Genomic DNA, 288,358 nt, shown 5'->3' with positions numbered 1-288,358 from the left:
CAGAAAAAAATTTTAGTTTCAATAAATTTTATGTTTTAAAACGATTTTCATTCGACTGAAAATGGGTGGTCTCTTAATTTTGACGGGTAGTCTAAAGTCACTTTTTAAAAATTCAAAATGGCGGATCCAATATGAAGAAAAAATTTTCAAATTTATCCTATTCCCTTAAAACGTGTTACTCGGGGGCTTTTAGGGTCGCAGATTATGAATATAAAGTTACTTTGTAGAACTTGAAAATGATGAATCCAATATGGTGGAAAATTTTTTAAATTTGATCAGATTTAATTAAAAAGTGTTACTCGGGTGTTTTTAGCATATCTGATTACGAATTTGAAGTCACTTTTAAGAAATTCTAGCTTCATACTGTTCTATAATGTAAACAATTTGTTATTATTACAGACTTTAAGCGAAATGTATCAAAATTGGACATTTTTTCAGTCATATGGGATCCACTATTTTCAATTTTTAAATTGTGATTTCAGATTCGTAATCAGATACCTTAAAAAACCCCCGAGTAACACGTTTTAATTATATCTGATCAAATTAAAAAATTTTTCCAACTTATTGGATCCGCCATTTTTATTTCTAAAAAGTGATTTCATATTTGTAATTTGTGGCCCCATAAGCTTTCGAGTAACACGTTTTAAGGGAATCGGATCAAATTTGAAAATTTTTTCCGACATTTTGAATTTTGAATTTTTAAAAAGTGACTTCAGATTCGTAATCAGCGACCCTAAAAACCCCCGAGTAACAAGTTTTAATCGAATCTGTTCAAATTTGAATTTTGTCCGCCATATTGAATCCGCCATTTTGAATTTAAAAAAAAACTTTAAATTTATATTCGGGGACCCTAAAAACTGTTAAAGAATGAGTTACAAATTGATTTACCCCGTTTTTGCTTTTAATTTATAAAAGTATTTTGAGATTTTAGGACCTTTTGACTTTTGACAGCTCTATTGGCATCGGAAATGAAAATTTGCAAAAAACGCCCATCGGCATCTTAAAGTACATGAATGTAGAAATCTTTTAAGCCCTAGAACGTTTAAATCCATCAAAGCAATTTTTGTTTAGAGCTCTGTCCGTGTTGACGTGGAATTTCCCTTATTTATATCAAATATGCAATTATTTTTCATAATTAATTATTTTAATTTAGACCAATATCTCTTTAATTGCGTCAAATAATTATTTATGTAGTCCTTATACCAAATTTATAATAAATAAATTAATGTTCTTCCATTTGCATACGTAAAAGTATTAGAACACTAAAAAAATTATCTCATTCAAATAATTTTTGTTATCTATATATTAATTGATTCAAATAACTTGAATTATGCGAATATACGAAACTTTTTTCTTAGAAAATGCAAGTTGACAAACTTAGACCAAAAGAATTAAATAAATTTGAAACAATCTTATAAATCCCTTCGCTGTTTGGAAAAATAATCATACTTTATGAATCATCATTCATAAATTTTTATGAAACTTACTATACAAGGGTTGTTGGGGTCGCTGAATATAAAAATGACGTCAAAAAAAAAATTCAAAATGGTGGATCTAATATGTCGGACAAAATTTTTAAATTTTAAACAGATATTATAAACAAAAAAAAACAATGAACAGAAAGTGTAATGTAAAACCTTTGCAGCCTCCACGCGGCACATTCTGGGGTCATGATTCGTTTTATCAGCTAATGGAAAGGATATAGAATAGAGTACAAAATTTGATAAAAATCGGGATGAATTAAAAAAATTACGTCCCTCATTTTGAATTCATAATATTTTATTTTGAAAGACAAATTTAAATTTAACGACCCAAAATATCCCTAGATACTGAAATTGATAAAAATCCAAATGAATTTTAAAAATTTTCAAAAAGTATGTCCGCCAATTTGGATCCTGCATTTTGAAGTTTTAAAAATGATGGTCAAACTCGAATTCAGCGACCTGAAAAACCCTTAGGTACTGAAATTGATAAAAATCCAAATGAATTAAAAAAATTCTAACATTATCCTAACATTACTGCGCATGCGTAACATTGTCCGAACACTACTGCGCATGCCTGACATTCACAGAACACTACTGCGCATGCGTAACATTGTCCGAACACTACTGCGCATGTCTGACATTGATAGAATACTACTGCGCATGCCTGACATTGTCCTAACATTACTGCGCATGCATAACATCAAAGGTGGGCAGAAAAGCGTTAATCCGTTAATCGTTAATTAACTTCGTTAATTTTTTCGTTAACTATTTAACTTTTAAGTTAATTTTAAAAACAGTTAACGAACTTGTTAACTTCCGTTACATTTCTCTTTCGTTAACTAAGGTCCGTTAAATTTCTTTTTTTTTTAATTTTAATTACCCTACTAAAAATAAAGTCACAAAGCGACAGAAATTTAGTCAGAATCTCTGATGATTTTAAACTGCTTTTGTTATGATTGCAGCCACAGAACATCAGACTTAAGTCATATGTTTAAGCATAAAAATTCAAAAGTAGTCAGGTTTTTTATACAAAGTCGACACCCTCTTTTACCTGGAAAAAGGTCAACTGACAGTCATAAAATTGAAGGAAAATCTTTTTATTTGTTTACGTTTATATTTATTTAAACATTATACTTGTTTTTCATCGACTTAGAATTCTAACGTTATGTTCTTATTATTTATACAATACGCTGGGTTAGTGGAAAAAAAGGACACCTCGAATTTTGGTTGAAAAAGAGGACACCTCGCATTTTAGTTGAAGAAAAGGACACCTCGAAAATATTAATTTTATATCAATTCTCGTTTGGCGATACTATGTGTAATGTAATTGTTTTTTGAGTTTTTGTAATAGAAGATTCAAGAACATATTATCTTCATAGTTTTTTGAGCACAGAATCTCATAAATCAATTAAATTACACAAATTATCGTCAAACAAAAATGCATTTAAAATTAATATTTTCGAGGTGTCCTTTTCTTCAACTAAAAAGCGAGGTGCTCTCTTTTTTAACCAAAATTCGAGGTGTCCTTTTTTTCCACTAACCCATTGAATATCCTTTAGAACTTAAATTCAAAAATGATATTCTTTTTTATTTATCAATTACGGTTTTCGAGATACGTTACAGTTTCCTTAAAAAATGTTTTTATAATAAATTTTAGATATTTGTAATCGTGGAGATTTTTAGATTCTGAATTTATATTGATTTCACTTGAATGTTAAAATTGCAAAACTTTTGAGCAATAAAAATCAGGTTGGAGACCCCCGAAGCTCATAACAAAAAACCCACGATTCTATTGTGAAAAAAGGGATACGCACAAATTTGAAGTTTTAACGGTACTTTACATTTACCCACTATATTTTGGTGGGGGCTAAAAATAAAAAAGATGAATTCAATGAGAAATAATCACAATCCATAATAATCAGGATTCAACAGGAGCATAAAAAACCCTTTAGTCAGAATTAACCAAAAGCTTCAGAAAACGTTAAAGTAGTCACAAAACATCAAATTTTCTGACGTTTTCTTATTATTCCTGATTTTATTTTTAGCAGGGTATCATAATAAAAATATTTTGTCGAAACTTTAGTTGTTTATGAAAGTAAACATGTGTCTCTTAGATTTGATGTAAAAAAATAAAAATTAATGAAAAAGAACATTTGTTTTTTTGTACATTAGAATGCAATTACGAATTTTTTTAAATTTATGTTAACTTTAACGGTTAACGTTAACTTCCGTTAATTTTCTTGTTCGTAAACGGATTAACTATTAACGAAGTTAACTTTTTCACTTAACGAATTAACGATTAACGACGTTAATTTTTAGGTTAACGGTGCCCACCTTTGCATAACATTGTCCGAACACTACTGCGCATGCCTGACATTCACAGAACACTACTGCGCATGCGTAACATTGTCCGAACACTACTGCGCATATCTGACATTGATAGAATACTACTGCGCATGCCTGACATTCACAGAACACTACTGCGCATGCGTAACATTGTCCGAACACTACTGTGAATGCCTGGCATTGATAGAATACTACTGCGCATGCGTAACATTGATAGGACACTACTGCGCATGCCTGTCATTCACAGAACACTACTGCGCATGCGTAACATTGATAGGACACTACTGCGCATGTCTGACATTGATAGAATACTACTGCGCATGCGTATATGTATGTACAATGAGTATGTATACATACGATACGATGAATAAATGATAAAAGCCGAACGACCGAACGATGAAGTACGAAGTTACTAATATATATATATATATATATATATATATAATATATATATATAATATAATATATATATAATATATATATAATATATATATATATATATATATATATATATATAATGTATATATTATATATATATATATATATATATATAATTAATATTATATAATAATATATTAATATAATTTTAGTGATGCCGAACGACCAAACGATGAAGTACGGAATTACACGAACGACAAACGACGAAACGACAGCGAATATCTTAATATTATAGGAGATAATTTAATTTCTCCAAAGAATTTTATAAGAGTTTTTAAAAATAACTGAAATTTTGCCAAGAATATTATTCAAATTTTAGAAAATAATTAAATTTTGGAGAAAAATTTATAAAGATTATTGAAAATTTGACAAGAATTTTTGAAAATTGTTGAACACAATTAAATTTCTGCGAAGAATTATATTAATTTTTGAAAATAATTGAATTCTTGAGACGAATGTTTTTAAAAGGTCTTTTTAAATAATTGAATTCTTTTCTAAAATTTTATTAAAATAGTACGATACCTCAGTGTGATAAAATCCTATCTTCTGGTAATACTTTAAACTGTCCCATCTCTAGGTGATGTTTTGTACCGTGCTATCTCTAATTTGACAGATTGTGGTATGAATAAAAAAAATAAATTACGGTACTTAAAATATTGATTACATTCAAAACAATAATTTTTTTATATTTTAAGAGATACTTTTTATCATAATATATAAAAATTTAGTGTGAATTAATAAAATTTAACCACTTTAATGCATTTAGAAAACAGCTAATACATTAACCCTACTTTTTGACAGCACGATACAAAGTATCACCTGAAGATAGGACTGTACAAAATATTACCAGAAGATAGGACTGTATTACACTGAAGTATCGAGTAGACATTGAAAATAATTTAATTTTCACAAATTTTTGAAATTATTAAAATTGCAACGAAGAATTCTATTAAAATTATTTTGAAAAAAATGGAATTATTACAAAGAATTTCATTAAAAATTTTTAAAAATAATTTAATTTTTTGAATAAATTTAATTAAAACTTTATAGCAAATAATACTTAAATTCTAATAAATAAATTGTAGCAAAGATTTTTAAAATAATTGAATTTTTTTGAGGGATTTTAATCAAATTTTTAAGAATAATTTCATTTTTCAAAGAATTCTATTAAAATTGTATTAAAAATAATTGAAAGTCTGGGATACGTTTTATTATTTATAAAAACAATGAAATGTTAAGATAAAATTTTATTAAAATTTTTTTTAATAATTAAATTCTTTTGGAAAATTTTATTAAAATAGTAGATTTGTCAAAAATCATTGAATTGATAACAATTTTTGAAAATAATTGAAATTTTACCATGAATTTTATTAAAATTTTAAAAAAAAATTGAATTTTTCAGAAGAATTTCGCTGCTTTTGAAAATAATTAAATTTCTGCAAACATTTGTAATTACTTCAAAATTCAACTTCTTTTAATGTTTTTAATTAAAATTCTTCTATAAATATTGATGATATAGAGCACATATGTATATTATTTAAATTTAATTAGAGGTGCTTTATGAGATTTCGAGCGCCACATCGAACCTATGGGAAACGGTTTGGTATATTATTAAGAAATTCTTAAAAATATTAGATAAAAAGCCGAACGCATTCTTGTAATTTGGGGCTCATATATAGTATTTTTAATTAGGGGTGGATTTTGAGGGTCCGCGCGAACATTCTAACCTTTTGGAAATTGCTTGATATATTTATTGAGAATTTTTAAAAATATTTTGAAAAAAAAATTTGCACGCCTTCTCTCAATTTGAGGCACTTATATGCTTTTTAATTCGTTTTTCATTTAAGGATGGTCTTTTTGGGAGGGAGCGCCGGTTCTAACCTTGTGGAAATTGTTTGGTATATTTTTAAAGAATTTTTAAAAATATTTTGAGTCAAAAATTTTCACGCCTAATACTGATATTTAATATTTTATTATTATGCATATATGTTATTTGGAAAGGGGTTGTTTTTCAGCCCCAATATTAAAATTTTGATAATTTTTTGTTAGATATTTGTTGTATTTACTGTTCTGAACAAGATTACTGCAGAAAAGTTTATAAACAAAAAAAAAAATTTCGTTCAAATGAACATTCAAAACTTTAGGGTCCTACATTGTTTCTTTTTCCTGAATTAACTTAAGGAAGTTATTTTTTGTGTTTACAAAAGTAATTTTAAGTTAACATTTGATTTTCATTTAAATAATTTACTGTTTGTTAATAAAATAATGAATAGCATCCAAATTTGCTGTCAAGCATAAACTGAAAAAACATATATGAAATTAATTTTTTTTTAAATTTTTTTTATTCAACTGTACTAAAGTAGACGATACTAAAATGTCAATAATAATTGTATTTATTATTGCATATTACTAAAATTATTAACTTTTTTTTCTAAACTTCCTGTGGGGACAGGTAAAATTTTGACGTTTTTACTCGTTTTAGCCTTAAAACCGCTTATTTATGAAAAATTATAATATTAGATACAAAAGTAATTATTGGTTTTTGTTTCTAAACATATAGATAACCTTTTCACGTTGGAATTGTAAAAATATATGAAAATTATTTATTATTTTTCCATTACAACATGAAAAAAACCAAGTTCTGCGCTACGCGGAGAATCACCCATATATATTGACTGAACTTGACTGAGCTTGACTGAACTAATCAAAACAAAAACCATTATTTTGTAATTTGACTTGCTTGGTACTTTGAAACGTCTGGCAACACATTATTTCTTTAGTCGTGTTGCAAATGCTTGGTATGACTTGTTTACATTTAGTTTTGAGTAGAAAATTGTGTGCAATGTTTCCAGATGTTTAAACAGCTGTTCAATATACTGTATAAAACATGAAATTTTTTTACAAATTAATTTACTGCAACTCTCACAGGTACCTAATGACACTTTTTTAACAGATATTTAACCATTATATATCTGTCTCGTATTAAAAAATGTTTTTATCCCACATGCACAAAAACGGCGCTTTCTGATAGCAGCCGACAGGGAGGAAAGTCATTCATTTCTTCGACCGTATGAAAATGGCGGCCGTGTTCTCCCAAGGGCAAGAAAGTTAGCTGTTCACATGCATTTTTCTTGCCCAAGGGAGAAATCGGCCGCCATTTTCATACAAATCGAACAAGTGAATGACTTTTACTCCCTGTCGTCTGCTATCTGAAATCGCCGCTTTTGTGCATTAGGAATAAAAAATATCGTAAGTAACACGAGAATAAAGGCAGCCAATTTCTTTACGATGAAGAAATGGCTGCCTTTCTCCTCTTGTTGCTTAATATACTATTTATTAATTTCTTAATGCTAAGCACTTTGTGGTGAGTAAATATGTTTGAAAATGTACTCAATTCCCACAAAACTCAATGTTAAAAGTTAAAAACAAAGACGCTTATAACTTTTTTCACAAGTACCTACAGGTCTAAAAAATTTAACTACATTTTTTAAAAACTTTTATCTAACAGTGGTACAAATTTCAACAAATTGGTAATGTTAATTCTATTTGCGAAAAAATCTTTCTATTATCTTGAGAAAATCTGTAATTGCCTTACGTTTTATAAACGTTTTACAATTTTAGCTCAGTGTGTTAAATTAAATTTTTGGTTTTCGTGTTTTATGTTTTTTTAATTCTTCAAAAAAAATTGTAATCTTTTTCCAATATTTCAGATGAAGAAAAAAACGGATCATAAGGTCTTAGTCACATTTTTATATACACACAATAAAATAAGGTCTTGAGTATCATAAGACAGAAACAGAAATATCGCGCGCGCGTAGCTCTGCTAGTTATTTATAATAATGAATAATTTGTAACTATATATTTAAGAATAAAACAATAATTTATCAAAATCCTCATTATTCTCAAATTTTTGTGTTAAAATTTCAGTTATATATCCAGTAAGAATAACTAACTATGCAACAGTCCACGAGTGCGAAGAGGACACTCTTATGCGGCGTTCAATGTTCGTTCACTCGCACTCACGCTTAGGGGTGATTCATAGTTAGATACTGTTACTGTATATATATATGTATGTATGTATATATATATATATATATATTTAAATAAAAGGGCAAGTTTGAAATTATTAAATTAATTAATAGAAAATTAATCAAATTTTTCCCGGATTTCTTTTTTTAATGATTAATAGCTATAATATTAAAATATTAATCGGGTAATACCTAATAAATATTAAGCAGATCGTTTTTATAAAGTCAATATACGTCTTTATTATTTAGAAAAATATGCTATAATCTGTTTTATGAATTATCATCAGTGAACAACACTGCGATCTGAGTTTAAATATTAAATTAAAAATTTAAAGATCTTATAAACTTACATAAGGGTAAGGCTTTCTGAAGTGTGCTCATGATTTTCGAAGGGTATTTTAATTTCATTCAAACAATATATTTTAAGGCCCAAAATAATTTTTTTCAAGGTCCATTTTTAGGGTACTAATTTTCAAAATATTTGTTATTTATAATCGAATTTAAATTAGTAAAAATGATTACTAATTTGATTTAGTGACTGACTTTTTGCTTTTGAATTAGAAAATTTTACTAGTTAATAGTAATTTCCACTAATTTATCAGTAAAAATAAACTAATTCAAAAGCAAAAAATCAGTAACTAATGCAAATTAGTAAATATTTTTACTAATTAAAATTTAGAGAGTCTTTATAAAGAATTTTATAATTTCTACCTACAACAGTTACTCATAAATAAAATTAAATAAATATATATAAATAAAAAATAAATAAATACAATTCATTGTTAAAATATTAGAAATATAAAGAACATCGATTTAAGAAACATCAATCAAAATTATTTTTAAATAATTGAATTCTTTTGGAAATTTCTATTAAAAATAATAGATATATAAATTATTGAATTAATAAAAATTTTTTAAAATAATTGAAATTTTGCAATGAAGTTTATTAAAATGTTTGAAAATAATTGAATTTTATTACTTTTGAAAATAATTGAATTACTGCGAAGAATTTAATGCCAAATTTTAAAACACATTTTATTAAATGAATATTTTGAAATTTTTTGACAATAATTGAAAATTACTGCAAAGAATTTAATGCCAAATTTTGAAACAATTGATTTTTGCGAAAAAAAATTATGCAAATTCTATTTTAAATAATTGAATTAATGTAACAAATTTTTTTTTAAATAATTGAAAGTTTGTGTAGAGTTTTTTTAAAACTTTTGTTTAATAATTAAATTCTTTCGTGAAATTTTATTAAAATAATAGAATATTGAAAACCATCGAAGCAAACAAAAATTTTTTAAATAATTTGAAATTTTGCCACGATTTTTATTAAAATTTTTAAAAATATTTGATTTCTTGTGATGAATACTATTATTTATATTAAAATAATTGAATTTTGCAATGAATTTTATTAAAATTCCACAAAATAATTTAACTTTGTCGAAGAATATTATTATTTATTTATAAAGATAATTGGAATTTTGACCACAATGTTCTTTTTGATTTTTTGAAAATAATTGAATTTATGAGAAGAAATTAATTAATTTTTAAAATAATAGAATTCTTGTGATGAATATTGTTATTTATGAAAATAATTGTATTTTGTAATGAATTTTATTAAAGTTCCTGAATATAATTGAATTTCAGCGAAGAATTTTTATATTTATGAAGATAATTGAAATATTGACGAGAATTCAACGTAAAACATTAAGGAAATAAATCTCACTTTTAAGAATTTTAATTTTTCAAGGTTTTGTCATAAAATTCAAGTACTTTTCAAGGAGCAAAAAAAATTCAAGTACTTTTCAAGGTTTTTAAGGTTTTCAAGGTAGCTGGACACCCTGTAAAAGTAAATAATGATAAAAACAACACCTGCAAATAGTAATTAAAAAAATTGTTTTTTAAAAAGTTATTAACAATTTAATTTTTTAACACCTTTTTCGAAAAAAATGAATTACTCGAAAACTAGTCGACAGAAGTCAATAGAATTTTAACCACTTTATTTAAAGAATCTTTCTTTTTACAACTCCAATTCTAGTTTTAAATTATCATGTAATTTGTTTAAATAATAAAAAAATTTTATAAACAAATGAAAATTTAAGCATGTTCTTAATGCGATAATTAAATTTTATTTTCAGCATTTTATTCTGCGTAAAATGTGGAACTATTCCAAAAAAAAATTTTAGGGTCCGTATTTTATTTACAAAATAAAGCTATTTTTGTTACGCGCTGTAACAAAAACATGGCGCACCGCCGCGTTAAATGCATTGAATTGATTTCAACTGGCTAGTTATTGAATATCGTGTAATATTAATAAATGTTTTAATGGTAAGTTAACAATATTGGCACAGTATTAATGCTAAATTATTATATAAATTTTAAATTATTACTCTAAATAAAGAAGTCGTTTCTTATTGTTTTCGCCCAAAACTTTGGAAAATATCAATTTGAAATTTCTTACTTTAAAATGGCACAGATTTTTACTTTCAATTTTTTAAGTGCAAACCTATTTCACTAACGTAAAAACTGTCAAATTCACATTTTTCTATTTTCTGGTAAAAGCAAATGAATAACAAAACAATTGAATGTGTAATACGAAGTCAATAACGATTTACATAATTGAGCCTCAGTTGTTTTTGGCTCATTGTCGCTATTTTTTTTTAATCATTTTATCTGTGAAAACAAGTTTTTTATAAAAAAATGTCAAAAGTGGTTTATTGTGTGAATGCTCTACAAAAAGTGAAACATAAATGTGTTCACAAAAATTTATCTAAAGTGACCGATAAGTGGAACTCGAAATTTAAAACATTAATTGGTTATTTTGCTTGTGATTCAAGTAAACGTGCTATTAACAAAAAATCCAAAAATGAATTAAATATAATTGTACCGGAGAAAAATATAGCAATTACCACAGATTCTGAAAGCTCTGGTGACAAAAATATAATTTTATATTTTTATTTTATTTTTATTATTATTATTTATTGATTATTTATTTTATTATTTTTTATTATTATTTATTTTTTTATTATTTTATTTTATTTTTTTTAAATATAATTTTATATTTTTGTCACTAGAACTTTCAGAATCTGTGGTAATTGCTATATTTTTCTCCGGTACAATTATATTTAATTCATTTTTGGATTTTTTGTTAATAGCACGTTTACTTGAATCACAAGCAAAATAACCAATTAATGTTTTAAATTTCGAGTTCCACTTATCGGTCACTTTAGATAAATTTTTGTGAACACATTTATGTTTCACTTTTTGTAGAGCATTCACACAATAAACCACTTTTGACATTTTTTTATAAAAAACTTGTTTTCACAGATGAAATGTTTAAAAAAATAGCGACAATGAGCCAAAAACAACTGAGGCTCAATTATATGAATCGTTATTGACTTCGTCTTACACATTCAATTGTTTTGTTATTCATTTGTTTTTACCAGAAAATAGAAAAATGTGAATTTGACAGTTTTTACGTTGGTGAAATAGGTTTGCACTTAAAAAATTGAAAGTAAAAATCTGTTATGAATTTAATAATAATACATTTAACGCCAGTTTAAAGTAAGAAATTCCAAATTGACGTACGTAGATCGTACTCCGACGACTATAGTTCTAATTTCGCGCCCACTTTTGAAAATTGTTGAAGAAGAAGAAGACTTAAATATGGGGCAAAATTCCTCAATTGTCCTAACTTAAAATCGAAAGTCTTCAAATCGGGCTGATTTTTGCACAAACTTTAATACTATAGGAGAGAACTTTACCCATAAAATATTAAGATATTTTATTAAAAATTGTAGGGGGGAGAGGGGGTTAAAGTTTTTGATAACGTGTGGACAGTGGATTCTTTTAGCTAATATAGCTAAAATACAGTAGAGTGGACAAAATTTTGACCTATATGTTTTCGAAAGGTTTTTTCCTCCTCTTTCGAATAGTGTAAAAATTTTTTTTTTTAATTAACAATTTAACTAATTTTTTTCAAAATTAAAAATATTTTTCACTTTTTTTTTAAAAACGGCATTTTTTTTTCTCTTTTTTTTGCTTTAAAATTAAGCTTAATATGTGTACTTTCCATAACTGATTCTGAAAAAATGACGTTTTTTTTTGTTTTCGAATTATTAATTAATTAATTAATAAAAATCAGTAAAAAATTACTAAAAAATGAAATATTTTTTAAGCAAGTAAACTTTTCTGAATTATGAGATTATCATCGTAAAGCTTACCTAATTCCGCATCCAACAAGTATAATTAAACCTATTTTTACAAATAATTGTTAAATAAATAAATAATTGATAATTTATTTATTAATTTTTTGAAAAAAGGAAATTTTTTTCTTCTTTCTTGCTTTAAAATAAAGCTCAATATGTGTACTTTCAATACTCGATTAGGAAAAAGTGCCGGTTTCTTTTGTGTTTCGAATAATTAATTAATTAATTAATTAACTAATTAATAATAGTAAGAAATTACTTAAAAATTAAATATTTTTCAAGCAAATAAACTTTTCTTAATTATGAGCTTATCATCGTAAAGCTTACAAAATTCCGCATCCAGCAAGCATAAACTAAACTGTTTTTTATAAATAATTGCTAAATAAATAAATAATTGATTATTTATTTATTCATTTCTGGAAAAATGATATTTTTTATTTTTATTCTTATTAAGAATAAAATATATTAAGAATAAAATATTTTTATATATTAAGCTTTGCTTGAGCAAAGCTTAATATGTGTACTTTTAATACCCGATTAGGAAAAAATGACATTTTTCTTTTCGTATTATTTATTAATTAATTAATAAAAATTATTTTAAAAAATTATTATTTTTCAAAGAAATAAACTTTTCATAATTTTGCGCTTGCAAACGTAAAGCTTACCAACTTCCGCACCCAACAAGTTTATTTTTAACTATTTTTTATAAACAATTTCAAAAAATTAATAAATAAATTTTCAATTATTTATTTATTTAACAATTAGTTGTAAAAATAGGTTTAATTATACTTGTTGGATGCGGAATTAGGTAAGCTTTACGATGATAATCTCATAATTCAGAAAAGTTTACTTGCTTAAAAAATATTTCATTTTTTAGTAATTTTTTACTGATTTTTATTAATTAATTAATTAATAATTCGAAAACAAAAAAAAACGTCATTTTTTCAGAATCAGTTATGGAAAGTACACATATTAAGCTTTATTTTAAAGCAAAAAAAAGAGAAAAAAAAAATGCCGTTTTTTAAAAAAAAGTGAAAAATATTTTTAATTTTGAAAAAAATTAGATAAATTGTTAATTAAAAAAAAAAATTTTTACACCATTCGAAAGAGGAGGAAAAAACCTTTCGAAAACATATAGGTCAAAATTTTGTCCACTCTACTGTATTTTAGCTATATTAGCTAAAAGAATCCACTGTCCACACGTTATCAAAAACTTTAACCCCCTCTCCCCCCTACAATTTTTAATAAAATATCTTAATATTTTATGGGTAAAGTTCTCTCCCATAGTATTAAAGTTTGTGCAAAAATCAGCCCGATTTGAAGACTTTCGATTTTAAGTTAGGACAATTGAGGAATTTTGCCCCATATAAATTTTCTGTACATTTTAATGATGTAGTTTGAAATTTTAGAAATTCCCGGATGTTTTTGAAAATTCCCGGCAAATTCCCGAATTTTTCCCGGTCAAAATAAATTCCCGGATTTCCCGAGTCGCTAGACACCCTGCACTCCTACCCGACTGGTATAAGCGCGTGCGCTCCGAGCGAAGAAGCGGTCCTTCGATTCAGCTCCTCAATTGTGAAGTAGTAAAAAGCAAAAAGGAAGTAAGCAATTAAGGAAGTAAGCACATAAGGAAGTAAGTAAGCAAGAAGGAAATAAGCACACAGTTTTCTGAAAAGTATCAAATTGATAGTATATTTCAGATCAAATTGTGGCAACGTTTTGATACTGTATAATGTATCAAGTTGATACGAATATAACTATCTTTTTTAAGAATATTAGTCAATACAGTATAATTTTTTGATACACTCAATAACATATACAGTAAGAAAAGCTATCCGTCAGTCATAGGAAAGTGTGGGAATCGCATAAGTCTGTCTCACTCCCACTCATGGGATATGACTGACGTGGTAGGTTTTCGTACTGTATGCTGTCCTTCCGGTTTGGACAACGTTTTGAAAAGTGGTGTGCCTTCTATAAGAATTTTTTAAGTCTATGGCTTAAGTCTGTGGTTTAAGTCCATAGACTTAAAACATTCTTATAAAAGGCCCACCACTTTTCAAAAAGTTGTCCAAACCGGAAGGAAAGCATATTATATGTTATTGAGTAGGGAAGATGCATTTTCTGGAATTGTTATGGTTTTAGAAATTTCGAGAATATTTTTGATGTAGTGAAAAAGTCAGATATTGTTTGTTTATATGAAACTTGGTTGCTGTCATCAGTAATTCATATCCCAGGTAATTCTTTTAATTTTGATTATATAAATCTTCAAGCAAAAAAAACTTCTCATTTTGGTAGAGCCAGTGGAGGAATCTTAGTGTTGTATAATAAAAAGAATTTTTTAATGAAAGAACTTTTAAAATTCGACGAATTTATTTTTATAAAAGTTTATTATAATGATGTTTTTTTATCCTTGGAGTAGTCTACCGCTCTCCACTGGGGAGTTTTCCTTTATTTTTGGATCGTTTTAAAAATAGCCTAATGAAAATGTCAAATGATTTTCCGAACTATCCATTTATATTGGGGGGGGACTTCAATTGTAGAGTGGCTGGTCTGAATCAAGTTGATGGGAATTTGTTATGCGACTCATATTTTGAAACTGACAGATCTTCGTTAGATAAGGTTTACAACGGTAATGGAAAATGTCTTGTACACATATTGGAGTCTTTTGGCTTTTTATTGATTAACGGAAGATCTCAAGGCGATTTATTGGATAATTTTACATTTGTAAATTCGAATGGGGAAAGCGTTTTCGATTTGATTTGGATTTCGTTTAATGGCTTACATATAGTAAAGGATATGAGAGTTTTGTCTATATTTACGGGCTCTGATCATTTTCCGATTGCAGTAGAGTTCATTAATGTAATACAGAATACTAAAAATAATAAGAAAGAGTTGAAAAGAAAAGAAGTTAAATTAATATTCAATAATAATAAATCAGATAAATTTTATCATCTGATGGAAACATTCTTTAATTCAAAATGTGTACTTCAAGATTGCGATGAACTTAAGAAATCTTTGCGCTTAGCCATATTTAATGCGGCTTCGGCCCTGGGCATGGAAAAAACGTTTAGTAATAATTGTTTTATTTCATCGAATAAACCTTGGTTTGACAAGGAATGCTTAAATTCAAAAATTAAAGTCAAGAATCTTTTATCTCAATGTAAAAAAAAACAATTTAGTTATGAATGTAAAAAATTATATATAGAGGCAAAAAAACTATTTAAGAAATTAACTCATAAAAAGAAAATTGATTATGATTCAAGTAGAGTAGAAACATTATGCAAAACAAGGGACTCAAATTTTTTTTGGGAAATTATCAATAAAGTGAAATAAAAAAATAATATGGTAAATAACTTAGATGTCAATACGTGGTATAAATATTTATTAGAAAGTTTTCCTCAGTCTAGTCCGAGCTTGGTGGAACTGTCCCCTTATCACTCTGATCCATTATTAGATTCAGAGATAACAGTAATAGAAATAATAAATAGTTTATTAAAGTGTAAAGGGGAAAAGGCGCCGGGACCGGACGGGATAAAGGGGTTATTCTATAAAAATTTGCCACCGGATTGGATAGCATTTCTGGGTATATTTTTTAATAAAGTGTTGGAGTCAGAAAAAATACCACAAAATTGGAGTAGACTGCAAATGTTCATGCTCTATAAAAAGGGTGAGCTCTCAAACCCTTTTAATTACAGACCAATTACCCTCGTTAATGTAATAGCAAAAATCTTTACACAAATTTTATGTAATAGAATAACAATATGGGCAGTTGAGCATAATTTGATTCCTGAGTTTCAATCTGGTTTTCGTCAAAAAAGAGGTTGTGCAGATAATTTATTTACGCTTATGTCAGTTGTACAAATTCATATGTTAAGGGGTAATTCGGTGTTATATGCAATTTTCGTAAATTTTAAGAATGCATTTCCTTCTATTGACTATCAATTATTATGGAAAAAATTAAATTGTTTAGGATTGAGCACTAAAATTATTAACATTTTGAAAGATTTTTATAATAAAGCGAATGTCTTCATCAAATGCAATAAGGGAGAGACTGATTCGGTGAATGTAACGAGAGGCGTCTTGCAGGGAGAAATTCTCAGTCCATTATTGTTTATCCTCTTTATAAGAGACTTGAAGGAGTTTTTGATTGAGAAGGGATGCAGAGGAATAATAATTAATAAAACTGTTGAGATATTTATGCTAGCTTATGCGGACGACCTTGTTATTTTCGCGGATACTCCTTTAGAGTGTTTACGGAAATTGAAGGCTTTATCTGAGTACTGTAAATCGAATAAATTAAAAGTTAACGTGTCAAAAACAAAAAAAATGACATTTTCTGAGAAAAATAACCCTAATAACATTAGATCTTTTAGATTTGAGGACGGCTCGATTGAGGTGGTAAAGGAGTTTAATTATCTTGGCCTCGTTTTCTCAGACTCAATATCTTTCCCAACTACAATGCAAAAGGTTAAAAGCTCAGCAAATTTGGCTATCTCGTCTTGTCTAAAAATTATCCACAATCTTAAAGCGGACACATGGGAGACATATGATAAACTTTTTCATAGCTTTGTATTTAATATAATAGCATATGGGGTTTACATTTAGGGTTTAAAATTTTTGGAAGATTTAGAACGAATACAAATTGGTTTTTTGAAGAAACTCTTATGTCTCCCAAATAATAGTCCAAATAGAGCACTTAGATTGGAAACTAACACTCAACCCATAGTATATAAAGTTTTGAAGATGGTGCTTTCTTGGTTTAAGAAATTAAAAGAAATGGATCAGTCGAGGTATCCAAAAATTTGTGTAACAGAATTAATGAAGTTGGCGCAGTCATATCCTGAGAGACGCTCATTGAATTGGTATCTGCAAGTAACGGATTCACTGGGTCTTTTCGATTTGGATAGGATCTGGAATCAATTTTCTTTAGATATTATAGTCGAAAACACAGATTTTATGCTTAAAACGGTTGGGATTGGTCTGAGGGAAAGGGATAGAGATTACTTAAAGACGTCGAGCAGCCTTCAAATCTTACCACATTTGGAATTTCGTTTCGAAAATGATTCATACATTTTTAAACGTATGGAAATTTTTTATAAAAGAATCTGGGCTCAACTCAGATTCTTAAATGTATATAATTCAAGAGTTGTTTTTAAAAAAACTAAATACATTATTCCATTTGAGGGATTTTGCCTTTTTTGTAAGTTAGAAGCCGAAAATTTGTTCCATATGTTGACGATTTGTCCCCTTTATAATTCAATTAGATACAAGTATTCAAATTTGTTTCCAGACGCAGCAGACTTATCGAACAGATGGTTGCTTAAATTTAACACTAATAATCCTTCCTTAATCAAAATCTACATTCATGTGATAATTGATATGTTGAAAATAAGATTAGAGGAAATAAGGAGTGTGAGTTTTTTATAAATTTGTGTAACGTTGTTGAGTGTGAAATTTTTTTTAATTGTATGTAATCTTCGGTCCTTTTTTTGTATCTCCGGCTTAGGAGAACACTTCTTTGTATATTTATTATTATTAATCAGAGCAAATAAACTAAACTAAACTATATGTTATTGAGTGTACGTGTATTTGTATCATTGTAATACTGTCATTGCCGGTTCGCATTAACTGGAAATTTAACTAATCAATTTATTTATTTTATATACTCTTAAGTATTAAAAATTGTTTTATTTTACATATTAACAGTGAGAAATGTGAGAAGTTATATAAAATGAATACATTATTTAGAAAAAACTTGTATTGAAAATGAATTGAAATACACTAACCTCCATTCACGTTGTTATGACATTTCGATTAAAGGTAACTTTACAATTTCTGGAGATTTTTGACTCAACGTATAGTGAAATATTTAAGGGTGCGTTCATTCCGTTCTTAATTGTAAGTATTTAAAATTTGATTATTACTATTGTTGATGAATTCGATGTTATTTAATAGCAAATGGTAAATAATTATAATTTATGTTATATATGTATAATATGCTAATAATAGTGGTTTTCGTTATTTGATGTTTAATAATTTTTCAAATATTTAACTGTGTAGGTCGATGTTTTTAGAAAAAATATTAGTAAAAGTGACAAAATATAGTTTCCAGTGAATATAGGGTGTTTTAAATAGAATATTTAGTAAATAAAAAAAAGGAAAAATTAGAAAAACTTATTAAATTTGACAAAAGTAATCATTAAAGTATTTTTTTACATATTTAGGGCAAATTAATGTTTACTTATTGAATAATTATTGTTTAAAGTTGGAGATGTCAGTTCTACTGTGAGATGTATGCGTGTCTGTGTAAAGCACCCCAGTCTGTCTTTATGCTACTTTCCATTAAAACCAGTCTGTCCTTAGTGATGCCATCAAAACTGGACATTCCAGGTGGCGCCACATCCGTCACTCCCCAGAAAAGGAGTAATTTGAATAAATATAATGTAAAAATGTAATTCAATTTTATTAAATTTTAGATTCGGATTACATTTCTAATAAAAATAATTAATATTTTCAGGGTTGCCACGCAACCTGGAAACCAGAAAAACCCGGAAATGTCAGGGAATTTTTATCGGAATCCTGGAAAATTATTGTTTTTCTAAAGTTATTGTATACTTGTTCTTGAAATCTAATTTTCCTTAAATACTTCAAAATTAATTCAATTTTAAAAGAGTTTACAGTTTTCATAAATAGATGAACTTCAAAAGATACTTTTAATTTGAAATTTTGTAAAATTTTAATTTTGAATTAATAATTTTTTATTATGGTCAAAAGATTAAAAAAATTCTCGTCAAAATTTCAATATTTAATTATCTTTATAAATAATAGAATTCTTCTATAAATTTAATTATTTTCAAAAATTTTAATAAAATTCTTGGCAAAATTTCAATTATTTTCAAAAACTTTTTTCAATTCAATCACATTTGTTACAGAGATTCAATTATTTTTAATACAATTTTAGTTTAATTTCTCGAAAAATGAAATTATTCTTATATTAAAAATGTTATTAAAATTCGTCAAAAAAAATTTAATTTCCTATTCAAAAAGTTGTTGATAAAATTCTTTAAATCAGAATTCAATTTTAAAAAACATTCAATAAATTATATATTTTTGTATTTAAATAATTGGATTCTCGTAGAATTTTCTAATAAAAATTGATTTAAATATAAATTTCAGTTAAAATTTGAGATAATAATTGAATATTAAACTCTCTAAATTTGAATTAGCAGATTTTACTATTAAATAGTTGTTTCTACTAATTTAATAGTAAAATTAACTAATTCAAAAGCAAAAAGTCTGTCACTACTTCCAATTAGTAAATTAGTAAATATACTAATTTAAATTTAGAGAGAAATTTAGAGAAAGAGAAATTTAGAGAGAAAGTATTCTAGCGTGAATCTTTAGAAATATATAATTAAATTTTGAAAAGGTTTCAAATTATAATCTTTGAATGTTTAAATTTTGCATACTTTTAACTATAAAAATTGTGTAGATTTAATTTTTTTGAAAAAGATTATTTCTTTATTAATTTTATTTATTTTTTGAAATTATTTGAAGTTTTTATTTTCTAATATACATTTGATGGAAAAATTTCCGAATAATCGATAAAATATCATAAAATTGAATTGTAAACAAAAGGATTTGAAAATTTTACAAAAAATGATTAAAAATAATTAAGGGGACACCTAAGTGGAAAAATGACAAAAAAATCGATTTTTTTAAATTTAATTTTCTGAAAGTAGACTCAATTAGGAATAGAATAACAAGACTTTTTTAAACCTTTTCTGAAGAGTAGAAAAAATCTGATTACATGATTCTGAATACCATAAGTTTTTAGTATTTTTTCTTTTTTCGTGTCTCCTGTAAAAATTGTTTTTTCCAATTTTTAAACTTTCGGTACACTTTTCTCCGAAACTACTAAACCGATTTGTAATTTTTTTTTACTTTGTTCAGTAAGGTTCCAAGAATACGAATAAGAAGTTTAACATCATTTTGAGTTGTACAAACGGAGATATGAGTCAATGAATCAGAGAAAATGGGATTTTTATTTTGCTTTTGGTATAAATATTCATAAAAAAGTTTCTATTGAAGATAACGTCGTATTACTTCTTATTCATATAATTGATTATATTTGTAATCGAATGAAAAAAGAACGAACGCAATTGGAATAATAGTTTTCGAGAAAAGTGTACCGAAAGTTGACTCTTTTTGCATTGTTTTTAGGTGACTTAGGTGTCCCCTTAATTTAAAGAAGAATTTTAATTAAAAATTTTAGAAAATAATTAATTTGAAGAAGAATTTCAGTTAAAAATTTTAGAAAATAATTGAATCGAAATAAAAATAATTTTTATAAAGTTAGAGTAACAATATTCTTATAATATAAAATAATAATTTTATCAGTCGGTCATCTTTATAATTATTATAAAATATGAAGATATCGATTGCTCCAAGTCGAAGATTCGGAGTGATCGATTTCTTTATGTTTTATAACAATTTTTTATAAGTTGTTTAATTTCAAAAAGGTTTGAATTTGAATTTTTTGAAGAATTTTTATTCCTATGGAAAAATGATAATTAAATATTTATTTAAAAAAGATAAATATAACAATGCGGAATACAGTATTATATGAAAGTTCCTTGTATTTGTAGAAATTTATTGGAATTATTTAATTTTGTAAAATAAAAATGTAGTTTCAAAAACCTGGAAAAATTCCGGTTTCTAGCCTGGAAAAGTCAGGGAGTTTGAAATGAGCAAAAGCGTGTCAACCCTGATTTTTTAATTTTATTAAACGTTTTTTCAATTTAAAAGAATTTTGATTACTAAAGAATGTAATTATTTTACTTTTAATCAAAATGATCAAAATCATTGTTTTTTTCGACTATACATGTGAATAGCACACAGCAAAACATAAGGAGTAACGAAAGTAGCGCCACCACAAACTTATAGTTTCAGTGGCATCACTAAGAGCAGACTGATTTTCTATGAGTAATATAGGTCTGGTGTAAAGCGATAATAATATACTACTGATATATCGCCGCGCATTTGTTACGACAGATGGCGGGGCTGACATTTGAACTGCTTTCTGTTTTATCACAATTATAACAAGAAATAGGAAAACCAACTTTTCAAGATAAATTTTATTTAAATCAATTCTAGAAATTATATATTGACATCAACCTTTTTTAATTTAGTCGCTTACAAAGACAATAATTATTAGTATATTTAACCCCTTGGCTGTCAACGGTATTTCCACTGTTTGGGCTAAAAGTGTGTTAAAAAAAATTTTAATGGATTTTTATGAAACTTGATTCCCTAAGGTTTCTGGGGTCACTGATTACGAATCTGACTTTAGTTTTTCGAAATTCAAAATGGCGGATCCAAGATGGCGGAATTTTTTCAAAATTCGTCAAATTTGCTTTAAACTTGTTACTCGGGGGTTTTAAGGGTCGCTGATTACGAATCTAACATTAGTTTTCCAAAATTCAAAATGGCGGATCCAATATGGCGGACAACGAAATGAACAAGTTATTCATTTCATGACCATTTAGCTTCCTCAATGTACAAAAATTGCGGTTTTGTAAACTTTTGAAAAACTATGTACAAAAGGGTTCGTCCAGAAGATTTGTTAAAAATAAAATTATATAAATCATTTATAATTTATAAGTTGTTATATAAATATTTGGTGAAATTTACACTTTCATTTGCCAATTGCTTCTTTTTTATAATAGAATAATCATTTCAAAATATTAATATTAATATTAAATAAATTATGAAAAAAATACAAAATTTGAATTTTTTTTTAAGAAGAAAAATATTAATTAGTAATTTGATAAATTTTGATAAAATATATACTTTGTATACATCAATCGATTTGTTTTCTTGTCAGGAATGTAATTTTGAGAAAAATTAATGAAAATATTAACAAATAAAAAAATTATTTCAAAAAATACAAAAAAAAAATTTTTTCTGAATTTTAAAAAAATTGTATAAAAAAAATTTTTGTAGATATTTTCGAAAATCCTTGTGTCAGACTTTAGGTATTAATGACTGCAATAAACCTGCAAAATTTCAGGACAATCCATCAAAATTTGTCTGAGCTAATTTGTACACAATTTTTGTGACATATACACACGTACACACACACATACACACATACATACACACACATACATCTAGACATTTGCTCATAATTGAATATACATATGTTTTAGATGAAAATGAGTCCATATAACCTTCTTTTGAAAAATTGAAAATCGTCACCAATGCAAAGCTTCCTCATGAGGAAGCAAAAATTGATCAGATTGGCTTGAAACTGAATACTTAGGGATTTTCAGGGTCGTTGATTACGAACCTGAAATCAGTTTTTCAAAATTCAAAATATCTGGTTCAATATGGCGGAAAATTTTAAAAAATTTATTGAATTTGTTTGAAACTGGTTAATCTGACATTAGTATGAAAATTTTTGATGAAATCAAATTTCGATAAATACCCTGAAAAAATAATGAGATTCGAAATCAGCGACCCTCAAAACCCCCGAGTATTCAGTTTCAAGCCATTATAATTAATTTTTTATTTTGTCGTCTGCCATATTGGATCTGCCATTTTGAATTTTAGAAAACTAAAGTTAGATTCGTAATCAGCGACACTTAAAACCCCCGAGTAACAAGTTTCAAGCAAATTCGACGAATTTTGAAAAAATTTCCGCCATTTTGGATCCGCCATTTTGAATTTCGAAAAACTGATGTCAGATTCGTAATCAGCGACCCCAAAAACCCCCGAGTACTACGTTTCAAGTCAATCGTTTCAGGAACATTTAAGAAGAAGAAGAAGAAGTTTTTAATCACCTTTTTTAAGTTGCGCATATATGCGTCATGAACCACTTTTGGCCAGTTTAGTTTTGCGCATATATGCGTCAGCGACAGTCAACGAGTTAATAGAATATAAAAAATAAAAACGCAGAAATAAATAAATAATTATAATAAGAAAGATAAAATAGGCAATTTTTTCCCGTTTTTCTAAAGCTATTAGAAAATCTACTTTTCAGACCAATTAAAATGAGATTCTAACTCCTCCTACTTTGAGAAAGCAATTTTTTTATTCGTTGGTTCAACATTACAAAAAGGGAGTGAATATTTAATTTTTAAAAAGTTACATTTAGTCTTGACCCATTAAGAAAAAAAACTTCTGTCCAATAAAAATAAACTACACCTATTTTCAAAATCATCCATTTTTCCTTTTGGGGATTGGAATGTGATTTATTTTTTAAATATCAATATTTTTTCTATTTTGTTTAACTCAACTAACAATTAAAAAATTGCATTTTGAAAATAGGTGTAGTTTATTCTTATTAGACAGAAGTCTTTTTTTCTTAATGGGTCAAGACTAAATGTAACTTTTTAAAAATTAAATATTTACTCCCTTTTTGTAATGTTGAACCAACGAATTAAAAAATTGCTTTCTTAAAGTAGAAGGAGTTAGAATCTCATTTTAATTGGTCTAAAAAGTAGATTTTCTAATAGCTTTAGAAAAACGGGAAAAAATTGCCTATTTTATCTTTCTTATTATAATTATTTATTTATTTCTGCGTTTTTATTTTTTATATTCTATTAAATATACTAATAATATTTGTCTTTGTAAGCGACTAAATTAAAAAAAGGTTGATGTCAATATATAATTTCTAGAATTGATTTAAATAAAATTCATCTTGAAAAGTTGGTTTTCCTATTTCTTGTTATAATTGTGATAAAACAGAAAGCAGTTCAAATGTCAGCCCCGCCATCTGTCGTAACAAATGCGCGGCGATATATCAGTAGTATATTATTATCGCTTTACACAGACACGCATACATCTCACAGTAGAGCAGACATCTCCAACTTTAAACATTAATTATTATTTAATAAGTAAACATTAATTTGCCCCAAATATGTAATAAATAAATACTTTAATGATTACTTTTGTCAAATTTAATAAGTTTTCCTTTTTTTTATTCACTAAATATTTTATTTAAAACACCCTATATTCACTGGAAACTATATTTTGTCACTTTAAGGGTGCAGTCCCATGCTGAGCAGAAAACAGAATGCAAAGCAGAATTTCGTGAGTGCAAGAGAGATAATCAGATATCACTATCCTTTCCACTCTCACGAAATTCTGCTTTGCATTGTGTTTTCTGTTCAACATGGGACTGTACCCTTACTGATATTTTTTCTAAAAATATCGACCTACACAGTTAAATATTTAAAAAATTATTAAACATCAAATAACGAAAACCACTATTATTAGCATATTATATTTATATAACATAAATTATAATTATTTATTATTTGCTATTAAATAACATCGAATTCATCAACAATAGTAATTAATCAAATTTTAAATACTTACAATTAAGAACGGAATGAACGCACCCTTAAATATTTCACTATACCTTGAGCCAAAAATCTCCAGAAATTGTAAAGTTACCTTTAATCGAAATGTCATAACAACGTGAATGGAGGTTAGTGTATTTCAATTAATTTTCAATACAAGTTTTTTCTAAATAATGTACTCATTTTATATAACTTCTCACATTTCTCACTGTTAATATGTAAAATAAACCAATTTTTAATACTTAAGAGTATATAAAATAAATAAATTGATTAGTTAAATTTCCAGTTAATGCGAACCGGCCATGACAGTATTACAATGATACAAATACACGTATCAAAAAATGATACTGTATTGACTTTCATTCTTAAAAAAGATAGTTATAAAAATAACTATCTTTGTATCAACTTGATACATTATACAGTATCAAAACGTTGCCAAATAAAATAATACTTTCCAGAAAACTGTGTGCAAATAAGAAAGTAACCCAAGTCGAACTTTTAAACTTGCTTATCTCCTGGTAAGTATAATTTAACCCTAAGTTGCACCTAAGAAACCCTTCGTGTTCTTTTTCCTCCTGCGTAAGTTCTATTTAACTCTGACAACTCCTTTTTAAGTAGTAATTGAACCTTAAACCCTGTATTGCTTTCACTACATTCTAACAATAGCAAATGTTACGCGCGGAACGAGATATTCAACTTATTATTGTTATGCAAATTACAAAATTTTTCATTTTGAAAATTTCTCGAAAGAATTTAATTATTTTCTAAAATTTTAATAAATCCTTCGGAAAAATTCAATTATTTTTATAAATAGTAAAATTCTTCGCAAGAATTCAATTCATTTTATAAATAGTAAAATTCTTTGCAGGAATTTAATTATTTTCAAAACAATTTTAATTGGAGTCCTTGGATGAATTCAAATTTCAAATATTTTTAAATATTTTCAGAAATTGCAATTATTTCCTAAAACTTTAATAAATTCTTCCAAACAATTCAACTATTTTTATAAATACTAAAATTCTTTGCAGGAATTAAATAATTTTTAATGCAATTTAAATAAAATTAAACAAAAGAATTTAATTATTTTCAAAAATTGCCATAAAATTCAATTTCAACAAGAATTTAAAATTCTCTAAAAATAATTTAATTATTTTCAAAATATTTTTAAAAAATTCTATATAAAAATTAAATTACTCTCAATGCAATTGAAGGGCTACATAAAATAAGGGGACGAACGCGAGGCTTGGAAGGGATACTACCAGTCGGGCAGCAGTGACAAGCCTTGAGCCGCTTCCTGCTACCTGACTGATATTATCCCTTTCAATCATGCGTTCGTCCCCTTATTTTATGTAGCCCTTCAATTTTTAAATATATTCGTCAAAAGAATTGAAAGAATTCAATTATTTTCAAAAAGTAATAAAATTTTTGTGATTAATTCAATTGTTATGAATATATATACTTTATTTTAATAAAATTCTTTAAAGAAATTCAATTATTTTCGAAACAACTTTAATTAAATTTCTCAAAAAAATTTCATGATTTTTAAATATTTCTATAAAATTCTTCATAACAATTTAATTTTTTCTTAAAATTTGAATAAATTCTTCGAAACATTTCAATTATTTTTATAAATAGTAAAATTTCCAATACAATTTGAATAAAATTCTTCTTTATAAAATTCAATTGCTTTCGAAATTTTTAATTAAAATTATTAAAGAAACTTCATTATATTCCATGCAAAGAAATTCTTCAAAAGAATTTAATTAGGATTTTTAAAAATATTAATAAAATTCTTCGCGAGAATTTTGTTATTTTTCTAAATAAAAAAATTCTTTGAAGGAATTCTATTATTATCAATTTTTTTGATAAAATTTTTTGCAACAATTCGAAGATTTTCAATACATTAATTTTAAAATTGAAAATATTTGAAAAGAAAAATAATTAAAAAGTTAAGAAACAAAAAAGCAAACAACAACTAACTTCAAACTGCGAATAGGTTACCGGAACATGTACAGTACTTTTCAATTATGCCTTCATAGTTTAAACGTGTCGCACTCATATGTTCCCATGGAAACATAAGTACGACACGTTCAATCTTGGAAGGCATAATTGAAAACTTCTGTACTTTATTATTATTAATTTATAAATATTATTTTTAACTAAAATGTTTTGACATTTTTTTTAAATAATAAAAATATTAATTTATGAATATTTATGGGTTATTATTATATTATTAATATTGTTAATATTATTTTTAAACTATTTATTAATTTGCTGTAGTGCATTAGTGTCAATAAATGCTTTATTAAATCACCAAAACCAATAACTGAACAAGTCACTAAAAATAAAAGCGTCTGTGTTCAGTTAGGTTCCGTAGCATAGTTAGATTTTATTTATTTCGTAGGTTTGCGTTTATTTCGATTTTTCTGTATTGTATAGGTATCAGTATGCAATTTAATGATTATATACACCGTTAAATAATTTAATTAACAAATATTTAATTTAAAAAAAATTAAATATTTTATTTATATATAAAGGGATATGTATTAATCCCCACATATATACTAACATTATTTATAAATTCGCTATTGGTCACGATTAAATTAAAAAAAGTAAAAATCATTAAATAATAATGTCTTATTAATATTGAACTTATTATAAAAATTAGTTAAAAATGATCTCAAATATGCTGTGAGCAGTTATTCCAGGGTTTTGGGAGAGGGAAGAATTCTGTAATTAAGGGTCAAGCAGTATTTAATAAGGTTCTAGGAACACCTGCTTTCCCCCTTTTACCATCTAAATTTGTCGCTAACCAGGGGTTTGCAGGAGGAAAATTCTTTAAAGTGAAGACTATTATTACTTTTGATACAATATATATAGGAGGAAAATATGCATTCAATTTAGAGGAATCCGCATCAAATCAAGATTACATTTTTAGGGAGTACGGACAGTGTGAGTCCATTTTTAGGCTTGACAACTGTTAAGAAATCATTTTTGACAGCTAATTTTGTTTACATGGTTAAAGCTTTAATTTTGCTACTATATACATATATGGAATGAAATCTAATGGAGACATCATTCTTTGGAACTAAAAATTATTGTGAAGAGGTACAATGATTAAAAAAATTTTCCAACGAAACAACCATTAATTGATAATATTCTCTGTTCAACAACAATTTGTCTTTAATAATTGACTCTGTAAAATTTCAAACACAAAAAATTGAAATCTCACTCTAAAAAATTTGGACCATAAAGAACTGAAGAAACATTGTGTAAGGAACCTCATGTTGCCCACAGTGAATTGAAGGTGCGGACAACAGTGATCAACATGAGAATTCTTGGCCGCAATGTAACGAGAAGACGTGTTACGCCCACATGATCGCTGGTCTACGAAGTTCTTTCTCCTTTCTTTTCGTCTCTTCGACTGCTGCTGTTGTTGCTATACACCAAGGATATGATGAAGAGGACAACTATATATGTATGTATTTTATACGCAACTTGGAGGCAAACGACTCGCTTGCATTTTAACGAACGTGCGTGCGCGCACAGTGCCTCGATTTATGCGGCCGTTTATCAATCGTATGGCGCGGGATGTGAATACCGTTTTTTGGTCCGTATTCGTGGACATTTATATAGACACGTAACGAAAGAAGCGGCCTAGTTGGAATCTCTAATGATTCTTTTATGTTATTCGCTGCTGAGGCGAAGCTCAACGCGATAAGGAAGGAAAGCAGATATGCAAACGATTCAATAATGCAACGCAATCAATGCCAAATAAAGGTTTACCGTAATGCTCGTTGCCTAGGCACATCTTGCCCGGTTTAGCGATAACGTTACCACCTTGAGAGGGAAGAAAAAGGAAAGAGAGAGAGAGAGAGAGAGAGAATTGTTTATTTCTACAGTGCTAAAATCTTTCTCAGCGCTCATTATACTTACAAGAACAATAACGATACGTAGATCAATTTTTATCAGTCGCTGAATCGGGAGAATTCAGTTTCGACAGATAAAGTAATCGTAAAACCGTTTCCTGAATTCTTATCAGTGAATTTAACCATTAAATCACACTAAAACTTGTACGATTGCAGCATTCTATAAAGTACAATTAGCAGTTAAGGAATTTATTCCTATTATTATGCCTACATAAAACAATTTCTTTGGATTTCAAGCGCAGATGTAAATTTTTTAATTTATTTTTTATGATACACTTTTTGATGAACGATGATCCAACTATAAAAATAACTAAAGATTTTGCTGTCAATAAGATACATGTATTTGTAAATTGAGAATATAACTTTAGCAATTGCCCAAAAAATAATTTATCGTTGAATCTTTTAAAAAAAATGTGATAACTTTATAATTTATAGTTTCAGATGAATGCACTTTTGAGTATTACAGAAGTTCCAATTAATTGAAATGAGAAAAAAATGTTATAAAGTAAAAAAGAATTTTAGGAACATTATAAATGTTTAGGGCCGATGACCCAACTTTTTCGGTACCTATACCGAATGCGAATCAATTTCTCGGATTGGATTGAATGCCCACGTCCGTCCCCTCCCTTGCCCGGCTTCCACCAGCCCTTATTTTTACCTCGTTATCTGCTCCTCTTTCGGAGCAACGAATAAGCGACAAAGGAAAAGCCGCTCCAGATTGAAATTGAGACAAAGTCGGCGAATCGAGTGTATGTCCATATAAAATTTTTAAGGGGACACATAGGATTTACGCCAAGTACAATATTTCCTTAGCGGACCTATATAAATTATTCACTTATTGATGTATAAAGTTCACATGCGAATTTGACAAATATCGCTTTATCTTTTGTGTTAATGTGCGAAATACAAAAAAATGTCATTTAGCAAAAATATACATCAATGTTACTGTTTAGAAACAAAGGAAAATAAAATATTTTCCTCGACAGGGTGTCTAGCGACTCGGGAAATCCGGGAATTTATTTTGACCGGGAAAAATCCGGGAATTTGCCGGGAATTTTCAAAAACATCCGGGAATTACTAAAAATTCAAACTACATTATTAAAATGTACAGAAAATTTATATTTAAGTCTTCTTCTTCTTCAACAATTTTCAAAAGTGGGCGCGAAATTAGAACTATATTCGTCAAAGAATGATCTACGTACGTCAATTTGAAATTTCTTACTTTAAACTGACGTAAAATGTATTATTAATAAATTCATCACAGATTTTTACTTTCAATTTTTTAAGTGCAAACCTATTTCACTAACGTAAAAACTGTCAAATTCACATTTTTCTATTTTCTGGTAAAAACAAATGAACAACAAAACAATTGAATGTGTAAGACGAAATCAATAACGATTCACATAATTGAGCCTCAGTTGTTTTTGGCTCATTGTCGCTATTTTTTTTTAATCATTTTATCTGTGAAAACAAGTTTTTTATAAAAAAATGTCAAAAGTGGTTTATTGTGTGAATGCTCTACAAAAAGTGAAACATAAATGTGTTCACAAAAATTTATCTAAAGTGACCGATAAGTGGAACTCGAAATTTAAAACATTAATTGGTTATTTTGCTTGTGATTCAAGTAAACGTGCTATTAACAAAAAATCCAAAAATGAATTAAATATAATTGTACCGGAGAAAAATATAGCAATTACCACAGATTCTGAAAGTTCTAGTGACAAAAATATAAAATTATATTTAAAAAAAAAAATAATAATAAAAAAATAAATAATAATAAAAAATAATAAAATAAATAATCAATAAATAATAATAATAAAAATAAAATAAAAATATAAAATTATATTTTTGTCACCAGAGCTTTCAGGATCTGTGGTAATTGCTATATTTTTCTCCGGTACAATTATATTTAATTCATTTTTGGATTTTTTGTTAATAGCACGTTTACTTGAATCACAAGCAAAATAACCAATTAATGTTTTAAATTTCGAGTTCCACTTATCGGTCACTTTAGATAAATTTTTGTGAACACATTTATGTTTCACTTTTTGTAGAGCATTCACACAATAAACCACTTTTGACATTTTTTTATAAAAAACTTGTTTTCACAGATGAAATGTTTAAAAAAATAGCGACAATGAGCCAAAAACAACTGAGGCTCAATTATGTAAATCGTTATTGACTTCGTCTTACACATTCAATTGTTTTGTTATTCATTTGTTTTTACCAGAAAATAGAAAAATGTGAATTTGACAGTTTTTACGTTAGTGAAATAGGTTTGCACTTAAAAAATTGAAAGTAAAAATCTGTGCCATTTTAAAGTAAGAAATTTCAAATTGACATTTTCCAAAGTTTTGGGCGAAAACAATAAGAAACGACTTCTTTATTTAGAGTAATAATTTAAAATTTATATAATAATTTGGCATTTATACTGTGTAAATATTGTTAACTTACCATTAAAACATTTATTAATATTACACGATATTCAATAACTAGCCAGTTGAAATCAATTCAATGCATTTAACGCGGCAGTGCGCCATGTCTTCGTTACAGCGCGTAACAAAAATAGCTTTATTTTGTAAATAAAATACGGGCCCTAAAATCTTTTTTTGGAAATAGTTCCACATTTTACGCAGAATAAAATGCTGAAAATAAATTAAATTATCTCATTAAGAACATGCTTAAATTTTCATTTGTTTATAAAAATTTTTTATTATTTAAACAAATTACATGATAATTCAAAACTAGAATTGGCTTTGTAAAAAAAAGATTTTTTAAATAAGTGGTTAAAATTTTATCGAATTCTGTCGATTAGTTTTCGAGTAATTCATTTTTTTCGAAAAAGGTGTTAAAAAATTAAATTGTTAATAACTTTTTAAAAAACAATTTTTTTAATTACTATTTTCAGGTGTTGTTTTTATCATTATTTACTTTTAAAATATATTGTTTGAATGAAATTAAAATACCCTTCGAGAATCATGAGCATACTTCAGAAAGCCTTACCCTTATGTAAGTTTATAAGATCTTTAAATTTTTAATTTAATATTTAAACTTAGATCGCAGTGTTGTTCACTGATGATAATTCATAAAACAAATTATAGCATATTTTTCTAAATAATAAAGACGTATATTGACTTTTTAAAAACGATCTGCTTAATATTTATTATTATCCGATTAATATTTTAATAGTATAGCTATTAATCATTAAGAAAATAAATCCGGGAAAAATTTGATTTAAGATCCGGGAATTTGCCGGGAATTTGAAAATCATTTTTCGCTAGACACCCTGCTCGATGTGCACCACGATGTATGTAATACCTTTTAAAATAGCGTTAAGTACAGCAATAGTAATTTAATTAGACTAATTGATTTAATTTATTTATAATCACATCCAGTAATAATAAATCTTTTCCTTGACAACTAATTCTCCAGCTGACATTTATGAGATTAATCACTGATTGCGAAAGAAAGTAACAATAAATCAGGACTACATAATTGTGCCCTAATCAATTTTTCTTAGAAGACAAATTGAAAAAAGCATATAATTTTCATTATGCTCTATTAATACAAAAAGTACATTGTTAACTTTTGTAAAAAAAATTTGCTTTACAATATTTTGATTTCAAATTCAAATTCAAACGTCTTCCAACAAAAATATTTTTCAATCTTTACAAATTCAAATGTCGATAAATTCAGTTGTGAAAGGATGAAAGATGGAAAAAATGCATGACATTAAATTAAGTACTCTGAGATATATCATTATCCTTATCAAAGTATAATTTTTTTAAACTGTGGATAAATTTTAGCGTTTTTTCCATCTTTTTAGATTTGGTGATTAAGTGTCACATGAATAAGCAAAGAGCGCAGGCGCATATGATCGAAGATTATATGCCATCAGGCGTGTAATAAAGAGCGACATTCTGCATAGATTGATGATCTTGTCCAAGGACTTCTCCCCGTATCCCTCAGGCAATTCGAGCATGTTTTCCATCTTTACTTTAGCGATAGTTTCATCAAACTCGATTTTTAAAAAGTTCACCAAGCACCATATAGTTAATCTAGTCAAATTCAAAAACAATTTGCCGAGACGTGTTTTTACTGAATTAACACTTATAGTGTTTAAATATCGATGTAGAATTTTTTAAAGATAAATTGCTTTAAATAAAAGGAAAGTTTTTCAAACAAATTATTTAGTAAGAACTATTCTCCAAATATTGAAGCATAGAAAAGAACATGTATTCATATGCAAACATGAGGAACATTGTGTACATTTTATGTTGTCTGTTTTTCTTACTTTTTAGGAGTAAAAATTTTGAAAATGAGATGTACCAACTGACGTCGAGACAGACACTATTCTGTCATGGTTCGATGTTGAATAATCAGGAGATTTGCGGAGGTGCAATTAAAGACTAAACGTTTGCCACCTGCGGTGATCTTGGGACGTGGACTAAAGCCGCCCAACGACCACCGGCGCATTTTAACAAGATTCGGACCAGGGCATGAGTGAATCGCTTCTGTGAGTGTGGGAAAAAGCCGCCTTCAAGCGAGAATGAGGTTTTAAGGCGTACATATATATTCAGAAACCGCGATGAATGTGTAAAATTCACCTGCAGGGGCCACAGATGTGAACCCATCGAACCACTTTCCCCTCTCAACAAGACCTGATAACAGTATTATCTTATATTTTCTCGTCATTTTTTTTAAGTTTTTCAAAAACCACTATACAATTTCTTTCCACATCTCAATAAAATATATCTCATCTCAATTTTTTAAAATGTTCCTGAAAAGAATTCTCTTTATCTATATGTAAATAAGTATCTCCCTCTCACACAGTACGATATACTTTTGCAAATTTTCAGGAGACTTCCTGAAAACTTTCAGGGTAGTTTAAAATATGCACTTCATGGAAACTTCTACTGCAATCTCATGGGTTGTTTTCAGCACTCACCCAGAGTTAACTCCGAGTTAACGATTATTCAATCATCAATAACATTCTGTTGAATCTAACCAATCACCATTAATCCGGAGTTAATTCAGGGCGAATACCGAAAACAGCCAATCATAGCTTCCCTACACTGAGAAAATATTTTGTATGAACTTTAGTCAAAAGTTGAGTAAAATGGCTACGCACATGCGCTTTTAAATAAAGTTTAACCAACTGTAGTTCAAATTAAATTTCTAGTAGGTGAAAATAAAATTGGTCAGTTTTTAGAATAAACTTCATAGAATTTCAATAAGCAAAGCATAAATTTTAGTCAAGAGTTGAGTAAAATGTGAACGAGCTATTGGTAAAATATGGGGGAAGAAAATGGTGGGAGGGACAGGAAAAATTATCATTCTTACTTATCGACCGACGGTTAATTTTAGGATTAATTCCTGTATTAGCTACATTTTATAAATGAAAAATATTAATTATCGATGGTTGATTTTCATTTATAGCACGAATTTCTGCATTTTACATTAACTTTACCACTATTTCACTCATACATAATACAAATATATATAACCTGACATACACATATAACGCGCAATACTAATACTATTGGCGATTCAAACAGCTAAACTAGCGAACATAGTGGCGAAGTTTGAACTAACAAAATCGGGACTCACTGCAGCCTTGTGTATAGAACTCTACGTGTATTCTGTCAATTTTATATATATTTTTCACTCCCGTGTAGAAATTGAAAATAGGCTTTAATAAGGCCCTGAATAGATGCCCTTTCGAAAGTGAGGCGCAAACTAGGAAAATTCGTCAGGACCTGTCTAATTTCGTCACGCTTGGATTATCAGGTGATGATGTGGAAAAATAGAGAGGTTCTAACTAGATCGCCTTGTCAGTGCCTGAGTAGAATATCAGAATGTGTGAATTCAACTAGAGGCATTCTAGTCAGGGCCTGATTGAAATATTTAATAGGGACATAAATAGATCCAGTTAGATTTCCCTATCTAAAAAAGAGGGCATTCTAGTCAGTGCCCGATTATCACCTATCTAGAAATTTCTAGTGTGGTTGGCCTTACTAATTCCTCATCAGCGCCCCTTTTCAAATAAGGCGAAGTAGGGAAATTTCTACACGGGCTATTATTGCGAACTATTTTAGTTTTGTCACATTTTTTTTATCAATGCTCAGTTGTGGTGATAAATATTTGCATCGAGTCTCAAAAAATACTGACAGATAAAAGCAATAAGCTATTACTATGAAAGGTGAAAAAAATTATAAGTATTATACAGAAGTGTGCAGCAACCATTTCAGACTAGAATATTATATGTGATTACTCGTTTATGCTGCTATTGTTTGGTTATGTTTTACAATTGTCAAAATAGGTTTTTTACTTAATTTTTATTTTGGACAGGTGAAGAAGGTTTGAAAAAACGTCTGAAACAAAACTATATAAAATAGAATATAAATTTATTCATAATGATTACAATAGTCTATATTACTGTTCGGATATGTGACCACTTTTTGTGATGATTACTATAGCTGTTGTAAGCCCTGGTTAAAAAACCGGACAGATTTCGGACTAATCCGAAATTTGTCCAAAAAAATGCGGTTTATGGTCAGGTTTTTGTCATCCGAAATTAATCCGGAAAAATCCGAATTCTATACGGTTTGTGAACAACTATAGTGAAACCGGAGTTGGTCCGATGAAGTCCGAAATTAATCAGTTAATTTTAACTAGTGAATCTGGAATTAGTCCGAAACAGTCAAAAATTAGTCCAGACAATTTAGTGAATGTTAATAAAAAAATAATTATACAAGTTACACATATTAATTATTATTACTTTATGGTACATTCAACATATTTTTTCGATTTACCTATCGCAATTTTATTTACATTAACTTAAAATTTCTAACGCTTGGGGATTCGAACCTATACCTATCTAACATTGGCTGTTTTCGGCATGGTCATGGATCGCGATCCGGATCACAAAGTAACCAATCACAGCATAGGAAAAGTGATCTGGATCACGATCCATCGCGATCCATGACCATGCCGAAAACGGCCAGTATATCGCACCATAATCGAATACACTAACCACTATACCACGCTCGCATGAGAGTTCAAATTCATTATACACGGAAAGAAAAGGTCTGGAAGAGATATCCATAAAAATATTGTTGAGCAGAATGTTGTGTTATCCAATTCAATGGAAGAGACAACTTTCAGAATGGAAGCACATTCCATATTCAATGGATGAGGGAGCCATATTATATTGTTGAATCAAATATGGATGTGACATCCATAGGCATGGTTGGGCTTACAATTCATGCTATGGATTTTCACATATGGCTCAGAGATGCCATTAGGCGGAGGAATTTCATCCCCACTCTTGCGCCATTTTACATTGACTTAAATGTAAAATAGTGCAAGAGTGGGGATGAAATTCCTCCGCCCAATGGCATCTCTGATATGGCTGCCTCCTCCATATAAACTTTGGTTGGGAGATCGATAGTTAGTTCAAAATTTTGATACATGTTGCGCGCAATTCATTATCATGGCATCCATTTAAAAATGGTGGTCTCAATTTGTCCGTCGCGTCGGTTTCCTGTCACGTCTATATAATCGCGTTGTGAGTTTATTGTGTATAAATAGTGTTATAATTGTTTATTATTCATTATCGTTATTGTCTATTCGTATTTATGTAAATTCACTTTCATGAAATATGTGTAGAGTATATAAGGAATATTATATGCTCAAATATTGTAGTTGTGTGTATAGTGTAGTGGATAGCGTTAGTGTTTAGTATGCGTTAGGTCTAGGGTTCGTGTCTCCCCCATCGGTTAATAATTTATTTCGTAAATATGCGGTTATTCAATAAGTAGTGTGTATTAATTAACAAAAATTTGTATAAAATATCTCAAGTGACATGGAATTTAATTAATTTAGTGATTCTATCACTAAATTCTATTCAATTCTTTTGTTTCCCATTTTCATTACTATGGATCACCCAACCATAGATCTTTTGCTGCTCCAACAATATACAGCCAGCCATAGAATATGGATGCAGCAACCTTAACTATGGATATCCCGTATTTTTTAATATAATATGGCTGTGATATCCATGTATCTGGATGTGTCATCTATTCCTTTTTCTCCGTGTAGAATTTATCAAGTGCCACGAAAAGAAATAACAAGAAACTACCACATTAGTGTTAATTTTAATATTGAAACAAGATAACTAATAATACTAGTAAATTTGTAAAAACAAATTGACTGCAGAATTAAATATTTTATTTACCATACACGGAAAAACCTTTGAGAAGTCTGCCTTCCCACTGTCACAAAATTTCGCTTCTCACTGCATGGAAAGTCTGATCGCCCGCCACCGGGTGCGTAGCATTACCGTTTTCGATAGACAAACTTCCCAAAAAGTTTAGAAAATTACAACTGGGTACGTTGGTCACCCAGTTTGGGAGTGCAGATGAACAAGTTTAGTGGTGGCGCTGACGCATAAGTTTCGGGTGAGCAGACTGCTTAAAGGTTTTTCCGTGTAAGTAAATACCCTGAATAAAAAGTGGGACCGATTTCGGACTAATCCGGGATTTGTCCGCAACAGTACGGTTTATTGTGGAGTTTTTTTTACCATGAATTAAGTTTAAATCAATACCGTTTTTTATAACTATTGAATCCGTAATTAGTCCGGTTTAGCCTGCAGTTAGTCAGATCATATGCGACTAGTAAATGCAGAAGTAATCCGGTTGGTTTAACCAGTTAATCCGCAGCTAATCCGAAACAGTCTGCTTATGAACAGGTTTTTGTCGTTCATAATTTGTCCGGATAAATTCAAACTCAATGTGGTTTGTGTATAACCAGTGAATCCGGAATTAGTCCGATCTAGTCCGAAGTTTGTCTGATAATACGCAACTTGCATATTAATCTGGTTTTGGTGAGGTTTTTGTCATAAGAAAATAAAATTATAGTTTGAATTTATCTGCATTTAATACAAATTGTTTTTAATATACGAATCCAATATTATACCAAAATCATTCCTGATTAAGTCTTTGAATTGGATTAAATTCGGATTATTGCGGACTAATTTCGTATTATTTACATATTGATTTCGGATTATTTCGTATTTATTTTAAATGAGTTTTTTGACGGACATAATTTCGGATTGTTGAATAATAATTACGGACTTAGTTCATAGACATTTAAGGTAACTCCAGACTGCGATTTAGGATGCACAATTTCACTCGGATTGGTGTTAGATTAAAGCGGATCATTTTCGTACAATTATCGGACTAATCTACACTAATATACCTGGATTTAATCCGGATTAGTCCAACATTTTTATCAGGGATATAATATGATTCGGCTGGCCGTCTATTACCGGATTCTTAGCATAGGGGAGACTGGGGTAAACCCGCGCACAGGGTAAACCCGCTCACTAGCGATTTGACGCTATGAACTCAACTTAAGATGGAAATATTGGTACTGTGAATAGTACTTAACATTCAACTTATATTAACAAACTTTCGTTTAGTTTCATGAATTCAACATAGAATCAGAGACGATCAAATGTTTTTAGAGGTGTCAGAAAAAAAACGTATTTTGGATTTTTAAGTTTTTCGATCATTATTTTTGAGTATTAATTTATCTGGCAAATTTTTTTTGTTGCCATTGGATGTCCTTCTTCGAAGTACATATATAGTTTTGTCTTATTTTAAAAAGATTTAATTAAATTTATTCTGAAATGTGAGGAATACACTCGGGGTAAAGTCGCTCACGTGAAGTCGGGGTAAAGCCGCTCACTTAGTTTTAAATTTAAAATTTAGAATAAAATAATTTCACGTATTATATTTAAACAATAACACAATTAATGACTTATTACAACCAAAATTGTAACTACATTTCACTTTCTTTTAATAAAATATAACACTATTTAAATCCATAGTTGTAATTCATGAAATCTATGTTCATTATTTATTAAACCAATTTGTTGTTTATAGAAATGTTTATATAACTCATAAATTATCAATAATAAATAATACTTAAGACGGGAATAAGACGAACTTTAATATTTAAAAAATAAAACTGTTCCGTCTTGAAAAGATAAAGTGAGCGGGTTTACCCTAGAAAATTGTGATTTTGAAATTTGGTATATGTTTATTAAAAAGTTTCTCTAAGTAAAACTAAAAAAGATAAATCAAAAACTCTTTTTTATTTTTTTAGTAGAAATCATAAGCTTTCAAATGATATAAATTAACTTGGATTTAGAGAATAATTTCCTAGATTTTAGCCGATCTGAAAAAAAGTGAGCGGGTTTACCCCAGTCTCCCCTACATATTTCGGATTGTTTCGTATTTGTTTCGGAATATGATTTTACCACACTAATTCCGAATTGAAGCGGACTAATGTCGGATTCTTTGTGTACAGATTTCGGATTGTTTCGTACTTCTTTCGGAATAGGATTTTGCCACACTTAATTTCAAATTGTTGCGGACTAATACCGGATTTCTTGCTTACAGAGTTCGGATTGCTCCGGACATTTTGCGGATTAAGTTTTTTTAACTAGATTAAACTCGGATTGTTGCGGACTGATTCCGTATTCTTTACATATTGATACCGGATAATTCCGTACTTATTTTAGAAGAATTCTTCACCGGTCATAGATTTGGATTCTTGCGGACTAATTACGGACTAAATTCGTAGACATTCAGGATTACTCCAGAGTGTTTTCAAATTCAGGTTTTCGTTCGGATTGATATCAGACCAGCGCGGATCATTTTCGGACCTTTTTCGTACAATTTTCGGACTAATCCGTACAAATCTGTCCGTATTTAATCCGGAATTAGTCCGAAATTTTTACCAGGGAGGAGTACAAACATGAAGGTATCCCTTACAACAGCTACAGCTTCGTAATCATTCCAAAAAGTGGTCACATATCCGAGCTGTAATGTAGACTGTTGTAATCATTAAAAAAGAATTTTTCTCCGTGTACACGGAGAAAAAGGAATAGTTGACACATCCAGATACATGGATATCACAGCCATATTATATTGAAAAATACGGGATATCCATAGTTAAGGTTGCTGCATCCATATTCTATGGCTAACTGTATATTGTTGGAGCAGCAAAAGATCTATGGTTGGGTGATCCATAGTAAAGGAAATGGGAAACAAAAACATTAGAATCACTCAATTAATTAAATTCTATGTCACTTGAGATATTTTATACACATTTTTGTTAATTAATACACACCACTAATTGAATAACCGCATATTTACGAAATAAATTATTAACCGATGGGGGAGACACGAACCCTAGACCTAACGCATACTAAACACTAACGCTATCCACTACACTATACACGCAACTACAATATTTGAGCATATAATATTCCTTATATACTCTACACATATTTCATGAAAATGAATTTACATAAACACTAATAGACAATAACGATAATAAATAATGAACAATTATAACACTATTTATACACAATAAACTCACAACGTGATTATATAGACGTGACAGGAAACCGACGCGACGGACAAATTGAGACAACCATTTTTAAATGGATGCCATGATAATGAATTGAGCGCAACATGTATCGAAATTTTGAACTAACTATGGATCTCCCAACCAAAGTTTATATGGATGAGGCAGCCATATGTGAAAATCCATAGCATGAATTGTAAGCCCAACCATGCCTATGGATGTCACATCCATATTTGATTTAACAATATAATATGGTCTTGTTTAAAAGATATTTAACATCAAACTTGAAAAATTATTTTAACATTTACTGTAAATGACAGGTGAATTTGTAAACGTGGCAATAGCGCTTGTTAAATACTACAGCTTGTCTGCTACTTTTGGCGCGAAATTTTAAAGACGGCGACGTTGCCACGATCGTTTTTGCATGCGAGAGGTTATGAATATACTTTGAGAACATCTGTGTGTCAAACTGTACGTCGGCAAAAGTACTTTAACTTTAAAATTATTAATAAAATGTAAATCTATTTAAGAAGTTAGAATAAAGATAAAGGATCTATTTATGCCCCTATTAAATGTTTCAATCAGGCTCTGATTAGAATGCCCTTTTTGTTTAAACAGGGAAATCTATCTGGTATCTATTTATGTCCCTATTAGGTATTCGAATTAATTTTCAATTTCATTGACAAATCCCAATTTTTAAATAATAAACAATGAAATAAATCAGAAAAATAGTTCTAAACGCATATTAAAATACTATTTTAAATATGAAAACTAGTTGGGCAAAAATATTTGAGATTTTTAAAATTAAAAATATTGCACTATTTCTCGCAAGCGGTAAAGAAATGTTATGTTTAGTATATAAGGACGATGAGAAAGTAGATTCATATCGTGCGAGTTAGTGTTAGTTATGCGTTAGTGTTAAGATAGTGACAGGTCGATTGGTCGAAATAGTGTTGTTTACAAGTGTGTTTGTTCAGTGTTACTGGCGCAATATTTCACCAGTCGTAAATTTTTGTTTGGCTATTTAGAAAAAGTAATGAGGCGCTAAAGAGGCTTTGTAGTTAAATCCCTACATTCTGCTTTTCTATTCAGGCAGTGACAGGTCGATCTAGTTAGAACCTCTCTATCTTTCTACATCATCACCTGATATTTTAAGCGTGACGAAGTTAGACGGGTCCTGACTAATTTTCCTAGTTTGCGCCTCACTAAACAAAAGGGCGTCTATTTAGGGCCTTATTAAATCCTATTTTCAATTTCTACACGGGTACTTTTATCACCCAGAAAAAGATGTATTTGGCTCAGAACCAACAAGACTTTTTATTTGTTTCAAATCAATTTTATTTGGCTTAAAAATATGTTTTATTTATGTAGAATAAAATTTTTACTTAAAGAAAATAAAAAGGTCTAGTTGTTTTAGTTAAGACTTTCGCTATTCCAGAGAAACTTATCGCTCTTCCAGATAAGATTTTTTTTTGTCTTGTAGTAGACAAACAATATGACAGTGTTCATCATTTTGATTGCTTCATAAATAATGATTATGTAATATTTATTTCTAAAAATTGTTCCTTCATGTAGAATTTCGCATTGAAAATATTATTTTTGAAATATATTTATGAAGCTTTAAGAGTATCCTGTCTGCACTTTTTAATTATATTATATAAAGAATAATTTAATTGAAATTAAAAGTATTATAAAAATGGTTTTTCTGTTAAAAAACAACCTAATATTCTGGATTTTAATAAATAATTTTAATGATGGTAGTTTAGTTTACTATTCTTTCTTCTTCCAATTTCTGAAACTAATAGAACATGTAAATCCTTATTTCAGTGTAGTTACGTTAAATCACGTGATAGGTTCAAGTGCGTAATCGGGAAATTTATGCACCCTTATGATAGGTACATACAATTTTGACTTAATTGTTTTTAATTATTGACAATTAATAACTTTTATCTTTTTTTGACTATTTTGTTAAAATTAGGTACACTACCGTCCAAAAGTATCAAGACGATTACATTCGACTCTATAAAAAAACATGTTATCACTTTTTCAACCATATTTCGGAAATAAAAGAAGGTACAAAAAAACTTAAATACGGTTAGAAAGCTGATTAAATTCTGCGTAAAAGAAGCCGTCTTTGAAGTCATTTCGTTAATTATTTTTTAAGTTGTAGAGCGAGAAAGAAATAAAAAAAATTATCAAATTTTCTCATTTTTGTCTCTTGACTTCAACTTTTTCAAAAATCTAGAAAAATTTAGATAAAATTTTTCAAAAAACACAGAAATCTTCGTTAGAATTTCAGCTTTAAAATAAGCCTTCGAAAATTTAAAAAGGTTAATCCGTCTTTGATATATTTATTTATTTATTTATTTATTTAGATATAAGCTCCTAGGGCTAATAAGCCCTTCAAGGAACAAGATACAAATTAATTTCAATTACAAATTAAGGAAATTAACTTATAATTAAAGAAATTGCACTTAAAAATTTAAAATATAAAAATTGTATAACATATAGTAATTAAATCACGGCCAACCATGCTTGAATATAAAATAAGCAGTGGTATATCGCAGACAAGAAGTTTTCAACTCTATATCAAAGTAATGAAGAAAAATAATAAATTAATTATGTAAATATGTATATATGTTTCGGCTTCTCAACAATAGTGTCCCTACCAGTAGGTAACATCAAATAATGTGTTGTTGGTTCTAAATAATAAATCAAAAAATATTCTCTTAAAAATACATAACTTTGACGCATCTCTTATTGTAGAAGGGAGTTTATTCCACAGTCTAGAACCTCTGACTATAAATGACCTCTGCATCTTACAAGTTCTATGGGATGGAATTTTGAGAACAGATCCTCTCTCACGGAGTCTATAAAGGTCCGGATTATTATTAATTTTAAACTCAAAAAAGTCAAAAAGATAAGAGGGAACCTTATTTTGAAATATATTATAAAGTAAGTTACCCATGAAAAACTGTCTCCTCCCAGCAACATTACCAAGAAAATCTCTAGATAAAAACATTAACCCGCGAGGCAAAAAAATTATGGATGTTATGAATTGTTATAATTTTGCGCTGCTAAATAGTAAATTTTCAGGAGACTATCCTGGACAATTTACGTATCACGGTATATTTAGATCTAGCGTTATCGATTACGCATTTTGCGATTCTTTGCACCTAGATGTAATAAAAAATTTCGAGATAATGAACTTTGCCACAAGATCAGATCATTTACCCTTAATTGTTGAACTAAATATGACATTTGTAAAAGCAACTGAATTCCATAACGAACAAATTATTGGTTTTAAATCTCTAAATTGGAACAACGATCTTGTTGAAAATTATAAACATATTATGTCGCATAATCAAAAGACAGAAAACTTTGGTAAAACTCTAGACGACATTAATGAAATTCTTGTAAATACTATTAAAAAAGTTGGACAGGAAGCAGGCATGTTATATAAAGAACGAAAAACAATAAAGGTTGTTTGAGTACTTCAGTCTCCTCTTTCCCCCTCGTACCAGTTACTCTATATCGGAATTCGAGGGTGTTGGTCACCCTTTACTGGATGGTCAGATCACGCATGACGAGCTGATGTGGGCATTAAAAAATTCTAAATCTAATAAATCTCCAGGCTCAGATGGTTTAAATTATGAATTCTTTAAAAATCTTCCAATAAATTGGATATATTATAGAAAATTATATAGATTATTATAGAAAATTTATTTAATAAAGTATTGTCTGACGAGGTGGTTCCTCTTGCGTGGTCTGAAATGCATGCCAGTATGTTACACAAAAAGGGTGATAAAAATGAACCTGTCAACTATCGATGTATTTCGCTAACAAATTGTATTGCAAAACTATTTACTCAGGTTCTCAATGAAAGACTGACAAAATGGATTAATGAATGTGACGCACTTCCTGAATTACAATTAGGTTTCCGAAAGGGAAGGGGATGCATTGACAACATTTTTATTCTTAATTCTTTAGCTCAGATATATATTGTGACGATGTGAATTGTCGTTCTTTATTTTGTCGAAATTCGGAATCGTCATGTCATCTGTCGGAATTATCCCTGAACCGTGATCGTTAATTGGTATGGTAATTTAGAAAGTCGAAACTGCCGTGTGACCCACTATCAGTGGTGAATGTGTGTCGCGCGGCTAGTTAGTAGGAGAGAAAGTGGTAGAGGGCAGAGCCGCTGCCTATTAGAAAGAGATAGAGAGAGAAGAGCCATCGGAACGAGAGAGAAGAAGAGACGAAGAAGCCGAGCACGTGTTGAGAAAAGCGAGAAACAGGTGCCGGTAGTTTTTCGCCGACATTTTGTAATCAGTTGGTCTACGACGTGTGTAGATAGTGACCTACGAGATATGTAGAAAAGTTGGTCTGCGAGGTGTGTAGAGAGTATTGTGTTAAGAGACTTGTCAAGTGTTATAGTTTTTGTCGAATTTTGAGTGTGTCAAGGAATTAGAGTGTCGTGCCGAGAAAAGGATTAATAAAGAGTGTGAAGAGAAGTGAAGTTGTTTTTCTTTTGGATTATTCCCTAGTTATCCCTGAGGAAAACAGCCGCCGAGAAGCCAGTGAGAGAGAAATCGAGAAGCGTCTTTGGGGTGAGTCAGTATCGAGCCAGTGTTGTGCCAGTCGTGTCTCGTCGTTGGCATTTCTGCTTGCCAACTTGTTCAGGCAGAATTTCCTCTGGCGATTGAGAGCGTCTCAGAGGTGTTGTTTGTCGGTTTATTAAAGAGTCGAGTAGTTTATTAATTGAGCTTCAAAATTAATTGGCGCCTGACGGCGAAATTTATTAAATTAAATTTCATATTATTATTATTGTTGGAAAGCGTCGGATTTTGCCTGACGTAAGCAGAACTTTTTGACCTAAAATAAAATTTAGCCAGAAGAAACACGTCACAAAATTTGGCGCCCAACGTGGGGCCAGGCTCGAACCGAGACACGACTGAAATTTAATTGTGAGCCAGATTGTAGTGCAAGTGTGCCAGAAATTTGAATCTTTAATATTGCCAAAGCCGACAAGTTTTCTTGTCAATAGCCGAAAGTTCGGAATTCAATAGCCAGAAGCAGAAATCTTTGAATTTTCTATTTGCTAACGCCAGACATACAAATTGTATGTTACCAGCTGACAGAAAATTCAAAATTCATTTGCCAGAGTGTTTGCCGAATTTATTTTGCCAGTACCAGAATTTATTTATTCATAAATTGTGAGTAAATTATTGCCAGAAATTGTGTAAAATAAAATTGTAGAGTGCCTTTGCCATTAAATTTGAAAATTTCTTTCTCTTTTGAGACTGTAAAAATTTCCTGCCGTGATAAAAATTGAATTCAACAAATTAAAAGTTTTTTTTTTTTGCTGAAAGCCAGTTTCGTGAGAAAATTCCGAGAAAAATTCCCAACAAACTTGTGCAAAATCAAAAATTTTCTGAAAAATTTTATGCCGAGCACATGTTAGACCGGAAATAAAATTCGAGTTAGTCACGTGACTGCAAATAGTGCGCCGGACGGTCGAAAGAAACGACGCGCCGGGATATTTAAAATTTCGTCAGTCAAGAGAAAGTTTGCGCGCGACAGGAAAAGTGGCCTAGTAGTAGTAGTAGTAGGAATAGCGGCTACATAGAGAGAGAGAGAGAGAACGAGAAGAAGAGATAGAGGGAGAGTCGAGTCACCAGTCTGCCAGAAAAAGAAAAATTTAAAAGGGGGCCCTCCTTGAGTAGGTACGTCGTTGCTTTCAAGACAGCACAGGGCCGTGTATACTAATTGTGCACCCCCCTAAAAATTTAAAATTTTCGAACTTAGAAAATTTCTTTGATTTTTTTTTAATGGCAAAGGCAATCAGCGAGATGGGGGACTACAAGAGGCGCATGCGCGAGTTAATTAAAATTCCACGCGTTAGCCAAGCATGGGAAGTAATTAGCGCCATGCAAGTAGGACAAGTCGTGACGAGCCTACTGAGACACCAACTGTGTATCAGTGGAACGTCGCAAGTCTTAAGAGAGAGACTGTTGAGGGCCGAGATGAGATTAGCCCTAAGTGAGGAAGTCGATGTGCCATTTAGCGACCGGTATGACCTTGGAAATTCCGATAAAATCTTTTTATTGGAAGCCTTCCCAGAGCCAGAATCTAGCCCGTTTCGTTTTGTTACGCGACAAAGGGGTGGCCAGTTGTCATCGGGGGATAATGATGAATCCGACAGTGGGGCGAGCCAGATTTTTGAGCGGATTTGTGACAGGAAAACTTTTGGGAGTGGGGGAAGTAAATCGGAAATTGGAACACCGTACAGTAGACCTAGTCCGACCAACGTTATGTCCACACCAAATTACACACCCCCACCACCAGTCATGTCAACAGCCAGTATGACGACAGTTTCTCCCACCACTACCAGTGCTCAATTAAGTATGACAACAAGCACTGTCATGACATCGCCGCACACCATCACCTCAGCCACAATGGCTCCGAATGTCCAGAGCCTTCGAGATTCAGTTGCGCGTTTAGGTTTGTCGCCAGAAATAAGGAAGATTATGGAGTACGCCGAGAAAATAGATCGTCAGTATTCTATGGGAGTGTGGGAGTTACAGCAAAGCCAATGTAGGGCCGAGATTGCGGATGGGTACCAATTGACCCACCACCAACAATCGCGTATAGTTTCCCCACATGCCAAAACTCCAGTAGCCGAGACCTCGCACTCACATCATACTAATGATAGAGTGAGGCCCACACCCGCCCCTAGAAGCCAGTCAAGCCGAAGTAGTGTGAATGAAGACAGTGTAACTCAACAAAGAGTGCCACGAAATGGAGAGCCGGTAGGAGAGCCAGTGAGAAAAGAGACCGAAAGAAGTGTGTGTAGTAGAGGGGGAAGAAAAAGAGATCATGTTAGGAAATTGGGTAAGATTAGAGAAGAAGGCCAGAGAAAAGAGGAGAGAGAAACCAGACTGAATAGAGGAAGAGAGGACGAGAGCAATGAAGGAAGTAGTGACAGCGAGAGATTCAGCGTTAGTGATAGAGTGAGTAGAGAGTGCCAAAGAGAGAACAAGAGGGGCGATAGATCGAAGAGAAATGAGTGGGAAAGCCGGAGATCAATCTTAGATGACTCTACGAGTGAGTCAGAATCTGAGAGTGATATGAGTCAATGCCAGAGTAGTGGGGGGAAAAACAAAGAAATTAAGTCCGGCCGAAGGTCCAAAGTGATTAGAGCACTGAAGGACTGGGACTTAAAATTCTTTGGTGATGACGACAGGGCCGAAGAATTCTTGGAGCGCTTGGAAGACTGTAAGGCTTGGTCAGATTTTTCTGATCAAGACATATTGCAAGCACTGCCAATCATCTTGCAGAAAAGTGCCAGTAGTTGGTTCAGATGTCTCCGCCAAGAGATAAGGTCGTGGAAATCATTCAAGAGGGCGTTCAAGAATGAATATATGGTGACAGTAGACGACGACGACGTGATTGATGAGCTGAGGGCCAGGACACAAGGGAAAGGAGAGAAAATATCTTCATACTTGACCTGCTTCAGGTTAATCTTAGGGCACATGAAGCGCCCCCTTGGCAAGAAACAACAAGTCAAAATCGCCTACAAAGGACTTACGCCGGAATATAGACGACAGTTGGACCGCCTATATTTTGATTCTCTCAGCCAGATGGAGAAAATTCTACGGAACTTTGAAAGAGCCAAAGACCTAGACGAGAGGTATACCCCCCCTCCACCTAAAGAGAAGATGCGTTTTCCTGCAGCAGCCGTGAAGGAAAGCCGATTCAAGAAAATGGCGAGATCAGAAGCAGTGACGTCAGAGGAGGAGTCAGAGTCGAGTGGTAGTGACCACTCTACCAAGGAGAGTAAAGAGACGAACGAGGCCAAGATAAAAGAGAAGCCAGAAAGTGTATTTGTGGACGCCATGACACTTATGACAATAGCCCAAAAATCAGCAGAGCAGAGCCAAGTAGTCAGTTCACCCCCACCACAAATCTTGCCAGGAACAATGAAAATTGCATACCCAGCCATGTATGCAGGAATCGTGTCAGGAGGAGCCAAACCAGTTGGTTTGCCAAATGTAGAACAAAATTGTTCACAGGCGGCGACAAAGCAATTTATGGGAGTTTGTTTTCAGTGTCAGTCCACAGGACATCGGGCCAGAGATTGTCCCAGGAGGATCTGTTTTCAATGTCAACAACAGGGACATTATGCCAAACAATGCCCCCTGAGGCAAGCACAAGTGGAGTCATGCCTAGTGTGCAAAACACCCGGAATAAACTTTTTGAGCTGCCAAAATTGTGTGGCAATACGGACAATCTTGGAAAGCGGTACCTGGAAGGCATAGAGATGCCTTGTACACTTGGGCCACGACAGCGGGAGAAGAAGAGCCGAGAAAGAGAACTGTAGGAGAAGTGTGACAGAAACGATCGAGTAAAAAGAGCTTACTCTGTCAAAGTGTAGATGAAGACAATGCTAACGAGTGTGGGACTAAAGGTACGGATGTGATCCCAGTACCTATAGTCCAGGGGAGGGGAGAGGCTGTGAGAGTCACAGCTGACCCAACCCAAAGAAAAAAAAAATTTTTTTTTGAGATCAGAGATGTTAGAAAGCATTGTAGTCAGAAAAATTGAGAGGAGAGCCGAGTTTTGTAAGCCGAGTATAGTAGAGAGGAGAGCCGAATTACGTGAGCCGAGTATAGTAGAGAGAAGAGCCGAGTGTCGTAGAGAGGAGAGCCGAATGACGTGAGCCGAGTGAGGTAGAGAGGAGAGCCGAAAGCCGTGAGCCGTGTGCCGTAAAGAGAGAGAGGAGAGCCGAGTTCGTGAGCCGTGTGAAGCGAGCCAGCCATTGACATCGGACAGTAGTTAGTCATTGGTAATGACGGTCCTACTGGGAGTAGTACCGGTCATGGGGAGGGGATTGTGACGATGTGAATTGTCGTTCTTTATTTTGTCGAAATTCGGAATCGTCATGTCATCTGTCGGAATTATCCCTGAACCGTGATCGTTAATTGGTATGGTAATTTAGAAAGTCGAAACTGCCGTGTGACCCACTATCAGTGGTGAATGTGTGTCGCGCGGCTAGTTAGTAGGAGAGAAAGTGGTAGAGGGCAGAGCCGCTGCCTATTAGAAAGAGATAGAGAGAGAAGAGCCATCGGAACGAGAGAGAAGAAGAGACGAAGAAGCCGAGCACGTGTTGAGAAAAGCGAGAAACAGGTGCCGGTAGTTTTTCGCCGACATTTTGTAATCAGTTGGTCTACGACGTGTGTAGATAGTGACCTACGAGATATGTAGAAAAGTTGGTCTGCGAGGTGTGTAGAGAGTATTGTGTTAAGAGACTTGTCAAGTGTTATAGTTTTTGTCGAATTTTGAGTGTGTCAAGGAATTAGAGTGTCGTGCCGAGAAAAGGATTAATAAAGAGTGTGAAGAGAAGTGAAGTTGTTTTTCTTTTGGATTATTCCCTAGTTATCCCTGAGGAAAACAGCCGCCGAGAAGCCAGTGAGAGAGAAATCGAGAAGCGTCTTTGGGGTGAGTCAGTATCGAGCCAGTGTTGTGCCAGTCGTGTCTCGTCGTTGGCATTTCTGCTTGCCAACTTGTTCAGGCAGAATTTCCTCTGGCGATTGAGAGCGTCTCAGAGGTGTTGTTTGTCGGTTTATTAAAGAGTCGAGTAGTTTATTAATTGAGCTTCAAAATTAATTGGCGCCTGACGGCGAAATTTATTAAATTAAATTTCATATTATTATTATTGTTGGAAAGCGTCGGATTTTGCCTGACGTAAGCAGAACTTTTTGACCTAAAATAAAATTTAGCCAGAAGAAACACGTCACAATATATATATATATATATATATATATATATATAAAAGGAAAAGGGGAAACTCTATGTCGTATTTGTTGATTTTGTCAATGCATTATCTTCAATTAAACATAAGCTTTTATAACAAAAATTGCTAAACATCGGAGTGAGTTATAAATTCATTAAAATTTGTAAAAACCTCTACGATAATGCCATTATATCAGTTAGATCACATAAGGGTTTAATGACACCGGTTGAAGTCACAGAAGGCGTTCTTCAGGGAGAGACCTTAAGTCCGTTACTTTTTTCATTATTTTTAAATGATTTTGAGATATTTTTTAGAGAAAAGGGCTTGGAGGGTGTCTCTGTTGACCGCAAACACGACATATTATGTCAGTACTTTCGGCAAAGGGATACAGAAAAAGTGATTAAATTTAGAGTCAATCAATGTATTTTTAAATACCCTGCAAGATAGTTACAATAATTTAATAGTTAAATAAAAATTTCCAAACAAAAAAGTTAAGAAAATGTCATTTTTCACAATTTTTAGTTTTTAAAATACCAATAATTTCGAAATTTATTATCGAATTAGGTTCAAAAATAGGTCAATCGAAGCGTTTTTTAATGCTCTACAAGTTGATAACAATAATTTAAAAGTTACTTCTACGTTTTTCAACAAAATTTTCAAAAAAGTCTTATTTTCCAAAATTTTTGATTTTTAAAAGTTTAATAACTCCGGTTAATATGGACGAAAAATGTTCAATTAGGGCTCAAAAGATGCGTCTAAAAAAACTACAAAATTATGGAAAAACATTGATAGGTGTCTTAACATTTTTTTAAAGTTATGGGCAAAAAACGTTTTTTTGCAAAATTAAAAATAAAAAAAAAATTTAGTTAAACTTTATTAATATATCAGAAAGTACTCTCACTTTATGTCCACAGGTGAGGTCTACAATTTAAAAAAAAAATTCAATTCAAAAGCTCTTCATGATTTCGAGATATTTATGAAAATGTGATGTTTACACACTCACATACACATACGGAATGACATTTTTTAAAAATGTCATTTTGGAACTCCTGAGGTCAAATCACATAAAGATATGTCAAAAAATCAAACTCGAAAAATTTTGGTATTACAATACTTTCTCTATGAGGAAGTAATACAAAATTTTTTTGGGGGGCTTCAAGAAGAGACTACTGACTAGGGGAGACTGGGGTAAACCCGCTCACTAGCGATTTGACGCTATGAACTCAACTTAAGATCCAAGTATCGTCGAAGGAGATGCAGCATCGGCAGCTGCACAAAAGGTATGATTTGCTTAGGATCGCAAAGCTAGATCTGATTTAATACTGTCGATACAACCATCAGAATTGAAGCAGATACGCGGGTGCGAGACATCAAAAGAGGTGTGGGACAAAATCAAATCCATCTATTTGTCGAAAGGACCCAGACGAAAGGCTACATTACTAAGGCAACTCACACAGCAGAAATTACAGGATGGTAAAATATTAGGGAGCATTTATCCAAGTTTTCAGACGCAGTTGACAAATTACAAGACATGGAAGTGGAAATTAATGGAAACTTACTCTCTATTATGCTTCTTAACTCACTACCAAATAATTTTGAGAATTTTCGGTGTGCCATCGAGTCCCGCGACAACCTTCCCGATACCGAATCATTGAAAATTTAAATCATCGAGGAATTCGATGCAAGACGTCAAAAACAAACCGAGACTGATTTCGGCGCTATGTTTGTGAAAAGTCATCAATCAAGGACAAGTGCATCGAAGGAGAACCCAAATAATTTTAACAGAAACGACAGGACAACCGCCAATTCATGTGTAAAATATAAGTGTAATTATTGCAAGAAAAGTGGGCACAAAGCTGGCAAATTGTTTCTAGAAAAACAAGACGCATAACGAGAAGGACAACGTTGGAGAAGAAGCTTACCTCATCGATTAGGACGCAACGGAATCTGCAAAAATGTTTGACAGCATCGGGAACTCGATTAAATGGTGTATGGGCAGCAGATGTACATCCCATCTATGTAACAATCATGATTCATTTACTTCTATCCAGAAAATACAAAGCGGATTAAAATTGGCAAGTAGCGCAATCACTCCAGTCACAGCTAAAGGTGACGTACTAATCTCCGCTTCAGATGGAAAATCAAGTAAGTCGATTAAACATAAAAATACATTGTACGTCCCAGATTTGAGGACCAATCTCATGTCTGTCGCCAAAAATTGCAAAGTCACATTCACCAGCGAACGAGCAACAGTCCGTGATGCTAACGGAAGCATTAAGATGATTACCGATCGTGAAGGGGACCTATACTATTTACGAGACGGATCCGAAACGGCTTGCGCAGTATCGAGTAGCAAACCGAATTCGAAAGTGTGGCATCAGAGATTCGGTCATCTAAATTCGAAGGATTTAATTTTCATTATTAAAAATAATATTGTTTCAGGTTTGGAATTCGAGGGCATTGTCGACTTCAATCCATATGAATCATGTATTGCCGGAAAACTCAGTTAGTTGTACTCCATTCCCGAAACGTGCAGAAAAATCATCGATACTCCTGGAGTATCATTCACTCCAGGTTACCGTCATCGTTCTGGGGAGAAGCTGTTGCTGCCACCAACTACATTCGAGACAGATGTGTCTCAAAAAGTTTCGACGAAGGAACACCGTACGAGAAATGGAATAAACGACAACCCGATGTTCGTCATTTTAGGATTTTCGGAACCAAGGTGAAAATTCTCGATAAAACGCCAAATAAGGACAAACTCGAACCCAAAACTCCGGTAGGAATTTTTGTTATTTATTCCGACACAACGAAAGCCTATCGGATCTGGGTTCCTTCCGATAGAAAGATCAAGATTTCGAGAGCCGTAGTATTTTTCGACAAATTCGAGAACGAAAATAAATTCGAAGACATTATCTGCAATAAAACGATGAATGGACGATTTAAGTTGTTTGAAGACCTCGAGGACGCCAAAAATATCAGGATATCAGAAGTCGGCCCTAATCGCCAGGACAACGCAGAAATATTTCAAGAAAATATTCATGGAAATAATCATGAAGAAGATGTCAATCCTGGAAATCCTGTTCAACTGCAACGTGCATCTGGTAGGCCAAGACTTATAAAAACTGGCAGACGCAGGAGACCTAGAAAGGAATATCATACTCGCAACGTAAATGCCGTTTCAGATCTTGAAATATATGAGGATGTCGACAACAAAGAAAAAAATAATCAAATCGAACAAAATTATGAGAATACAAATAATGACTATTCAACCGACAACTCCACAAGAAACATAAACGAAGATGAAGATTGGGATAATGCTGAATTCGCGATTATGCATCCGAAGTACCTTTATCGGAAGCGATTTCTGGTGAAAACAGTGAAGAGTGGATGGAAGCAATTTACTCAGAAACGAAGTGCCTAATCTCGAATAACACGTGGAAGATCGTCGACAAGCCTCAAGATGAGAAGATCATCGGATCTAGGACTGTTCTAAGGAACAAATATGGGTCAAACGGCCAATTAGCCAGTGCTCATAGCACTGGCTGCAAAATTCGATTTAAAAATATCGCAACTTGATGTAACAACCGCCTATCTTAATGGGAAAATCGATACAGACATTTATATGGAAGAACCAAAATTTTTGAACGAGATGCTCGAAAGGATTGTTCGAGAAGAAAAGGACGAAAAACTCATCAAATAGGCAACAACGATGCTGGAAGATCTACAAGGAGACAACAAGGTACTAACGCAGATCCGTGCGTATACATGGACAAGAATAAAGTCACATTCGTCCTGGTCTATGTAGACGATATTCTTATCCTATCGAAAAGTAAAGAAAAGGAACAGTTCATAAAATTTAGATTATCGAAAACATTCAAAATGAAGGATTTGGGAGCAGCGAAATTCTGTCTTCGGATCGAAATTCATCAAGCAGAAGAAAAGATTTCGTTATCACAATCTGGTTACATTCACGACATTTGGCAAAATTTAGGATACAAGATAGCAAACCAGTCAACACCTCACTGGCTGCAGGGACAAAATTATCTATGGAAAACGAAGGACAATCGGACAATGATCAACCATTCCTGGAGTTAATAGGAGCCCTGATGTACTTAGCCATAAGAACTCGACCTAATATCGCTTATGCAGTGAGTGCATTAAGCCAATTCAACGGCTGTCATCAGAAATTTCACTGGATTGCGGCGAAACGTATCCTGAGGTATCTCAAAGGAACTGTGGATTTGTGTTTAACTTATAAAAAGGATAATGAGAAACTTCAGGGATATGTCGATGCAGGTTGGGGAGTTGTATCGTCGACGGAAGGTCTTACACGGGGTCAACATTCATTCTTTCGGGAGCTTCGATTTCTTGGGAAGCGAGAAAACAGCGAAGGTCGCTCTGTCCTCGAGTGAAGCCGAGTATATAGACCTCACTAACGCTGCCAAAGAGGCCATGCATTTAATCGGGTTTTTAAAAGAATTAGGATTTTCGGAACTAGGAAGTGTCGTAATTTTCAACGACAATCAAGGAGCTGCACAATTGGCTGCGAATCCTGTTTATCATACAAGGTCGAAACGTATCGAGATCAGGCACTACTTCATTCGCGAAGTACTAAATCATCATCCAATCAAATTGAAATATTTGTCGACGGAGCAAATGATCGCAGACATCATGACGAAGCCTTTGGCAGGAACTAAACATGTGTTTTGTACCAAAAGTGTGGGTCTTGTGAACATTAAGTCTATATCGGGCTCAAATTAAGGGAGTGTGTTGGAGATAAATAATTAGCGCCCTTTATTCCTACATAAAGTGTCGACCTCTTTCTTAGTGATTATGTACTTCTGAGTGATCAGTAGAGACACCTTTTTCTTTTTATTACTTGTTAGCTTGGCTTGACTAGAGAAACTACTGCGATTCAAAATGGCGGATCGAAAATGGTGGATTAAAAAAAAATTGTTCAGATTTCCTTGAAACTTGTTACTTAGGGGTTTTTGGGGTCGCTGATTACGAATCTGACATCAGATTTTCAAAATTCAAAATGGCGAATCCAATATGGCGGACGAAATTTTCAAAAATACCTCGCATTTACTTAAAACTCGTTACTCTGGGATTTTCGGGGTCGCTGATTACGAATATGATGTTAGTTTATAAAAATTCAATATGGCGGTTCCAATATGGCGGACAAAAAAGAACAGATTTCTTAATTTCTATGTCTTGAGTACCTTACCCTCTTGGTTTCAAATGATCTCTGGAGAGGAGCTCTTTTTCTCTTCTTTGATGTTTTAGCCTCTGGAATATCTCTTTTTAGCGTCCAACAATAGTCCGCTAACATATTCTTACTCCATTTCCCTTGTCCATTTCTCCATCTCTCGCCTTGTTCCTCACTGAAATCACCAAGATTTTCAGAAAATTCATCTAAATGTGAATACAAAAAGTGAATTTTATAACTTATCAAACATCCCAGCTTTTTAAAATTCTCTACCATGTTTCCTACAATTTCTCTATATATGTGGCTTTTTTTATTTCCTAGAAATTCCAAGCAAACTTCTTTAAAACTTGTCCAGGCTGCTTTTTCTTTAAGCTTCATCGTTTGTACAAATTTTTCGTCATATAACAACTTACACACCTGAGGCCCATCGAACACGCCTTCTTTGATTTTAGCGTCAGACAGTTTCGGAAACTTCTCCGCCAAATACTCAAAACATTTACCATTTTTATTTATTACGATGTTATTTTGTTTGGATTTGTAATTTTAGTGAAAAAAAAAAAAAATTTACCATTTTTGTCCAAGGCTTTTACAAATCGCCGATACTAAGGTATCCCTCCTCTGGATCGTAAACTTCTTAACCTACTTTTGGCATAATTTTAACCTAGAAACTTAGCCGATAATTCTTGCCCGCCTTCACCACAGGGAGGTGTCCTGGTCGCAAAAATAGAAAAAAATAAATAAACACGGAAACTAATTTTACATAGGTCAAAAACTTTTTAAGATTGTAGTATCACAGAAATGCGATTAAATTTTAGTAAAACATTTACAGTAAACCATTTCTGGATTATGAAAAATTCAGATTTAAAATTAGCGACTAGAGAAAACACCTAAGTACCAAGAACCAAGAAAATCTGAAAACAATTTTATCATAAGTCGTATTGGATACACCACTTTGAATTTTTAAAATCCCACATCAGATTCGTATTCGGCGACCTCGTAAATCCCCACAGAGTAGCAAGTTTCAATTGATTTCATTCATTTAAATATATTTTGTCCGACATATTGGATCCGCCATATTGAATTTTCTTACGCTAACACACGGAAAAAAATTTCTTATAGAAAACACAAATATAATATAATATAATATAATAAAATATAATATAATAATATAATAATATAATAATAATAATAATAATAATAATAATAATAATAATAATAATAATAATAATAATAATAATAATAATAATAATAATAATAATAATAATAATAATAATAATAATAATAATAATAATAATAATAATAATAATAATAATAATAATAATAATAATAATAATAATAATAATAATAATAATAATAATAATATAATAAATATACAAATAGGTTAAGTTGTGCTTTATGCAGTCGAGTTTTGTGTTTCAAACAAGCTAGTTTGGGTGTACCACAAACCAATTTGTAATAACACCAAGACATCCACGCATGCGCAAGAAAATTCAAGTGAACGTCTGCTTGTCGTCTGCTGCGTGACTGTTTAAGCTGTTGAATCATAAACTGAAGTTTGTGACAAGACTCATTCTGGTTTGTGTATTTCCCAAACTCAGCCGTTTGTGGATACTACAACCGCCGTCCATAGATGGCACAGGAAATCTTGTAATTTTCACAGGAAATTTTTTTCCGTGCATCATATTCGTAATCAGCGACCACGAAAACCCCCGAGTAACAAGTTTCAAATAAATGCGAGAAATTTTTAAAAATTTCGTTTGTCATATTGGATCCGCCATTTTGAATTTTGAAAATCTGATGACAGATTCCTAATCAGCGACCCTAAAAACCCCCGAGTAACAAGTTTCAAGGAAATATGAACAATTTTTTTTAAATCCACCATTTTAGATTCGCCATTTTTATTTTTTTTATATATATTCAATTCTTATGTTATTAAAGTCATAGAATTAAAAAAAACATTCACAAGAAGCAAAAATTCAGCTTTATTTATAGAAATTAAGTAAATTCCCATAAAAATCAGTTTCTCAAACTTCACCCCTCCACCAAGCCTGTAAAAAGAGAACACCATCTAACTTTTAGGTCAGACAATGTTTTTCTCTTTAGAAACACCTTAAGAAAGGAAACCTACCACATGGCAGTCCTGGCAATCCAAATTTTTTTTTGTGTGTCGGTGAATTCGCTGCGAATTAACATTTCAACTTTTCAGCGACTTCGCATTTTAAGTTTTCAGCTAATTCGCTTTTCAATTTCGCAGCGAATTAGCATTGCGAACTCCCTGCGAAATGTTGTGCTATGTGGGTAGTGTATGAAAAAATGTAGTCTTTGATCGAAGGAATTAAAAAAATATCACTTTTGACAAAATGTCATCAAAAAAAAGTTCTTTTTTATAAAAAAACGTCTTCAAATGTTGATTAAAATCATAATTTTATTTATAAAACCTTCGATCAAGGACAGCAAAAAGTAGTTGTTGAGCTTGTGTAAAAATTAGAGCTAAATCGGTTCAGCGGTTTTTGAGAAATCGTGTTCACCGACTTGAAAAACATAGTTTTGATAAAAGCGAATTTAAAGATTCACAAACATTAACATTAACATTAAGTTAAAATTTATTTTTAAACTTACATTGAATCATCTATTCAAGGACCATATGGTGAGTCTCACACTCATATTTCAGCTTTTAGAAAATGCAAAAAAATCGATTTTTTGAAAATCGTGACTGTATATGGGTGATTAAAATTAAAATGTCATTTTTGATTCTACTAACTTTGATTTTTTGATGTTGGATTTTAAACTTAACGATACTCTATTTTGGTTGACTAGAATATATGATGGACAAAAATAATAGTGGTCGAGCAGGTGGAAGCAAATTTTAATTTTCACCAGGTGAAAAACGATAGGCAGAAATGATAAGAAATTTTCTGTTTTCGTTTATTCTTTTCTCAAATAAATTCTTACGACTTTAAAAAGTTAAAATATTTTAATTTACAATAATAAATGTTTCAACATGACTTAACAAATATTTGTAATAAGTTCTGCCATAAATTATATACTTTTGAAGACAAAAAAAACATATGAACATTGAGGGACACCACTGACATTTTTGAAAGATTTCACTGATAATTTTTTTTGAATAGTGAGAATAAAATCAGCTTATAAATTACAATCCAGTATCAAATCTTGATTAACTGCATATAAGGAGTAAATTTAACACAAATTTATTAAATATAAAACAATAAGATGCAAGAAACAGAATTTTGAGGGGACACCACTGACAAGCGACACCACTGACATTTTGCTTCATTTCTCAATTTCGAAAAAGAAAGACTTTATTTTTAAGTTAAAGTCGGTGCGGTTTTTAAAGTACGTGTAATATCTGAAAACGAGATACAATAATATTTAAAAAATATTAATATTATGAACAATTTTTCGATGGGGTTACCACTGACATGGTGTGCTCGACAAACTGATACTTGCTTTCTGCCACCAACGGTACAAGTTATAGATGTGATAGAATGATGTAATGTTTTTTCTTTAAGAAGCTATACATATCACCAATACTATTAACGCTTATTAAGGCAATTATCTGCACTAGGTTATTTAAATATCAGGTATGATATTCAAAGTTTTCGATAATTACTTAAAAATATGAAACTTACGGACAGACGATTTTGATTTTTTTTCTAGCACTGGATTAAAATTATTCTGTTAGCATAATTACTATATAATAATATAGACTCTTATCTGTACAACATAATTTTTCTGGTACTAAAAATGTGAGAATCAAAATTTTTATTATTGGGTAAAGTTCTGATTTCTTAAGTGCGGACAAGGGACACCACTGACATTTTGCTTCTAATTCTTCTGACAAATTTTTTCAGAGAATTTCTAGCGACTAAGAATTATTAATTTAAGTAGTAGGAGTGATTAAGAAAATTAATTGACTTACAAAACTTCTATATATGAACTAGTATTCCAAATTTTTGGGCAGGACATGAAAATGACATTTTAATTTTAATCACCCATATAACCCCTTAATTAACTTCACTTTAATAAATAAAACACAAAATAAATTGTTTGAAATAATATTTTAGTAGCAATGCTACCTTTTGTTTATATTGCGAAATGCTCACATTTAAGAGTGTTACTGTAACTAATAAGTTCACAAGAATATTCGGAAACTAAACTTCCTATTTGTTTTAGTTTTAGCTAAATTAGAATTGAGATATTACACTGTTTTTGCACTTATTTTCTTTCTTTTTTAAGATGGTATTGACATAGAAAATCTCTTACTACATTCCAATCAAGATTGACTGGATGAATGTGTTTAGATAGGTGATAAAGAAAAAAGGGGAAAAGAAAAAAAGAAGAAGAATTAGAAGGAGAAATGGGAAAGGAGAAAGAGGAGACAATACGTTGTATAATTATGAGTATTATTTATTTGTTTATACACCTGTCTTCAGCCTTACATACTTGGCTATACAAGTGTCTCTTTACAAATTTCGCTCGCACCTTGAAATGTGGTTCACAGTCACTATACAGAGTGTGACAAATGCCTCTTCTTCCTATGAGTCGTCTGTATGCAGCAATAAACTTTTCTGTAGAGTAGTCAGTTACTACTTCGAGATGTACTGCAGAAGTTGAAAGACATACAAATATGGCAAGCTAGCCTTTGTGTGTTTTAGCTCCACGGCCGGACCATGTTTAAAAAGTGACTGAGCCTGTATAGTCCACGCCTGTAAGCGAAAATGGTCTTGAAGGAGTGACTCTAGGATATGTCCCATTAGTTGTTGAGCTCTCTGACTGCGATGGCGTGAATAAGTGATACATTTGAGAATGTGGGATCGTACTGGAGCTCTACCTCCCACAATCCAAAATTTTTTACGTAAAAATTCTGTAATGACTTGAGTTTCTCCATGGAAAGTGCGATGATGAGCATCTTCAATCAAAAGAGTTGATAATTTGCTATGTCTCGGCAATAATATAGGATTTTTGGAGTTTGGATCAAGAAAAGAGTGATTCAGTCTTCCTCCGATTCTTAAGATTCCTTTATTGTCGATGAAAGGAGTGAAACGTAAGAGATGATTTGAATTAGACAGTGGTTGTTAAGCTGATAGCGAATTTGTTACATCTGAGAAGTGAGCTTGTTGAGTAGCATGACTCAAATAGAGTAGAGCATTTTCAGTATCCCATAGTGAAATTGGGTCCAAAACAGATGAGTGTAGTATGTGTTTAAATTTTGAAATAATTCTTTGACTCATGAGTTAAGATGAGGTGAGGGGCCATCCATAAACTACGTTACCAATTTAGGGGGGAGGGGGTAAAAAAATTGAAATTTTTACATGTAACGCAATGATAACGAAGGGGCGGGTCTAAAAAGTTTGAAAAATTGGTAACGCAGTTTATGGAATGGCCCCTGAGACCACGAGATGCACAATCCGCGGGATTTTGTTTTCCAGGAACTAACATCCACTTCGCTTGTGGTAAAGTTTCTTGGATGAAGTGAACTCTATTTTTAACAAAATCTTTCTAGCGTGATGGGTGATCTTGGATCCAAGAAAGAGCGACATTAGAATCGGTCCAAAGGAATATTTCACAATCCGGATGTTGAAGAGAGATGGAAACATGATTAGTCAGTCTAACTAATAAACAATTTGCTGATAATTCCAGTCTAGGAATTGTACAAGGTTTGAGAGGTAATACTTTAGTTTTTGAACAAAAGAAGTGTACTACAATGTTAAGAGTAGACTGAATGCGATAATATAATACCGCAGATAATGCAAGTTGAGATGCATCTGGGAATCCATCTAATTGGATATCAATAATTTGAGGAGAGAGTCCAATCCAACGGGAGTTAGTTATTTGAGGTAATTCAGTAAGGTTTTCTTGAAAGAGTTTACATTTTTGAGTAAGAATAGGGAAAAGTGGACCATTCCAATCTAATTTTTCTAACCAAAGTAGCTGTAAAAAGATCTTTGCCTGGATTCCATCACCCAAGGTTTTCGAGAAATTTGACCTTGAAAATTGGAAAAAGGACGTTTTTAGGATACTTTTTGGTTTTTTATCAGGGTACAAAAATTTTTTCTAGGGTTTTTATGATATGCGTACGAAAGCTTACATCCTCCTCAACAATCTCCAATTTAAACATTTTAAAAATATCTATTTTTCGATGAGTTATCTTTGTTTTTGTTAAATTATTGTTAAAGAATTTGAAATGATAAACAAAAAAAATGGTCAATTTATTTTTGATTTTCCTAAAAATATAATAGTTTCTTTAATGAATCATTGGTTTCTGCTTGAGATTTAATGGGTTAATATTAATAATATTAATATTATGTTCATATTTTTCTCACTGTTATCCCATTTGACGTTACGATGCAAACTTCAAACAAGGATAGCTCATCGAAAAATAGATATTTTTAAAATGTCGAAATTGGAGATTGTTGAAAAGGATATGAGCTTTCGTACGTATATCATGGAAACACTAGAAAAAATTTTGGTACCCTGATAAAAAACAAAAAATACCTCAAAAACGGCATTTTTGCTGATTTTATGATGCGACGCGAACTTCAAACAAAGATAACTCATCGAAAAATAGATATTTTTAAAAGGTCCAAATTAGAAATTGTTAAGGAAGTTATGGGCTTTCGTATGAACATAGTGAAAACCCTAGGAAAAATTTTTATATCCTGATAAAAAACCAAAAAGTACCCCAAAAACGGCCTTTTTTTAATTTTCAAGGTCAAATTTCTCAAATATCTAGGGTGATGGAACAATTTTGATTACGGATTCGCATTCAGCATCAAAAAACCTATAAAAATCACCCTATGCGATTCCAAAAATAAAAATGCTGTTGCACTGTGTTATTGCTAATGATATTAAACCCAGACACGGCGGGTCTTAACCCCTTGGCAGTCGATGACGTGTATACACGTCATGGTGCAGGTGGGCTCAAATTGTCGATGACGTGTATAGACGCAAGCAGATTTTTGGCTACAAAAACACACAGATTTGTCCACAAATTTATACTCGGGGGTTCTCGGGGTCGCTGATTACGAATCCATTTTTAGATTTTAAAAATTCAAAATGGCGGATCCAATCTATAGGTCATTTTAGGTGTATATGTACTGGGAGAGAGCAATATTCAAAAAACTCCATTTTTATTCGTTCTTCACAGTTTTTAATTAAATTTTCTGGTATAAAGTTACTTAAAGATACTCAGTACCTAGGACCTATTTTCTAATATCATTTTTAATGACTCAAATAGATGTGGCGATTATTTGCACTTATTTTAAGAAAAGTATGTTGATTAACCTCTTCTAAAAATGTTAAAAATCAGTTTTTTTTAAAAACGGCCCAACCAATTTTTTCATTTTATGCTTAAAATCATCAGTGGGCATCCCAGAAACAAAAGCAAGAAAGAACCGATCTGGGCAAGAACTTCTGGGTTGAAGTTAATTAAGACCCTCCGTGCAGAGGGTCGAAAATGTGTGCGATGTCAGAAAGAATACTTCTTTTAGTGATAGAAGTTCGGAATTGAAAGTTGAGCGAAAAGGAGAATGAATCTGAGGTTGGTGATTAATTGAGACCAAGTACTTTAACATTTTTAGGGTCAAAGGAGTGTTCTGAATTTGAAAATTGTGCAGGTGAAATTGAGGATAATAAACTAGGGAGGTTATATTTTCATTTTGCTGAGGGAAATCCATCTGCATTACATAGATCTATCAGTTGTTGTGCGATAGTGATGAGCTGATCTGGATCGTCTGATCCACCACTTATGTCGTCAACATATCTTTCCTTGGTCATGGGTTCGATAGCTAATGGAAAACGTTGATCCTCATAAATAATGAGCTGATTCATTACTCGACTGGCAAGAAAGGGAGCTGAGCGAGTTCCATAGGTGACTGTTGAGAGTTCACTAGTTTTATCGTCGATCCAAAGTATTTGTTGGTATTTTCAGTCATCGGGTTGAACAATAATCTGTCTAAACATCTTGGTGATATCAGTCAAGAAAATAAAGCGAAACCGTCTGAAGTAGAGAAGAACATCAAAAATATCGGTTAACAATTTTGCTCCGACATGTAGTACATCGTTGAGTGAAAGACCATTAGTAGTTTTGCGAGACCCACTAAATACTACTCTTATTTTCTTTTCATTTTCGTCAATTTTAAGGATTCCATGATGTGGTAAGTAATAGTTAGGTAACGACGAGTTTTCAGAAGATGATATTGGTATTAAGTGTTGCAGAGATTCATATTCGTTTAAAAAATCAGAGTAAAGTTTAAAGGAAACAGAGTCATATTTAAGGTTATTTAAAAGTCGTTTAAGAATCTGTAAAGCGATATCATAAGAGTTGCCTAGTTTTGAAGGATGCTGAGAGAAGGGTAATCGGACGACGTATTTATCGACAGAATTACGACTATGTGTATTGACAAAAAATTGTTCACAAAGTATAGTTCATCAGGTGTAAGTATTGATGAGTTAGTATCTCTGATCGGAATTTCTTCTAATTGCCAAAATTTTGTGAGAAGGTTCTGAACTTCCTCATTCGAAGCTGATTTACGAATGGTAAGGGAAGAGTGAAAAAAGGTAGGTATAGGTCCTAAGATGACCCAACCAAAGAGAGTATTTTGAGCAATTAAGTTTCCCTTCGTGTCTGATAACCTGCGTTCGAATTAATTCAGAGTAATAATCTGCTCCAATGATTAAATCTATAGTTCCAGGTGTGAGAAAATCAGGATCAGCTTGGGGAATTTTATTTAAAACAGGCCACAGCAGATTGTTGTGATTAGAAGATGATAACCAGGCTGTAAGATGAGGCAGAATATGAACAAATAGAGATAATAAATTGAGAGATGAATGAATAGAACATAATTTTACTTTTGCCAGTCCACGAGTATGTCCAGAAGGAGTACCACTAATACCTAGTAATGGGACTTTAGAAAATAATCTTTTGAGATATAAATTAGATACGACCTGTCCTGATATAAAACTGATTTCTGTTCCGGGATCAATGAGTGCTCTGATATTAAGGGGAGAGTGTTCTGGAGAATTGAATAATAGTTGAGCTGTAGCTAGAAGGACTGGTGATCTGGATTGTTGAGAAGTAGCATATAATTGTCAATGATCATGATAATCATCTGATAATGATTGAGTAGGGCGAGATGATGAAGCGTTGAGTCCTGTTGTTGCATGACTTAACATTGTGTCGAACAAGGCAATTAAAGCATAATCGCTGTACTTGAATTAATTTGATTTGTCCGTTTGGAGTACGGCTCATGTATTGAGGACATAATGCGATGAAATGTAGCTGTTGACAAATCCTCTCTTTGATTTGTTGGGGGGTTGTCTTGAGTTGAATCAGCAACGATGGTTGAATGAGCTCGTACATGGTTTAGCTGGTACAGAAGTGGAAACTTTTACTTTGTCTAAATCAATGTTTTCGAGAGCTCTTGCTCTACCAGTAAGGCATGTATTGGATGACCAAAGATTCAGTTCCCAAGCTTCACGAGATTGAGGATCAAGATTTCTTACAAGAAGGAAAACTTACAACATATCCCAATGTTCGACAGGAGCACCAAGGGTTTTCAGAGCACTTACAGCTTCACTGGAGACGTTGAGTTGTGATTGAAGAGTATTAGCAGGGTTTGTGCAAGCTGCAGGAACGGAGAGTAATTTCTGTAGTTGAGCATTAATTAATATTCGTTTATTTTCATATCTCGAGACTAGATTATCCCAAGCAATTGGGAATGAGTTGCCTGCATTAGGGAGAGAGGCTATAAATTGATCTGCGTCACCTTGTAAAGTTGATATGAGAAAATGCATTTTTTCTACGTTCGTGAGGTCATGATTGTTTCCTACTAATGATGTGAATAAGTCAAAGTATGGTTGCCATTCGGAATAATCTCCTGATAAGTTTTTAAGAGTAATTTTTGGAAAATAGGCTCCTGAGGAAACGGTAAAGATGGTGGCGCAGGTGTCGGCTAGAGCGTGACCAGATGAAGTGCGATCCTTTTTTAATTCATCCTTTTGGAAATCCTTGTTGATTTTAATAATAAATTGCAAAGCAATTTTCACTTCAGACATGTTGAATCACTGTAAATTAGTCTTAATTTTAAGAACGTAAATATGTTTGAATGAAAACTGTGAGTAATGCTAAATTTCTTATTGCAATAGAGATAATGTTTTCACTGAAAAAGAAGTTTATTTTGAAAATACCACTACTTGTACATGAACACGTTCATGTTCTTGTACAAGTAAATTTATAAATAAATTCTTTTTAGAAAATTGGAATAAGAAAATTTATAAATAATTTTTTTTATTTATAATTATATATAATTATAATTATTTTTTTATTAATTAATTATATATATAATTTTTACAACTTAAAAATAACACAAGCCTGCAAAAAATAAAAATCTCCGTTGCCTGAGATCGAGAAGTCATTTCCCGCAGTATTTGGTGCTCTGAATCCGAATCTGGCAACAAAAACCTTCCATCACGTCAGGATTTTGAGAAAAGTGCAAGTAAATTCCTAAAAATCATGTTTTTCGCAGTTTTTGAAAACTTCTACTGGGTAAATCCGACGTGCTAGAGACTTGTCATAGGAGTCAATTTAATGCTTGAACCCTCTACTATACGAAGATATAGCGATATTGCTAACAACGAACTAAATTAGCCGTCAAAAATGATTTTTTTTAACAGTTAGCAAGCATAAAAATGGACTCACATTGTCTGTAAATACAACTATTTTAAAAAATGTTTAGATGCGCTTAGAATTTATTATTCTGGGGTTTTCGGGGTCGTTGATTACAATTATGATGTCAAAATAAAAAATCTGTGGTTAGATTCATAATCAACGACCCCGATAACTCTCGAGTAACGAGTTCCAGGCAATTTTGAATCGATTTTTAACAATTAGTCCGTCATACTGGATCTGACATTTTAAATTTTAAAAATCTGACAACATATTTGTAATCAGCGACCCTGAAAACCTCTAAATAACAAATTTTAAGCGAATCCAATTAGTTTTCAAAATAGTTTTATTTACAGGCAGTGTCAATCAATTTTTATGCTTGACAACTGTTAAAAAAATCATTTTTGATAACTAATTTAGTTTGTTGCTAGCAATATCGCTATATCTTTGTAAAGTAGAGGGTTCAAGCTATTATTTGACTCCTATGACAAGTCTCTAGCACGTCGGATTCACCCGGTAGAAATTTTCAAAAACTGCGAAAAACATGATTTTTAGGAATTGTCCCCCACGTTTCTTAAAATCCTGACGTGATGGGAGGTTTTCATTTAAGAGTGTTACTGTAACTAATAAGTCCACAAGAATATTCAGAAACTAAACTTCCTATTTGTTTTAGTTTTAGCTTAATTAGAATTGATTTGAGATATTACACTGTTTTTGCATTTATTTTCTCTCTTTTTTAATACGGTATTAACATAGAAAACTTACATCAAATTCGTAATCAGCGACCCTAAAGACCACCGAGTGATAAATTTAAGGTCAATTGCATAAAATAAAAATGTTTGTTCCATATTGGATGCGGAAGTCAAAAATTGGTGAAACATTGTCCTCGTGGTTTATGGACGGCCCCTAAGCTTATACCTCGGATTTTATAATGACTATTAATAAATCTCAGTGTCAATGTTTTGATAAAGAAGGAAGAATACTTCAATAAAATAATTCTTCTAATGTATAATGAATTTATATAAAGTTTTTCTATCGCTTGACTGAACTAATCGAAACAGAAACCATTATTTTGTGATTTGACTTGCTTGGTACTTTGAAACGTCTGGCAACACCGTATTTCTTTAGTTGTGTTGCAAATGTTTGGTATGACTTGTTAACATTTAGTTTTGAGTAGAAAATTGTGTGCAATGTTGCCAGATGTTTAAACAGCTGTACAATATACTGTATAAAACATGAAATATTTTTACAAATTAATTTATCGCAAATTTCACAGGTACCGAATGACACTTTTTTTAACAGATATTTATTTATGAAATATCTGTCTCGTATTAAAAAATGTTTCATCAATTTCTTAATGTTAAGTACTTTGTGGTGAGTAAATATGTTTGAAAATGTACTCAATTCCCCTAAAACTCAATGTTAAAAGTTAAAAACAAAAAAGCTTATAACTTTTTTCACAAGTACTCACAGGTCTTAAAAATTTAACTACATTTTTTTAAAACGTTTATCTAACAGTGGTACAAATTTCAACAAATTGGTAATGTTAATTCTATTTGCGAAAGAACCTCCTTATCATCTTGAAGAAAATCTATAATTGCCTTAATGTTTTATAAACAGTTTTCCAGAAAACTGGCAATTTCAGGAAATAATTATAAAAATAAAAAAATATTATTATATTCCTGAAGTGTACTAGCGTAATTTCAAAATTACTGTATTGAATTTAAAACATGTTAAATGTAGACCTTATTATAAGTTTATTGAACAGTTCAAAGGAATTTTTAAAAAATTAAAATTTCTCTAAGTTATAAACAATTAAAGTTTTTTTACAATGCTTAATTAAAAAATTCATATCTCGTGATAGAATCAATGGATTTTAATGAAACTTGCATGTTTGTAAACCTTAAATATTGCAGTTTTATTTAAAAAAATATAAAAAAATTATTGTTAAAAATTTTTAATTGTTATTGCAAAATTAATTGTTTATTCGCAAAAAAACAATGTTCGCATTGTTGCAGAAATTTGCATAAAAGTGGTTTAAGAGGAAATGTTTTAAGGATTTTATAACCGTTTTCAAATTTAGTGGATCGCAATTAGCAAAAAAGTTATAGCGTTTTTTCTATCGCGCCGCACGTCTACAGCGCTAGCGCGCGGAACGTCTCACAGTCAGTGGGGCAAAAACACGCTATTGGACAAACTGATTTTTAGACCACAATTTTTAACTGATTGAGAAATTTTTTTTTAAATTTAAGCTAATAAAATTTTGTATAAAACGTATGTTTTTTATTTTAAAAAAAATTTGCGTTAATTGTTTATTAACCCCTTCGCTGTGAGGAGAAAAATTTATGAAGTGGGTCCAAAATGTTAAGAAATTTTTTGGTGACCAAAATTTGTGAGATTGGGTACAGTTAGGTTTTGGAGGTCGCTGATGACGAATCTGAAGTCAAATTTTCAAAATTCAAAATGGCGGATCCAAAATGGCGGACGTATTTTTTTGAATTCATCGGATTTTGCTTGAAACTTGTTATTTGGGGGTTTTCGAGGTCGCTGATTCCGAATAAGAAGTCAGATTTTCAAAATTCAAAATGGCGGATCCAAAATGGCGGACGTATTTTTTTGAATTCATCGGATTTTGCTTGAAACTTGTTATTGGGGGGTTTTCGAGGTCGCTGATTCCGAATATGAAGTCAGATTTTCAAAATTCAAAATGGCGGATCCAATATGGCGGACGACATTTTCAAAAATTCATCGGATTCACTTGACACTTGTTACTCAGGGGTTTTTGGGGTCGCTGATGACGAATCTGAAGTCAGATTTTTAAAATTCAAAATGGCGGATCCAAAATGGCGGACGTATTTTTTTGAATTCATCGGATTTGCTTGAAACTTGTTACTCGGGCGTTTTCCAGGTCGCTGATTCTAAATATGAAGTTAGATTTTTAAAATTCAAAATGGAGGATCAAAAATGGCGGACATATTTTTTTGAATTCATCGGATTCGCTTAAAACTTGTTACTCGGGGGTTTTTGAGGTCGCTGATTTGGATCCGCCATTTTGAATGTTTAAAAATGCACTTCAGATTCGTTATCAGCGACCCTGGAAACCCCTGAGTAATAAGTTTCAAGCGAATACGATGAATTCAAAAAAATACGTCCGCCATTTTGAATTTTGAAAATCTGACTTCAGATTCGTCATCAGCGACCTCAAAAACCCCCGAGTAACAAGTTTCAATCGAATCCGAGAAATTCAAAAAATATGTCCGCCATATTGGATCCGCCATTTTGAATTTTTAAAATCTAAGCTTAGATTCGTTATCAGCGACCCTGAAATCCCCCGAGTAACAAGTTTCAAACGAATACGATGAATTCAAAAAATACGTCCGCCATTTTGGATCCGCAATTTTGAATTTCGAAAATCTAACTTCATATTCCGAATCAGCGACCTCGAAAACCCCCGAGTAACAAGTTTTCAGCAAATCCAATGAATTCAAAAAAATATGTCTGCCATTTTGGATCCGCCATTTTGAATTTCGAAAATCTAACTTCATATTCGGAATCAGCGACCTCGAAAACCCCCGAGTAACAAGTTTCAAGCGAATTCAATGAATTAAAAAAAATTAGTCCGTCATCGAAATTCAAAATGGCGGATCAAAATCCGCCATTTTGAATTTCGAAAATCTAACTTTATATTCGTAACCAGCGACGTCGACAACATTTTGATATAATTGTGTGAGATATTATTTTGATATGAGAATGTATGCTGCCTGAGATTTAATATAATAAAAGTATCATTCAAAACAGTCTACTTTTGAGCAGACATATTGGATTTTAGTTTTCGAATTTTCAAAGTTTGACTTCAGATTCGGATTTAGCGTCGAAAATACCATAAGTAACGTATTTGTGACGTAAATTTACTTGTTTTTTCTGCCTTTTATGAATTTTTTTGTATGTACGTCTATAGACGTACCCTCACAGTCAAGGGGTTAAATATTAAATAAAAAAATTAGAAATTTTTTCACTTTAATCAAATATTGTTGCTTATGAAAGCCTATTATATTATTAATAGTTACCAAAAACGTTATAGCCATGTTATAAATAGTATATTACGATACTAGGCCAGAAAGTTGGATTTCCTGGCCGGCGTGATATATAAGGCCGAGGCGAAGCCGAGGCTTTATATATCACGCTCGCTAGGGTATCCAAATTTCTGGCCGTGTGTCGTATACAATTTTTCTGTATCCCCAGCCGAAAGTACGTTAAATAATTATTGTTTGAATAATAAAATAGCTCAATAAGTTGCCCGCCCGACTTTTGCAAAGTCGAGGCGAAGCCGAGACTTAGCTGGTCGGGGCGGGCATGAAAAAAAAATTATAAGTAAAAAATAATTGGAAGTAAAATTTAAAAAATAGTAAACAAGAAATTTTCTTTTACAAATATATATTTAATAATTAAAAAATAATAAAAGAAAATAAGAAATTTCATGCATTATTTTGATGACTTTTAGTTGTTTTCAAAACGTGAGCTCTGTAAGTAACGTGTCTGTGTGGTTGCTATGCTAACATGTACGTGTGTTGAAATTCTTGTAACCAATCAGAGCGCTCGTTGGGTCTGTCGAGCCGGCCACAAAAGTCGCTATTCCCGGAGCCAAATCAGACCGGGAAGACAGTACTTTCGGCAAAGGGATACAGAAAAATGTTTTGAGACATTAACTATCTTGTTTAAACAATTTTTGCTTTTGTTATAAACAAATAAATTAAAAAAAGCTTTTTTTAATATTATGTAAATTTAGTGACTTAATTTTGCATTAACAAACCCTCATACTATACTTATGATATACAAATAAATACCAGTGAAATTTATTGTTATAAACAATTACTTTTTGTTATGTTATAAACAATTTATTTATTAACAATTTTTATTTTTTTAACACAAAGTTTATTATATATTATCAAAAATTATTATTACTAGTTACAACTTACAGGAAGCATGTTTTCATTCATTCACTCTTATTCATTAATGTAACATTGTTTAAAAAAAGATTAATTAACAATTGCACAGTTTCTTTATTTTTAGTTTTTTAAGCCTCGTTTTTTTGTATATTTTGTATATATAAAGTAATGTCTTAACTTGTCAAATTTCACATTTCTTAATAATTTGAATTGTTATTACCAATTGTTAAATAATACACTACCGTCCAAAAGTATCAGGACGATTACATTTGACTCTATAAAAAAACATGCCATCACTTTTTCAATCATATCTCGGAAATAAAAGGAGGTATAAAAAAAACTTAAATACGGTTAGAAAGCTGATTAAATTCTGCGTAAAATAAGCCATTTTTGAAGTTATTTCATTTTTTTTGTACCTCCTTTTATTTCCGAGATATGATTGAAAAAGTAATGGCATGTTTTTTCATAGAGTCGAATGTAATCGTCCTGATACTTTTGGACGGTAGTGTATTAAGGAGAAAACTCTTTTAAAATATAGTGTGGGACCAAATCAGTGACCAACCATACATCTAAGATAATAACTATTTGATTCATAAGCAAATAAAAAACACAGATAATGTTGAATTAAAGACTGATCTTAAATTAAGGTACTACTACACTTTAGAAGGCTCTTAAAAGATAAAATTTAAAAAAATGTTTCTTAGGTCTTTTATTATAAATATTTAAAAAACTTTTTTGCCTATATTAGTACATATTTGGAGAATAAAAATAATGGTTTGTTTTTAATTTTTATTTAATATCAAAATCTGCAGACAGCATTCAGATCGAAACTCCAAAAAGTTAGTTGTCCAATTGCGGACAGTTTATCTCAAGATTGACAAATCGGAAACAAAAAATCCAAATTGCTTTTTAAAAAAGAAGGTGTCTTGCATAGCAATCTACCACCAATAATAAAAAATCTACTAAAATAGAAAAATAGCAGATGTTTCAATAATTTGTTTAAAAAAACACTGTGTTTTTCAGTATTTTTCTAGTCTGCAAAAATGTTTTTTTTTAATTTTTTGACCATTTTCTGGTAAATTGTCACACAGGACATGCTAACAAACAAAACGAGTTATCATTTATTAAAATCGGTTCAGTAGATTCAGAGATAAACTGTCCGCAATTTGAGAAAACGTTATTTTGAGAAAAACGCGTTTAAACTTATATGTATCGCTAGAGGCCATCCATAAATTACCTAAAATTCTTTTGCAAATTGAACCCCCACCATTTTTTTTATTTCAGACACTGTTACATACATTAGCACTAATGTTTCTAGTGGTCGTAACAAAAAGCTGGACCCCACCATCCCCTTAAAGACTTACTTAATTTGTCAATGACTTTTTATATTAATTAAATATTTTTTGAAAAATTTATTTTATTTTTTTACAATTGGTTATAAATAATTTAGGTGGTGTTTTCTGAAGTTATAAGAAGTTAAAAAATACAATAAAAAAATTTTTTTTTTTAAATTCTAAAGTGTAGTAGTACCTTAAGATTTTCTTTTTATTGTGTAATTAAAGTTAAGATTTGTACACTCAACGTGCATTTGGAATTATCCTTGCTGATTCAATCTGTCACTTTCCCTTAACCAAGCACGGCATTATTGCCACTGCTGGCTCAGGACCTATAAATTCCGTCTCGGAGCCGATTCTCGCCAGGACGTCTTCTCTTTCATTACCCTTGATTCCCGAGTGTCCCGGTACCCAAATCAATGAAAGTTTATTTGCTGAACCCAACTCATCTAGTACGCTACGGCATTCCCAGACGAGTTTTGATTCTATTGTAGAATTTTTCAGAACCCCTAAGGCCGCCTGACTATCTACACAAATACTAATCCTCTTGCCCTTTGTTCCATTTCGAATGGATATTTGGGCGCAAGTTAAAATCGCACAGACCTCTGTCTGCCAGACCGTGGCATATTGTCCTAGTGACTCAGCCACTTTAATGCAGCCAGTTTTTTGATAAATTCCGAAGCCTGCACCGCAGTCCATCTTGGAGCCGTCTGTATACCAGACTTCGTCCCCAAGTGGAAAACCTTTCTTCCAGTCCATTCTGGAAGGTGTAATGATCTTAAAGCGGGGTTTAAATTTCACCCTCTTGATCATTCTATCTTGCACCATACTTAATTCTGGTATTGATAGAATTGAACGTGGAAGCTTGGTGTGTATACCACCAACCTTCCACCTTCCCTGCGCAGTTAACCTGCTCATAGTAAGAGCCGCCTTTTTCACCGCGGCAATATGGACAGGTACCTCGGCTAGCATGAATCCCAACGCAGCTGTTGGCGTGGTTCTCATAGCTCCCGTAATACCCCTGAAAATCATTGCTTGCAGTTGGTCCAGTTTCTCTTTAACCGTTATCAGTTGAGTCCTAGACCACCAAACAACCACCGCGTGAAGAAACCTGGGTTTTAAGATCATCTGATAGAGCCAGTTGACCATATTAGGCCTTAGTCCCCACGATGACCCTATTGCCCTTCTACACGCCCAAAAAGCAGTACAGAACCTCCTATACTGATATTCAAAATGTTCCTTCCAAATCAACTTTTTATCCAGAATTACTCCCAGATACTTAGCCGATTCAGAAAAAGAAATTTCTTTTCCATAAAATATCGGTTTCTTCAAACTCGGTACCTTATATTTCCTTGTGAAAACTACTATATTCGTTTTCTCTGGGTTTACGGAAAGTCCAGTCAGATTGCACCAATCCTTGACAATCTTAAGTGCACGTTCCGTAAGTTCTAAGAGGGTCTCAATTGCGTGCCCTCTTATAATTATAAGGAAATCATCCGCATAACTTTGCGTATAATATCCCTGGCTATTGAGGTTTCTAATTAACTCATCTGCCACCAGGCACTACAATAAAGGAGAGAGGACTCCTCCCTGTGGGCACCCTTTTGAGACAAGGCCTGTTACCTTAGCCTCACCATACTCTGCTTCCAGGGCCCTTTCGCGAAGCATGCTGTCGATCCACTTAACTAGCGGCTCGGGTACACCTCGAATCCTGGCTGCCCTACAGATAGCTTTGCTAGAGGTGTTAAGTAAAGCACCTTCGATATCAAGAAAGGTACCAACCGCATAGCCACCACTGCTAATTTGTCCCTCTATTCTGCCTACTGCCGAATGGAGGGCTGTTTCTACTGAGAAGCCTGCTCTATATGCATGCTGTCCCTGATTAAAGGGAAAATCTCTAAGACATTCCTGTCTAATAAAATTATCCACCAGTTTCTCTAACGTCTTTAATATAAAGGAGGTTAGGCTGATTGGCCTGAAGTCCTTTGCCGCAGTATACCCTGACCGACCGGCCTTCGGAATAAACACAACCCTCGTCTTTTTCCAAGACTCCGGTGTATACATGCTATACATGCTATACATGCTCTCATAATTTTACACAGGGGTACTCTAATACAATCCAATCTTTTTGCAAAAGAACCGGATATACACCGTCCCCCCCTGAAGCCTTAAATGGTTTGAAAGTGCCCAATCAATCCCTTCCCGAGTTACGACCTTGGCTGCTAGTTTCCAGTGTTCCCGATATCCTCGGTTCTTACCTGGTCCTATGCCATGGCTGTTCTCCAAACTTTCTCTAAAGTCCGGAAAGTTTACTTCCATCAGGTGCTTTAGACACTCCCTTTTATCCTGGGCATACTGCCCATTAGGCAGCTTAATAGTAGTTAATTTTGCCATTGGGTCTCGAGCTAGTACTTTATGAAGTCTTGAAGCTTCTGGTACTCTCTCGATTCCCTTGCAAAAACTTCTTCAGCTGACACCCCTTACCCTCTCTACTTCTTTCTTGTAAGAATCGCGAGCGGTATGATAATCGTCCCATGCTCGCTGATGCCTACGTTTCTTGGCTTTATTAAAAAGCTTTCTTACAGTTTTCCTATGTTCCTCTAAACAGGGGGTCCACCATTTACCGCCCCCATTGAAGCCCATTTTCTTAACTACACAGTTCCTTTCAAAGGAACAGATAATAGAATCTCGCAGATATTCCGCTGCAAGCTCTAACTCCTCCCTCGTTCCATAAGAAGTGGGGAAGCATGCCATGGAGGCCTTGAGGTCTTCACTATATGAAGCCCAGTCGGTACTCCTAGGATTACGTCCCCACTTCTGTTCCCGATCTTTCGATTCCAATCTAAACGTAATAAGCCTGTGGTCCGAGAGGGAATCTTCATCAGACACCCTCCAGTCCCTTACGCCATCACACAAAGACTTGGAACAGATCGTAATATCCAACACCTCTTTTCTGTTAACAGTAACGAAAGTCGGCTCATTACCCTGATTTAAAATATCTAAATCTGTATCTAACAGAAAATCTAAAAGTCTCTGTCATTAATGTCTGTGCTACCCCAAACAACATGATGCGCATTAGCATCACACCCTATTATCAAAGGAAGCCCTCGCCTTTGGCAGTAATCTACCAACCCCTTAACCTCTCTTGGTGGTGCAGGTTCATCCCCTGTTCCCGGAAAGTAAGCGGACGCTATTACCACCTCCCTTTTATTTCCGTTCTTTTCTAGATACTTAGCTTTAACTACAGCTAAGTCCCTAGTAGTTAATTCCAAAAGAGGGAAAGCGTCTAGACCTTTATAGATCAGACACGCCCTTGGAACTGGTTCCTGTGGTAAACTAACCAGCTCGCCACAGCCGTTCAGACCTCTAACTCTCCCCTTGAAAACCCAAGGTTCTTGAATAAAGGCTAAAGCTGTCTGCATCTTTGTCAAGCTCTTGGCTAAAATCGCCAAAGCCCCCTTACAATGATGCAAACTAATCTGCGTACAATGAATCCCGGAAGCAGCCATTTTTAAGGCTGATTTACGGTCTCCTCAGTCGCTTCCCCCCCTAGGTACCCTGCCCAGCAGCTGGGTCAGTACCTTGCCTCGCCACTCTTAGAGTGATTTGACCTAGCCCAAAACACAGTTTCAACTGCCGGGCTTGGAGAGCTTCAATGTCGCTCTCTGGTTCTCCTAGCGCGAGAGTCCAGCCCACAGCCGCAGCTTGGTCTGCTCTTCTCTCGCCTCCCGAATACACCCTCCACGCGGATGTATCCACCCCGGTATTTTGTCTACCGAGGTTTTTAAGGATTGAAGCCTGGTTCACCCTAGGACCGGGTACCCAAGCCACAACCCTTACCAGCTTGATCAGCTCAGCCGGATCCACCACCTTGATAGCAAGACCCCCTAACGCCTGACCGAACCTAGGTATACGGCTATTTTTCCATTCCCTAGATTCTGATTCCAGGCACTCTACTAGGATCGCTCCCCTAGTGAGGCGAATCTCTCCGAAATGAGGATAGGGTCCAACTTCGTCCCCTCCAATCTCCTCATTAATTGCTACCCTTAATTGGTCCAGATTAGCCAACGTCATCTGGACCCTAGGATTGCCTTCCGCGACGATCGCCCCGGCTAATGACGATCTAGTGATCTCCGCAAACAATAAGGTTCTCCCTTGTGGGCCCCTTAACTTTTTTGACGGCATTCTATTGTTAGGGGAAGCCTCCTCCGAGTCCTGCCGTATTTTCCCCGGTCCGGCCCCCGACGCTCTCCCCCCCTCTCCAGAAGTGTTCTGAGAAGAGCCAGCGGTATGCGATTCGGTCCTCAGAGAGTCCCGAGCTCACTCCCGCCTTCTCTTCCTTATTGCAGCCCCACTTAGTCTCTTGCCATCAAGGGCAAGGTTACCCAAGTGTTGCTGAACCCTATCTACTTGTTGCAAGGTTTGGTCCCCTGTGGTCCCCACCCCAGCTCCAAGCGTAGTTCCCATGCCAGCATTGAGATCCCCCGAAGAGGGCTCTACAGTGCTCGCATGTTCCGAGTTTTTGTTTTGTATTTTATTTGAGTTAGTAGTATCCATTTTTGGTCCCACGAGAAAAGAGGAAAGAAGGTCCATTCTTGAAGAGCCTCTATTCAAGGATAAGGCTAAATACATCCGAGAGTTCGCCTGGTGTCTCGGAGTCTCGTTTAAGACACCTCCATTCGAGCCCCACCACGGGGACGGGTCGTCCAGAGGACGGGCCCCTCCTGTAACACAACCGTTCCCGAACTTTACGAGAGCTAAGTAATGCCCAGCGATGGTCGTCCCCCGTTTAACCCCCCCACGGAAGAACCCGATGGATTTGTTAACCCTAGTATCATTCATCCATGGACACGAGTTCGTCACGGATTGGGTGGCAGAGACTCGCGCCTCAATCGCCATGGCACAGCCAACGTAACCATGGAAGGGTTTCTTCTTGGTCAGACTTCCACCAGTAAGAAGTCTTCAGAATGGACCCGCGGTTAAGCCTCTGTCCATCCCGTCTTTCTCGATATCCCTCTAAATCCCCGTGCCCTGGGACACTGCCCAGCGAAACACAAAAGATTCGGTTTCTGTAGCGGCCGACCCATTTTGAAGGGTTCGCCCCCCCAGTCCCCATGAGAGGTATCGAGAAGTAGCCTCCCACTGGGTAAAGCCCCTCGTGCGCCTCCCACCAACGGCAAGGTCTTGAAACCCCTAGGGAGGGTTTTTGCTAATTGCGATCCACTAAATTTGAAAACGGTTATAAAATCCTTAAAACATTTCCTCTTAAACCACTTTTATGCAAACTTTCTGAGACAATGCGAACATTGTTTTTTTGCGAATAAACAATTAATTTTGCAATAACAATTAAAAATTTTTAACAATAATTTTTTTTTATTTTTTAATAAAACTGCAATATTTAAGGTTTACAATAATGCAAGTTTCATTAAAATCCATTGATCCTATCACGAGATATGAATTTTTTAATTAAGCACTGTAAAAAACTTTAATTGTTTATAACTTAGAGAAATTTTAATTTTTTAAAAATTCCTTTGAACTGTTCAATAAACTTATAATAAGGTCTACATTTAACATGTTTTTAATTTAATACAGTAATTTTGAAATTACGCTAGTACACTTCAGGAATCTTGACTAAGTTCTAGTAATTGACCAGTAACTGGACAGTTTTCTGATCAAAATCTAGAATAAAATATAATTTTTCTTGGCTCTTGTTATTTTATTTATAATTATACATTTATTTACATTTTAGTGTTTATTCAAATATTTAAGACTAATGATCAATTCATTTAACAATAACATTTAAAACTATAAAAATGAAAAATTCGCACGCATGTGGGATCGAACCCTAGTCCTCGGAGACACACCGCATGTGAGTTACCACGCAACCACGGTGACTAGATAGTAATTTATTATAACTACAAGTTTAAGAACTTAATTCCCTATTCCGATTGTGACCAGCATTTCTGGTCAGTGACTTGTCAAAAGTAATGGTCGGAAATCATGACCAGATAAACTGTTTAGTCACTTGTCAGTGACTTGGCAGCTTATCTTGTCAAGTAAGACTCGATATCAACTCGAAAGAAACTGCTACATCAATATGGAATAAAATATGTGGTCGAAATTGCGAAAAATTGAAACTTTGGTAACGTGACAGAGAAACAATTATAACTTTTAAATGAAAAATACAAAAAATTTTATAATAATTAGTAAAGAATCATATTTTGAAATGCATGTTATTTAAAAATTATGAATGTTTTAAAAAGACGGTTACTTTAGACTTTTCTGTTTTTGACTGTATGGAACATAGAATTTTTTTAATATCTTTTAGATTGACTAAAACTGTATTTTTATGGGACTGGTGCTTGGTTTATTTACTTAGTAACTGGGCAGATTCTGTGTCCGCAGGTTCTTATTATAGTAGTATCAAGATTTTCTGGCTACAGATTTGTAAAATTCTAAAAAAAAATTTTAAATAAGATTTGGCAATTTTTTCTGATCAGTGATGGACCAGTTTTTCTAAATGGAATCTTAAATAAATCTTCAAATCAGTGACTGGCCAGTGTCTGGAAAGAAATTCTTACTTCGATTATGATAAGATTTTCTGTTCAGTGATTTGACAGAAGAATTGTTCATAAAGAAGAATTTTTTCTATCCAGTGAAACTGTCAGTCTCTTATTGAAGACTGGCCAGATTATCTTATTAAGCAAAACTCGATCTTAACCAGGGCCGTAACGACGTAGGTGCATGCGGTGCTGTGCACCGGGGCCCCCAGGTGTCAGGGGCCCCCGATGCCAAATGAAGTCATTATGTGACATTTTTCGTGTTTTTTATGCAGAATTTTTCATTATCCACATTCTGTGTTTGTTTTTTTTCTTATTTGAGTAACTGTGACTCTTTAAATGTGATATTTAAGTGTTTATTTTGTTGTTAATAACTTTTTGATTCTGTATATAACTACTACCCACTTTACATAACTTGACCAATGTGTCAGGCTCGTATAGTGTTATCTTAGAACCTGTCACTTGTTTTAACTTTGATTTCTCTTGAAACATGTCAAGCTCTCGTATGTGCACCGTTTGCAATTATAATATTGCGGGTGATGCTTTTTCCTGCCCGTGTGGAACCTTCTACCATCCAGCATGTGCAACTGCTGCTGTTAGTAAAAAAACGGGAAAAAGAAAATGCTGCTCCCACGTAAACACTTCTAATTCTCGGTCATTATCACCTAGTGGTTCCGGTAACATTACTATTGAACAAATTAGTCAATTATTAAATGACAAATTTGATAAGGCCAGGGATGAATCGGAAAAATTTTTTAGTGATAAATTGGAGTCTGTTATGTCTGTCTATTCTGACAGACTAAATGATGTTGTAGACAGAGTGGATAATCTTGAAGTGAGGTTCCAAGAATTTCAGGATAACAATATTAGATCAGATAATAGTTTACACTCCATCTCTGAAAGTGCTATTTCAACTAAATGTGTGGCCGAAATATCTGATAGACTAAAAAGAAATAAAAATCTAATCCTGTTTGGACATACTGAGATCGCTGATGATGGTAAGCAAACGAAAGAGACATTAAATAAGCTAGATTCTAACTATATAAATAGCTTAATTAAAAGCTTCCATCCGTCGCATGATCCAAATTCCTTAGTTTGCTCACGATTTGGTAAACATCCACAGGACTCAGCCCCTCCTCGTCCTATACGAATTACTTTCAACAAAGAAGACATCATGTGGGAAACCCTTCGAGCATACTGGAGAAAGAAAGCAGTTTTGGTTTTGGACAACCCGCGGATATCTCTAGTCAGAGATTTGACCCCACTACAGAGAACCATATGGAAGGAGAAACACACGGAACTTCAAGACCGTCAGAAGAGAGGGGAGTTGGACTTAGTGATAAGAGAGGTGAGAGGAGAGTTTATAATTGTGAAGAAGCGGAAACCGGCGAATGCTCCCTCTACCAAATAGAATCAACATTGATAGAGGGGAGAGAGAATCACAGCTTTAATTGTACGCATGTGGTTGACTTGGATTTGCTCAGTGAAATCGTCATATATTATCAGAATGTACGTGGTATAAACACTAAACTCAATCTCCTTCGATCTGGATTGGATGTTTCTGATTATGATATGTTGATTTTTTCAGAAACGTGGTTAAATTCTAGTGTTCAAAGTTCCGAAGTTTTTGATTCTAATCTGTTTAATGTGTATCGAGATGACAGATTATCTGGAAGGGGGGGAGGAGTGTTAATAGCAGTGAAGTCAAAATTAGAGTCTTCTAGTATTGATATGTCGCGCATTGTTGCTTCTGCTCCCAATATTAACGTAGTTGCAGTTAAAATTTACTCTGAAGGGAACACCTTCCTTATCTTTTCGATTTATATCCCACCAAATATGCCTTGGGAACATCTGGAGGAGTTTCTGGATTCTATTTCTACTTCATCATTGTGTTTGGACTGTAGGGTTTTGATTGTGGGTGACTTTAACATTCCTAATTTAAAACAATTTGTTGACAATAATAAACCTGACCGAAAATCATCCATTTTAAATAATTTTATGGTTTTGAACAATTTACATCAATATAATGATATTAATAATATAAACGATAGATATTTAGATTTAATTTTATCTTCATTTCCATGCGAAGTAACAGACAATGACCTGCCTCTTTTACCAGTTGATAATTACCACCCGCCTCTTATCATTAAATTTGAAGTTGCTATTCCTTTTGATTGTTCTAATACTAAATTTAACTTTAATCCAAATATTTCAATGTACAATTTTAAAAATTGTGATTACTCTAAATTATACATTTTATTAACAAACACCGATTGGTCACAACTTCGAGAATCTCAAGATGTCAATTTAGTCTTGGAAAAGTTTTATAGTATAATTTATAGAATTTTGGATGCTGAAGTGGGCTGTGTGAAAAGTGCATTTATTTTTGGTTTATATCCTCATTGGTACACCAAGCACATTGTTTCTCAGATTCAATTGAAAAATAAGTTTAGAAGAAAGTATAAAGTCTCAGGTAATGAATATTTTCTTCAGATTTACAAAAATCTTAGACGAAACATAAAAAATGAATTACACAAACAGTATAATGTATATCTTAAAAGTATAGAAAATGAGGTTATTGGTAATCCAAATTCAATATGGACTTACTTCAATAAGTCTAAGAAGACTTCTAGAATTCCTGCTGTAGTCTACTATAATGACCTTGAGATAATTGATCCGCAAGAAATAGTCAATGCATTTGCTCACTTATTTGTTGGTGTATATAAGCCTTCTACTTTTGATATTAGTTCTATTTGTTCAGATAATTTTGTCCATTTTGGAGATGGAATGCTAATAAGTCTCAATGTAATTAAATCGAAAATTCGTTCCCTAAATAACAAGTTTACTTCGGGTATGGATAGATTACCAAGTTTTTTTATTCGCAAATGTTGTGATGCATTTGTTGAACCACTTTATATTATAATTAATCTATCCTTAGCTACAGGTGTTTTTCCGGATATGTGGAAGCGAGGAAAGATAACTCCTGTCTTTAAAAACGGTAACAAATCTCTTGTTGTGAATTATAGGCCTATCACAATATTGTGTAATTTTTCTAAAATACTTGAATCTGTCATTGGGGATATCTTGTGGTCCTATTTTTCTCCTTCACTTTCTTTACATCAGCATGGTTTTGTACCACGTCGCTCAACAGTTACAAATTTATTAACTTTTTTAAACAAAATAGAAACTTTTCTTTTATATAATCAACAAGTTGACGTCATATTTACTGATATATCTAAAGCCTTTGACACTGTTAGCCATGAAAAAATTATTTTTAATTTGGAACAACTTGGGGTTCCAGATAAAATTCTTAAACTTTTGTGCTCTTATTTGGCTAACAGGGTCATGACAGTTAATTATAATGGTTACTCGTCATTTGAATTTACGCCTACCTCTGGAGTTCCGCAAGGGTCCAATCTTGGGCCCATGCTGTATGTTATTTATATGAATGACTTAGAGTTTGCTTTGAAGAATGAATTTTTGTTATATGCAGATGATGCCAAATTGTTTAAACCTATCAATTGTATAAAGGATTGTGAAGATCTCCAGCTTGATGTTGATAATTTTTATGATTGGTGTAAAAAGGCTTCACTCGATGTTAATTCTAAGAAATGTAAGATAATGACCTTCACGAGGGCAAAGACAGCAATTGATTTTCAATATAAGATTGGTGATAAACCAATAGATAGAGTTTTTGTCATCAAAGATCTAGGAGTTCATTTTACGCCTAATCTTAAATTTAACACTCATGTTGACACAATCGTGTGTGAAGCTGGTAGGATCTTGGGGTTCTTATTCAGAACCTGTAAACATTTTAAAAATGAATATGCTTTAAAAATTTTGTTTTATTCTCTAGTTCGGTCCAAATTAGCTTTTTGTTCAGTAGTATTTCGTAATTATTTACCTGCCTACTTATCGAGTGCCATTGACAAATGTCAAAAACGATTTTTAAAGTTTTTACACTACAAAAAACACGGCATATGGATACCCCCTGGATCAGACTATGCACAATTGTGTCAACGTTTTAATGAAAACTCCCTTGAATCTCGAAGAACAATTGATACAGTGTTGTTTTTATTCAAAATTATTAACGGTTTAATTAATAGCTCATATTTGTTATCGGAGATTCCTATTGCTGTTCCTCAGTTCTTCTCGCGAGGGTCTTATCCATTTTATACGGGATTAAGAAATGTAAATAGAACAACGCCAGTATTAAGTATGTGCAATGAGCTCAATAGCATATATAATTATAATTCAACAACTTTCGATATCTTTGATCAATCGCTTGATTCTTTTTTAAAAGCAGTTCTCCACTTTATTAAGGAGAACCCGATGCTATAATTATTAATTGTTTTGCGCCATTTTCGAAATTAAAATAATAACCGATAATCCTGTAATTGGTCTTTGTGACTGTTGGATTTATTTCAATAAAGTTAAATTAAATTAAATTAAATTAAATTATAGAATCGACATGAAAAATTGATTTTTTAGTTTTACAATTTTGCTAAAAATAAAATAAAGAATCCAAACAACTTTGTCAATGTAAAAGCGCAAACACAACTCTACTGCCTGTCTTTCTATGGGCAGATATTTTGCGCAAGCGCAAACATATATGCTTTGGTATCCACTCATATTACACTGATAAAAGTGGATATTATAAATCTTAAATAGATATGTATTAAGAAAAGATGCTAATGCATATCATCTAGATGTTATGGTTAAATATCTTAGATATTAAATAGTATAATCTGTAAATGTGAGGTTATGTTTAAACACGTATTTTTCTAATATCTGAGATGTTAAATTTGATCATATAAGATGTTTACATATTTGACTGTCACAGATATTGACCATTAATATATAGATAATAAAGCTTAATATCCATTTTTCTCAGTGTAATTTTACAAAAACTATTGACGATTTTGCCGCTATGAAATGAAGGAAAAAATCATTTTAGATGTAGTAACAGAAGATTCAAAGAACTTTTTCTACACTGGCGATGTTTCTGTATTTCCAGATAATTTGTGATAATTCGATAGTTATATTCAACATTAAATAATTGAAGAAAATATATGTAATATTAAAAATTTATCTTATAAAGTATATAGAAAAAATCAAAGTAATGATATTTTTTCCATTAACCTTCACCTTAAGAGTGCCCCCTGATTTTTTTGCACTAGGGCCCCCAAGACCGTCGGCACGGCCCTGATCTTAACTCGACAGATACTGAAAAGAAGCCAGTTTTACTGGGACATTTTTCTACCTGGGTATAATGATGTGCACTGTCGATATTTAGTTATTAAGGTTATTTAGTATAAGATAAAATTGTAAGAGAGAAATTGTAGAAACACTTGTATAGCCAAGTTATGTAGGCTGAAGATGATTGTATAAACAAATAAATAAAAAATACCAAAAAGCAAGTTTTTTAAATCTTACAACTTTTTAAAATGTTAATAACATTAGTTTCATTAGTAAGATTAGTTATTTTTTTTAAATATTACAATTAACCTTTTTCGAAACATTTAAAAACAAGAAAAAATAGTTTAAATTGATAAATTATATTTAATGACTAACTAATTTGAGTCCTCTAATGAGATTCACAATTTAAAAATAATTCATCCCACGCGCACGCGGAATTACATTTTTTAAAACAGTGTTTTTTTATTTCCTGAGGTCAGAAAATGAAAACTAAAAAAATCGAAATTGAAAATTTTCGGTAAAACAATGCTTTCATATGAGAAAGCAATACATTAAAAAGAAAAAACAACAGAATTGTTATTGATTTTCTAAATTGGTGATATAGAATAAGAATTTCTTCAATTATTTAGCATCGGATGAAGAAATCGTTGCAGAGGAAACGATTTATTATTCAAGTGTTGGCTCTGTTGAGCTTGTTTAAACTTAAGTTAATCATGCCCAAGACATTGGTCACACTGGTTCTCGTTGTTTTAATTCGCGAATGGCGAACGCCCATGTTCTGAAATTCAAATGCAACTTTTTTTGAAATCACTCCTTCGCACTCGTACAGATACGGCTTTTTTCCATTCCTGCTTTACATAGAGTTCTCTCTGTTTTGTTATTCTTTCTTGTGTGTATATGTAATTTCTGTATTTTCTCTTTTTCGTTTGTATATTTATACATCTTCGACCTTTAATACATACTTGTATCTTCGTTGCTGTATCGCAAAGCTGCAAACTCAATTACAGCTTAATGAATTGGCGACCTGGAAGAGAAAAGAAAAAGCGCTTTGCTAAGCTCCTCTCGCTACAGTGGTCACACAGTGGTCCGAATCGTGAATCTAACTGGACAAAACTATTTCATTAAGTATTTTTCATGGAATTTTGCTTTACTTCGTATTTGTTGGTTTTTGAGGTCCCTGTGTATGAATCTGAAGTCAAATTTAAAAAATTCAAAATGGCGGATCAAATATGACGGACATGAAATTAAAAAAATTAATGAATTTTTATAAAACTTGATGTTTAGGGGATTTTGAGATCGCTCATTACAAATCTAATGTAATATAATAAAAATTTAAAATGGTGGACAAACCCGTGTAGAAAAATTTCTATATGGGATTTATCTGGACGGTCTAATCTAGACTGTCTAAATGTATGCTATATGGGACTTTATTGGCATCACTAGAATTCAAAATTGTTTAAGTACAATCAAGACTTTAGTGCCCGATTTGTCGGTCTTCTTTGAATTTATACATGCGCAATGGGTTGTCACTTTAAAATTGAATGGAATAATTTAGTTAATCTAAACAATCGTTCAAAAATAAATATTGTAGGTTTATATGAATTATTATAAATAAAAATGAAATTTAAATCTAGATTATAAATTATTTAATGAACAATTTTACTTTCAATTTCAAAATTGAATTTTATTAGAGTTACGTTCACAATTCATAAATAACTTCATAAGGCTTCGATTTGAAATTTTATAAAGTTTGAATTTTGAATGAATTCAATTAAAAAATTTTAAAAACTTAGATTTGTGAAAAACGTCTAATAATTCAAATTCTCCTGAAATTAGATAAATTTTTTAACATATTGTATTTGATTAATTATTAAAAATAATTTATCTGTAGAAGAATTTTAGTTAAAAACACTATAAATAATTGAGTGTTAGAAAAGTTACAGATTATTGTAAAAATTTAATTATTTTCAAAAATAAAAAACCTTTCACAAAAATTCAATAAGTATTTACAAATTTTTTATAAGTTTCTTTTCAATAATTGAATTATTTTCATAAATAATAAAATTCTTAGAAGTTCAATTATTTTTAATACAATTTTAATCGTATTCTTCGAAAAGTGTATAATTAAAATTCGTCAAAAAAATTCAATTATTTAAAATTTTTTGATAAAACTGAAAGTAATACTTTAAAAAATTGTTTAATGATTATAATTGTAGTAAGAATTATTTATTTAAATATTCATTTCTAATAATTAAAATAATTCAGGATTATTATGTGTAATAATTTTAGTCATAGTTTTCACTTTGTCCTTATAAGCAACAGAATATATGACACTGGTTATTGTCATTAAGTATACACATATATATAAATAACAATAATATTTATTATTATTATTAATAATTCATATATTCACATTACATTGAATAAACGTGAGATACGAGTAAATTTGGGTAAATTATTTAAAATTAAAAAACTAAAATATTGAAATTGAACCTAAAATTTTAAATATTAGCACTGCTCATTAGACCTGATTAGCTCGTCCAATCCTAATCTGGACCAACGCGTGGTTCGATAGTCACTGATCTGATTAGCCCATGATCAGACAGTCTTTTCTGGCTCCACACTAGAACCCAACAATTTTTCTACACGGGAAATATGACTATAAATTTTTTATTTTTAAGCTATTACAAATAATACGTTAATATAATTTGATTATATATATTTAAATTATTTCATCATCTTCGTCCATTTCTTCCCCATCTTCAATTTGATGTTCTAAAAGCGATAATACTGCCTGTGGCAAATCCTTGCTGTCTTTTTTGGTTGGCATTACTCTTACTTGTGCGATTTTTGGATCAGATGATAAGAGCAGTATATTAAATAAATCTGTCATAGTTTGTGATCGAGAAAATTTTCGAGTGTTGCATTCTCGCATACATTTATAGGATTTATTTAAGCTTTCTTTTTCTTTGTCTTCTCTGAAATCTGGCTAAATTCTTTCGATTTTCTTCTTTCTTCTACTTTTGATTTTTCACACTCAACGACACATATCAGCAAGTTTGGAATCGTCAAATTTTTGTCGAGCCAAGACTTGTTATTTTCAAGAAAACGTAAAACTTTATAATCACATTTTTTCCACAATTTAAAATTATTTCTTGTAAGATGGTAATCAAGTGTCATCTAACAGGCATTTATTTTACTTACTTATCGATATGATAAGTAAGTAAAATAAATGTCCGTTAGATGACACTTGATTACCATCTTAGAAGAAATATTTAATTATCACGGATGAAACTAAAATTACCATCAAAACACATTTGAAAATTTAAAATTATTATTAATATAAAAACAAACTAAATATTGACATTTTTTATAGAAACATAATACACATACCTGAATTTGATGTTTCCATTGCGAATTGTTACGTAGAACTATCGGTTCGTAATGACTTGGAGCCATCGCACTATCTTTTCTGTTTATTGCAATCACGATGTTACGTATGACTTCGTAACTATTTTTAATTTATTTTAATAAATTAAAAATTCTTATATTATATAACTTCATTAAAAAATTGGGTATTTTGTAATTAGATTTAAGTACACTATACATACAAATCATTCACACAAAGACAATTTAAACTACTTATCATTGAAAAGTAACAAATTCACTATTTGTTATCCTTAATTTTACCTAAATAGTAATTTGGATTTATTTTCTTTGTACCAACAATATTAAATGACATTTTATTTTATTAAAATTAAGAATCGTTAAGAAGTATGGACAACACACATATTTCGAAAGAGTTATTTTCCAGTGGAAAACTCTAAATGTATTGGTTTAAATACCAAGAAAAGAAACATGCACATTAAAAGTATAGTGGATTTAGAGCATTGAACTCGTGTTAGCCAACTTTAGGAATTTGCAAGCTTGCTAAAAGCTTGCCTGGCAACAAAGAAGTTTAATGAACTGTGTGTAACAGTCTCCCCACTATTAACATTTTAATGCAATTTCAGGGTGTGATCCATAACTTCGATCGATTAAACGATTGAGTCTGAATTTGTTCCTCCCGCAGTAAGGCTGCGTAATATATTGTTTCTACCGAAAATTGGTAGAGTTTATATTTTGTATTTCCCGCAAAGTCGGAGGTTTATATTTTATCCCCAAAGGAAGGGTTGATTTGTGAATTTAATAATTATAGTGAATTTATACGACATAAATTGTGAAGTGAAATATTTATAAAAAAAGTTGATTTAAATATTGAATTGAAGTTTTGTGAAAGAAAGTGATTTGAGTAGTAATAAAATAGTAAAGAAATAGTTTGAATTAAATAAAATAAATTAAAATAATTAAAGTCTCATTGATTTCAATTTATTTATTCTAATTTCTTTTTTAATAAACATAAATTGATAAATATATACCATTTGTCTAGTTTTAATTATCTGATGCTGAATTAGAATGTATGTTCATTGTTATTAATAATATTAAAAAAAGTTTTTTGTTTATTTAATTTTCTTAATTACTTTTAATTAAAAAATGAATAAAAATAAATAAATAAAATAAATTTCGAAAAAGGCTATCAATATTTTAAAAGTTAGCGCCAACAATTGGACAACCGCAGCTCCATGCCTGCTTTTTTTGATAGGATGACCCTGTAGTTTGAATATTGTAAGTTGATTTGAAATTATTAATTTATAGAACATAAGCGATAAGCAATTTTGATGACAATAGTGTCATTTTTCAAGTGACATAACTTGGATTATTTAAGGAAAAACACAGAAGTCTAAGGGCAATAACAATATATAAAATATGTTATTTTTATTGGTGAGTAAAATTGTCAAATAACTACTATTATTCACACACACATTGAGAGTCATTTACAATACTATTTTACATGAATTTAATAAATTCTAAAAAGCATTTTTCTGTTTATATTAACTAAATATAAAATGTGCAATAACTATTGCTAAAGAGTTATAAAGAGTTGTAGCCAATTATTTGGAATAACTATAATTGTCAATATATGTAAAAATATAAGATACACATTATTATTTCTTATCTTGGAGAATTTAAAGTTGAATAAACTGTGAGAATCACATTACACACATTGTAGTGTTTTATTACAATTAACTTTTTCACACCTGTCTTTTTTACTTTATTCCTTTTATTTAATTATAAATACCGTCTATCCGGGGTTGTTGAACAATAATAATCTAAGAAAGGGTCCACTACCTTTAAATAAATAAATTATTTTCGAAGGGCAATTAACGTTTTACCTTGAGACATTTTTATTTAAATTTTTGTGTTTAATTAATTTGTTAGCAAATTGTTTAAACTAATTTTTGTAAAAATAAGAATTTTGATTAATAAATTAAAGTATTCAAAATTCATTCTTAACACACGACATGCTTCAATATCTATTGCTTTTGTGATTTTCATTTCATTAAATTAATCCTTCACCCATTGATATATATTTTGTGCTATATATTTATAGCATAAGTATTCATAAATATTTATATATTTATGAATCAATTGAGCCTCCCAATTCAAGAACTCGCCCGACGCTCGGATGAACACTCTAACGCCAGTCAAACATTAAGAAAAGTCACAAAAATTAAAATTTGAAATTTTGATTTTTCAGAAGCACTACCTTGTAGGAAATTGATTAGCGCATCTTTTTTTCCTTTGAATTTTTTTTCGTAGGATGAATATTGTCGGAAATAATGACGAAAAATGGTAAAATTTTGTTTTTCAAATTTCATTGCTTTTTAAAACATAAATCATCGTATCTTCGACAATTATTGTCGAATTGACTTCAAATTTGGTATGCAAGTCTATTTGGGTTCTGGGAAGACGATAAAATGATCAGAATGTAAAAATTTCCTAATTGTTCACTAATTTGTTAATGTAAATAAAGGCTTGTCAATTTTAGGTTAACTTACCTTCGTCGACAAAAAGTCTGCGGTGAACTTTCGAATTGAAAAAACTTCCAGTGAGACATTTGTTTATTAGTATATAAGGAAGTTTTTTGGAAAATATTAGATTGATTTAGTAAAAAATGTGGAAAATATTAAGGTTTAAAGACAGCGCGGAGAGCGCGACATCGAGTCGCGGCGTGCAAATATCACTAAACACCAACTTTATAGGACGTCAGTTGTTGAATTTGTTCTTATTACCTCGGTTATTACTCAGTACTTTAAAAAAAGCATTAAATAAGTTATTGGGATATAATTATAACGCTATGTTTAACATTATAACAAACATAAAAATTCTATAAATAATAAAGAACTAGCAACAATTCGCGCGGCTAACTTTTTACTACATTTTATAAATAAAATTAGCAATTTTAAAAATAATAGAATTTGAAAACTTTCTAATTTAAATTTTTGTTGAAAACACTAAAAAAATTCAATTTTGGAGAAATTACTATGTACAAAATTTGAAAAAAAAATTTGTAAAAATCCCGATTATCTTTATAAATAACAAAATTCTTTTCCAAAGTTTAATTATTTTCCTAAATGTCAAAGAAATTCTTGTTCTAATTTCAATTATTTTCAAAAAATTTTCTAATAATTTTTGAAAATAATTGAATTTCTGCAATTATTTGTAATTTCTCCAAAATTGAATTTTTTTAGTGTTTTCAACAAAAATTTAAATTAGAAAGTTTTCAAATTCTATTATTTTTAAAATTGCTAATTTTATTTATAAAATGTAGTAAAAAGTTAGCCGCGCGAATTGTTGCTAGTTCTTTATTATTTATAGAATTTTTATGTTTGTTATAATGTTAAACATAGCGTTATAATTATATCCCAATAACTTATTTAATGCTTTTTTTAAAGTACTGAGTAATAACCGAGGTAATAAGAACAAATTCAACAACTGACGTCCTATAAAGTTGGTGTTTAGTGATATTTGCACGCCGCGACTCGATGTCGCGCTCTCCGCGCTGTCTTTAAACCTTAATATTTTCCACATTTTTTACTAAATCAATCTAATATTTTCCAAAAAACTTCCTTATATACTAATAAACAAATGTCTCACTGGAAGTTTTTTCAATTCGAAAGTTCACCGCAGACTTTTTGTCGACGAAGGTAAGTTAACCTAAAATTGACAAGCCTTTATTTACATTAACAAATTAGTGAACAATTAGGAAATTTTTACATTCTGATCATTTTATCGTCTTCCCAGAACCCAAATAGACTTGCATACCAAATTTGAAGTCAATTCGACAATAATTGTCGAAGATACGATGATTTATGTTTTAAAAAGCAATGAAATTTGAAAAACAAAATTTTACCATTTTTCGTCATTATTTCCGACAATATTCATCCTACGAAAAAAAATTCAAAGGAAAAAAAGATGCGCTAATCAATTTCCTACAAGGTAGTGCTTCTGAAAAATCAAAATTTCAAATTTTAATTTTTGTGACTTTTCTTAATGTTTGACTGGCGTTAGAGTGTTCATCCGAGCGTCGGGCGAGTTCTTGAATTGGGAGGCTCAATTACACTTGAATTTAGAATTTAAAAACAAATTACTGAAGCTATAATTTACACAGGGTATCATTGAAATCAATTAAAATTTACACCGAAAAAACGATATTCTCAATTTAAGAATATAATCTTGGCTCTTATTCAAGTATATTTTCCATTTATTTTATTCTTAAAGTTAGAATATATAATACTATTAAAATAGGAAAAAGTTTCTTAAAAAAAATATTTCTCAATTTAAGAACTGTTTCTTATTTAAGGAATATTATATTCTAACTTTAAGAATAAAATACATGGAAAATATATACTTAAATAGGAGCCAAGATTATTCTCTTAAATTTAAAATATGGTTTTTCGGTGTACAGAATAAGTTTTAATCAAAACGAAGAAAGAACTCCGTCGCTACACGTCGATGACCTTTCACGCGACCCAAAGTGTAGCACGCATGAGAATGTGACGGTTTTTTTATAAACATTTTTGCTAAAAATGTAGTGATCGTTTTCTTCAAAATTCATCCGACTTTTGCTCTATTTAATCAGGACATTTAAATCTTTAAAAAATGCTTTAAATAGTACCCTTAAATAGAACAAATAAGAAGAGAAATAAAACAACTGAAGAAAGAACGTATATTAGATTTTATTCCTAAAATAATCCATCATACTAGATATTAGTCTCAGTGTGCACAGAAAAAAATGCGAATGGTAAAAACAACCACATTTGTGTAGTTAGAAAAAAGTAGTTAAAACTACCATATTCAGCAGCATTTTAACTACACTTCCTCAGTTAGTGGAACCAAAATGAAGTAGTTGGTTTTATGTAGTTAAAATAACTACTTTACGTAGTTGAAATAACTAACAGATGCTTGTAAATGGCTCAACTATAGTGTAGTAGTAAAAACTATTGTTAAAAATAGTTAATTTTACTATTGTGGTAGCAAAAATAACTATTTTGTATTAGTTGCAAACAAAATGAGACTTACTGTTTTTATACAGTAAATACAACCTCTGAAAGTTGTTACTTTTATGATTTATGTAGTTAAAACAACTATTTCTTACTAGTTGCAGAGAAAGAAAGAAATTTACTGTTTTCATATAGTAAAATCAATTGTTGAAAATAGTTATTTTTACTATTTATGCAGTTGAAAAGATCATTTTTTTCTACAGAGAAAAAACGTGAGTGGTAAAAACATCCACATATGTGCAGTTAAAAAAAAATAGTTAAAACTACCATATTCAGCAGCATTTCAACTAAACTTCCATAGTTAGTGGAACTAAAATTGAATAGTAGGTTTTATGTAGTTAAAATTACTACTACACGTTATGATTGTAAATAACTCAACAATAGTGCAGTAGTTAAAAGTACTGTTAAAAATAGTTATTTTCGGAATTTCTGCAGTAGAAATATCCATTTCTTGCTATTTGCAAAATAAATTAAAATTTACTGTTCCAAAGAGTAAAAACAACCGCTGGAGTTTGTTATTTTTGTGTTTAATGTAGTTAAAAGAACCAATTCTTACTAGCTTTTAATAATTTATCTCTATAGTGGTAAGAAAAATTTATTTTTATAATTACAAAAGTCATAAAAGTAACAATTTTTATGTTATTTTTACTATATGAAAATAGTAAGTTTAATTTTTTTATAACTAGTAAAAAGTGGATAATTTTACTACAGAAATTCTGAAAATAACTATTTTCAACAGTACTTTTAACTACTGCACTATCGTTGAGTCATTTAAAATCATATGCTGGCTACATTTCAACTAAGTCCTTGAGCTTAAAAAATTAGTTACTGCAACTAAACGGAGTAGTTATTATGACTGAATTTAAGAAGAATGTCCTCAAGTACAATGCCAGTCATCGTAGCGTGCGAGCGTGGTTAGGTGGTTAGGTTATCGGTTTGCGAATGTTAGGGTCGTGCGTTCAATCCCCGGCGTTTGGGGATTTTTCTCTGTTAGGTGTATAAGAATTTAATATATAAATTATATATGAACAAAAATAGGTAAGAGAAAATATAAAAAATGGACCTCAATAATAATAAAAAACAAATAAATAATTTCATTTTACTACTTTAAATAGTTAATTTAACTATTTTTTACAGTTGTTACAACTACAATTTGTTACGGGCGCCTATAGGAACTATGAAAATTTAGTTACTACAACTAAATGAAGCAGTTAGTATGACTAACAACAAATAGTTAAGATAACTGTTTTAGTAGTTAAATTTACTGTAAAAATGGTATTTATTACCACATTTTACAGTTGGACTAACTATTCTGTCATAGTTCATTTTACTAAATAATGTTACGGGCGCCTATAGGAACTACAGGAGATAGTAAAAAATCGGGCAAGTGCGAGTTGCACTCGCATTAAGATCGAGGGTTCCGTACACCAAAATAAAACTCATTTTTTATAAAAAAAAATATATATAAGAAATATAATTGATTAATATTAACATATATAAACCTATTGAGCTGATTTCTTTCCCTCCTAGTTCGCAAATATGTCCGTCAATCGGGTTCGCTATATTTTTCCTGTAATCTACACTTGAAACTTAAGATCCCTACCGAATTTCAACTCACCAGGTTGAGATTTGTAGAAGTTAAGGGGGGGGACAGGGTCATTTTTTGCAATTTTTTCGAAAAAATTCAATTTCTTTCCCTTCTAGTTCGTAAATATGTCCGTCAATCGAGTTCGCTATATTTTTCCTGTAATCTACACTTGAAACTTAAGATACCTACCGAATTTTAGCTCATAATGTTGAGATTTGTAAAAGTTAAGGGGGTGGACAGGGTCATTTTTTGCAATTTTTTCGAAAAAATTAAATTTCTTTCCCTCCTTGTTCGCAAATATGTCCGTCAATCGAGTTCGCTATATTTTTCCTGTAATCTACACTTAAAACTAAAGATCCCTACCGAATTTTAGCTCATAAGGTTGAGATTTGTAAAAGTTAAGGGGGGGGACAGGGTCATTTTTTGCAATTTTTTCAAAAAAATTCAATTTCTTTCCCTTCTAGTTCCCAAATATCTTCACCAATCAGGTTCGCTATATTTTTCCTGTAATCTACACTTGAAACTTAAGATCCCTACCGAATTTTAGCTCATAATGTTGAGATTTGTAAAAGTTAAGGGGGGGACAGGGTCATTTTTTGCAATTTTTTCGAAAAAATTGAATTTCTTTCCCTCCTAGTTCGCAAATATGTCCGTCAATCGAGTTCGCTATATTTTTCCTGTAATCTGCACTTAAAACTGAAAATCCTTACCGAATTTCAGCTCACCAGGTTGAGATTTGTAAAAATTAAGGAGGGGGACAGGGTCATTTTTTGTAATTTTTTCTGAAAAATTCAATTTCTTTCCCTCCTTGTTCGCAAATATGTCCGTCAATCGAGTTCGCTATATTTTTCCTGTAATCTACACTTAAAACTAAAGATCCCTACCGAATTTTAGCTCATAATGTTGAGATTTGTAAAAGTTAAGGGGGGGACAGGGTCATTTTTTGCAATTTTTTCGAAAAAATTGAATTTCTTTCCCTCCTAGTTCGCAAATATGTCCGTCAATCGAGTTCGCTATATTTTTCCTGTAATCTGCACTTAAAACTGAAAATCCTTACCGAATTTCAGCTCACCAGGTTGAGATTTGTAAAAATTAAGGAGGGGGACAGGGTCATTTTTTGTAATTTTTTCTGAAAAATTCAATTTCTTTCCCTCCTAGTTCGCAAATATGTCCGTCAATTGGGTTCGCTATATTTTTCCTGTAATCTGCACTTAAAACTGAAGATCCCTACCGAATTTCAGCTCACTAGGTTGAGATTTGTAAAAGTTAAGGGGGGGGGGACAGCCCATTTTGCGTAGCTGGGACGGACACACGAGTGATTTCATAAGGGTTCCGTCAGTACACCTATGGTGTACGGAACCCTAAAAAGTAGTTAAATTTACCATATTTTTTTTGTGTGTGATTGTTAGAGAAAATGCAAAACACTGTGAGTTGTTTTCTGATTACCCCGTCACGTTCCAAGCGTAAACTTATTTTATGGATGCGCACATTTATTGCTTAATCAAAGGTGGATGCAGGCACATTATCGCAATTAAATGCCCATTACGAAATGTTTGCACGAAAAAAATCGTAACTTTGCCAGGATATCGTGTTTCGCCAAGTACACTTGAGGTAAATGTTCTTTGATACCTAGATACCTTCTCCCTGTGATGATTCTTACTCATGTGATCTTGGGCAACTAAGAGGGAGAGTCATCTCATAAAGATGCAATAACTGAATTAAGTTAAAGACCTAATCAAGGAATTTAATCTTCCTACTAGATTTCATTAAAATTTCCCTCTTTTTAGGGTTCCGTACACCTACGGTGTAACAGCGGAACCCTACACGGAAAAAAAAAGTACGTGAATCCTTCCTTGAAAGTGCTTGAATTTTGGATAGGACACAAAATACAAGGCTGTTCCATATACTTTTTATTAGAAAATATAGAAAAGTCCTAGAGTTATTCTAGTACTAGTATGGGCAACAGTGTTTTTTAAATTTTAACGAAAAGTCATTTGTTCAGTTTTATAAAGTACGTGAAAGATTAGTTGACTGCGCTTGAAAATTCTGTAGAGCATGCGCAGTGTGCGTTGCGCGTTTCTACCCAAGGTAAATGCCAGCTGATCGTCTGTTTCCGTTTGTGTTAATTTCAGATGTGAATATACTATTATTTTATGAAAAACAAATAGTGTTAATATATATTTGTCTTCAAGAATTGACTTTCAAAAAAATATTTTTTGTTTTGTGTTTCTCACAAAACAGAATGTTATATAAGTCTCAGTTTTCAGTGAAATAGCATGTCTCAGAAGTCGTGAAAAATTCCACCATGTGGTATATAAGAACAATTCGATACGTACTTTTAAGTGTTAAGTGTGTGTTTATATTTAAGTTATACGCGAATATATGTGTGTGTCATAGGTTAGTTCATAAGTGTTGACGAACGTCGAAAAGTGATACAATAATTGTTCTTTGTTTGTGTGATTAATTATCCAAATATGTGAATGAATGAGTGAATTTCAGAAAAACTCTGTGAACAAGTGGAAATTATTTTTTTTATTTTACAGTTTTTTTGAAAGTCAATGAAATTCTCAAGCAAGGTACTAGAAATTTTCATTGACTGCTTTTGAAACTCTCATGCAAAAGTACTAGACTGTTTTTAGTATTTTGTGTCGTATCCAAAAGTCAAGTACCAAGTCAATGAAAAATTCACGTACTTTTTTTTCCGTGTATTGGTGAGACTCTTGTGTCCGTAGCCAAATCGTGTCCCCCCCTAGCGGCTAAACTATTTGACCTAGAAAGCTCAAATTTGGTACAGATACGTATTTTCACACGTAGATTACAGGAAAAATATAGAGAATGTGATTGGAGGTGATGACCATAGCGTTGTTAAGGAAATAAAAAGATTTTTGGTCAAAAATGCGTAAAAAGTGACCATTCCCCCCCCCCCCCCCCCTTAACTTCTAAACTATTCAACATGGAGGGCTAAAATTTGGCATACTGGTGTATTTTAACGCGAATATTACAGGAAAAATATAGAGAACTTGCTATGTAATAATAGCCATAGCGTTGTCAAGGAAAACTACAAAATTTGTTGAAAAAAATTTTTTTTGTCTAATTTCCACATTATTTGATCTAATTAACTAAAAATGGGTTTATTAGTATATTTTACAATCTGATCACAAAAAATATATTAAAAAATCTAAAAAAAAAATTAAAAAAATTTTTTTTTAGATTTTTTAAAAATTTTTTACAAAAATTTAAAAATAAAATGAAAAAAAAATTGGACAAGTGCGAGTTGAACTCGCACTGCAATGGCGGGTTCCGTACACAAATATTAAAACAATACTTGCAACATTTATCGATAATTGGTAGAATTAACATAAACAATTAAAAAAATATATTAAAATCATTTGATAAAAAAAATAACTAAAAGAAACTAAAGTATTTTATACTGTCTGTGGATTGTACATATTTACACATTCTTATAATAATAAGACTTATTTTCGGACTGGGGTGTTTTGATCGGATATTATTCGGATTGACGCTGACCATTACCGAATTCTTTACATACAGAGTTCGGATTGCTCCGGACATTTTGCGGATTAAGTTTTTTTAACTAGATTAAACTCGGATTGTTGCGAACTGATTTCGTATTCTTTACATATTGATATCGGATAATTCCGTACTTATTTTAGAAGAATTCTTCACCGGTCATAAATTTGGATTGTTGCGGACTAATAACGGACTGAACTCGTAGACATTCAGGATTACTCCGGAGTGTTTTCGGATTCAGGTTTTCGTTCGGATTGATATCAGACTATCGCGGATCATTTTCGGACCTTTTTCGTATAATTTTCGGACTAATCCGTACTAATCTGTCAGTATTTAATCCGGAATCAGTCCGAAATTTTTACCAGGGATTACTATTCTTTTAATCTAAACACTCTCTGTTGTAATTATTACGATTTTTTTGAAGATTACATTAGAAACAAATTATCTTCTCAAAGAAAAGAATTATTTTGCAGAATTGTCGGAGTTAGGTTAGTTTAAATGTCAAATGTCAGCTCCATGGTGTCACATAAAATGTCAGCTCCGCGGCACCTGTGGCGTACAGTGTGAAGGTGCAAATTCATGGATCAACAGTTACTACACGGAGAAACTTTTAATACCACTAATTCTTAAAACTGGTGAGACATTTTAGTATGTTAGGTTAGATTCAAGGGAAAAACGACATAGGTTATAGAAATTGCTATTGAGACTATCAAAAACACTCATTCAGTATATATTTTACAGTTCTTCATAAGGAAACTAACGAAAATTAGTATGTTGTTTTAGAAAGAAAATAATAATTTTTGCAAAGTTGGGAAAGCCATGAATTAAAAAGAAACACAACAAATTAATTGTCTATAGATACTCATAGAGACGATAGTGATACTTGGATCTGATGGTAGATGGCATTAGTGAATGTCACTGTAACTGTAGGTAAATATATTTAACACGACGTAAGAACCTAACCTATATTAATAACGCACACACGCACACGCAAGTAAAGACACGACGATTGGTCACGGAAACCGAAAGATCGCACGATTCGTTAGAAGTACACAGCTGAATCGTCCTTATATATTAAACGAGTGGAAAAATATGTACCTTCGAGAGAGAGCATTTTTTTAAATAACTTTCTAATCAAATTATGTAAATAAGTAAAAGTCGTGGAAAAAATTATGTTATATTGAGGAACAGTTCTTGAATTTAATTTGGCATGAGGAGACATTCACGTTTATTAATAAAAGGTTTTTTCTTTCATACACGTGTGAATTTCAACTTCTTCTTCTTTAGAATTTCAACTTCGAAAACATTAGGGTTAGTTCGCGACGTCAGGTGATGGACTCGGTGATGCTCGGGCGAAATCGGTTAAGTCCGCCCGCAGTCCTTCCAAAATTGGTATGTTACGTTAGAATGTCTGTTATATATTCTATCTATATGTGGAAAAAAGGTTAGAATTACCGTATTATTTCACAAACAAAAACTAGCATTTTATTCTTTTCTAAAGAAAAATAAGACTATTTCTAATGCAGATAGTAATTTTTGTACACCGAAGGTTGCTTAATATATAACGAATTTATCATATTTTCGTATTAATGTTGAAATTATTAGCACAACGCACGAAAAATCCTCACATTCTAACGTACTTTTAGAATAAACATAACCAAATATATTTAATATTATAAGAAAAAGTTTCTCCGTGTACAACAACACATATTATAGAAGAGGACAGACATAATTGTGTCCTTTTATATTTCAGTGCTTCGGCAACCGATGACTGATTAAAAAACACCTTAATATTTGAAAAAACACGCCTTTACTTTTGGTGCTTAATTTAAGGGATCTTGTAACTTTTTTAGGCATTTAAATCGCTAGCTTTTAAAAAATTGTTTGCTCATAAGTTTTAAAATATAATTGATCAAAAGTTTTTACATATCATTGTGTATGTTAAGAAGTCTTAAAAAAAGAATTTAATATTTGAAAAAACATAAACATCTGCTATGAGCTACAGTGACAACTGTAATTGAAAGTAATTTTTACCAGTAGACAAAGCGCCCTCTGTAGAAGGAAGGTATATATATTTTTTCCAATCTGAAATCCTTTTTTTAAAACTTCTTAACATACACAATGACATGTAAAAACTTTCGATCAATTATATTTTAAAACTTATAAGCAAAAAATTTTTTAAAATCATCCGATTTTAGTGCTAAAAAGTTACAAGACCCCTTAAAATGTCTTTATGTCAACCAAGCAGCACAGTATTACTGTTGATCGTAACGCTCTTATTGGTGAATACTTTTCTGAAATTAGTTTTATGAGCTAATTTCATAATGTTATGTAAATGAAATTCTCGGGTTATGTTAAGCTGATAGTAAATAGTAAATATTATTTCTGAGTCTATTTTGTGCATCAAAATGCTTTTTTTAACTCAATGATTTATTCAAATTCATAATTAAAAGAAAATCAACTTTTGACATATGTTATGGAGTTGTAGTCATTAAAAGTTGTGCACAAAATAGACCCCGAAATGGGGCTACTTTGTGCATCGAACTTTGTCTTTTTATAATGTTACGTAAACATTTTTTTGATCCTTTCTCCTTCATTAAATCTTTTGTGTAGATAGTTCAGAGTAAATTAAAAAAGAATGAGATATTAAAAAAAAATTTTTGTAAATATTATACAACAAAATGTAAAATAAAACACTAAAATTTTGCTAAAATCATGATTAATTAAAAATTAACAACCTTTCTTCAAATTTTATATTACTCAGAAAATAAATAACACTTTTTCTTTTTAAATATACATTTTACAATCCTTATATGAAATCAGTAGATATATGCAAATTAGGTTCCTTATATGAAATCAGTAGATATGCAAATTAGGTAAAGAGAGACATTCTGATGTTATTTTCCTTCAAAAGAGGAAGAAAGCAATACCGTTACCTGAAGAGAGATAGTTTTATAATGTTTTCAATGAATGAAAGAGAGATAGGTATGCGTTAACTTTTCTGCGTTATAAACAGAGAGCGATTTATGTTTATTTAATAAAAAGAGGAAGACAGAAAGAAATTTTCACTAAATGATATATCGAATATTATATATATATATATATATATATATATATATATATATATATATATATATATATATATATATAAAAAGAGAAACGAGAGGCCCGCTCGAGTACCTGGCCTATTGTTTAAAGGGTTTCTTTCAATCAGTGGGCAGTCTATTGAGTGACCAGTGAGTAGAGAGAGAGAGAGAGAGAGAGAGTATGAATTAGTGGTAACTCAAGTGCGAAATGCAAAGACTGCAAAAAGGGCCCATCATTGGCCCAGTAATGTCTGCCGAGAATTGGCAGTAATTACTGGGCCATTACTGGTGTTCAAAACGTTCCATTGCTGGGCCAATGATGGTGTCGATGGTCAGATTTTCAAATTTTCTAAGACTGGGCCGGCTCTCAGCCCAATAATGGTACATTCACGGTAAAGTTGATCAATCTTTAATAACAAAAGACAATTGCCAGTGATGTGACGTAGATCGGCCCATTAATGGAACATGAGTGGGACTTTAATGACAAAAATTTTGTATCTTTGATAGCAAATTACAATTGCCAGTATTGAGGCGGCGCTTGGCCCAATACCTGCAATTGTAATTTGCCATAAAAGATACAAAATTTTTGCCATTAAAGTGCCACTCATGTTTCATTAATGGGCCGATCTACGTCACATCACTGGCAATTGTAAAACCTTATTCTTCAATGTTTAAAGAATATTAAACAATTTTTTTATGTAAAATGAATGATAAGTTTATAAAGAGTACAGTTTTGAAAAGTAACATTCTTTCAATTTCAGTAGTGGATACAGAACAGAAATTTTCCATTCATTTTCTATTTTTCGTCGTTTAAAGATAAGTTAATGAATATTGAGTTTTTTTTATCAAACAATCAGTGAACTGTAAGTTATTTCCACATAATAAATTAATACATTTTTTACAATTTATATAGATAGAGCAAACAAATATTTTTAGTACAAAAGACATTGAAATTAGTTATTTAAACAATACAAAATTTTCTTTTTGTACAGTTCTTATATATTTTTTCTATGATACAAAATTGTCTACAGATATTTATAATGAAAATTCATTAACATTCTGCAATTTAAAATTGTAATAATTAGAATTAGATGTTAAATAACAATAAAATAAAAATTGGAAATAGATATTAAATACAAATAAATTAAAAATAAAGAAAAATGAAAAAATTGTAAATAAACAAATAAGAGAAAACTGGAAATGGATATTTTTAATTAAATTTTATTAAGAAAAACTTCATCTTTCATTCTTTCTTTTAAATAAAAAGGAAGTTAATTGAATATATAATGTTTTGGTTCTTTGGATTTAGACAATTTAGTTTAAATGTAAGATGTCAGCGAGAGAAAGCTTATAAATAAATTATATTTAGATTTCTTTCCCAATGTAAATCTTGGAAGTGTAAGTGAAGAACAAGGGGAAAGGTTCCATCAGGATATAAAAGAAATGAAAAAATGGTATCAGGGAAGATGGAATACGAATATGCTAGCTGATTATTGTTGGTCCTTAAAACGCGACTTTCAGTCACAAGCTTAAAAAACGAAAATCTAAAAAACCAAGCTTCTTTAAAACTCAATGATTTCTGCATTAGCTCACTTTCGTTTCGCTGTTTTTTGAAATTTTCTTAAGACATCATTTTTTTTAATAAAACAAAAAAGTACTTTTAGAAATACAAAAAAATATAAAAGAACAAAAATACATAAAAAATTACAACAAATGGAGTGTAATTTAGATCGCCTCCCCGTAGTGTACTCTGGCAAGCAGAGTATTATAAATCCTGTAGCTAAATGATCTTAACAAATACACAGTTTTAGTATTCTTTATAACATTTACTTCGAACGTCATTTCTTTACTGCATATAAAGCTTCTCCGATTTTTCTCGAACAACAAAATTCATAATTTTTTTAAAATTTTTATTGACTTTCGTATTGAATTAAACCTTTACACTTGAATTTTTTAAATCTAACTTTTTATTCGTACTCAGCAACCCCAACAACCCCGCTTAAACGTTTCATTGAAATAGACGGAGTTTTAAATATTTTTGTTCTATTAACATTTCCTTCTTGCACCCCTAGATATAAACACACCCCCTGCTTCAAGGGTGCATGCGATCAAATCGTCATAGGGCTCATGTGAAAGGGCATGGTTTAATTTTTAATTTCTGATATTAGCGAAGTTTGTAGCACGTCAGGATTTAGCTGTATAATTTTTTAAAAATGGCCAAAAACGCAGTTTTTAGGGGTTTCAATCACAATTTTCTCTAAAACCTGACGCGATGGGAAGTTTTCAAGCCCTGCACTGTAAATAAAAGCTTCTAAATTAGAGCTGATTTTCGGTATTAAAATAGAACCAAATCTCGATTTAGTACCAAAAATTGGTACTAACCTTTCTTTTTACAGTGTGATTCGTGTTCAGCACAAAAAGTCATTTCAGTAATTTAATCAATTTTTTGTTATTATAAAGTTTCTTATAACTAATTAATTGTTACATTATTCAATATGAGTATTTATAATTAATAATAAGTAATACATTTGTTAATTTTTATTGTATTAAATTATAAAGGGATTCTTTATTTGAAGTAATATTATCTTCGATTCATTTAATAATAATTATAAAAAATTAATTAAAAAATGGATTAATTAATACCTAATAAAATTTTTATTTTAATTAATACATTAATAAACTTGAATGTACTACTGAATTAAAATGTAGTTTATAATTATAAATTATAGAAGAATTTAATAATGTTTATTCAAATTACGACATCAAAAACATTTTTGGATCTGAGTGTTTCTGACATAGAAGTTCGTTTTGTCAAACAATTCAAAATGACAGTTTAGTTGTCAAGTCAACTGCAAAATAAAAATTTCGTTCGTCTAACGGTTCGTTTCGTCCGGATGAATCACTTGTGATTTATCTAACTTTTTTATATGTCCCAAAAAAGTAACATTTGTTTCATAGGCTTATTTGTATCGAATTTCTTATACAATTGATATTTTGACGAGACTTTATCTACATACGTTTCTTTAGAAAATGCAAGTAAAATGTATAAAAAATTTTAAGTTACTTTTACAATAGAAAAATAATTCTTATATATAAAATATATACTAGATATTATTACAGTAGTGTTACAGTAATGTCACCGTAATAATACGAAAAAAGATCACCTTTCATATAAGAAGAATTGTTTTTATCTTTCTTTGCGATAATACTTTCACATTACTGCAATATTACAGTAATATTACCATGTAATGTAACTACAATAACTTAAAATATCACATTGGGGTGGACATGTTAATGTTGTTGAAATTTCATTTTTGTATTACATTGGTATATTAATAACATTACATGGAACATTACGGTCACATTACTGTAATGTCATGTGTTACTTAGGTGATATTTAAAAATACCCTGAATGTTTCCTATTTCTATACAATTAGGGTATCCCTAAGATATTTGTACTCTCTAAATTTGAATCAGTGATAAGTCGCTGATTGGGTAGCTAGAAGTATGCAGTTGATTCAATCAGCGTATATACACTAATGAATCAGCGAATAATCACTGATTTTTTAGCTTATATTCTACGATATCTGTAGGATATTAAAATTCTTCGCTCTACTGGATATTCGAAATATTTTATGTGAACATTTTTAAGATATTAAAGCATATGAAAATTACTTAAATGTATTGTGGAATTTGTGGGATTCATTTCTAAATGATTGACATATTAAAAAAAATTGAAGTGCTCATTTAACCCTCCTGCGTACCGTGACGAGTATACTCGTCCAAACTAAGTTGTTACCAAATGCTCGAGGACGAGTATACTCGTCCAAATATTGTTTCTCATAACTTTTAAACAAATTAACTTTAACACATGAGACAAAGTGCAACTTACAGTGCAAGGTTCATAGTTAATGATACATACATAATAAAGATTTCAATTCAAGTATTTGTTAATAAACAAAGTATTAAATATTTGTTATAAACAGTAGAGGATAGGTGACAAAATAAAAGTTGCAAATACATACTTCTCTTTAAAAAATTGTTTGATTTTAATGAAACTTGGTATCTCAAGGGTTTTTGGGGTTGCTGATTAAGAATCTGAAGTCAGATTAAAAAAATCCAAAATGGCGGATCCAATATGGCGGATGAGTTTTTCAAAAATTTATCCAAATTTCTAGAAAACTTTTAATCGGGGGTTTTTGAGCTCGCTGATTACGAATCTAAGGTCAGATTTAAAAAATCCAAAATGGCGGATCCAATATGGCGGATGAGTTTTTCAAAAATTCATCCAAATTTCTTTAAAATTTATAATCGGTGTTTTTTGAGGTCGCTGATTACTAATCTAAGGTCAGATTTAAAAAATTCAAAATGGCGGATTCAATATGGCGAATAAATTTTTAAAAAATTGTTTGATTTTAATAAAACTTGGTATCTAGGGGTTTTTGGGGTCGCTGATTAAATCTGAAGCCAGATTAAAAAAATCCAAAATGGCGTATTCAATATGGCGGATGGATTTTAAAAAAGCTGTTTGATTTTAATAAAACTTGGTATCTAGAGGTTTTCGTGGTCGCTGATTACAAATCTGAGATCAGATTTTCAAAACTCAAAATGGCGGATCCAAAATAAGGGACGAATTTTGAAAAAATTGTTCGATTTTAATTAGAAATATAACGTCTAGGAACATGCATTTTTTTGTAATTTTGCAATCAATTTATCTGAGCAATATAAGGATATTTTATAAATTTAACAATTCTTTAATTGTTTAAACAAATAATTGTTGTTATGTACAAACTTTTCACAAAAAATATCTAGAAACATGCAGCTTTTTTTAATTTTACAATTAACTAAGCTGAGTAATATTACATAAAGATTCTTCATAAATTGAATGATTCTTTAATTGTTTAAACAAATAATGTTGTTATTTGCTAACTTTTTACAAAAAACATCTAGAAGCATGCAATTTTTTCTAATTTTGCAATTAACTAAGCTGAATTATACCTTTTTTTTAAAAAAAACCCCTAGATACCAAGTTTCATTAAAATCAAACAATTTTTTTAAAATTCATCCGCCATATTGAATAATATATTGAATTATACTGAATATACCTCGAATTTTGCAATTAACAAACATGAATCTTACAATAATACTGATCTTGTTAAAATTTAAAATTTGGAAAAAGCATGTTTTTAATAAGTCTTTTGTGCAAGGAGTTCATCAACATTTATAATTATTTGTTTAAATATGTGTTAAATTGTTATATTTATAAAACATAGTAATGTAGTACTACTCAGCTTAGGAAGTCTGAAAAATGCACATTGTTACATATAACAGAGACATAGTTTATGAAGGACTCGTAAAATACCAGTATATGTATAAAAAATCTAAAAAATTTCTAAATATGGCGGCCATATTGTTTCTGCTCTTCTGTATTTTTAAAATCTGATCTCAGCTTCGTAATTAGTGACCTCAAAAAACCCTAGACACCAAGTTTCATTGAAATTTTTTAATAAAATCAAACAATTTTTTAAAAATTCGTTCGCCATATTAGATCCGCCATTTTGAATTTTTCAAATTTGACCTTAGATTCGTAATCAGCGACCTCAAAAACCCCCGATTATAAATTTTCAAAAAATTTGGATGAATTTTTGAAAAACTCATTCGTCATATTGGATCCGCCATTTTGATTTTTTTAAATTTGACCTCAGATTCGTAATCAGCTACCTCAAAAACCTCTAGATACCAAGTTTCAGTACAATCAAACAATTGTTTAAAAATTCATTCGCCATATTGGATCCGCCATTTTGAATTTTGTAACTCTGACCTCATATTCGTAATCAGCGACCCTAAAAACCCCTAGGTACCAAATTGTAGAAAAATCCAACAGTGTAAAAAATTTGTGCATTTGGAAACAATTTTATGGGTGAAAATAGGTACGCAGGAGGGTTAAAGCGTTTTTGTTTAAAAGAAGCATAATCTTTTATAGTTAAAAAACAATTAATGGGCGCGCGTCGCGCGCAGAAGTTGTACTAGTAATGGGTCATTTCGCAGGAGAGTTAAGGTTCATGTCTCAGATTTTTTTTATATTTTGCTTATTAATAGTATTTTGGGTCCTAAACAACTATACCAAATTTTAATTAACTATTTTTATTATTTTTCAAGATATTTGCATTGAAAATTTCTTGACATGTTTTTTTCATTTTATTATAACTCACTTATTTTTAAAAATTTATTAAATTTGTTAAGAACCTTTTTTACGTAAAAACCATTGAAGTTTAATAAAAAAAATTGAAAATTAAAAAATATCAATTTTTTTAATTATTTATTTATAAAATTATATTTATTTTTAATGTTTAAGCATGAGCCCTATCAGATTTTGTTTAAAAAAAATCTTATTTCAATGTTTAAGATCTCATTAAAAAACCGTGAAATTTTTAGAATGGCATCTGTCTTTGTTTTTTAGTAATAAATTGTCAAAGTTTTAATTGCACTATCGCGCGCCGGCTCACAGTTGGATTTTTTTACAATTTACTGTTCAAAAATGACTACAGCCTACAATTTTTAACCGATTTGAGTGTTTTTTGTTTTAAATTAAAGGGGACATCCTGGGAGGCCGATTTTTTAAATATTAATTGTTTATAATTTTTTATTTTAAAAAAATTAATACAATTTTTTTAAAAAGGACGTTTATTTTCTTATTCCGTTACTGCACATGATCTAAATAAGTTCAAAATAATCCAACCGGCCACTATTAATAACAACATAGTTTGATTTATTAACTATTAAAATATTTTCCAAGATTTTTAAAAACATTCTTCATCAACAATAACATCAAACACTTAATTTAAAATTATTAATTATTAATTAATAGGTATATCATAATAATAATAAATTATTATTTATTAATTTTTTTTACTATTATGTATTATTAATAATAAAATTTTTTTTTATTTTTTAAAAATGTATAAATATATATATATTTTTTTTATTATTTTAATAAATAATTAAATTAATAATTTTATCATATTTTTATGCTATAACTATTAATAAGGGGACATTCCAGTTCAAAATGTCAAAAAATCGATTTTTTTTGTTTTTATTTTCGGATTTCTTATAGTGTCAAGAATACTCTCCTAAAATATTATTGCAAAATTCGAAGTAAAACAAAAGTTATATATCCTTATTCTTCGGCATGTCAAAGATGTTTTTGTATGCGGATAAGCAATCGAATGATTTAAATGTTTTCTCATTTGCATTTTTTAAAAAAGATAAACAAAAATGTATTTGGTGTTGCTGATCACAAATTAGATATCAAATTTTTAAAATTCAAAATGGTGGATCCAAGATAGTGGAAAGGAAAATTTTTTTATTTTAATTTTTTTTTCGTTTACTTTTTTTTCGTCCACCATATTGCATCCGCCATTTTCAATTTTTAAAAAATGATGTCATATTCGTAATCAGCGATCCCAAAAACCCCCCGTAACGATTGTCAAGCATAACGATTGTCAAGTAACAATTGAAAAAAAATGTCCGCCATATTGGATCCTCCATTTTGAATTTTAAAAATCTGATTCCATATTCGTAATTAGCGACCTCAAAAACCCTCGAGTAACGATTTTCAAGCAAATTCGATGATTTTTTTAAAAAAAATTTCGAAACTTATGAACAAAAACTTTAAATGCGTTTTTCTCAAAATGTCTTTTTTGATCTAGTAAGAGTGATATCTCGAGTTCTTCTACAGCGATTTTAAAAAATGAAACCGCCTTTGATTCAGCGTCATCATGCCTATAAGTGGAACCTCAAAAACTGTAAAATTTCCAACTCCCTTTTTTTATAAGAGAAATTCTGAATAAAAACACCTTTTTTTTGCATATTTTGGGGAAAAAGTACTCTAAAAAAAGGGGGGAAGAAAATTCCACTTTTTTGAGGTTCCACACCTCAAGAAATATCTAAAGAAGAGAATGTCTCTTCGTTTTTGGTTTTATCTGTTTTAGAAAGTTTTTAATCGATCTTACCACCGAAAATGGGCATTTTCGAAAATAGCGTATATCGCCGCCATTTTGAAATAAAAATGAAATTTTTTTTTTGTAAATTCTTAAATAAATTATTTATTACATGTAAAAGACATTTTTTAAATAAATATCATAGTTATTTTAATAATATATACTCAAAAAGCCTTCTTTTTGCCTGTTTTAAACTGGAATGTCCCCTTAATATATAACGTCTTGTTAAAATGTATATTGTAATGATAGGGTTTTTATTTGCTGGGAATTCGCTCGCCGGATGGAGTCCGGGTTCCCTTAAACATTAATTAAATAAATAATTATCCATAATTATTGGCGTAAAGCGCCATCTATTGAGCCTAATTTGATTTCTGTGATTCTGAGTAAAGGTGTAGTTAATAACGAGGCGAGAATTAAACCTTCGAAAGAAAAGTATATTATAATAAAATAATATTTTACAAAAAATAAATAATTAGAAATTAGAATTAACAATAATAAAGTAGAAAATAATAATAATTCTAGTACGACGAAAATAAAATAATGATTGAGAATCTAATCGAGAAATAAAAATAACAATATAATTTCGAGACGCGAGTAAATTAACATTTACTAATCAAATAATTATTAACAATAAAAATAACTGAGAACGCGAGTAATAAAATATTCGATATTAGTTTACATGTGTTTTCCTTTTGTCTGAAACTATCGCATTCCATCGAGTTTATAATTCACGAAACTAGAATTCGTTCCATAATCTATCGTGACCGACGAGACCAAGACGTGCACTCTGAGGAAACTGAATCTGCTCTTCGTTAAGGCAGAAACAAGATTCTAATACCGGAAACGCTGCCGATATTCTTGTCTGACGCGAAAAATTTGTGAATTAGGAACTCAACGGTCGATTCCTTATCCAGGGTGCTCCCTGAGGGAAGGAATCATTTTCGTAGCTTAGCCTCAGGTGTAATAAGAGCTCCTATATACACCTGGGGGGCAGAATATGGGAATAAGAAATCTTCACCACGAGGTCCTCTCGTGAGAGCTCCCGCAGGGAGGTCCAAGTGGTAAAAGGGCTAGGGAGTGAGTTCGTAACCATCCTTCCCAAAGAGCTCCTTGAAGCATGTCAGGCTACGAACTGAGGAGTTTGAATCGTCTCGCGAGATATAAGAGTTTCGCTCTGTCGCGGTACGAAGAGAGCGAGTGGTGGGGGGAGCGACTGCCGGCGGCGCGAATTACGTGCGCGTTCGCTACTCTCTCCTTGCAATCACGCAGAATACAACGACGATGGCTGTACTGTACAATGCATGCTATTTGCTATACTATAGCCCATCGTTACATCCCCCTTACTTAAAAAGCGAAATCTATTGAGCGTCCGAAGAAAGAAAATAACAAATAAAAATTAACAATTTAGCTTTAAATCAAGTACCACTTTACAAATTTTCGAAAATGATGAATGTTCGATGATCCACTAACAGGTCCATGTTACTCTCTGCTAATCGGTAGACGGTACCAGTACAATCGATATGTTCCTGAATCTCGGCACTGCGTCCAGCACTTTGATTTGGGATTGACTTATTTGTAGGTTGCTTGAAGATTTGTATGAATTTTCTTCCTTATTCATACTAAGTTGGATGCAATAGTATTTTCCTCGCTAGGTTTTGTTTAACTCTATAAACGTATTTTTACAATATTATTTCATTGGTTAATCTGTATCATATGCTTAAGCGAAGACAACTTATCTTCACTAAATTTAGTTGCACTTTTTATTCCATTTCCTGTCCACGTTGAATTTCTTCTTAAATCAATTTTATTTTCTTCATGTACTGCTTCAACTAGTTTTCTCATCCTTAAATGTTTGAACCATCACTCGAGGCTTTGTATGATCCTGAGAACAGTCTTGTCTTCACTCTTTGCTGAAAATAGTATTCTTGCTTCAATACTAAACTGTATGTCTAAAGTTAAGTCTTCTAGCTAAACGAGTCGAAGTATTTCTCCTGAGTATTACTTTGATGAATCCTCTGAGAGTTGTTCTGTTGTCGAAATACAGATAACTAATATTTTCCTTTTGCAGTACTAAGTTGCTTTTAGTAATCCGGGGTACGTATCCACATTCAGTTTAATCTTTAATTGACTGCACTTCTTCTTTACTTGCTAAGAATTTCAATACTAGATAAGAAGTCTTCTTAATGCTGTCCTTTACCATGAAGGGTGTATAAGAAATTTCCAAATAATAATACTAAGCTTCGTAATTCCATTCTAGTCTTCGATGGTATTCTTCGAGTACGTATAGTCCAAATTGCATAACTGAAAGGAATGAATGTGGAAAAACTGAGGCTAAGGAATATGAAATTTCAGTTTTTTCTTGATTTGTGGAAATGGAAAATAATCAATAAACGAGAGAGAAGGAAAATTAAATTCAGAAAATTTAATTTGGCTCATTCTGGTCGCAGCAATCTCTGGTCCAAATACCAATTTCACCACATCTTGAACAGAATTTTAGTGGTTTACCTCTGCACACTTTACGAGAATGTCCTGGTTTTCCGCAGCGCCAACAGCGTTTAGAACTATCGTAGGCTGGTTTTTTAATAATTTTCCCATTGTCAGAATCTTTAGTTGTCTTCATAGTTGCAGGCATAGAGTAATCGGTCTTGAAAAATATATCCTTGAATTATGACTGGCTATCCATGTCTAACTGGATAAAAGTGTCCTTAATCTTCTCCAAAGATGTCCCAAGAATCAAGTCAGGAAATATGCTCTTTAATTGTTGCTCCGAAATCCGGTGCTTATTTTGAAGTTCTTTTACTTTCTCCAAAATATCGTATAATTGTATGATCGGAAACCATTAAACCGCTCCCAAAATTAAATAATGAACTTCGTTGTTGCTGAGTGGTCCTTCCATCTTCTTCTTTCTTGCTTAACAATTGATCCGTGTTGCACGAGTGGTAATGAATGAATAAAAAAATTTTGCGGAGAGACTTGATTATATACGCATACCGTTTTACCCCTACTCTATTTTATTGTCATGTGGTGCTTAACGGCGATTTAGTGAACTAACACGCTACAATCAAAATCACAGATTCACTTTAAAAAAAATGAACGAGAAAGAAAAATATTCACTTTTGAAATTTTACTACGAGAAAAAAAATATATACCCTTATAATTTGTTAGTGGAAAAAAAATTATTTTTTTTCAACTTTACTAAAAAGAAAATTTTGTCATTGTTCGGGCGCCATGTAATGATCGGGTTTTTTTTTGCTGGGAATTCGCTCGCCGGATGGAGTCCGGGTTCCCTTAAACATTAATTAAATAAAGAATTATCCATAGTTATTGGCGTAAAGCGCCATCTATTGAGCTTAATTTGATTTCTGTGATTCTAAATAAAGGTGTAGTCAATAACGAGGCGAGAATTAAACCTTCGAAAGAAAAGTATATTATAGGGGAGAGGGCCCTAAGGTGGTCACCCATCTTTTGAACGACTGTAGATTTCAAATGGAATTATATATAAAGGTCAATAATACGGCGTTTGAAACTTTATCTTATTACCTAACTTCCTATCATAAAGTTTTTTTTATTTCATTAATAAAAAAAAAGTTATGGCACTTTTTAAAAAAAGTTGAAAATTCGATTTTTAAAAAAGTGGCCCCAAGGTGGTCACCATACAAAAATTCACTAAAAAAGTTTTAAAAAAATGTAAAAACGTATTTTTAGGTTGTTTATTTTTATTGTTTATACTCCTGCCCTATTGGCCTTACGCACTTCGACAAGAGTCCCCGAGAAATACTTTTTTTTTTGGATTAAGCATAACCATTCTACTTTAGAAATTTTCTATAATATATATTAACCTAATTTTGCGTCTACAGCCGACTTTATTAGGAGTACTTGCATTACGCCTGGACCACCCGTCAATGGGTTTTCTCGCCAGAGAAGAGGGAAACTGTAGAAAACCTCTCTGAGTACAACCGGTTTATCGACAGTCGAGTTCTAATGGTGTGTACCGGACAATAATCGACGGTGCACATCATTATACCTCGACGTCAAACCTCCCGCTCAGATTGTCTCACGTGCCGGAAAAATACCAAGCCAAGTGGGCGCGAACCAAGGGTACTTATACCCTTGGTCCTTAAACGACCAGGATCACAGAAACATATTACATATTTTTTTGCACTTTGTCCTTTCGTCAAAAATGATACTTTTTGTATTAGACAGGTAAAATTTTGAAAATAATTCTATTTCATTATTATTCATCATAAAACTTAAAAATTGATAAAATTCACATTCACAGTGATAAATGTTGATAAATATAGCGTATAAAAACATTTTTATAAAAAATCAAAAGTGACCACCTTGTGGCCAAAAAAGTGTTCACCTTATGGCCAAGACACAATTTTTTAAACGTTAATGAAAAAAATGTTTAAAGCACAATATTAATTATATTTATTTGAAATATTATTGTACGATATATAAAGATAATTTTAACGATTTTTACTAATTTAAAATGGTTAATTTCGATGATTTTAACACCCTGAGAAAAAAATTTCTCGATCATTTAAAAACAGAAATTTTACGACGTTCACGTTACAAAGAGACTCATACGACAATTTACCTCAAAACTTTACTAAAATCTTTGTCTTCTCAAATAATAACAATAACAAAAAACATTTGAAGATACTAACTAATATACAAAAATTTTCTTAGGGTGACCACCTTAGGGCCCTGACCACCTTGGGGCCCTCTCTCCTAATAAAATAATATTTTACAAAAAATAAATAATTAGAAATTAGAATTAACAATAATAAAGTAAAAAATAATAATAATAATTCCAGTACGACGAAAATAAAATAATGATTGAGAATCTAATCGAGAAATAATAATAACAATATAATTTCGAGACACGAGTAAATTAACATTTACTAATCAAATAATTATTAACAATAAAAATGACTGAGAACGCAAGTAATAAAATATTCGATATTAGTTTACATGTGTTTTCCTTTTGTCTGAAACTATCGCATTCCATCGAGTTTATAATTCACGGAACTAGTCTAGAATTCGTTCCACAATCTATTGTGACCGACGAGGCCAAGACGTGCACTCTGAGGAAACTGAATCTGCTCTTAGTTAAGGCAGAAACAAGATTCTAATACCGGAAACGCTGCCGATATTCTTGTCTGACGCGAAAGATTTGTGAATTAGGAAATCAACGGTCGATTCCTTATCCAGGGTGCTCCCTGAGGGAAGGAATCATTTTCGTAGCTTAGCCTCAGGTGTAATAAGAGCTCCTATATACACCTGGGGGGCAGAGTATGGGAATAAGAAATCTTCACCACGAGGTCCTCTCGTGAGAGCTCCCGCAGGGAGGTCCAAGTGGTAAAAGGGCTAGAGAGTGAGTTCGTAACCATCCTTCCCAAGGAGCTCCTTGAAGCATGTCAGGCTACGAACTGAGGAGTTTGAATCGTGTCGCGAGATATAAGAGTTTCGCTCTGTCGCGGTACGAAGAGAGCGAGTGGTGGGGGGAGCGACTGCCGGCGGCGCGAATTACGTGCGCGTTCGCTACTCTCTCCTTACAATCACGCAGAATACAACGACGATGGCTGTACTGTACAATGCATGCTATTTGCTATATTATAGCCCCTTGTTACAATATAAATATATAAAACATATATTTTAAATAATTTTTCTTTAAATAAATATAATATACAGTGAATTCATTATTATAGCACTGCATATATATCCTTCCCATAATTCAAAAAGAAGTTTAAGTAAAATAACTTCCGAACTTGCGTGGCTGTGCGGTTAGTGTATTCGACTTGCGTCCTCGAGGTCTAGGGTTCGATCCCCCATGCGTGCGATATTATTCCGTCTTAGTTCTAAGTGTTTAGTGTATAATTCTCAACAGTGTTACATAAAATATAAATTTAAATGATTATAAACAATAATAATAATAATTTAGTAATAATTTAAAGTAAATAAGATTGTATAAATTAATGAAAAAAGAAGAAAAAAAATTTTTTAAACTTATTTCAATAAAAGCAATTTTTTTAATTATTTACATTTTTATTGTTACTCATTAAAGTTTATTTACTACAGAAATATTAATAATAATTATTAGTATTCAATAAATTACTCCCTATTCTTTAATAATCAAATAACAAATTAATATAAGCTTTTAAAGGTAAATTTTGTTTTAGAGAACGCGTTACAGCATTTTCCAAATTTACTAAATTTTACCTGCGAATCAGTAATTAGGCGGTGTTCTGCCAGTGATATTTTAATACTGACTTAGTACTGACTGTCGGTAAAAAATCAGTACTGGACAGCGTTACCAGCCAGGGATTTCCCAGTACTGGAGTCAGTACTGCTATACTGGCAGTCAGGACTGGGTCAGTACTATGCCAGTATTACATTTCTACTTGGGAAGGATTTTAATTAACTTACATATTTATGGTTTTTTGACAAAGTAGTTCTTTTTAACAATTTTATTTATTAAATACCTCGCGTACATAAAATAGCCCCAATTGACGGTAGTATAATTCAATGCATAGGGTGGTGAGCTCCGTGGCAGTCAATTTTCGAAAATTTGTTATAATTTTTTTATAATTATAGCTGTAGTAAAACCGTTCAAATTACAACTATATTATGCCCTAATAATGAGGAAAAGTGATGTTTAACATTAAAAAAACAAAAATTTGTTTCTTTCAAAACTGATCTTGAAATTGCACAGTTACGTGAAAATCAATCTAATGTGAAAATAATTATGACATTTCTGTATAATCTTACTTATAATATATCTTTGCGAATGTCCCTTGAATTTGTTATCATTCATTTCAAAGGATGTTAAAATTATTAAAAATCAACATTCTGATAAAGTTACCGTTCGTTACAGTTGTTAATTAAACTAAACTAAATATGAAACCACTTAACCACCCGGGTTTTATTGAATCTGATATTCTATTAACCAAGTTTTCTCAATTTGTGACGGAGATTGTGTTGTGACCAGACAAATTCCCATTCGTCTGGCATAAACTTTTTTCAAAAATATTTTATTTTTTAGTCATTCTATAGGCTTATGTATTACTAATGTGTATTACTAATGTAATATTATTATTCCCTATCGGATAGAACTTCTGAATTTTATCATTTAATGTTATTTCTCTATTTTTTAAACAAAAAGTGACGAATTCTCATTCGTCTGGTACTTTGGAGACAGGATATATACATATCAAAAAAAAAAAAAAAAAAAAAAAAAAAAAAAAAAAAAAAAAAAAAAAAAAAAAAATAAATAAAATTATTATTTTATTTATTATTTATTATTTATTTATTTATTTATTTATTTATTTTATTTATTATTTATTTTATTTTTTTTTTTTTTTTTTTTTTTTTTATTTTTTATTTTCTTGTCATAAAATAATCCTAATTAAATTTTTCTAAAATTGCTAAAACCAAATCTTCAATTTTCATTTCGCATAAATAATTATATTGACATAAACCAACAAATGAAAAGTACTTTTTTGTATGAATTATTATGTCCCTTGAAATAAACGTAGATTTTCATTATTAGACACTTGAACTCACTTTTACAAATCTGTGATTTGTGCTTATAGAAACAAATAGACCATCCGTAATTTGTTATAAACAAATTATTAATGAAATTCCAACAAAAATAAATTAAATCGATGACTAATGGATTTTTATAAAATTGGTTACTCGGGGGTTTACGGGGTCGCTGATTAAGAATCCAATGTCAGTTTATCAAATTTCAAAATGGCGCATCCAATATGTCGGACAATTTTTGTAAAAACTTATCATATTCATAATCAGCAACCCCATAAACCCCCGAATAACCAATTTTATAAAAATCCATCCATTATTTTTTATGTTAATGTGAATTTTCTTGACACGATTTTAATTTTCTGAATAAATTCTTTATAAATAACCATAACTTTTGTAATTTTTAATATTTTGTTTGGCCACTTACAGATGTTTTTGTTGGTGCCATTAACTTAAAGTTAAAGAACTTTTTAGACCTTAAATGAGAAAAAAGATTGTGTCCAAATTAGTATATGTAAGGAAATTAGTCGATTTTTTATAGCAAAAATCGACTTTTTGACTTCTAGATGCTACAAAAAATCGAAAAATAAAAAATCCTCCCAGCGTTACCTCTAGAAACACCTCCTTTGACAAATACACTTTGTTTTTTTTTATTTTAAATGATTCTGTTACGAGTTGCAGCGTACACCGCAAATCATCTTTTTTTGGAGGTGCCTGAGAAAAATCACATTATCACGCTCAATTCTCAATATTTTTTAATGAAAATTTACAGAAATATTGTCCAAATGTTGCAATATTATATGCAAAGCGATAAAATAAATTAACTCTCTCCGTATCACCAAAAAAATTCTTTAAAATATGCATTTTTCACCGAATAGACCTTACTCCCCCCCTTAAAACGTTTAATTTAGTTCATCTTTATTAGTTCATAACCATAATTGTTAAATAAAATGCGAGAGGAAAATCCTCTATATGAAGAGTATTACTTCTGATACCATAAATAAGAGGAAAATATGCATGCGGTTTGAAGGAATCCGCATCAAATCAAGATTACTTTTTTTAGGGTGTAGGTATTGAGATAGAGAATCTAGACAAACAAGTTGTGAATCCAGATGTTCATTTCATGAACATTTTGCTTCCTCTTTACGATCAGCAAAAAAATTTGCTTCCTCGTGGAGGAAGCATTAATGACAAGTTTATTTAATTTTAAAATATTTTTAATACAATTTAGCATTTATAAAATGAAGATCATTCGTCTTAATGGAAAGAATAAAATTTTATTATGCAGTAATTTGATTCTAAAGAAACAAACAATTTTTAGTTAAAAAGTGAATTTTTTAACATTAATTGTAATTATTTTTATAATTTACGATACAATATATATGTCGCAGGCAATAAGAAGAATTAGACGTTTAGCTTAATTCCTAGGCATTAAGCTAAATGGTGGCAACTACCTTAATGACGCGTGAGAAACTCATATTTTTCTATTTGCCTGGATTAAATCAGGCAAATAGCCTAATGCCTAGGAATTAAGCTAAACGTCTAATTCTTCTCATTCCCCTGCGACATATAAACTGCCGTCCTGATTTAAAAACACCATATCTACATTTTGGGTTGTTTCGAGATATTTGACAAAATACGTTTTTATTTATACTTTCTTTAACATAATGTTTTTTCAACACAGGAAAAAAAAAGTCTGACTCCGTTTACACCTTAAATTCAGCCCATGTATTTCACATAAGTCTGTCCTTGTTTAATGGGGCTGACTCCGTTTACACCTTAAATTCAGCCTCGAAAACAGGCTGAAAGTAAAACTTTTTTTTTAGTGTGAAAAGGTAATGATGCTTCTTGTGTAATTCGGGTACGCTGAATTTTATTATGCAAAAAAAATTTTCAATTTTTCATTGCAAGTATGCAAAACTGTAGATGTGCTAATTAATTAAGTGAAAAATCGCGGCGAATCCTTACTAAAAAGCATATCTACGCAGATATGCTATTTAACATGGAGAAACAGCTCAAGTCCATCAGGAAAGTAGCCTCTACAACTTGATTTTAATTGCATTTTCTTTCTCTTGACCTCTAAATTTTTGATTGAAAGTTGCCGCCGGATTTTGAAACAAGAGGATCTCATCAATGGGTTGGGTTTCTATACCCTTCATTGTAAAACGAATCCAACAACTCTAAAGATTTAAAAATTCTAAAGTTTCGCGCCTAAAAATTGAGTTGCGCGTTACAGGAAAATTTTCTTTAGGCTGTAGATAGGTTATTTAGGATCAGGATTTAACGGAAATCGATGTAGATAGTGTTTTTTTAGTAAAATTAACTCCTAATTAACTCGAAAATTAATTAAGATTAATAATTCTAATTAGCATAGAAAAATTCGTCTTTTTTTACGAATCCAACGGTATAAAAAACTCATTTTTGATAAAAAGTGTAGATATGGTGTTTTTAAATCAGGACGGCAGTATACTTTATATACATCAATTGATTCGTCTTGATGCAAAGAATAAGATTTTTAATTTGTTTTCAAGTAAAGAATAACATTTTATACCCAGCGACATAATTTTAAAGAAAAAATGAATTTTTAATAAAAGTCCGAATTTTTCGGCTATAATTGTGATTAATTCTATAAATTTACATACAATATATACTTTATATACACCAATCGATCCGTCTAGATGCAAAGAATAAGATTTTTGAAATAAAGGAGTAAGATTTTATTGTACAGCAACATAATTTTGTTGAAAGAACTGATTTTTTGATAAAAATGCGAATTTTTCGGCTTTAATTATGATTAACTCTATAAATTCTCCTGCAATTTATACTTTATATAGACCAATCGATTCGTCTTGATGCAAAGAATAAGATTTTATTATATATTAACTTTAATATTCGACTTAAAAAATTTTTTTTGTTAAAAGTCAAAAAAAAAATTTTTTTGAGAATTTTTTTAAGTCCATCATCTATTTCGAGATATTTTTATGATAAATACACAGTAAAAACAAAGTCTTAAATTTAATGGTGGCTAGTTTTAATTTTTGACTTATCTTAAGCTATCAACTTTATTTAATCATTAATCATAAAAACTAACTGAAAATTAAAGTTAGTTGTACTCTTACTCAAATAAAACTCAGTTTGTAATTTATTTTTAATACACCGGACTTAATTTCAGATCCAATGGTATTAATAAAAAATTAGATGAAATTAACTTTTAATAAGGTACGCTAACAGCTGACTGTAGGTCGGGAGAGGCTGAAACAGTTGATTGTGACGTCACAAGGGACGCAATTTGCAAACGTGAAAAGTCTGAATAGCGCGTCGCGTCGCCGGTTTGTCGGTTTACTTTTGACTCGTGTTTTATTAATAATATATAAGTCCATAAATTATATTTATAATTGGTGAATCTTAGACTAAAACTTTAGTTTTATTAGTATGTTAATATTTTAATTCGATTATAAACAAGTTTATAAACATTTTATAATCTTAATTTCACCTAATATTTGTGCATTAGCATTTAATTCTTTATCTTAAAGAGAGAAATTTCCACTGATAGTTTTAATAATTGTTGTTTGTTATAAGAAATTAAATGTGACATATGTTTATTTTAATAAAATTCAAGAATATGAACATACACTGTGAAAACAAAGTCTATCTTTAAGGCAGTGTCAAAGTCGATTGGATTTTTGCATTGAGCTTCAATGGAAAAATCGCATCGACTTTGACACCGCCTTTAAGCTCGAAATTTGTCTTTTTTCAAGGTGTAAACGGAAGACTCCCCAATTGATACAAGTAAGGTGTTAAATAAACTGAAATTCAACTGTAAGCTTATAAGCAGGCTGAAATTTAGCTAGATGGCTTGGCTAAATTTTAGCCTTCTTACTAGCTTACAGTTGAATTTCAGTTCATTTAACACCTTACTTGTATCAATTGGGGAGTATTCTTTTTAAACTTGTAATCATTACTGACATTCAGCCAACATGGTCTACTTCCGTTTACACCTTGAAAAAGACAAATTTCGGGCTTAAAGGAAGACTTTGTTTTTACAGTGTCTAGCAATTTTTAGCCAAATTCATTGAAACCTCTTCGAGTTTTCGTGTTCACAAAAAACGGGATCCACACATACATACATCCAGACAATTGTTCAGGGTCTTATATAACATAGTCCTGTGTTGAAGAAAATTTGTTTAAAGGATTTTTAAAAATTTTATAAATTAAACGACTATAAAGCTTCCTCCACGAGGAAGCAAAATGCTCGATTGTTATACCATTCTTTAACATCATGTATTTTTTCCCAAAAAATTTCCCGGTAGTGATTTTTTGAATTATTACCGATAAAAAATTCCTGTAGTGGTTACCGGTAATAGCTGCCGGTTGTCACTCTCTCAAAATTTCCTTGAACATTTCCACCTGGGCAGGCAGGCTCTCAGGCTATTTTATGCTTTAATCTCAATTAATTTATATTTTCAGCAGAATTTAGTTTCAATATTAATGATAACATTAGCGAGAGCTGCAAAATTAATTCTTTTGTTAAAAGCAATAATGATAATGTCGGAATAGATTCAGTTTATAGTTGTTAAACCTATGCCAATTTGATAGTATTTATTAATTATTATTATGCGGCTGTCTCATTAAAAAAATTGTAATTTATTTTTATGGAACGTTTATTTCTTGTCGAATAAATTGATTTTATTGGGTAACAGATATAAATACATATAGAACGCATTACTCGATTAAAAATAATTTTTTCTTCTCTTAAGAAATGAGATACATTTCGGAAAAAATGAATGCATTTATATGTAAAGACAAAATAAATCTGCAACTGTTAAATCGATAACCTGCTGTACCTACTGTGATTACAGCATTTCTCGATGACATGAAGATAAATACATTTTCGAATCTGGTAGGGGAGAAATCTGCGTGAGAACCAATTAACGATTAAACTCAACGAATGTCGTTTGCGCCGCGCGCTATAAATGTAATCGCTTATGCAGATTCCTGGCATATCACAAGGGGGATGAGGGAATGAAGCTACTTATTTTGAAGATGTAATACTGATTGTATGTTAAACTCAAATGATTTGCCTGAAAATGATCAATTGATTGATAATGAAAACAAATTATACCTAAAGATGTACCCGTTCATATGTAGTACTTCTTTTTAATTTACTTATACTTTTTCATTTATTCTACTTTTTAAATTATCAGAATTTATTCCTTATGCACACTAATAGAGTAAATATAAAAAAGATAATTTTTATTTTGTCCAGATTATATTTTTTTGTTTATAGTTTTTTTAATAATAACTAGTAATTTTACTTTGTTATTATTATATCAATCTTGATAATAATTTTCTAAATACAATTATCATATTTTATAATTACAAACTTTTTGCGTGGAAATAATTTGTACTTTTAGAATCACGACCACGCATATATTTGTCGCGATGGCAATATCATTAAAAAAATGCCTTTTGCATAAAAAGATTATATAGTTAATTTTTATTGTTGTTTCCATTATGAAAGTTTATTAAAGTTTCATTTTCAGTTGGCAATTTAAATTAACGTCTGCAATTGGTTATTTTCAATTGGTCCTCTCTTTTTTCTCCCTCTCCTGTTGAATGAATCTCGTGAAGTTTTAGGCCCTGTTCGTTAAGCTTGCACGGATGAAGATAAATAAAGAACCATGGGGAGAGAAAAAAAGGAGAAGTAACTTTTACTCATCGTGATAGAGCGACGCGCTTTTACATGGAGGCACCGGCGCTAAAACCGTGAAATACGTCGGCGTTAAATGAGAGCGACTGGAATATCGACCATATACGTAAAACTCACCGCGGGGAGGATGAGTGTTCAGGATGAAGAAGAAAGGGTCTTTAAATTAGGCCCCTGGTTCGTTAAACCGACGTTATTTTTTGGCTGTTGACGTTTACGAAAATGAATTTCTCTCCCTTTAACCCTTTTGTTGCATAAATTTTCTTTTTAATATGTGCCTCTTAGAAAATTTTATGGGACGGATTTATGCAGCTAATTATGAACATCAAAGGCCAATGCGATATTGATATTCTTCTTTTTTTATATTGACAAAAATATCTTTTTCTGATAATAAAATATTCGATTAATATTTGAACGAAAAAATTTTTTAGTTGACCCAACAAAATTTTGTAATTTAATTGTGAATTAAAATAATTGTAGTTTATCATTGGTTGATTATATTAGCCGGTAATTTAATCAATGATGTTTTAATTATTGGCGTATTATATTCGTACATGCACAACTGGTTGTGAGAAATTCCTTTTACCTTTTAGTGAAATTGCCATTGATAAAATCTGATTTACGAAAGAATTTTTTATGATGTAAAGACTTTTAAAATAGTCCCCGTTGCCATGAGATGAAGAATATGATTATTAATTCTAGTCAGTCTCTTTCAGTTTTTATAAATCCTTATAAAGGAAGTGGAAATGTCGTATATATATACGACATGTGATCGATTTGCCACTCTCCCAAGAGATGTTATTGCAAGCTCGGGGTACTCGAGGGATTTATGGCTAAGTTGTAGCTTTTTCTATTAAAACCTGACAGAACTCTTGGTTCAATTAAATGTTAATTTATACATCGGAAATGTACTAATTAATAAACAAGTTTTTTCACGCAAATTACAACAGTTCAATAAAACAATTTATGAAACAATCTTTTACTTGAATTTGTACATACTAGTATTATTATAAATATTTCGCCGGCTTGGTGGAAAACTGTACCATTTCAAGAATTCATTATCCTTGCCCCGTGGGGGAAAAAGGAGTCCATATTTCAATTTTTCCTAATTTTTTGTGAAACGACGTGAATTTAATTGAAAATAAATAAAACGTGACAAAGATTGCGTTATTTTTTTCAAAAACAGGTGTTTTTTAAAAATAAACTCCTAACTTCGCAAATGGTGGCAGATTGACTTCCAATTTTTACTATCATCTTTTGGTGTTAAGACGCGAAAATATCATGAAGGACGCGCTAATTTGAACAAGCCGTTTAAGCAATACAGCCACTAACTATCCTTGCCCTATCCTCCCCTACATCGTTTATAACGAATTCTTTGAAATGGTAAAGTTTTTCACCAAATCGATGATTTCATTTTTGTAATTCTATATTATAACTTGAAAATAATGTCTTTTTTTTATTGTTCTTCATGTATACCCTATTTGGGTTTTTACATATATGACAACCCCTAAATATTCTCCAATTTCCCCTAGATTCCCAAATACCCCCTATTATCGGTCTGTAGCCGGCTTTTATTAAAAGTAAGCACATGGCCCTCTCTAGCCATAGTCAAGGGAAACTACGGAAAACCTCACAGTTTTCTGAAAAGTATCAAATTGATAGTATATTTCAGATCAAATTGTGGCAACGTTTTGATACTGTATAATGTATCAAGTTGATACGAATATAACTATCTTTTTTAAGAATGATAGTCGATACAGTATCATTTTTTGATACACTCAATAACATATATGCTGTCCTTCCGGTTTGGACAACGTTTTGAAAAGTGGTGTGCCTTCTATAAGAATTTTTTAAGTCTATGGCTTAAGTCTGTGGTTTAAGTCCATAGACTTAAAACATTCTTATAAAAGGCCCACCACTTTTCAAAAAGTTGTCCAAACCGGAAGGAAAGCATATTATATGTTATTGAGTAGGGAAGATGCATTTTCTGGAATTGTTATGGTTTTAGAAATTTCGAGAATATTTTTGATGTAGTGAAAAAGTCAGATATTGTTTGTTTATATGAAACTTGGTTGCTGTTATATGCAATTTTCGTAGATTTTAAGAATGCATTTCCTTCTATTGACTATCAATTATTATGGAAAAAATTAAATTGTTTAGGATTGAGCACTAAAATTATTAACATTTTGAAAGATTTTTATACTAAAGCGAATGTCTTCATCAAATGCAATAAGGGAGAGACTGATTCGGTGAATGTAACGAGAGGCGTCTTGCAGGGAGAAATTCTCAGTCCATTATTGTTTATCCTCTTTATAAGAGACTTGAAGGAGTTTTTGATTGAGAAGGGATGCAGAGGCATAATAATTAATAAAACTGTTGAGATATTTATGCTAGCTTATGCGGACGACCTTGTTATTTTCGCGGATACTCCTTTAGAGTGTTCACGGAAATTGAAGGCTTTATCTGAGTACTGTAAATCGAATAAATTAAAAGTTAACGTGTCAAAAACAAAAAAAATGACATTTTCTGAGAAAAATAACTCTAATAACATTAGATCTTTTAGATTTGAGGACGGCTCGATTGAGGTGGTAAAGGAGTTTAATTATCTTGGCCTCGTTTTCTCAGACTCAATATCTTTCCCAACTACAATGCAAAAGGTTAAAAGCTCAGCAAATTTGGCTATCTCGTCTTGTCTAAAAATTATCCACAATCTTAAAGCGGACACATGGGAGACATATGATAAACTTTTTCAGAGCTTTGTATTTAATATAATAGCATATGGGGTTTACATTTGGGGTTTAAAGTTTTTGGAAGATTTAGAACGAATACAAATTGGTTTTTTGAAGAAACTCTTATGTCTCCCAAATAATAGTCCAAATAGAGCACTTAGATTGGAAACTAACACTCAACCCATAGTATATAAAGTTTTGAAGATGGTGCTTTCTTGGTTTAAGAAATTAAAAGAAATGGATCAGTCGAGGTATCCAAAAATTTGTGTAACAGAATTAATGAAGTTGGCGCAGTCATATCCTGAGAGACGCTCATTGGATTGGTATCTGCAAGTAACGGATTCACTGGGTCTTTTCGATTTGGATAGGATCTGGAATCAATTTTCTTTAGATATTATAGTCGAAAACACAGATTTTATGCTTAAGACGGTTGGGATTGGTCTGAGGGAAAGGGATAGAGATTACTTGAGGACGTCGAGCAGCCTTCAAATCTTACCACATTTGGAATTTCGTTTCGAAAATGATTCATACATTTTTAAACGTATGGAAATTTTTTATAAAAGAATCTGGGCTCAACTAAGATTCCTAAATGTATATAATTCAAGACTTGTTTTTAAAAAAACTAAATACATTATTCCATTTGAGGGATTTTGCCTTTTTTGTAAGTTAGAAGCCGAAAATTTGTTCCATATGTTGACGATTTGTCCCCTTTATAATTCAATTAGATACAAGTATTCAAATTTGTTTCCAGACGCAGCAGACTTATCGAACAGATGGTTGCTTAAATTTAACACTAATAATCCTTCCTTAATCAAAATCTACATTCATGTGATAATTGATATGTTGAAAATAAGATTAGAGGAAATAAGGAGTGTGAGTTTTTTATAAATTTGTGTAACGTTGTTGAGTGTAAAATTTTTTTTAATTGTATGTAATCTTCGGTCCTTTTTTTTGTATCTCCGGCTTAGGAGAACACTTCTTTGTATATTCATTATTATTAATCAGAGCAAATAAATAAACTAAACTATATGTTATTGAGTGTACGTGTATTTGTATCATTGTAATACTGTCATGGCCGGTTCGCATTAACTGGAAATTTAACTAATCAATTTATTTATTTTATATACTCTTAAGTATTAAAAATTGTTTTATTTTACATATTAACAGTGAGAAATGTGAGAAGTTATATAAAATGAGTACATTATTTAGAAAAAACTTGTATTGAAAATGAATTGAAATACACTAACCTCCATTCACGTTGTTATGACATTTCGATTAAAGGTAACTTTACAATTTCTGGAGATTTTTGACTCAAGGTATAGTGAAATATTTAAGGGTGCGTTCATTCCGTTCTTAATTGTAAGTATTTAAAATTTGATTATTACTATTGTTGATGAATTCGATGCTATTTAATAGCAAATGGTAAATAATTATAATTTATGTTATATATGTATAATATGCTAATAATAGTGGTTTTCGTTATTTGATGTTTAATAATTTTTTTAATATTTAACTGTGTAGGTCGATGTTTTTAGAAAAAATATTAGTAAAAGTGACAAAATATAGTTTCCAGTGAATATAGGGTGTTTTAAATAGAATATTTAGTGAATAAAAAAAGGAAAAATTAGAAAAACTTATTAAATTTGACAAAAGTAATCATTAAAGTATTTTTTTACATATTTAGGGCAAATTAATGTTTACTTATTGAATAATTAATGTTTAAAGTTGGAGATGTCAGTTCTAATGTGAGATGTATGCGTGTCTGTGTAAAGCGATAATAATATACTACTGATATATCGCCGCGCATTTGTTACGATAGATGGCGGGACTGACATTCGAACTGCTTTCTGTTTTATCACATTCATAACAAGAAATAAGAAAACCAACTTTTCAAGATGAATTTTATTTAAATCAATTCTAGAAATTATATATTGAAATCAACCTTTTTTTAATTTAGTCGCTTACAAAGACAATTATTAGTATATTTAATAGAATATAAAAAATAAAAACGCAGAAATAAATAAATGTTGAGGAAGTCCAGGCAAATGGAAACAATATTTAGATACTTTACTTAGTGTTTATATATTCAAGAAACTACAATGAGAAATACAAAGGGTTTAAACGAATAAAGTCCAAGCACAGCACAAAATGTTCATTAGGCGCGCACATAAGTCAGAGCTGAAAAAAGAATTAGTGAATAGGCGGAACAGTCCTATACAAAATACAACTAGCGCCGGAAGCTAGAGGTTGGATCACAACGTCCGGAATTTAAATCTCCAACACTTCCCCTTGAGACAACCTCTGGTGAATCTGATGGCGATTTTCTCATTCCCAATGAAAAGATGCACTGCTGATGTTTCGGCTTACTCAAAGCCTTCGTCAAAACGTCCGCTGGCATTTCCTGTGATGACATATGTTCCAATTCAACGTCCTTTGACTGGATCACCTCCCTTACGAAATGATGTCGAACATCAATGTGTTTCGTTCGACTGTGAAAAACTGGGAATGTTGGCAGTTTTTCTGCACTGCAATTGTCCACATAGACTTTTATTGTCTTCAAATCACGATGACCAAGTTCTCTCAAAAATCGACCAAGATGCAACGCCTCCTTCACACAACGCCATATACTCGGCTTCTGTGGTGGACAACGCAACGGTACGCTGTTTTCTCGAGTCCCAAAGTGTTACACCTCCGCTCATCATGAAGTCGAAACCAGTGAAAGATCGTCTATCGTCGGGCGCCCAATCTGCATCCACATGACCCATCACATCCCTTTCCCGCGAGGAGTATTGTATTCCAAGGTCACAAGTACCTTTCAAGTACCGCAGTACTCTTTTCGCTGCCGTCCAGTGAGTGTGGTTGAAACAATCGTTGAACTGACTCAATTTGCTCGTCGCGTGTGATATATCTGGCCTTGTGCCAACCGATAGGTACAGCAAACACCTGATCAATTCTCGATATGGAGGTCTCTTCCCATCTTCCTCTGACCATGGGTCTCCTTTGCACAATTTTGTTCCTGGTTCAAGTGGAGTCGTCACCGGATTGCAGTCCTCCATTCCGAAACGATGAAGGATGTCAACAATATATGATTTTTGGCTGACATGGATTCCTTGCTTGTTTTTAAGGAAGTCCATCCCTAAACAACGCTTCAACTCACCAATGTCATTAATTTCGAAAACTTGTCCCAGTCTGTGTCTAAAATTTTTGATCTCGTTTAAATCACGGCACGCGACCAGAAAATCGTCGACGTACACTATCACAATCAATAATAAATCACTTTTCGGGTAACTGATGTAAACACACGTGTCACCTTTAGTGGGCGTCATCCCCAAACTTCGTAATTTTCGATCAAGTAGTTTGTACCACTCTCTGCCTGGTTGCTTCAAGCCGTACAGAGCCTTTTTCATGTAACACACTTTGTTCCCAGATTCTAAACTCACCAATTCACTGTTAGCCTTCTCAAGAATGTCCCGATCGGTTCTTCCGTTTGTAACGATAAAACGGAGTACGTCCTTGATCCCTTCCGGTACCTCCATGAACACATCCTCTTCCAACTCTCCATTCAAATATGCTGTCCTTATATCGTATTGGCGAACCTGCATTTCTTCTTTTGCTGCTAAAGCTATAACTGTCCGAATCGAGCTGAGACGTGCTACCGGTGCATAAGTCTCATGATAGTCTCTCCCGTACTGCTGGGTGTATCCTTGAGCTATTATTCTTGCCTTCCTTCTTTCTAGATGTCCATTGGAACCATATTTTTCACGAAGCACGAAACGACTTCCCACGACATCAGATGATTTGGGTCGGTCCACCAGGTCCCAAGTGTCCTTTTTCAAGATCGATGAAACTTCTTCTCCCATAGCAAGAATCCATTCCCGGGATTCGGGACTCTTTAATGCTCGTTTTACTGGAATTTCAGTCAAGAGGACTTCTTCGTTTTCATTCACGTCTTCATTTATGTTTACATTTTCGATTTCGTTTATATTTACATTGTCTACTCCGCCATGAATTTTTCGCGGTCTTCTCCGAAGCCCGGTCCGAATTATCCGTCTTCGTCCACGTCGTCCTCCATTCCCGGGTGCTGCACGATCAAAACCGAGAAAATCTTCACCCTCGGAAATTCCATCGTCACCTAGTGTGATCATCGATGAAGGTGATAAAGTACAGACTTTTTCCGTGGGACTCCACCCTCATTGGACCGCAGAGATCTGAATGTATCAGTTCCCCGGAGCTGTCACTCTTTTCGATTCCAACGGGAACGGTGGACATGACATCTTTCCCTGGAGACACACTCGACATTGGAAATTTTCGTCTAACTCCACGACTTTTACACTTTGAATTGAACCGGTTTTGATACTCTCCTTTAGAGCTTTTACATTAAGATGGCCCATTCGGATGTGCCAATCTTCCAGTGAGTTCTCTCGAAGACTATAGTTTCTATCATTCGGTTCCGATACGTTTCTACACAGGGGTTTCGGTGAAGCATGTAAATAGTAAAGACCGTTTTCGCGTTTCGCGGTAACCATCACTTTTCCACTACCATCGATGACTTCGGCTTTCTTTTCGTCAAAAACTACATTAAAACCCGCGTCGGTGACTTTTCCGATTGAAATTAAATTTGTTCGCAACTCCGGTACGAACAGTGTTCCGTTTAATTCCACCACTTTTTCGTTGTTCGACGTGTCAGTCACTGTGAATACGGTTCCTCTCCCGAGAATATCGGCGTGGGAACTACTCGCGAGGTTTATTTTTCCGTAATCCGGGTTTTCGTCAATTTTCGCAAACAAGTCTCGATCATTGCACATATGTGCAGAACAACCGCTATCGAGACACCAGTTAATATTGCTAATAACACTCTCATTTGTCTGGAAAGATTTGTCTACGGGCACTTCCCCTGTTGTCAACAGACACACTTTCTCACTGACACTCGCGGATTCACCTTTTCCACACTGACCTTTCTTGCAAAATTTCGCCCGATGCCCAATTTGTCCGCATTTATAGCATTTCATTTTGAAGTCCTTTTTAGTATTTTCACTCTTATTTGACTTTTCGAAACGATCATTTTTCTTATTACCGTAATCATTCTTTCGCACAAACATTGCATTTTGACGGGTACTTCGACTGGATTCTCGACGAGCATCGAATTCCTCCGTGGCTTTAATTCGCAGCACTTCTAAAGACGGTAGCTCGTCTCGGGACGACATTGCGCATCGGAAGTTTTCAAAACTCTCGGGTAAACTTCGCAAGAGCGTTACCGCTAGAAGATCCTTGTTGATTGCGATTTCCATTTCTTCTAGCTTGTCTACCATGTCGAAAAATGATCGAATATGTTCTCTCGCGTCCTCGCCGTCTTGCATTTTTAACGACATAAGTGTGTTTAATAATGCGGCTTTTTGTGCCGGGCCCTTCGATTGATATATCCCCTCCAATTTAGTCCAAATTTGACGCGCTGTATTGCAACCTTTTATCTGCTTTATTTTCGAGGAGCTTATAGAGAGTGTAATGTCCGATTGAGATTTTAAATCGGCTTCTACCCACTTATTAGAAGCTTCCAAGGACTCTGCATTCCCAGTAACAACCGCAGGTTTAAGTATTGTCCCACTTGCATAACCCCACAAATCGTTTTTTATTAAAACCGCGCGCATCTGAATTTTCCACGTTTCATAATTGTCTTTGCTTAAAGCCTCAAACCTCACACCTGTTCCACTCATTTTCGATAACTAGGGGGAAGGCAAAACCGCACAAAACAAAGAAACGAAATTCACAACTACCACGAGGTGCAATCGAGAAAATAAAAAATGGCTGACGTCGAATCAAGCGTCGCGTTCGGCACGACAAACACTAGTACAGAACTCAATATTTTCGTTACGGCCTGGGCCCATAACCTGTTGAGAAAGTCCAGGCAAATGGAAACAATATTTAGATACTTTACTTAGTGTTTATATATTCAAGAAACTACAATGAGAAATACAAAGCGTTTAAACGAATAAAGTCCAAGCACAGCACAAAATGTTCATTAGGCGCGCACATAAGTCAGAGCTGAAAAAAGAATTAGTGAATAGACGGAACAGTCCTATACAAAATACAACTAGCGCCGGAAGCTAGAGGTTGGATCACAACGTCCGGAATTTAAATCTCCAACAATAAATAATTATAATAAGAAAGATAAAATAGGCAATTTTTTTCCGTTTTTCTAAAGCTATTAGAAAATCTACTTTTTAGACCAATTAAAATTGAGATTCTAATTCCTCCTACTTTAAAAAAGCAATTTTTTTATTTGTTGGTTCAACATTACAAAAAGGGAGTGAATATTTAATTTTTAAATGTTACATTTAGTCTTGACCCATTAAGAAAAAAAACTTCTGTCCAATAAAAATAAACTACACCTATTTTCAAAATCATCCATTTTTCCTTTTGGGGATTGGAATGTGATTTATTTTTTAAATATTAATATTTTCTCCATTTTTTTAACTCAACTAACAATTAAAAAATTGCATTTTGAAAATAGGTGTAGTTTATTTTTATTGGAGAGAATTTCTTTTTCTTAATGGGTCAAGACTAAATGTAACTTTTTAAAAATTAAATATTCACTCCCTTTTTGTAATGTTGAACCAACGAATAAAAAAATTGCTTTCTTAAAGTAGGAGGAGTTAGAATCTTATTTTAATTGGTCTAAAAAGTAGATTTTCTAATAGCTTTAGAAAAACGGGAAAAAATTGCCTATTTTATCTTTCTTATTATAATTATTTATTTATTTCTGCGTTTTTATTTTTTATATTCTATTAAATATACTAATAATAATTGTCTTTGTAAGCGACTAAATTAAAAAAAGGTTTATTTCAATATATAATTTCTAGAATTGACTTAAATAAAATTCATCTTGAAAAGTTGGTTTTCCTATTTCTTGTTATGAATGTGATAAAACAGAAAGCAGTTCGAATGTCAGTCCCGCCATCTGTCGTGACAAATGCGCGGCGATATATCAGTAGTATATTATTATCGCTTTACACAGACACGCATACATTTCACAGTAGAACTGACATCTCCAACTTTAAACATTAATTATTCAATAAGTAAACATTAATTTGCCCTAAATATGTAAAAAAAATACTTTAATGATTACTTTTGTCAATTTAAATAAGTTTTCCTAATTTTTCCTTTTTTTATTTAGGGGTCGTCCATATACCACGTGGACAGTTTTTCAAAGATTTTTGACCCCCCCTCCCCCCTTGTAGACACAAAAATACATGGGATCGTGGACATTTTCAAACTTTTTTTAACCCCCCCCTCCCCCCAAAAGTGTCCACGTGGTATATGGACGACCCCTTACTAAATATTCTATTTAACCCCTTAACAGTCCATGGCCTATATATGGCCACGAAAAGTCGTGCCACCTTTGCGTCTGTGACCATATATGTCCATCTCAAAAAAAATACTAAACATGATTTGATTTTAGTAGCGAAGTACATACTACTATTTTTGGGGTCGCTGAATCCGAATCTGAAGTCAGATTTACAAAATTCAAAATGGCGGACCCAAAATGGTGACTTCAAAAAATAAAAATAATTTAAATTCGCTTGAAACTCGTTACTCGGGGTTTTTCGGGGTCTCTGATTACAAATATGATGTCAGATTTTCAAAATTCAAAATGGCGAATCCAATATGGCGGTTAATTTCAAGATTGATGCGATTCGATTAAAATACGTTTCTCGGGGGTTTTTGGGGTCGCTGAATTTGAATTTGATGTTCTTTTACAAAATTCAAAATGGCGGATCCAATATGGCGGATAATTTCAAAATTTATGCGTTTCGATCGAAATTTTGTTCCCGGGGTTTTTTGGGGTCGCTGAATTCGAATTTGATGTTCGTTTTTCTAAATGCTAAATTGTGGATTCAATATGTCGATCAAATAAAGCGGTTGATCTCATTGATGGACAACTACAAAACCAGGGTTTCGCAGCAGGTGTCTTTATAGACATAGAAGGATCTTTCAGTCAGGTCTCCTAGCAGCCCATAAAAAGAGCCATGATAGCTTTTTACATTCCTACAATAGTTGTTGATTGGACTTGTCAAATGTTGATAAACAGAAACCTTTTATCAACAAAAGGGAACTCAGTCCTGAAAGGAACAGTTAATTCTGGATGCCCCCAGGGAGGAGTTCTTTCACATCTGCTTTGGTCTCTGATAGTGGTATTAAACCGAATAGATAAATAATGTTAGAATGTAAGATTATTTATAAATCCTGGAAAAACAGAAGCTGTTCTCTATAAGTGGAATTTAAGGATGAACGTGCGCGACTTTCCCTGACAAAAATATAAACCTTAAAATGAGATTTTTCATATTATTTTATGATTAGCTGATTAGAATTAGAATATTTTTTCTATAACTCAGTCAAAAAAACGGCGTTTTTTGTAACTCCGGAGATAAGTAGAAAACAGCCTTTTCTTGAACAGAGCGTCATAAGAGCTCTTGTTCGTACGGAGTGCAAATAAAACTACCCCAGAGTACGAAAAAGAAGAATAATGTAACGACTGCGATGAACCAAGTGAGAAGGTCAGAATGAGTCGACGTTTTTATCGAGAATAGTAGCGCACACACAGGCGTAGATATATAGGGGAGAGTCTCCAGTTGTGAGACACCTCCAGTTGTGAGACAGTCAATTTTTTTTAACATGCAATATTAAAAATCCGATTGGTTTATATAAAAACATTTCTTTTTACATGAGCCAACTTTTTCATGTACGCCGAAGCGGATATATAAACTGTTTTTATTAAATACCAACACTGTGTGTGATAATCGACTAAAAAGCGTTTTTCAATAAATGCAAAGTACTTTTTTTCCAAGTTAATTAATTGGAAAAGGTAAATGTAATGCATTTTCTTTTAGTCTTTTCCTTATATTTTGTGATGCAATATTGCATTGTTCCAATCTACGGTTGAAAATAATTTAATTTTCCTTTTTCAGAATAGCGCCAATTTCTGGGTGTGAGACACAGCATATCACCAGTTGTGAGACGGTGTCAACACCCATCTGGGCAGCATAAAAAATACAAATTTGCAGGCATACTATTTAAATGTTGTTTTGATTTCTTTTTCTAGTATTTTTGGGCATGTCAAGTGGAAAAAAAGTCAATTGATTCAGAAGAAATCAATTTTAATGCTCTTGTTGAAGCTATTAAATTGTGTTTATTTGATATTCATATTTTGGCGAATAAATATTATTATTTAGTATATAATAATATATATTATTAATATATTTAATTATTTCTACTAAACATAACGTTTTATGTCAAACTTATTAAATTTTAGCAATTTTTAATGAGTGTCTCACAACTGGAGACATTTTTTTTTTTTGAAAAAAGCGATGTGCTCGGAAAATGTATCGTAAAATTTTTTGAGTTCATCGAAACACTATACTTTCTTTTAATAAAAGTTGCGTATTTCTGTTACCTTTCAACGGTGTATTTTATTTACAATTTCGTTTACCTGTTTACAATTTACGGGTCAAAAATGAAACCCGTCTCACAACTGGAGACTCTCCCCTATACATAGCAATAGTTCTAGACAGAACTACCAACCTAAGATTCACTAGAAATCTAAAAATCTCTATGATTTCGCTATCATTGTCAAAACATTTCCTCAACATAACCTCACTTTTTTTATCAACTATCAGAATAATTAATATTTTGAGATGGTTATTTGAGAACGGGGTGCTTCGCTCCCCGAAGTACCCTTCTCCTTGTAGGCCACACCAAAGGTTTTTCAACATTAATACTGAAATAAATAGTTTACCTTTAGATTGTCAATGAAAATTAATCTTTTGATTAATTTTTGTCCCACGTGCGACAAAACATGCTTGTACGTTTGAATGTATATCGGTAAACTAGTTTTGTGACAAATCTGGGTGTCTCGTTTTTAACGTCTTTTTTATGACTTTATTATGAAAAGTATCGTTCGTAACTTGCGTCAACTGTTTTTTGAATCTCGCGCAAGTTTTTGAAACTCGTTTCCGGCTCGGCGTCTCGCCTACAACTCGTTTCAAAAACATTGCGCTCGATTCAAAAACGCCATCAGTTCACACTTGTTACGAAATGTACTATATTAATGCAGAAAAATATCAATGCATGTAATTTATCGTTGCGATGGAAATGTTTTAAAAAACCTATTTCTATTTTACTAAAAAATTTTCTATTTTTTAATATTACTTTACTTTTAAGAAATGTAAACAAAATTTAAAAAAAAAAATTTTTATAAACAAATTAATTTTTTTTAACTTTGGGCCGGATTTTTTTTATTTTTTTTAAATTTATTTAGTCCTTATAATATAGAGAAGATTTTCTTAAAAATCCCGAGATGGGCCTGATGTGTTAAATGAGTTTTAAAACATTTTCAAAAATCATTTGCAAACATCACAGAGGGATTTTTTTACAATTAACTTTTTAAAACTGTCTACAGCTTAGACCCTTTAATTTAAAACAAAGAACACTCAAATAGATTAAAAATTATACGCTGTAGACAGTTTTAAAAAGTTAATTTCCAATTGTTTTAACAACAATTGTTTAAACCAATTAATAAAAATTTCATATTTTTTTGAAAACTGTTAACGCCAATCGATTCTACGTGGAAAAATAAGAATGTTTTGTATAGGTCATTTTTTTACAAGTCGTATTTTGTTTATAAAATTGTTATAAACAAATTAAGCTGGGTAAAGGGTGTTTCATCCCAAGAATAAACAAATGGATTTTAAGTAAAACTAACAATTGGATTCATAGGCAAATTAAAAAAAAGATATGTCTATTAATTGTATTTATTTTCCAATTGTTTAACAACAATTGTTTAAACAAATTAATAAAAATTTCACATTTTTTTGAAAACTGTTGCTTGGGATGAAACACTCTTTATCCAGCATAATTTGTTTATAACAATTTTATAAACAAAATACGACTTGGAGAAAAAAATGACATATACAAAAAATTCTTATTTTTCCGCGTAGAATCGATTGGCGTTAACAGTTTTTAAAAAATCTTAAATTATTATTAATTTGTTTAAACAATTGTTGTTAAGCAATTGAAAATTAGAAACAAAAAAACTGGTATATCTTTTTTCTTCATTTGCCTATGAATCCAATTGTTAGTTTTACTTAAAATCCATTTGTTTATTCCTGGGATGAATCACTCTTCACTTAGCTTAATTTGTTTATAACAATTTTATAAACAAAATACGACTTGTAGAAAAAATGACCTATACAAAACATCCTTATTTTTCCACGTATAATCGATTGGCGTTTACAGTTTTTAAACATTTTTAATTTTTTTTAAATTTGTTTAAACAATTGTTGTTAAACAATTGGAAATTAAAAACAAAAAAATATGTATATCTTTTTTTTCCATTTGCCTATGAATCTAATTGTTAGTGTTACTTAAAATCCATTTGTTTATGCTAGTGATGAAACTCCCTTTACACAGCTTAATTTGTTTATAACAATTTTATAAACAAAATACGACTTGTAGAAAAAAATTACCTTTACAAAACATTTTTATTTTTCCACGTAGGATCGATTGGCTTTAACAGTTTTTAAGAAATTTTAAATTTTTATTAATTTGTTTAAACAATTGTTGTTAAACAATTGGAAATTAAAAACAAAAAAACAGGTATATATTTTTTTTCTATTTGCCTATGAATCCAATTGTTAGTTTTTTAATACAATGGCTGGTTTCTTCATAGGACTTAATGGGTTAACGGTTGAAAAGGCATGTTCTTCACAGTTCGTTTGGAGAAGGTATGGTTCTCAGCGCTTTCGCGGCGAGGCATAGTTTCCACAGGTTTCGTGAAATGGCATGTTTTTCACTTTTTTTTTTGAAACGGCATCTTTTTTACCATTTAGCTGAGTCGGCATGTTGCTGTAATAGACAATTACAGTAAGTGTGCATTAGATTTTCATATTTTAGTACCTAACGATTGGAATCTAGAAATATCGCAAACCTATGAAAATAAACAAAAACTCCTCACGAGGGGAATCGAACCTACGACCTACGGACTTACAGACTAACGCTTTAACCACTATACTAACGACACATGTGTACAGTAATGTTTTAATATCTCAGTATCATTCAGACTTAAAATTATTGAATCACAGATGAGAAAAAAATAGGGATACGTTAGAAGTAATAAATTGAAATAAAATAAATTAAATTAAGTTTTTAATAATTAAATTAAATTAGGGTCAGTTGAAGTAAATAGAAACAGATTTGCTAAGTTTGACCAATAACATAAGTTTTTTCTTTTAAATCGGAATACTTTCGGTTTTTTTGTGTATTGAGTTATTATTTAACTTCTGTGGAACAATTTTATGGCGAAGTAAAAAATATAGGTATCATTAAATCGCAATAATCAACTGTTTCTATTTACCCCTAAATTTTTCAACTCTGCAAAAATTTAGGGGTAAATAGAAACAGTTTATTATTTTTTAAAAAAATTTAAGAAAAAATCAATTTTAAGTATGGAAATGTTAAAAGACACAAAGAATTACATAAGAAATTGTGTTATTTATAAATTAATTCAAACAAATAAATAATAATGCATTACAAAAGTTTAAAAATAAACCATGACAAAAATTGAAACACATTACACAAGTAAAGGTTTGTTCTCTCTTTTTCTCTTCTATTCTCTCTTATTTTCATATATAATGCTGAAAATAGTGTTTTAGTATGATAGAAATAATTTTCTCATTTATATTATAAGAAATATTATTAAAATTTCTGCTGTTTCTATTTATCCCGAATTTCCAGTTTTTAGGGGTAAATAGAAATAGTCTCCTATTTTTTAATAAAGTTTGCAAAATAAAAAAATCAAAGTTGATTTTTGTTGTAGTATTAATAAGAGATAATTATAAATTTTAGTATGAATTTTTAGTATATTTTTTTCCAAATGCGAGTCAAAAAAGTGAAAGGGTGTCTTCTTTGATTTTTAATCTTTTATGCAATAGAAAATATTTTTTTGTATATACTGCTGCTAATTGACAAACAGAAAATGGGAAGATACTTAGAACTAGTTGGGGGTGATATAAGCTTCAAGATGTAATGCCGTATTTATTTTAAAAATTTTTTATTGAACTGAAATAACTACTGTTTCGATTTACCCCTTGTTTCTATTTACCCCATCTGACCCTACTTTACTTATTGCATTTAACATTTTACAAGTGGTAATATTTTAATAATTTTTTATTTATAGTAAGAAGTATAATAGTATTTTAATAGGAACTAAATTATTATTGAGAATAAAATTTAAATTTTGTTCATAGGTAATTTTAATTTGTTTAAATAATTTATTATTTACAAAATTAGACGTTTTAAGATTTTTGGTATTTTTTTATTAAAATTTGTTACTCGGGGGTTTTCGGGGTCACTGATTACGAATCTAAAGTCATATTTTCAAAATTCAAAATGGCGGATCCAATATGGCGGATGACAACATTAAAACTTTATTTATTGGCTTTAAATTTGTTACTCGGGGGTTTTCGGTATTGTTGACTACGAATCTGAAGTCAGATTTTAAAAATTCCAAATGGCGGATCACTTGGGTACAATTTTTTTTAAATAATTGTACATTAATGGACTGTAATCTGGTCTTTCGGTTTTACAAATATTAGTTTACTTAAAGTTTTTTTATTATTTAACAAAAAAACCAAGAAAGCGGGTATAGTACATTGTACAACTAGTGGCGAAAGTGTGATTTTTCGAGAGTGAAGTTTGCGGCTCGAGCGTAGCGAGAGCAGCAATCACTCGAGAAAAATCATTCTTTCACCACGAGTTGTGCACTACGTTTTCTCCAACGCCTTGCGAGGAAAGGTTTCTTCGTGAGTTTCGTATAATTTTAATTTAAAATGTTCTTATGTTTAATATAATAAAAGACGAATGATTTGAGTGGGGAAGAAGTTAGATACAAAAATAATTTCTCCAACACTTGCTCTGAAAGGAGTACTTTTCTTGGTAGAAAAGTGTGGCGAAAGTAGAACTTTTCTCAACTGCTCTGAAGAGCGTGGCGAAAGTAATTTTTAGCGTGGCGAAAGTAAATTTGGCGTGGCGAAAGTAAATCATGAATTTATTCTTTTTTCTTGTTCTTTGACCGAGATTTATTTTTCAAAATAGCACAGAAAATTTAAAAATAATTATTTGTCCGTATCGAACGATCCGATTGTAGCCCTTTGTATATAAAATCCCTTAACTTGGAATCAAAATCATGATATGCCTCAGAAAAAATATCATCGGATTTAAACTCAGATTCAGCATCGCCATCATGCAAGTAAGATTCGCTAGAATTATTAGCGGATGAAATTATGTTGGAATTGATATATTTTGTCGTCCGCCATTTAAAATTTTTATAGTCTGACTTCAGACTGACAGATTAGCTCAGTCGGATAGATGCCTCGCTTGGCGGTCGTTTAAGGACCAAGGGTAAGTTCCCTTGGTTCGCGCCCATTTGGCTTGGTATTTTTCCGGCACGTGAGACAATCTGAGCGGGAGGTTTGACGTGGAGGTATAATGATGTGCACCGTCGATTATTGTCCGGTACACACCATTAGAACTCGACTGTTGATAAAACCGGTTGTACTTAGGAGAGGTTTTCTAAAGTTTCCCTCTACACTTGCGAGAAAACCCATTAGACGGGTGGTCCAGGCAAATGCGAGTACTCCTAATTTTCAAATCGCTCTGTTCGCGCAAAATTTAGTATTAAGTATAGCGAAATATATGTAAGAGATAAAAATTTGTAAAGGGGCACTTGTATAGCCAAGTATTGTAAGGCTGAAGACAGGTGTATAAACCAAAAAATAAATAAAAAATAGTCTGACTTCAGATTCGTAATCAGCAATACCAAAAATCCCCGAGTAACAAATTTAAAGCCAATAAATGAAGTTTTAATGATGTCGTCCGCCATATTGGATCCGCCATTTTGAATTTTGAAAATATGACTTTAGATTCGTAATCGGTGACCCAGAAAACTCCCGAGTAACAAATTTGAAGCCAATATAATATGAAGTTTTAATATTGTCGTCCACCATATTGGAGCCGCCATTTTGAATTTTTTAAATCTGTCCTCAGATTTGTAATCAGCGACCCCAAAAACCCCCGAGCAACAAATTTGAAACCGATACTATGAATTTTTAATATTGTCGTCCGTCATATTGGATCCGCCATTTTTAATTTTTTAAATTTGACATTAGATTCATAATCATCGACCCTGAAAATCCCCGAGTACCAAATTTCAATAAAAAAATACCGAAAATCTTAAAACGCAAAGCATATTTTCAAACTAAAAACTATCGGGAACACGTTTCTTATACTTTAAATGACTTGGAAAAATCGATATGACAACTAAAATTGCATCTGAAAAAAAATTACTTTACAAAATCTTGTATTTTTTGAGTATTTTGAAAAAATAAGGGTTAAACGTCACTTTTTGGAAATTTTGACAAGGACATTCGAAAGAGCGACCCCAAAAACGTATGGATTGTAGAATTTGTTATAATTTTTTCCTTTTAATATTATGAACTTGAAACCGATGTTAAAAATCAGCACATTTGGCCGTTAAAGAGTTAAAAAATTTAACAGATCATTTTTTTTACTATTTGCTAAAAATTTGTTAATATATTTCCAGTAATATAGTATAATTTTTATTGAAAATGATTTATGACATCCCCATGCACTTATTTAAAAAAAATGAATTTATTTGGATTTTTTTCAACATTTTTTTTTAATTAATGATAGATCGTCCAACGTCCTTCCGGCAGGACGAAAAAGACTCAGGTGAGTCCCTCCGAAATCACTAAAGAAAACTAACATGGATTCAGATAAATAAAAAATGATATATATTATTGGAAAGGTAATGAAACAAGCTTTCAGCGCGTATAAATATCGAGCTTGTAAGTTCAAAACTAAGGGCTGGGTAGTTTGAAGAAGTTACATGTTCCAAAAATTCACATAATTTTTAGTCACTGAATGACGAAGCCCGGTCCTGCCGGCAAAACGCTTTTCGCGGATGGGCGCTTGGACGATTTATCATTAAAAGGATAAATTTCACATATTTCCATAAGAATCAATGTTAAAAGTTTATAATTCAAAATCCATATTATTCAATAAATCCGTAGTAAACCGACTCCAAACTTTGCCAGAAATTTTTTTTAAGTCAAACTTTTGATATATGTAAAAAAAGTGTGTTTTCCAATTTTTAAAAAACGTGCACGTACATCCTTAAGCTGTCCGGGAAACAGCTTCAATTTACAGGGCAGGCAAAATATCTAGGGGTAATTCTGGATAGTAAGCTAAGATTTTGCTCCCTAAGTTGACCTATGCTTGTATGGTGGGGTAGAGTCAAATTAGAAACATCACAAACAGATTTGGAGAGAGTAAGAATAAGAATGGTTCTGAGGGATATTAAGGGCGTGGTGTGCACAACGCCCACTGCTGTTCTTGGTGCTTTCTTAGGGCTATAACTCTTGCATCTTGCAATTAATGCAGTGGCGGCATAAGCTGTCCTAAGTGGGGAGGCATCTCCTTTATATGATCAGGGATAGATCTGTCCCGTTGTATCTCTTTGATAAAGGGTATAACATTTATATACCTAACAAAGATGATTGGACAAATGGACTGGCAGCCATTCCAGAAAATTGTGATGTCTGGTATACAAATAGATCAAGAAGGGAGAATAGAGCTGGTGCAGGAGTATAACTTCTCAAGTGAGCTACTACACCGAAAAAAATCTCGATGGTATTATTAACTATGACTCTATAGTTAAGCTTAATCTAGTAAAAGTAATAAGGATTCCTAATCATTATGGTTAGGATCGCTAGGTTGATTCAACAAATTCAAGCCTGGCAAAAACAACCCTGCAAATCCTAGTTAAATTGACTAGGATTTTAGTAATTTTGCCTATTTCTATAATGCGCACGCGTCTGCTTCTGTTCAGACAGTGTTTACCTCTATATCTTTCGCGTCATTTATCGTGATTTCGTAAAACGATTTTTTATCATTACTCGCGTCTATTTTTTGTACATAAAATGGAGTTCTTACATACATCAAAATTGCTGGTTTCTCGGAACCTTTGGAAATATAGATAGTCCATGTTTTAGAAAGTAAACTATTTAATTATATTAGTCAATTCTTTCAGACTTTTTTGGTTACGTTTCAATATAAATCGTCGAAATTTTTACGCACGTGGTGACAACATTTTTACTATTTTAATCGCGCAGTGTGTTTGAAAATTTACCTTTGCAATAATTTGTGTATTTAAATTTATTTTCATTTGAATGTCATAAATAATTAAAAATAAATAGTTTTTGACAAGTGTATAAAATTGTGTACTCGAAATGTATAAAACATCATCTGATTAAGTATTGTATTTTGACTCGAAAATCTAGTGTCTATTAAAAAATTAAAATACCAAGTCATGTTTAGTGTAGTGGTTATCGTTCCGGGTTTCAAAGTGCGTATTCGTTAGGTTCAGGTGTTTGCGTCCCCCCTGCGTCAAATATTTATTTCATAAGTTTAAATTAATTCCAAGGAATATAAATAGAAAGTCAAATATAAATATGTTCAAATATACAATAATTAATTTTTTTCTTTTAATTAGTTTTTCTCTTTTATTTGATAATAAGAATTTGATTAGCAATTTCAAATAATTATGATACACAGTGTAAATCTAATATTATTCTCCTAGTCAATTTGACTATTTTTTCCTGATTACATCGACTAATTTTCCTGGTCACTTTAACTATGCTTGAATCTTATTACTTTGACCAGGATTCTATAGTTGGCTCCTCTCGTAACTAGGAAACCTAGTCAATTCCTGGTATACGGGTCCTATAGGCATTTTTTTCGGTGTAGGATAAATTTTGGTCAAAGTTGTTTGACTTCAGAGATATTTGTTTTTGTCATTCTTTCGCTTTGTGTAATTTTACATACAAGTAAATGTACGATATTGTGTCTACTGGCAACTTTTACAAAAGTCAGAAATTGTTGCAGAAAATAATCTAATAGTGTACTAGTGCCAGTCTAATAGACCTATTTAAAATTACTTAGATATCAAATAGATTGTCTAAATCGTCCATTGTACCTCTCATTTCTTGATAGTGCGCAGCAACCAGAATTAAGTGGCCTATTCAAAGTCTTAGACATCTACTTAGCATTAAAGAATTCGAATAGACTGTGGTCTTTTGCGAGTGTGCAGATAAATTCTGTGCGGTAGACGTCTAATATACAACTTCGACGTCTTGTGGCGTCCCATTTTTATGTTCTATTTCTATTTAGACTTCAGATAGATATATGTTTTAGACGTCGATCTTTATAGATTACTGGACCAGTACTAGATTAGTACTGGCTGCCAGTACTGAGCTAATAATATCAAACCAGTACTGGTTTGATAAGCATTACCATTTCGGTCAAATAAAAGTAATATTTTGATTACGATATTTGGGTATTTAAAAATCGTCACTTTTATCACTAAGTCAATTTGACACACAAAAAATTTTTAACCCAAAAATTGTTAGATACTCTTTAAATCTGAATAAGTGGATACACGGAAAGAAAAAGTCCGTCAATCATTAATAGACTAGTATATTACTTTGAGACGGGACACAAAATCATTCAATGGATAACATACTTTGAGTCACAATCAGTGACGAGTTGCTTGCTAAAATTTAGAAAACTGTCATCAATATATAAAACTCGTTCACTAAAATTTAGAAAACTGTCTATTAAATTTTCTATGACTATCAAAAGCATTCAAAAAATTCAACTTCTTTCAGAATTATCCCTAATTTTAGACACTATTTGGTACAGAATGAACACATTTTTTTCGTTGCACAGTTCCGATATTTTATTTACACTCTTAGACGCTTTAGACCAACACATTTTCCAACACATTTTCGCACTTATAATAACTACACGTAGAAACGCACACTTATAACATTTTAAGTTTAGAAGCAAACTGTTCTTATATACCAAATAACAAAATTTTTCACAACTTGTGAGAAATGATTTTGCACTAATAACTACTTTTTAATTAGCGAGAAATATAAAAGAAAATATATTTTCATCGAGGTCAATTTCTAGACGCAATTCAACTGCAAATTGTTAGTTAAGTTAAATATTCACATTACACATAATAGTATATAGGGATATGTATAGCAGACAGCAAAAACACATGGACAAAAGAGAAACCGGAAGAAATGCGCATCGGTACACTGCGCAACAATGCGCTAGTGAAGAGCGCCGATTTAGAATACGAGTCAACTAACGTTTCACAAACTTTCACTAATGATTCGTAAACATTCAAACAGCCATTGATAACAATTCAGCATTAAATCTAAAACAATTGGTCACATACTGGCATTATAATCAATCCATGACTCGTTTTCAATCGTTAAGTAAAGTTAAGTAACCATCAACGGAAAAAGTGTCCCGTCTCAAAGTAATATACTAATCCATTAATGGTTGACGGACTTTTTCTTTCCGTGTAGTCTTTTATTTATGTTATTTCAAAAGTCTTTCACACGGAGAAACTTTAGTTTGGAAAATTTGATAGGGGAGAGTCTCCAGTTGTGAGACGGGTTTTATTTTTGACCCGTAAATTGTAAACGGGTAAACGAAATTGTAAATAAAATACACCGCTAGAAAGGTAACAGAAATACGCAACTTTTATTAAAAGAAAGTATAGTGTTTCGATGAACTCAAAAAATTTTACGATACATTTTCCGAGCACATCGCTTTTTTCAAAAAAAAAAATGTCTCCAGTTGTGAGACACTTATTAAAAATTGCTAAAATTTAATAAGTTTGACATAAAACGTTATGTTTAGTAGAAATAATTAAATATATTAATAATATATATTATTATATACTAAATAATAATATTTATTCGCCAAAATATGACTATCAAATAAACACAATTTAATAGCTTCAACAAGAGCATTAAAATTGATTTTTTCTGAATCAATTGACTTTTTTCCACTTGACGTGCCCAAAAATACTAAAAAAAATCAAAACAACATTTAAATAGTATGCCTGCAAAGTCGTATTTTTTATGCTGCCCAGATGGGTGTTGACACCGTCTCACAACTGGTGATATGCTGTGTCTCACAACTGGAGGTGTCTCACAACTGGAGACTCTCCCCTACTATAATAATTATTTTTACAAAAACCAATAGTAAGAGAGGGTATAGGGATAAAAATTACATTATTTCCTATTTCTATAGTGCAAAATACGTAAATAGATATCATTTAAAATTATAGTATACTATTAGTAATTCCAATAGTGAGTTGGGATGATTAATAAAATCTATATGATTTGTAAATTAAGAAAAAAAGATATTCACAAATGGAACTTTAACAACCGACGATTAAAATAGAGACTTTCAATGTGAAACGAGCTTATTAGGAAAAAATGTCACGCCTTTCGTTTCAGAAAAAGTCAACGATAAACTCAGAATTCGGAGACATCACACACTCCGATGTGTGCAGGCCGATGAAAGTGATGTTAAACGGTAAGACTCGTTATTTTGTCACATTTATTGATGACGCATCGCGATGGTGCGAAGTCAGATTTTTAAATCAGAAAAGTGACGTTCAAAAGGAATTTAAAGCATTCGAGGCCGTCATGAAAACATGGAAAGATGACGAAATTTATACATAGTTCTAATCCAATAACCGAACTCGAACTGGATTTTCCATAAAGGGAAGTAGGCACCCAGGTTAGAACCCATTTTACCAAACTCCAGCTCGCTGGTATATTGCAACTTATTTAGAGTTATGTCCTTCTCTAGAAGTCCAGTATCACTTCTATCGATAAGTTTCTCACCTGCTCAGGGCCAATAATTGCTTGACCCCAGCTAAGAAAGCCTGATCCTACACGGAAACAATTTCAGCACGTCAGCTGTACATGGTGTGTCCAAATTTCGTTTACATTTATTTTGAACACCATCTGTGCTAGTTTTGCGCAACTGACGTACATTATGTACAGCGTTTGTGCTCTCTCGAAAATGCACCGCTGACGTATGTAATGAAATGCTCTTCTGCTGTCACTGACTTTTCGCATCTGACATCCCAAAATTTTTTCCGTGTAGCCAACGCTGGGCATTCAGATAATATGTGAGCCGCAGTTTCATTGCGCGTCTCACGCAATCTGCACATAGGTGAAACTTGTCTATCTATTTTGTGCTGATGTTGAATCAATAGTCCATGACCCGTAAGGAGACGAATTACGGTTCTAACTCTGATGTTACCGAGTTTTAAGAGATCGCTCGCTCGTCCCTTGTTGAGTACTAGTCTCAACAGTCTTTGCTTGCCTTCCTACCTCAATTCCTGGCCATAATATGTTTCATGTTCCCTTTGACCCAAACTTTCAATTGCTCCTTTAACCAAGCACGGCATTATTGCCACTGCTGGTTCAGGACCTATTAATGCCGTCTCGCAAACAATTTTTTCTAAGACGTCTACTCTTCCATTTCCCGAATAACCGTGTCATATTGTCTCAGTGATTCAGTCACTTTAATGAAGCCAGTTTTTCGATAAATTCCGAAGCATGCACCACAGTCCATCTTAGAGCCGTCTGTATACCAGACTTCATCCCTAAGTGGAAAACCCTTCTTTCAGTCCATTCTGGAAGGTATAATGATCTTTAACCCTCCTGCGTACCTATTTTCACCCATAAAATTGTTTCCAAATGCACAAATTTTTTACACTGTTGGATTTTTCTACAATTTGGTACCTAGGGGTTTTTAGGGTCGCTGATTACGAATATGAGGTCAGAGTTACAAAATTCAAAATGGCGGATCCAATATGGCGAATGAATTTTTAAACAATTGTTTGATTGTACTGAAACTTGGTATCTAGAGGTTTTTGAGGTAGCTGATTACGAATCTGAGGTCAAATTTAAAAAAATCAAAATGGCGGATCCAATATGACGAATGAGTTTTTCAAAAATTCATCCAAATTTTTTGAAAATTTATAATCGGGGGTTTTTGAGGTCGCTGATTACGAATCTAAGGTCAAATTTGAAAAATTCAAAATGGCGGATCTAATATGGCGAACGAATTTTTAAAAAATTGTTTGATTTTATTAAAAAATTTCAATGAAACTTGGTGTCTAGGGTTTTTTGAGGTCACTAATTACGAAGCTGAGATCAGATTTTAAAAATACAGAAGAGCAGAGTCAATATGGCCGCCATATTTAGAAATTTTTTAGATTTTTTATACATATACTGGTATTTTACGAGTCCTTCATAAACTATGTCTCTGTTATATGTAACAATGTGCATTTTTCAGACTTCCTAAGCTGAGTAGTACTACATTACTATGTTTTATAAATATAACAATTTAACACATATTTAAACAAATAATTATAAATGTTGATGAACTCCTTGCACAAAAGACTTATTAAAAACATGCTTTTTCCAAATTTTAAATTTTAACAAGATCAGTATTATTGTAAGATTCATGTTTGTTAATTGCAAAATTCGAGGTATATTCAGTATAATTCAATATATTATTCAATATGGCGGATGAATTTTAAAAAAATTGTTTGATTTTAATGAAACTTGGTATCTAGGGGTTTTTTTAAAAAAAAGGTATAATTCAGCTTAGTTAATTGCAAAATTAGAAAAAATTGCATGCTTCTAGATGTTTTTTGTAAAAAGTTAGCAAATAACAACATTATTTGTTTAAACAATTAAAGAATCATTCAATTTATGAAGAATCTTTATGTAATATTACTCAGCTTAGTTAATTGTAAAATTAAAAAAAGCTGCATGTTTCTAGATATTTTTTGTGAAAAGTTTGTACATAACAACAATTATTTGTTTAAACAATTAAAGAATTGTTAAATTTATAAAATATCCTTATATTGCTCAGATAAATTGATTGCAAAATTACAAAAAAATGCATGTTCCTAGACGTTATATTTCTAATTAAAATCGAACAATTTTTTCAAAATTCGTCCCTTATTTTGGATCCGCCATTTTGAGTTTTGAAAATCTGATCTCAGATTTGTAATCAGCGACCACGAAAACCTCTAGATACCAAGTTTCATTAAAATCAAACAACTTTTTTAAAATCCATCCGCCATATTGAATACGCCATTTTGGATTTTTTTAATCTGGCTTCAGATTTAATCAGCGACCCCAAAAACCCCTAGATACCAAGTTTTATTAAAATCAAACAATTTTTTAAAAATTTATTCGCCATATTGAATCTGCCATTTTGAATTTTTTAAATCTGACCTTAGATTAGTAATCAGCGACCTCAAAAAACACCGATTATAAATTTTAAAGAAATTTGGATGAATTTTTGAAAAACTCATCCGCCATATTGGATCCGCCATTTTGGATTTTTTAAATCTGACCTTAGATTCGTAATCAGCGAGCTCAAAAACCCCCGATTAAAAATTTTCTAGAAATTTGGATGAATTTTTGAAAAACTCATCCGCCATATTGGATCCGCCATTTTGGATTTTTTTAATCTGACTTCAGATTCTTAATCAGCAACCCCAAAAACCCTTGAGATACCAAGTTTCATTAAAATCAAACAATTTTTTAAAGAGAAGTATGTATTTGCAACTTTTATTTTGTGACCTATCCTCTACTGTTTATAACAAATATTTAATACTTTGTTTATTAACAAATACTTGAATTGGAATCTTTATTATGTATGTATCATTAACTATGAACCTTGCACTGTAAGTTGCACTTTGTCTCATGTGTTAAAGTTAATTTGTTTAAAAGTTATGAGAAAAAATATTTGGACGAGTATACTCGTCCTCGAGCATTTGGTAACAACTTAGTTTGGACGAGTATACTCGTCACGGTACGCAGGAGGGTTAAGCGGCATAAAAATTTTACCCTCTTGATCATTCTATCTTACACCATATACTTAATTCTGGGATTGGTAGAATTGAACGTGGAAGCTTGGTGTGTTTACCACCAATCTTCCAATTTCCCTACGCGGTTAGTCTGCTCATAGTGAGAGCCGCCTTTTTCACCGCAGCTGTTGGCGCGGTCCTCATAGCCCCTGTAATAGTCCTGAAAACCATTGCTTGAAGTTAGTCTAGTTTCTCTTTAACCGTTATAAGTTGAGTCCTTAACCATCAAACAAGGGGCCATCCATAAACTACGTTGATAATTTACGGGGAGGGAGAGTGTCAAAAAATCTGCAAAATTGCATTTAACGCAATGGTAACGAGAGGGGATTTATCCAGGATTACTCCCAGGTAACTTATATTTCCTTCTGACAACTACTATATTCGTTTTCTCTAGGTTCACAAAAAGTTCAGTTAGACTGCACCAATTCTTCACAATATTAAGTGCACTTTCTTTAAGTTACAAGAGGGTCTCAATTGAATGCCTTTTTATAATTATAAGGAAATTATCTGGATAATATCCCTGGCTATTGAGATTTCTAATCAACTCATCTGCCACTAAGCACCACAATAGAGGAGAGAGAACTCCTCCTTGTGGACACCTTGTGGGTTCAGGCACAAATGGAGAGGGAAGCCACCTACAATATCAAGAAAGGTGCCAACCGCATAGCCACCACTGCTATGCTATTCGACCTGCTGCAGAATGTGGGGCTGTTTCTACGGAGAGACCTGCTCTACCGACCGGCCTTTGGAATAAACACAACCCTCGTCTTTTTCCAAGACTCCGGTATATAACTGAGAGCTATACACGCTCTTATAATTTTAGACAGGAGCAATCTAATACATTCCAGCCATAAGTGATTCGAAAGAGCCTATTGCCCAATCAATCCTTTCTGGTGTCACAACTTTGGCTGCTAGTTTCCAGTGTTCCCGATTTCTTCAGGCCCTGCTGGGTTCCACGTCATAGTCTTGATGCTTCTGATACTCTTTCAATTCCTCGCAAAAATTCCTCCAGTTGATACCCCGTGCCTACTCTACCTCCTTGTTATAAGAATTACGAGCAGCATTCTTCTCTTTATTGAAAAGCTTTCTTACTGTTTGCCTATGTCCTTCCAAACAAGAGTTCCACCATTTATTATTTAGAGTCAAATTTTTTTGTCGGAACAGTTTCTTTCAAAGGAGCAGATAATTAAATCCTGCAGATATTCCGCTGCGAGTTCCAAGTCTTCATGCGTTCCGTAAGAGGTGGGAAAGTCATCCATGGAGGCTTTGAGGTCCTCTATATAAAAAGCCTAATCAGTATTCATAGAATTACGGCCCCATTTATGTTCCCGATCTTTCGATTTCATTTTGAATGTAATGAGTCTGTGGTCTAAGAGAGAATCTTTATCAGACATCCTGCAGTCCATCACACTACCCCACAAAGACTTGTAACAGATCGTATTGTCCAACACTTTTCTTCTGTTAACAGTAACGAAAGTTGGCTCATTACCCTGATTTAGAATGTGTAAATCCATATCTATCAATAAATCTAAAAGTCCTCTGTCTCTGTCGTTAATGTCAGTGCTACCCCATATGACATGGTACACATTGGCATCAAAACCTATTATCAAAGATCTCTTTTCATTGACAGTAATCTACTAACTTCTTCACCCCTCTAGGTGGTGCGGGTTCATCTCCCGATCCCGGAAAATAAGCGGAAGCTACTACAACCTCTCTTTTATTTCCGATCTTTTCTAAGTACTTTGCCTTAACAACAGCTAAGTCTGATTCATGTGGTGAACTAACTAGCTTCCCACAGCAATTTAGTCCTCTAATCTTACCCTTGTGAACCCAAGGTTCTTGAACAAAGGCTATAGCTGTCTGCATCCTTGTAATGTTCTTGGGTAGAATCACCGAAGCGCCTTTACAATGATGCTAGTTAGTCTGCATACAGTGGATCCCGGAAGCAGACATTTTTAAAACTAATATATCGAAGAGATGTTATCTGATGTTTCTAAAACTTTTATAAATTTTAAAAATTGTTGTTGTTGATGGGTTTCAATAGTAGTTTTGAGGTTATATATATATTTATTTCATTTTAACATTTTGATAGCCGATCGGACATCCTCTTCAGAATATACAAAAACTAAAAAGAAAATTTTATCGTTGGAACAATATTTTAAAAAAACATATAAACAATTACAATTCAAATTTTAAATGATTAAGTCACTTACAGGTTATGTTGGTTAGAAAATAATTATTTTAACATAAAGAGATTATATATCCCAATATTATACCAAAACAAAAAACCATAATAAAAACAATGCTGCGTTCGGTCTCACGTCGATGACACGAAGCTGCATGATGTTATCTGTTTTAATTAATAAGTTATAAAAATAACGATACATCAACAAGAATACAAGCCACATGTCATCGACATGAGCACGATACGTATAAATGTTATGGATAGCAGACGACATTTAGATCAGGTGTCGGTAGTGTAAACAGATGAAAAAGGTTGAGAAACTTGTATACATTCATTTACGTAGGTGACTTACATGAATTTACTTATTATTGCAAGTATTAGCAATGAAATTTTTATATGAGCGATTTAAATATTGATTGTCACTCATGACATTTTGAAAACTGATTCACGGTCCCCTCGATCGTGTACCACGTCTAACGAAAATCATCAACTGCAATATCGGTGCTCAAAGACTAACCGTAAACCCTATCTTCCACGCTCGCACAAAGCATAATAATATACACATCATTTTGTTTCGTTTCGTCATTCCCTCATAAAATTTTTTGATCAGGGAATGATTTATTTTCTAATAAGTATAAAATATTTATGTTTGCTTGATTTGTTTCAGTACGCTAATTGTAAATAATGACGAGAACGGCTGCAGAAGCAAAACTAAAGGAAAAAAAGTATGATAGGAAGAGGCGAGAAAAATTGAAAGATTTTCCTGAAAGTCTGGTAAAACTTAGGGAAAAAGAAAGACTCAAGTATTTAAAAAAAAAGAAAAAGGTCAGGTCAAGTCTGTAAATCCTATGAGTTTATGAGAAAGAAGTCAAAACGGAAACAATGGCGCATAAATATTTTAAGATACATTAGGAAGAAAAATCAAAATGTGCGTAATGAGACACCACCTTCCAGCCCAGTTTCACCGGTAGAACATGGTTTGCGAGTAAATGCTGTTAGAAAAGAATCTGCTGCTTTACGACGAAGGCGTCAACTAAGAAATGAACGAGCAATATTGTATGCAAGAATAGCAGAGTTAGAAGAAAATTTAAAAGAAGAGGTTAGGAAACAAGAAAAAAATATCGAAAAAGTACACGCGGATAAATGACCGAATAAAAACATCTTATGCCAAGCTAAAGACTCAGAGAGACAAACAAGCATATTATAAAAATTTTAATTTAGATTTTTTAAATAAGCAAAAACTTATACATTACTCTAAAACCTTTTTTAAAAATCAAAATTACTAAACAAGTGTCGTTCATGCAAACATGGAACTAAAATTGCATGAAAATAAAGCATTCTTACATAATAATAATCCAAGTTTGTTATCAGATATACATATGTGATATTTACTGTACTAAATGTTTATTTTGTATAAATTAAAAGAGGTTTATCAACATATTTTTCCTAAAATGAGTGCAAATAATCGCCACATCTACTTGAGTCATTAAAAATGATATCAGAAAATAGGTCCTAGGTACTGAGTATTTTTAAGTAACTTTATACCAGAAAAATTCATTAAAAACAGTGAAAAGCGGGTAAAAAATGGAGTTTTTTTTAAATATTACTCTTTCCCAGTACATATACACCTAAAATGACCTATAGAAGAATTAAAGAGTATAAAATTTTGAAGAAAACAAAAAAAATATAGTGCTTTATCATTAAATCTTTCGGATTTATGGCCTTCTAAAGTCAGATTTCAGCAATAAATATAGTAAAAAAAATTTTTATTTTAGTTTTTGAAAAATAAGAAGTGTTTTGTGTATCTAATGCATATATATTACTCAAAATAAACTGAAGTAGACTAAATTCTGAGTAAATCCGTCGTTGAACTATATCATTATATCTCCAATAGGATCATAGTTACGATTTTTTTTAAAATGTCCAAGTCCAAGTTTTAAAATGTCTCAGTTGTGAAATGTAAACAAACCAAGCACTAAAATCGCACTTTTGCAACAGCCATTTTCCCCACAGAAATTAACATTTTTACACTTTTCTTACGAAAATGGAAAATTGGAGTGTCAAAGTTTCCAATAAAATCATTACTAATTAAAATGACATGTAAAATTGCATTTTTGACGCGTCGCGAAATTAAACTGTTTGAGTATATCAACTGCACTGATGATGAAGAGGTCCCATGTCAGCGATTGGACCTTCAATTGGAAGGGAAAAATTCTCCCTTTCCTCCTTGTAATTACAAGAGAAAGGGTAAAAATTCTTCATCGTCCGTACGGTTGATATAGTCAAACACTTTAATTTTTGTCGACCTGAGATTCTGTTGCTCTCTGCGCATGCGCAGACCATACTAAGAATGCAAATGGGAACCGCGAAAAAATGCTTCATTATAGACCGAATAGTGAAGCATTTTTTGAAGGTCCAATCGCTGACATGGGACCTCTTCATCGTCAGTGCGGTTGATATACTCAAACAGTTTATTTTTCGCGACGCGTCAAAAATGCTATTTTACAGGTCATTTTAATTAGTAATGATTTCATTGGAAACTTTGACACTCCAATTTTCCATTTTCGTAAGAAAAGTGTAAAAATGTTAATTTTTGTGGAAGAATTGGCTGTTACAAAAGTGCGATTTTAGTGCTTGGTTTGTTTACATTTCACAACTTATTGGACATTTTAAAACTTGGACTTTGCAATATTTCTGGTATAAAGTTACTTAAGGTATTAGTCGCACAGTTGGCTCTTGTCAAAAGTTTACCGGGCCGCTTACTAGAGTGGGGCAGTGAGAGTGAGAGAGATAGTTTAACTCCCCACTCTATTCGTTCGTATGAAAATTCATATAATTTAGTTATTTTTTTATAACTTTCTGTCAATATATTTATAGTTTGGCGCGGTCAAAAAATGTCATGTTTTTTTTTATTCATTTGTTTCATCTAATTGAATACTTTGGTAGTTTTATTTCAAAATCTGACGATTAGTTATCATATAAATAATTATTAAACAAAATCAATACATGCGTTGGGTGCTCCCTCCATGCAAAATGTATGAACTTTGAATTCATTTTTGAAAGCTTTGAAACCGTCAAAATTAATGAAATTGGTCTCATTCTGTAGATAAATACTTCAGGAATAAGTATGCAAAATTTGAAAAAAATCTGAAGAAAACCATTTTACGCGACTAATACCTTAAAGATACTCAGTACCTAGGACCTATTTTCTGATATCATTTTTAATGACTCAATTAGATGTGGCGATTATTTGCACTCATTTTAGGAAAATTATGTTCATTAACCTCTTTCAAAAATGTTTAAATCAGTTTTTTTAAAAACGGCCCAACCGATTTTTTTCATTTTATGCTTAAAATCATCAGGGGGCATCCCAGAAATAAAAGCAAGAAAGAACCGATCTGGGCAAGAACTTCTGGGTTGAAGTTAATTAAGACCCGCCGTGACGTTCTTTTAACAATTACATGAGAAAGTAATTTCTCATTCCAATTTTTTATACTCTTATTCCCTCTTAGACTATTTAAACAGTCTTGTGTAAGCTGATGAATGGGATAACTTGTGTTGAGTCCCAAAGTGTTCAGCTATGAAACTTCTAATATTATAGTGTGTACCAGTCACATATTATTCTATAAAGGAGCTACACTGACTGCATAAATCATTTTTCCATTTTTCTCCGTGTACGAAATAAATAAAATCTAACGCACGTGCGAATCGATCCTATGACCTACGGACTACCAAACTAACGCTCTAACCACTTTACTACTGAAGTTCGATGAACACAAATGTCTTATTATTATAGGGACTTGTTGACTTGCTTTTGATGATTTAAAAAATTATTTATTGACATTAATGCACTATATTAATTAATAAATAGTTTAGTAATAATAATAACAATATATTAATAAACGACAAATATTCATACATTAATATTTTTATAATTTCAAAAAATGTGCAATACATTTTTGTTGAAAATGCGTTTTCTATAGTTTATAATCATTATTATAAACATTAATTTGTTGATGTAAAAAATTATTTGTTGTTTGGACTTAGAAATTTTGGAACTTGGAAAAACCCGTAAAATAGAAAAATTATCAAAACACTTTAAAAACGATTTATTTTTATTAATTGTAACAAATTACGAAAGGATAATTTTGTTCGTGCTAGAAAAACTGATGATGCTGTCATCTTGAATTTATAAAGGAATAATTAAAAATCTGAGATTTTATACATTTTGTTGAAACTATAAAACCGGCGAGGCCCTGGTCAGTGCCCTATTTTAAATGGGGCAAAAAAAGAAAATAACAGATCAAATTAAAATCAAACTAAATTAATAACATGTTTGAAAATATATTTTTTTTATTTCTTTGTGTAAATAAAAATTAAGAAAGATTTCATGCCGCTGGCGAATGACTCTGTCAATTGTGACATAAATTTAACAAAAGTCACATTTTTTCACACCAAGTTCAGGTTACGATCTTATAAAAGAAGCGTAGTTAATTTTAATGTCTTCCGTATTTATAGTGTTTCTCGTTGTAGGTGATTATTGTACACGGAGCTGCAAAGTGGCCAGCAGGTTGGCGATATATGATTGTATATAGAGGCACTTTGGGCATTCTCCACTTTAGTTTTCGGCGAAACGAAATTAAATTTTATGCCCGCTGGTCATATAACAAGCTTGCCCGCTGGTGGGCGCCGGAAGAAAGCAGAAAACACCAAAAAAAGGAGAAATAAAGCGCAAAATAATTATATTCGAACGTGGAATAAAAAGTAAGAAGCTCTATACCCGCAACGTTCATTGTATTTATGGCTACCCAGAATTATTTTCTTTTTTTAACTACACTATATAACCAGCTGGCTTCAGTGTCTTATCTTTCATCAATGCATTTATTGTTATCTCTGGTTTTTTTCAGTAATAATTTTTTCGTTTACGAATGGAACCCCAACTCCATTACCTTTATTTTGCCTTAACGAGTTCATTTCAATTAGAGCAATTTCTGTTTTCGATAATTATATCATAAAATTTCTCGGAGAATATTCATGAAACTCTATTCGCGTGTCCAGGTACAAATTTTATTTACTTTTTTGAAGTAAATTTTGAATAAATTTAATTACACCAGTCCCAAGAATTGTCATTTTTATTTTCTAATTAGCAGAATTTATAATTTCATGAACAAAGAACGAAACTCGTTTTTTTCAAGAGGAATGTAAAAATACTGATTCGAGTTATTTTAAATAAAAAATTATTATTGCCGTGTAAATTAAAATAATTATAAAAAATTATTAATTTTATTTCTCATTAGCAGGTTTCAATGGATGCATATTGCATGGATGCATATTTGCTTTCTTATTTATGTAATTCTTGGAAACTGAAAATTTATGTATTAGATTCATTTTTTTGAGACATTTTGTTAAAGTACTGAGTGAAAAGTTTTTAGAGAAAAATATTTGGGTTACTAGCAGTTTGGCTTTACAAGGCTTGGCAAAAAGAGAATAAGAAAGAGAAGCGATGCGAGGAATGACTGTAGAGGAATAAAAACCTTCGACAATGGAACCGCAAAGGAGCATTGGGGAAGAGGTTTATACTATATATATATCTACTTACCTATATCGGTAAATAAGAAAAGAGGTCTTGTGGGGCTCTTTTGAGCAAATCGTGCGGGTTTTGTGTTGGCGTTTCTCTTGTTCTCATAAAGTGTGACCGCAGTGAGATAGTCTTCGAATGCATCGACGTAACCAGTGACTTAACTATCAAATATCGAAAGCTCATTTTTATTTCATCGTAGGTTCTCGGGTCGCTGATTACGAATACGGTGTTAGTTTTCCAAAATTTAAAATGGCGGATCCTATATGGCGGAAAATTTTAAAAAATTGTTCTAATAACAATTAAAATAACAAATAAAATTTTACTCGTGGGTTTTCGAGGTCGCTGATTACGAAACTTATGTAAGTTTCTTTAAATTCAAGATGGCGGATCCATCATGGCCGACAGATTTTCTTAAAAGCTCAAAATATCGTGTGCATGGACCCTCAGATTTATTTGAAATTCATCACTTAGGACAGGGCTACTAAAATAAAGCGATAAACAACATTTAGACACTATTTACAAAATTTCATACATCAAAAACTAAAAAGTGCAATTTGTTATTGTTTTAAACAATATAGATTAACAATTAACAAAAATGTTATAATCAGCCTCGAGAAATCTCTTCAAAATTCATTGCTGAGTGTTTAAAAATTTTTTTTTTGAAAATCCATTAAGATTTGTGACCTGTAGACTGTTTTGAACCGCGTTTTTTTATTTAGCCCCACTGTGCGGCATATTCATCAAGCTGGTAAATGAATCAAATACTTTCGAAAAAATTTGCAAAAATTGGAATTTGTACCTCTTATCACGTACTAGAAGAACCCAAAGTTTGGGAATTTTAAAGAAATTTGTATAAGCTTGAAAAAATTTTGAGTGATTTACAGGAAAAATTACATATAATTCTTATACAAAATTTCAATCGACTAGAGGCACGTGTTAATATTGTTCAATTTGCTTTAAACTGTCAGGAAAACTTTTTTTTATACCTTGATTAATTTTTTGGGGTGAGACCAAAAATTTGGAAACATCGTCCAATTAAGAACCACCCTACTGCGCATGCATAACTTAATTTTTTATTTAATCATTTAACTAACAAAAACTACATTCTATTAATGATTGTATTAAAATAAAATTCATATTGACCAGATTCATTATTAGTACAGTCAGGTCTCCAGACAAACTTCGAACTGTAATAATTAGTTACGCCCACATGAGTTGAAACTGCAACGTGATGTCACGGGGTATCATCAACTATCAGTGTCGTACTCTTAAAGTGCTCGCACAAGACAAGACGTTATAGTATGCTGGATGCACTTTAAATGCGTGAGTAAAAGGCAGATATATCGATTTCTATCCCATTTGGAACGTATTCTATACACTGCAACATTGTTTCTTGTACGAGCACTTTTAAGTCCCTGAAAAGGTAGGTAGTGGGGTGCGTTATAGTATCAAGTCCAGGAGAAGAAGTAATTTCAGACTTGTGCTTGATTATTTCACTAGAAAAAAATACTTTTCCCACTAGTGCGAAAAGAAGCCGTTTTGTAGACTTTAGGAATAAATGTTTTTCATTTTCTCTCGTGTCATTTGAAATATACAACAAAATAAAATAGTTAGTAGCAGTTTGCTCATACATTTAAAAGTAGTTTGAAGAAAATTTTGACACATATAAACTTTCACTTTTCAGTGTGTAGTGAAATTGAATAAATAAAATTGGTAATTTACAAAGCATCCGGCGTGATAGTGAGCTTTTATCGAAGTGCGGGACTCGGTTTGGATTGTCGAATCGTTTTCGGTTATCTAAATTGCATCGAAATCGATGTCGGTGCCCACGATGTCTGGACGTGGCATCATAAACCAACACCTGTTGATAGCTTGGTACGCAAAATCTATATGTGCCACACGTACACCATTGGAAGTTTTTGTGCACGAGTGTAAGTTTACATGCAATAAACACGCACAGATAATTCCACTTAACGATCAAGGGGAGAGAATATTTTTGTGAGCGTATATGCTATATAAATAATGGGTGGGAGGTATAGACGAATGCGCCGAGAGAAAGAGACTAATCGTACTTTCCAGCAATAAGTATGCAAATTTCTTAGAGAACTTGTCGATTGAATGATTTTATCGAGGTTCCATTGAACAACTCGTCGCAATAATTCAGACGTCCAACTTGAAATCGTTTGTTTAGTCCGAACTGGATAGAAGACACTGAATAATTGCTTCGATTATTTACAAATAAATACTTTGAATGAATGAAATTGCATTACATTTGCTACTTGAATGCAAATTCTCAAGATTCAGATTTATAAACATTTGTCTGTCTTAACATTTAAAAACCTTTTCAATATTTTATATTATACAACATTTACAAATTGTTTATGGCAAGTGTTGAACTTCTTTTGTCTCTCGGATTTATAGAAAATTCTTGTTATATTTATTTTTAATGCATCGAAAATGAAGCTGATGGAGTGAAAATTGTCTGCTTCTTAAACCAATTCCAACTGAAATTTTAAAATCGATAATTTAAAGTGTAAATGGGTCAATCTATTTAAAAAGTGGGTCTCGTGGAAGTTTTTTCTTAAATTACACTTAACACTTCCTGTTTCGAATATTTGTGGACATTGAGGAAAAACGTGTTTCCCATAATAATTAAATTTAAAGAAGGTAGGGTTCGAATGTTAATTAATGAACGTTAAAAAAATTTATTTACATGAGAAGAAACTAAGCACCTTACTCTTTAAGAATGAATTTTTCATTTTAAAAGATAAGATGTGAGGTGTGAAAGATTCCCGGAAGATTTCAGTAACTTGCAAACAAAAAACTCCTCCCACGAGTCGACATTCCTGATATTTACACCAACAGAAAAAGCTTTTCTCCTATCTGCATATTCCATCATCGAATTAACACTTGGACTCTAATTACTTACACGAGGTGATTTCTTCCAAACTTATTCAGACACTCGAGGCAGCTTCTTAATAAACATGCAATTTAATAGCATAGCAATTAGAATCTTATTCATTATGCAATTTACTACGTGTGCTTAATTATTAATTCCACTAATGAAATTTCAAATTCAAAATTCAAAAAATGAAGAAATAAATTCAACATATTATTATACTATAAGTTTAACAAAAGTTAATTTCTTTAAATTTTTTTAAATTAGATAAAACAATGTTTTTATTTTTTCCTATTTTTCAATATTTTATTTTCTTAATAGAAAAAACATTTTTTATACGAGTTTTAACAGAGGTAATTTCTTGATGCGATGTAAAGCAGATACTAACATACATGAACTCCTACAAAACTAAATAATGTAGGTTTATATGAATTATTATAAATAATAATAAATTTTAAATCTATAAATTAGTTTAGAATGTTTAGAATAGAAATTATATCATGAGAAGTAATTTTGAAGTTATTTTATGTGAAAAAATCGAAATCTGTAAAAGGTGCATGTCCAAGAGCGCTTCGAGTTCTTTTTAGCACCATCGGCTATATTTTCTTTTACCGTAGCAGCTCAAGAATACTGAAGACAGCTTCAAATTGCTGTAAAGGATGGAAATGAAGGAAATATTAATGTAGAAAGTCACTTATATGGTGCAGGGATAGTAGATTAACAGTGGTTTCATTTTTCATGTTTTTACATTACAAAAATTCAAATGCCTTTTTCTCGAAATGATATTTTTCAAAACGGTGGGCAGTCTAGCCAGAACAGTTTTGATCGGATTGACTTCCCTAAAAATCGACTTTTTTCTTCAAACAGCTGCCAAATACACAAAAATTAATATTTTTAAAATATCCTACGTACTCGAAAGCTAAATCTATCATAGATTCAGAAAAACTTTGAATTTTTGTTTTACATTAAACGGTCTTACCAGAATCTTGCCCACCGATTTGCCCTGCAGAGAAACGAGACCAACTTCGGCGCCCTCTATAGGCAACAAATTGAAACTTTTTTTTAAGTATAAATATATTTTCGTAAACTTAAAAAGTTAACAAATAAAGTCCTCGAAACCAAATTTTATTTTCTTCATACTGTGTCTTAAAAAAATTCATGAAAAACAGGTTCAAAAGACACCTCAAAGGTGTCACTCCCCCTTAATGAACAATGTTACTTAAAAATTTCAAAATTAATTTGATATTATTAGAGTTACGTTTACAATTTTCATAAATATAGTTGAAGTTCAAAACACAGAAAAAACTTGGTCTCATTTTTGTTGCATCTCATTTTGAGTACTACTCAATTTGAACAAATTACTAACTTCAAGTTGCTCAAAATGGAGTATTACCTGTCGATAAACATTTTTAAAATGTTGGGTTGGTAACATTTGCAGTTTTGTCATTTTGTGATATTTCATATATTTATTGTGAAAAATATTAATTTTCATTAATTTGAAAATATTTCAATGTCTTTTTATTTAAAAATCAATTTATTAATTAAAAATTAACTTAATTAAAGTAAATTACACATAACAGGATGAATAAATTTTCAAACTTAGCGCCATTTAATTGAAGTAAGTTGTGTGAAATCAGATTGGCACTACTGGTATGCAGGCCTGCTGGTATGGCTGTTTTCGACACTCACCCAGGGTTAACCCCGAGTTAAATATTATCCAATCGTCAAAAACATTCTGTTGGCCTAACCAGTCACCATTAGTCCGGAGTTAACTCGGGGCAAGTGCCGAAAACAGCCTATGTCAACAAACATTTATAACCTAAAAATTTGCTTGCTTTTATTGAAAAATTGTAGGCAAAATATATGTGAAATGAATACTGGGCAGTTCCATACGAAAAGCAAATGGTAGATCACCGATTTTTCTTAAAGTTTGTAATTTTGTAGTACTTGGGGTACTAAATAACTGTGCCAAACAGTTTTGCAAAAAAAAAAATTTTTTGCAAGATATTTAGATTTGAAAAATCAAAAACTGAAAAAAATGACTTTTTTTGAGAATTTTTATTTCGAAAACTATTGATTCTACAAGAAAAAGTCGTTTATTCAAAATTGTAGAGAAAATGTCAATTTTTTATAATATTAAAAAAAAGTTAAGAAAAATTAATTTTTCAATAATTTGTTTAAACAATAATTTTTTATTGTTAAAAAAAAGAGCAAAGGACATCATGGAATTTTCTAGAAAAATTATTTTCTTAAAATTTGAACCTTCCTTAATAAGTGGTTAAATTTTTAAAGAAGTGATTTTTGATGTTTTTGAGAAAAAAATTTTTGACGTTTGCGCTACGAGTTTTTGTGCGTTGCGCTAACTAAGCAGCGCCTATATCAGTGTATTTTAAAAGATGATATGACCTTTACTGCTCGCCCCTAATACATTTATTAATTATATACGTATATATATTATTATTATAAACAGTTTAACAATATATTTTTTACTTTTTTATAAACATTATTTTCCTTTTTATTAACCCATTAATGCCCATGGGCACAGAAACGCATATATAAAAAGTAACTATTGGGATCCTAGCGTAGGGTCTAATGATAATTTTTGACGTTAAAAATTAAAAAAAAAATTTTAAACAATTTGTTATAAACAAATGAAGAAAAATTGATTTTCATGAAAAACTGATAGCGCTATTCGATTCAACGCAAAAAACTACTACGAGAACGTATATTATATAATATTTAAAAAAGACATTGTTGTAAAAATGTTATAAAAAAATTAGCCTGTATTTATCCTGTATAAGGTAGAAGGACCGTGTTTGAAGTTAAAAATTTTTTTAAACAAAATTAGTTTAATTAGGAGAGTTTTTGACCTTCAAAATTTTTTGAACAAAATTTTTACCTGAAAAACGATCCTTCTACCTTATACAGTATAAATGCAGGCTAATTGTTTATAACATTTTTACAATATGTCTTTTTTTAAAAATTATGTAATATAGGTTCTCATAGTAGTTTTTTTTCTACAATATGTCTTCATCACTTCTTTAAAAATTTAACCACTTATTAAGGAAGGTTCAAATTTTGAAAAAATAATTTTTCTAGAAAATTCCATGATGTCCTTTGCTCTTTTTTTAACAATAAAAAATTATTGTTTAAACATATTATTAAAAAATTAATTTTTCTTAACTTTTTTTTTAATATTATAAAAAATTGACATTTTCTTTACAATTTTGAATAAATGACTTTTTCTTGTAGAATCAATAGTTTTCGAAGTAAAAATTCTCAAAAAAAGTCATTTTTTTCAGTTTCCGATTTTTCAAATCTAAATATCTTGCAAAAAAATTTTTTTTTCCAAAACTGTTTGGCACAGTTATTTAGTACCCCAAGTACTACAAAATTACAAACTTTAAGAAAAATCGGTGATCCACCATTTGCTTTTCGTATGGAACTGCCCGTGAAGGTTTCAATTTGCAATTTTATAAAGTTTGAATTTTGAATGAATTTAATTAAAAATTTTAAAGAACTTAGATTTTTGAAAATTTTTAATAATTCAAATTCTTCTTAAATTAGCTAAATAATGAATATGTATAGAAGATTTTTAGTTAAGAACACTATAAAAAATTGAGTGTTGGAAAAGTTGCAAATCGTGTAATGATTATAATTATATTAGGAATATTATTTTTTTGAATATTCATTTTTAATAATTAGAATAATTCAGGATTATTATACGTGTAAAAATTTTAGTCATCTGATTAGCCCATGATCAGACGGTCTTTTCAGCGCCCCGTTAGCGAATAGACGGTCTTTCTAGCTCCTTACTAGAACTCAACAATTTTTCTACACAGAAAAAACCTAGAGTAACATATGTTGCAACTCATTTTGAGATCAGTATCAAATTGAGTAAATGACAAACTTCCAGTTACTCAATATGAGTTTGCCAGAAATTCGGAGTTTTAGATTAGTATAATTTTTAAAGTTATTTAAAATTTTAATTATAATTTATAATAATTGCAAAATATTAGAAAGATTTTTAACTCCAGTACGAATATTGAGTAATTTTGTAGAAAAAACTATTAATTATTATTTATTTAAATAATAATTAATTTTATAAATTTTCAAATTTAGTGACATTCACGATCATAACCTAAAAATGCTTCGTCTTTACTTACAATTTTATTACACGACTATAAGTAATTGCCGTTGAAATAAAACAAAATAATACGTCCAGTATGTTATTTTAATCGGATAATTATTATATTTTATGGATTGGTATAGAAATATTCATTATTTAACGAAAATTTCCAGATTTACTTTGTTACTCAAAATGAAACTGCGCTGTCTCATTTCGAAACTTTTAAGATACTACCACCCCAGTCCAGAGTGGGGCCAAATAAAAAAAACCCGGACATTAGACAAAAAGTAAAGTAATCGTCTTAAAAGTTGTTACTCGGAGGTTTTCAGGGTCGCTGATTACGAATCTGGCATTGGTTTTTTAAAATTCAAAATGGCGGATCCAATGTGGCGGTTGATAATATTGAAGATTTATTATCGTATTCACTTAAAAACTGTTAATCGGGGGTTTTCGGGGTCGCTGATTACGAATCTGGCATTGGTTAGAGAGAGATAGCAATCTTTGGAGATAGAGAAATGATAAACTAGTCAAAGAGGGGGGCAGATGTTTGTACTCAGGTCTCTTAGTGCACACTACCCACATAGCACAGTTTTTTTCGGGAAGTTTCCAGGAAATTTCTCATGTTAAGTTCAGAAATTTGTCGTGTTAAGTTCCTGAAAACTTTCAGGAAACTTGATATGTCTTAAGATTTAAAGTTTCCGCTGTTAACTTCTAGGAAATTATCATTGTAATTTTCCTGGAAAAAAGGACTGGAAATTTCCTGAAAAATTTAAGGAAGTTTTTTTGGAAGTTTCTCTAAAATTATTACTGTTAATTTTACATTAATTATTATTTAAAATAAGAATTATAATAATACTAGGGGGGCTCCGCCCCCCTGCGCGCCAACCCCCTATTTTTATTTTAAAATTAAGTTTTAAATTAGGAAATAAGTAATAATATTTATTATCAATATTGGTTTTTAGCCAAATTCAGTGAAATTAGTGTATGTTGAAATTATTTGTTTCATTGAATTTGCTTCCAAGATACACTACGGGAAAGTAACCAGTTTCGTATCTCAAAATCTAAATAAAAATTAATTAGTCATGTCTTATGTAAAGATTATATAAAATTCATAAAAATTCTAAAAAGTGATTCAAAAAATAATACTGAATTATAATAATGTTTTATAATCGATACTAACAGAAGAAGGAATTTACTTATAGAAATTTTGATGAGAAATGATTTTTAAATGATCAGACATTTTTATTTTTCAAAAAATTTTCTGAACAATTTTTTATTGGAAGAAGAAGAATTAATTTACAGAAATTTTGATTAGGAATGATTTTTAATTGATAAAACATTTTTATTTTTTAAAAATTTTCCCGAAAAATTTTTTTCGGGTTAAAATTAACATTGTTTTTGTAAATTTTTGTAAATTTAAATTAAAATTTATTTTAATTTGTAATATGAAGTGGATTTTAAATAATATGGAAGGTACGAAGAAATCTAATTTAATTTTTGACACTGTTGACATTAATTGTGACATACGATAACGATTCCTTAATGTCCCCCTTAATGTTAAAAAAAGGTTGAATTTTATCTAAAGGCCTTTTGATGTGTAGGTTAATAAATAAGGCAAATTTGAAATAAATTTTTACCTAATTTACATTTAGGCTCCTTTACCTTGAAAAAAGTAAACTTTCATCTAAATTTTGATCTCTTGAAATGCCTTAATGAGGCCTTTTTTATGTGTAAGTTAATAAATAGGTCAATTTTGACTTACATTTTGATCTAATTTCAGAAGATATAAGTAAATTTGTCGATTTAATAGGCATTCACCTACGTCTGTTACAGCAATAACTTTTGACCTGATTTTGAGGTTATGTTTACTCCTTGAGCTACGTCTATGACCTGAGGCCAACTTCAGTGCGATGACCCTTGACTTGATTTTGAGGTTATGTTTACCCCTTGACCTACGTCTATGACCTGAGGCCAACTTCAGAGTCATGACCCTTGACCTGATTTTGAGGTTATGTTTACCCCTTGACCTACGTCTATGACCTGAGGCCAACTTCAGAGCCATGACCCTTGACCTGATTTAGAGGTTATGTTTACCTCTGGACCTACGTTTATGACCTGAGGCCAACTTCAGAGCGATGACCCTTGACCTGATTTTGAGGTTATGTTTACCTCTTGACCTACGTCTGTGACCTGAGACCAACTTCAGAGCGATGACCTTTGACCATTTGTGGCCAACTTCAGGGCACTGAATCCGGCGGCGAAATCTTTTTATAATATAGAGAGATAATAATAATAATAATAATAATAATAATAATAATAATAATAATAATAATAATAATAATAATAATGAGGCTAAACTTTGTGAAGAGATACCAGGATGCACTCCCTTGGCGGAAACTTCCTGCTATCTTGGAGAGACACATGGACCTCCACGTCCGAACATACATGTTCACGTGCCCTTGGATATCATAGACGTCGCATGAATGCTCCGGCAATGCTATAACGTTTATGTAACTAACGGAGGCGGTTCAAGGCCCATCCTGGCCAGATGGTAGTACCTTGTTAAGGCCCGATTGTCCCTCGACACGGGACAAAGAAATAAAAAAAAATGAATGAAATGGACAAAATTTTAAATGAAATACTCCAAGTGGGTACCTCTAAAGAGGGTAATCCCACCACCGCTTTAAGGTTGTTGGAAAAAGAAGGGAACGGGCTCCAAGAAAGAAGCCCCCAGGCGAGAAAACAGAGCTCTCAAAACGCCCTTTGAAGCTTAGAACCACGGAAGCGGTAAAGATCACGGCAAGAGACCCAAAATCTTATGAGGGTATCTTGCCGCTAATAAAATCAAAGGTTAAACCAGAAGACACTGGTACCGTGATTCATAAAATCAGGAGATCCTTTAAACAGGAGGTTCTTGTGATAGTGAAAAAGGGTGGAGATACCTTGAAGTTTGCGGAAGCACTGTCCTCGGCTCTGCATGGCGCCTTGCCATGCGAGGTTACTGCTCTCGTAAATAAAAGGACTCTTGAGATCAAGGAGCTGGATGAAACCACGACGGAGGATGAGGTGATTTCAGTTCTAAGAGATAAGCTGGGCAAACCTGATCTCAAGATAGAGTGCCACCTTTTGACGCGCTTTAGAAGTACTAAGGTGGCTCTAATCCGCTTAGCAGAAGCAGAAAGTGACATTCTGCTTAAACTTGGCCGAATCAAAATCGGCTGGATAAATGCTCAAATTCGCGAGCATGTTGAAGTAGCTAGGTGCCAAAAGTGCTTAACCTACGGACACTCTACCCGAACCTGCAAAGGCCCCGACAGAAGCAAAAACTGTCGGAGATGCGGCGGAGAGGGACACCTCGCGAAGAGCTGTAAAGTTAAGCCGAAGTGCCTTACTTGCTTGGACCTGGGAAAGCTAGAAACGGATCATGAGTCCGGAAAGAGAGCCTGCCCGGTTTACAGGGAAGAACTGCAAAAGATTAAAAAGGCAAATCCTTAAAACTTTTGCAGGTCAACCTGCATACAGGTAAGGAGGCACAGTTGCTCCTAATGCAAACAGCAAGGGAAAATGAGGTCGATATCCTGTTCTGCAGTGAGCAGTATCAAGGAAGCGACCTCGCCCCTTGGTATCAGGATAAGGCGAAGAGAGCCGCTATAAAGCTGTGCAACCCAGAATTGTGGGTTGACAAGTTCCTGGAGACGAGCAGCGGGTTCGTGTGGATAGAGGTAGCTAATATACGTATGTATAGTTGCTAGTTCTCACCCAACGACCCACTGACAAACTTCGAAGCCAATATCGAAGACCTAGAAGCGAGCCTCACAGAATCCAGGCTGGATGTCATCATCACTGGCGATTTTAACAAAAAGTCGCCAGAGTGGGGTGAGACGAGACTCGACAAGAAAGGAATTCGTATTGGAGAAATGATCGCCAGAAACGCCTTATTGGCTGTATACCGAGGCAATACATGGACTTTTTGACGAGGTGCGATCGGATCAATTATAGATCTAACGATCGCATCGTCTAAACTATTTAGCCGCATAAGCGACTAACGGGTCGCTGAGGAATATACCGCAAGTGACCACCATTACATGGAGTTCTCAGTCTCGATGGGAGACACACGAGAAGGAAAAAGACAGGATGTTCCTAGTCGCAAAACCTCCTCGTGGAATATGAAGAGACTCGACAAGGAAAAGTTTGGCCGGTCCCTAAGAGAAGCCCTTTTGATTGAGGACTTGGACTGGGTAAAGAGGCCGAGCAGTCTGGATAGGGAGGTGCGAGCGGTGAGGAACATGATAGTCACCGCTTGCAATGCGTTAATGCCACGCAAAGGCGCCATTCCCGTAAGAAAATCCTTGCACCGGTGGTCAGAGGAGCTAGCCTCCTTGAGGAAGGAATGCCTCAAAGCAAGAAGGACATATACCCGATCTAAGGGAGATCCCTTGCTGAAAGAGGCTTTCAAGGAGGCGAAAAAGAACCTCAAGAAAGAGATCCGCAAGTCGCGACGCCGTAGCTGGAAGGACCTAATCGAGGAAGTCGATAAGGACCCATGGGGTCTGGCTTTTAAAATCGTTACTAAGAAATTAGCGACGAGGCAAAAGACCCCCGGCCTTGTCAATCCCGATTAGGTCAGAAAGATAATAAATTCTTTGTTTCCTCCTGCAGAGCCATACCTTAGAAGGGACTGGAGTTTTTGCAAAGTCGAAGAGAAAGAACTCTTCACACTTAGTGAACTACAAAAAGCAGGCAAAAGATTGAAAACAGGCAAGGCGCTTGGAATCTATGGGATAAGTAACGAGATCCTAAAGTTGGTAATCGACACTTCACCCCAGATTCTGCTTCGATGCTTAAATCTTTGCCTTGAGAGAGGAGAGTTCTACCGCGACTGAAAGCGACAGAGGTTAGTCCTCCTGAGGAAAGGTGAAAAACCTCTAGATAAAGTCTCATCATACAGGCCTATATGCTTGCTAGATACGATGGGTAAACTTCTAAAGGATATTGTTCTGCAGAGAATGCAAAGCCACTTGACCGGAGAGAATAGTCTATCGGATCACCAATTTGGTTTCCGTAAAGGCAAGTCCACAGTTGATGCTATCCAGGCAGTTGTGGACATAGCCAAAGCAGGAAAAAACAAGTTGGGACCCGGAAAAAAGAAGAGCTTCTGCGCGTTGGTAGCAATTGACATACGCAACGCGTTTAATTCCGCAAGATGGAAAGATCTCATCGAGTCGATGGAAAAGAAAAACATGCCGCCCTACTTGTTGCTGATAATGGATAATTATCTTAGCGACAGGTGGGTTATATATGAGGGAGACACCTGCACTCTCAAGGAAGAGATTCGGCGTGGGGCTCCTCAAGGCTCGAGGGTGGGTCCATTTGTATGGAATGTATCTTACGATGATTTTCTGCGAATGGATCTACCCGAAGGTGCGGTGATCATCAGCTTTGCGGACGACGCGTTGTTCGTGTGCACTGCCGAAAGTGAGGAGGCTCTTGGGACATTGGTGAACGAATGTCTGCGACTAGCAAAAAACTGGCTGGATACCAGAGGTCTTGAAATGGCCCTGGAAAAGACCGAGGCACTGCTGGTCACAGACAGACGTGGCTATGAGCTCCCGTGAATCGTGATAGACGGATTCGAGGTCAAGTGGAGTAAACAAATTAAATACCTTGGTGTGGAGTTGGATGAAAGGTTAAACTTCCACCACCACATGGCTACGGCGTCAAATACGGCGATCGAGTGTGCGGCTAATCTTTCACGGTTAATGCCAAATGTAGGCGGACCCCGTGAACAAAAAAGAAGACTGGTTGCGAGTGTCGCCCACGCTAAAATGCTCTATGCAGCACCAGCGTGGGCCCCATCCCTGAGGTGCAAAAGATGTGTGACCATCTGTGAAAAGGTACTGTCGGCGCAGAGATCGATAACAACGCGTATCATCTCTGCATATAAGACGGTATCTACGAGTGCTGTGCAGGTCCTTGCAAGTGTCCCGCCAGCAGATCTTTTAGCGAGGGAAAGGGAAGAAATGTTTCTCTTTTCTAAAGAAAGCAGTTCCTTGGATGAGGAATTAAGACCAAGCAAGGGTCTGATCCGCAAAGAAGCGAGGCACAGGCTCATAGAAAGATGGCAAAAAAGACGGGATGGTGAGGAAAAAGGTCGATGGACTTATCGCCTTATCCCGGCACTTGCCACCTGGATAAATAGGAAACATGGTCAGGTTTCTTATTATCTGACTCAGGCGCTCACAGGTCACGGGTGTTTTAACTTGTACCTGTGTCGCTTTAAATTACGCGAGGACGAGGTGTGTGCATATTACCAGTTCCCTGAGGACAACGCGGAGCACACCCTCTTCTCATGCAAGAGATGGGACTTGGAGAGGCAGGCCATGTTCGAAGGTGTAAACAGACAAGTTACACCGGAGAACATGGTATCGCTGATGACCCAGTCAGAAGAAAATTGGCGGCATGTCGAGAACTTTATAATCTCGGTTATGTCGAGGAAGGATCTCGACGGTCGCCAAAAAGCGTAATTTAAACAGCTTTTAATTTGTTTTGTTTGTTTTTTATTAATTTATTTTGTGATTTATTTGTCCTTATACATTTTTTTATTGTTTTGTGTTTTTTATTCATCTTTGTACAGTTTTGTCTTTTCAACATTATATACGTGTTTACTTTTTTTCTTTTCTTTTTTATATCCGTTTGCAATTTTATCTTTTGACTTTTTAAACTTCTTAAAAAATTTTTGTTTTTTTTATTATTGTCGTGCTGTAAATTCCGCTTAGACTATGAAATAGTTTTAATCATTTTTTTAACTACGGACGCAGGAGGGCCGCAGAGAGAAGAAGAAGGTCGCATTAGCGGCAGAGTTGGAGCGCCACCCTCGAGGGCTAAAGTCTTACGACAGTTCCGAGGGAGGTTAAAGGGCTCCAGAAGAAGGGTTACGGGTTTTAGTGGGTCGGGCTGGTAGTAGGTCGCCAGTTTATTAAATTTACTATAATATATATTTATTTTTCTTTTTTTTATATTTCCTTTTGTTTTATCATACCAACCCCAAATAACCTTGAAGTGCGGAATCCAAGGTATCTGTAGGCAGATTTCCTAAAATTCCCTAAGCAAAAAAAATTTTAAAAAAATAATAAAAATAATAATAATAATAATAATAATAATCGTAATAATAATAAATATTTAATAGTTATACAAAATGGGATTTTTTTATAAAAATAAAATTTAAAAAATTATTTAATTTACATATTTTATACTTTTCCCGCAGTTGTTTCTACTTATTTTTGTTTTTGGAAACCTAATATTAAAGAAGACAAACTTGATAATAAATTCGGGGGAACGGGGGATCGAACGCGGATGTCGACGGACGCAACGCAACTACCGAACCAACTACGCTAAACTAACACTTGAGTAGAAAAAAAATCTTTCTCTTAAGGTACAAGTAATCTTATTGGTTGGTAAACATGAATGGCGGGAAAATTTAAAAGTTTTATTCTTATAATTCAAGTATTTCTTATATAATTGTTACATTTTCATTCGTATGGCGATTAATAATTTTAAATAGTGATTATTACTGATAATTTTGTATATTAGAATAATAAAACAAGTAATACAAACAGTTTTAATACTTGGAATCAAGATATATTAAATAGAAGTTCTTCTTTATCTTCTTTCTTTATCTAATTTTAAAATTACTTTTTATTGTCAAAGATTACATTTATTATTATTATTGTTGTTATTGAATAATTATTAAATTATTATTATTATTATTAAAAAAATGTTGAAGGAAGAATTTGAGTTTTTCACAGATATATTTAAAAAACAATTTTGCAATGTTCAACTATTATTGAATAATTATTAAAAATTATTATTATTAATTTTAATATTTAATTCGGAAATAAAATTAAAACTTTTTTCAATTTTTTCCAAAACTATAAAGGATTTTCAGGAATATTAGTTAAAATGGATAAATTCAATTAATGTTTTTATTTTTATACGGAATAAAGTATTTTTATTAAAATAAAGTTTGAAGCTTGTAATGCACAGAAATATGACAAAAGGAATAAGGAAAACACAGCCACACAAAAAAAATTTGTGTTCTGACCTAGAGGTCTCACTATGTGTACTTTATGTTTTTGGGGTCGCTGAATCCGAATCCGAGGTCCATTTAACCCCATCAGAAACTCGTTACTCGGGGGTTTTAAGGGTCGCCGATTACGAATTTGATGTCAGTTTTCAAAAATTCAAAATGGCGGATCCAATATGGCGGACACTTTTTTGTAAAATTCATCGGATTCGCTTGAAAATCGTTACTCAGGGATTTTGGGAGTCGCCGATTATGAATTTAATGTTAGTTTTCAAAAATTCAAAATGGCGGATCCAATATGTCAAACACTTTTTGTAAAATTCGTCGGCTTCGCTTGAAAATCGTTACTCAGGGGTTTTAGGGGTCGCTGAATCCCAATTTGATGTCAGTTTTCAAAAATTCAAAAGAAGGGACAAAATTATTTTAACGGTTTGGACCAAACCCACTCCTGATGGAGGTATGCTTTACTCTATCCCGTGTAGAAGTTTCCATATTATGACTTAAATATGTCAATTTCTACACGGGATATTAACGGAAAATATCGATATTAAATTTTATTTCCACATAAAAACGAAAACAAATTAATGATGACGTCAAAGTCACATACAAGGGGATTTTTGATTCAGAAACTGATAAGAATGCATGGGCTCCCAATATAATTTGCAATTGTTGTAAATTAAGGCTTAACCGTTGGAAGAAAGACAAAAAAGCAATCAAATTTTCCAGTCCAGCAGAATGGAAGAAACCTCTTTGTAAAGAAGATTGCTTTTTTTGATCAAATAAAGTTAGTCAGAATTACACTTCTAAAAATAAACACAACATCGTTTATAAAACAGTAACATCAGTAAAGGCTCCAATTTTACCCAACAACAGAGAAGAAAAAACTGATTTCGAGAGGATTAACGCAGTGAGAAATGATGAATTTATGAATGTTGATGAATACGAGCCTGAAAGCGACCATGACGATAGCGACTCTGACTATTCTGCAGACACTAAAAATCAGTCCCAAAGCTAGTTTCACAGCCTGTATTAAATGATCTCATACGCGACTTAGGTTTGCCAAAAGATAGTGCGGAGTTTTTGGCTTCATTTATGAAGCAGCATGATTTCCTAGAACCAAAGACAAGGGTTTCCATATATCGTAATCGAGAATCAGACTTTCGAAAATACTTTTCTAAAGATGATGATCTTGTATTTTGTACTGATATCAATGGACTGATGAATGAAATGAAAAAAATTGCTACAAAGCAACAGATTGGCGACTTTTCATCGATTCTCCAAAAAGAAGTATTAAGGCAGTATTACTCCATAATACAAATGTTTATGCTCCTATACCTATAGCTCATTTGACTGTAATGAAGGAAAAATATGGAAATATGGAAATACTTCTGAATAAAATTGGTTACGAGCAACACAGGTGGCAGATTTGTGGAGATTTCAAAATCATAACTATATTACTTGGGCAACAGTTTGGATTTACAAAATATCGCTACTACTTATGTTTATGGGATAGTAGAGCTAGAAAACAGCATTACAAGATAAGAGATTGGCCTATGAAAAAGTCCCTCACACCTGGATCGCACAATGTCATTAATGAATCGCTCGTAGATCCATCAAAGGTCCTGCCTCCTCCTCTGCACATTAAGTTAGGTCTTATGAAACAGTATGTCAAAGCTCTTGATAAGACAGGTAAATGTTTCGAGTATTTACAGGCGATATTTCCTACAATTTCTGAGGCCAAAATTAAAGAAGGTATCTTTGACGGTCCTCAAATTCGAAAATTTCTTAAGGATAATGTCTTTATTAGTCAGATGAAGAATGTGGAGAAAGCAGCTTGGTTGAGTTTTCAAGAGGTTGTAGAAAACTTCTTGGGAAATCAAAAAAGTCCACAATATAAAGAAATAGTGGCCAAGATGATAAATAACTATGAGAAGTTAGGATGAGTTTGAAACTGCATTTCCTACACTCTCATCTTGACAAATTTCCGGAAAAAAGGACACTTCAGCGAAGAACAGGGTGAACGATTCCACCAAGACATTAAAATTGTTGAAACTCGCTATCAGGGAGCGTGGGATGTCAATATGTTGGCAGACTTTTGCTGGATGCTCAAAAGAGAATCACTTGAACAGAACAACAAGCGTAAAAGAAATCCTCTCCACAGATCGTTTGAAGAGAAAAGAACACTATATAGTTCAAAAAAAGAAAACCATTAAAATATTATCCGCTTTTGGAGCAGCATTCTCATTATCAATCAGCCCTTTTAAAGGCTATACATGATGTACAAAATCCGATCGAGCAACCTCCCCGCGGTGTACATCGGGTAATGCCAATGCCGACGGTACAAGGATTTAGAAAATTAGTCTTAATTAAATGAATGTAATAATAAAGTCATTTTTTGAGGTTAGAAAAAATTTCTGATTTTAATGGAGTTAAATAGACCTCGAATTTGGGTTAAGCGAACCCTAAAACTCCTGAGTAACGATTTTCAAGCGAATCCGACGAATTTTACAAAAAGTTTCCGACATATTGGATCCGCCATTTTCAATTTTTGAAAACTGACATTAAATTCATAATCGGCGACTCCCAAAACCCCTGAGTAACGATTTTCAAGCGAATCCGATGAATTTTACAAAAAAGTGTCCGCCATATTGGATCCGCCATTTTGAAATTTTGAAAACTGACATCAAATTCGTAATCGGCGACCCTTAAAACCCTCAAGTAACGAACTCGTTGAAACTTCGCTTGAAACTTCAAGCGAATCCAATTAATTTTTTCAAAAGGTATCCGCCATATTGGTTTTCTGGGGTTATATCAAAACCCTGATCTGATGGGGTTAAATGGACCTCGGATTCGGATTCAGCGACCCCAAAAACATAAAGTACACATAGTGAGACCTCTGTGTCAGAACACAAATTTTTTTTTGTGTGGCTGTGTTTTCTTTATTCCTTTTGTCATATTTCTGTGCATTACAAGCAACAAACTTTATTTTAATAAAAATACTTTATTCCGTATAAAAATAAAAAAATTAATTGAATTTATTCATTTTAACTAATATTCCTGAAAATCCTTTATAGTTTTGGAAAAAATTAAAAAAAGTTTTAATTTTATTTCCGAATTAAATATTAAAATTAATAATAATAATTTTTAATAATTATTCAATAATAGTTGAACATTGCAAAATTGTTTTTTAAATATATCTGTGGAAAACTCAAATTTTTCCTTCAACATTTTTTAATAATAATAATAATAATTTAATAATTATTCAATAACAACAATAATAATAATAAATGTAATCTTTGAAGATTACCGAGTGATAAAATCATTAATTTATATTAAAAACTTTATAAAAAAAAATTTGTTAATTATTTTTTTGCAAATAATTGAATTATTGGGAATAAATTTATAAAACATTAGTAAGTAATAGAATTTTGCAAAAGAATATTGATATTTACAAAGATAATTGAAATTTTGAAGAGAATTTAAAAAAAAATTTGAAAGGAATTTAATTTCTGCCAAGAAATTTATTAGTTTTGAAAATAATTAAATTTCTACGAAGAATTTTATTACTTTTGAAAATAATTGAATTTCTAGGTTGAATTTTATTATTTATAAAGATAATTTAAATTATGACGAGGATTTTATTATTTATATAGATAATTTAAATTATGACAAGGATTTTATTAAAATTCTTTGCAAATAATTCAATTTCAGAAAAATAATTTTATTATTCACAAAGACAATTGAATCTTTAAACAGATTTTTTCTAAAAATCTATAAAAGTAATTGAATTTTGCAGAAGAATTTTTATATTTATAAACATGAACTTTTGACAAGAATTTAAAAAATATTTTTGAAAATAATTGAATTTTATTATTTTTGAAAATAATTGAATTTCAGAGAAGAATTTTAAATTAAAATTTCGACAAGAATTTTATTAAAATTTTTTTTAAATAATTGAATTTTGGAGAAGAATTTTATTATTTATAAAGATAATTGACATCTTAAAGAGAATTTAAAAAAAATGTTAAAAATACCTAATTAAAATTTTGTTATGAATTTTATTCAATTTTTAAAAATTTTATTCCGGATTGTTTGATACTAATGTATCTGTTGTCGAAAAATGTGATTTTTTCTAAAATTTCATGTGACTTTTGATGTAAATTTATGCGAATAAAGCGATTTTTTTGAGTCTTAAAGACGATCCGAGCCCTGTTTATTGTGTAATTATTTTCAACATTTATTCTTACATCTAGCACCTTATGAGTATATTATTAAATAAATATTAAAATTAATCAAATGTAATAACTTTTTTAATAGTTATCTCACAGTCATTTTTATTCAATTGTTTGATATTGAAAAAGCAAGTACTTATTATTTTTTTTCATAACGCGGTGCTAAAAAGGGCACTTTTTGCACTTGGTTATGAAAAATATCGTTCGTAACTAGTGCGAGCAGTTGACTCGTTACGAAATATACTATATTATACTCTCTTAACTTAAATCGATTAAAAATAATTGAATTAGAAGCAAAAAATTACTACTTAATAATAATAATACTATAATACTATACTTAATAATTAATTATACTTAATTATTATACTTAATAATTTTTCCATATTTAAATCAATTTTTTATTTATTTTTTTAAATTTATAATAATAAGAAGTTATATTAATTTTCTTTATTCCTTTTGTCATATTTCTGTGAATTACAAGCAACAAACTTTATTTTAATAAAAATACTTTATTCCGTATAAAAATAAAAAAATTAATTGAATTTATTCATTTTAACTAATATTCCTGAAAATCCTTTATAGTTTTGGAAAAAATTTAAAAAATTTTAATTTTGTTTCCGAATTAAATATTACAATTAATAATAATAATAATAATAATAATAATAATAATTATAGTAAAATAATAATAATTTTAAATAATTATTCAATAATAGTTGAACATTGCAAAATTGTTTTTTAAATATATCTGTGGAAAACTTAAATTCTTCCTTCAACATTTTTTTATAATAATAATAATAATAATAATAATAATAATAATAATAATAATAATAATAATAATAATAATAATAATTTAATAATTATTCAATAACAACAATAATAATAATAAATGTAATCTTTGACAATAAAAGGTAATTTTGAAATTAGATAAAGAAAGAAGATAAAGAAGAACTTCTATTTAATATATCTTGATTCCAAGTATTAAAACTGTTTGTATTACTTGTTTGATTAATCTCATATACAAAATTATCAGTAATAATCACTATTTAAAATTATTAATCGCCATAAGAATGAAAATGTAACAATTATATAAGAAATACTTGAATTATGAGAATAAAACTTTTATTTAAGCTTAACGCATCATAATAACAATAAACACAATTTTAAAAAACATAAGTACAGTAGTACTTATGACAAAGTACTAGCTGACAAAGTTATTCAGAGAAAACATTTATTTGATCTATTTTAAGTTGAAAATATTATTAATACATGTATAAATTATAATTCTGTTTAAAAGATTTATGAATGACAGTATCAATCATATTGAAATGTTACTCTGTAATTTGTCTCTTCGCATTACTACAATTTTTATGTCAGTTTTGCCTATTCCGTTTTCTGGCTGATTCAACCATACTGAGTGTCAGTATTAAAAACTCAGCTTTCGTGTGTGAAACAGGAGGTTAAGGTGCGTTTGCTAAAAGCGTTGAAACAAACAAAGTAGAATGGCTAAAATAGTGATATCGTGGCCGTTTTCGGCATGGTCACGGATCGCGATGAATCGCGATCCGGATCACTTTTCGTGTGCTGCGATTGGATACTTAGTGATCCGGATCGCGATCCATGACCATGTCGAAAACGTCCCGTATACGATATCTGAAAGAATTTTGGGCAGGCTGCAGGCTTTACGTGGGTATTACAGTAACAAATCTAACAATACAGTATGGTTGTACAAAGGGAATGGTTACTTCAACCTATGCAGTTTGGTTGTATCAACCTTAACCGTTTGGTTAGGGCACAATCGGTTATTAAAACCAAACCCTCGGGTTACAATGACCGAACTGTGACAATCCCCACTTTTTTAAATGCGAACTTAGAAAATTTCCGGACTTCCTTTTTTATTGTTTATACAGAATTAAAAAATTCAATTGCTTATTGTTGCAGCAATTAAAATTTTTTTAATAACGAAGTCACTTTGTATATATATTATTATTATTAGTAATTTTAATTCTAATTATATCTAAACTTTATTTCATAAAAACTGAAAACACAAAAAAATTTAATTTCAATTTTAATTAAAATTTTTAATAATTACATTAATAATAATTATATTCTACTAAACAATGTTAATCCTATCAAAAAAAAGCATGAAAGGCATGGGCAAGATCGAATATCGAAAATATCGAAGAGAACTCGCAGCGCGATTAGGAAAAAAGCATTAGAGAAAGGCATACTCATAAGCAAAGTACATGTAAAAAATAAATATTTATTTTTATTCATTTTTTAATTAAAAGTAATTAAGAAAATTAAATAAACAAAAAACGTTTTTTAATATTATTAATAACAATGAATATACATTCTTATTCAGCATCAGATAAGTAAAACTAGACAAATGGTATATATTTATTAATTTATGTTTATTAAAAAAGAAATTAGAATAAATAAATTGAAATCTATATTATTGAAAATAATAAATAATTATTAATAATAGTAACAAAGAATATAATTATAATATGGCAGGAATTTAAATCTTATTTAAATGTAATGAAATTAAAGTTATTAGAATTAATTCAAAATTAGGTAGCAAACTAAGTTTAGAAATGGCGTAGAACAGTTAAAGATAATTCCCTATTTAATGCTTAGCGTTCGCCAGTTTCATATGCCTTACGCTTATATGTTTGTGTAAGTTTAATTGTATATGAAATTCACAAAGAAAAAAGAAAAATTGTAATTAATTAAAAATTAGGCAGGGAACTGAATTGAGAAATGGCAGAGAACGGCAAAGGAGACGGCCGCTTGCGGCCGTCGACTGCGCTAGTGAGAATAAAAAAAATTTAATACTTAAGTTAATTTTTTTACTATAAATTTAAATTAAAGTTAACTTTATTACAACACCAAATTTCAGATTGTTAATAATAATTGCAGTAAGTTTTTAATATTATATAAACTTTTTAAAATTTTCCTTTAAAAAATTTAAAAAAATTTAATATTATTTACAAGTTTCTCAAAATCTTTTGTCACATAAAACATGTCGTTTTCCTTGTAATAAAAGATGCTGAAAAAAATATTAGAAAGGAATTTAGTGGTGTTTCGACGTTTGGAGACCACATGTTGGACCATGAATACGATCCTCTGCAAGGAAAAGTTTAAGTACCCTTACCAATTTCCAAACAACTTAGGGATCTTTTTTTTATAGTTTTTAACTTCGGTCCATTTCGTAAAATATCGGAAAATATAAGAGGCATCTCGACTAGTGTTAATCTTTCAAATTTTCCTTTATTTCGCAGTATCTCGTTTACGTTTAAAGTCTTTGGTTCTGAAGCTAAGCATCACGGAATAAATATAATTTCTCAGTGCAGTGATATGTGTTTCTTTAAAATTAATGTTTAAGGTCATGTTATTCAGTGGTCACGTGCCCCATATACTTGACTATGGAAAAACTTTAAACTGAATAACATGACCTTAATTGTTTTAAAAATAGTATTTTCGTGTATTGAGTAGAAATTGATTTAATTTTAACAAGCCTAAAGTTAAATAAATAAAAATTATCAAAGAACTATTATATCAAAAGTGACTTTGTGAGATGGATTATAAACAGCTCCTTAAAAAATAGGGGTTTAAAAAATATATTGATAAATTTGAAGGTAAGATTTTTCTCTTTGCAATAAAAATGATGCCTTTTCCTTTTTCTCGTTATTGACAAATGATAATAAATTAACAAGTAATAAATAAATACATTACTTGCATTTTCTAAATAAATGTATGTAGATAAAATCTTGTAAGAAATCTCAATTCTACAAAAAATACTATTAAAATGAGCCTTTTAGTTAGGATTGATTTAAAAAATAAATTTATTATTATTATTAATTTATTTTTTCTCAACCTTTTAAATTTCTTTATAGCTTGAATCGGATTGATATATCTAGAGACAGAAGATAACTTGCTTTTCTTTTGGCCAATGAAGAAAAAAATGTGTCTATTTTCCTTAATTTCAATAAATTATGGTTTTGATGACCTCTAGGGGCAAACGAAATTTAAAATAGCAGTAATTATCAATGTATTTGAACAAATAATTTATTAAATTCTCGTCCATGTATATTAAAAATATTTTTATGGATGGAAATAAATAATAAATTTTGTTATTCAAATATGAGAATTTTTACTTTCCGATTGGATGAACCGAACTCCGTGCAACCAATCTAGTTTGGTCCCAGCAAACGCTGAGTTTGGTCAGTCCATAGTCAACCATCCAGTTCGGTTGACCAAAACGAATTTTCGGTTGTTTGAACCAAACCTTTTTTTCCGTGCGTATTTTTTCACAAAAAATTCAACTAAAATTTTTGGGGCAAGTGGGGGCAGCTAAAAATTGAATATGTTATTTCTAATACTTGAAACTACAACCTCCATCAAGTTTCATGACCGAACAACTACGAACATTTTACATTTTCATTTTTAAATGACAAAAAAAAATTTTTTCTTTGATTGAAAATTACATACTCTACAACTCTTCTAGTAATTTATAATTAATATAAGAATATTTTACTTACTTTCTGGTGTGTCTTCCATTATATTTTCATAAAATTTACGCTTTTATAAAAAATAGCAAGCAATGAAAACTTATTTTTATTTTTCTGTATTTTAAAGTCAATGTTAAGCATTAATACGAAGGGTTATGTTAAACTGACATATGCACTGCTGTAATAGATTTGGGGACCTATTATGAGTGAATAGAACTTAACAACGACCCAGTGTAGCCAAATGTAAGTCTAAATATCCCCATTTAAAACTTTCACTTTTTGGTCTAATGTCCGGGTTTTTTCAATTTGGCCCCACTGTGCAGTCCGACTCCTATAGAGGAAAGGTGTACGAGATGATACTTGAGATTTTTGTACGCACTACTAGTTAATTAATATATCTAACTATTCTGAGTTGAAATATATGCAGCTAATTAATATTTTACTTTTGAATTTAATTTTTCTAAAACCTGACGTATGGGCAAGATGATTCGTAGGGTTATCTTACCCCAATTATTAGAAAAGGAGTCTAAATTGAAGGAATAACAGTGTATCAATATGAAATATGCTTTATTTAGGCCATAAATGCTTTTGACCACTCATCACGATTCGTTTTCCTATTTTATAATTACGACCCTAGTAGAAATTTGTCGTAGTATCTTTAATGGCACTATGGACAGTTACACTGGAAAATTTCGAGGCACTTTAAAAACTATAAAGTAATGTCACGCAAATTTCTTCAAGTTTCTGTCAAGTCAAATTTTACAGTTTTTGATCATCAGTCCTGTAAAAAAACTATACAAAATTATTCCTTTGAAAATATAAAATTTTCTTTATATTGACGTTTCGTATTAAACACGTACAAATTTAAAAATATAACGTTAAATTTTTTGTCCAACAAATTAAATTAATTAAACTTTTATACGAAACAATATTTTTACTGTTTGTATATCTATTGTTCGGTATAATAAATTATCTGTAAAATTATTTTTAAATAACTACATAATCAAAGAAAAAAATTTTAAACATTACTAATTCTTGTACACGTATAATGTTCTAAATTAAACAACATTCACTTTTTCGTTGAATTAAGCACAACACTGAAATAAATATTATTATTTTATCACACTACAAACTTATAAGTAAACCCTAATGAAGAACTAATTCAGTTCAAACGAAAAATGTCTAGCGGTAACGGGGAGCGAACTCGGGTCACACTGGTACGAAATACCTAAACGCTCGCTTACGCATCACGGCCATTCTAGTCGGTGGACGATTCCAGAAAAGTAAGAACCATACTCTACCGGCAGGTAAAGCAGTTCCCTTTTTTATATTTTCTAGATCAACTATAGCGAATTACTAGACAGCTACTGAATAACACTCTAAAGTTGAACTTATTGATTATTATTGTATAGAAATTCTGTCTGTCCAGTTATTATCATGGTACTGTCTAGGCGTTCCGAGAAATTAAGTTTCAATGTTTATCGTGGCGCTAGCGCTACCGTCAGTCCAGCAACTGAACAGTGTTGTGTAGACATTTTCCATAAAATACAGTGTATACACTAAAATAAATAATTCGCTGGTATATATAATTATGTTTATTTTTTCCATAAAGAATTAGTAATAAGCTGGTACACTGAGAGAAGACCGAGACGTAATAGTTCCCGCTAGACGTCGCTATGAGCTACTCTGCTTGTCGTGTTTGAGTTGTTCCGAATCGGGTGCTGAGACTCCCCGATCCAGTCAAACATTGTTCTCGCATGTGAGAAAACAACTGGTGGCAAACACTGAAAGTTCTGTGTAATCTCGCTTCAGGACGTTCCACGTTTCGCATCGGGGCTTGAGACATCCCGATTCGAGGGTTCACATAAAAACATTCAAAAGTACAACTCAAGGCTCGCACGGGACGTATTAGTTCCCGGACTTCTCTCAGTGTACTGGCTACTGCCATAAATTGTAAAAAGCTAGAGATAGCTATACATACATACATATATGTCAACGTCAAGATGTAACATAACCTTACTTTACTGCTAGTTCACTCTCACAGAATAGTATAAGAAATTGAATCTTCTATTATTAAATCAAAATTTTAATATTAAAAAATAATTAAAATTATTATTTAGCTGTAGTTATTATTATTTAGTTTATTATTATTTAGTTGTTAACAGTAAAATCAAGAAATAAAAACTGTAAAACCAAAATATTTCGAAAATGTCAAACTGTACCTCCCAATTATATAACTCTATCTACGCACCATTCACAGTCTCCTAGTTGAGCCAGCTCACAGCTGCGTAAGATACTTGCGCACTGTAACAGATCGAGTTATAGAATTGGGAGTAACTGAACAGTTACTGTTCAGTTACTGGATTGACGGTAGCGCTAACGCTACGACAAACTTTGAAACATAATTTCTCGGAACGCCAAGACAGTGCCATGAAAATAACTGTACAGGACTTCTATATACAGTAATAATCAAGTTCAACTTTATATTTTAGTCAACAGTGTTATACAGTAGCTGTCTAGTAATTCCACAGTTGAACTAGAATAAACGTCCATGAGAGAAACTGTACAGTAACTTGAGTAAATCTAGTCATGCCACGATAAATTTCTACAAGGGGAGGCATTGTCTACAACAAGAAAATTAATAAAATAGATGTAGATGTCAACTTTTTGTTTTGGATAAGTTAGTTTTCATAATAAAAACATATAAGAAGCGAGAAAAATTGATGAAACTTTTATTTTTTCCAATAGAATTATTTTAATGACGCGTGTTGTCATGACACTTTGACTGATTCATAGGTATGTCATTGGCAACGTATTACCATATTTGCCTAAAAGGTGGCGTTAATAGGTTCTCCAAAATTTAAAAGGATAATCTCCGGTGTAGAAATTGCAATGTGACACTGTTAGGGACCGTAGAAGTTTACCCTTTTAATATTAGGGGCCAAATAGGGCAAATTGCTAAGGACCCCCACCAGTTTCGTTACGCAAAATGTTATGGGGGCCGTAAGTGGAAAATAAATGTGGCCCCAAACAAGTACCCCTATTAAAGCCCTACTAATTCTAATGACCCTACATTCAGAATATCTGGTTTTTACTACTTTTTAACTATTTCTTGTAGTTCCAGGAAGCGTAAATAATTAAAAGTATGAGTAAATAATTATCATAATTACAGGAAGCGCCAATAAAAAAACGTAGTTGAAACAACTGTAAAAAACAATTAAATTAATTATTTATACTAGTAAAAATGAAATTATTTATTTATGTTTTATAATATTTCATTTTTTAATTTTTTCCCCTACCTACTTTTGTTTTTATATACCTTATATTTTTAATGTAAATATACCTAACAGAGAAAAAATTCCTAAATGCCAGGAATTGAACTTACGACCCTAACATTCGCAAACCGATAACCTAACCACGCTCGCACGCTACGATGATTTCCTTAATACTTGATGATATTCATGTTCACATTAACTATTAATTTAAAATAACTAATTTTTTTAGCAGTTCTTTTCTTAATTCTTTAATTTATAAATAATAATAATAATAATAATAATAATAATAATAAATTAATAATTATATGATATAATAATATAATAGTTAAATAAAATAAAAAAATATAATAATACATATATAGGTAGTATAATAAAATAAAACTATTAAAATAATTAGGGGAGAGTGGTCCTAAGTTGGCCGCTTAAGAAAATTGGTCGAAAATAGTAACAAAATGAAATTTAATCATTTCGGCAAGTATATATTAGTGTTCAGAGGTCGTTTTGCTATAATTTTGTGGTATTTAGAACGTTATAGAATGGCTTTAGTAGTCTTAATACAATAAATAGTGAAAAGCTGCATTTTGGACATTTCAGAAATAGCGGTCCTAAGTTGTCCACCACTTTTTTTCGCTTGTTTATAAGGAAGAAATGCATATTCTTTTCAATTACGCAGAAATTTTACAAATTTGATACATTAAGGAGAATAAAAACGCATTATTTAACTATTTTTGTTTAGAAAATGAAGCATTATTTTATTACATTTATTTGCAGTGGCGGACGGCTGTGGAGACAGGCGTTTTAGTACTATGTCATTTCTAATGTTTTTTAAACCATTTTTTTTTGTTTTTTGTCTTTGTTTAATTCCTACGTTACACTTTTGCGGTCTTTCTCGTGATGAAAAACACAAAAAAGAAGTAAAACATAAATAAAAACAATAGGTGGCCAACTTAGGACCACTGTAGATTTTTACAAGTTTCAAATTATTACGCTAAAAAAAATTTAATTAAAAAATCAACAGAACCTCTTATTACAACATTAAATAAAGGAACTAGCGCACACACTCATTTAGAAATTTTTAATTATTTATCTCTTGTAGCTGCTCTCGAAAAAACAAGAAAAATTAAATTTTTTTGGTCGTAAACAATATTATTGTCCTCACAATGCGTAGAAGAATCTTAGATTATAATTAGGTCCATAAATTATATCATGGTTTATCAATATATCATACCACAAAATTATAGATTCGTCCAGTATACCATCTCTGAGAAATGCAGGGTGGCCAACTTAGGACCACGCTCTCCTATATAATAATAAGAAGTTAATTAAATAATATAAAAATTTAATATTAGGACCTGACCCTATTATTTCTCAGAATAAGACCGTTATAAGGGATTTTCTTCGCGTGCCACATTCTTAATAAATTTTTTAAATAAACTAAATTTTTACTAGCTGATGTTTTTTAATGTTTTAATGAATAAATTAATAATAATAATATTTAATTAATAAATTAAAAATCACTCTTATTATATTAAGTTGAAGAACGACCGACCGACCTTAGCCGTATATATATATATATGTATATCTTTTAAAAACAATATTAACACAAATGTATACACATTCACAAATCACGCATGCGCAGTAGTGTTCTATCAATATTAGACATGCGCAGTAGTGTTCTGTCAATGTTACTCATGCGCAGTAGTGTTCTATCAATGTCAGGCATGCGCAGTAGTGTTCTGTCAATCTTACGCATGCATAGTAGTGTTCTATCAATATTAGACATGTGCAGTAGTGTTCTGTCAATATCACGCATGCGCAGTAGTGTTCTGTCAATGTCACGCATGCGCAGTAGTGTTCTGTCAATGTTACGCATGCGCAGTAGTGTTCTATCAATGTTAGGTATGCGCAATAGTGTTCTATCAAATCACGCATGCGCAGTAGTGTTTTATCAATTTATTTTATTATATTAAGTTGAAGAACGACCGACCGTTAGTTAAGGTCTTATTTCAAAGCTAATATTTTCTACTTTCATAATATCAAAATAATAAATTCAAAAAAACATATTCTTCATTATTGTTTAAATGCAATTACCAATAAACAAAATATTACACTTTTTAGTAATAAATTTTAAACAAATGTTTTTTTACAAGTGATCACACATAAATTTCATTTATTGCAATTAAGAGCTTATTTTGTCACCTTTCAAACGCTTTTTTAAAAATTATTGTACGCTAATCTTTAAGAAAGTTATCGTTTTTTGTTTTAAAAAACAACCAATTTTTTTAAATTTATGATAATTTAAAAACATATTTTTCTCATGTTTGTAAGTCATGTAAATCTCAGGGACCGATTCTAAAACGAAACTAAATTAAAAATTTACGTTTAATTTAGTTTCATGTCAACTAAAAATAAATTATAATTTTATGGAAGTCTCCTCATACTACTTTATATCTATTATTAAAGTTATAATTCTATTATTTCTTTAAATATTTTATTGTTAGCTGTGATTTTTTAATTAGAACTAGATTATGAGTTTCTTTGAGTTTCTCAGATATTTTTTTTGATCTGTACTAAAATGAATTTAAGTGTTTAATAATCTAATTTATTTTTTTTTAGTTTAGTTTCCAGTCGATATGAAACAATCTAATTTGTTAATTTAGTTTCGGGTCAACACGAAACTAAATTAACAAACTGAATTTAGTTTCAGTTCAACACCAGGATGGCCACATGTCAGTAAAGTCAGGGAAATGTCAGGAAAAATTTTTATGTCTGGGCAATTAAAGAAGAAGGGAAATGTCAGGAAAAAAATTTTTTGTCAGTAAAGTCAGGGAAATGTCAGGGCAATTAAAGAAATTAAGACGGTCATGCAATACATTTTTTGCTCTAAACAAAAAAATTTTTGTCAGGGAAATTCGTTGTTATGTCAGTAAAATGTCAGGGAAATTGATAAAGTCAATCTTGCGGCCACCCTGAACAGGAAACTAAACTCAGTTTGTTAATTTAACAGTTTTGTGACAACTCAGAAACAAATTAGATTCATAGGAAAATTTAAAAAAGTACCTGTTTTTTGTTTTTAATTTTTAATTGTTTAAGGACGCTGCACGGTGGGAAATATTTAAAAGTACGCATAGGCGTAGCGAGCGATTTCTCCTCAACTTCCACTCTTTTCCCCTCTTTTCGTCCCTCTTGGTGAAATTTTTTGACTTTGATAATTAATTAAAAAAAATCCAGATTGAAAATGAAAAAAAGGGCGATTTAGGGAAAAATAATATTTAATAGAGAATATTCAACAAGTTTTCTTATGACGATTGGATGTTTCTATGGGCGTGAATATCAATCCGCGTTTTCCAAAACATAGCAAACTGACAGCTCAATATGGGAGGTTAGCCATGGCCGACTATATCAGGTTGCATCGTTTGCGTAGTACAATAGAAATGAACGTAAGGAACAAAAATATTAAATGTCAATTATACTCTCATTGTTTACTATTACATTTATTATTTGTTTATTTATTTATTATTGTTATTATATCTATTATTATTTATTATTTTACTTACTTTTTTAAAATATTATTATGGAAAAGTATTAAAACAATAAAGGAAAATTTTTTATGAAAAAATTATTAAACAAATAAAATTTCTAAACAAAAAAAAAGTAAATAATAAAAAATTATGAAATGTATAATTTTAAAAATTTTTAATGGTTATTTTTATTATTGATATTTTTAAGTATATGAAAAATCTAATTTAAATATTCCACAAAATTAGTTTTAAAGTAATTTTTTATAAGGAATTCAACGGTCATAAAATAAAAGCGGACAGAAATATTTTGACCCTTTTTCAATTATCATTTTTCTTAAAAATTGGTGGATTTCGAAACACACGCGTAATTTGTTAGAAAATATGTTTTTAAATCCATGAAAAGAATTCCAAATGAAATCGATGATTTTCATAATTACCTATAGAAGTATTGTTTTGAAAAAAATCTTTGTTTTTAAACTGAAAATTCTAAAAATAACATTGTTATTCAATTTTTCTATATGGAAAATTATTTGTTTACTTATTTAGTTTCTGATCAAAATTTAATCTTAATTTTTCTGTATTTCTATTTTTCATCAATAAAAATTATGATATGAAATTATTTAGAAAAATAAATGTCAAAAAATGCCCTTTTTTAATAAAAAAAAGCTGCAATGTATTGAAAAAAGACGAAAATTTAATAATCTACTTCAAAAATTGTTAGAAAAAAATTGCAAACATCAGCGTCGTTTTCTCAAGACAAAAATGGTTTTCATAATTGGAAATAAATTCTGAGTACCTCCGTGTTTCAGAAAAAGGACTTTTTTCATAAAAAAGATCCAATTTTATGACAAAAATTATGTTTAATAATATTTTCATAAAAAATTTACATTACTTTGTTTTATACTTTTCCATTATAATATTTCTAAAAAGTTAGAATAATAATAAATAATAATAGATAAATAAACAAATAAATATAATTATTTATATAATATTAAATAATAAAAGTAATGACTTATTATTTTTGTTGATCATCTACGTCCCTACATTACCATAGCGTAAATACTTTCAACACAAAAATGGTGCAACCTGTTATGGTCGGCAAAGGCCTACATCGAGCTGTTGCTTTGTTTTGTAAAACGCGGATTCATATTTACGCTCCTAGAAACATCTAATCGTCATAAGTAAGTTTGAATTATATTCTCTATTAAATATTATTTTTCCTTAAATCGCCCTTTTTTTCATTTTCTGTCCGAATTTTTCAAAATTAATTATCAAAGTCGAAAACTTCCCCTCTTTTGGTGTAATTTTTTACTTTGATAATTAATTTTTAAAAATTCAGACAGAAAATGAAAAAAAGGGCGATTTAGGGAAAAATAATATTTAATAGAGAATATAAAACAAATTTTCTTATGACGATTAGATGTTTCTATGGGCGTAAATATCAATCCGCGTTTTACGAAACATATCAAACTGATAGCTCTATATGTAGGCAGAAGTTGGACATGGCCGACCATAACAGGTTGCTCCGTTTGCGTGGTACAGTAGGAATGAACGTGAGGAACAAAAATATTAAATGTCAATTACTCATATTGTTTACTATTATATTTATTATTTGTTTATTTATTTATTATTGTTATTATATCTATTATTATTTATTATTATACTTACTTTTTAAAAATATTATTATGGAAAATTATTAAAACAATAAAGGGAAATTTTTTATGAAAAAATTATTAAACAAATAAAATTACTAAAAAAAAAAGTAAATAATAAAAAATTATGAAATGGATAATTTTTTTTTTATTATTTATCAACTATAGTTTATTTCTAAAAAAATTATACATTTCATAATTTTTTATTATTTACTCTTTTTTGTTTAGAAATTTTATTTGTTTAATAATTTTTTCATAAAAAATTTTCCTTTTATTGTTTTAATAATTTTCCATAATAATATTTTTAAAAAGTAAGTATAATAATAAATAATAATAGATATAATAACAATAATAAATAAATAAAAAATAATAAATATAATAGTAAACAATAACAGGGTTCCTACAGAATCTGGAAATCATGGAAATGGTATGGAATTTTTAAAAGGCTTCTGGAAATCAGGGAAATAATGGAAAAGGCCTGGAACTTTTAAAAGTTTCTAAATTTTTTCTGTTTTCTATTTTTTCTCTTGAATAGAAATTCAAATAATAACAAAGCTAAATGGCATAAAAGAGAAGAAAAAATATTGAATTTTAAGAAATTCGATTTTTCGGATTTTTGATAATTTTATATAATTTTAGATTTTTTACCAAAGAGTCGAGACTATTAAATAAGTAAAGTATTTTCCAAGAGCCCGAAAATAATGAAGCTAAATCCCATAAAAGAGAGGAAAAAATGTTGAATTTTAAGAAATTTGGTTTTTTGATAATTTTAGATTTTTTACCAAAGAGTCGAGACTATTAAATAAGTAAAGTATTTTCCAAGAGCCTAAAAATAATGAAGCTAAATGCCATAAAAGAGAGGAAAAAATGTTGAATTTTAAGAAATTCGGATTTTTGGATTTTTGATAATTTTCCATAATTTTAGATTTTTTACCAAAGAGTCGAGACTATTAAATAAGTAAAGTATTTTCCAAGAGCACAAAAATAATGAAGCTAAATTTTTGATAATTTTCGATTTTTTACCAAAGGGTCGAGACTATTTAATATTTAGGGTAAAGTGCGGATAGATGCCCCCCCAATTCGAAAATTACATCTAAATTCAACAAATATTAATATTTTTAATTGACTATTCGATTTTTACACACTATTACTATTTATCATTAACATATGTAAGGACCAAATACCTACAATAAATAATAAATTAATCAGAACGAAAATTCAAAAGTTATGTATTTGGCCATATATCCCACCTGGGTGGGTAAGACGCCCCCCGCGGTAAGTTATTATCATTTATTACAACTATAATTATTATTATAAAAAATGGAAAACGTCGATCTAATATGTTTCTCTGATTAAATTGAAACAATTAAATAATTGAAAATATTTTCTTACATGTTAAATATCCTCGATTTTTGTAATGAGGAATTTTGTCCAGCAGTTTGAAAATTTTTGGACATTTTCAGCAATCTGAAATTTTTACATTATTATAACTAATAACCCCGGGGTGCCAGCGAGCTGGTACTTTACAGTAAAATTGTTATGGCCAATAGGTACACAGGAAAAAAAAAGTCTGACTCCGTTTACACCTTAAATTCAGCCCATGTATTTCACATAAGTCTGTCCTTGTCTAACGGGGCTGACTCCGTTTACACCTTAAATTCAGCCTCAAAAAGAGGCTGAAAGTAAGACTTTTTTTTTAGTGTGTATAAAAAAAATTAATAATCCATAAATATAGTTTCTTTCATTTTGGAGAACTGAGAAAGGGGGCATCTATCCGCACTTTTCCCTAAAGTATTTTCCAAGAGCCCAAAAATAATGAAGCTGAATCCCATAAAAGAGAGGAAAAAATGTTGAATTTTAAAAAATTCGGTTTTTTGAATTTTTGATAAATTTTGATAATTTTAGAATTTTTACCAATGGGTGGAGACCATTAAATAAGTAAAGTGTTTTTAAAGAGCCCAAAAATATTGAAATTAGATTTAAAATTCTATTGGAATTTCGTAAAAATTTGACCTGCACGGAAAGAAAAAGTCCGTCAATCATTAATAGACTAGTATATTACTTTGAGACGGGACACAAAATCATTCAATGGATAACATACTTTGAGTCACAATCAGTGACGAGTTGCTTGCTAAAATTTAGAAAACTGTCATCAATATATAAAACTCGTTCACTAAAATTTAGAAAACTGTCTATTAAATTTTCTATGACTATCAAAAGCATTCAAAAAATTCAACTTCTTTCAGAATTATCCCTAATTTTAGACACTATTTGGTACAGAATGAACACATTTTTTTCGTTGCACAGTTCCGATATTTTATTTACACTCTTAGACGCTTAAGACCAACTCATTTTCCAACACATTTTCGCACTTATAATAACTACACGTAGAAACGCACACTTATAACACTTTAAGTTTAGAAGCAAACTGTTCTTATATACCAAATAACAAAATTTTTCACAACTTGTGAGAAATGATTTTGCACTAATAACTACTTTTTAATTAGCGAGAAATATAAAAGAAAATATATTTTCATCGAGGTCAATTTCTAGACGCAATTCAACTGCAAATTGTTAGTTAAGTTAAATATTCACATTACACATAATAGTATATAGGGATATGTATAGCAGACAGCAAAAACACATGGACTATAGAGAAACCGGAAGAAATGCGCATCGGTACACTGCGCAACAATGCGCTAGTGAAGAGCGCCGATTTAGAATACGAGTCAACTAACGTTTCACAAACTTTCACTAATGATTCGTAAACATTCAAACAGCCATTGATAACAATTCAGCATTAAATCTAAAACAATTGGTCACATACTGGCATTCTAATCAATCCATGACTCGTTTTCAATCGTTAAGTAAAGTTAAGTAACCATCAACGGAAAAAGAGTCCCGTCTCAAAGTAATATACTAATCCATTAATGGTTGACGGACTTTTTCTTTCCGTGTGGAAATCATGGAAAAGGTATGGAATTTTAAATTCGGATTTCTGTAGGAATCCTGAATAAGAGTAATTGACATTTAATATTTTTGTTCATCACGTTCATTCCTACTGTACTACGCAAACGGTGCAACCTGATATAGTCGGCCATGACTATAGTCATGGCCGTATAGTCTCCAACCTTTGGTAAAAATTCTAAAATTATCAAAATTTATCATAAATTCGAAAAACCGATTTTTTTAAAATTCAACAGTATTTCTTCTCTTTGATAATATTTAGCTTCATTATTTTTTAGCTCTTGGAAAACACTTTACTTATTAAATAGTCTCGAATCTTTGGTAAAAAATCTAAAATTATCAAAAATTCAAAAATCCGAATTTCTTAAAATTCAACATTTTTTCCTCTCTTTTATGGAATTTAGCTTCATTATTTTTGGGCTCTTGGAAAATACTTTACTTATTTAATAGTCTCGACTCTTTGGTAAAAAATGTAGGGGAGAGTCTCCAGTTGTGAGACGGGTTTTATTTTTGACCCGTAAATTTTAAACGGGTAAACAAAATTGTAAATAAAATACACCGTTCGAAAGGTAACAGAAATACGCAACTTTTATTAAAAGAAAGTATAGTGTTTCGTTGAACTCAAAAAAATTTACGATACATTTTCCGAGCACATCGCTTTTTTCAAAAAAAAAATGTCTCCAGTTGTGAGACACTCATTAAAAATTGCTAAAATTTAATAAGTTTGACATAAAACGTTATGTTTAGTAGAAATAATTAAATATATTAATAATAAATATTATTATATACTAAATAATAATATTTATTCGCCAAAATATGACTATCAAATAAACACAATTTAATAGCTTCAACAAGAGCATTAAAATTGATTTCTTCTGAATCAATTGACTTTTTTCCACTTGACATGCCCAAAAATACTAGAAAAAAAATCAAAACAACATTTAAATAGTATGCCTGCAAAGTCGTATTTTTTATGCTGCCCAGATGGGTGACACCGTCTCACAACTGGTGATATGCTGTGTCTCACACTCAGAAATTGGCGCTATTTTGAAAAAGGAAAATTAAATTATTTTCAACCGCAGATTGGAACAATGCAATATTGCATCACAAAATATAAGGAAAACCCTAAAAGAAAATGCATTACATTTACCTTTTCCAATTAATTAACTTGGAAAAAAAGAACTTTGCATTTATTGAAAAAACGCTTTTTAGTCGATTATCACCCTCAGTGTTAGTATTTAACAAAAACAGTTTATATATCCGCTTCGGTGTACACGAAAAAGTTGGCTCTTATAAAAAGAAATGTTTTTATATAAACCAATCGGCTTTTTAATATTGCATGTTAAAAAAAATTGACTGTCTCACAACTGGAGGTGTCTCACAACTGGAGACTCTCCCCTAAAAATATCAAAAATTATCAAATTTCAAAAATCCGAATTTCTAAAAAATTCAACATTTTTTCTCCTCTTTTATGGCATTAGGTTCATTATTTTTGGGCTCTTGGAAAATACTTTACTTATTTAATAGTCTCGACTCTTTGGTAAAAAATCTAAAATTATCGAAAATTATCAAAAATTCAAAAATAAACATAAAACATGAAAATATAATAGCTTTTTTGTCGATATTTTACATTCGAAAGTTTTATTTACACAATGAAATGTAATTGTTAATAATACTTAAATGAGATCTTTCATAAGAATTTGTTTTTTAATAACAGGCTCATAATTTTGAGAAGTTAAATTGACACCTTCTTTCTCCTTATTATTTTTTAAAAAACTATCAATAACTTTTTATCAGCCATCTAATTTTTAAAAATGAAACGTAAACATTTTTTAGTAATTTACTAATAACAACTATCAAAATGGAAAAAATGGATTGTTTTTAGTCATATAAATTTTTTTAATTTTAGAATCCACATAGCCATAATTTTGTACAATAATAAATTATGAGCAATTTAATTCCAATAAAAAAAATTATAATTTTTTTTCTAGATAGATCTTAAATCTTTATAAATGATTTTTTTATTATTGAACAACCGACTTAAAACACTGTATTATTGAAAATACAATTAATATTTTTAAATTTGACATAAAGTTTGTAAACATAATATAATAAATAATCACGTTAAACAAATATTATTTTGGATTTTTAATCAAACAATTTATATAACCAAAAGAATTAAGTTTTCATTCTTAATTGATTTTTTCTATACTTGATGGAACTTTTATAAAGTCAAAAAAGGTATTACTATTAAATTATATAGTGAAAAATTTAGTTTTTAATTTTTTTAAGAAGCTTAAAGAATAATAAAATTAGATACGAAAAATTCGAAACGTTAAAAAGTTGTAATTTAATAAACATCCACTATTAGTAATTATTATAATATATTATAATCACGCGTCCAATAATAAATTTAATTCACTTGGCGGGTTTTTTGAAATCTACGAAATTCACCAAAAAAACTAAAATTCTTGAATTCTGTAAAATTTTTTTACCTTTTTTTGGAAAAAAGTAGCATTTAGTAGCTTTTTGACAAAATAAGTAGCAAAAAGTAGGCTTGACCAAAAAAAGTGGAAAAGTGTGTCACTTCGAAGCCTAGCTTCATTATTTTTGGGCTCTTGGAAAAAACTTTACTTATTTAATAGTCTCGACTCTTTGGTAAAAAATCTAAAATTATCGAAAATTATCAAAAATTCAAAAATCCGAATTTCTTAAAATTCAACATTTTTTCCTCTCTTTTATGGCATTTAGCTTCATTATTTTTGGGCTTTTGGAAAATACTTTACTTATTAAATAGTCTCGACTCTTTGGTAAAAAATCTAAAATTATCAAAAAACTAAATTTCTTAAAATTCAACATTTTTTCTTCTCTTTTATGGGATTTAGCTTCATTATTTTTTTGCTTTTGGAAAATACTTTACTTTTTTAATAGACTCGACTCTTTGGTAAAAAATCTAAAATTATAGAAAATTATCAAAAATCCGAAAAATCGAATTTCTTAAAATTCAATATTTTTTCTCCTCTTTTATGGCATTTAGCTTCATTATTTTTGGGCTCTTGGAAAACACTTTACTTATTAAATAGTCTCGAATCTTTGGTAAAAAATGTAAAATTATCAAAAATTCAAAAAACCAAATTTCTTAAAATTCAACATTTTTTCCTCTCTTTTATGGGATTTAACTTCATTATTTTTGGGCTCTTGGAAAATACTTTACTTATTTAATAGTCTCGACTCTTTGGTAAAAAATCTAAAATTATGGAAAATTATCAAAAATCCAAAAATCCGAATTTCTTAAAATTCAACATTTTTTCCTCTCTTTTATGGCATTTAGCTTCATTATTTTTAGGCTCTTGGAAAATACTTTACTTATTTAATAGTCTCGACTCTTTGGTAAAAAATCTAAAATTATCAAAAAACCAAATTTCTTAAAATTCAACATTTTTTCCTCTCTTTTATGGGATTTAGCTTCATTATTTTTGGGCTCTTGGAAAATACTTTACTTATTTAATAGTCTCGACTCTTTGGTAAAAAATCTAAAATTATATAAAATTATCAAAAATCCGAAAAATCGAATTTCTTAAAATTCAATATTTTTTCTTCTCTTTTATGCCATTTAGCTTTGTTATTATTTGAATTTCTATTCAAGAGAAAAAATAGAAAACAGAAAAAATTTAGAAACTTTTAAAAGTTCCAGGCCTTTTCCATTATTTTCCTGATTTCCAGAAGCCTTTTAAAAATTCCATACCATTTCCATGATTTCCAGATTCTGTAGGAACCCTGTTATTGTTTACTATTATATTTATTATTTTTTATTTATTTATTATTGTTATTATATCTATTATTATTTATTATTATACTTACTTTTTAAAAATATTATTATGGAAAATTATTAAAACAATAAAAGGAAAATTTTTTATGAAAAAATTATTAAACAAATAAAATTTCTAAACAAAAAAGAGTAAATAATAAAAAATTATGAAATGTATAATTTTTTTTAGAAATAAACTATAGTTGATAAATAATAAAAAAAAATTATCCATTAAAATTTATTTTTTCTGAATGTGTCAATATTATTCCCAGTGTATTAATTTTCAAATTGTCTATAAAAAAAGTTAATCTTGGTATTTGAAATAATTTTGTTTAAAAAAATTTGTATAACTAATATAATTTAAAAAATTATACATTTCATAATTTTTTATTATTTACTTTTTTGTTTAGTAATTTTATTTGTTTAATAATTTTTTCATAAAAAATTTCCCTTTATTGTTTTAATAATTTTCCATAATAATATTTTTAAAAAGTAAGTATAATAATAAATAATAATAGATATAATAACAATAATAAATAAATAAACAAATAATAAATATAATAGTAAACAATAAGAGTAATTGACATTTAATATTTTTGTTCCTCACGTTCATTCCTACTGTACCACGCAAACGGAGCAACCTGTTATGGTCGGCCATGTCCAACTTCTGCCTACATATAGAGCTATCAGTTTGATATGTTTCGTAAAACGCGGATTGATATTTACGCCCATAGAAACATCTAATCGTCATAAGAAAATTTGTTTTATATTCTCTATTAAATATTATTTTTCCCTAAATCGCCCTTTTTTTCATTTTCTGTCTGAATTTTTAAAAATTAATTATCAAAGTAAAAAATTACACCAAAAGAGGGGAAGTTTTCGACTTTGATAATTAATTTTGAAAAATTCGGACAGAAAATGAAAAAAAGGGCGATTTAAGGAAAAATAATATTTAATAGAGAATATAATTCAAACTTACTTATGACGATTAGATGTTTCTAGGAGCGTAAATATGAATCCGCGTTTTACAAAACAAAGCAACAGCTCGATGTAGGCCTTTGCCGACCATAACAGGTTGCACCATTTTTGTGTTGAAAGTATTTACGCTATGGTAATGTAGGGACGTAGATGATCAACAAAAATAATAAGTCATTACTTTTATTATTTAATATTATATAAATAATTATATTTATTTGTTTATTTATCTATTATTATTTATTATTATTCTTACTTTTTAGAAATATTATAATGGAAAAGTATAAAACAAAGTAATGTAAATTTTTTATGAAAATATTATTAAACATAATTTTTGTCATAAAATTGGATCTTTTTTATGAAAAAAGTCCTTTTTCTGAAACACGGAGGTACTCAGAATTTATTTCCAATTATGAAAACCATTTTTGTCTTGAGAAAACGACGTTGATGTTTGCAATTTTTTTCTAACAATTTTTGAAGTAGATTATTAAATTTTCGTCTTTTTTCAATACATTGCAGCTTTTTTTTTTATTAAAAAAGGGCATTTTTTGACATTTATTTTTCTAAATAATTTCATATCATAATTTTTATTGATGAAAAATAGAAATACAGAAAAATTAAGATTAAATTTTGATCAGAAACTAAATAAGTAAACAAATAATTTTCCATATAGAAAAATTGAATAACAATGTTATTTTTAGAATTTTCAGTTTAAAAACAAAGATTTTTTTCAAAACAATACTTCTATAGGTAATTATGAAAATCATCGATTTCATTTGGAATTCTTTTCATGGATTTAAAAACATATTTTCTAACAAATTACGCGTGTGTTTCGAAATCCACCAATTTTTAAGAAAAATGATAATTGAAAAAGGGTCAAAATATTTTCTGTCCGCTTTTATTTTATGACCGTTGAATTCCTTATAAAAAATTACTTTAAAACTAATTTTGTGGAATATTTAAATTAGATTTTTCATATACTTAAAAATATCAATAATAAAAATAACCATTAAAAATTTTTAAAATTATACATTTCATAATTTTTTATTATTTACTTTTTTTTTGTTTAGAAATTTTATTTGTTTAATAATTTTTTCATAAAAAATTTTCCTTTATTGTTTTAATACTTTTCCATAATAATATTTTAAAAAAGTAAGTAAAATAATAAATAATAATAGATATAATAACAATAATAAATAAATAAACAAATAATAAATGTAATAGTAAACAATGAGAGTATAATTGACATTTAATATTTTTGTTCCTTACGTTCATTTCTACTGTACTACGCAAACGGTGCAACCTGATATAGTCGGCCATGGCTAACCTCCCATATTGAGCTGTCAGTTTGCTATGTTTTGGAAAACGCGGATTGATATTCACGCCCATAGAAACATCTAATCGTCATAAGAAAACTTGTTGAATATTCTCTATTAAATATTATTTTTCCCTAAATCGCCCTTTTTTTTATTTTCAATCTGGATTTTTTTTAATTAATTATCAAAGTCAAAAAATTTCAGCAAGAGGGACGAAAAGAGGGGAAAAGAGTGGAAGTTGAGGAGAAATCGCTCGCTACGCCTATGCGTACTTTTAAATATTTCCCACCGTGCAGCGTCCTTAACAACAATTGTTGAAACAAATTAATATAAATTTAGCAATTTTTAAAAACTGTTGACGCCAATCGATTCTGTCTGGAAAATTAGGAAATTTTTGTATGGGTCATTTTTTTCTCCAAATCGTATTTTATTTATAAAACTGTTATAAAGAAATTAAATAATAAATTGTTAAAAATAGATAACTTTTTATTAATTTGTTTAAACAAGTGGAAATTAAAAAGAAAAAAACAGGTATATTTTTTCCAATTTGCCTATGAATCCAATTGTTAATTTTACTCAAGATGCATTTGTTTATGCTTAGGATAAAACACATTTATTCAGCATAATTTGTTAATACAATTTTATAAACAAAATACGACCTGGAGAAGAAAATAACACATACAAAACTTTCTAAAATTTTCTACACAGAATCGATTTACGTTAACAATTTTCGATAATTTTGAAGTTTTTATTAATTGGTTTAAGGGGTTACACCACTGTAAATGCCATAAAAACAACGTTTTTTCAGGAATTTTTTTTGAATGGAAGGAAAGGACATATAGTTATAATGTTTTAGAAAGTTATTGACTGTATATTCAAGTAAAAAATTACAAATTTTTATTAATAAATATTCCAAAATGGCGGCACAGGAACCATTTTAGTAATGCATATTTTTTTCCAGGAGCTCTGCGGTAAGCAGTATAAGTAATGTAAGTTTCAGTTTAGAAACAAATAAAATTGTTTTTCTTAATCTACATGAGAATAGCTACAGAAATAAGTAGGGGATTTTAAAAATATTGATTTTTGTGTAATTGGCAAGCATTTGAAGAAAAAACTCATTTTTCGACCAAAAAAACGACACTTAATTGTTTATAACAATTTTGTAAATTAACTTATCAAAAAACCCCTACGTATTTCTGTTCAAAATTTAATTTGAGAAATGTAATAAAATAACCCGGTTGAAAATATTGAAAATTGTTTGACTTATACTGCTTGCAGATTTCAAAAACTGTGTTTTGAGAAAAACGCGTTAAAAGAGCAACACCACTACAGCGGGCTATAAGAAGCATTTGTTTAATAATTTTTTTTTAAAGTAAGGAAAGGAAATACAGTAACAATATTTTAAGTACACTGAGAGAAATTTCTGCATAAAATAGCATTGAAACACTCAACGCGCTTCGCATGCCCTCTGTTGTGAGTTTTTGTTATGAAAACATACTGAATTCGCTCCGCAGTCATACCAAAAGAGCGTTATCCCTAAGAAATGAGTATGTTGTTTTCACCAATGGCGTATGTCATATAAATGTGAAAAAAGCATGGCTACAGTTCATACTATTTTATGCATTTCTCTCAGTGTAGTTATTAACTTATATATTCAACTTAAAAATTACAGATTTTAATTAATAAATATTCCAAAATGTCCGCACTGGAGCCATTTTTGTAATGCATGTTTTATGTAAGTTAAAATTCTTCTCCGGTAAAAAAGCTTGAAATTTCAATAAAATCGATTTCAGACATGTATAAATCCTTTTTTTCCTTATTCTAGAAGGTTCGAAAAATTTTTTAAGCTAATAAAAAAAAAATTTTTTTTAAATATCTACTGTGGTGTAACCCTTTAAACAATTATTGTTAAATAATTGTAAATTAAAAAAACAGGTATATTTTTTTCAATTTTTTACTCAAAATGCATTTGTTTATGCTTAGGATGAAACATTCTATACTCAGCATAATTTGTTTATGACTTTCTTAATTTTTCACATAGAATCGATTAGCGTTAATAATTTTCGAAAGTTTGAAAAAAATTTTAATTTGTTTCAACAATTGGAAATTAAAAACAAAAAACAGGTCTATCTTTTTTCAATTTGCCTATGAATCCAATTGTTACTTTTTAAATAAAACGTCTGGTTTCTTCATGGGACTTAATGGGTATTAAATTAAATTTTATATTTGTTACAATTCTATATTAAAACTTTAGTTCTAAATTTTACTTGGTAAACTTTTATTTCACTAATTGTTTGGACATTTGCAAAAACTTTTATTTGGCGGAACTTTTTACATCAAAGATGTTTTTATTGGGATCCAAATACTTTTTGCATCATTAATAAAATTTTAGGGTATTTTATGAAACTGTTTAGTACCCGTGCAGAAAATGCCCCACTTTGCCCTATTTAAAACAGGGTTCTAGTCGGGGCCTCGACAGTTTTCCCTATTAAAATTTTTTTTTTTAATAAAGTTAAGAATTTTTACAAACACTTATCAATTTATAACCGCAGTCACTTATATAAGCCCATTGATAGATACGACCACTTTTTTGGAAAAGTTCAATTGTATACTAGAACAATTAAGTGATAGATTTTTGCATTTACCAATATTAGTGGGAGGTGATTTCAATGCTCAGATTGGTGAGCTGAAGTTTGCTAGCGAAGTGGTGTTCGATCAAAATTTTAGATTGCCAAGAAGGTCTCTAGATAAAGCAATTAATTCGCGAGGTAAAAAACTAATCGAAGTATTAAATAATAATAATTTAGTAGTATTAAACGGAAAATATATAGGTGATAACCCAGGTCAATACACATATCATGGAGTATTTAGATCCAGTGTTATAGATTATGTTTTTTGTGACATTTATTACGTGAATTTAATTACGAATTTTAAAGTACTGAACATTCCAACACGATCCGATCATTTTCCACTATGTGTTGAACTCAATTTGTTACCGGTAAATACTATTGGAAATGTTGACAAAGAAACTGTATATTTTGAATCTATTAGATGGGAAGACGATTGTGGTGAAAACTTTGTACAAATTATGGGACACAATCAATGGATGGGTAAACAGGTTGAAAATATCGATGATAGTAATTCAATTCTTATAAACACTATAAAGAGGGTTGGTCTTGAAGCTGGCATGTCAATTAGAGGTAGGGGAAGGAAAAAGTCATTAGAAAATTTTTTTGTTAAACCATGGTATGATGAGAAGTGCAGGGAGGCGAAGAGGGAGGTTGAAATATGTCTTAGAAGATGCAAAAGTTCGGAATTTGATAAAAAAGAAATTGTCGAGTACAATACAAGCAAATCAATATTCAGAAAATTATTGGTAGAAAAAGAAAAATTATTTTTTAAAACGTTAACCGATTCAATTAATAGTTGTCGAAATTCCAAACTTTTTTGGGAATTAATAAATAAATTCAGACCAAAAATAAATTCACATAATGATATAAAACTTACGCAGTGGTATGACTATTTCAGTCTCCTTTACCCCCCACGCACTGAGTGTTCAATACTTAAGTTTAAGGGCGTTGGTCACCCCATACTTGACGAGACTGTCACGCACGACGAACTCATTAGTGTACTAAAAAATTGCAAATCAAATAAATCACCGGGTCCAGACGGTATAAATTATGAATTTTTTAAAAACCTCCCGTTAAATTGGACATACTACATCGAAAATATGTTTAATAGAATTATGGAGAATGAGGCGGTTCCTCTTGCGTGGACAGAAATGCATGCATCTATGCTGCATAAAAAAGGTGACATCAGTAATCCTGCTAATTATCGTTGTATTTCATTGACAAACTGCGTTGCAAAGATCTTTACACAGATTTTAAACCTTCGTCTGACAAAATGGGCCAACGAGCTTGACTTGTTGCCTGAATTCCAATCGGGGTTCAGGAGAGGGAGGGGATGCATTGACAATATTTACATTCTTAATTCTTTATCACAAATTTATCTGAACAAAGAAAAGGGTAAACTTTACGTACTGTTTGTGGACTTTGTCAATGCATTTCCTTCCATCAGGCACAATCTTTTGTGGCGGAAATTGTTAGAAAAAGGAGCTAGTTATAAATTCATAAAAATCTGTAAGAGTCTATTCGATCAAGCTACGGTGGCTGTTCGTTCACCACAGGGACTGATGGAGCCAGTTCAGGTCACGAAAGGCGTCCTTCAGGGCGAAACACTAAGTCCTTTATTTTTTTCACTATTCTTGCAAGATTTCGAAATATTTTTTAGATCAAAAGGTCTGAGGGGCGTCTCCGTGGATCATAAACACGAGATACTGTGCACTGCATACGCAGACGATCTGGCTTTGTTTGCAACCAATCCAGCCGATTTAAAAAAAATAATTAAATGTCTCGAAAGTTACTGTAGCCACAACGGCCTTTCGGTAAATAAACAAAAAACAAAAATACTGGTCTTTCATAGAGGTAAACTGCAAACTAAGTATAATACTTTCTACTGTGAAAAGGAAAAAATCGAAATTGTAAAATCGTTGTTATTTAGGGATACAATTCTCGAGCTTGAGTTTATTTCACGGTCACTTAGAAAATGTCAAACAGTCTGTAAAAGTCGCAATGAATACAATCATGGGGATGCTGCATGGTACGCAATCTAATAGTTGGGAAGTCAAGGAAAGGCTGTTAAATTCCTTAGTAACCAGTGTCCTGTTTTATGGGATAAGGTTTGGGAAGTACGCTTTTTCTTGGAGATTGATTCTATGCAGGCTGTATTTAATAAAAGATTGCTTGCTTTGCCTAATTATTGTCCGAACTATGCGGTCAGGATTGAGGTCGGGTCACCACCACTTTCCAGTGTGGTATTTAAGAGGATGGTCAACTGGCTTGAAAAAATAAATAACATGGATGATGCGAGGCTCCCGAAGATATGTTTTAATGCGCTAGTTAACTTGGGTCTCAATGGAAAGGGAAATAACAAATATATCTGGTATTCTCAAATAATAAAAATATGTAAAGAAATCGATCAAAACCTTCCTCTTTCGCCATTTATCATTGTTGCTCAAAAAAACAAATTAATTAATAAATTCATAAACATGCGGAAGATTGAGGATAGGAAAAGAGTCTCGGAGTCTCGCAGCCTCCAAGTTTATCCCTCTCTTAATTTGGAACCGGGACGTCAACCTTACCTTAACTATAATATGCAGTATTACAAATTAAAAATAATGGCTCAATGTAGATTAGCTAGTAATATTGCAGAATGAATTATTAGTAAAGACAGTAAATTCGAATATAGACCAAATGAAAAATGTAATTTTTGCTATCGACCAAAACTGGAAACTCTGTATCATATTTTCGTAGAATGTACTACTTTCGACGAACCAAGATCGAATTTAATAAAATTAATTTAAAATAGTGCAGACTGTAGAGTGTGGGTGCTTGATCTGCTTAACGCAAGAACTAAAGATAATGTAAACAAATTGTACACATTTATATTAAAAATAATGGATCATTGTAAAACTTTGTACATATGGGATGTAAACCTGTCGACATGTAACTCTTTTTGTAAAGCTTAACCGCTTAAAGCAAAATAAATATATATCAGATTTAAAAAATTTAAAATGGCGGATCCAATATGGCGGACGACAAAATTAAAAATGCATCGCATTCGTTTAAAATTTGTAACTTGAAGGTTTTCGGGGTCGCTGATTACAAATTTGAAGTCAGATTTAAAAAATTAAAAATGGCGGATTCAATATGGCAGACCACAAAATTAAAAATGCATCGTATTAACTGCTCATGCCCTGTTAAATATTCTAACATACGATAACGTCTTTGTAGCCAATAGGATGAAGTTTTAATTTTATCATCCAGCTATCAGCGATCCCGAAAACCCCCGAGTAACAAATTTGAAGCCAATATATGAAATCTCCTGCTCAGATTATCTCACATGCCGGAAAAATCCCAGGCTAATAGGCGCGAACCAAGTACCCTTGGTCCTACAGCGTCCGCCGAGCGAGGCATTTATCCGACTGAGCTAATCTGTCGGTTCAAATGGATATCATATTAAATGCCATTTATGCTATATAAATTGTATGTTTAATGAAATGTATGTCAAATAAATTGCAAATTAAATGTTTTTTATACGAAATAGATTTTTTGTCAAATGAAATTTATGGTAAATGGTTTTATGTCAAATGACTATTATTTCAAATAAGATTTCCGGAATAATCATGCGTCTCTCAATATCATCCTGGAATATTACTTCGAAATTACTGTGGAACATTTCCTCAATGTTATTTTGGAATATTCCTCTGGGGCGGACATTTTAATATTACTTTAAGATCCCTGGAACATTCCACTAGAATAGTTATTCCGAATATGAAATGTAATATTCCCTTCATTTTAAGGTTATATTCCGTGCTGCTTGGGTATAAGCAAACCCAAAATTTTGTCGGTGCATAGAGCCATGGAACGCCCCATATAGCATTTTAAGATGATTCACATTTTGGACAAGTTAAAACCTACGATATTGGCTGGTATTAATAAAAAATTTAGGGGGAAATGTGTCAAAAGTACCTCCTAAAAGATGGGCAAATATTATTTTTAAAATATCTTTTTTATTTTTTGTGTATAACAATTTGTGTTTAAAGATTTTCAATGCGATAAGAGCATTTGTTTAAAAGATAAAAAACACAAACTGTTAGAGGCAAGAAAGGAGATATTTTAAAAAATCCTTTTTTCCCCACTTAATTCACATGAATATCAAACATCGGAAAAAAACCTCGATACATCGAAAATATTGAAATTAAAACATCGAGGTTATAAACATCGATGTTTCCGATGTCGATGTCCCATCATTACAGAAAATCCTATTAGTAAGAAAAGAATAGACGTAGGTACACTACCGGTCAAAATTGAGAGACCACCCATTTTCAGGGGAATGAAAAACGCTTTAAAACATAAGATTTATTGAAACTAAAATTTTTTTCTGTTCATTTTTTGATAGATGATAAAATCTTAAAAAGAACAAAATCTTTCAGAAGTCATTTGGCCAATATTTAATTTAGATATTTTTAAAAAATCGTAATTTTCAATGTTTTACAAAAATTTGAATAACTTTTAAAATAATGAACGCTTTTAAATGATCTTAGGCTTATTTAAAAGGTCATTTGTTACTCAATAAGAATTACTTATAGGCATTAACGTGTAATTTTTTTCTTAGAAAATGCAGGCCGTTAAACTTGGACCAAAAAAATTCAAAAAATTTGGAACAATCTTATTAACAGAAAAATAATTTTTAAAATTCAAACGTATTTTTTTTAAATTTTTTTGAAAAATCTACACCATATGGTGTTTTATATATTTTCTAGAATCGTTTTTAGTACAGAAAAATTGTTCCAAATTTTTTGAATTTTTTTGGTCCAACCCTCACAGCACCGGGATATTCAGGATATCCCAGAGACGTCCTGGGGATATCGATTTGTTTTCGGAAGTTTGGATATCTCTGGGATATCCTAGGGACGTCCATGGATATCCAGAGGATAATCCAGGGATATCCAAACTTCCGAAAACAAATCGATATCCCCAGGACGTCTCTGGGATATCCTGAATATCCCGGTGCTGTGAGGGAAGTTTGACGGCCTGCATTTTCTAAGAAAAAAAATACACGTTAATGCCTATAAGTAATTCTTATAGTGTAACAAATGACTTTTAAAATAAGCCTAAGATTATTAAAAAGCGTTCATTATTTTAGAAGTTATTCAAATTTTTGTAAAACATTGAAAATGACGATTTTTTAAAAATATCTAAATGAATTATTGGCGAAACGACTTCTGAAATATCTTGTTTTTTATAATATCATCTATCAAAAAATGAACAGAAAAAAATTTTAGTTTCAATAAATCTTATGTTTTAAAGCGTTTTTCATTCGCCTGAAAATAGCTGGTCTCTCAATTTTGACCGGTAGTGTATCTTCATCCTTTTCTTACTAATTATCCAGAGAATCAGGCTAACATTCAAAACCTAACCTTCTAAGTTTAATCCTCCATTTTTCTCCGTGTGCAAATAAATATTTAGTTATTTCAAAAAAATTATTTTATTGGTGCAAATAAATATTTATTTTAATTAAAAACTATGCATTACTGAATCAAGTAATGTTCATAATTGATTTAAAGCAATATTTATTAGATCAAATTATTCCATTTAATTGACTTATTAATTAATTTGTATTTGTTTTAAATAACTATTTATTTGATACCATAAATTAAAATATTTATATCCAGTAAATATTTACTTAGTTCAAATAAATAAAAATAAATAAGTAAAAACAAATTAGTTTAAATACAACCGAACGAGCGTTAGCGAGTGAGTTATATGTCGCTAATAATAATTAATTAATAAATTAATACTAATAATAATAATAATAATTAATTAAAAATTACAATATAATAATTATATATAGTACGTAAATAAATTTTAAAAAAATTATTGAATTAATAGTTTTGTGAAATTCAACTAAAAATAATTAAATTTGATAAAGAATTTCATTAAAAACTTTTTAACAAATCGAATGAATTTTCAGAGTATTTTAATTTAATAATCAATAAATAATTGAATTTTATAAAGAGTCACATTCTAATGTATTCATGTTTCTTAGTGCGAAGATTAAAAATTAAAATTTTTTATTAGTTAATTTAAAAAAAGATACATACTGGAAATTTTTTAATAAAATTGAAATTTCGCAAAGTTTTTTTTAAAAATTTTGAAATATGTGATTTTTGAAATTTTTAATTCTATTGTTTCAAGATAATTAAATTTTTATAAACAAATAATTGAAAATTTTTGAAATAATTGAAATTTCTTTACATTCTATTAAAAATAATTGAATTCTTTTAAAGAATTTTATTTATATTTTTCGAAAATAATCTAGGTAAAGTTTGTCACCGTAGGTAATTATAATTTTATTTTAAAAATTTTTTTGCAATATATTCAATTATTTTTATAAATAGTAAAACTTATTGCAGAATTTCAATTATTTTTAATACAATATTTATTTTGATCAAATTCCTTGAAAAATGTAATTACTTTTAACAATTGGGTAGGTCCATGCCTAAAAAATCAAAGTTGTCCCCTAGTTCTTCGATTTTGTTTAAACTTCAAAATTTTAAAGTGGAATTTACGAAATTTTTAAAAAACTTTTTGAAATTTTGAAAATGAAAAATAAAATTTAAAAAAAATGAAAAAAATTAAATTTAATGAAATTTTCAGGAAATGCTTATTGTTTACTTACAATTTAAAAAAATATTTGGTAAGAAAAATTTTTTTTTAAATTATTTAAAAAATAATTTTTAAATAAACAATTTTTTGAAAAGTGCAATGATTTTTTGCTTTTAATAACAATGATTTGATTTTCACTTATTTCACGAGTATTTTCCAAACAAAAATTGAAGGAGGGTCTGAAACTTTAGGAGATATTAAATTTCTTGTCCTTACGCGCAACCGTTAAAAGCGCATTTTCAGGCTTTACTCTGCATACAAAATAATGTTGAAAATCACCTATAATTCGTGAATTTTAACCGAATTCAATTTTTCTTTGTGGAAAATGACAGGCTATAAATTTGTAAGAATACTGTGAATTTTTTAAATTTCTATTTGTTTAAATAAATTATTATTATAGTTAATTACTAACTTTTTACATATTGTACCTAGAGAGTCTATGCCTAAAAAATCAAAGGCCCTTGTTCTTCAATTTCTATGAAACTTTGAGAAATTGTCACAGAACTTATGCAAATAAAAAGTGTGAAACGATTTTACAATTATTTGTTAATCATGATTATTAAATATTAAATAAAAAACAAATTGCGTATATTAAAAGCTTTTGAAATTTAAATACTTTCGGAGAAATTTACAACAAAAGCACTTTATTGAGTTTACAAAATTAAGTAAAATTAACTTTTCAAAAGCAAAGTAACACAATTAATATTAAACTTAATTGTTATAAACAATTTTTTAACCAAAGCTTTTTTGGAAAATTTTTTTTCTTTATAGAATTAGAAGTTTATTAGTAGCTCTGAAATAAAAAACTTAAAAAATATAGTTCTTTAAAATAATTGTTTTTATAAACATTTTTCTTAACAAAAATTTAATTAATTTTATGAAATATTTTTGCGTAAGTAAATAATGATATCACATACCTCCTAACGGTAGGATAAGTATGTTAATTGTGCTGTGGTTGTTTTGGTTATTGTTTTAAATAATTATTATTAAATAATTAATGTTATAAAAATTTTTTATCAACAATAAATTAATAAATTTTCTAAAATTTATGACAAATCAAATAATGTTTTTTAAGCTTATTTCAGAGCTAGGTACTAATAAACTTCTATAGAAAAAAAATTTTCCAAAAAAAACAAACTTTATTAAAAAATTGTTTAAATAATTAAATTACAATACAATTAAATTTAAAATTAATTTTGATATTTTGCTTTCCAAAATAAAAATTATGTTTTAAATCTGCGTCGTTATATATCGTTATATAGATCTGCGTCCGGTAAATTGCAAAATCAGAGAAAAATACACCTCTCTAGGTACAATATGTAAAAAGTGAGTAATTAACAATATAATATTAATTTCTTTAAACAAATAAAAATTTAAGAAATGCACAGTATTCTTACAAATTTATAGCCTGTCATTTTCCAAAAATAAAAATTGAATTCGGTTAAAATTTACTAATTATAGGTAATTTTGAAGAATAGATTGTATGTAGAGTAAAGCCTGAAAATGCGCTTTTTACGGTTGCGCGCAAGGACAAAAAATTTATTATCTCCTAAAGTTTTAGACCCTCCATCAATTTTTTTTGGAAAATACTTGTGAAATTAGTGGGAATCGAATCATTGTTATTAAAATTAGAAGAAAATTGCACTTTTCAAAAAATTGTTTATTTAAAAATTATTTTTTAACTAATTTGTTTAAAAAAAATAAACTGTAAAATATGTTATTTAAGTTTCTGTATGAAATGTCAAAAATCGATCATATTTAACAATTTCTGTTGGCATAGTAATTTAATTTTAGTAAATTAGAATTATTTAAATACACTGAGAAAACTGGAGAGTCAAATTCAGAGGTTCAAAAAGTGTATGTTTCCTTTGCTTATGAAGAGAGTTAAATAGTCCTTCTAAAATAAATTTTTAATTGATAATGGAAATCTACTTGTATATTCTTTCCCATTATATCTAAGGGTTAAAAGTTGCTCAGAAAATGAGTACGATCTGATGCGCGCGAACTTATTTTTGTTACATTTTATGTATTTAATTTATGGGTTAGGTTGCCATATTTATTCATTTCGCGCCGGATAAGGAAGGGATTTTTCAAGATGGTTAATTTGTCCCTCTATTATAAACTCATTTTTCCTCCAAGAGAAATGGCACGAATATAATATGTGAATGGTGTATTTGAATATTTAGATTGTTATCCAATAGTCCACTCTCAAATATGAACAATTAGTCCCTCCAGATGATTACTCCAATCCTCCAGTTTTCTCAGTGTAATAAGTATTTTAAATACATTTTAATATTATTTAAAGATTTTTTGGATTATCAACTGAGAAATATAAAAAAATTTCCCTTTAAAATTAACTATTCTTCATTTTATCAGGATTTTGAATGTTTGTAACTTCGTTGGAGAAAAACCGATTTATGCAAAATTGTTAGAGCATGTAGATAGCGTAGTCTAGCCGAGCCTCGACAATTAGTGCTGGCGCAGTACAGAATTTTTGTTTCGCCAAAGCTTGGACAAGCCACGGCGGCAAGTGCTGGCTGAGTATAGAAAAATTGTTCACAACGCTCTTTGCCAGCATTGCTTTTTTGACATAAACTTGAAAAAAATTATAAAAAATAAAAGTTTATAAATGTTTATAAATATAAATTTATTGAAAAAAATTAATATTTTACTTTTCAGTTGTTCATTTTTTATTTTTAATAAATTTAATAATAATAATTTAACATAATTGTCTAATTTTGTAAATAATAAATTATTTAATCAAATTAAAATTATAAACAAAATTTAAACTTTAATCTCAATAATAACTTGGTTCCTATTAAAATACTATTATACTTCTTACTATGAATAAAAAATTATTAAAAAATTACCACGTAATTTAAGAATTACGTAAAATGTTAAATGCAATAAGTAAAGTAATTTAATTTAATTATTAAAAATTTAGTTTAATTTATTTTATTTCAATTTATTATTTTTAACGTATCCCAATTTTTTCTCATCTTTGACTCAATAATTGTATGTCTGAAAGATACTGAGATATTATTAATACTTTACTGTACACATGTGTCGTTAGCATAGTGGTTAGTGCGTTAGTCTGTTAGTCCGTAGGTCGTAGGTTCGATTCCCCTCGTCAGCAATTTTGTTTATTTTCATAGGTTTGCGATATTTCTAGATTCCAATCGTTAGGTACTAAAATATGAAAATCTAATGCACAACGTCGATTAGTAATCCAAAAAAATGAACAGTTCACTGAGAATTATTTAACGAAACGTTTATTGATTATCAGTAACAAGAAAAGGCGCGAATACAATATCGTAAGCGATAATTACAACGCGGTAATCTTATAATGCAACCTTGCAAAGCTCGCATCTATCTAGCGAGAGCAACAAGTCTCGCCGGCGTCGTGCGAGTCGTCTGCTACGTGCAGTCATGCTCGCTACTTTGGCGCGCGAATTTGAATGCGCTCGGGGAATGAACTCGGGTAAAAGAACAACTTATTCATGAAAAAAAGATAAGACTATCTGGGTCGTCACACTTGTTATCAAAAAATTAATTAAAAAAAAAAAACTAGAGCGTTAGTCTGTTAGTCCGTAGGTTGTAGGTTCGATTCCCCTCGTCAGCAATTTTGTTTATTTTCATAGGTTTGCGATATTTCTAGATTCCAATCGTTAGGTACTAGAATATGAAAATCTAATGCACACTTACTGTAATTGTTTATTATTTAATTTTTAAATGTTATAAACAATTTTTTTCTACTTCATTTACTATATCGATTGTTAGTCTCCATCTTTAATACAATTTCTTTAGGAAGAGAAATATTTTATGAATAATAACTATTTATTAATATTATTTACCATTTTGTTGTTAAATTATTTATAATTATTAATTTACGACTAATTAATAACAATACGGCATTTATTGCGGCAATATTCTCAGTCAGCACTGGTCCACTGGTGCGCCAGCGTTGTCTGGAAGCACTGGCAGGCAGTACTTCGCCAGCGTTAGACAGCGTTATCATCCCAGAGTTATGCCAGAGCTGTCTGTCAGCGTAGCTGCCAGTACTGACAGTGCTGGCGCAGTACTCCGCCAGTTGTAAATTTCCCATTGGGTTGCTGCTAAAATTTCGCGTTGGGTTTTGCACTAGTTTTGAAAAGAAATTGATTAAAAAAAGTGTTTATTTTGAAGGTTATTGACAAGTATTATAACTAACTTGAAGTTGGTTTGCTACTTGCAATAAAAGTCAAATTCACAATGAAACGATTTTTTTAAAGTCAGTTTAAAACAAACCAACTTTAAGTCAGCTATAATACTTGTCAATAACCTTCAAAATAAACGCTTTTTTTAATCAATTTCTTTTGAAGACAAGTGCAAAACCCAACGCGAAATTTTAGCAGCAAGAAGATATTGCTTCTATCTACATGCTTCAACAATTTTGCATAAATCGGTTTTTCTCCAACGAAGTTACAAACATTCAAAATCCCGATAAAATGAAAAATGGTTCATTTTTAAGGTAAATTTTTTTATATTTCTTAGTTGATAATCAAAAAAGTCTTTAAATAATATTAAAGTGTATTTAAAACACTTATTATTTAAATAATTCTGTTTTACTAAAATTAAATTACTTTGCCAAAAAAATTTTTACAGATAAATTATTTGATACTTTTATCAAGTTCAAAACACAAATTCATTCTTTAAAAATAAATATCAATCGCTTTTTTTATATTTCTTAAAGAGATTGCTCCTTTTTAAAATATTTTGTAATGTCTGTCAATGTAACCTTTCTTCATGTACTCTCAATTTATAACATCTTTTTTTATATGAAATGAAATTATTTTTTACAAAAAATCATTGTGCATTTCGTAATCCCAAAACATGTAAGAATATTTTTCTAAAGTATTGAAATTTTTTATAAAAAAATACATTAGGCGAAATAAAATGGTTTGACCCAATAGTAAAATTCTTTGCAGAAATTCAATTAGTAGGGTAGAGTGGGGTAAAAAAGCCACATTTTTACTTTTGATGCTGTAAAATCTGTATTTAAAATTTTTTTCTCAAATTTCCAATTGTTATTGAAAGTTTAGTTATTAAGCTTGAAAATTCTTGACGGAAATATTTTTTATCTCATGAAAGGACTAAGTTATAAGAGTTTTACGAAAGCACTGCAAGTGGCTTTTTTGCACCACCTGGTGGGGTGAAAAAGCCACCCTACGATTTTAGCAAAACATGTTATCAATTTAGGTATTTTTATAGTTTTCCTTTATTTATATGACAAATAGTCTTATTTGAAAAATATTTTAATAAATATGAAAGAGTTTTTAGCAAGCAAAATTGAAAATTATATTAAGTTTACCTGTTTTCGATTTGCACTGCCAATTTTTCGTACCTTTTTTAGAAGTTCTCTTTAAGTTTCACCACAGATAACATATTTCGTTGCAACCGTTTATTCATTGTTTATTTTTTTAATGCACTTTGAACTACTTTTTCGTCGTGTTTAATTTATTTTATTAAATAAACACGAGAAATTGAGTTGCGAGTTGACATTCGAACGAGACAGACGTGTTTGTCCCGTGAAAGAAAGTTAAGAAATTAACAAGTCGAAAATTTAATATTGTGATATCTTTGAATTTTTTTTGTTTTTTATCATTATAATTGAGTAATAAAGTTATATAATATTAAAAAATGAGTGAAAATGGTGAGTTGGTAAAATTTCTACGTGAAGTGCAAAGTGACGTGCAATCATCTAACAAAAAACTGGATAAGATGGACTCGGATATTAACGATCTTAAAGTGTCTAACGATAAACTCACCAATGAATTCAAAGATTATAAAAATAAATATGAACAAATTAAAAAATCAAATAAAATTTTACAAGATAAAATTGATAATTGTGAACAGAAATTGAATTTTATTATGGGCAGAGAACGAGCAAGAAATCTTCTATTATTCAAGATACCCGACAATCGCGAGGTAAACAACGATTTGTTTGCCTCAGTGTCAAATATATTTGGAAAAGCAAATGTCTCAGTACCGGAAAGTTGTATTGTTAATATAATTAGAGTCGGTAAATATGAAGGTGCGAGGCCCGTATTGATTTTATTCACAAGTTATAAGTGGAAATCAGTAATTTTTTCAAAAGCAAAATATTTTGGAGAAATGAAAATTGGTCTAGGCAATGACTTGACAAGAGAAGAGAGAGAAAAGAGAAAGGAGGATTATGAACTGCTAAGGAGATATAAAGACCTGCTTAATCAACAAGGGAAAGATTGCTTAATCAAGGGAATGAAAGTGATTGCTAATAATAAAATCTTGTGTGCCGATGAAATTAAGGATATTCTCGAAAAACAAAAACTAGAGGAAATTGCTACTGATATCGACACAGACAGCGGTGACTCTTCATTCTCAAAAGCTTCCAGTACCAATCGAAAACGAGGAAGGTCTGTTGATAATAAGAATCGTTCCAAAAAAAATCCCAAGAAGAGAGTCAAAGCAATAACTGAACCACGGATTGACTCTTTTTTCACTAAAAGAGCCCAGGAGGTGGAAATGGTCACGAATAATAAATAGCTAAATTAGAAGCAAACTAACCAACGGATTTTTTTCTGGAATGTTAAGGGCTGGTCTAACATTGAATACTTAATACATGAAGTAAATGATTTTGACATCTTGTGCGTCGTTGAAACTTGGCTTACATCCCCACCAAACAGCTATATTATTCCGGGAAGAGAAGTCATTGTCAGTCCGGCTAAGAAGATATCTAATGTGGGCAGAGCAAGTGGAGGTCTACTTGTCAGCTTCAAAAAATGTGAATATCTCTACAATATTTTACATATTTCTGGGGATATGATTTTTATTAAATTTTCAAACAAAGGGTTAGATTTTATCTTAGGTGCTGTTTATAGTACTCCGAATTCAGATATCAATAATCTCGTTGCTGAACTTAATGATATTTTTGACATGATTAATTTTAAATTCCCTAATTTACCAGTAATTACAGGGGGAGATTTTAACTCTAGAATTGGCGAACTCAATCAAGTAAATAAGGAAATGTTACCAAAGAATATAAATATTTTAAATAAAAGACGTAGTTTAGACAAGATTTTTAATAAAAGGGGGGTAAATTTAGTAGACTGTATGGAGAATAATGGATGTATTGTTTTAAATGGTAGAACGAAAGCAGATAATTACGGTGGTTATACATTTGTCAGTAAAGTAGGTAAATCGATGATAGATCAGGTTTGGACCTCAATGGATGGATTGTTAATGATAGAAAATTTAGAAATTTGCAATATTGTAACTAAATCTGATCACTTTCCAGTAATAGTAACTATTTCTGAATTGATAAAAAGTAAAAATAAAGTTAAAAATAAAATTACATGGAAGAATAATTTAAGTAAAAAATATATGGAAAGTATGTCTGCGTCTACTTGTGTTTCTGAATTTAGAACTATAAATGAAATGGCTTCTGATCTAATAAATAAGATATCTTTTAATGCAAAAAAAATTGGTATGTCAACAAAGATTAACAATAAATCCGGATCATCGAAACCTTGGTTCGATGTTGATTGTGTTAATGCGAAAAAATCAGTAAATAAGTTACTTAAAAAATGTAAAAAACTAAAATTTGAATCCGTTGTAACAGACGAATATTGTACAAGTAAGAATGAATACAAAAAGTTACTGACTGCTAAAAGGAGCGTATATAAGATTCAAACTCTTGATCAATTAACCCAAGTTAAAGATTCACAAACATTTTGGAAAATAATTAATAAATATAGATTCAAACCATTTATACAGGAAAGTATTAATCTGGAAGATTGGCATACATTTTTTCAGAAATTTTATTACTGTGGAATATCAAACCCCTATAGAATCAAAATTTCTTATAATAAAATAGTTAACCCATATTTAGAGCAGGTTATAACACTTGACAAAATTCTCTTATCCCTTCATAAATGTAAAAATAATAAGGCCGCAGGCCCAGATGAAATTAATTATGAATTTTTAAAAAATTTACTAAATAATTGGGTAGAATATTTGAGCGCTCTTTTTAACAAGATCATGGAAAAGGAAACTATGCCTGATTCTTGGTCGAATATACACTTGAGGATGCAATATAAAAAAGAAAACAAACAGGTGCCAGACAGTTACCGTCCAATAGCGTTGATAAATTGTGTCGTCAAAGTTTTTACGCAAATAATAAACCATAGACTAACCAATTGGGCAGATAAAGAAAAATTAATATCAGAATTTCAAAATGGCTTCCGTAAAAACAGAAGTTGTCTTGACAATATTTTTACCTTAAATTCAATAATACAATTAAAAATCAATGCTAAGCGTGGAAAGCTGTTTGTCCTGTTTGTTGACTTTAAAAGCGCGTTCCCGTCAGTCAGGCATCATCTTCTATGGGAAAAAATATATAATCTAGGTGTGGGAGATAAAATAACTAAAATTTTCATTGATCTATACAAAAAAGCAAATGTTTCTGTGAAAAATAGCGATGGGATTTCAAAATCAACTAAAGTGACAAAGGGGGTGCTTCAGGGAGAAGTTTGCAGCCCTATTCTCTTCTCGCTCTTTACAGCAGACTTAGAAGTCTTCCTGAGGAGTGAGGGAATTAGAGGAGTATCTGTAGGTCACCTGGTTGAAATCCTCCTTATCGCATATGCTGATGATATAGCTATTATGTCTGAGTCACTATCAGGAATGAAAAGAATATTGAAGTCTCTATCTAAATATTGTAAAAAGAATGAATTAGAAGTAAATGCAAGCAAGACTAAGATTGTTATCTTTCGAAAGAGTGGAGAAAAAAAAAAGAATAAGGATATGTGTTTTATGTACGGCGACGAAAAGATAGAAAGTGTAAAATCATATGTATATTTGGGCGTTTCATTTTCAGAAACCTCCACTTTTTCAGTAGCTTGTCATGATTTTGTAAGCAGGGCAAACTTAGCTGTTAATGCGTCACTTTCGTTGATAAATAAAGTTAAAGAAAACATATGGACAACTGTAGATAGAATTTTTAACAGTCTTGTAATGAATGTTTTTATGTACAGTATACAAGTTTGGGGATTGAGACACCTTGACGATATAGAGAAAATACAAAATAATTTTTATAAAAGACTGTTGAGAATTCCTATAAATACGCCTGGTTATGCAGTGTGCTTGGAAACAGGGAGAAGTAAATTAACAGTTAGAATTTTCAAATTGATTTTAAATATGTTGGAAAAAATACTAAGTATGAGTGATGACAGATATCCTAAAATTTGTTATAACAGGTTGAGAGATACTGGATTTCTTCCAGATTTGAATGAAAAATATAATTGGAATAAACAAGTAGGTAGATTATTTGAATTTGTGGGAGAAAAAGAAAGTTGGGAAACGATATCACTAGAATATTTGAACCAAAATAAATTTAGGCTAATTAGTACGTATGAATCATTCGTTCGTGCAGAGGATATGCAAAGATTGATGAATTCGCGATCCCTGCAAATTCTTCCTCATCTTACGTTGGCAGTTGGAACACAAAAATATTTATTAATCAGAAATTCTTTAGAATATACCAGAATTATTGCACAATTGCGCTTGATAAATATCTATAATACGAAACTTTTACTCAGAAACAAAAAATTAAAATTAAATTCTCTGGAGATTTGTTGGGATTGCGAATTAAAAGTCGCAGATAGTTTGCATCATTTGCTTATGGAATGCTATATGTATAAAGATATACGGAAAAATTATATATGTTGTAGCGATGATCCGGATGAAATCAGATGTACATGGATTGATTTATTGAATAACCCAAATTATGATGGAATGAAAAGAATTTATCTATTTCTTAATATTGTTATTGAGAGAAGGAATGCTAGATGGTAATTAAATATGTTCTTGTTAACCGCAACCTCTTTGTATGAACAAACTGTTCTTAAACAAATAAACTTATATATAAACACGAGAAATTTTGTAAAATAAGAAGGTTAGTTTAAATAGAAAACAAGTGAATTTCACAAAATATTCAATGGATTTTTTGCCCTGGCGTTTTTACACCCAAGACCAGTTATTAGAAAAGCAAAAATAAATTGTTAATTCAGTTCAATTTCCAAAAATTAACCTTGAATACGTTTTCGGTACACTTTTCTCCTTATGTACAAACATTTACTTTTATTATTCGTTCACTTAATCAGATTGTAATATGTTTGAAAAGTTCACCAAAATGTTTTCAAAAAAGCAACAAAAAATTAAAATTACAATAAAAACAATATTAATCTAGGTACAACATTCAAACTAGATTCAAAAGTTGCGTATTACCTAATAGTATTTATATTCTAAACAGCTGATAAATCGGCTTAATAGTTTTTAAATAAAACTCAAATGGCTTTTTTACACCATGGCTTTTTCACCCCACTCTACCCTATCAATACATTTTAATAAAATGGAATTAATCAAATTTTCAATTATAGTTATGAGTAGACAAAATTATATTTTAAAAAATTTAAAAAATTCTTTGTTTAATTTAATTATTTTCCAAATTTTTAATTAAAATTACTTAAAAAAATGTTATTTTTAACAAATTTAAAGAAACTCGCAAATAGAATTTAATTATTTATAAAAACTATAATAACAATCTTGGAAGCCATTTGTAGATTTATTTATGTTCGAAATAAAATTCATTTAAATTTGATGAGAAAAAATCGAGAAAAATTAGAACAAAGCTGAAAAATAACCGGGAATTTTGATGAACAAAAATAGTAGACACCCTTGATATAACAAGTAAATTTAACGAAAATTAGTCATTAAAATTCTAATTGAATGGAACTTTAAAAAATTAACTGTTCTAAACTATTGTCTCATTTGATTAAAATTAGAAAATTTAATAGGAAACTCAAAAAGAGTTAATAATGAGTTAAAATGTTAAAAATTGTAATGGTAAAAATTTTGTTATTTTAATATTTTGTTATTTGTATCAAACCATTTCAAATTGTGATATTTTTCTCGATACGTGTAAATTGATGCAATTGTACATTAAAAATATTTTTTTTGAAAAAAAATTTAAAATTTTTAAGTTCATAAATATTGTATATTATTTTATCTATTTTCATTCAAATAAATGATTTTTATAAATTAAAAAAATCTCTCCGCGCAAGCGCGGACACATTCTCATCCGCGCTTCGCTTGCAAGTTTCAGCGCGCCTCGGGGCGCGCGAATATTGATCGTCGCGCTTCGCGCAAATGGCTCGCTTCGCTCGCTGTAGTCTGCAATTGTTGTGGATTATTTGTGTTATTGTTCTTGTTTCCTATTATATGTTTCATAAAACATTTTTTTTCTTAAAGTTACTACGACTTTAAGGATTACATTCTTATCACATGTTTTTGTTTGCTGATGATTGCGAGATAAAGTGGATTTAATTGTATATTTTTGGTCTTGATAATTTAAATTGTGAAGTTATTTTTAATTATACTAACTCTCTTAGCAGAAACATGATTTGCAGAAGCAGATAAAATATTCTTAAAGTATTAGTATCAAGGTTTTTGTGTAGTGTAGACCGGAGCGTAATGGCTAACTTTTCACTCTTTGTTGATTTACTCGGACATTTTTGTTTTAATTAAGTGTTTATCTCCTAGAAAAGTTACTCTGGTATCTTAGCTTTCTTTTAAAAAAACGAACGTCCCTATAGTACTGTTACTTTTTTTTCTACAATAAACGGACACTTCGTCGGTATCGTAAGTTGCTCTTTATGCATAGCGTGTTGCATTAGCCAACACGTCAACACTGTCCTCGGCTCTACATGGCGCCTTGCCATGTGAGGTCACTGCTCTCGTGAATAAAAGGTCTCTGGAGATCAAGGAACTGGATGAAGCCACGACGGAGGATAAGGTGATTTCGGTTCTAAGGGATAAGCTAGGCAAGCCCGACCTGAAGATGGAGTGCCACCTTTTGACGCGCTTTAGAGGTACTAAGATCGCTCTGGTCCGCCTGCCTGAGGCAGAGAGTAACAGAGTAACATTCTGCTACAGCTTGGTAGGATCATAATCGGCTGGATAAACGTTCCAATTCGTGAGCATGTTGAAGTAACTAGGTGTCAAAAGTGCCTAGGTTACGGACACAGAACCCTATCCTACAAAGGGCTCGACAGAAGTAAAAACTGTCGGAGATGCGGCGGAGAGGGACACCTCGCGAAGAGCTGTAACGTTAAACCGAAGTGCCTTACTTGTTTGGACCTGGGGAAGATAGAAACGGATCATAAGTCCGGTAAAAGAGTCTGTCCGGTTTACTGGGAAGAACTGCAAAAGATTAAAAGGACAAATCCTTAAAATTTTTGCAGGGCAACCTGCATACAAGTAAGGATGCACAGTTGCTCCTAATTCAAACGGAAAGGGAAAATGATGTCGATATCCTGTTCTGTAGTGAGCAGTATCAAGGAAGCGACGTCGCCCCTTGGTATCAGGATAAGGCGAAGAGAGCCGCCATAAAGCTGTGCAACCCAGAATTGCGGGTTGACAAGTTTCTGGAGACGAGCAGTGGGTTCGTGTGGATAGAGGTAGCTAATATACGTATGTATAGCTGCTACTTCTCACTCAACGACCCACTGACAAACTTCGAAGGCAATATAGAAGACCTAGAAGCGAGCCTTACAGAATCCAAACTGGATGTCATCATCACTGGCGATTTTAACGCAAAGTCGCCAGAGTGGGGTGAGGCGAGACTTGACAAGAGAGGAATTCGTATTGGAGAAATGATCGCCAGAAACGACCTATTAGCTGTAAACCGAGGCAACACATGGACTTTTAGACGAGGTTCTATCGGATCAATTATAGATCTAACGATCGCATCGTCTAAACTATTTAGCCGCATAAGCGACTGGCGGGTCTCTGAGGAATATACCGCAAGTGACCACCAGTACATTGAGTTCTCAGTCTCGATGCGAGACACACGAGGAGAAATAAGACAGGATGTTCCTAGTCGCAAAACCTCCTCGTGGAATATGAAGAGACTCTACAAGGAAAAGTTCGGCCGGTCGCTAAGAGAATCCCTTTTAATTGAGGACTTGGGCTGGGTGAAGAGGCCGAGCAGTCTGGATGGGGAGGTTCGAGCGGTGAGGAATATGATAGTCACCGCTTGCAATGCGTCTATGCCACGCAAAGGCGCCATTCCCGTAAGAAAATCCTTGCACTGGTGGTCAGAGGAGCTAGCCTCCTTGAGAAAGGAATGCCTCAAAGCAAGAAGGACACATACCCGATCTAAGGGAGATCCCTTGCTGAAAGAGGCTTTCAAGGAGGCAAAAAAAAAAAAAAAAAAAAAAAAAAATTGTCCCGGCCTGGACAATCCCGATTGGGTCAGAAAGATAATAAGTTCTTTGTTTCCTCCTGCAGAGCCATACCTTAGAAGGGACTGGAGTTTTTGTAAAGTCGAAGAGGAAGAACTCTTCACACTTAGTGAACTACAAAAAGCAGGCAAAAGATTGAAAACAGGCAAGGCGCCTGGAATCGATGGGATAAGTAACGAGATCCTAAAGTTGGTTATCGACACTTCACCCCAGATTCTGCTTCGATGCTTCAATCTTTGCCTTGAGAGAGGAGAGTTCTTCCGCGACTGGAAGCGACAGAGGTTAGTCCTCCTAAGAAAAGGTGAAAAACCTCTAGATAAGGTTTCATCGTACAGGCCTATATGCTTGTTGGATACGATGGGTAAACTCCTAGAGGATATGGTTCTGCAGAGAATGCAAAGCCACTTGACCGGAGAGAATAGTCTATCGGATTACCAATTTAGTTTCCGTAAAGGCAAGTCCACAGTTGATGCCATCCAGGCAGTTGTGGACATAGCCAAAGCAGGAAAAAACAAGTTGGGACCTGGAAAAAAGAAGAGCTTCTGCGCGTTGGTAGCAATTGACATACGCAACGCGTTTAATTTCGCCAGATGGAAAGATCTCATCGAGTCGATGAAAAAGAAAAACATGCCGCCCTACTTGTTGCGGATAATGGATAATTATCTTAGCGACAGGTGGGTTATATATAAGGGAGACCGAGGCATTGCTGGTCACAGACAGACGTGGTTATGAGCTCCCACGAATCGTGATAGACGGATTCGAGGTCAAGTGGAGTAAACAAATTAAATATCTTGGTGTGGAGTTGAATGGAAGGTTAAACTTCTACCCCACATGGTTACGGCGTCAAATAAGGCGATCGAGTGTGCGGCTAATCTTTCACGGTTAATGACAAACGTAGTCGGACCCCGTGAAAAAAACGGAGACTAGTGGCGAGTGTCGCCCGCTAAAATGCTCTATGCAGCACCAACGTGGGCCCCATCTCTGAGGAGCAAAAGATGTGTGACCATCTGTGAAAAGGTACTGTCGGCGCAGAGATCGATAACAACGCGTATCATCTCTGTATACAATAAGACGGTATCTACGAGTGCTGTGCAGGTCCTTGCAAGTGTCCCGCCAGCAGATCTTTTGGCGGGGAAAGGGAAAAAATGTTTCTCTTTTCTAAAGAAAGCAGTTCCTTGGATGAGGAATTAAGATCAAGCAAGGGCCTGATCCGCAAAGAAGCGAGGCACAGGCTCATAGAAAGATGGCAAGAAAGATGGGATGGTGAGGAAAAAGGTCGATGGACTTATCGCCTTATCCCGGCACTTGCCACCTGGATAAATAGGAAACACGGTCAGGTTTCCTACTATCTGACTGAGGCGTTCACAATTCACGGGTGTTTTAACTCGTACCTGTGTCGCTTTAAATTACGCGAGGACGAGGTGTGTGCATATTGCCACTTCCCTGAGGACAACGCGGAGCACACCCTTTTCTCATGCAAGAAATGGGACTTGGAGAGGCAAGCCATGTTCGACGGTGTTAACTGTCAGGTTACACCAGAGAACATGGTATCGCTGATGACCCAGTCAGAAGAGGCGGCAAGTCGAGAACTTCATAATCTCGGTTATGTCGAGGAAGGATCTCGACGGACGCCAAAAAACGTGATTTAAACAGCTTTTAATTTGTTCGTATGCTTTTTATTAATTTATTTTGTGATTTAATTGTCCTTATACATTTTTTAATTTGATTTGTGTTTTTTATTCGTCTTTGTACAGTTTTGTCTTTTCAACATTATAAACGTGTTTACTTTTTTTTTCTTTTCTTTTTTATATCCGTTTACAATTTTATCTTTTGACTTTTAACACTTCTTAAACAATTTTGTTTTTTTTTATTATTGTTGTGCTGTAAATTCCGCTTAGACTATGAAATAGTTTTAATCATTATTTTTAACTACGGACGCAGGAAAACCGCAGAGAGAAGAAGAAGGTCGCATTAGCGACGAGTTGGAGCGCCACCCTCGAAGGCTAAAGTCTTAGGACAGTTCCTCTTACATAATTTATTAAATATATTAACAAATATTGTTATTATATGTTATTTTGAGCTTAAACAAGAAATTCACTTAGAGATTTTGAAAAAATCGCCATTTTTAATGCTATACAAATATTTCAATAACTTATAAAATAGTAAACGTTTTCTAAAGCTTCTCTTCTTATTTTAAAGGTCATTTTCAACATTATGAGAATTACTTCAGGTATTAACGTGTATTCTTTGCTTAAAAATTGTAAGCAAAGCAAAGGTAGGATACCCAAATTAGAACAAAATAATAATAAATAGCACAGAATTTCAAAAAAAATTTGGTACTAAGAAAATAAAAACAATCCTGCAAAATTTACCCATCGTTTTAATGAGCAAAAATAAATCACCTCCACTAAGATGAGACAAAAAGTCAAAAATTCGAAAACAGTTTTTAAAAAAATTAAGTTTTTCAAAAGTTGTCGTCGGACAGACAGACAGACCTACAGACAGACGTAATCGCCGGACCATGTTTTCTGGATTCAGGGCATTTCAAAACGCAAAGATTTCATAAAATTAGCAAATAGTATATTAAGCAATAAGGTACGTAAAGGCAGCCTTTAAGTCCCGTGTTACTTACGATATTTTTTATTCCAAAGGCACAAAAGTGGCGATTTAAGATAGCAGACGACAGGGAGTAAAAGTCATTCACTTGTTCGACTTGTATGAAAAAGGCGGCCTTTTTTCCATGAGCAAAAATAACGCATGGGACTAGCTGTTTTTTTCCCCATGAGAAAAAAAGGTCGCCATTTTCATTCAAGTGGACAAATGAATGGCTTTTAGTTTCTGTTGGCTGCTATCTAAAAGCCCCTATTTTGTGCCTGAGGTATAAAAAGTCAATTTTTCACCAAATCTAATACCTTCTCATGTGATGAGAAAGTAAAAAACCATTTCCAACACTATAGGACCAAAAATTGAAATGTTAAAAAGAGTCAGACCAGCCCAACTGTGTTAAAAAAAATTTCATTGATTTTCTAAAATGTTAAAACTTTTATGAATATATTTTAGTTATAACATTTTAGAAAATCAATAAAAAATTTTTAACTCAGTTGAGCTAGCCTGACCCAAAAACTTAAAAAAAAAATTAATTTTCTATGAAAAAATATTGTAGAGGAAAGTTGTTTGTATTTTTCTAATCTAAAGTAATATAAAGTTAAAAATATTGAAATTTGAAAAAATTGAATTTTTAAAATTTTGAAAGTACTGTAGTTTGTGTAGTTTTCGACGAAAATGGCTGGCTAAGGAACTCGATCTGTATTTTAACAGTAACTTTGTACTTGCAAAGTTGCAAATTGATACAGAAAGTTTTTCAAAAGTTATCGTGGCGACACCATTGTGTCTACAGACAGACACATTTTTTAGACCATGTTTTTCGGACTCAGGGGACCCCAAAACGTCGAGATTTTATGAAATTAGCGAAAGTCAATTTTCTACCAAAACTAATACTTTCTAATGTGATGAAAATGTAAAAATTAGAAATGTATGGCGTGCAGCCTGCAGGCACGCGGGTGCCTTTCAACAGGGGCTAGTCTTATGGCTAACAATGGCACGCACAAGTGCCTGCGTTCTAGCCTGTCGCTCGGTCCTATCAATCGGACCACGAGCTAGCTCTGGGCTGACCATAACCCAAGAATTTTGCTATCTGGGTTGTAGCAATTTATACAATTTATGTAATAAAAGAACATCTTTAACCGTAAAAGGCCTCTAAATACTATTATTAAAATAAAACATTATTTAAATCCATAGTTGTAATTCATGAATCCTATATTCATTATTTATTAAACGAATTTGTTGTTTATAGAATTGTTTATAGGACTTATAGTTTATCAATAATAAATCATACTTAACGGTGTTCGATGGTCTCTTAAATTTTTCGATAATGTGCGACCAACAGTTATCACCCAACAAATACGGCACTGACCGGTTTAAATGACGTAAAATTGGTAAATATTCATTTTCTAACATATTTTTTTCTGTTCACAGGCACTTTTTACAAAATATGACAACGTACATTTATCACAAATGTTTTTAATTGTCTGAATTCAAAAGATTTTGTCAATCTGTGTAGAAACGCGGTTGCAGCATTGGAATTACTGTAGCAATGTAATGCGAATCATTTTGACAGCTAAGCCTTTACGCTCCCTGCATGCTTCTAGACTGAAAAAAATTCTGTGTGGCTGCCACATGTGTGGTAATGGCGCTACATTCTCTTGTCTGGAGTGCTCTGCCCTTCGGTTTTCGGGTACGTCAACGAATCTCGAGAGCAGGTAGCCTTCCCGAATAGATGGGAGGCTGTCATACCGATATCTCGATATTGGTGCAACCTCGTATTGAGCACGCTGAGATTTTAGTTCGGTGTATATGCGTGCCAGCTGTGACGCGCTATGATCTCTCAATTCGGGGTCGCTGATTGGACGAAAAACCAGTGTTGTAGCCTTCTCTCGTGGTGAGGTAGTGTTCCCTTGAGAGCTAATCCTCCTTCCGAAATCGGGATAGTACTTACCATCTGATCTGTGTGGTAGCGACATTCGTAGGTAAGGTAGCGACACAGAATTTTTTTCAGTGTACCCTCTACTGGCAAATGGGCTGTAACATACGTCTTGACGTCTGCCATAACATTACTTTTGTATTTTTAATCCTGCAACCGCGTTTCTGCAGGGATTAACAGAATCTTTTGAATTCAGACAATTAAAAACATTTGTTACAAATGTACGTTGTCAGATTCTGTAAAAAGTGCCTGTGAACAGAGAAAAATTTGTTAGAAAATGAACGTTTACCAATTTCACGTCATTTCAAACAGGCAGTGCCGTTTTTCTTGGGCGATAACTGTAAGTCACACATAACCTACAAATTTCAGAGACCATCGAACGTTCTTAAGACGGGAATGAGACGAATTTTAATATTTGAAAAATAAAACTGTTCCGTCTTGAAAAGATAAAGTGAGCGGATTTACCCTGGAAAATTGTGATTTCTAAATTTGGTATATGTGTATTAAAAAGTTTCTCTAAGTAAAACTAAAAATATAATTTCCTACATTAAAACTAAAAAAGATAAATCAAAAACTTTTTTTTATTTTTTAGTAGAAATTATAAGCTTTCAAATGATATAAATTAACCTGGATTTAGAGAATAATTTCCTAGATTTTTACCGATCTGAAAAAAGTGAGCGGGTTTACCCCAGTCTCCCCTATAGTTAGATATTTTTGACTGATAAAAATTTAAAAACTGCTAAATTAAATAGAAAAATGTTTATCCATAAAAAATTTTCTGTGTTTAAAGTATTTTTTAGATATTTCTCAAACATCTTAATAGGTATGTTTTCGTTGCCTGCACTAAGTGTAACTTTTACACCACCTCAAGAGTAGGTGCAGAAAGTGTAGCGAAATGTATGGTAAAATTGCGTCACATCCGGCAAAGAGAACAGCATAGTGCAGGTTAGGTGTTAAAGTGTAAGAAGTGCAGGCAACGAGAACATACCTAATACATATCATAAATTTAACAGAAACATGAAGAAAAAAAAATTAAAAAATAGTATGAGTCGGTTGGTGAAAAATGTTGAAGATATTGAATCTTTAGAAATTTAAAAGAAGTCATAAAACAGGGTATGGTCCACATGTTTCTTACAACTGATTCTTTGCAAGAGATTTTCATAGCCTCCCTTGGTCAAGCGCGTCTAGGCGCAGCTCCCAAAGGTTGATAGCTCCATACAAGACACACTATACACAGCCCTACTGGAAGTAAAAAGATAGAAAGAGATAGAATTTTGGGGATAGAAAGAGATAAAGTTTTTTCTATCCCTTTGAAATAGCCACTTTGCATACCCAAAATATTATACCTTTTTATCTACTCTATCTCTTTTTATACCCTATTATCCCCTATCTATCTCTTTTTATACCTATGTACTTTTATCTCTTTTTATTTCTCTTTGCTGCAAATTTTTATCCTTTTTAATATATAAAGAATTAATTAACCAATATTATTAACAATATTAAAGACTTTATGAAGTATTACAATTTCAATTGAATTTATTATTAAAAAAAAATATTTTTATAATTTTCGTACTTCTATTTATAACCTATTTTTAGCAAATCAAGTTATTTATTTATTTGTTATGAAATTATTATTTATTGTTTAAATCTATATTTCATTTCACATTATTAACCAACATTGTACACATAACACTTAAAACCAAATTTGAAAAATCTCGCACGCAGGAAGGCTCGACCCCTGAACCTTAGGGACGCAAGTCGAATACACATATCACTCAGCCACGCTAGCTTGGAAGATATTTTTCTTGAACTACCTTTTAAATTTTGGGACTGTATTGATCTCTTTTTATCTCTTACTCTATCACTCTTTATCTCTCAGTTGATCTCCTTTTAAAAGTTTTAATTTCTCTTTATTTATCACGAAAACGTCACATTGAAAAGGGTATAAAAAGTTATCTTTGGGGATTGAAAAAGGATTCAATGGGATATAATGAAGGTTATTGAAAAAGATTAAGAAAAAAGAGAAAATCGAATTTTTTTAATTTAATAGAAAAGAGATAGACTCTGATAGAACCGAAGGAATAAAAGGAGACAAGTATGGACTAAGATTTAAATAGGGATAGAAAGGGAAAGAAGTGAATAGTAAGAGGATAAAAGGCGATAAAGTAAGGGTTATTAAAAAAGATTGAATAAAAAGGGAAGATAGAAAGAGATTGAGAGAATAAAAAACGGATAGCCTGGGATAGAAACAAGATTATTAAAAGAGATAAGTATATTCTTAGATGAAATTAGAGATAGAAAGAGATAGGTGTGGATATTGAAAGTATTAAAAGAGATGAAATAAATGTTATTGAAAAAGATTTATACAGAAGGAGAGATAAAAAGTGATTGAAGTGATAAAGTGGGGATAGACTAAGATAGAGAAAGTTTATCTCTTTCTATCTCAGAGATAAAAAAATATTCAAAGAGATAGGATTTCTATCCCTTTACTTCCAGCAGGGAGACAACACTATAGACGACTAAGGGTTCAAATCGTGGTGTCGCAATTCCGTAAAAATTCTAATAGAACTTTTTTTGTTAATTTACTTTTATTATAACATATCAGAACACAATATAATCAGTTTTGATTTTTCATATAAATATTTAAATGATTTGGGTATACAAAAATATTTGAAATTTCATTCAAACACTTTCACAGAAAAAAACCCGTCTCACTTTTGTTGCAATGCATTTGGAAGTCGGTCTCTAAATGAGTAATAGACAACTTCAAGTGACTCAAAATGAAAAAAATGTCAGGTTCTAGTTTTTTTTGTGTGTTATGTTGGCAACAACTGTAGAAAATGTCTTCTGCGCGTTGCGCCGTTACTTTTTTTGTGTTTCGCATGTTTCGTGTTACATAGTTGCCATCCCTGGACAGTCAATTCACAAGTGTCTAACCTAAAAATTTGTTTTTTATTTCTCATAAATGCGATAAATCGACTTCAAGTATTAATGTTTTAAAAAGTACAACGTGTTTATTCATTATAAGCAATTATTTTTATTCATATATTTGTAATGGGCCATATAAATCACGGGGCCCAATTAATTAAAATTCACCCCTGACCCGAAAGTTTTCTGGTGGGAAGACGAATCGAGGAATTTTAGCGACCTACACGAAAGGAGAGAACCGACCGGTAAGCCCGGGAGACCGGTCATAAATATATAATAGTAATTGAATTGTTTTGATATAATTTAACTATAAATCTATAATTGTTATTTGTGCAGGCTCTTATAAAACAAAGCCTGGTTATAATTCCTGTGGATCACTGCATCGAAATTAGCCACGTTTAACCTGTCTTCTAGAGGAGAGGAATATTCGGGGACGCCCGAGGACCATTGACTAAAGATTGTCTGGAGTATCATTTTTGAATAGAAAATCTCAGGAGAGATTAAGGGCCCAAGTTATTGTGAGAAATGCGCATTATATCTATTGTGTCAGTTTTTTAATTGAATTTGTATTCGTGTATGTTTGGAAGATTGTATTTATATTAAGTGAATGTTTGTTGAGGCAGTTTCGAATTTTAATTCATTATCATTTTATTCGTTATAGTTTGTTGTTGCGTGCGTGTAAGAATAAAAGATAATAAATTAGCCGATAAATAAACGATAAGAAATTGCTGCGGCAGAGGATTTATCTTAATTTAATACAAAAAAGAAAAAGTAGAATTCGTTGGATGTTATTCAATTTTGTAAGAGAATTTAGAAACATCAATTATTAATAAATTTTGTACAATGACTCAACATAATCAAATTTTGTACCGTTTATTAAGCGAATCACAAATGGCGCTCAACGATAGTTTAGAATCCGCGAGAGGTTCATCGAACGAAAATTTCGGGAATTATAGCGAAGACAAAAAATATAATTATTATGATAATAACGGAGATCCCAATAATATATTAACACAACTAAATAATATGATGACGACAATTAAAGACGCGTTTGTTAATTTGAGTAATTCGCAAACTAGTAAAGCTAACGGTTTTAATAATAAAGCAAAAAATGTGACAAATATTGATATGGTGATTCCACAATTTTATGACCAATATCAAGATAATCCGATTAAATTTTTAGATAATATAAAACAGTATATAAAGATAAAAAACGTTCCTAATGAATGTGAATCTTTGATTATTAAAACGGCATTAAAAGGAAGGGCAAAGTCTTGGTTTATGTCAAATAATAATAAATGGGGAAGTTTTGCACAATTCGAAGAAGATTTTCTATTAGAATTTTTTTCGATCGAGTTTCGCACCGAGATGACGAATGTTTGGAGAGACAGACGGTTCGGAAGAATGGATAAGACATTTGTTAATTACTTTTACCAACAAGTTAGTTATTTAGAGCCACCTTTAGCCGATTATTCCAGAAATTTTTTAATTATTAGACAATTACCGCGAAAAGTGCAAGATGTTATGGCAGCAGTAGACTTGTCGGATACGAATAAAGTAGTGAGAACCCTCGCATGGCTCGACAGAACGGAGAGAGGGGAAAACGGATATAGTAATCGAACTCGTGAAATTAAATGGGACCGCGATAATGATCAAAGAAATAATAAATCATATGATAGAAATGAAAAAACAAATTATCATACGAATTATAAATGCGAGAGAGAAAGAGACAGAGAAAATCGCGAAAGAAACGGGTGCGAGAAAAACGCGTATAAAAATGATAAAGAAAGAAATACCGATAAGCCGGATCAATCAAAACAAAATTGGAGACACCGTGAAAATAAAATGGAATACGAAAAGAAAAATGTAGATAATTGGAGAACAGAAGACAGAAAATTTAGTAGGCATGAAAATGAAAATTGCTATCGAAATGATAATTCTTATAGGCAAAATCAAAAAGAATATAAACACGGGAGGACAAATGACAAAGGTCATAGAGTGGCAGCAATACAAAACGAAAATAACGAAGACAACGATAATACAAATGACGATACTAATTTAGAGATAGACGAAATTCTTAATAAAAGCGATTTAAATTAATCAACGACTGTAAAAAAGGTCCCTTTATATGTCGTTGGACAGGTAGTATTTTTGAGGACCTGGCATTTGATATTGAAGGAAAAAATTGCGAGAAAACAGTATTTGATAATAAATTGATAAAATATAAATGTTCCATAATTAATATCGAATTTGAACAAAATAAAAGCAAGGCTATAATTGATACGGGATCTGAAGTCGATTGTATTTCCGAGGAAATTTTTCATAAATTGGATCCGTCAAAATTGTTAACATTACCAGTTTCAAATATAAAATTATTAAGTGCATTTGGGGGAAAATCGTACATTATTAAAAAGCAAATAATGATTAAATTTAAAGTTGAGAAACAAGAATTTTTGTCAACATTTCTGGTGGTACCAAGGTTAAATTTTGAATTTGTTTTCGGAACGAACTGGTGTGGCGAAAATAAAGTCGATATTAAATATTCTGATAATACGGTAATAATAAACAACCAAACATTTCGAAAACACTCAGTAACATTCATGCAAAGACAAGAAAATAGTAAATTAAAATCTAACGAAGAAATAAAAGTGAATAAACTCGAAAATAAAATTAATAATATAAAAGAGATAAGGGAAAGTGAAATAAATTTGATAAACAAAAGGGAAAGAAAAAATGAATACGAAGAATCGAAATCCGCGAGAATAGATAAATGTAATAATCAAAAAAATAAAATTGACAAAATAATTAATATACCGATTCAAACTTGCGACACAATTGACGTAAATAAAGAAATCAGACGCATTTTCTCGTTCGAAGGAAAGTCTTATCAATTTTGTAGAATCCCATTCGGAATAAAAACCGCAAGCAACGGATTTGTTAGGGCGTTAAATAAAGTGTTTGACGATGAAGTTAGCGAATTTTGCACAGTATATGATGATGACATATTATTGACATCGCGAAATTTTGATGAACATTTACATCTCGAAATAATTTTTTAAAAAATTGAAAAATTGGGATTGACGATAACACTAAACAAATCGTTCTTGTGTAAAAGAGAGGTAAAATTTTTGGGATTTATTTTGACTCCTTAAGCACTAAAACCAGATCCAGACAAACTGAAAGCGATATCAGAAATTCCAGCTCCGAAAAATCGCGCGGAACTTCAGGGAATAATGGGGATGTGCGGTTATTATAGAAGATTTGTAAAAACTCACCCAAATTTCATTGACCCTTTTCGTGATTTATCAAGCGCAAAAAATAAATTTAAATGGGAACCAATACACGATAAGTTTCTTAAAGAACTAAAAGAGAATTTTCTAAAAACGGTTCCATTAGCACATTATGACTTAAAAAAACCCTTTTGCCTTCAAACAGACGCGAGCAAGAAAGGAATAAGCGCGATTTTGTTTTAACTCGATGATGATGGATGTGAAAAAATTATTGCAATTGTTAGTAGATGCTTAACAACGCACGAAAAAAATTATACAGTAACCGAGATTAAATTGTTAGCAATATTATCGGGATTAATTAAGTTTTAAAAATATCTTTTTGGATCTCATTTTGAGATATATACCGATCATTTAGCGTTAACATTTTTACTAAAAACTCAATTTTTTAATTCAAGATTGGTGAGGTGGTCATTGCTGATTTCAAATTTTTCATTTGAAATTCGTCATTGTAAAGGGGTAGATAACGTAGCTGCAAATTACTTTAGTAGAATAGTAATTGGGAAAAATGAAGAACAAAACGAAAAACAACAAATCGTGGCGAGAATAATAAAAAATAAAGAAAAAGAAATGGTAAAAATAGAAAAGAACGAAAAACAATTATTAGCAATTATAAAAGATCTAGCGAAATTACAAAAAACAAGTGTAGATACAGAAAAAATATATAACGAACTAGAAAACGCGAGAGAAGTAAAAAATTTTCACATGAAAAATAAAATAATATTCCACCATTTAAAAATTACATAAAATGGCGAAATGGCGAGCCTTGATACAGAAAAATAATAGAAATGAGATAATTGATTTAATGCATGCACAAATCGGTCACGCAGGCATCCAGAAAACAACAAAATTTATAAGTGAAAATTTATATTGGAAAAATCAAAAACGCGATATAAAAAAGCGAGTAAAAACATGCGACTTGTGCCAAAGAACTAAACATTTAATCATTACAATGGAGGGAAAATTTCAGTCTATAATCCCTAAGAATCCGAACGAGATGATCGCGGTTGATTTCTACGGTCCGTTACCAGCCTCGCAAGCAGGAGCAAAATATTTGTTTGTAGTTAAAGATTTATTTTCAAAATTAACGACTCTGTATTCGATAAAAGCGGCTAATACAAAAACTTGCTTAAAGAAATTAATTAACGATTACTTTGTAAAAAGAGGAAAACCGACAAGAATTCTGTCTAACCATGGGACACAATTTACATCTCATAAATAGAAGAAAACTTTAAATAATGTCAGAGTAGAAATTTGCTTTTCAAATATTCTTTTTTCAAATATGCTTTTCATTTCGTCTTGTGCGGTGTTTCCAGCGTCCAATCGGTGAAGCGGTTTAGGAGTTTGTCCACTAGATCTTTGGAAAGAGCGTCGCATGAGGAAGCCGTCATTACCATATCAATTACGATACGCATGCTTATTCCCGAAATCTTTTTTAACCAAATAGTTATTTGATATAAAACTACTTATCTTAAAATTCACATAATATGCACATTATTTGACATAAATTTCATTGCACACAAAAACCATTTAACATAAATATTATTTGTTATAGAATTCATTGAACAGAAATATTATGTTTCATAAAACTCAGATAACTTAATTCCTATTTGACATAAAAATTATGTAACATAAATTTCTATTGACATAAAAATCATTTAACATAAATTTCTTTTGACATAAAACTCATTTAACGTAAATTTTATTTGTTATAAAATTCATTTGACATCAATTTCATTTGGCATAAATGTCATTTAACGTAATTCTCATTTGACATAAATATCATTAGACATAAAATTAGCTTGACATAAATTTCATTTGACGTGAATATCATTTAACATAATTATTATTGAACGTAAAATTAAATTTATATAAATTTTATTTAGCATAAATTCCATTTAACATAATTCTCATTTGACATAAAATATACTTGACATAAATTTCATTTGGTATAAATCACATTTAACATAATTTTCATTTGACATAAAGTTCACTTGATATCAATTTCATTTGACGGATAAGTCATTACACATAATTCTCATTTGACATAAAATTCAGATGTCATTGATTTCATTTTACATAAAGATTATTTGACATAGAAATATAGGCGCGAATTTCAAAATTGGCGAATCACAATGTTGTTGATAATATCTAATTGGTTACTTTTAAAATTCGCGCCGATATTTTTATGTAAAATGTAATTTGTGTAAAATGATTTTTATGTCAAATGAGAATTTTGTTGAATGACTTTTATGACAAATGAGAATTGTGTTAAATGTCTTTTATGTCAAATGAACTTTATGTCAAATGAAAATTATGTTAAATGGGATTTATACCAAATGAAATTTATGTCAAGTAAATTTTATGTCAAATGAGAATTATGTTAAATGGCATTTATGCTAAATGAAATTTATAAAAATTTAATTTTACGTTAAATAATAATTATGTTAAATGATATTCACGTCAAATGAAATTTATGTCAAGCTAATTTTATGTCTAATGATATTTATGTCAAATGAGAATTACGTTAAATGACATTTATGCTAAATGAAATTGATGTCAAATGAATTTTATAACAAATAAAATTTACGTTAAATGAGTTTTATGTCAAAAGAAATTTGTGTTAAATGATTTTTATGTCAATAGAAATTTATGTTCCATAATTTTTATGTCAAATGGGAATTAAGTAATCTGAGTTTTATGTAACACAATATTTCTATTTAACCCCTTCGTTGGCATTGACGCATTTATGCGTCAAATTTTTCCGTGCCCAGCGTGGCACTGACGCATTTATGCGTCAACCATTTACAGTAAAACCTCGTTAACACGAACTTGGATAACACGAATTTCGCTTTAGCGCGAACAAAAGTTTCGGTCCCTTGAAAATAACATAGGCTTAATTTTAACGGATAACACGAACACTCGGTTTACACGAACAAAAATTACAGTCCCTTCAAGTTCGTGTTAACGAGGTTTTACTGTATATCATTTTTAATTACCTTCAAATTGCAATGAAATCATTCGGAAATCGTTACTCGGGGGTTTTTGGGGTCGCTGAACACGAATCTGGCATCAGATTTCCAAAATTCAAAATGGCGGATCCAATATGGCGGAATTAAAAATTAAAAAATTGACCAAATCGGCTGGAAATCGCTACTTGGGGGTTTTTGGGGTCGCTTATTTCGAATCTGATGTTTGTTTTTAAAAATTCGAAATGGCGTATCCAATATGGCGGACGTAAAAATTAAAAATCGACCAAATCGGCTAAAATTCGTTACTCGGGGGTTTTTGGGGTCGCTGATTTCGAATCTGATAATTGTTTTCGAAAATTCAAAATGGCGGATCCAATATGGCGGAATTAAAAATTAAAAAATTGACCAAATCGGCTGGAAATCGCTACTTGGGGGTTTTTGGGGTCGCTGGTTTCGAATCTGATGTCTGTTTTTAAACATTCGAAATGGCGTATCCAATATGGCGGACGTAAAAATTAAAAATCGACCAAATCGGCTAAAATTCGTTACTCGGGGGTTTTTGAGGTCGCTGATTTCGAATCTGATAATTGTTTTCGAAAATTCAAAATGTCGGATCCAATATGGCGATTGAATTTTTTGAAAATTTATTGTTTTCGAGAGATTTTCTTAAAAACTGGTGTAATCTCATTAAACTTAATACTTGGAAGTTTTCCAGGTCGCTGATGTCAAATCCAAAGTCAAATTTGAAAAATTCAGAATGGCGGACCCAATATGGCGAACAAAAATTTGAAAAATCATTTAGATTTTTGTGAAATTTGTCATATGACGGAATTTTCGGTTAAAAATTACGAATAAGACTAATTTAAAAAAATTGAAATTTAGGAAATTAAAAATGATGAATTCCGAATAGTGGAAAAATTCCCGAGTAGCGAGTTTTAATCAATTTGATCGATTATTAATTTTTACGTCTGCCATATTATCCGCCATTTTGAATTTTGAAAAACAGACCTCAGATTCGTAATCAGCGACCTCAAAAACCCCCAAGTAACGAATTTTAACCGATCAGGTCGATTTTCAATTTTTTATGTCCGCCATATTGGATCCGCCATTAAGAATTTTCGAAAACAAACATCAGATTCGTAATCAGCGACCCCGAGAATCCCCGAGTAACGAATTTGAACCGATTTGGTTGATTTTTAATTTTTACGTCCGCCATATTGGATCCGCTATATTGAATTTTTGAAAACAAACATCAGATTCGTAATCAGCGACCTAAAAAACCCCCGAGTAACAAATTTTAGCTAATTTGGTCGATTTTTGATTTCTTTATGTCCGCCATATTGGATCCGCCATTTTGAATTTTTCAATTTTGACCTCAGATTCGTAATCAGCGACCCCAATAACCCCTAGGTACAAATTAAAAAAAAAATTCTGTACATTTTGGGCACTTTTGGTAGAATTGTTTCTGCCAACGAAGGGGTTAATGAATTCTATGACAAATGATATTTATGTTAAATGGTTTTTGTGTGCAATGAATTTTATGTCAAATAATGTGCATATTATGTGAATTATAAGTTAAGTAGTTTTATATCAAATAACTATTTGGTCAAAAAAGATTTCGGGAATAAGCATGCGTCTCTCAATTACTATCGAGAGAGTTTGTTACGAATTGCATAAAAGTAATATTTGAGTCAATTTATAGTTTATTGCCGTTAAATCTAAATTGTTGAGTTTTCGAGTGTAAAGATTGATTATTAATATATTTCGACTATTGATTAAATACGGGTGTAGGGTCAGTTGGGGTAAATAGGAACAGATTTGCTAAGTTTTACCAATAACATAAGTTTTTTTCTTTTAAATCCGAATACTTTCGGTTTTTTTGTGTGTTGAGTTATTATTTCACTTCCGTGGAACAATTTTAAAGAGTAGTAAAAAATATGGGAATTATTAAATCGTAATAATCAACTGTTTCTATTTACCCCTAAATTTTTCAACTTTGCTAAAATTTAGGGGTAAATAGGAACAGTTGATTATTTCATACAAAATTTAAGAAAAAATCAATTTTAAGTATGGAAATGTTAAAAGATACAAAGAATTACATAAAAATAATGTTAGTCATAAAATAATTTAGACTAATAAATAATAATGCATTACGTAAGTTTAACCCTTTAACGCCCAGCGTTTTCGATCAAAACCACTTTTGACTTTAAACCTTCACAACTTTGACAAAAATAAAAATATTTTTGATTTCAAAACACCCAACAGCCACAAATTTATTCTACTTTGTGAAAAAAATTTATAGTACAATAAAGAATTCACAATTTTTTAATTCAAACAATAATAAAAAAATAATGTTTATGGCAAGATTTACAACACAATTACAAAATAGAAAATAAAATAAGGCTTAGCTAATGAAAATAACTACTTGAGGGTTTTTGAGGTCGCTGATTACGAATCCGATGTCAGTTTTTCAAAATAAAAATGTCCGTCAAAAAAAGAAGAAAATTGCGCTTTTTTAAAAAAAAGTCGAGTTTTAAAGCCAAAAGATGAAACACATTTCACAAATAAAGATATTTTTTCTTTATTTTTTTCTTCTTTTCTCTCTTATTCTCATATATAATGCTAAAAATAGTGTTGTAGTTTGAAAGAAACAATTTTTTCTCTTTCCATTATAAGAAATATTATTGAAATTTCTGTTGTTCCTATTTACCCCGAATTTCCAGTTTTTAGGGGTAAATAGAAACAGTCTCATATTTTTAATTAAAGTTTGCAAACTTAAAAAATCAAAGTTGATTTTTGTTGTAGTATTAATAAGAGATAAATATAAATTTTAATATGAATTTTTAGTTAATTTTTTTCCAAATGCGAGTCAAGAAAGTGAAAGGGTGTCTTCTTTGATTTTCAATTTTGTTTGCAATAGGAAATATTTTTGTATATACTACGGTTAATTGACAAACGGAAAATAGGAAAACACTTAGAACTTGTTGGGGGTAATATAAGCTTCAAGATGTAAGGCCGTATTTATTTTTAAAATTTTTTATTTAACTGAAATAACTACTGTTCCGATTTACGCCTTGTTTCTATTTACCCCAACTGACCCTAACTATTATTATTTAATTGTCAGTGTGTGTTGTCCGAATTGTTGCTGCCGTTGTTAAACATCACTGGTAAGTCCATGATATTTTTTTTCACAATTGTGAAAATTTTAATTTTTGGTTTTTGTTATAGCATAGAATTTTGGGTTTGTGTTCAAGTGTAAAAGTTTCCAAAATTGTTGGTTAATTGTCACTGAGCATTTTGGTTGTTTATCATTTATTTATTTGTCGGGAAAATTGATATTCAAATTTTTATTTGACAGATTATGGTCAGTTGGTAAACAATAATTTTTTGTGGATTTAGCGAATAAATAATTTGGGTTTGGCACGGCGATTGGTCGTAAAGGTCAAAACAAATTGGGTAAATCCATGAGGATTTAGATTTATTTCTGGTTTGGAAATTTTATTTGAGTATTATTTTGTTTTTAGTGCTTGTCGAAAAGTTTAAATTGATTGACAAATAATGTAATAATTACTCGTTTGGATTTGGTGGATTTATTTATTAAATTTTGGCATTTTGGATAAACGTGTCAATTATGGATTCGTATCAGAAGCATATGATAAGAAGAAGATATCATATGATATCAGAAGCATATCATATTTTGGGAAATCGACAAGCTAGGGTCATTTGGAGGGAAATTCAAAGGACCCCCGTTAATGATGTGGTTCAGGAATTGGTTAGGGCTAATTGTAGTACAAAGGGGTCAATCCAGGTACTACGGGAACGCTTATTGCGATTCAAGACCAAGGAAGTTTTAAAGGGAATAATTTCGGTTCTATGGTTGGAAATGTACGATGCGGCGGATTCTCAAAGAGTTTTCTTGAGCGAGGCACTTGCAGCTCGTAGAGCAAGAAGGGTCGATTACTCGGGTTATGAAACAGAACAGGAAGCGGCCATTTATATGAGTTCATATGAGGGCAACCTGTTAGGAGAATTAGATTCTCAGGTTTTAGCGAGTAATGATGATTACTTTTTGGGTTTTGAAAAGGAACAGCAATTAGAAAGTGCTGAAGCAGCTTCTGCCAGAAGTAGCACTGTTACGACTTGTGTGACGTCAGTGGCCAACTCTGTGGTGACAGCAAAATGTGGGCACTGGGACTATACCCAAACGGCCACAGATAATTCGGTCCGATAGTGGAACACAGTGGGAACCACATTCCCCTAAAGTAGAATCGGCGGGTTATTACTCTCAAAGGAGTAGGGCTTATCTGGCTGAATTAAATCTTGATCTAAGCAATGAGGTTGACAATAGTTTTCCGGGTAAGCTCCATCAGAGAATATCTTCCTTTAATAAGGATATTAAAAGGGTGCTTACTCCTCTTGAAGCAGAAGAGTGGGGAAGACGGGCAGAGGGTCTTCCAACTCCAGTAGGGATGGATACGGAAAGCGATAGCTGGGATAAGGTTCGGAAGCAAAGAAGTAGGAAACGGTCCCAAGGGCGTAAAAACAGTTCTTCACGTAAAATTAGGCTCTCAACGTGGAAGTTGTCCAGTGACTCTGGGTCAGAGGCGAGTCTGGACTCTAGGAAAACGGGAAGTAGGTCAACAAAGAACCATTACCACCACCATGGGTCTAGTTCGAAATTAACAAAGACGCTTAAGGATTGGGAAATTAAATTTTCGGCGGGCGAAAAGGAGGACCCAGAAGAATTTTTAGAGCGGCTAGAGGATTGCATTAAGTGCTACGATTTCTCTGGTCTAGAAATTCTTAAGGTGGTTCCTTCGGTGTTGCGTGGGGCAGCCAGCCGTTGGTATAGGTTGACTAGGAACAATTAGGTGTGCAAGGGCCCCACCTAATGCACCAGGCGGCCAAGCTGTTGGTGCATTACCCCAACGAGGCAGGCCTAAACCGGGTGTAGCAAACCAGGGTAATGGTCAGGTTCCTTTTATGGGTATTTGCAATGGTTGTCAGGTTGCGTGACATCGTCTTTCCCAGTGTCCTTATCTGGTTTGTTTTAGCTGTCAACAACAGGGTCATTTTGCTACAGAATGCCCTAGCAGACAACAAGCTCAGGTTGAGGTTTCGTGTCAGGTTTGTGGGGCTAAGGGAGCAGTTTTTGCTCAATGTCCAAGATGCGTGGAGTTCCGAAAATATTTAGAAAACGCGAAAGGGGGGGATAAAACCACTTTCCCCCCTAATCCAAACAGTAGGGATAGGGTTAGAGGTCCCTGTGTGTAGTAATGAAGTGTTTTTGCGTGTACAAGAGATGGATTATTCGTTGCCGAGTGAGGAGAACTCACTCTCTAATCCATCTCAAGTGTATATTGTTGGTGAGGAGGACTCACCTGTAAGTGTTGAGAATTTGTGTGTGTCGAGTGAGGAGAACTCACTCTCAAATATTGGGAATTTGTGTGTTGCGAGTGAGGAGAACTCACTCTCAAAAGTTGTAAAGTGTGTCAGCGAGAATTTGGCACATTCGGTAAGGCTAGGCATGAACCATGCTCAGTTCGTCGCGGGACTTGGGACGTTTCTGGTGGAACAAATGGCTCGCCAATAGTGGTTACCGAAAACGAGAGTAATGATTTTGGTCAAATTGTTACCGGTCACCGTGCGAAGGGAAGGGACCGGGCAAAGAGCGGATTGATATTTCGTTTCGGGAGAAAATAAATAACGCCGGAGAATCGTTAGTCTAGAGCAGGCCGACCCTATCGATATCTCGGCGTTCGATACTTACGTAGCACCTTGACAGGTGACGTCAGAGTACCTGGGCCTTAGGGGAAGGCAGCTTCTCCGTAGCCGGCGTTAGACAGTGACGTCAGCGATATATCAATCTCTCGATGTTCGATAATCGATATTCGATAATCGATAATCGATAATCAAAAGGGCACTATCGAGATTGGCGAGGATGCCTTGAGGAGATTTAAATGCTCAGGAGCAGACCAAAATTAGAGGTTAGCTTCAGCAAGCGTCAAGTCGAGGTGGAATTTAAACACACAAACGTAAACAAACTTGAAGGTTAGGATGGTTTGTTTACATTTCTGGTGTTAAGAAATGTGCAATTACAAATAATTAATGAATAAATGTGTAAACAGATGCTGGTTAATGGTTCACTTATAAGGGAAGTTTGAATTTAACCAAAGTTTAAAAGTTCAAATTTAATTAATTATTTTTAGTAATGAAATTTAGAAGAGTTGTAAATAAAATTCGTATTGTAGTGGGAAGGGAGAGAAGTTACACAGTGATCATACTGATGTCGTCTCAAGAATTTGCCTCCCGCACAGAGCTAAGAACAGGATAAAATCCGGCAAAGCCCCGTCACCTCCCGCATCAAGTCCGAACAGGAAATAATTCCCGCAGAACTACGATCTAGAGTGGTGGTAAATTGGGGTTAAACAGCTAGTGGTTGTAAGGATTTCGTCGAGAGTTTTGTCTCCTGCACAGAGCTAAGAACAGGAAAAATTTCCCGCAAAGCACTGTCAAAACTGGCAACTCTCAGTGACGTATGATTGTGCGTAACTTTCGTACGGGGTGGAGTGAGTTCTATTGTTCCGACTCACGTGCAAGGAAAAATTAGGAAATAAATCCCATATTGCCAGAGCCAGTGTGTACAGTAATACTGCAAGGGCTGATGTAGTAGTGTAGGTAAAAGAAAAAGAGACAACAGTTCAAGTTGGTCTTTAAATTTTTATTTAAAATTTTATTTAGGAGGACTACAGAGTAGTTCCGTTACAAGGGTTGGCGGCGAAGTGACTTTTTGACTGGGCATTTTCGTCTCCTTTTATATCCAATAACTCTATGCATAAAAAATCTACCTCTCGGAAGGGGAATATTTTTTATACATGTAAGAGGGATAACAAGAGACAACTTGCTAGTCAGCTTACAAATAACTAAAACTTAATATTAAAATATAAAATAAACTTAATTAAACTTAAAAAATCTAATTTTACATTAATTTTACCCTAATTGAGACATAATAATGCATATAATTTGCATAACGTTGTATAATTATATTATAAATAAAAGAATATATTTATCTCTTTATTTAATTTAATATTGATGTATTAATTATTTAATTAATACTAATTTATTTACTAATTAAACAATAATCAAAATTAATACTCAAGATAATATAAACGTATTAATAATAAAATTATTATTTTTAAACATTAAAAGAATTATTTCTCAAAGGTAAAATAATTAACATTAAATTGATAAAATGAACAGCAATTAAATAAAACATAATAGTGTTGGTAATATTAACAGTATTAATAATAACAACACTAATATAATAATAATTATAACAATAAGAATAATAATATTTATACTTAATCAGTCAAATATTGTTAAACTAATTCATAGTAAAGCAATATAAGTATAAGTAAACGTAGAGTAGAGAGAGAGACAGAGATAGAAAAGACAGAGAAAGGCGCGTGGTCAGGGAAATCGACGAGTAAGGCCCAGCTAGACTAATTTTTTCTACATGTCGATGTCGAAAAAGTCAACCCAAGGGAAGATACCACATTTTCACGAAGTTGAGACCTTCAAAAAGAAGGGTTCTCAACTTGTGCAGTGGTGTTTTTCTTTCGCGGAATTTTCGCATACATGTGACCGGTATCAAAATGAATGAGAAGTACTCATTCTCTGTAGGCTTAGGTAAAACTGTGGTTTCCGCGGAAAATCTTGGTGAGGCCCCTAGTATTAGTGGGACTAATAGTGTTAAAGAAGGTTCAACACGTAAAGTCCAGGAGAGGGGAGAAACTGCATCGGATGCAGTAGGTTCTCCGGATTCAAACGAGATTGTCGATGGGACTAGGCCTGAAAATAGGTACTTTTTAAAGGTAATCATTGCGGATCGTCCATACTATGCATTGTTTAATCCAGGGGCAATGGTTTCGGTTATTGGTCCAAAATTGGCTGAAAAATTTAGAGAAAGGTTGGAACAAGCGGATACGGCAATCCAAAGTGCCATTGGGGATCCACTTAAACTTTAGAGAAATTAAGGTTATGGTTGACACTCGATGGATTTCCGCAGTCTTTCGAGCTGAAAGCCCTTAGTACCTTAACCCAGGATTTAATTTTGGGAATGGATTTCTGTAGGGAAATGGATATGGATGTCCAGCTTGAGAAAGGTCTCTGGAGGATTAATGGCCAAGAGTGGCATAAGTTTGTGTCCGATAATGGAGAAATAAACTCTGAGGGTATTTTCGCGGAATGTGCAGGTATTTCGGAGCTTACGGTTGATCAAAGAAACGAGGTTCAATGTTTGGTTAATGAGTTGGTCCTTCCTCAAGGTCAGGAACATGGGGTGACGTCGTTGACGGAGCACCACATTAGGTTGACTGATCACTCGCCGATTAAGCATCGGCCGAGGAGAATGTCTCCGATGATCATGCAATGGTTGATCAAGGAGGTTCAGAAATTGTGGGATCAAGGAATTATCGAACCAGCGTCCAGTGATTGGAGCACTGCGCCGGTAATAGTCAAAAAGAGTGATGGGTCACTCAGGTTATGTTTTGACTATAGGGACCACAATAAGGTGACAATTAGGGACGTGTACCCGATACCGAGTATCGATTTTATTTTGGATAAACTGAGGAAGGCTCGGTATATCTCCAAAATTGATCTCAAGATGGCGTATCATCAGGTACCGATGTCTGTGGAAAGTAAAAAATACACAGTTTTCTCGGTTCCAGGCTTGGGTCTCTTTCAGTTTAAGAGAATGCCTTTCGGTGTAACAAACGCCCTTGCACGTTTCAGAGGTTTGTGGACTCGTTGTTTGGTCCAGAATTTGAACCTGTCGTTTTTGGGTATCTCGATGATATCATAATTGTCACCGATGATTACGACGAACATATCAGATGGTTGAGGATAGTGTTAAAAAAATTGGCGTCTGCTGGTTTGGTGGTAAACCCAGACAAATGCGAATTTGGTTGCTCTCGGGTAACCTATTTGGGTTATGTTTTGGATACGGATGGTTTGAGACCTGATTCTGAGAATGATATCGAGATGAAGGTACCACTTTTGAGGCTTCTTCAAAAAGGAAGAGCTTGGGAATGGACAGCTGAGCATGAGGAGGCTTTCCAAACTTTAAAGAAAAAGTTAGTATCGGCCCCAGTTTTGGCTCGGCCGGATTTTAGTAAACCGTTCACTGTCCAATGTGACGCTAGCTACTCGGCGATTGGCGCGGTGTTGACTTAGGAGTCTGAGGATGGCGAACACCCAATTGTGTACGCAAGTAAGGCTTTAACAGGGGCAGAAAGGAATTATAGTGTCACTGAGCGTGAGTGTCTGGCACTTTTATGGGCCATTACAAAATTCAGGCCATATCTGGAGGGATATAGGTTTAAGGCTATTACGGATCATAGTGCACTGAGGTGGCTCAGGAATCTTAAGGATCCGTCTGGTCGTTTAGGTTGTTGGGCACTCGAGATGCAACAATGGGATTTTGACATTGTTCATCGTCGCGGTGTTAATCATCACGTACCGGACGCATTGTCGCGTATGTACGTGGATAACACGGACGAGATGTCGGCTTTCAGCACCATTTATGACCCGTGGTACATCAAGAGGAAACAATTGGTTAAAGAGTTTCCTCAACGTTTTCCAGGATGGTTGGTGGAAATCAATTTGTTATATCGTCATAGGAACGATCCTTTATTGTTACCAATCACGGGCGAGAAACAGGGTTTGAAGTTGGTTGTCCCAGAGGAGCATCGGAGTAGGATACTCAGGGATGCTCATTCTGAAATTGCAGCAGGTCATTTGGGAATAGAGAAGACATATGCTAGGGTGGCTGCAGAATATTACTGGCCAGGCATTTGGCATGATGTCCAGAGGTTTGTTCACGAGTGTCCTGACTGTCAGAGGTTTAAGGTTTCGCAAGAAGGACCTTAAGGGTTAATGGGTCAAAGGATTGTGGAACAACCGTGGACGGTAGTTGCAGCGGACTGTATGGAGTTTCCGTCCAGCAAGAATCAGTGTAAGCATTTGGTTGTTTTCCAGGATTTATTTACACGCTGGATTGAGGTGAAACCAATCAAGTCTGCTGATGGAAAATCCATTGCGAAGGCATTTGAGGAATTGGTAGTGTTCAGGTGGGACACTTCTCACTTTCTGTTGACTATGGTCCATGAGTTTCGACATGCGGTCAATACGGCCGTGCAGTCTTCGACAAAGGTTTCGCCGGCCTTTTTGCATTAGGGTGGAGTCCCATGACTCCGTTGTGCGTTGCGTTCTCGACAGTCATGCGTTATTTCCAAAGCGTTCCATCTCTGGTGTTACCTGACATTCCATCCCTGTTGTGTACAGTTTTGAAAGCATTTGAAAGTTTTGAATTTTGTATTATAGTGCCATGTGCATCGAGGAAATCGAGAAAATCTTACCGAAAATAGGTTCATTTTATTAATATTAAATTTTATTTAATATTAATTAATATATATATATTTATAAAACCAGTGGCGTTTCGCGTTATAATTTTTTTTACTGTAAATGATGTCGTTAGAAAATGTGCAGGTAAGAAAATTTTTGAGGTTATTTTTTGTTTCGTTGAAATTCAAATGAAAGTTATATTATTTCTTTTATAAAATAAAATAAAGTAATTTGACAACATTCTCCATGTTTATATAATGTTATTCATTTATTTTATTATATATATATATTCATTATATTATTATCGGTAAAATAATTAAATTATTTTTGTGTTTTTAATTTTTCTTTATTTTCTAATTAAAATTAATTAATATTTAATACTTTTTTATTATTAATTTTTAATTATTTTATAGGCGAAGCATAAGTGTGGATATTGTGGAAAATCGATAAACAATATACATAACATTTGGAATCATTTATGCTTCAAAAATTATGATGAAGATACACATTACATTAAAATCGATGATAATCATATTGTTACCATGAGTAAGTTTATTATAATTAAAATAGTTTTTTTTTATAAGAATTAATTTATTTAATATAATCTTATTTATATTCTAGTTAGTCAAGAGGCTACTAGTACTAATGGAGTTAATGGAAACAGTTTTGAGTGGAACGAAGAATGGGATGAATCACTAATAACAGCAGTGTCGCAAAGGCCTGCTCTGTATAATTATCTCTTGCCCGTGAAAGAACGATCTCAGTTAAAATTAAATGATTTGTGGAATGAAATTCACAATACATTAGGTGTTTCATCAGTAAATATTATAAAAGATAGATGGAAAAAACTTCGAGCTTTATATATGGCGGAAAAATCAGAGCGAAATGTATACATTCCGAGTGGTTCAGCAGCATCAAAAAAAAAGAGGGACAATAAGAATGGATTTCAATTATTTGAAGTAATGAAATTTCTTAATGTGTCCAAACCTACCAGGCAAGTATTTTTTCAAGTATTAGATTTTTCACATTTGTAAGTTAAATATTCAAAAAGTGATATTATAGTTATAGAAAGTGAATTTATCATTCGGCAGTTAAATATTAAAGGAGAAAGAAGCTATCAATAATCCGAATCAAATTTTACAAACAAATTATTATTCAAAAAAAGTTTATATTTAGTTTTTATTTATTATTCAAAAAGTGATTTATTAAATTTTAAAAATTAGCTTGTATAGAGGTATATTGAAAGATTAAAATATTCGTAGTATATATTTGCAGATAAATAAAAAAAAATTTGCAGAAGACTACTTGCAGATGTTTATTTTGTAAATTGATTTCAAATTTTGCTAAACTTATATAGAGGAAAGTTTAGTTTAGATAAATATTTTTATCTTTAAAATTGTTTGTAAAATAATCTTTTAAAACATATTTGTTAACTTTTTAGGACATTGAGTACTTTCTCATCTGGTTCTGATGATGATAACGACGTTAAGGTTGAAATAAAACAAAAAAGAAAGAAGAAACTTACAAGAAATAGTAAGTAAATTATTTGAAGTTTTTAACTAAAAAAATCTTATTCTTAAAAATTCTTATTGTGCTTATAATCTTATAAAATTCATTGTTATAAAAATTATGTTCATAATATAGAAATTGATTTAATGTTCTTTTTCTTTTTTAATTTATTGTTTCCGTGCCTTCAAAAAATTCTTGAGATTTAATGTTACTATAAAGCGATTATTTCTATTCATACAGTAATATGATAACAATTGTGTAGATTAAATTGTATCAGACTAAACTCTGATGTAACAGACATATCTTGTTTTTAATTAAAAACAAATATTGTAAATTTAAAATCAAAATAGGCAATCAAATAACTTTGTGTGAAATGGACAAATTAAAATAAATACTTTCATTGTATTACATTTGTTTTTAAATTATGTTTATAACAAAGAAAGTGGTTAAGATAATTTAATTTATATTGTATTAAAATTTTAGTAACTAGTAGTAATATCGAAAAAATTTTCCTTACAGGTTCTGTATGGTCTACTCAGTATTATCAAACTCTTCTAAAATCAGTTACTTCAGAAGAAAAGATTATTGCTCCATGTCCAGTTTATTCTTTGCTTCCAATATTTAAAAAATTGAAAAAACAAAAACAAGTTCATGTTGCAAATTTATTTCAACAAATACTAATGGAAGAATTAGATAATCAATCGTAGAAAATGATTTTGATGTGATGAATCATTGATCTTATTAGGATATAAAAATTTGTAATTGATATTGTCTTGGAATTTTAATACTTTACGAAAATTGCTAATATTTTAAACTGTTATAATAATAATTTAAAGTTGCCTTGTATGAAAAAATAAATATTTTTTATTCTATTTAGTGTTTTATTATTTAATATTATTCTTAATAGTTTATTAATATTGAATATTTATAAAATATATAATTTAATATAATATGGTATAATATATTATGTATATATACATAAACATATATATAATATTTATACATATTATGTAAATATATATATATATATAAATCTTTTTTAGTTTTTTATATTACTCCCGCGAAACGCAATACCTACGTTTCATTAATTTGCTACTGTCCCATGATTGCATTCTAACGCACGTAAAATTTGGACTTTATTGTATCTACCAATAAAACGTAGTTATTATATTAATTTGGGGGGGGAACTATGATTCTATTCGTCCATTAATTATATTTCTGAAACCTAGACGTTTTTACGCAATCATGGGACAGTGGCAAAATAACTGAACGCACGTGTTGCATTTTTCCGCTTATTGTACATTTTGATTTTTAGCGTAAGTAGATAAATTTTACCTACTAAATAAAAGATAGTTTTAATAAAATAAATGTTACTTTTAAATATTTTTAAATTAAAACAAGATTCATTTAAGTATGCATGCTACGTAAATGTCACTTAGGACCAAATTATATTATATTTATTGTATTTTGATATTAATTTAAATTAAGTTTAAACACGACAATATTATATATAGAATATGTCTACTTTATTACATATTTTTAATTATAGATAAGTGGAAATTTTTTAAAATGAAAGCAATAGATATTCTTTTATACTTATATTGGCTTCTAACATTATGCGATTCGATGCCACAACTGTCTTCAACATTTTATGAAACGCAGCAACATATCCTCCACGTGTATATTTTATATTTAGAGCTAGATAAAATGGAGTCACCAACAAAGGAAAGGAAATTTTGGGTTCGACCAATATTTAGAGATCAACGACGAAGAGCACAAGGTGCCAGTGATAATCTAATATTCGAAATGGAAACACAAGATAAAGAACAATATTTAAAATATTTGCGCATGTCTAAAAAATTGTTCTATAAATTACTTAAAAAAGTCCAACCTCATATTAAAAAGAAATTTGTCGTTCGGAAACCAATTCCAGCTCATACAAGACTGCATATTTGTATTCGTTACCTTGCCTCTGGCGATTCAATGGAATCCATTGCTTATCAATTTCGAGTTAGTCATAATACTGTATCGAAAATTATACGAGAAACCTGCAGAGCAATTTGGATATCATTAAAAAGAACAGCTTTTCCTCGTTTAACCAGAGCAGGATGGTTGTCCCATGCAAAAGGCTTCGAAGAAAAATGGAATTTTCCTCATTGCATCGGTGCAATCGATGGAAAATTAGTTTCTATGCAGGTAAAGACAAATATATTTTTTAAAGATTTACAATATATGGATCTAAATTATTAGTTATTGCTGTCACATTAATTGCAAGAAAGTAATTATTATTTTTTTAGGCTCCGCCAAATTCTGGTTCAGAATATTATAGCTACAAGGGAAGGTTCAGCATGAATTTAATGGCAATAAGTGATGCATACTACAGATTTATTGCGGTTGATATTGGTGCTCCTGGAAGAAGAAGCGATGGAGGTGTATTTGCAGAAAGTGAGATGTTCAGAAAATTTGAAACAAATACTTTCGAAATCCCTAATCCAGAAGCAATAATGACGAATACTCCTCATTTACCATATGTCCTGGTCGCAGACGAAGCATTCACACTAACTAAATATTGTATGCGACCTTACCCTAGAAGTAAAGCATTAAATATTAAAAAAAAAATTTTCAACTATCGATTAAGTCGAGCAAGGCGAATGGTCGAAAGTGCCTTCGGAATTTTTGCGGCTCGTTGGAGGATATTTAGAAAGGATATTATAGGTTCAACGAAGCTAGTGAGGAACATCATTCAAGCGACTACATGTCTCCATAACTGGATCATAACTGAGTCATTAAATAATCCAGAAAATAAGTGTCAGTACACTCATTTATCAAGGGTAGATCGGCAATCTGTTAACGGTATGTAATTTCAAAAAAATTTAACTTTTGGAAAATAAATAATTGAAATTATCATTTTAATAATATTTTTGCTTGACATTTTAACATTTTGACATTTTTAACTGTAAACTATTGTTTTAGCATTACAAAACATACCAAGACAAAATGCAAATCAACCTCTACATAATACAGATGCTCAAACAGTGCGAAACAACTTTGCTGAGTATTTTATGTCACCTGAAGGAGAATTACCATGGCAATATGATAAAGTATTGCAAAATAATTTCTAAACTTAATTTTTATTGTATTGTATTTTATGGAAGACAATCACAGAGAGTATTATTCATTTAGGACAAATAAATATATATATTTCATTTTTATTGAGTTTCTTATTTTAAAAAGAAACCTTTAAATGTTAAACATTTCTTTACAACTACAAGTATTACAATATTTAACATACACTTATGAAAACATCTTAAGTTTTTGGTTCATTCATAACACATTGCATTTAACATAATTTATAAGAATATTAATATTAATGCTTACAATAATGTTTAGAAATCTTAGGATCTCTTAATACTTTTTGATAAATAAAACTATCACAGAAAGTTTTAAAAAACATGTAGCAAAATACTATAAGAAAACATAAATAATATTTAATACACATATATTACATTTTTTTTAATCAACTTGCAATTAAAAATATTTCTAAAACAAATTAACTTTATTGCATTGAAAATAAATGTAATTTTTCATGTATAAAAAATTTTAAAATTTGCAATAAATAAAACGTATTTCTAATTATTTTAGTCAGAAATGTACTGACTTTGATTTTCTTGCTGAGTAAACTCATGTTCTAATATTTCAATGAACCGTCTATGTACTCTAAGTTGACGAACAGTATCTAATCTTTTAAACGTTTCAGAGAAATTTGAAAACAGCATGTCTGTAGGATCTTGTTTTTGAATTGTGTGTGACTTAATTTTTTCTAGTACCAACATTTGCAAGTCTTCTCTTTTATTTATGTCTGCTAAAAATTAAAACATTTAATTATCTTATAAAATTAAAGAAATTAACAATATTATCTACCTTTATCTTTCCTTTGCATCGGCGTTGACGGTCTCCCTTGTATACTTTTGCCTGCATTTTCTTTTGAGGAAGGTGTTCTTCTGTCAAAAATAATTAAGATTAATTATTATTAATGCAGGTTTCCCACTCATCTACAAAAATCTACTATTTACTACTTTTTTTACGTTATGCTACTATTTGGGTACTTTTTCAGATTTCAGCAACTAAAAGCTACTATTGAAATTATTTTTATAAATATTTAAATTCTTTCATGAATAATAAAATTCTTTGCAGGAATTTAATTTATTAGCAGGATAAGAAAGAAGTATGTAAATATTTTTCATAAAAATTAGGAAAAAGTCAGGAAAATAAAAAATATGGAATGAAATTTTTGTCAGTTTTGGTGAAGTGCCTAAAACGAGTTTTCTTGGTCGTCAAGTTTGATATTTCGAAAGCTACTTTTTTTAGTTTAAAAGCTACTTATTTAAAATTAATTATCGTGTGCGAAGTCTGTTAATGTATTACTAAGTTTTAGTATTTTAAATATGTAACCACTTACGTTAGAGAATTTGCAGTTAATTCTGTAACTGCACTACTATTGTTTTCATCGTCGTCATTATTGAGATCTCCTAAAGGTCTTCGATAAGGCTCATTTTCATGATTATTTGCGGGTTGCTCTTGCAAAACCAAGTTATTTAATGTGTCTCTTGAAAAATAATTGTATGTCATGCATAAACAATTTTATTCTTCTTAAATATATTACTATTATTATGTTTAATATTACATTGTGGAATTTATAAAAGATTACTTTATAGATTACTTAAAATTAATTTTAAGTCAATTCACCAAAATTAAAATTAAATAGTGGATTGATTACAATGTAATCATTTCTTTGAAATAAATTATCAGAAACATTATATCCTTAAAATCTATGCAGTAAAAATATGAGAAAAGTATTTTTTGTTTTTTAAATGAGAAAAGAAATAATTATTTAAAACAGCATACCCATCATTATCACATTCAGTTAAAAATAACATTTTATTGAAGTGACGGAACAGTTTTGGATCACGCTTATTGTAAGCTTTTTTAAATTGGTCCCGCATATTCCTCCATATTCGCTTTGAATCATCAACAGAGCAGTCTGTTGATTTCATAAAATAGTAATTAATTAATATATTAAGAAACATAAATGTTTTAGAAAAAATAAGTTACCTGAACCTACTGCTTCGGCAATTTCGTGCCACATTTGTTCTCTCTCTTCTGGAGATACTGTTTGTTGAAGCTCTCTATTGTATAAACCTGGCCTTTCGTAATAAGCCTGAATTAAACGAATTTCCGAAGCATTTTTCTTTTCCTTCGTTGACAATTCCTCTATATTAACATAATATTTTTCAAATTATAAGAAATTATTTTGATAGAAAGTAAATAAAAAAATAAATACGTACTGATGCTCACAACTCCATTTGTACTTATTATGAGGACATGCTTTGTCTCATTGTATTGAGAAAAACAAGTATGTTGACAAATATTGTCAACATCTTGAAATTGCCAACCACAATTCCAGCATTCGTAATAACTCATCTACGAAAATGATTTTTAATTTTAAGTTTAGTTTATAACTGGTAATTATTCTAAATTTCAAATACATATATTTTATTTCATAGAAAATAAAGAAAAATTAAAAACACAAAAATAATTTAATTATTTTACCGATAATAATATAATGAATATATATATATAATAAAATAAATGAATAACATTATATAAACATGGAGAATGTTGTCAAATTACTTTATTTTATTTTATAAAAGAAATAATATAACTTTCATTTGAATTTCAACGAAACAAAAAATAACCTCAAAAATTTTCTTACCTGCACATTTTCTAACGACATCATTTACAGTAAAAAAAATTATAACGCGAAACGCCACTGGTTTTATAAATATATATATATTAATTAATATTAAATAAAATTTAATATTAATAAAATGAACCTATTTTCGGTAAGATTTTCTCGATTTCCTCGATGCACATGGCACTATAATACAAAATTCAAAACTTTCAAATGCTTTCAAAACTGTACACAACAGGGATGGAATGTCAGGTAACACCAGAGATGGAACGCTTTGGAAATAACGCATGACTGTCGAGAACGCAACGCACAACGGAGTCATGGGACTCCACCCTTATGGCCGTCAGCCTCAACCGGTTAAGAGTTTGAGGAGAGAAGTTAAAGGTAAGGTTACGGTTCAGAGGATTGATCCAGAGGTTTGGTGCGATATGTTGCGTAGGTTGGACGCGCTTAGAGATTTGGTTGCGAGGTTTATTGACGAGAAACGGGAAAAACAAAGTCGTTATTATAACCGTAATAAACGGGAGGCTACTTTTCATGTGGGGGATCAGGTTTTATGGAGGACTCATAAGTTGTCGAATGCGGCAAATAGGTTTTCGGCTAAGTTGGCTCCTAAATTTAAAGGTCCCTATGAAATTGTTAGGCAATTGTCTCCTTCGGTTTACGAATTGGGTTCGGGAAATAATCGTCGTGTGGCCAAGGTTCATGTGTCCGATCTCAAACGTTTTATACCTCCACGTTCTCGGCAATAATTGGAATGTGTTACTTATTTGTTTAATGTTTTAGATTGTTCGAGCCAAGTTTTAATTCTTGAAGGATCATTGTCATCATGGGTAATATGTGGCGTGGTAAGAGGACGTCAGGCTCTGGTCGGGCATCAGGAGGTGCCATTGAACGGGTGGTGAGAAGCCATGAGGTTTCTAGTTCCTCGGAGTCCGATGTGTCCTTGCCTCCAGTTGGCGTTCGTCCTGCGGGCCGTGGAATTACTTTCGCCTGGCAGGAGGAGGAGCAATCATGTTCAGCTCGCCCCGCAATAGGGGTGGATCGTGGTGCTTGTGCTTTGGAGAGCCGTGAGTTTTTGGACAGCTGCTATGCTGTTGAGGAATTGGAGTCGATTGTAATGGACCAAGAGGATGATCCGGATTTGGTCAACGATGGAGCCAAAAAACATGAGGCTTGTGGTCGTGATGAGTCAGAGGCTCGGGTCCGACCACGGGAGCCGAATGTAATGGTGGTTCCTCGTCCAGCGGACCGATTCAGGGAAGAAGCTAGGCTCGCGCGGCCTGTGTTGACCGTGGGACGGATTTTTTGTAGATTGGACCGTATTCCAACGGATCCGGATTTGGATCCTCCTATGAGGGCATGCTTTAATTGCTGGAGTATGTCTCACAAATTGGCAATGTGTCCAGAGCCAATCGACATTTTCTGCCGGAATTGTGGCCGATATGGGGTCACTATGGAAGATTGCCCACGTTGTGCACGGCCTTACCATTTGAGAATGAAGCGTTCGGCATCATTGATGTCGCTGGAGAAATTTGACCAGTCGGAGTCCAGCAGAAATGGCATAAAGGGGGCTGTTGCCCAATGAGGTCGTACTGAATCCGGTGCCGTTTTCTACAGGATTGATGGAAGATTTGAGGCTATTGGAAGCATCTTTAGCGGGTCTTCCGCAGGAATTGGTTCTGGCTGCGAGAACGGCTTTCTGGCAGGATCGCCATCGCCGTGGTTTCCCGTGAAGTGGAAGTTTTAGTTTAAGTTTTTCTTTTGACTAATATTTGAGTTAATTTTGATAATTATTTTTCTTTTTGTTTTGGGTAATTATTTGCTAATTGGAGGCTTTAAAATATTATTTTTCGAATAAATAATTTGATTTCATTTCTTAATTTGGTTATTTTTCTTTTTATTATTTGGGTTTATCGGCAACAATTTTGGGATTATTGTTGGCCTAGGAGAGGGGATTGTAACGAAGCATTTAGTTATAATTTCCTTTTTGGTTATTGAGGTTAATATTCATATTTGATTATTCGCGGGTTTTTTGTGGGGATCTCGTGATTGGGCCCGAGGCTTTCGTTTCGTCTTGTGCGATGTTTCCAGCGTCCAATCGGTGAAGCGGTTTAGGAGTTTGTCCACTGGATCTTTGGAAAGAGCGTCGCATGAGGAAGCCGGCCGGCGTCATTACCATATCAATTACTATCGAGAGAGTTTGTTATGAATTGTATAAAAGTAATATTCGAGTCAATTTATAGTTAATTGCCGTTAAATCTAAATTGTTGAGTTTTCGAGTGTAAAGATTGATTATTAATATATTTCGACTATTGATTAAATATGGGTGTAACTATTATTATTTAATTGTTAGTGTGTGTTGTCCGAATTGTTGCTGCCGTTGTTAAACATCACTGGTAAGTCCATGATATTTTCTAGAAGCCTGTCACTTTGTCTCACCGTCGTCGCATCATTCGGTTTGGGTCCAAAGCGGAATCTCCCCTTAGTTTATTTGATTAAATATTGTGTAGTTGATGCAACTTAAATGTTATTTAAAGAATATCTGTCACAAAATATAGTGATAAATGATAGCACGGGAATGTCTCCATATACAGTTCATTTTAGGAAAAATCCTAAAGATAAAATTGCAGAAATGTTACAAATAGATCAAGAATCTCTAATACCGCGCAAAATTCAACTTGAAAATGTGAGGAAAAGAACAAAAAAAAGCCGAAATGCGAGCAAATAATCAGAAAAAAAATTTGAAAATTCACCTGGAACCAGGTGACTTAGTTTTGATAAAAATCCCTCACATATCCAAGGCTGAAAATAAGGAAACTCATAAATTTTAGCACATTTTTTTTGTCCATATAGAATAAAAAAGGAAATAAATATAAATGCATTTGAGTTGGTATCTATTGAAAATGAGAATGAATTGAAGGGTATTTACAATAGAAAAGACCTTAGAAAATATTATTTACGACAAGAATAAATTATTTATTTATATTTTGATAATTAGATCAATATAAAATGGTTTTCGCTATTTTTCCTAAAAGATTTTTTTGTTTGACTAAAAAGGAAAACATAAGACTAAAAAACGAAAGACAAAAATACACAAGAAATAATTGTAAAAAGATAAACATACTGATAATTAAATGGAAAATAAGAATGAATGGAAAATAAATATCGACGTATATTGTTGTACAAATTTTGTTGATTGAGGTAGCTTGAAAGAGAGAACGAATGTAATAAATAAGCATCGACGTACATAAACTGAATTGTTAAGTAAATATTAATTTGAAGGAACTCACAATGACTATATAGATATATAAATAAATAGATCAAAAATGAACCAAGATAGTGAATATTGATGCTTATCACAGGTTTCACAAGAACGAGAACATTGGGGCCATTTTGGAATTTCCAACCCGGGAAAGAAAATTCAAAAAGGGGGATGTTGTAATGAGCAATATAAATCACGGGGCCCAATTAATTAAAATTCACCCCTGACCCGAAAGTTTTCTGGTGGGAAGACGAATCGAGGAATTTTGGCGACCTACACGAAAGGAGAGAACCGACCGGTAACCCCGGGAGACCGGTCATAAATATATAATAGTAATTTAATTGTTTTGATATAATTTAACTATAAATCTATAATTGTTATTTGTGCAGGCTCTTATAAAACAAAGCCTAATTCCTGTGGATCACTGCATCGAAATTAGCCACCTTCAACCTGTCTTCTAGAGGAGAGGAATATTCAGGGACGCCCGAGGACCATTGACTAAAGATTGTCTAGAGTATCATTTTTGAATAGAAAATCTCAGGAGAGATTAAGGGCTCAAGTTATTGTGAGAAATGCGCATTATATCTATTGTGTCAGTCTTTTAATTAAATTTGTAATCGTGTATGTTTAGAAGATTGTATTTATATTGAGTGAATGTTTGTTGAGGCAGTTTCGAATTTTAATTCATTATCATTTTATTCGTTATAGTTTGTTGTTGCGTGCGTATAAGAATAAAAGATAATAAATTAGCCGATAAATAAACGATAAGAAATTGCTGCGGCAGAGGATTTATCTTAATTTAATACAAAAAAGAAAAAGTAGAATTCGTTGGATGTTATTCAATTTTGTAAGAGAATTTAGAAACATCAATTATTAATAAATTTTGTACAATGACTCAACATAATCAAACTTTGTACCGTTCATTCAGCGAATCACATATTTATATGAATTATTCTCAGTTATTACAATGATATTGTACTTTTATCATAAACTTAAAATGATACCGCTTTTACTCATTTTGAGTCTTTTCCCCAGAAACTCACAATGAGTCGAAGGGGTATCATTTTTGTTGCACTTCAAAATGAGTATCATATGCTAGGGGAGACTAGGTGCGGTTGTTACGCTGTGCAGTTGTTACAAAATGGAATATCTCAGAAACATTTAGTTATAGAGATGGTGTTCCAAAGAGAAAAATGTTCAGTTTTTATGTACGAACTTACTGCAACATGTTTAAAAATTATATGCAAGCTTTACAAGTAAAAAAAATAGGCACATTGGTTTTTAGAGGCCAAAAGTAAATATTTCTCTACCTGATATTTTTTAAATAATTAATATAGACCTTTATACTTAACAAAGTAACTCTTTTTAATATCAATTCTATGAGGATTAAGCTTTAAAAGACTGCCTTGGTTGTCCACATTTAGTGTATACTTTATGAATAAAGTGTTTTATTGTAAAAAATGTACCTGTTGTGCAGTTGTTACAAGTGATAATGGGAACGGATATTTTTTCCAAAATTAAGCAGATTCATTTGAAATGTAAAATATTTGTTAAAAATGTAATCACACTCATTTTTTATGAAAAATCTCACGGTTTTTCTAAATTCGTCTTCAAAATTAATGAAAAAAATTTTTTTTTAATTTTTTTCATTTCGAAACAATATTAATGCTGCCATCTCTATGGAACTGTCACGTACTATTACGTTGAGCTAAAAATTATAAATAATTAATAAAAAATGGTTATAAAAAATTATTTGTCTTCAATTTAGAAATGTTATAGATGATTCTTGGTATTGTAACAACCGACATTCACTTTGTGCAGTTGTTACAATTTATACGTTGTCACTCAAATGATTCTAGTTAATTAAATAATAGATACAGAGCTAAATCAATTATGGCCTTTCAAAACTAGATAACATACTTTTGATTTAATCGTTTGACCAAATAAATTGGAGTTAAACTCTAATCACAGTAACTGTTTTTATCAAAATTGTAACAACTGCGCCTATTCTCCCCTACTCATTTTGAGTTCAGTTTTTTTCTGTGTTGTATTAATTTTCAAAACAATAGTTTACAAATTTTAAAGAAACGTGTTTTAAAATTTAATAAGAAAATTTTGTATTACAGTACCGTCCGTGAGTATCAGGACGCCCCTTTTTTCATGAGTGGAAAAATGCTTAAAACGTAGAAAATAAGAATGACAAAAATTTTTCGTATTTTTTTCCTGAAAGCTAATGAAATTATGAAAAGACTGACACCTGATCGAAGAATTTTCGTTGACTTTCTGTCAGATACAGAAAAAATACTGGATTTTGCATGCTTTTTGTAATTTTTTAATTTCTCGAAAACTAATTAACTTTTTTTAGCGTTCTTGGTCTTGTTTCAATCTCTATTCAATGTAGAATCTAAATTAATTAATAGTATTGTGATATAAATTTTTCCAAAAAAATTTGAAACTGTGAAAGTCGGATAAAAAAATTTTGAAAAACAGATTGACACTTTTTCAACAAAAAAAGATTTTTTTAAAATTAAATAATTAAGTAATTAAAAAGCTGTTTTGAATTTCAGTATATCAATTAAATGAACATATTTTACATTGACCTTTTTGACACTTTAATATTCATGATAATTTTTTGAATTTGTTTAATCCTACTTTTACGGTTTCAAATTTTTTTGGAAAAATTTATTTCAAAATACCAGTTAATAATTTAGATTCTACATTAAATAGAGATTAAAACAAGACCAAGAGCGCTAATAAAAGTTAATTTGTTTTCGAGAAATTAAAAAATTACGAAAAGCATGCAAAATCCAGTATTTTTTCTGTATCTGACAGAATAGTCAACCAAAATTCTTCGATCAAGTGTCAGTCTTTTCATAATTTCATTAGCTTTCAAGAAAAAAATACTACAAATTTTTGTCATTCTTATTTTCTACGTTTTAAGCATTTTTCCACTCGTGAAAAAAGGGGCGTCCTTTCGATGATTTACTCACGGACGGTAGTGTAAATTTAAAAATGTGTGTTGCAGTTTTACAAAAGTGTGTATGATAATTGCTTCAAACATTTTTGTATAAAATTTGGAACAAAAATTTTTAACAGTGAATGTAAGCAATATTTTAAGAACATTTTTGTGCGTAAGCAATATTGTTTTAAAAAATGTTGCTTTTGTTATAAACGAATAAATGAGCGAATACTCTGCTGCTAATTTTAAGGACATTTAGAAAATAAATTAAACATAATTCATAGTGCGCTTCTCATCTTAAAGTAACTACTAATAGAATTCATTATTACAAATATGATTCTTTGCAACTATTAAAAAATTGTTCTTTTAATTAGGGGAGAGTGGGGCAAACCGGACCCCCTAACGGTTTTTTTACTCTTGTGACTAAACGAATCAACCGATTTCATTTTTCGATGGCTTGCTTGAAAGATCATTTAATTGCGCAACTTTTTCCCAGAGACACCTATACTTTATCTTTTATTGTTTAGTTGCTGTGTTAACTTTAAAAAATTTTGCAAAAGGTCCGGTTTGCCCCTCCCCCTGGGGTAAACCGGACCCCCCATGAGCAAACTGGACCGTTTGGTTTTTTATTTATAATATTGCATTTACATAATCTACAATAATAAAGAACATATAGAATCATTTAAACAATGGTTGTAGTAATGAAAATAATAATACGGGACTGAATTTTAATTAAATAAATATTTGTTTTAATAAAAAAATAAAAATGTTTGTCATTATAAGAGAAACAATATTAAAGGGTCCAATTCTCATTGGAAGACAATTATTTTTCATTGTAAGTAAATATTTTAATGAAAGAAAAATTTTATTTAAAAATAATTTTTATGAAACTTCAATTCAATGGAAAAATCCTATGGCCGGTTTGCCCCACAGGCCCATTTTGAGAATAAATGTTTGTCAAATAAAAGCGCTTTGCAAATTCATCAAAGTTTTTGGTGGTAAATATTCCTGAGGTGTGTACCTTCATAACCTAAGACCTAATATTTGGAAACATTACACGATTTCCTCAGAATTTCCTTAAGAAAAAATTCGTAAAAGTGTAGAAATAAATTTAAAAAAAACTTTTGCTCCCAGCGTTGCACAAACGCAAGCTAAAACTGTCAGATTGAAAAAATAAGGTATACTAAACATGGTTGTTTTAAATTTGTAAACAACACTTTTGACAATTTCGCCATTTCGGAAATATTGAGACCGGTCCGGTTTGCCCCACTCTCCCCTACATAAATCATAAAAATAACAACTTCTAGCAGGTTGTTTTTACTATATGAAAACAGTAATAAGTTTTTATATAATTTAAAAATTAAATAATAGACAATTAGAGTGTATGTATTAGATTTTCAAGTTTTGGTACAATTTATAATTACAATCTAGAAATAACGCAAACTTATGAAATCGAGGAGAATCGAACCTAACGACCTACGGACTTGTAGGCTTTAACGGGGTTATCGAGTACTCGATTGGATTGGAGCATTTAAATTACTATAAAACTATTAATAAGTAGAAAATTTTGAATTTATGCGGTGTATAATAAATCAATAAAATAAATAAGTCTTTAATTTCAGAATGTATATTCCCATTTACTAATTATATCATATATGCGACAAGTACCTACACTGAAAAAAATGATAATGTCAATTTTGACATATACGAGTATGGTTAGGACGTATAGCTGAAACAACAATACTGTATTGTTGTTCTTAAAATACTCTCACATACATATGGCTGTTTTACACTGCGTATGGCTGTTCCATATCCACCAATATAATACCCACATAGCACAATAGTATGAGGTAAGGTTATGTTGAATACTAATCGTAAGGCACATAAGGTTACACGATATTGCTGTGGTAGACCTAAGGTGAACTAAAAACTTCCGCCATGGAGGTGAGGTTACATGTTAGGGTGTGGTGACTATATATGATTAGGCCATGGTAACCTTACACGTTAAGGTTGAGGTAACGTTACATGTTAAGGTTGAGGTAAGGTTACATGTTAAGGTTGAGGTAACGTTACATGTTAAGGTTGAGGTAAGGTTACATGTCAAGGCTGAGGTAAGGTAATTATTAAGTTGTAAGGTTGAGGTAAGGTTGTGATAAGTTTACCAGTTATAGAAAATATTGAAAAAATAATTAATAAATAAATATTCAATTAAAATGTTAAGTTTGTTGCTCTTCTCTATTTTTGGAAACCTAACATGAAGCAGAAAATTTTGAAAACAAATTTGGGGGGACTGGGATTCGAACCCGAGATCGACGCGCATAAACCTATCATTCTAACTAACTGAGCTAAGTAGAGAACTGGCAGAAGAAAAATTAATGTTGCCTTTAAGGTGAACCAAGAAGATGATTAACTCCTTAAAGGCAACATTAATTTTCCTTCTGCCAGTTCTCTACTTAGCTCAGTTAGTTAGAATGATAGGTTTATGCGCGCCGATCCCGGGTTCGAATCCCAGTCCCCCCAAATTTGTTTTCAAAATTTTCTGCTTCATGTCAGGTTTCCAAAATAGAGAAGAGCAACAAACTTAACATTTTAATTGAATATTTATTTATTAATTATTTTTTCAATATTTTCTATAACTGGTAAACTTATCACAACCTTACCTCAACCTTACAACTTAATAATTACCTTACCTCAGCCTTGACATGTAACCTTACCTCAACCTTAACATGTAACCTTACCTCAACCTTAACATGTAACGTTACCTCAACCTTAACGTGTAAGGTTACCATGGCCTTATCATATATAGTCACCACACCCTAACATGTAACCTTACCTCCATGGCGGAAGTTTTTAGTTCACCTCAGGTCTACCACAGCAATATCGTGTAACCTTATGAGCCTTACGATTAGTACTCAACATAACCTTACCTCATACTATTGTGCTATGTGGGTATGTGAGAATTGGCCATATTTATGGCAGTACCGAAAATATATTTTATTCAGTGTATATAAATTGTCTCTATTAGAACTCGAATTTACCCAAGAGCTCGAAATTATTCGAGCTTTTTATACAGCTCAACTCATCGGCTAGACTAGAAAATACTTGATCGAAATTTTTGAACCCCTCTAGATTTTAGTATTTTGTTTGTTTACATTTTCATTGTTTTCATTTTACAAATTGGACATGCGCTTAAAGAAAGTCTTCTTTGTTTATTTATTTTTCCCGCAGAAAAGTATTTATTTGCAAAGAACATTTTTTATTTTTTGCACCCCTCAATGTTAAGTATATGATCGATCATTGAAAATAAAATTCTTGTAATTATTGAAAATTATGGTTATTAGTATTACAAGAATCGTATATTATGCATAATCGTGCCGTTATTCCAAGCTTCACTTGACAAATATAGCAGTCATTTATTCATGATTAATTTTCTCGAAAATATGGCCTTTTGTCAAGAAAGTCTCTTTGTGAGATGACAAAGTGAAGCGACCATAATTCGAAGACAGTTGTTCGCGTCCAGAGCGTGAATCATTTCTCGTTCCTTGTGGGTGGTATGAATCTGCCGCGAAAGTTTATGAGCTTACAGACGACTAAGGTTTATTTCACGAAGTTGTCGTCTCATATGAAACAACTATTAGCAAGCATGATGGGGCATTATGTTCCAGGTGGACACGCATTAACGAGCTCCCGACTCATATGTGACGAAAATATTATCTTCACTTGTAAACCGCCCACACACACATATATATAAATATATATACTGTCTCTCATCTTTTCCGTTTGTTCTCATTCACCATATAAACCTCACTCTCTTCCTCTTATATTTCTCTCCTCTCTCCCTAACTATATTTGCACGCATGCATTAATCTGTATTTCTTCCCTTTGATGATTTCTCAGATTTATTAATGACCCTGCTCCCCCCATACGATTGTTTATTTGTCTCTATTTGAAGAGGCTTCCATATAGGTTTCGCTTTCTCAGTACTTTATAATTGCTTATTAATGCTCTTAATATTTCGATAATGATTATTTCCCGTAATTTTGGATACAAAGTGTTTTCTTCGTTTTACTTTAAATTATAATATTATCCCGAGTCGAACTTTTAGACCTGTTTACCTCCTGGTAAGTATAATTTAACCCTAACCTGCACCTAACAAACCCTTGATGTTTTTTTCCTCCTGCGTAAGTTCTATTTAACTCTGACAACTCCTTTTTAAGTCCTAATTGAACCTTAAACCCTGTATTGATTCTACCACATTCTTACGCAATAGGAAATGTTTCGCGCGGTACAAGATATTCAACTTATTATTGATTTGCAAATTACAAAATTTTTTATTTTGAAAATTTCACGAAAGAATTCAATTATTTTCTAAAATTTTAATAAATCCTTCGAAAAAATTCAATTATTTTTATAAATAGTAAAATTCTTCCGAAGAATTCAATTAATTTTATAAATAGTAAAATTCTTTGCAGGAATTCAATTATTTTCAAAACAATTTTAATTGAATTCCTTAGATGAATTCAAATATTTTGAAATATTTTCATAAATTGCAATTATTTTCTTAAACTTTAATAAATTCTTCGAAATAATTCAACTATTTTTATAAATACTAAAACTCTTTGCAAGAATTAAATAATTATTAACGCAATTAAAATAAAATTAAACGAAAGAATTTAATTATTTTCAAAAATTCCCATAAAATTTAGTTTCAACAAGAATTTAAAATTTTTGAAAAACAATTTAATTATTCTCAAAATATTTAAAAAAAATGCTATATAAGAATTAAATTACTAGCTCAATACAATTTTTGAATATATTCGTCAAAAGAATTGAAATAATTCTATTATTTTCGAAAAGTAATTAAAATTCTTATGATGAATTCAATTATTTTGAATATACTTAATTTTAATAAAATTCTTTAAAAAGAAATCAATTATTTTCGAAACAACTTTAATTGAATTTTTCGAAAAAATTTCATGATTTTTAAATATTTCTATAAAATTCTTCATAAACAATTTAATTATTTCTTAAAATTTTAATCAATTCTTCGCAAGAAATCACTTATTTTCAATACAATTTTAATAAAATTCTTCTTCATAAAATTCAATTGCTTTCGAAATTTTCAATTAAAATTATTAAAAAAACTCCATTAGTTTAAAAAAAAATTCAAAGAAATTTTTCAAAAAAATTTAATTAGGATTTTTAAAAATATTAATAAAATTCTTTGCGAGAATTTAGTTATTTTTCTAAATAAAGAAATTCTTTGAAGGTATATTCTATTATTATCAAATTTTTTGATAAAATTCTTTGCAACAATTCGAAGATTTTCAATACATTAATTTTAAAATTGAAAATATTTGAAAAGAAAAATTAAAAAAAGATTAAGAAACCAAAATGTAAACAACAATGAACTTCAAACTGCAAATAGGTTACCGAAACATGTACTTTTTTATTATTAATTTATAAATATTATTTTTAACTGAAATGTTTTGACATTTTTTTTAAATAATAAAAATATTAATTTATGAATGTTTAATGGTTATTATTATTAAACAATTTATTTATTTGCTGTAGTGTATTAGTGTCAATTAATGCTTTATTGAATCACTCAACAAGTCACTGAAAATAGAGCGTCTGTGTTCAGTTAGGTTCCGTAGCATAGTGGTTAGGGCGTTAGTTTCGTAGTCCGTAGTTCGTAGGTTCAAGTCTCGCGTGCGTTAGATATTATTTATTTCGTAGGTTTGCGTTTATTTCGATTTTTCTGTATTGTATAGGTATAAGTATGCAATTTAATGATTATATACACCGTTAAATAATTTAATTAACAAATATTAAATTAAAATTTTTTTTTATATATAAATGGATATGTATTAATCCCCACATATATACTAACATTATTTATGAATTCGCTATTGGTCACGATTAAATTAAAAAAGAAAAGTAAAAATCATTAAATAATAATGCCATTTATTAATAATTAAAGTTGTTATAAAAATTAGTTAAAAATGATCTCAAATATGCTATGAGCAGTTTTTCCAGGGTTTTTGGAGAGGAAAGAATTCTGTAAGTAAGGGTCAAGCAGTATTTAATAAGGTTCTAGGAACACTTGCTTTCCCCCTTTTACCATCTAAATTTGTCGCTAACCAGGGGTTTGCAGGAGGTAATCAGAGTTAACTTGCAATGCAAATAAACTCTGCTTTCATCCTATTACATCCTTACAAACCCTCAGTTTTAAGGAGGTAAGCAGGTCTAAAAGTTCGACTCGGGTATGCTCTCAAATTTAGAATGTCGTTTCTTTCCTGATGTTATTAAAATGTCTTAACCAGATTTCGAAGAAAAACTAAACATATAACGTAATTAGCAATCAAAAGAAAGAGAGGGAGAAGAAGTGATTACGAAATCAGGATATTTTGCACCTGCAAACCCTTTTGTACTAATGTTCTCTCTTGAAAAGGGGTACTTATAGCTGCTATATGAAATTACAAGAGCAATACGTAATAAGGGTTGAGTTTGAAATCCAATGGCTTGAACGTTTGTGAACTTGTTTACAAATACACGGCTCACTTGAGTAGTGTGAGAGAGAGAGAGAGCGGTCTCTCATTTTTCTCTCTCAAAAGTGAGAACGAGAAAAGACCTCGATAAATTTCTTTCTGTTTTTTCTGACGTCATTTGAAGCGTTCTCCGTTACTTGAAATATACTTCAGATTGCGTCACAGAAAATCAATAAAATTGTTTACTATTATTTTTTACTTCCAAAAAATTATGTCTTTTAAATAGTATTTTTTAAAGAATAAATATTATTTTCAAAAATATAATTTAAGTTCGAAAGAAATCGCGGCAACAATGGCTGCCACAATAAAATGAAAAACAAGTGTTCTCATATATGTCTTTCAAAATGCTTTCCCACAAATGAAGTTTTGAACAAAGCCAGTGTCCCGTACGCGAATCTCAATCGCATATCAACAGATTTCTTTGTATAAAATAGACTTTTGTCAATCGTTTACGATCAGATTGTCATAAATATTCGTCAAGTAACCTTTAGACCCAAATGTGACAATGAATCGGTGAAAATAATTTTTTAGGGGTGATAGGGGATGATCGTGAGGGTATTTTTATTGAAAATTTTTGAAACCCCTCTTTTCTCATTCTCCCCCTCTCTCTGGTTAAAAAGGACCAGTCGTTTCGAGAGCTGGACATAAACAAAAAAACGAGAGAGAGATGGAGAGAAAGAAACGAGAGACTGTGGGGTGTAATAGTGGAGGGGTCGCGGCCGATAAATCGCCATGATGTAAATCCGACAAAAGCACCGACAGTGACGTCCCGTGAGAAGAGACACCCTCCTTTTTCCACTTCATTCCTTATCCAGTCACCCCTTCGACAGGAACTGTGGGAATTGAGAACAGCTGAAGGCAGGAAGTGAAAAGAAAATCTTCTTCCCTAATTTCCTTAATTTTATTAAGCAAATCTTTTATCGAAAGGGAAATTTACAATCATTGATTAAAATTTTAATGTCCATTTTCAGTTTGTTTTAAACAACTTTAAATTAGGTTCATTAAAATTTTATTTATTTCACAAAAAGGTGACTGTAGTATCCACCCCGGTCTGACACAAGAAAAAATGGCCGGGCCATAATGCTATGAGTAAAATATCCCTGGTTAAAAAACCGGACAGACTTTGGACTAATCCGAAATTTGTCCGAAACAATGCGGTTTATGGTCAGGTTTTTGTCACCCGAAATTAATCCGGGAAAATCCGAACTCTATACGGTTTGTGAACAACTAGTGAATCCGGAGTTGGTTCGATGAAGTCCGAAATTAATCAGTTAATCTTAACTAGTGAATCCAGAATTTATCCGAAATAGTGCGGTTTATTGTCAGGTTATACGGTTTCTATACAACTAGTGAATCCGGAATTAGTCCGAAACAGTCAAAAATTAGTCCGGACAATTTAGTGAATGTTAATAAAAAAATAATTATACAAGTTACACATATTAATTATTATTACTTTATGGTACATTCAACATATTTTTTGATTTACCTATCGCAATTTTATTTACATTAATTTAAAACTAGCGTCATATTCCTCGCTCGGAAGACATTTTTCTTATTTATTTCCACTTACATAAATAGTTTTTGAGGTAAAAATTTTGTTTAAACAATTTTTAACGTCAAAAACTCTCCTGATTAAGCTAATTTTGTTTAAAAAAAATCTTTAACTTCAAAAACGATCCTTATACCTCATACAGTATGAATGCAGGCTAATTGTTTATAACATTTTTACACCAATAGGTCTTTTTTTAAAAATTATGTAATATATGTTTTCGTAGTGGTTTTTAGCGTAGAATTTTTAGTGGTAGAATAGCGCTATAAGTTTCTTATAAAAATCGACTTCTCTTCATTTGTTTATAAAAAAAAATTGTTAAAAAAATATTTTTTTAACATTCAACGACAAAAATTATCATTAGATCCCATGCCAGAATTCAAATAGTTACTTTTATTATATCTGCATTCCTTTGCCTATAGGCGGGCATCAATGGGTTAATGTAAAAAATCTTTTCCTTAAAGCATTTTTTCAGTTAGTAGAAAATAAATTTGACACAGAAACGTTTGACTTTTGTTCCACTGAAGACCATAACAATACAAAATTAGAAATATAAGCCTGGATAAAGTGTGGAGGAAATGATTTTTTAAAATAAAAAAGGAAAATAATGTTTATAAAAAAGTTAAAAATATATAGTTAAACTGTTTATAATAATAATAATATATACGTATATAATTAATAAATGTATTAGAGGCGAGTAGTAAAGGTCATATCATCTTTTAAAATACACTGATATAGGCGTTACTTAGTTAGCGCAACGCACAAAAACTCGTAGCGCAAACTTCAAAAATTTTTTTCTCAAAAGCATCAAAAATCACTTCATTAAAAATTTAACCACTTATTAAGGAAGGTTTAAATTTTGAGAAAATAATTTTTTTAGGAAACTCCATGATGTCCTTAGCATATTTTTTTAACAATAAAAAATTATTGTTTAAACAAATTATTGAAAATTTAATTTTTTTAAACCTTTTTTTAATATTATACAAAATTGACATTTATTTATTTTCAGTTTCCGATTTTTCAAATCTAAATATCTTGCAAAAAAAATTTTTTTTGCAAAACTGTTTGACACAGTTATTAAGTACCCCAAATACTACAAAATTACAAACTTTAAGAAAAATCGGTAATCCACCATTTACTTTTCGTATGGAACTGCCCTTGATATAAAAATTTTAATTTGTAGTATATCAAATAAATAGTTATTTGTACTTGTAGCAAATTCGAATTATTTAAGTCAAATGAATGGAATAATTGGATTTAATAAATATTGCTTTAAATCAATTAGGAAAATTACTTGATTCAGTAATGCATGGATTTTAATTCAAATAAATATTTATTTGCATCAATAAAATAATTTTTTTAAAATAACTAAATATTTATGGGACATTCCGCACGTCAACACGGACAGAGCTCTAAACTAAAATTGCTTTGATAGATTTAAACGTTCTAGGGCTTAAAAGATTTCTACATTCATGTACTTTAAGATGGCGATGGGCGTTTTTTGCAAATTTTCATTTCCGATGCCAATAGAGCTGTCAAAAGTCAAATGGTCCAAAAAATTCAAAATACTTTTATGAATTAAAAGCAAAAAACGAGGTAAATTATTCTGTAACTCATTCTTTAACAGTTTTTTAAGGTCCCCGAATATAAATCTAAAGTTTATCATTAAATTTTATCACTGAAAAAAAAGTGCTGTTGAATCAAATATCTCCATGCTATTGAATTCCCCGTCATTGATTCAATGACACATTTATTAATCGAAAAGTATATTGCTTAAAATGAAAAAATGAAACTGTTTAAATTAAAAGTACGGTACTGTAGAATTAATGATATTGTGCAAATAGTTTCTATAGTTCATCTATATATAGCAACATAATAATTTATTGCTTCTTTGACATTATTCATTTGAAGCATCTACACGGAAAAAATAAGTCGCGGAAATTTTCCTCGACTTTGTTGAAGACTCTCGGATTTAGTGGAAAGTGTTTTAAAAATCATATTCACAGTTTTTGAAGAAATAGACTACATTTGAAGAAACTTTCCGCGACTGTCGAAGAAAATGAAGACTCCACGCGCATGTAACCGATTCCGCCACAGTCGCGGAAAATTACAAACCTGAATTTACTCTACAGCGTTCTAATTTTTAATTGACAGTCGCGGAAATTATTTAGAATTTTTTAATGTATATATTAATACCGACACATTGAATAATAAAAATAATAATAATCTTGACAATCAATTGTCATAAATTGTTAAAAAAAAATGTTAAAAAAACAGTGTTTATTGGTTTTAACGCGCGCAACTTTTGTGCGCACCATTTTCCGCGACTCGTCGACGAAACCTTCTATGAAGTGTTAGAATAATTCCGAGACTGTTTTCCGCTACTAGGTTTCTAGAAAGTCCTCGACTTTTTTTGGAGAATTTCTGCTAAAATCGTAGAACATTTCTAAAAGTCTATAAAAGATTCGTTCATATCCGAGAGTCTTCGATTAGTCGCTGAAAATTTCTGCGACTATTTTTTTCCGTGTAATAGGTAAATTTGAAGAAAATGCGTGTAAATTTAAATCAAATGAAAAATTGTTTGCTCTAAAGAAGCGCGCTCTGAAAACGAAAGCATATGCTTTCGTTTCAATGAGTGGTGCTATTGCGGACTGCCTATAGCATATGCTATAAAATTAAGAACACTATGTTTTGAGACATTGACAGGTACTAAATTTATTGAAATACTTACCCACATATATTTATATGTTTATTAAACCTGTCGTTTTTGAGATTCCAATATAAAAAAGTATTATTTAAATTCTTTTAATTAATTAATGACTAGTTAAATATAAATTCCCTACACGGAGAGAAGGGCGTAGTAGATTCTACTGACATGGCAGTTAAATCTACTAAACAGAATCGTTAGGTTTGGACTGACGGTACAGACAGTGCCATCTACTGCACTGTTTAGTAAGATAGTAAGATACACTGAGCAAACAGTATATTCTACTAAACAGAGAGGAGTCGTAGTGTATTATACTAAACATACAGTTGGCGCCACTAACCGGTGCACTAAATGATTTACTAAACGCGTTCTGTCACATTTACTGCAACTCTTCTCTCCGTGTATATAAATTCCCTTATATACGCGAAAAATCTCGAGCACGGTATTTAACCACAAAGTAAGTGCCCAACGTTGAGAAGCGGATGTATTACATTGCAGCGCGGCGGTTCTCGTCTATCACGGAAGTTAAGCGTCGTTGATCGCGGTTACTAAATGGATGGGTGACCGCTTGGGAATAGCCGTATTTTTCTGACTAAAAAAGATAAGTGTGTTTGAATGTGTATGTGTGTGTGTGTTTAGCCGTTGGAAAAAATGAAAATAATAATAAAGATGTATATGTTAGTGTGAAAAATTGAAAAAAAGATGTGTATAAAAAGTGTTGTGTTAAAGGTGTGAGAATTAATTATAGTATATAAAAAACATGTGAACAAAAATTCCCTTTTTTCAATTTATCGTTGGTATATATTTAACCACATAAAAGAATTGAATTAACAGTATGGTGTTATTCAATCGATAGCAACAACTAAAAAAATTAAGAGTACAAATTTTTGAATCATAAAAATGATGCTTTTAAATTTAAAAGTTATAGTCATTGACTCAAAAGCATATACTGTTAAATTAAAAAATTTTGTTTATTGATTCAAAAGGATTCACCTTCGAATTAACATAGTATACTGTCAATTTGAGAAATATGCTTTTGTTTCAAAGAAAGTGATACTATCGAATCATTAGAATCGGTGCTTTCAAAACAACAGCATATACGTTAGGCAGCCCGTTATGACACTATTCAATGAATCAAACCCATATGTCATTGATTCAACAGCATTTTTTTCTCCGTGATCAGATTTGATTAAAACTTGTTACTCGGTGGTTTTTAGGGTCGCTGATTCCGAATCTACACTACCGCGGTCAAAATTGAGAGACCATCCATTTTCAGGTGATTGAAAAACATTTTAAAACATAAAATGTATGGAAACTAAAATATTTTGCTTTTTATTTTTTAAAAGATGATAACATTTTGAAAAGAACAAGATCTTTTAGAAGTGATTTGGCCAATATTTTATTTAGATATTTTTAAAAAATTGTCATTTTCAATGTCTAACAAAAATTTGAATAACACGTTAATGCCTATAAGTAATTCTTAAAGTGTAGCAAATGACCTTTAAAATAAGCCTAAGATCATTAAAAAGCTTTCATTATTTTAGAAGTTATTCAAATTTTTGTAAAACATTGAAAATGACGATTTTTTAAAAATATCTAAATGGATTATTAGCCAAACGACTTCTGAAATATCTTGTTCTGCTCAAAATTTTATCATCTTTAAAAAAATGAGCAGAAAAAAATTTTAGTTTCAATAAATTTTATGTTTTAAAACGATTTTCATTCGCCTGAAAATGGGTGGTCTCTCATGACCAGTAGTGTAAAGTCACTTTTTAAAAATTCAAAATGGCGGATCCAATATGGCGAAAAATTTTTTAAAATTTGATCCTATTCCCTTCAAACGTGTTACTCAGGGGCTTTTGGGGTTGCAGATTATGAATATAAAGTTACTTTGTAGAAATTGAAAATGATGAATCCAATATGGTGGACAAATTTTAAAATTTGATCATATTTAATTAAAAAGTGTTACTCGGGGGTTTTTAGCGTATCTGATTACGAATTTGAAGTCACTTTTAAGAAATTCTAGTTTCATACTGTTCTATAATGTAAACAATTTGTTATTATTACAAATTTGAAAATTTTTTCCGCCATTTTGAATTTTGAATTTTTTAAAAGTGACTTCAGATTCGTAATCAGCGACCCTAAAAACCCCCGAGTAACAAGTTTTAATCGAATCTGTTCCAATTTGAATTTTGTCCGCCATATTGGATCCGCCATTTTGAATTTAAAAAAAACTTTAGATTTATATTCGGGGACCCTAAAAACTGTTAAAGAATGAGTTACAAAATAATTTACCCCGTTTTTTGCTTTTAATTCATAAAAGTATTTTGAGATTTTTGGACCTTTTGACTTTTGACAGCTCTATTGGCATCATAAATGAAAATTTGCAAAAAACGCCCATCGGCATCTTAATGTACATGAATGTAGAAATCTTTTAAGCCCTAGAACGTTTAAATCCATCAAAGCAATTTTTGTTTAGAGCTCTGTCCGTGTTGACGTGGAATTTCCCTTATTTATATCAAATATGCAATTATTTTTCATAATCAATTATTTTAATTTATACCAATATCTCTTTAATTGCGTCCAATAATTATTTATGTAGTCATTCAAATAATTTTTTTATCTATATATGTGACACGTACAGTTAAAAGGGACCTACGATCCGAAAAACAGATTTCGAGAAAAACTACTTTGAAGTTTAGCAAATTGATTTTGATACTTGTGAACGTTTTAATGAATTAAAACTCGTTACTCGGGGGTTATTGGGGTCGCTGATTACGAACCCGATGTTAGTTTTTAAACATTCAAAATGGTGGATCCAATATGGCGGATGACTTTTTTAAAAATCGATCGGATTCGCTTGAAAATCGTTACTTGGAGGTTTTTGGGGTCGCTGATTATAAATCCGATGTTCGTTTTTCAAAATTCAAAATGTCGGTTCCAATATGGAGGACAAAATTTAAAATTTGTTCGAATTCGTGTAAAACTAACAAATTTCGTAGACACCGAAAACGAGGTTACTGATTAAGAATCTGATGTTCGGTTTTAGAAATTCAAAATGTCTGATTCAATATAGTGGAGGTAGTTTAAAAAAATGTTTGGATTCACATATTAATTTATACTTTAGGGGTACTTTGGGGTCGATGTTTAGGAAACAGATGGATTTCTGGATCTCTATGCAAATTAGTATTTATTTGTATTAATGATGTGTTTAATTGTTCTTACCAATGTCATAGTTATTTTGTTCTTGTAGTTATTTTATTCCAAGCATTTTTCTTAATGGAGTAGCTTCAAAGGAAGTATTTATTAATTTATTATGTAACAAACACCATCGGTGGTGGGACAAAGTTAACATTTTGTCATTAGTGTCAAAACTCAAAACTGAAGTATTAGCTTATGTTTACTGCGCGTAAATAAAAGAAAAGAGTTTGGTTACCGTAACAAAGGAAAGAAAAACTGATATATCAAAAGTTCTTCATTAAAGTAAATTTGTAAAATAAATAATAAAGTTATGAATATTCTGTTTGCTCATTTAAAAGACCATATACATATTTGTATTAAAACCATACATTTAAAAATTCTGAAAAGCAAATCCGTATAATTTGTAAATAACTCGTCCGCCATATTGGATCCGACATTTTGAATTTCTAAAAACTAACATCGGATTCGTAATCAGCGACCCCGAAAACTTCCAAGTAATGAGTTTCAAGTGAATTTGATTACTTTCAGAAAAGTTTGTCAAATTTGATTTTGTTGTATTTTTTTGTCAAAGTACCTAACTTTGAAGTGAAATTGGGAAAAAACTAATGGAGCTAGAAAGCTGCAGTTTAATGCGTTGGAAAGAGCGGCCTATTTACTGTAAGAATCAATAAAAAAATAAAAATAGATTTTTTCGGACCGTAGGTCCCTTTTAACTGTCCGTGACACATATTTATTTGATTCAAATAACTTGAATTATGCGAATATACGAAACTTTTTTCTTAGAAAATGCAGGTTGGCAAACTTAGACCAAAAGAATTTAAAAAATTTGAAACAATCTTATAAACCCCTTCGCTGTTTGGAAAAATAATCATATGATTGGCCCAAAATGTTCAGCAAAATCTGGCAGATGAATTTTTATGAAACTTAGTATACAAGGGTTTTTGGGGTCGCTGAATATAAATATGACGTCAAAAAAAAGATTCAAAATGGTGGATCCAATATGTCGGACAAAATTTTTAAATTTTAAACAGATATTATAAACAAAAAAAACAAAGAACAGAAAGTGTAATGTAAAACCTTTGCAGCCTCCACGCGGCACATTCTGGTGTCATGATTCGTTTTATCAGCTAATGCAAAGAATATAGAATAGAGTACAAAATTTGATAAAAATCGGGATGAATTAAAAAAATTACGTCCCTCATTTTGAATTCATAATTATTTATTTTGAAAGACAAATTTAAATTCAGTGACCTAAAATAACCCTAGATACTAAAATTGATAAAAATCCAAATGAATTTAAAAAATTTTCAAAAAGTATGTCCGACAATTTGGATCCTGCATTTTGAAGTTTTAAAAATGATGGTCAAACTCAAATTCAGCGACCTGAAAAACCATTAGGTACTGAAATTGATAAAAATCCAAATGAATTTCAAAAATTATGTCCGCCATTTTGAATTTTTTAAAATTAATTAAATTCACCGCCTCCAAAAACCCTTATACACTATGTGACTTAAATTAAAAATAAATTTTCATAAATTTTACTTATTTCTAAATTGTTATATTATTTGAAAATAATAAATAATCATTTACTTATTACTTAATTTAGGATCATTGCAATTAATAGTGTGTTAATAATGATATAAAACAATTTATTTTATAATTTACATAAGAAATTGCATTTATTTTGCGCTAAGAAGTTTACTACCCAACGGTCGTTAACAGGCAACGGGTTAACAGAAAAATAATTTTTAGAATTCAAACATATTTTTTTACTAAATTTTCTTGCAAAATCTACATCATATCATGTTTTATATTTTTTGAAGGATAGTTTTTTGTACAAAAAAATTATTTCAAATTCAAATTTTTGTGTATAACTTTGCCGACCTACAATTTCTAAGAAAAAATTACACGTTAATGTCTACAAGTAATTCCCATTCTGTAGAAAATAACCTTTAAAGTAAGACGGGGTACCGGCCTTATTTAACAAACGAATTAACCAATCGCGATTATATTTTACCTAATAGTGCATCGAGACGATAGTTTCTTGTTTACAAAACCTAAAAGCCAGGCGAACAAATCTTTTATCTGTTTTACTAAAAAAACTGTTTTCGACGATTTTCTTGTCATTTTTTCACTTTTTTTAGGAGGCGTTTATTATTTAATAATAACAGTTAATAAACTGTATAAATTTTTTTCTAACTGTCAACGGTTACAGAAGAAGAAAAGCATATGTTTTTTTCTTTGTTGAATCGTAAATTGTAGTAATTAATCGTTTTATTAATTTTCGTAGGTGCGGGCAAGATGGGGTAGGGGAGAGTAGGGCAAGACGGGGTTCACAAATTAAGCAAAAAAAAGAGAAATAAGAGAAGTTAAGAAAATTACTAAAATCAAGACTGAATAAAATAAGAGTGACCAAAAAGAAAAAAGCTTGTCAGGGTAAATCATCAATTAGCGATGGTAAAGTGGAAAATACACCTTGTCTCTATTCTAATGGTTATTATTTAGACTCAAATGAAGGCTGGGCTGCTTTTTTTGTCTGCGGCAAATGGGCTCACTGCAGTTATGCATAAAGATGAAGATGCAACCTTTACTTGTGAAATTTGTCGACAGAAATAGATTGTTTTTTGTTAGTACCCCATCTTGCCCCTACGGGTACCCCATCTTACCTGCCAGTGGGGCAAGATGGGGAGATTTGCAATTTTTTCAATATTATTAATTATAAGCATTTTTAAGAAACAGATAGCCTTTGTACGCCTTTTTTACGAAAGACTGATTCCCAAAGATGGTTATTAAATAAAATAATAAAATATATATTCGATAATTTTCGTTTTTTTGCGCTTTAAACCTTAAGTACCCCGTCTTGCCCCACTCTCCCCTATGCGTTATAGTGATAGAACACTACTGCGCATGCGTTATAGTGATAGAACACTACTGCGTATGCGTTATAGAACACTACTGCGCATGTCTGACATTCGTAGAACACTACTGCACATGCCTGACATTGACAGAACACTACTGCGCATGCTTGATACTAATAGAACACTACTGCGCATGCTTGATACTAATAGAACACTACTGTGCGTGCTTGATACTAATAGAACACTACTGTGCATGCGTGATACTGATATAACACTACTGCGCATGCGTTATAGTAATAGAACCATACTGCGCATGCGTTATATTGAAAGAACACTACTGCGCATGCGTTATAGTAATAGAACCATACTGCGCATGCCTGACATTGACAGAATACTACTGCGCATGCGTATATGTATGTATACAATGAGTATTATTATATATGTATATATTTTTTTTATACGATGAATAAATGATAAAAGTCGAACGACTGAACGATGAAGTACGGAAATACACGAACGACGGACGACAAAACGACGACGAATATGTTAGTATTATAAAGGATTTTTAACGCTTGGGGATTCGAACCTATATCTATCTAACATATTATATCGCACCGAAATCGAATACACTATACCACGCTCGCATGGGAGTTCAAATTCATAATAGAATTTATCAAGTGCCATGAAAAGAAATTACAAAAAACTAACACATCAGTGTTAATTATCCTTTCTTAAAAAAGACATGGAGTGGAAAGGTCGAATGTATCGAAAAGTATCGAAGTAAAGAATGGGCAATGAGAATGTAAAATCTTAATAGAAGGGTGTTTTTAAAATAAGGTAGTCCAAGTTGGGTGGGGGAAATGCAATATGGCTGACATCAGCTGATTTACCGGAGGACAAACAATGCATTGAATTCAATGGGACAAATCAGTTTTTTAACCATAACTTTTTAAATATTCATTTTTGAACCATAGTGTAATGGAAAATTATTCTTTATTTATCGAAATCTATTTTTTAAAACAATAAAATTAAATTTTTTGGTTTTATTGTTTTAAAAAATAGATTTCGATAAATAAAGAATAATTTTCCATTACACTATGGTTCAAAAATGAATATTTAAAAAGTTATGGTTAAAAAACTGATTTGTCCCATTGAATTCAATGCATTGTTTGTCCTCCGGTAAATCAGCTGATGTCAGCCATATTGAATTTCCCCCACCCAACTTGGACTACCTTATTGTTTGTACATGTGAAGGTGGCGCTGCAGTCGTATGTTATTTAAAAAGAGCGCGAATATATAAATTTTATTTTTGTTAAGAGAAAGTACTCATAATAAATCTTATTTTGCATTGTCAAAAAAAACGTCAACATTTCAAATATAAATAAGCAAATTATTAACTGAAAAAATTTGAATATTATTATTAATGAAATAATGGACTTGGACAATGGACATATAAAAACTAGCACCGTAGACGGCCGCTTGCGGCCGTCGGAGGAGCTAGTAATATTAAAAAAGATAACCAATAATACTAGTGTAAAATCAAATTGACTGCAAAAGTAAATATTATATTTACCATAAGTAAATATCCTGAATAAAAAGTCGGACCGATTTCGGACTAATCCGGAATTTGTCCGTAACAGTACGGTTTATTGTGGGGTTTTTACCCTGAATTAAGTTTAAAATCAATACCGTTTTTTACAACAATTGAATCCGTAATAAGTCCAGTTTAGATTGAAGTTAGTCAGATCATATGCAACTATAGTAAATGCAGAAGTAATCCGGTTGGTTTAACCACTCTCTAAATCTGAATTAGTAGAAATTTTACCTTTTCAATTAGTAGGTTAATATTTTACTAATGAATTAGTAGAATTCCTATGCAATGCCTATAACTAATTCAAATTAGTAAGAATTTTCACTATTTGAATAAGTAGTTTTTACTAATTCAATTAGTAAAGTGGCTATGTGACGCAGAAGATAGCGCTCCCCGTGTTCACTTTGGGTAAATACTAAATGTGGTGTACACAGTATATCCAGTGATTCGTATAATTTTGAATACTTTTTGTAAGTGCTAGAAAAGAATTCTTGTGATAAATTTGCTAAGATCGTTTAGATTTTGGTGATATTTAGAGAAATTTTTATTTCTTGAAAAACTCTGGAAGTGCTAATAATAAAATTTTGATAGTGTTGTCTGTGTGTAATTGTGATAATTTTTTAATCTATTTTAAAATGAACTAAATTTTCGTTTAATATTTAATTTTATCAATTTATTCTTTATTTTCTTTGTGTAAATTAATAATGTGTCTTTAAAAAATACTTAATTCTAAATATTGGTTAAAATTTCTAAGAATAAATATTTTACTAATTCATTTAATAAGAACTAATGGCGTCTAAATATGCGCATGCGCAAACCTGCACCTTTTGCATTTATCCTTTTACTAATTCAATTAGTAATGACGTAATGACTATTTGGCTGTTTCTATTTCAATTCATGCAGGGCGAATAGGTTGAAAATTCTAAATCAAGTTTAATATGATTTTTCTTGTTTTTTAGGACAAATAAAGAGATACGTATTTTTTGGTTTGTCAAAAAAAAATTTTTTCGCAGAGTTATGAGTATTTGAAAATTTTAAGGCACATAGTGATTTTAGAGCTAAACAGCTGAAAAATTATTTTTAAATCTTTTTAGTTTTTACAAAAATCAATATTTTTCAATTCTGTTTCTTGATTTTAGTAGTGTTTTTGATACTCTTTCTTTACAAAGTTGAAAATTTGATAAATTTTGAAAATTAACAAAATGACGGCCATTTTTTAAAAAATCAAAAAAGTCAATTTTCTCAAAAACATCATTTTTTAATTTTCTGCAAATTTTTGTGTGGTTTCTAGATAGAACAAGGAACTTTTTCCAAAAGGTCTCATGTTCGCTAAAACTTTTTGGAAGTCGCTATAATTTTTTTCAGAAAATAAAAAAACTCATTATTTTGAGAAATGTGTCGACATGTGTGGACGTCCACATGAAAAGGGCCCATTTTGGCACTATTGGAGTTATCTATATGGGCGTATTCCTGGCAAAATTTGGAAAAATTTTTAGTGGTCTTAGAACTTTTTTGGTTAAAAATTTGCTGAGTTACGGAATTTCAAAGTTCAGGACGCCAAAAACCTCATTTCGAGAAAAACGGAATTAAAGATTGCGATACCAACTAATTGTTGTATATCTGTTTCTTCTTGGAAGTTATTCAGATAAAAATTGTTTCCAGTTCAGGGCACTTTGAAGATAAAAAACCAACAGGTTTTTAATTTTTAAAACCATCCCCCCCCCCTCTTAATTTTGAAAATACGAAAAATCGACAATATGGGCCCTTTTCTAAAAAGGACAGTTTTTTTTATTAAAAAAACATTTTTTACAAGATTAATGATTAGGTACAATTTTATTGTGTCATTTGAAGAAAAAAAATGGATATTAAACTTATTTAAAATTTTTTGACAGTCTCTATTATAAAAAAATTGACGCAATATCCAAATTTTCATTTCGACAATTACAAAAAAAAGACTCTAACATCAATATCTCTGGTACTTCTAGAAAGTTATTCAGATAAGAATTGTTTACAGTCCAGGACACCTTAAAGATGAAAAATCAAAAGGTTTTAAATTTTTCCACACCTCCATTTTTAAAATACGGATTACTTTTGAAAATGACCGACAAAATGGGCCTTTTTCATGTGGACGTCTACATATATATTTTTCATGTATACAAGGGTGTTCATCTTTTTTAATAATGCTTTTGACACTTTTTCTTTTCAAAATTAAAAATTTAAAAAATTAACAAAATGGCGGCCGTTTTTCAAAAAATATAAGATCTCAATTTTCTCCAAAACTTTATTTTCTTTTTTTCTGAAAATTTTTTTGTGGTTTCTAGATAAAAAAAATAACCCTTTCAAAAAAGGTGACTTGTCTTAGTAAAGTTGAGAAATTTCAAAAATTAACTAAATGGCAGCCATTTTTAAAAATTATTAAAAATAACTATGTTTATTGTAATATTTATTAATAAATAAAATATTTAAGATTAACTTTACTAAGAAAAAGTCACCTTTTTTGAAAAACCCCAAAAAAATTTTCAGAAAAATAAAAAATAATGTTTTGGAGAAAATTGAGATCTTATGTTTTTTGAAAAACGGTCGCCAGTTTGTTAATTTTTGAAATTTCCAATTTTGAAAAGAAAAAGTGTCAAAAGCACTATTAAAAAAGATGAACACCCTTGTATACATGAAAAATATATATGTCGACACATTACTCAAAATAATGAGTTTTTTTATTTTCTAAAAGAAATTATAGCGACTCTAAAAAAGTTTTAGCGAACATGAGACCTTTTGGAAAAAGTTTCTTTTTCCATCTAGAAACCAGACAAAAATTTGCAGAAAATTAAAAAATGATGTTTTTGAGAAAATTGACTTTTTTGATTTTTTAAAAAATGGCCGCCATTTTGTTAATTTTCAAAATTTTTCAAATTTTTGAAGTTTGTAAAGAAAGAGTATCAAAAACACTACTAAAATCAAGAAACAGAATTGAAAAATATTGATTTTTGTAAAAACTAGAAAGATTTAAAAATAATTTTTCAGCTGTTTAGCTCTAAAATCACTATGTGCCTTAAAATTTTCAAATACTCATAACTCTGCGAAAAAATTTTTTTTCGACAAACCAAAAAAATACGTATCTCTTTATTTGTCCTAAAAAACAAGAAAAATCATATTAAACTTGATTTAGAATTTTCAACCTATTCCCTGCATGAATTGAAATAGAAACAGCCATTTGAATTAGTAGTTTTCTACTAATTCTAGGTGGACGACTTTTCCCCATTTCAATTAGTAATATTTTACTAAGAATTAGTAGGGGAGAGGGCCCCAAGGTGGTCAGGGCCCTAAGGTGGTCACCCTAAGAAAATTTTTGTATATTAGTTAGTATCTTCAAATGTTTTTTGTTATTGTTATTATTTGAGAAGACAAAGATTTTAGTAAAGTTTTGAGGTAAATAGTCGTATGAGTCTCTTTGTAACGTGAACGTCGTAAAATTTCTGTTTTTAAATGATCGAGAAATTTTTTTCTCAGGGTGTTAAAATCATCGAAATTAACCATTTTAAATTAGTAAAAATCGTTAAAATTATCTTTATATATCGTACAATAATATTTCAAATAAATATAATTAATATTGTGCTTTAAACATTTTTTTCATTAACGTTTAAAAAATTGTGTCTTGGCCATAAGGTGGACACTTTTTTGGCCACAAGGTGGTCACTTTTGATTTTTTATAAAAATGTTTTTATACGCTATATTTATCAACATTTATCACTGTGAATGTGAATTTTATCAATTTTTAAGTTTTATGATGAATAATAATGAAATAGAATTATTTTCAAAATTTTACCTGTCTAATACATACACAAAAAGTATCATTTTTGACGAAAGGACAAAGTGCAAAAAAAATATGTAATATGTTTCTGTGATCCTGAAAAACAATTAATATTAAATAAACAACCTAATAATACGTTTTTACATTTTTTAAAACTTTTTTAGTGAATTTTTGTATGGTGACCACCTTGGGGCCACTTTTTTAAAAGTCGAATTTTCAACTTTTTTTAAAAAGTGCCATAACTTTTTAGGGTTCCGTACACCTACGGTGTATCGGCGGAACCCTATTGGTGAGACTCTGTTGTCCGTAGCCAAATCGTGTCCCCCCCCCTAGCGGCTAAACTATTTGACCTAAAAAGCTCAAATTTGGTCCAGATATGTATTTTCACACGTATATTAAAGGAAAAATATAGCGAATGTGATTGGACGTGATGGGCATAGCGTTGTCAAGGAAATAACAAGATTTTTGGCCAAAAATGCTTAAAAAGTGACCATTCCCCCCCCCCCCCTTAACTTCTAAACTATTCGACATGGAGAGCTGAAATTTTGCATGCTGGTGTATTTTTACTCGAATATTACAGGAAAAATATAGAGAACTTGATATGTAATGATGGCCATAGCGTTGTCAAGGAAAAACTAAAAAATTGAAAAAAAAAATTTTTTTTTTCTAACTTTTACATTATTTGACCTAATGAGCTGAAAATTAGTATTCTAGTGTATTATTACAGTCTGACGACAAAAAATTTATTTAAGAAATTTTTTGAAAAAAAATCAAAAAAAAATTTTTTTTTAATTTTTTTTTTCAAAAAAAAATTTTTTTAAATTTTTTTTAGTTTAAACACGTGGCATTAAATATTCTAAGGAAGAGAGTGAAATTTTAAGAGAATAAATAAGAGATTGTTTTCTGACTTTAATTTCTTAACTAAAAATAAAAAAAATTGGACAAGTGCGAGTTGTACTCGCACTGCAATGGCGGGTTCCGCACACAAATATTAAAACAATACTTGCAACATTTATCGGTAATTAGTAGAATTAAAATAAACAATTATAAAAATATATTAAAATCATTTGATAAAAAAAAATAACTAAAAAAAATTAAAGTATTGTATATCTAATATTATAAACAATAATAAGCAGAGGAACTATAATAAATTTTGAAAATTTTGTTCCTCTGCTTATTATTGTTTACAATATTAGATATATACAATACTTTAATTTTTTTTAGTTATTTTTTTTTATCAAATGATTTTAATATATTTTTATAATTGTTTATTTTAATTCTACCAATTACCGATCAATGTTGCAAGTATTGTTTTAATATTTGTGTGCGGAACCCGCCATTGCAGTGCGAGTACAACTCGCACTTGTCCAATTTTTTTTTATTAATGAAATAAAAAAAACTTTATGATAGGAAGTTAGGTAATAAGATAAAGTTTCAAACGCCGTATTATTGACCTTTATATATAATTCCATTTGAAATCTACAGTCGTTCAAAAGATGGGTGACCACCTTAGGGCCCTCTCCCCTAGAATCTTACTAATTCAGATTTAGAGAGCAGTGAATCCGCAGCTAATCTGAAACAGTCTGCTTATGGTCAGGGTTTTGTCGCTCGGAATTAGTCCGGATAAATCCAAACTCAATGCGGTTTGTGTATAAGTAGTGAATCCGGAATTAGTCCGAAGTTAGTCATATTTAGACGCCATTAGTTCTTATTAAATGAATTAGTAAAACATTTATTCTTAGAAATTTTAACCAATATTTAGAATTAAGTATTTTTTAAAGACACATTATTAATTTACACAAAGAAAATAAAGAATAAATTGATAAAATTAAATATTAAACGAAAATTTAGTTCATTTTAAAATAGATTAAAAAATTATCACAATTACACACAGACAACACTATCAAAATTTTATTATTAGCACTTCCAGAGTTTTTCAAGAAATAAAAATTTCTCTAAATATCACCAAAATCTAAACGATCTTAGCAAATTTATCACAAGAATTCTTTTCTAGCACTTACAAAAAGTATTCAAAATTATACGAATCACTGGATATACTGTGTACACCACATTTAGTATTTACCCAAAGTGAACACGGGGAGCGCTATCTTCTGCGTCACATAGCCACTTTACTAATTGAATTAGTAAAAACTACTTATTCAAATAGTGAAAATTCTTACTAATTTGAATTAGTTATAGGCATTGCATAGGAATTCTACTAATTCATTAGTAAAATTTGATAATTCTACTAATTCATTAGTAAAATATTAACCAACTAATTGAAAAGGTAAAATCTCTACTAATTCAGATTTAGAGAGTAGTTAAACACCAGCATGGTACTGACTCAGTACTGACCGTCGGTACTGACTTTCGGAACCTGATCAGTACTGGGAGTATACTGACTCCAAAACCGAATCAGTAATACGTCGGAGTTAACAAAGTATTAAAATCAGTACTGGCAGAAAACTGGCATAACACCAAATCAGTACTGCGAAGGAGTTAAAAAACAAACAATATTTGTTATAATGGCATTAAACCGGCCACTATTAATAACAACATCGTTTCATTTATTAACTATTAAAATATTTTCCAAGATTTTTAAAAACATTATTCATCAACAATAACATTAAACACTTAATTAATATATTATTAATTATTAATTAATAGGTATATCATAATAATAAATTATTATTTATTAATTTTTTTTACTATTATGTATTATTAATAATAAATTTTTTTTTATTTTTTAAAAATGTATAAATATATATCTTTTATTATTATTTTAATAAATAATTAAATACTATACCTATTAATTAATATATAACGTCTTGTTAAAATGTATATAAATATATAAAACATATATTTATAATAATTTTTCTTTAAATTAATATAATATACAGTGAATTCATTATTATAGTACTGTATATATCCTTCCCATAATTCAAAAGGAAGTTTAAGTAAAATCACTTCCAAGCTTGCGTAGCTGTGCGATTAGTGTATTAAACTTGCGTCCTCTAGGTCTAGGGTTCGATCCCCCGTGCGTGCAAAATTTTTCGTCTTAGTTCTAAGTGTTTAGTGTATAATTCTCAACAGTGTTACATAAAATATACATTTAAATAATTATAACCAATAATAATAATAATTTAGTAATTAATTAAAATAAATAAGATTGTATAAATTAATGAAAAAAAAGAAAAAATTTTTTTTAAAACTTATTTCAATAAAAGCAATTTTGCTAACTATTTACATTTTTATTGTTACTCTTAAAAGTTTATTTACTACAGAAATATTAATAATAATTATTAGTATTCACTAAATTACTCCCTATTCTTTAATAATTAAATGACAAATTAATATAAGCTTCTAAAGGTAAATCTTGTTTTAGAGAACGCGTTACAGCATTTTCCAAATTTGTTAAATTTTACCTTCGAATCAGTAATTAGGTGGTGTTCTGACAGTGATATTTTAATACTGACTTAGTACTGACTGCCGGTTAAAAATCAGTACTGGACAGCGTTACCAGCCAGGGATTTCCCAGTACTGATTTAGTACTGGAGTCAGTACTGCTATACTGGCAGTCAGTACTGGGTTAGTACTTTGCCAGTATTACATTTCTACTTGGTCTGATAATACGCAACTTGTAAATGTGAAATTATTACGATTAAATCCGGAATTAATCTGGTTTTGGTCAGGTTTTTGCCATACGAAATTATAATTATAGTTTGAATTTATCTGCATTAAATACAAATTGTTTTTAATATTACAAATTCAATATTATACCAAAATTATCCCGGATGAAGTTTTTTGATTGGATTGAATATTGATTGTTTCGGACCGTCTGTGGATTGTATATATTTACAAATTTCATATTATTATGACTTATTTTCGAACTGGGGTGTTTTGATCGGATATTATTCGGATTGCCGCTGACTATTACCGGATTCTTTGCATACAGATTTTGGATTGTTCCATACTTGTTTCGTATTAAATCTTTTAACTGGATTAAATTCGGACTATTGTGGACTGTTTTCGTATTCTTTACATATTGATTTCGGATTATTCCGTATTTATTTTAGATGAGATTTTAAACGGACATAATTTCGGATTGTTGCGTTATAATTACGGACTTAATTCAGAGACATTTAAGATTACACCAGACTAATTTAGGATTCACAATTTCAGTCGGATTGATGTTATAGATTAATGCGGATCATTTTTATACAATTATCGGACACATCCACAATAATATACCCGGATTTAATCCGGATTAGTCCGAAATTTTTAGCAGGGATATAATATGATTCTGGTGGCCGATTATTACCGGACCTTTAGCATACATATTTCGAATTGTTTCGTATTTGTTTCGGAATTTGTTTTACCACACTAATTCCGAATTAAAGCGGACTAATGTTGGATTCTTTGCATACAGATTTCGGATTATTTCGTATTTGTTTCGGATTATGCTTTTTAATTGGATTAAATCCGGATTATTGCAAACAATTTTCGTATTCGTTGCATACAGTTTTCGGATTGTTTCGTACTTGTCTCGGAATAGGATTTTGCAACACTTAATTTCAAATTGTTGCGGACTAATACCGGATTTCTAGCTTATAGAGTTCGGATTGCTTTGGACATTTTGCGGATTAATTTTTTTTTTTAACTAAATTAAATTCGGATTGTTGCAGACTCATTCCGTATTCTTTACATATTGATTTCGGATGATTCCGTACTTATTTTAGAAGAATTCTTCACCAGTCATAAATTTGGATTGTTGCGAACTAATTACGGACTGAATTCGTAGACATTCAGGATTACTCCGGAGTGTTTTCGGTTTCAGGTTTTCGTTCGGATTGATATCAGACTAGCGCGGATCATTTTCGGACCTTTTTCGTACAATTTTCGGACTAATCCGTACTAATCTGTCCGTATTTAGTCCGGAATTAGTCTGAAATTTTTACCAATTACTCTTTCTACCGCACTGTGACGCTGCGCGCGTGTAGGCCTACAGTAACATGCACTTGAATAGGAAAATATTGTTGTAATACAATTATTAAAATATTATCATTAAATAAAACACGTCTTAAAAGTAAAAAAAACAAAATATTTGTTTTAAAATTTGTTCTCGACATACTTATTTTATTTGTTTTCTTTTGTAAAAAAGTAGGTATTATTATTAGCAGTAGCCTTCGACTATAAAACATATTTACCATAAACATTTGTTTATTACAATTGAAATAAAAATTTGTGCTTATTTTTTGTTTCTGACACAAATTTTGACTATTAAATTAAAAAAATAAAATCAGTGCACGGAAAAACTTTGTATACCAGTTTTCGTTAAACTCACAATGTGTTTCTAGTAAATTGACTACTATATAAAGTGGGGAAAAAGTAGTCAATAGACGAAATTTCTTATTTAATAGAAGCTTCGATAATAATACATCTTCTCTTTTTTTCAATATTTAGTAGTCAAGTTACCCAGGCGCGAAAGACCATTGCTGACGATGGATTGAAGCTTGATTCAGTCTTGAACGCCCAGCGTGGGTAACCCAGTGTTGAAGCAGTCTTTATATCACTGTCACTCAATATTGATTCAGCATTGGACACCAATGTTCGTCCCATGCTCGATTCAAGGCTCGGTCAATCTTCGTGAGTGAAGCTTGAATATTTAATCTTAATTCAATTCTGAATCAATCTTGACAGTTTATTTATTGACGTGTGCATTTAAAAATATCAAATATAAATATTTATAAATTATTTAATATTAGAATATTTTTTATGATAATTTTATATACTATTTAAAAATTATTATTATTAAGATATCAATTGGTAAATAAATATTAATATTTATTTAGTATATAATATTTATATTAATTAATAATAATAATAATAATTATATATTATTATTATTATTATATTATTTATTATTATTATTAATTATATAAGATTCATATAAATAAAGTTAAATTATATATTATTATTTTTTTCTTGCTCAGTGTCAAATTATTGTTTTCAAAGTCCAAGAGTTTCGTTTGTCTGAAAAATTTTCAGTAAAAAAAATGTTCATTAGGGTGTAATAAATATTTATGCCTAGTAGTTTCACACTAGGATTAACTGTTTAGTAAATATGTATTATCAAAAAACTATTTTTTGTCAAACGCGTGCGATTAAACACAAATAACCTTGAGACTTTAGCATTGCCAACTTAAGAGTTTAACGTATGTGTTGAGTTGGTAATGCTGGAGTTTCAAGGTTATTTGTGTTTAGCTGCGCGTGTTTGCCAAAAAATAGTTTTTTGATAATATTTACTAAACAGTTAATCCTAGTGTAAAATTACTAAGCATAAATATTTATCACTACCTAATGAACATTTTTTTCACTAATAATTTTTCAGATAAACGAAACTCTTAATCTTTGAAAATAATAATTTGACACTGTACAAGAAAAAAAAATATATATAATTTAACTTATAAGATTATCATAAAAAATATTTGAATATTAAATAATTTATAAATATTTATATTTAATATTGTTCAGTGCACACGGTAATAAAGAAAGTGAATATTGTATCAAGATTGACCGAGTCTTGAATCGAGCATGGGACGAACATTGGTGTCCCATGCTGAACAAATATTGAGTGACGCGCCGTATATACAGAATATACGGCGCTGGCATTGAAATAGTAGATTAGGCGAGGTGCCTTCCAGCCTTCTGTTGCCGAGCGGTTTAAATGCGTGCGTTTAGGACTTCCGGTATGCGTTAGGGGCGGGGTGCGTGAGTTCGATCCCACATGCGAGCGAATATTTTTCATTCTTTGTTTTAAGCGTTATATCTAATAATAAAATTGTGTGTTGTGTTGTGAATAAAAAATGTGAATATGTTTGTAAATAATATTAAAAAGTCTGCTGAAAAATCGAGAAAAAAATGTACCGATTAACAGAAAAATTGTTTTCTTTTACCAAAATTATTTTTTTAATATTACTATTTCAAATGACATTTATTGTTAGTAATATATTATTTATATGATAATAATATAATTGTTATAATAGTAACTTAATGCCATTAAATTAACAAACGCATATAATATGAATAAAAATAATAACAATAATATTCATTACTATTATAATTATTACTATTATTATTATTATATACAATTCATATATCCATATTATATTGAATGAGCGCGAGAGACGCGTAAATTTGGGAACAGTGGAAGCAGCCTTGTTTCAGTCCTGCATTAGGGTTCCGCAGCATTGATTGAACATTGAACGCCAATCTTCAACAAGGACTGGAGCGTCAGTCTTAAATAAGTGTTACATTATGGCTAGAAGCAACCTTGCTTCCGCCGTCCCACCGAGGCTTGATCAATGTTGACCAAGCCTCAACGAAGCTTTCGTAAAGCCTGAATCCAGCGTCAGTTCTCACCTGGGTAAGATAAACTCGTTTATAATGTACGAGAAAAAATAGATGTTGAAAAAGAGAATGTCAAAATTTTATTTTCTATATTCGTAAGAACGATATTTTCTTCGCGCCGCGTTTACAATTTAGTAGTCAAACTATTAGAACTCCACGCATACAAACAGCACCGCTGTCGTGTAGTCACACATAACCACTTAATCTCATATACATGTGTTCGAGTTTATTTTTTTAATATTTATTTCGACCTTATTAATTTTAAGTAATTAATTGATTTTATCAATTCTGTATAACAAAGAAATATTGTTTAAAACGGCATTTAATATGAATACAAATTTTATCCCAAGTGTTAATACAGTTGTTGGATTAGTATATAAGAAGAGTGACTTATTTTCTCGATATGAATTGTATATGCGTTCCGTCGATTACAGTGTGCGTTACTTTATCTGTATGTTAGGCGAATTAGATTAGGTTGCGTTAAAATTAAGTTATCAATCGACACAGCTAAAATAGATTTCTTCCTTACTCATTAGTATAAACTTAAGAAAAATTATAAAAAAAAGTTTATGAATGTTTAAAAATATAAATTTATTGAAAAAAATTAATATTTTACTTTTCAGTTATTCATTTTTTATTTTTATTAAATTTAACCCTCCATCCGTCGCACCTTTTTTTGTAACGCGATCCGTCGCAGGTGAGAGAAATTCTCACCCTCATAAATTAGTCCAAACTTGTTCTAAAATGCCAAATTTTTTTTTGAATGTTCATTAGAATTTCTAAACAACCTATTGGCAGTAAAA

At 31.1% G+C, this 288,358-nt stretch overlaps 5 protein-coding genes across 5 annotated transcripts; 4 read left to right on the top strand and 1 right to left on the bottom strand.

Annotated features, from left to right (window-relative positions):
- The first annotated feature begins 79,277 nt into the window (after positions 1-79,277).
- LOC122506773 lies at positions 79,278-80,535 on the top strand. The gene is made up of 3 exons (XM_043619086.1): positions 79,278-79,785; positions 79,911-80,296; positions 80,376-80,535. The coding sequence occupies exons 1-3, from the start codon at positions 79,278-79,280 to the stop codon at positions 80,385-80,387; spliced, it is 906 nt and encodes a 301-aa protein (XP_043475021.1). The 3' UTR covers positions 80,388-80,535.
- An 8,030-nt stretch (positions 80,536-88,565) lies between these two features.
- Positions 88,566-246,611, top strand: LOC122506770. The gene is made up of 5 exons (XM_043619084.1): positions 88,566-88,651; positions 244,809-244,941; positions 245,017-245,389; positions 245,837-245,928; positions 246,424-246,611. The coding sequence occupies exons 2-5, from the start codon at positions 244,938-244,940 to the stop codon at positions 246,609-246,611; spliced, it is 657 nt and encodes a 218-aa protein (XP_043475019.1). The 5' UTR covers positions 88,566-88,651; positions 244,809-244,937.
- On the top strand, positions 228,576-229,832 carry LOC122506772. Its single transcript, XM_043619085.1, has one exon. The coding sequence runs from the start codon at positions 228,576-228,578 to the stop codon at positions 229,830-229,832; it is 1,257 nt and encodes a 418-aa protein (XP_043475020.1).
- A 1,000-nt stretch (positions 246,612-247,611) lies between the features above and the next one.
- Positions 247,612-249,026, top strand: LOC122506769. The gene is made up of 4 exons (XM_043619083.1): positions 247,612-247,690; positions 247,838-248,100; positions 248,202-248,757; positions 248,878-249,026. The coding sequence occupies exons 1-4, from the start codon at positions 247,612-247,614 to the stop codon at positions 249,024-249,026; spliced, it is 1,047 nt and encodes a 348-aa protein (XP_043475018.1).
- Positions 249,027-249,542: 516 nt separating this feature from the next.
- On the bottom strand, positions 249,543-251,698 carry LOC122506768. Its single transcript, XM_043619082.1, has 7 exons — positions 251,678-251,698; positions 251,250-251,385; positions 251,017-251,175; positions 250,810-250,945; positions 250,364-250,510; positions 249,826-249,905; positions 249,543-249,763 (listed from the first exon to the last, which is right to left on the bottom strand). The coding sequence occupies exons 1-7, from the start codon at positions 251,696-251,698 to the stop codon at positions 249,543-249,545; spliced, it is 900 nt and encodes a 299-aa protein (XP_043475017.1).
- Positions 251,699-288,358: the final 36,660 nt, after the last annotated feature.

This window comes from Leptopilina heterotoma, unplaced genomic scaffold (genome assembly GCF_015476425.1).
Source record: "Leptopilina heterotoma isolate Lh14 unplaced genomic scaffold, ASM1547642v1 Lhet_430, whole genome shotgun sequence".
Lineage (NCBI taxonomy): Eukaryota > Metazoa > Arthropoda > Insecta > Hymenoptera > Figitidae > Leptopilina > Leptopilina heterotoma.
The sequence above is the reverse complement of the archived record's forward strand: the minus strand, read 5'-3'. Positions and strand labels throughout refer to the sequence as shown.

Coding starts and splice junctions, on each gene's coding strand:
- LOC122506769 (XM_043619083.1), top strand. CDS start 247,612: ATGGAGTCACCAACAAAGGAAAGGAAATTTTGGGTTCGACCAATATTT. Junction 247,691..247,837: donor ACGAAGAGCACAAGGTGCCA/GTGATAATCTAA, acceptor AACCAATTCCAG/CTCATACAAGACTGCATATT. Junction 248,758..248,877: donor AGATCGGCAATCTGTTAACG/GTATGTAATTTC, acceptor CTATTGTTTTAG/CATTACAAAACATACCAAGA.
- LOC122506768 (XM_043619082.1), bottom strand. CDS start 251,698: ATGTCGTTAGAAAATGTGCAG. Junction 250,946..251,016: donor TGCCGAAGCAGTAGGTTCAG/GTAACTTATTTT, acceptor TGAAATCAACAG/ACTGCTCTGTTGATGATTCA. Junction 250,511..250,809: donor ACTGAATGTGATAATGATGG/GTATGCTGTTTT, acceptor TTATTTTTCAAG/AGACACATTAAATAACTTGG.
- LOC122506773 (XM_043619086.1), top strand. CDS start 79,278: ATGTCAAGCTCTCGTATGTGCACCGTTTGCAATTATAATATTGCGGGT. Junction 79,786..79,910: donor TACTGAGATCGCTGATGATG/GTAAGCAAACGA, acceptor AAACATCCACAG/GACTCAGCCCCTCCTCGTCC.
- LOC122506770 (XM_043619084.1), top strand. Junction 245,390..245,836: donor AATGTGTCCAAACCTACCAG/GCAAGTATTTTT, acceptor TTAACTTTTTAG/GACATTGAGTACTTTCTCAT. Junction 245,929..246,423: donor GAAGAAACTTACAAGAAATA/GTAAGTAAATTA, acceptor TTTTCCTTACAG/GTTCTGTATGGTCTACTCAG.
- LOC122506772 (XM_043619085.1), top strand. CDS start 228,576: ATGACTCAACATAATCAAATTTTGTACCGTTTATTAAGCGAATCACAA.